This window comes from Vipera ursinii, assembly GCF_947247035.1.
Source record: "Vipera ursinii genome assembly, chromosome: 2".
NCBI classification, from domain to species: Eukaryota; Metazoa; Chordata; class Lepidosauria; order Squamata; family Viperidae; genus Vipera; species Vipera ursinii.
Window position 1 is genome coordinate 190,015,530 of NC_139513.1, and position 288,358 is coordinate 190,303,887.

Genomic DNA, 288,358 nt, shown 5'->3' on the forward strand with positions numbered 1-288,358 from the left:
AGACCCGATCCCCCACCGATAGTGGAGGCGTATCCCTTCTCGACCGATCGGCGAACCTCTTGTAGTCGGCCTTGGCCTTCTCCAGCTGCCGTCGCACCAACCGATGGATCGCCTGTAGCTCCGCCATGAATTCGTTCGCTGCCGGCTCCGGTGAGTCCACGGGAGAAAGGGGGAAAAACCGGGGGTGATAACCCACGTTGGCCAAGAACGGTGTCATCTGCGTGGAGGTGTGCTGTGAGTTGTTAAAGGCAAACTCGGCTATGGCCAAATAGTCCACCCAATTGTCCTGCTGCAGGTTAACGTAGCAGCGCAGATACTGCTCTAAGATGCCGATGACCTTCTCGGTACCCCCGTCGGTCTGAGGATGATGCGCGGACGAGAGGCAAACCTTGATGTCCAACGCCCGCATCAACTCCTGCCAAAAGCGGGCTGTAAATTGGGCCCCCCTATCGGAGACGACTCTATCTGGAAGGCCGTGCAGCCGGAACACCTGTTGGATGAACATGCGACTAGTGGCGCGAGCTGACGGTAAGCCACGACAGGGGATGAAGTGCGCCATCTTGGTCAACATGTCCACCACCACAAACACTGTCGTGAAGCCGGAGGATGGGGGTAGATCCGTCAAAAAGTCCATGGACACAGCCCCCCAGGGTCTCTTGGGTGTTGGCAAAGGCTGCAGTAAACCAGGCGGGGCCCCTGTCGCTGACTTGGCCTGCCTGCATGGGATGCAGGAGGTGACATAAGACTGGACGTCGTGTCGGACTCGGGGCCACCAGAAGGTACGGGAGACCAGGTTCAGAGTCTTGAACAGGCCAAAATGCCCCGCAGCCGGGTTATCATGACACTGGCTGAGGACGAGTCCCCTGAGCGGCCCTCCCGGAACATAGAGCCGGTCACGATAATACAGGAGTCCATCCGTGACCGACCAAGGCGAACCTGGCCCCACCTCTTCCTTCCGCTGAGCCACCCACGCCTCCTGCTGCTGCGCCTCCCGGATCCGAGCCCGTATATCCACCGGCTCCCGCACCGCAGCAAAAGACTCGACGGGGATCACGGTCCTGGGCGGAAGCTTGTCTTCCGCTCGGGTGTACTCGGGCTTCCTGGACAGAGCATCCGCTCTCTGGTTGTGCCCGCTTGGTATGTACCGCACCCGGAAGTCAAACCTCGCAAAGAAGAGGGACCACCGGATCTGGCGTTGGTTCAAATTCCGAGCGGTCTGCAGGCTTTCCAGATTCTTGTGGTCCGTCCGGACCTCGATTTGATGCCGCGCCCCCTCCAGATGATGCCTCCAAGCCTCGAACGCCGCCTTGATGGCCAGCAGCTCCTTCTCCCAGATGGTATAGTTGCGCTCCGAGGGATTCAATTTCCGGGAGTGATACGCGCAAGGGAAAAGGGTACCGCTGGGCGTCGTTGCCTGGAGTAACACGGCCCCAATGGCAATGTCGGAGGCGTCCGCCTCCACGACAAACGGCCGTTGCGGGTCAGGATGCTTCAAGATGGGCTCCTTCATGAAGGCGTCCTTCAAAGCCTGGAACGCCTGTTGTTCGGGGGCGTTCCACTGGAACCGAGTCTTCTTCTGCAGGAGCCGGGTGAGGGGGGCTGTCAAGGCAGCAAAGCCAGGGATGAATGTTCGATAGTAGTTGGCGAATCCAAGAAGTCGCTGAACATCCTTCACGCGACGCGGGGGTTGCCAACTCTGCAACGACTCAACTTTACTCGGTTCCATGGCGATGCCCTCAGGAGAAATGCGGTGACCCAAGAAATTGATGGTCACCTGGTAGAACTGGCACTTCTCCAACTTGGCAAACAGCCGATGTTTCCGGAGGCGCTGCAGGACCTGACGGAGATGCTGATGATGCACTTCACGCGACGGGGAGTAAATCAGGATGTCGTCCAGGTAAATCACGACAAACTGGTCCAACAGATCTCGAAAGATGTCGTTCATAAAATGCTGAAACACAGCGGGGGCGTTGGTCAGGCCAAACGGCATCACCGTGTACTCGAAATGTCCATAGCGAGTACCAAACGCCGTCTTCCACTCATCACCCGGCCGAACCCTGACGAGGTTGTAAGCTCCACGCAGGTCCAGTTTCGTGAAAATCTTAGCCTCCTGGAGTCGGTCCAAGAGCTCGGGGATGAGGGGCAGCGGGTAGCGGTTACGCACCGTGATGGCGTTGAGTTTCCGGTAGTCACAGCAAAGCCGTAACTCGCCCGACTTCTTTTTGACGAAGAGCACGGGCGCAGACACTGGTGAGGACGAGGGCCGGATGAAACCACGAGCCAAATTCTTTGTCAGGAAGTCCCGCAATGCAGCCAACTCGGGCTCCGACATGGAGTACAAACGCCCCACTGGGAGAGGCGCATCAGGGACTAGATCAATGGAGCAGTCGTAGGGCCTGTGCAGGGGTAATTGGTCCGCCTCTGACTCGCTGAACACGTCAGCAAAGTCGGACAGTTCGGGAGGCAAGGAAACCCCTGGGGAACCCTCCACCTGGCCGGCACAGATATGGCGGGTGTGGTCCACGCACTGCAAACTTGGGAAGGTGACCAAGTTTTGAGACCAATAGATCTGTGGATCATGCGCCCGGAGCCATGCCAGACCCAAGACCACGGGGAAGTGCAGATCCGAAGTGATGTAGAACTGGATGGCCTCCACATGAGAACTGATGGCCATACACACGGGTTGCGTGGCGGCCGTAATAGGCCCGGACAGGAGCACTCGACCATCGATGGTCTCCACAAGCATGGGCGGATCCACCGGACACTGGGGAACAGCCCATTTGGCCACGAAGGCCGAGTCCATAAAGTTAGTGGTAGCCCCAGAGTCAATTAAGGCATGGACCGGAATCCCCTCTGGCTTGCCAGGAAGGATCAGACGTGCCTCCAAAATCAAATGCCGTGGAGGTTCACACGGCACCGTCAGAACGGCGTCGCTCGGCGTGGTCGTTGTGGGTCGCCCGATCTATCACACCATCTAGATCGGGCTCGGGCCGTTTCCCGACAGCAAAGTAGAAGACTTTCTCGGGGCAGGCTTGGTCACTGATGCCCGCTGACGCTTCTTCGGGCAAGAAGCAGCCAAATGTCCAGGGTCCCCACAGTAAAAACACAACCCCCCCGATCGTCGTCTGTCCATTTCCGTCACCGAGAGACGGGACCTGGCGGCACCCAGCTCCATTGGCTCCTCCCTCTGGACTGGGGGCTCACGCACAACAGGAGCGGCAGGGGTCTGTGGGGTGGCACGGCGACTCTTTCGCTGCTGCAGCCGGGCATCGATCCGCAGACAAAGATGGATCAGCCCATTCAGGTCTGAGGGAATGTCCACGCGGGCCAGCTCATCCAACACCTCCTCCGACAAGCCATCCTGGAAGGCATCCACGAGCGCAGTCTCATTCCAGGCGGAATCCTGGCTAAGCAGCCGGAAATCACTGATATAGGCCTGTAGGGGGCGCTGACCCTGCCTCAAAGCTTTCAGGCGTCGGGTGGCGGTCTGCGCCTTAATTGGGTCCTCGTACATGAGGCGCATATGGTCACAAAACCCCCCAAAGTTATCCAACAAAGGGCTAGGCTGTGCCAGCAAAGGCGTGCCCCAACGAGCTGCATCCCCCGACAGAAGACTCAACACGAACCCCACCTTATCCCGGTCAGTGGGGAAATCAGCTGCTCTCATGCTGATAAAAAGCTGGCATTGTCCCAGGAAGGCAGGAAACAGTTCTGGATTGCCAGCAAATTTATCCAGTATAGCTATCTGACATTTCCTCCTGGGTGGGGGTGCAGCATGTACCTGAGCTTGCAGTTGAGCCACCTGAGCTGCCAGCAAAGTGAGTTGCTGGGTGAGCTGAGCATTCTCGGCACGAAGCTGCTCCATCGTAGTAATAAGGGGTGGGAGGCTGAAAGCAAACTGTTCTGAACCAGCCCTCTTCCGGCCTTGTAGTAAGGCAAACCCCTATTCAAACAGAAGAGACTGGAGAGCGTCCAAGGCTGAAAAGCGTCTGCCAAGATTTATTAGTCAATTAACAGAACAAGAAACAAAAACACTGGAACTTGAATCCTCAAGCGGAAGGGTTGCTTTCAGCAACCAGCCCTTCCCCAAACACTCCTTTTATTTAGAGCTCAGGGCGTGGTCTCCCTGTGCCTCCTCCCGAGGAGACCCGCAGCCTTTCTCTGCTTGGTCCTGCTCGACTGCCTCCTGCGTCGGGCGTCCTTGAACAGGACCAGCTGTGGGTCATCATCCTCCGCACTATCGGGCTCACGCAGCTGAGAAGAGGGCCCCGGCTGGGAGCTCTGCCAAGCCTCCAAACCATCATCAGCCGGTTCGTCTCCCTCCTCCCCCTCATCTGAGTCATCCGATACATCGGAGCCGGCTGTCGGACCCACAGGCTGGCCCTGAGTCACAACACCAGGCTAGACCTAAAATCACAGCCTCAGTCATCTTCAGGGCCACCACGAAATGGATGAACTCCCAAAGCTCACTATTTCTAAGTGCATAGGTTCCGTCAGATGAGTGAGTAAAGTCCCTCCCATTAAGGAGCCATCTGCCTGTTCAAAACTCATGGGCCTGGAGAGCAATCTTGTTCGTATACCCATCTTGAGGGCAATTGGCAAACTGATAATGGACCGGGAACATCCTGAGTCCACTAGCACTTTCAGATCCATTTGTACCCTTGTCTTAGGGACTATGAGCTTAGCAGCAAGAGAAAAAGGTGGAACGAGTCAACTCACCATCAGGTCATTCTCCCCTTCATCATCACTGTCATAGGAGGGCAAAGTGGCGGTAGGTCTGGCTTGGGCCTCAGCACTCTCCTGTGTGGGCGACGTGACCTGGGTATGGGCTCTTGCATGATCCTACTTGATTTCTCTGTTGCCGGCTGTTGGGCTGGTTTCTTCCTCACCGGTGGCCCCAATCTACCTCCCTGTTGGGGGCACGGGATCAGGCAATTTGCTGCTGGGTGCCCTTGTTGCCTTTGATCATCTTGGTTGCACTACTCTGAATTTTTTCCAAACTCTCAACATCTTTTTTGTGATATGGTAACCAAAATTGGCTGCAGTATTCCAGGTATGGTCTTACTAGGGTTTTGTAAAGCGATACTAGTGCTTCACATGATCTTGATTCTATGCCTATGTTTATACAACCCAGGTTTGTATTAGCTATTTTGGTTGCTGCTGCACACTGCTGGCTCATAGTCAATTACTTCTGTCTCACTAGAATCTAGACTCCCCATGCCCCTAAACTACTGATACACATGTGCTTCTTTTAAGATGTGCTGATGGTTCTCTTTTATTATCCCAGATGTGACTAGATTTCCATTAATTGTTGGAAGATAGAATATTCCAGTAATAATAACTTTATACAGTAAATCTGGAGCTCCATATGGAAATGATATTTTTAAAGAATGATAGTGGATAATCCTAGATATATTATCATATTCTGCTCTGTGATTAGAGACTGTTGTTTCTTTTTGCCTGCTTTTTAAATTAAATCATTTTAACTATAGGGCATATATTCACAAACATATACACATATATGGGGTTCTACAGTAAACATTTCAGTGAATGGAATTACAGTCATCCATAGTTATATTACTTAATTCTGCATATCATTGAATAATTGAGTCACTTTCCAATACTGATCTGTAAGTAAGGTACAAAGATCCACCTTTTTTCAGATATCAACTTCAAAAAATATAAATATCTGAAATGACAATACTGAATGAAAGCACATAATACTAACTACTTACCAAAATGGAGCAATTGTTGTATAACTTGCAATTGTTCACTTTCTCTTCCAATTATTTATAGATTTTATACATTATTTCTCAGATTCAGGCATTCTACTAGAGCAGGGGACCCCAACCCCTGGGCCACGCTCACTAGCAGGCTGTGGCCTGTTTGGAACTGGGCCGCACACATGCAGAAAGCTCGACTTGTATGAGTGGCAGGCCAGCATGCCCTCTCCTCCCTCACCCAACCCCAGATGGGCCATCGAGCCATAAAGGTTGGGGATTGCTGTACTAGAGAATGTTTAGCCCTCTTCTATTTTTTCATTACAATCCTCCTATATTCTTTCTCCATCTCTTAATTTTTAATCCTTCTTTGCTCTGTTTGACAACATTTTTTGCAACTATGTTTTCCTCTATGTGCACATTTTGTATGTTATCCTTCTCTCCTCATTTTTGTAGCAATCAATTTATGTACCTTTTTTTTCACCCACAGTTTCTTTCACTTGATCATCCCACCAAGCGACTTTTATTTATACAATTCTGTACATTTCTATGGCATCATGTAACAATTCTTTAATTCTCATTAATAGTCCCAGTGATTCATCATAACAAATGAATGATGCTTCTAGATTTATATTAATTTCTTGGCGTGTATAGGTAAGAACAGATTTATGCTTAAACCATGTATTCAAAATAAATCTTTTGCACCAGTCATCATTCCCATTGGCTCTCCAAATGCCACTTTTTGTACACCATCTCATCATGTTTTAGCAATAGCATTAGCAATAGTACTTAGGCTCATTTAGAGCCCCATGGTACTTTACAGTGCTCTCTGGGCAGTTTAAAAAGTAAGAATTATTTGCATATTGCCTCCAACAATCTAGGTCCTCATTTTATTGATCTCGGAAGGGTGGAAGGCTGAGTCAACTTTGAGCCTTGTTATGATCAAACTCCAGGCTGTGAATAGAGTTTGCCTGCAATACTGCAGTTTAACCACTGTGCCACCAGCCATTAATAAATCAATAGATTATCAATAATATCTATTGGATAACACCTTAATCAAGAAACTGCCAAGAAGAAAACCTACTCTACCAACGCTGGCAGAGCAAACTATCCTATATAAAGAGGGAGCAAACTCTGCACTCATTAATGAGATTACCTAGTTAGTTACATAATGAAACAAACAAGTAAACAACGAAGTTCAGAAAGACTCCATAGTTCAACCCTCAACTACATGTATTCTCTTCTATTAGTACCATTTTCGATCCCATCCACTTTCCTAGTATTGAGTCCATGACACATTAGAAAATATGGTGCTCAGCAGTTTAACCTAAGGCTAGTGGAAAAGTCAAGTCTTTTAAAACACCAATCAATCTTCCAAAGTGTTACCTGGACAATGAATGAGAGAGAGAATAATCATTAATTAATACTGACTTCATTATGTGCCAGTTTAAGTAAGTGGAATGAATTGTAATCAAATATGATTGAAAGATCTTCAAGTAACTAGATTACAGTTCCCAGTTTCAAAATAAACTAAGAATGGATAATCACAAAGTGCATTCACACATTACATTAAAACATAAACTATGATTTACAGGGGGGCTTTTGCCCAGCTTTGCCTGGTGCACCAGTTGCAGCCCTATCTGGACCGAGATGCCCTACGCACAGTCACCCATGCGCTCGTGACCTCCCGGTTAGACTACTGCAACGCTCTCTACATGGGGCTGCCCTTGAGGACCACTCGGAGGCTTCAACTGGTGCAGAATGCAGCCGCGCGAGTTGTTATGGGAGTTTCCCGATACTCCCATGTAACACCTCTTCTCCGTGAGCTGCATTGGCTTCCGGTTGCCCTCCGGGTGAGATTCAAGGTGCTGGTAATAAAGCCCTAAATGGCTTGGGTCCGGATTATCTAAGGGAACATCTGCTGCCGGCATCAACTTCCCATCGTCCTGTGCGCTCCCACAGGGAGGGCCTTCTCAGGGTACCACCGGTTAAGGAATGCCGGCGGGTTATTCCCAGGGAAAGGGCGTTCTCTGTGGGCGCGCCGGCCCTATGGAACCAACTTCCCACCGAACTCAGGACTGCCCCCGACCTTCGCTCATTTCGCCGGGACTTGAAAACCTGGTTCTTCGAGCTGTTTGGCCCAGACTGAGGGGTTTTAATTTAATTAGTTTAATTGGGTTTTAGTTTAAGTTCAGGGACTGTAATTTAATTAATAGTTTTAATTGATTTTAATTGTATACTATGTATTTTAGAGGAGGTCAACCCTGACTGCTTTTTAGAAGGCCAGATCCTGAAGCTAAAACTCAAATACTTTGGCCATCTAATGAGAAGGAAGGACTCACTGGAGAAGAGCCTAATGCTGGGAAAGATTGAGGGCAGTAGAAGAAGGGGACGACAGAGAATGAGGTGGCTGGATGGAGTCACTGAAGCAGTAGGCGTGAGCTTAAATGGACTCCAGAAGATGGTAGAGGACAGGAAGGCCTGGAGGAACATTGTCCATAGGGTCGCAATGGGTCGGACACGACTTCGCAACTAACAACAACAATGTATTTTAATTTTCCCTGTAAACTGCCCTGAGTCCTACAGGAATAGGGCGGTATATAAATTTAAATAATAAATAAATAAATAATAATACAAAGGACAATATTTTAATATAAGCCAGAATTAAACAATGGTGATAACTTAATTCAGACTGTGCAACCTCCAGGCCACATGATATTTCAACAGCCCCCAGTGCAGGAAGGGCCAACAATTTTGAGCTTTTTTTTTTTTTTTGCAGTATGAGGTCTCAGAGAGCTAAGGACCAAAAACATGCCACTTTTTAAAAGCTCTTGAAATTAAGGAGCAAAATGGTTAACCGTTTCAAAGTGTTCGTACATTAGACGAGAGAATCTTGAATCTTGGTCTCGCTTTGAAAGGAAATCTCCATTCTACTTTCAAAGGACAGAATGGATGATAAGTGGTTAATAGCCCATACTGGTAATAAAGGCAGCAGTGTTTTCACAGAAACATGCTTTCTGGTTTCATTTTGTTCAACACCTGTTCCAGCAACTAAGGGTTTGGTTTCGTGAGTTTGCTCACAAACGTCCAAAATAAACGATTTTATTTCAGTTTCATCCACATCCCCCCCGCACTTCAGTCATTTCTGTAAAATGATTTACATTTTAGTACTTTGTTCTGTTCTTGCTTCCATGCAAATATCTTTAAAAAATGTTTTTGCTGTCTTTCTCATTTTCAGCTCAGTGCATTTTAATTGGCCTAGTTCAAAGCAATGATAGAAGAATTTTCTTTTTCACTCCAGAAACCATTCTGCCCATTAGATGTTTCATAGCCCTACTTTATAATCATTTCTCTAAAATTGTACTGTTTAATATCAATCACCCTATTTTCCTAGGCTTATATCTTTTTTGCTGGACTACCCATATGTACAGATTTTGCAGTATTAAATACACATCTAAAAACCAAGTAAACAGCAAAATCTCTTTAAGGCAAGAAGAAAACAGCTTGGTTGTTGACTCTCCTACTCTAGTTTTACTCTTCTGAAAAACCTTATCAAAGAGGCTCTGATCCTGAAATTTTCTGAAGAACTCAAATCTTCAGGAGCCTGCAGGCTTATTGGAGATTGTACTGAGTTTATTCCAGAGCCCTTTATTCCCCCACAATTTAAAAAATTCTCCATATTTAGAATTTTATGAATACAGGAGTGATTTGGTTGTGGAAAAGCTGCTCCTTAAGCCTTGCTATTTTCTTTATTCCATGTCCTGTTTGGTGTTTTCAATTCTTTAAATGATTCTGTGTTTCTGTGAAGTGAGCTTTTACTGTATAAAAATACACAGTACTAATAAAAGTATAAAATATAATGGTTTAATGAATGATTAAACCTTCCAAGTCCCTCACTATCTTGAAATTACTTTTCTGTTTGCTTTTCCTGCACAATAAATTCCTGTTGAACTAGCCAAATTTGGGGGTTTCAAAGGGGCCTTTTATGAACTATTTTCAATTTTTATCGTTTTTGACTCACTTCTCCCTTCCTGCAAAATGCAAACTGTGAATTCAAGAAAAAATTGTTTTACTGTGTTAGACCTCTCAAAAATATTTTTTAACCTTGCAACCATGTTTGCTTCAATTAGCTCTTTCAGTAATGGATTACCCCTAGGATCAGAAAATTTGGACAGGTTTAATATTACTGTATACGTTGGAGATGGTCCTCGCACACCACCACTGTACCTCATATCCCCCTAATCATTAACTGCCTTAAACCCATCTAGCTTTAAGTGGAGATTAGCACTCACCATTTAAATGCATCAATGTCCATTCTGATATTTTGGGCTCTGCTGGAACCTTAGCCATCCAGAGGCACTTGTACTTACTTCTCCCAGTGGAGAGTTAGAAAGGTACATTTGGCTTTCCACATGTAGTACAATGGAGTTTACATTTAGGACAACCGGGATGGAATGCACTTTTAAAAAAATATAAAGGACAGTTCCCAAGTTGCAATAAGCCAAGTTTGGTTTAACCATGGTTTATTAAATAAGCCACGTGGGTATTTGAACAAGCCAAATTATGATTTGAAAACCATTACACAGCAGATGTGAACTCAGTTAACTGTGGCTCATTTGATGAGCTGCTATTCAATACGATGATACACGAACCCATTAGGCAAGGTATGTGGCCACCTTTGTTTGCTACGCTGCATTTGGTGTTGCATGTGGTGCAGGGAATTAAGTTTCTGAAGAAGTCCGGTGCTGGGGAACAAAAATCAGAAGAGAACCTTTTAGGCCTTGAAAACGTGAGTTTGTATCTTGGTTCATGAATGGATCCAATTCTTTCCATATCTCCGGCGCATAAGTTCTGAAGACGGCAACTTACTTATTTTTAAACCAGACGGGACCATTAGGGAATCCAAAATATTTTCGGTGAGCTCTTGATTCCAACCCCCATGATTTTAGCCCTTCCCAATCCGCCCACTAAACCTCGCTCCCACTCTTAGACCATCGGTAGAGGCCAAAAGCCATTTCGCTGCCCCGCCTGAAGGGGCGTTGTCTCTCCGAGGGCGGGGCTTATAAATGAATCCGCGAAGGGTGGAACAAAAAATAATGCTAAGCTGCAAGAAGAGAGCGGAACGGCCGGGCTGCCACCGCCGGTGAAGGGTCCAGCGTCGCGGAGGCTCCTGCGCCCTCCCCGCTCACCGACTCATTTGGAAAACGGAGGTTTGTGTGCGAAATGCTGAGGGTGGCGTAGAATTGAGCGCCCTGGCCCCAAGCCCAGGAGCGGAAGGACCTTAAGAAACTTTTACGAGATAAAAGTCCAGCCAGCAACAGCGGCAGCACGAAAAGCCTTCGCTGTCGCAGCGACATTGGGGGGGGGGACTAAACAAAAGGACTCCTCTTTGGCCGCCCTCCTAGTGAAACACGCGGGAAAACCTGGTTCTGACGACCACCCCCCCCCCCCCCAAAAAAAGCCGGTTTAGGCTTCGTCCCCTTTCGGGTTCGACCTCTGGGCCAGCGGGGTCGCGTCTTCCCACATCCGTGCCGGATCTTGGTTCGTCCGGAATGTTTAGCGCGCATCTCCCCGACGCGTTTCAGTATGAAATGCGTGGAACGGTGTGGGTTGAGCGGTGGAGTTCGCGCAGAAGCGCAGATGCAGGCTCCGGTGTGATTTGGGGACGTGGGTTGAATCTCAATGCGTCTTCTACCCGCGTGATTATTATTTTTTTTTTAAAAAAATGGCAGTATTTCTTATTAATTGGTATACCTTTCCAAGGCGTATGGCTTTGAAAGATTTTTCCTTGGCTTCTTAGCAGAAGAGAGAGAGAGAGCCGGATAAAATGACTGTTTACACCAATTTCCCTGGGGAGAACTGAGGCAGCTGGATGTTTCTGTGGGTGTTAACAGCCACACCTGTTGCTGAAAAACCCTGGGCTTCAGCGATAAGTTAACTTTTGTTGTTCACTTATTTGGTCGCTTCCTACTCTTCTTGATCCGATGGGTGTTATTTTCTCCAGTTGGTTTATCAGAAAAAACCACCATTGAATCCTTTCAAACTAGTAATAAGAGTCTAATCGTTTGCCTTCTCTTGGCTGCTTTTTTTAAATAGCTGCCTATTTTCCAAGCATCAGAGATTGTTCTAGAGACTCTACTTTCCATGTTGTATCCAGCACAAAATTCTGGCTTTGTGAAACAAAAATCTATAAAACATTATTAAACAGAGGTCTTCTACAGCAGCCTTTTCTAATCCAGGCACTCTCTAATATTTGAGCTTCAGTTTTCCAGCCAATGCCAGATGTCTGTAATGAAGGGTGCTTTTGGATGGACAGCTCCTAAACTCCTGCAGCTATTGTTCAATTTTATCATGCAACTATTTTATTTTTATTTTGTATATGAAGTGGCTTAAAAAAATGGTAGTAGTTACCCTAACTTGCAGGGTACCTTTAACATTCTGTGAATGAGGCAGGATGACTCCTGCATGAAAAATACCTTGTAATTAGGCTGCTTCAGATGAATGGGTTGGATTCAAATTGAGCATTCTGTAAATAGAAAGCAGAAGGATCCAGCAGAAACTTTTCTCTGAAATAAAGAATGAGCAGGCCATCTTTATCACATTTTGTTCCGTCTGCATTGCCTTTCAGGTCAGCTTTCTAGGAAAGCTGCAGAGCAAAATAACCCTACTAAGCATTAATATCAATCCAACCATTTTACGGGGAAGAGTGTACTCTACAAAATAAACACTTGCTTTTTATGTGAACGGCTCCAGTGATCTTTGTAACTCGGATTAAAGCAATCTTGTTTAGCAGTTTTGGGAAAGACTTCAGTGTAAATCTCTGGGGAAATACTACCATCTAGTAATATAATAGTAGCCTTGATGGATCTACAGCCTAAAAATAGGTTTGTATATTGGTGATGTCTCAGCATTGCTGCTGAGCATAAAGATTCCTGAAAAATACTTCATAATATTGATCTATTTTATAGTAATCCTTTGAATTATATAGTATATTGTTGATGTGCTTCTTATATAAAGATAAATACTGTGAAATAAGAGCTATTAGAATATTTCCTATGCATCTTCAAATGATTTAACTCCTGTTGCTGCTTTCCATATTTAGTTTTCTAATGCTGCCTTGAATACATTAAGATGCTTTTCCTATATGATTTTTAAGGGGCAACATGTCTAATGTTTCAAATGGGACCCACTGAAAGTCTGTTACTTGACATTCTATGTTATTTGGCCTCTTTAGGCTACACATAATGGGGGATATAATGGCACTTTCATTTTTAATCTAAGCAGTTCTGCTAAGGAGATACTAGACATTTGGTTCTTGTCCTGTCTTCTAAATAAGAAAATATCCCAGATAAGATGCTGTGATCAATGTTTCTTTCCTAACTGCATACAAATAGTACCTTTCCTGATACCCTGCTTTTCATTTAGCCAAGTCTTATTGCTGGAATTTGCCCTTCATGCCACCAGCCAGCTGATGCCCACCTTGATAATTTCTTGTAAGTAGGGAGAAGATAAGGGGCGCATATAAGCAACTCAACTTCAGTGAATATCATATGTGCTGCATTCTTCTGCTACTGGTGCTGAAGTAATGTGGCAGAAGAGCAGAGATGGGAGAAATTTCTCTCGGTCTCAACAGAAAATGGATCTTTTGTCTAAGCACTTGATTCATACGGAAATTAGCTGGCATTGTCCTGGGATTTGCAGACCAGCAAGAGTTTCTGATTCCCAATATTCTAACAGTAATAGCAAAATTCTTTCTCCTCCAAGGATAGTCCTCTGAAAACAAAAGTGGTAGCAGAGGATAGGGATACAAACAGATTTGAGTGCAGGGCTCATTTCTTTTGAAATCGAGTTCTGGATTAGAGCATACATGTGGAGGCATCTTCTTCATAGTTCTGTAGTTTGGAAGATCCCATCTATCATTTTCACAAACTTCACGTGGCTGAAGAGATTTTCATATATAGTTCTTTAACAGGGAAGGCCGTTTCAAACAGTGAAAACAGTATGACATAGACACATTATTTAAAACTTTGGAGTATTTTTTATGATGACTTATTTATGGATTCCCACATAGTAATACTAAGTCTTAAATTAGGGATGACAAACCAGAGTGGCTGCTTTCCGATTATTAAGATCAATTGTTAACCATGAATCTGAGATGTAATTCTTGCAAATTTTATCTATCTAATGGTACCCAATCCAAACTTAAAACACATAACTGCTCAGTGCAGTGTGAGCATAGTCTAGCCCTACATATCATATGAGAGAGAAGAAGAAAGTTCTTCTCTCTCTCTAGGGCAATCCAGTTTACACTTTATGATCCTCTTCATGTAGTAGTGTTTCGGTTAAGACCTTTCCTCATAAGAACCTCTCTGTGCCATTCTGTTTACCCTAAAACAAGGCAGCCAGCATACTTCTACCCACTTAAATTCAAATAATTAAACTTAGAGTATATGCTTCTATGTAGATAAGTGTAAAATTGTAATTGTTGTGTCCAGCATTATCTAGTGAAACTTGTAATAGACTGGCTGAAAATGCTTGTTGACAGTTAGCTATTTTTTGTAATGTGTATTTATTAATTGTCTAGAGAGGACTCTGTCTTACAAGCCAGCCTAGAAATCCTTTAAAAGAAAAGCTAAATGGCTTGGCTCCAGATTTAAAGGATGTAACAGGTTTCTTATAAGTGGATTTTATTTCTTTCACATGAAATCCTTTTCAAATCCCATTAAAATGATATAGTGTGTCGGAGGAAAGTGGTAACTAGGGTAGACTCTTGTATACAGATAAAGGAGGTAATCAAACTTTAACAGAGGCAACTTGTCATGAACTTAATTCTGTTCATGAAAGGGTCTAATCTTCCCCTTTCCCAGCCATTCCTTGCATCAGGATAGAATAAGAGGTCTTCAGCCTAATTTTTTTAGAGGCAAAAAGGCTACCCTGAAAGGGGGGAGCTGGGAAAATAGGAAAATAATATTCATGTAAATTTTGATCTAACAAATAAGAGCAGAAGTATCTCAAGCACTAAATTTTCTCTTGAGGGTTTCTTGCCTCCCACAAAAATAATATGAGAATTTCAGGGATTCTGAGAAATACTGAAGTTGCTGGAGATCTAACGTGCAAAGAAAACCACAATTGTAATGAATTGAGTATAAAGAATCAATGAACTAGTTTAGACCACAGCAAATATAAAACGATGCTTGTAATATACTGCTCAAAAAAATAAAGGGAACACTTAAACAACACAATGTACTGTATTTAATAGTAGGATGTCTTATCTTGTGTTCCCTTTATTTTTTTGAGCAGTATATTTCATCCAGATTCTTATTCCTTTCCATGTAGAACATTCCCAATCAGTCATTGTAAAGATCTCACATTTACTTAATTGTACTAACAGGATGTATCTTATTTCAATATTCTCTTCCCTTCTAGTTCAAACATTCATCTACAATGGCAGACAAGAGACCAAAGGCTGATTCCACCTCCTGCAGTGTACTAAGTTGGGAACAGGTCAGTCGTTTGCATGAGCTCCTGTCAGAAGTGGTGCCAATTCATGGACGGGGCAATTTTCCAACTCTGAAGATAACCTTGAAGAAGATAATCCAAACTGTTCGGCGCAGGCTGGAAGAAGCCAGCATTCTAGTGCACGATGTTCGACTGAATGGTTCTGCAGCTGGTCATGTTTTGGTTAAAGATAACGGGCTGGGTTGTAAAGACCTAGATCTTGTTTTTCAGGTGTCCCTCCCAAGTGAGACTGAGTTCCAGTTGGTCAAAGAAGTGGTGCTGCAGTCCCTTTTAAATTTCTTGCCTGAAGGTGTAAACAAACTCAAGATTACGCCCATGACTCTTAAGGAAGTATATATTGAAAAGTTGGTGAAGGTGTCCACTGAAATTGACCGATGGAGCTTAATATCTCTTTCTAACAAACATGGCAGAAATGTGGAGCTCAAGTTTGTGGATCGTATACGACGGCAATTTGAGTTCAGCGTGGATTCTTTTCAAATAATATTAGACTCTCTGCTTTTTTATTATGAGTGCTCAGCAAACCCAATGTCTGAGCATTTCCATCCAACTGTCATTGGGGAAAGTATGTATGGTGATTTTGAGGCAGCCTTTCTTCATCTTAAGAACAGACTGATAACTACCAAGAACCCCGAGGAAATTAGGGGAGGCGGGCTCCTCAAATACAGCAATCTTCTTGTGAGGGATTTCAAGCCCAAGGACAAAGGGGAAATTAAAACCTTAGAGCGTTACATGTGCTCCAGGTTCTTCATAGACTTCCCAGACATTCTGGAACAGCAGCGCAAGTTGGAAACCTACCTGCAGAATCACTTTGCCGAAGAGGACAGAAGCAAATACGACTACCTAATGACCTTGCGGAAAGTGGTGAATGAGAGCACAGTATGTCTCATGGGGCACGAACGGAGGCAGACCCTGAACCTGATCTCCCTTCTGGCCCTCAGGGTTCTTGTGGAGCAAAACATCATCCCTAACGCTAATAATGTCACTTGCTACTACCAGCCAGCACCCTATGTTAGTGATGTAAATTTCAGCAGCTACTATGTTGCAGATACTTCCGGCCAGGTATGTCCTACCTGGTTGCCTTGCAATTGATTTCTTATCTTCAAGCGGGGGGCGGGGGGGGAGCTCTAATTCAGCCAGAATGAAGTGTTTCCTGCATTTCTCTTAGCTGCTTAAATAGGATGAATGTTATCAAGCTTTAGTCAGGTCGTAAAATAGTGCTGCCTTTCATAAAAGAAAATCTCTTTTCTATCTTTCCTAATGCGGGTCTGCAATTTTTAAAAGAGAGATGATGTCCAGCAACACCAGAACAATAATAGATGCTTAATTGCTTCTATGCGATCTTACTTTTTGAAGTTTCATCGTCTGCAGGTTCTGTTCCCAATTTAATGGAAGTAATGAGGACTACTCTGGTATTCTTGTGCAGGAAAAATAGCTATATTGTAGCACACAATTAGCTGGTCAAAACCCCACTAAAAGGAACAGAATTGAAGCAGTTTAATGCAGGTAGCATGAGAGCCATTTTCCTAAAAGTCTTAAATCAATTTTCTTCTGGCGCCATAGTGGTAATAATGAAATTGTCTTTAAAAAGGAAAATCCTTATATTCAATTTGGTGGATTTTAGTTTAAAGAAATTGGATACTGGCAACTTCATGCTGGCAGAAATGGCTTCCCAAATACATAGCTTTCCTTATCTCTTCTTCTCACAAGCTTCCTTGGAAATAGTTTGAGATGGAGGCAAAGAAAGTCCAAACATTTTTAGGAGGGCAGCATTGGCCATGGAGAGCTCTTGATTTGCGGCAATCCCAAAGCAGGAGGCCTGTTCCATTATTTCTCCTAGCTTCCTGTTTGGAAGACTGCCAGGCAAAGGAGGAAGCAAGAAAGTATTCTTGCAAGGTTAATGTTGGATATTTGCCTTTTCTTAATAGTACAATAAAAAAAAGAAAAATTTATGGAAAACTTCTTAGGCAGAACAACAATCACCGGAAAACATAGATGTTTATGAATCTGAAGTTTGGAATTCTATTTTCCCCTGAAACTGGGCATATACAGAATATGGAGTTAGTATTTTTCTAAAATTATATTGAAACTATAGATTTTTTTTTTAAAAAAAAGTATTTTCAATTAGGATGAAAATCCCAAGAAATGAATGCAAACCAGAAGAAAATCTAAGTATATGGAACCAGATTTTGGGAGCATGGTAAGGGTGGGAATTAATGCTATTGATGATGTGAGTAGCAATAACTGTAATAGGAAATGATGGTTTAAGTAGTTACCTGAGAACTTCAGTTAGCACTCAGTTAACACTCCAGGTTCTTGAAAAAAGTTCTTAAGGGTGAGTTCAGTTTAAAACAGTTACAAATTTCTAGCTCTTACTATTCAGGGTTTATTGGTACTTGTAGATTTTTAGGAAGCCTCTTAAAGTTCAAAGGTGTAGAAAGGAGAGAAGGGCTCTCGGTCACAGCTGGTGAATAAATGAAGGTTTTGTAGGAAGGAAATCTGTCAAGCATGCTTCGACTGCTCCACTGTCTTTTTCATAAAGAAGAGGGCTCAAAACACTTGTGTAGGATTCATTCTCAATTGCATTTTCTTTGCAGCAAAGCTAATAATACAGAATACTCTGCTAGATTATTGAAGAAATTCATGGTTGATTAGTATAGATTTACCAAATCCAGATCTCAGCAGAACACCTGAAATTCCTAAATTGCCTATTAGATACAGAAAGAAGGTAAAGATAATTTTCAACCTATAGAGTTTTTACAGGTTTTCCATTGCAAAAGGGTATTTATTAAACTGTTGTATTTGTATTACAGCATAAGCATAACATTTCCAGAAAAGGAAATAAGGTAAGAATAGGACAGGGTAATGACAAAGGAAAACATGTTTGGAAATGTTCATTACTGAGTTATAGAAATCCTTAAGTTTCTCTCAATAAAAGTTCAAAATAGGATAGATTTTTTTAAAAGTAGCATTTCTTCTGTAACTTAGAGATAAATTCTTATCTGTGGAAATGTGGATGACCTTGGCAGTGCTAAAGCGACACCACCTTGTTGAATTCCTTCTTGAATCAAACAGATAAGCAGAGAAACGTTGAGCCTATTTCACTTGCTACATGTTTTGCTTGACCATATCAAATTGCCTGAATATTGCTGAAATTAATTGTGCTGGATTATTCAAAAACAGAAACAAAGCTAAACAGTAAAAAGCACGATTTTCATGAAAAGATTTATTTTGCTTCCTGTTATAGAATTGCACCTTAAGGTGAGAGGGGAATATAAAATAGAATTGTATCAAAAAGGGCACAACAAGCTAAAGTTTAGACCTTTGTTTAATATTTAATTCAAAGCTGAAGTGCATAGATGATATCTAAAAGAATTTTTTACACTGGTAGAAACTTATTTTGTGTGCATTTTCTGGCAAGTGTGTGTTTCTTTAAATTGCAAAAATACTGTCAGTTGCTAGATAAGTATGATAGCTTTGGAGAGGGCTGTTGACATGCCCCTGATTTTGGTTTTCTTCAACTTGAAAGCTTAAAGTAAAATATTTTGGTCAATTGAATGGTGTATGTCCTTTTTTATTTCCTCTGCGCCTCCATAAAATAAGGAGACTTTCAAAGAACTTTCCAGTTTATTCCCAATTTCCCAACTAGTCATTGTAACTCTGTGTTCTCTCCAGTGCTTGTGATCCTCCCAGACCTGAAAGTTATCACGGTAAGAGTTTCTTGCCAACAGAGCCCACGAAACCATCTCATTTCAATTAAGGAAAATACATGGAGGATACATTTGACCAATATAACTTGGAAGACCCAGGTTCAAATGCACTTTCAGCCATAGAGATTCACAGGGACTGTCATCTGTTCAATCTTCTGTACTTTGCAATAATCTTCTGGGGACAGCAGTAAGAAGAGAATGCTATGGATGTCTCTTGGGGTAATCTGAGTAAATAGGATGGTTTCTTGGTCTTGGTATTCTACCATATGTTGAAGAGAGAGTTAACTTCAGATGAAACCTATATTATGACCTTGGTCTGCCTTAAGACTATAGACAAAACTTGTCTCGCCAAATCTCTCTCCTTCAAAATATCCAGGCACCATTGCTTTTCTTTCCTTTTATACTCTTATGAATAGTCTACAATAATATGTCCTGAAATTCAGCATTTCTTATGGGCAGATCTTTGAGAATAGCTTGAAGACATTATCTGAACCCTTAAGTGGCCTAGATCTGAATTTCTAACTCACTGAGAACTAGACTGTCTTAAAACCATGCTTTTTTTAAAGCACTGACCATATTTCAGTTTGTTTTCTATTTTGACTAAATAGATACTAGAAGATTAAATTGGGATCTTTCAGAATAACTTGTTCTCAAGGCTTCAAAGTAAACAACCTTTTGACTTCTGACAGCTGTTAGTTTCAGTCTGTAAATTCCACAAAATTACTTTGAAAACCTTAAGAGAAATGTAGATTTTATTTCAAATCAGAATGGTAATGATTTTAAATGTCACTTCCCAGGGACTCCTTAAAAATCATTTAGCATAACCTACTTATGCAGAAAATGTGTTCTGAAAAAAATGGATAGTACTGTTTTGCAGTTCTGAAAAGAAAAGATATAAAAAATATATAAGTGCTAGTGTAGGTTAATTTAATCATAGAATTGAAAAGACAATTTAAGCAGTTGAACTCAACCCCGTACTCAATGAAAAAATCCAAGTTAAAGATAAATGGCTGTTTAATTTCTGTTTCAAAATAGCCAATGAAATGGAATCTACAGCTGCTCTGGATAATAGATTCCAGTAACACAATCCTTACTAAGAGGAATTTTAAAAAGCTAATTGGAAATTGTCTTTCTCTAACTTAAATCTATTGTTCTATGCCCTACCTAAAATTATAGAGAATAATTACTGATCTGTTTCAATGTGCCATCCTTTTAGGTATTTGAAGAGTACTATTATATTCCCATTCTTTTCAAAACCAAATCTGCTCAATTCCTTCAAACTGTACTCATAATTTTCTCTAATTGTTATGATCTACTCTGATTATGTGACATCTATGAGTCGGGCTGAAGGGTCTGAACCACTGGATTGCCACCTTCAAGGAGTTAGCAACCAATCGACCTTATGAGGCTGATGAGGCAGTTAATCAGCATAAGCATGTGAAGGTAGACTTGGGTGATGATGCCCAGTATCAGGACGGAGCTGATCTGCTTGGCTCTTCAAGAAGCAAGAATGCCCAACGGAACCATATCTGCAGCTGGGTATACTTCAGAACATCCATCAGCCTGAAATAACCCTCTATTGTCAGACCAGTACTCTTGCTCCTTGACTTTTAGCTTTATGAGCCAGACCAGCTTGTAGAAGTATTTGGTGACTGACCCCTGGACTGTTCATATTTTGTGAGGATTACCTACAAAATATGAATTTTGTAAAGAGTTTCTATTGCTACAATGATAGATATAAGCTTTCTAGAAATGTTATACTAGGGTTTTCTTATTAAGGGTTATTTGCTTTCATTTTTCCTCTGGACTTTTTCCTTAGGCCGCTTTTGTAGTAAAGCACTGCAAATTTGGAAGGAGGGATAAGGGAGGAAGGGTAAATTAAGTTTCCTCAAGATCTCTGGTTAAATGTCATCGTATGGCATGAAGGGAAAGTCTCAGTTGGGGTGAGTTTCTACCTTCAGGATACAGTAGTATTGCCATTTGGTAAACATTTAGGTTAAAAATGTTTGATTAGCTATGTAATTAGGTTAGGGTCTGGATTGTGATTCCTGGAAGTCTATCGTTCAGTTTGGAATCTGGATTAGTTTTTAGAGATTAGTATTAATTGTATGTAGGAATTTCTGACACTAAATTTGGTGATAAACAGTTTCTCTTGCTGCAAGGGTTACAGTTAAGGTACCTTTTGATTTAGACTTTCTTAGTCAATGGTAGAATCTAATTCTGAGATTAGCTTTGAGCTGTTTTTATGATTTGAGCTACATTTACAATACAGTTGGATTAGGAAAACATTTAGGTTAAGCGATTTTGGATTCACCGTGGGTGAAAATTAGTGTAAGGGCCATAGGGCTAAGTTAAATACATTTCCAGTAGTTGAATTTCTTATAATGGATGAGATTTAGAATGAGTTTCTGTGGATTGTGGTTGTCTGGTTTTGTTTCTTCTTGTGGAAATTGTTTTTTTAAACTAATTTGGGGAATAACAAATATCTATGGGCAAGAAGGTCAGAATAAGGTTAGGTTTAAGCTTCCTTAATGACAGTGGTGAAATTTAACTATAATGTTGGCTCTGGTTTTCTGGTGTGATTTTTGTTCAGTGGTACACTCGTGATATGGGACAACTTATCTCTAGATAAACTCTTAGGTTAAAAACTATAGCTATGTTATAGGATGAAATTAGAATTAGGTTTTTTTAAGATCTGTGGTTCAATTTGATGTGAGAAGTAACTTCAAGGTAAATTTTTATTGTTGCCTTAGATTGTTTTACATCAGGATTATTTCTTATGACACTTTTTAGAGTGCAGAATTTCTATTGGCAGAAAAACCAAGGGAGAGTTAAAATTAGGGGCGGTTTTTTATGGTGAAATTTAAGGTGAAATTTAATTTCAGGCAATATATTTTGGGGGAAGAATATTTTTGGTTAGCAAGTATTCTTACATTGCTGCAACAAGAGGTATTACTTACCAGGGAAATATTTAGCTTGAAATTTTCTTTGGGGTTTTTATCATTATTGGGTGTCTTACTTTTATGTTATAATAGGAAATCCTTCCATAGAAACATTTGTGCATGAAAAAATGCTGTAGATAAATTGAGATTAGAATGAAATTTACATTTCTTTGAATGGTTGTTCAATTTGATTGTGAGGACCAGCATTTAGTCAAAATTTTCCATTTAATTACTTAACATTAAGTTTTTACATGAAATGCTTGGAAGTTCTGCAGCTTTTTGTGCCCAAAGACCTGTCTTAGACTTGTGGAAAGGAAACACATCCACCCGCAATGTTTGTTTACTTCTCTCGTCTCTTCTTCAAACTAACACTGCTATCTATAGAGAACTCCCATCATTATTAGCTACATCTTGACCTAATTATCAGGAACCAATGGTTATAGGAACAGGCAGCCTGTGGTGCTTTGCTGGCACTGAAAAACTGTTGGTAGACATAACATCAGGTTGTTTAAGGACAGAAGTGGCATTGAGACTGCAGATGAGGTGACACATAATCAGCATAATTAAAACAAACTCATTAAAATATAGTTAAACAGTTACAAATATTATAAGAGAATATTATTCTATTCAGGGGAGAATGCATTATAAATTTACATTCTGTGCAAGTATTAAACAGGCTCTACATTACCATGAGGTCCCTAAGCTTGATGGCAGAACCACGTTTTAAAGGCCTTCTGAAAGACCAGTAGGGTTGGGTCCAATTTCATCCAGGGGGAGGATGATGTTGTAGAGGGTGGGTGTCATGGGAGAAAAGGCTCTACTGGGTCCCACAAAACAAAGTTCCTTGCCCAATGGGACCTGCAATATGGCTGTCCTGCTAGGTCTGATAGGATGGATAAATGTAAATGAGGGAGGTGACCCCTCAACCTGGCTGTATGCCATGTGGAGCTTTAAAGATTATAACTAGCACTTTGAATTGCATCCGGAAGAAAATTGGCAACCAATGCAGCTCACAAGTCAAGATGAATCATGCGGTTCTAGAAGAACACATAACTGCATTTTGCACTAGCTGAAGCATCTAGATATTCTTCAAGGGTAGCCTCATGTAAAAGTGCATTGCAGTAATACATTCAACAAATGATCAGGGCTTGAGTGACTGATAGTACAGCTTCTGGATCCAGGAATGGGCACAAACATAAAGTTTTGACCCTCCTAGTCAAAACTGACATCTGCTTCTTAAGCAGGAGCCATAAGTCCAGAAGGAACTTCAGATGGTGCATCAAGTCTGTGTGGAGCAGTGCAAAGATAGTAAATTCTCAGATCCATTAGGTCCCCAAACCCAAAGCTACTTACTCTTGCCAAGGTTAAACCAAGACCTGTTGTTTCCATACAAAGTCCTACAGTGTTCCAGCATTGTAAGCCAGGATATTTACAGCATTGCTTAGTTTTCTATGAGTGGGGATGCCCAGCTGGATATTATCAGTATATTGATAATAAAGATGTTGTTGGATGACTCCACCCAGCAGCTTCAACTTAAGAAGGCTTGGGTCACCCTAAACTGAGCTACCAATTCAGCTGTCAGTGGACAACATAAGGGTGCTCAGTCAAATGTGTTCCTCATTGACTTCCAATAGCATTCTAGACATCTCTTAACCCCATCAATTCTTCCATAAACCACGGAAAGTGGAGGCATCTGCAGGAGAGAGGTTGCATATGTATGTATGTATGCATGCATGCATGCATGTATTTTTAAGAAAGTTCCACATATCTTCCAATTCTTTCCCTATTGGGTTTTCCTAACATAGAGAATCTACTTTGACAGCTTTCAGTTTTAGTTTCCCTTAAAATCAAGAACTTCAGCATCACACTATTTCCTCTCCCAATGTTCCTGCTACATCTTTTTAATTAAATCTTCCCTGTTGTTTTCTATTAAGTCATGGATAATTGAGCTATTTGAGTTTTCCTTCATTCTCTGAAGCAGAAAATTATCAGCAACACAAATTCAAAATTTCATGGAAGGGCCATGCTGGGCAGAATGTGTCTCTTAACCAATGTTGAGATAATTAAAAGTCCTCATACTATTGCATAATGCCTCTTAGAAAGACCTTCAATTTGCTTTTGGAAAGCCTTATCCAAATCGGTGGATAGCGCATAAAGGATCGTCTAGGAATAGGCACAATTGGTGCACCAGTTAGACATGAGAGAAGACAGTCACAGAGTCGCAGGCTCCTGCACAGGAATAGTGAGTCCGTTGTCCTTTGTCATTTTACAAGTTCCAAGCTGACTAAAGATGAGAGACAGGTTTTTCACTTTTTTCTTTTTTTTCCCTTGAATATTTAGTCCCTTCCTGTGCTCAGCTTCTTAAATCATAAAGTCTCAAAGAGGTTTTCATCGTTCAGTTGCTAAGTCGTGTCCAACTCTTTGCAACCCCATGGATCTTTGCATGGCCAGGCCCCCCTGTTCTCCACTGTCTCCCTGAGTTTGCCAAAATTCATGTTCATTGCATCGATGACACTAACTATCATCCTCTGCCATCCCTTTCTCCTATTCCCTTCAATCTTTCCCAACTTCAGGGTCTTTTCCAATAAGTCCTCTCTTTTTATTAGGTAGCCAAAGTATTTCAGCTTCAGCTTCAGGATCTGTCCTTTCAAAGAACAGTCAGGGTTGTTTCCCTTTAGAATTAACTTATTATCTGTTGCAGTCCAAGGGACTGTCAAGAGTCTTTTCCAGCACCACAATTCCAAACCATCAGTTCCTCAGTGCTCAGCCTTCCTTATGATCCGAATCTCACAGCCATATGTTACTATGTCTGTCAGAGCCATGACAGTCGCATTGTGACCTCTCGGCCATTCCCCATTTTAAGAGCTTTGCCTTAGGTCTGGCATGGCCCGTCCTGATTCTATTCAGGTGGCTTCATATTTTCTGGGGCAACCACATTCCTGGAAGTGGTTTGTTGGATCTGCATGATCTCTTTGGTTGTAGTTATTAAAAGTTTCCCTTCTTAATCACCATTCTTCATCCAGACTGTAAGACTGTGTGGTATGTTATCCCAAACTGGATTCCTAGACTTAAGCCTCGTGATGGGTAGAGAGTCTAATATATTATGCGCTGGAGGATCTGTAGGAATCAATGGCATGTTTATCTTATTCTACTCTAAGACTGTCTGTTGTTGTCACCTGAGATCAGGAGGATCTACCCAGTCCTACCAGGATTTCTGAATACCCAATAAAGACCAGTCATACTTACTCTAGGACAGGGGTGTCAAACTGCTGGCCCATGGGCTGGATGTGTCAGGCTGAAACCGCGCCCACCCCATTCCCAGCAATGGAAAAAAAGTTGTGATACATCATGACACGTCACGTGACATTGCGAGTTTGACATTCCTGCTCTAGGACTATAGATTCCACCCCAGTGGACAGAGATATTTTCTGCAGTGAATCATGATGTGAATTTCTGAGATCGCCTTTTAATAATGGCCCATGGATCACCTTACAATAATGACCAAATTTCATTAGAAACCAGTATACCAAATGCTCTCTTGCTGTTGTCATAAACCAGTCTTACTTACTCTGGGACTACAGATTCTGCCCTCTGCCTGTTTGCATATTGGTCATTTTTATCTAGTTCTTGGTTAATTTTAATGTTCCTGGCTGCTTCCAAGTTCTGCATTTCAATCTGACTATTGGGTGGGAGACAATTGCCTTTGTTTCAGGGCAAGGATAAGAAATTTCTTTCAGAACTCTGCCCACAACTTCTGAAGTAGAACTTAAATACAAGTAGGATTGCCCTCTAGATAGTTTGTAATCCATAGATGTATGAAAAAGGCAGATGAATAAATGATGAAACAAAAGTTAAAATCTCAGCTAAAAAGAAAAAAAATAATATCTCAGCTGAAAGTTAAAAAAATGAAATATCAGCTTGTAGCTAGTGTAAAGGATTATAGGAAAATAGTAGTTTGTAATAACACTGAAGAGATTCTTTCCTTTAAAAATGATGTATCCTTTATCATTTGTAATCCACAGAAGAAAGAAAAGTGATAATTCCAGATACATAGAATCTGCAGTATCTTATTGCAGTTTAGGGAAGTTTTACAATCTTCATAAATCAGTTTACAATCCTTGTAAATTTGCAATCTTGTTTTGTGGTGAGTGTAAATAAGATTTCCTGTGTAACAGCCAGAAACTCTATAGCGGGGCCTTTAAACTTGGCCCTTTTATGACTTGTGGACTTCAACTCCCAGAATTCCTCAGCCAGTCTGGCTGAAGAATTCTGGGAATTGAAGTTCACAAGTCATAAAAGGGCCAAGTTTGAAGAGCCCTGATCTATAGTGTAAGCAGAACCTTGTAGCATAAACAAAGTCTTGAATAAATGATCATTCTGTTTTCTCATGATCATTCAATGTATATAAGAATTCATATTCAGTTCATTCAGGATCATTTAGTTCATATAAAATGTAAAGTACAGTTCAGAGATTATAATCCTTATAAGGAGTAAAAAAAAACCTTTGCAAACAGATTTTCACCAAATTCTTATCTTTGAAAGTATGCACATTAATGGTAAAAAACCACATGCAGTTTATATTTAAAAATTAAAATGAGTACAGTTTATATAAGAGAAAAGAAGAGATAGTAAAGGCTGATTGCTATCTCTCTCTCTGTGTGTGTGTGTCTCTGTCTCTCATAACAAAGGAAGAGCTTCTCTCTGCCCAACAAAGTCACACTACTCAGCTGAACTCACCAGAGTAAAACTTTGCATCCAGATAAAACTTTGCTTTCCACAAAGTCTTCTCGTCTCTCCAACTCCAGACTTTTCTCCATTCACACATTTTCCTGTGGGCACAATTCTGTCCTTGTTTAGAGTCTTTGAGGCTTCAAAGAGACTATTTTTGATCATTGGTGAGGTTATTTTACCTCTGCTCCCCGTGCTTCTTTCATTTCTGAGAAAAAATGGAAATGATGGGGGGAAATTCTGGAAAAGATAACCAAGTAACAGATCTGGAACACCTAGAACCAAGCAAAGTTATAACTAGAAGCCAAAATCAGTTTGTCAAAAACAGATCATGTCAAACAAATCTTATTTCATTCTTTGACAAAGTAACTAAATTAGCATACCAGGAGAATGCAGTGAACATAGTATTCTTATCTATCTTTCTATCTATGTAAAAGAGAAGACTGCTGAGTTACACCTTTCTACATTTTCTATTTTTAGGTGGTTCTCAGAGCCTGAGAAAGATAGTGCTTTGCAAAATATAAAATGTGTGGATTAACATAGGCTTGTAGTTTCTTTTACTAGGAAGATGAGAAGCCACCTCTTCAGTTGTATGAAAAAGTGGTAGATAAGAGACTTTTACCTCAATAATTTTAAAGATGAATTGGGTTCTAAAATAAACATATCATTTTAAAGATTTCCACAAATGTCTCACCCCCCCCCCCACACACACACACCTCTCCCCCCACTTCCCCTTTTTGGTAGGTTTGAGTCCATGTTTTATTTTTATTTTTTTATTTTAATCCCATTTATATCCCGCCCTTCTCCGAAGACTCAGGGTGGCTTACAATCTAAGCACAAATCAAATGTGCTTAGCAATAGCCTTCATTCTATGTATATGCCTGCTTATTAGGGCTTTCGGGGGCCCCAAGCGGCATTATTACAAAGTCAGCTTAATTGCCCCCAACAATCTGGGTCCTCATTTTACCTACCTCGGAAGGATGGAAGGCTGAGTCAACCTTGAGCCTGGTGGGACTTGAACCTGCACTAATTGCAGGCAGCTGGTGTTACTTAAGGAGGCATTAGCCCACTGCTCCACCAAGGCTCTTTGACTTCTGGCAACTGCCTGAACTAATCCCTGTAGTTTTCTTGGCAAGATTTTCATAAGTGGATTGCCCTTCCCTTATTCTTAGGGCTAAGAGAGAGTGACTGGCCCAAGGTCAGCATGGCCCATCCATTCTGTGGTTCTTCTTCCTTCACCTTTATTTTCCAAGAAATATAGAAAGGATCTACCAATTATGAAAAATTCAACTTCAGAAGTTTCCTCATTGACCATATATTAAGCTCTGTTGGGTTCACCAAATACTCGAGTATATAGCCCAGGTTGATAGCAGCCCTGGATCGCCCTCTCCCACCTCCAAACTTCCATTTTATTTTATGTTATTTTATGTTATTTTATTTTATTTTTTTATTTTATTATTATTTTATTTTATTTTATTTTATTTATTTTATTTTATTTTATTATTATTTTATTTTATTTTATTTTTTATTTTATTTTATTTATTTTATTTTATTTTATTTATTATTATATTATATTATATTATATTATATTATATTATATTATTATTATATTATATTATATTATATTAATTATATTATAGAATAGAATAGAATAGAATAGAATAGAATAGAATAGAATAGAATAGAATAGAATAGAATAGAATAGAATAGAATAGCAGAGTTGGGAGGGACCTTGGCAGTCTTCTAGTCCAACCCCCCCACTCAGGCAGGAAACCCTATACCATTTCAGATAAGTGACTGTCCAGTCTCTTCTTAAAGACCTCCAGTGATGGAGCGTCTACGATTTCTGAAGATAAGCTGTTCCACTGGTTAATTGTCCTCATTGTTAGTAAGTTTCTTCTTAATTCCAGGTTGCTTCTCTCTTTATCAGTTTCCAACCATTGTTTCTTGTCCTGCCCTCTGGTGCTTTGGAGAATAATGTAACCCCCTCTTCTTTGTGGCAGCTCAATTACTGGAATACTGCTATTATGTCACTCTTATTTCTTCTTTTCCCTACACTAGCCAAACGCAAATCCTGCAACCATTCTTGATATGTTTTAGTCTCCAGGCTTTTGATCATTTTTTTGATCATTTTGATCTCTGAATTTTTTCCAAAGTCTGAACATCTTTTTTGTAGTGTGGTGACCAAAATTGGTTGCAGTATTCCAGGTGTGATCTTACTAAGGTTTTATCTAAATCAAGACCTGCCATTACATCTCTGTCAATGATTCCTTCCTGTTTCTATACTATTCCATTCCCAAAGGCTCTGAGCAGCTTATATTCAGCAATAACTCAATACTAAAAATATACATCATAATATATCGGTAAATATCTTTTAATACTGCTACTCAGTAGGGACAAGTTAATCCTCATTGTCCCAAATGCTTTGCTGAAGAGCCATGGCATCACAGCTCTTTGGAAGACCAATCCAGTATGTCTGTGTGTCCTTATGAATACCTGTTAGAAACTTCCTTTGATCTTTTCTTAGGATTACCCTCCCTCCATTCAACTTCTGGAATTATCTTAAACTATTGTTATGAGAAGGGACGCGGTGGCTCAGTGGGTTAGGACGCTGAGCTTGTTGATCAGAAGGTCGGCAGTTTGGTGAGTCAAATCCTGAGTGCCGCGTAACAGTGTGAGCACCTGTTACTCGTCCCAGCTTCTGCCAACCTAGCAGTTCGAAAGCACGTAAAAATGCAAGTAGAAAAATAGGGACCACTACGGTGGGAAGGTAACAGCGTTCCGTGCGCCTTTGGCATCCAGTCATGCCGGCCACATGACCACGGAGACATCCTCAGACATCCTCTTCGTCTTTGAAACGGAGATTCAAACGGAAACGACTAGCATGCATGTGCGGGGGAACCTTTACCTATTGTTATGAGGAAAATGTAACCTGTCTACTTTCTGTACACTTTGCATAATGATTGTATATATGCTTCTCTAAGATCATGCCTCTCCACCTTTTCTATCTTGTTTCTAAACAATATTAGTTCTGTAATATTCTTCGACACTGGTGACTGGAACAATATTCCCAATGTAATTACATAATAGGCTTGTAGGAGATGATTGCAATATTGGTGGTTCTATTTTTGATTATTATTGATCTGGAGTTGTCTTCTTTTCATCTGTTGCTCAATGAATGAGTTGTTTACAGGATAACATTAAAGAGACCAAGATTCCTTTCTTGGGCAGCCAATGCATGGTAATACTCCATCTGCATTTTCCATCTCATCTCCATCTCCATCCTACAAGGATGAATGGACCAACCTATTTACCAAAGAACCAGAAGGCAGGACAAGAAACAATGGATGGAAACTAACCAAGGAGAGAAGCAACCTAGAACTAAGAAAAAAATTTCTAACAATTAGAACAATCAACCAGTGGAATAGCTTGTCTTAAGAAGGTGTGGGTACTCCATCACTGGAGGCTTTCAAAATGAGAGTGGACAACCATTTGTCTGAAATGATAAAGGTAGGGGGTTGGACTAGAAGACCTCCGAGATCCCTTCCAATTCTATGTTCTATGCACATAAATTCAGGATTTATTTCTTTTGAAATGCATCACTTTATAGCTCTCTACATTAAACTGTAACTGCCAATCTACTGCTCAATTCCCTCTAGCTTGGAAAGATTCTTTTGCACATTTTCACTGTCTCTCTTTATTTTAATCACTTTCTTGGAGCAGTAAGCCCAATCTTATTTTTCAGAGTGACATCTGAACCCGTGCTTTACATTACCTAATAAAAAATAGTCTTTGCTTGGAGCAAGGTGAGGTAGATTTGCAAAGGAATTCTTGTAGACCCACTGATACCTGGAGCATTAAGACCAGTTCAGTCCTGAAAAATCCTGAAAACAACCAATTGACCTGAGAGGCAACTCCACCACTCAGCAAGGCAGCGCTGCAAGCCACCTGGCCTATGTCAGAAGGTTAATTGTACACTAAAGCAGCCAGGGCTTGAATGGCAGCGCTGGAAGCTGTCCGTGTTGACAGCAGGCAAGACGGCAACAGTCAAGTTACTGGATAAAAAGAGCCCAAGACACAATTTTCCTCTCTCCTCGTTTATTTGTACTTTGCCTTTGCTTGGAGGGGAAATGAGAATGACATTATACAAAAATGAAGAGAGATCAGCTCAGGAGCATTCATTCTGATGCAGCACACTCCGGGGAATCTTCATTTCCAATGCTGAAGTAAGATTTATAGTCCAATTTGGTCATTGGTTAGACATGGAATGGGAGAAGGCATCATTCTGTCCTTATGTCTCTGGGGCTGCACAGCGACTTGAACTTGCCCAGTGCAGCTGAGTGAGAGCAATAAAAAAGCCATTCAGCTAATTGCCTGGATGTCACAAAACCTGCTCGTGCTTTTTTAAACTTGATTTGCTGTGTCTACTGATGTTCATCCTAGCAGATGCATACTTTAATCTTATTAGCTGTAACCAGGGCAGTTGTTGAGTTATGAACTATTTATCCTCCGCAGGAAAGCTAACCTCTGTGTGCTATAGAAGAGTCCCTGTGAAGACAGCAGAATAGAATGGCAATTCTGAGAGGCCACCCTAGACTGGAATCTTCTCTCAGATTGGTCTGAAGATGGATTTTGAAAGTAAGATTTAACAGTAGCCAGATTTCTTATTCTAGCTGCAGAATCACTCTGTCTCAGAAGCTGAAATATAGTGATAGAAAACCTCTCTTTGCATCCCTTTGTAAAAAGTAAAATTCAGGCTGCAAAGGTCTTCTTTCCTAGAAAGCATATCCAGAAACAGATGCAGGGACACTAAGTGTAGTAACTGCCTGCATTTCGGATAAGGCTTACATCTAGTTAATATACTAGAACTAGATCAAAGGATCATATCTGTCACACAGGAGTGCTATCTGAACTATTATCAGTGACGATCCACAATTCCTGTATCTTTTTGCAAGTGATTAAATTGTTCCTTTGAATATCTGAATTTATTTCTCCACATTGCAATCCCTTATTCTGTGAAGTAATTCTTAAAGGGTAGAGGAATTTGATCCCCTTTCCTTTCTGATATTAGAATCATTTCTATCAGTAGAATGTGGGTTCTAGACTAGGTGGTGATTGGGAATAGGAGATATGATTAAATGGATGTCAGATTCAGAGAAAACTGGAATGACTGGAATACAACAAATAAAGAATGCAGCTTCTTCAAAAGGAACAGAAGAAAAAGAGAGGAAATGTTAAAGGCACATGTTCCTGCCCAGAAAGCCAAAGTAATAAACTTGGCAATGCTGTGTAGAGAATAAATAGAGGTACAAGTAGAAACAACATTGCTGTTGGTGCCTACTATCACCTTTCCAGACAAGGAGAAGTTGTGAATCATACAAATTACACTCTTTCAAAGAGGCATGAAGTCAGTTGATGAGGGACCTAATTAACCGGACATCAGTGGGGAGACAAACTCTGCCAAGCGTAGTTCTTCCAGCAAATTCCTGACTTGTCTGGCTGACAGCTTTATCCTTCACAGGGCGAGAAAAGGCACAAGAAGTTCTCAACTTGATTTTAAGCAAGAGGGAAGTTTTAGTTGGGGAAATGGAAAGGGCAGGGAGAGTATAATGCTGGAGCTGATTTTAAGAAGATTAAAATGGAGCGTAATCAAACCTGTATCTTGGATTCCCAAAATTGGATTTAAAACAATGATAAGTAGGATTCCATGGGGAGAAGAAGTTAATGGAAAAAGGACCTTAAAAAGATGTTTCTAAAGGAAAAGGTGCTCAATGGGCAACTGTAAACAACTTCAATAAGAAGGAAAAAAATTGGAGACAGCAAATATGTGACTACATAAAGAGCTTAGTGAAAATCTAAAGATTGCAGCAAAAAAGGGGCATATATATGAAATGTAAAGAGGATCAGATGGTAATCCTGAACGGGTATCAAGAAATCAACCAAAGAAGCTGCTTTTGTATATGCTCAAAATAAAAGAATCTATATACTGTCTGCTTAATCCATCTTTGCACTCCTGGATATCTCAGCAGCTTTTGATACCATCAACTGCAGTATAGGTCTCCAAACTTAGCAACTTTAAGACTCATGGACTTCAACTCCCATGGCTGGCTGGGGAATTCTGGTATAGTCCAGAAGTTTTAAACTTGCCAAGTTTGGAGACCTCTGAACTGCAGTATGCTTCAGTGATGGCTCCTTGGGTTGCAGATCAGGGGGACTGTTTTGCAACAGTTTTCTTCCTTTCTTGGGAGCCGGTTTCAGTCAGGATAGGCAGAGAGAGAGAGATCTCTCCCCTTCTTTTCCTCATCTAGAGGAAACCCCTGGGAGAGGTTATCCACCAGTTTGGGATTTGGTATCATAGTATGCTGATGAGACCCTATTATATCTCTTCACTCCAGGCCAAGAAGCCAAGTGAGGCTGTTGCAGTTCTGTCACAGTGCCTGGAGGTGTGCAGGTTGGGATGGGGAGGAACTGCACAGCTTCATCTAAGGATTCAGTTGTACCCTTTTCTAGACAGGGGAGAAGGGACTTCAGAGAGGCACTCATGCTCTGGTCACCTCACATCTTGAGTCCTGTTACATGGAACTGCTCTTGAAGAACTGTCTGGAAGCTTCACCTAGTCCAGAAAGCAGTGGTGTGAGTGGTGATGGGAATGCCTCAGTATGATTCTTGCTTTGCTTCCAAATCATAGAATCAGGGCTGGAAGGGACCTTGGAGGTATTGTAGTCCAACCCCCTGCCCAGAGCAGAAGTACTTATTCCATCTGGGACAAGTGGTTTTTTTGAAACCTCCAGTGATGGAGCACCCACAACTTCCAGAGGCAAGCTGTTCCATTGACTAATTGTTCTCACTGACAGGAAGTTTCTCCTGCCCTCAAGAACAAGATTTTCTCTGGAGCTTTTAACAGCCTCCACTCTACTTGCGATTTGAAGGGCTCTGAAAACATGGCTGTTCACCCAGATCTTTGGCAAATGTGGTTGAAGTCTGCTTTTCCTCTTTTTCTTTATTCCTGAGTTTTGTTATTTATGCTCTCTCTTCCTTTTTGCTTTGTGTGGTTTTCGTGTTCTTCATGTTTTTAGCAATTTGTAAACTGCTCTGAATCACTGGAACTCAGGCAGCATACACATTTAACAAATTGTTATTTTTACCGTTATTAATAATAATGGGACCAAACACAAACAGTAACTAAAAAGGCCAAGCTACTCAAATGCTATTTCAGTTCAATCTTCTCCAGCAAAATGATATAGGGCCCACTTGGAAATTGAGGAACAGGATGAAAGGGCAAGATTAAAATTTAAGATTGATAGAACCATAGTCTAATGGAATGAGTTAAAAGTCTTTTGGACTAGATGAAACACATCTCTGGAGATCAGTTAAGAGTTTGACAGGGGACCCATTACCCAGAGAAGTGGGTTCCCCTTCATTGGCTAGGTTCAGTCAGAGCCTGGACCACCATTTGTCTAGAATACTGTAAGCTGTGTTCCTGAACTGAACACGCCCAGTTGCCTAAAGGGACCTCTCCAACTTTGATTTAGGTTTCTCATTTATGCTTTTCTTCAATATGCAGGATATGCTGTTTCTCTGCCTGTTTGTTGTTGTGTCCTTGCTAGAAATTTTTGTGGATGTACTTTTTTCCGTATCTTACCAAATTGGTTATTATACTTGGAAACAATTCACCATTATTTTATATGGGAAAATTCAGTAAGTAGATCAGAGAAGTAAAGAGCAAGTATGTAGGTGATTGCTAGGGTAGATTTAGTAGAAACATTCAAAATTAATAATAAGTTGGAAGGGACCTTGGAGGTCATCTAGTCCAACCCCCTGCTCAGGCAGGAAACCCTATACCATTTCAGGCAAATGGCTGTCCAGTCTCCACTTAAAAACTTCCAGTGTTGAAGCATTCACCACTTCTGGAGGCAGGATGTTCCACTGGTTAATTGTTCTGTCAGGAAGTTTCTCCTTAGTTCTAGGTTGCTTCTCTCCTTGACTAGTTTCCATCCGTTGCTTCTTGTCCTGCTTTCAGGTGCTTTGAAGAATAGCTTGACTCCCTCTTCTTTGTGGCAGCCCCTGAGATATTGGAACACTGCTATCATGTCACCCCTCACCCTTCTCTTCGTTAAACTACACATACCCAATTCCAGCAACCGTTCCCAATATGTTTTAGCCTCCAGTCCCCCAATCATCTTTGTTGCCCTTCTCTGTACCCTTTCTAGAGTCTCAACATCTTTTTTACACTGTGGTGACCAAAACTGGATGCAGTATTCCAAGTGTGGCCTTACCAAGGCATTGTAAAGTGGTATTAATACTTCACGTGATCTTGATTCTATCCCTCTGTTAGTGCAGCCTAGCACTGTGTTGGCTTTTTTGGCAGCTGCAGCACACTGCTGACTCATATTTAAGTGATTGTCCACTAGGACTCCGAGATCCCTCTCACAGTTACTACTATTGAGCAAGGTACCCCCTATACTATACCTGTACATTTGGTTTTTCTTGCCTAAATGTAGAACCTTACTTTTTTCACCATTGAATTTCATTTTGTTAGATAGCACCCAGTGTTCGAGTCTGTCCAGATCCTCCTGTATTTCAAGTCTATCTTCTGGAGTATTGGCTATTCCTGCCAGTTTGGTGTCGTCTGCAAATTTGATGAGTTCCCCTTCTATCCCCTCATCCAAATCGTTGATGAAGGTGTTGAAGAGCACTGGGCCCAGAACAGAGTCCTGGGGCACCCCACTACACACTTCCTTTCATGTAGATGCACTTCCATTGAGGACCACATGCTGAGTACGGCCTGTCAGCCAGCTACGAATCCATCTGGTGGTGATGCTATCTAACCCACACTTTTCTATCTTATCAAGTAGTAGGTTGTGATCTACTTTATCAAATGCCTTACTGAAGTCCAAGTAAATTATATCTACAGCATTCTTCTGGTCCACTAATGTTGTCACTTGGTCAAAGACTGTAATAAGATTTGTCTGCCATGATCTGTTTTTGACAAACCCATGTTGACTTTTAGTGATGACTTTGCTTGCATCAAGGTGTTCACTGATTTGTTGTTTGATTATCTTTTCCAGAATCTTCCCAGGTATTGAGGTCAGGCTGAAAGGTCTGTAGTTTCCTGGATCTATTTTTTTTTCTTTTTTGAAGATGGGAACTACATCAGCTCTCTTCCAGTCCTCTGGTAGTTCCCCAGTGCTCCAGGATCTTTGAAAAATATAGTTCAGTGGTTCTGAGATCACGTCTGCCAGTTCCTTGAGAACTTTGGGGTGTAATCCATCTGGTTCTGGTGATTTGAACTCGTCTAGGCTGGACAGGTGCTCACTTACCATTTTCTTGCCTATCTTAACTTGCGTTTCTATTCTGTTTTTTATGGCACTGGTTTTGGTAGGCTGGACTGTTTTTTCCCTTTGTGTAAAGACAGATGCAAAAAATGAGTTAAATAGTTCTGCTTTCTCCCTGTTGCTTGTCACCTTCTTGCCACTTTTCCCCACTAATGGACCAATCATTTCTTTAACTTTTTTCTTGTTTTTTATGTTGAAAGAAGCTTTTTTTGTTATTTTTGACTTTGGTCGCAAGCCTTAGTTCATTTTGAGCCTTAGCTTCCCCTCACTTCATCTTTGCAGGCTCGGGCTATTTGCTGATATTCTGCTTTAGTTATGTGCCCCTTTTCCCACTTCTTATACTTGTCCTTTTTATCTTTCAATTGGAGAAGAGAAACTCTGCAAGCATTGTGGGAAGTGGGAGGTAACAAGAAAACAACAAAAATCTGTCTTATGATTTACATGTGGTGTTTTAAAGAAGTGCAGTATGGGTTTTTTGCCATCTTACTGAAGAGGTAAACCACATCTCAATGGCAGAGCATATATTCAGCATGCAGAAAAGAAACAAGTATTTTCAAGTCTGGCATCTCAAGTGAAAGGGATTTGAATAGCAGGGCTGGTAAAAGAATTGAAGAGATAACCAGTTCTCTTTGGAGTCAGATTTGGATTTTGAGAAAATGACATGGTGATCAGATCAGAAAGCCCCATCCACAAGATGGCTGTTGCCATAATGGTAGTGCTTATTACACAATTGACAGAAGTGATGAGTGGTAATATTATATGACTACTTATCCCAAGGTAATAAATTTCTCAAATCTATTCTTTTTATTCTAAGGTTCTGGATTTTTTGCATTCATGACACATCTAGGTATCCTAGTGAACAAGCACTTAAGAAGCATGAGCCAGCAGTGTGTTGCAGCAGCCAAAAACGCCAGTGGGGTTCTAGGCTGTATCAACAGAGGTATTTGCATCAATTTCATGATAGTACTGGTCTATACTACAGTAGTGAGGCCACACTTGGAATATACTGTGTCCAATTCTGGTTTTAAAAAAAGATGCTAAGACCCTAGAAAGAGTTCAGAGCAACAAAAATGACAAAGGGTCTGGAGGCTAAAACAGACGGTTGCAGGAATTGGGTACGTCTAGCTAATAAAGAGAATTAGGGATGACATGAAAGGTGTCTTCCAGTACTTGAGGGGCTGCCACAGTGAGTTAGGGCACCAGAAGGCAGGATACGAAGCACTGGGTGGAAGCTATTCTGCGAGTGAGCCAACCTGGAAGTGAGGAGAAGCTGCCTGACAGAACAATTGACCAATGGAATAGTCTGCTTTTCAGAGTTGTGGGTGCACCGTTGCTGGAGTTTTTCAAGAAAAGTTTGGATGTTCATTTATCCAGGATGGAATAAGGTCTCCTGCCCTGGGCAGAGGTGGTCCCCTCCAGCCCTATATTTTTACAATTAGTTTATTAGAAAAGTAGCTTTCTTTAGCTAAAAGAGGATGCTTGAACTGTCCAAACATCTACTTTGGATTAGGTCTTTTGGATTTCACGGGAAAAAACCTGATGAACCTAGTAGTGAACAACCTAGTAGTGAAACTTGTGGCAAGGCCTGCTGGAAGCTTGAACCTATCTAGAAAACATGAAATCCATGTCACAGAAGGCAAACTAAGTCATGAGTAGAGAAATTTGATCTGAACCTGGGAAGATCTCCCACATCCATATCCCCACAACATAAAATACATATATGTACACTGCCAAAACAAAATAAATATCCCCCTTCCATCCGTGTCTTGCACACAGAAATATGCTTATAGTTATACAAAATAATTAACTCTTCCTGTCTGTGGACTGAGCTTGCCCCAACTTAGCTCCCACTTACATTACCTGGGATGAATTGTAAACAAAGCAATTGGCTGCAGCCAATTCAGCTGTTTTGTTTTTGAAGAATGCCTCCAAAGCCCACATTAGCTCCAAAGCATTTGGGAAAATAAGATGTATCCCTGGAGACTCCTTGCATTGTAGCTCACCAGCTTCCAGTTGTTTTAAAATAGTTTTTTAAAATATGAGAATGGTATGGGATCTTGGGGACACAATTGTTTAATTTCTTAATTCAGATGCCACATTGCTCTTGATGTTGGAATGATGTACAAGCATTCCTTTTCCCAATCTGGAAATCTTCTTATCCCTGTGCAAACACCCAGGGCACTCTCTATCTCCCAACCACTGTACTAAGTTTGCAAATGAAAAGTTTCCACAGGCACAGCTGTGAGCAGGCTTCCTCTGTATTATCATTAATGAACAGGACAGCCACTCCAAATCCACACCGCCTCTCACAGAATACAAAATTAAGAGGGATGATAGCATTGCACAATTCTTAGCTATTATGTATTTCTGCTGTTATTTATCTTCAAATTTAAATAACCTGGTCTCAAACACAATGGTTATATATACTTGGTATTTCTCATTATTAGAGACTTTTAAAGCTGCTTTTTAAAATTCTATTTGGAATGTATACTTTTGACGGTCAGTAATATGCATCACATTCAATTTGGTTTCCTCATCCAGTAGCATGGATTACAATAGCAGCTACTCTGAACCAATCAATTCTATTTCCCTCCCCTGAGTTCTGTCCCAATCTATGCCATTCAACCATTGCTATAAGAGGAGGTGGGGAACATGTGGTTCTTCAGTGTCAGTGAACCACGGTTCTCAGCAGCAGAGTCAATGATGTGCAACTGGAATTATATTTCAACATGTGTGGGGCCTGAGGTTCACCAATGTTGTCGTAGTAATTGCAGACAATTTTGTACCTCAATCAACTCACAGGTAGTTCTTGATTTAGGACCGATCACTTAGTTGTGATGGACCCAAAAAGAGGATGTATGACCGGATTCTAAATTTCAATGGTTAGCCCCCTATCCTGCAGTCATATGAGTACACTTTGTGCGCTTGGCAACTGCTTTACAGCTGTTTACAGCATTTTACAATCACATGATCACATTTTATGTCAGTTTTGCCAAAACTTGGCACTTCGAACAATGACCCTGTTTGCTTTATGGCTGCTGCAAAAAAGTGTAAAATTGGTTTATGACTTTATGATTTACAGTTATAATGGGCAGGCTACATTATGGTCACAACTCAAGAACTCAAGGACTACTTGTACCGTTCATTGTGAGACTGAAGTCACAGGTAACCTATTGACATCTGCTGATATCACTATTTTGTTTCTGTTACAATAGCTGCATAGTAAAAATGTTCTATTACCATCACTGATTTCACAAGCTGGGAAATGAGCAAAGCAACTGCAACAGCTAATCTGTGTGAGACATTATATGCTTAAATTCTCAAAGATGCATACAAATAAATTTATTTTCAAAACAAAAACAACGAATTGCTGAATTTCTTCAATGACATAAATTAATTTTCCAACTTGCAATCAACACATTGTATTATTCCCCAAGTGACTGCAAAACACAGCTATACCGGGCAGTCCCAATATGCCCTTGAATTTTACTGGAGGAGGGATGTGCAAGTGGCACACATCTCACATCATTTGGCAAGACAGAAATAGATGACAGATCCTTTAGCTTAAGTATTTCATGGTAACTCTCCAATTTAGTTCTGCCACCTGCAGACATTTCTAAAGGGAATTCTATAAATATGTATCTTAGTGGTGGATTCAATATATAAAGGCCATAGAACTCTATTAAATAGATACTGTATCTTTCTCCCCCAAAACAGAGTGTCTGCAGATTGTGCCACTGATGTTTTGGGAAAATACAATGGTAGTAACAACAGAATCACCTTGACATCTTGCAAAAGAAAAAAGAATGTTCCCACGTGGAAAATCCATTTTCTCCTGGATACTTAGATCTGAAATACAGTTCATTACCCTGTAGTTTTCTGATTGCTTGTGTCCTTGCAACTATCTCATTGTAAAAAAATAGCAGAGGTGGGGAAGAAAGCCCTATCTCTGAACTCTGTAAATAACTTAGATTGACTTAACACGACATTGGCAAGCAACATGTGAAAGATTGTTGAGCAATCAAAAACAATGGCAGAGCTGAAGAGTCAGAGGTCTGGAGAAGAAGGGTAAGAATAGTACGATCCATTTTCCTGCAGAGAGGGGAAAAAAAACATTAAGAACATATGTCTACGAAGAAATCACATTCAGATCTCGTTAAATGAAGAGCTGTGAAACCTCTACGTGCTTAATTTCATAGATAGCACTCTGGACCAAGTCACTGCCATTTATTGTAGAGCAGACATGTCAAACACAAGGCCCGGGGGCCAGATCCAGCCCGCAAAGTGGTTTCATGTGGCCCGCGAAGCCATCCTGGAAACAGTGAGGGAACGGCCCCCACTGCCTTGGCCCTGGCCCAGAGACCCTCCTTCTGCCAGAGACCCTCAGATCTGTCCCACTCCTGCCCAGGCCCCCATAGGCACCCTTGATGCGAACGATGTAGAGCTGGCCACGCCCACCCAGTAGGCCATATGCACTCTAGCCACGCCCACCCAGTAGGCCACGCCCACCCAGGCCACACCCACCCGGCCCCCTGAGGGCAACCGCAATGCTGATGCGGCCCTCAATGAAATTGAGTTTGACACCCCTGTCAGAGGGAAGAAACCCTGTCATCTGAATTGCAGTGTTTTAATCCTAAACAGATTGGAAAGCTAGAAAAGTTTAGATATTATGGCCCAGACTAGATTGCTTTATTTAAGACAAGACAAATTGTATACTGTACAAATATCACTTTTGACTGTTCTTTCTTTTCATCTGCATTGAGGTTTCCTTCTTTTTCAACTACAGGGAGCCTCCCTTTTTTTTTTTAAGATATTACCCTGCCTAGCCAGAGGAGAATATATCTGAAAAAATGGGTCAGGTAGTGGTGTATCCATGTTGAAAACAACAGCGGCAAATTCTTTCCAATGAAAACAAAGAAATGTGCCAGAGCAGAGAAAGGACAAGAAGCCACAATACACAGGGAATGAATCAAGGGAAGCTGGGTCACAGGCAACAATTTCTTTCCCTGTGCTTTCTTTAAAAGGGAAAACTAGAGAAGCACTTTCACTTGCATCTTCCCTCACCACTGCAAGAGAAACCTCTGTGCTTTTAGAGCAACCTGTGTAAAAAACATCTGCCACAATGGACACTGCAAGATTTCAAAAAATAAAATAAAAAATGAAATACCCAATAACTACACCATAAATGAAGTCCAGGAACCTTAATTTAGAAATGATTGAACGAAAGAAAAAACAGATGAAGTAGGACAGACAGGAGGCAAAATGTCCTTCAGGGATAAAGAACAGTTTGTTAAAATGCACTTTATATTAGACAACAGTTATCTACTCCATACTATTGTGCCTCATGCCCTCCTTTCCTCCCAAGCACTCATTAGCTTTTGTAATGGAGCACATTCAAGATGATAAGAGCTATAGAATTCAACATTTTCTAGGTTATAATACCAGCCTCCTAGGAAGTGCAGCTTTTTGCTCTAAACGTGAGTGGTCACCTATTCTCTAGATAATGTGTTCTTACAGCAATATAATGTGTATTTTCAACAGTACACAAAAGTGTTCTGTGGCATATTCTTTTAAAGGCCCAAACAATCCAACATGGCCTTCATGTCTTGGCTGTTTCTAAAGCAAAACACCAGGCATCTTTGTAAACCAAGAGAAAGAAACATTTCTTTATCTCCACTCTGCTTCATGAAATCTAAAAGACATGGAAGAGTGCTAAACTAATGCATATTCCTAGGAATCACCTACCCTGATGTCATATTCAAGAACAAATGGAGGGAAGTCAATTTGTTCAGGGGGTATTGCTGTGAACAACTGCTGGAGGTTTTCCACATGGTGAACTTTGTCCTTTAGACCTGAGATCGTAAAGGTTGTGAAGAACCAAGTTGAAACCTGAAAGGAAGAATAGGGAAATTAATGCTGCTTCCACCAATTATTTTGACTGCAAATTATTCAAAATCATGTTGAAGTTATGAGACATGCAACAGAAACATATTTAATACGGTGCCATAAGTGTACTCTGCAAGTTTTTAAAGCAAAGAAGACAAAAGTTTTCTTTCCCAAAGCAACTGCTTTTTAAAGGCAGACAATATAGAAAATATGTCAAGGAAAAGGAGAGAACAACATGCTATAAGTGTAAATAAATTGGTTTGAAGGGGTAATTTCTTTTACAAAACCCTTTCATTCAATTGTTTGCTAGTTAGGCTTATATCTTGTGACTCCTCCAAGAGTCTGTGGTAACCTAAGCGGTCCTCCATAGCGGTATGCGTAACCTCAGCAATATTGTTCAATACTTCAGGGGCGCACTTATTTACGATTGCATGCAAAAATGTACATTTTCCACCTGGAGATGACACACTTCACCTTCGAGCGAAATGTTGGATGGACAAAATACAAGGCCTTCAGATTTCTTTTGTACCTGGTTAATAACAAAAGAAGTTTCTTAAATCTCAAAACATTTGACTAATGACATATGTTTATTGATACCACCCAGCCCATTCACTGAACTGGCTTACTCTAAGCAACCGAATGAGATTGACATTTTTGCATATCAGGATAGGAACTGAAACAAGACCTCTGATTTTGCAAAGAAGTCTATCTCATTTTTCACAATAAAGTACTACATCCACCCTCATCCTTCTTTGGTGTTTATTAAGTTTATGTCTCCACCCCTTCCCCCTCCCAAACATTATTATATATGCTTGTGTATAAGCTCATCTGTGGATAAGCCGATCCTTGAATTTTTAATCAAAATACCATCAAAACTGCACCACCTGCAGATAAGATGACCTACATTTTTCATGGTATTTTGGTTAAAAATTAAAGACTCGGCTTATCCGTGAATGGGCTTATGCATGAAAGCATATGAGAAATATGGGTAGTTTAAAAAAGTATTATTATATATACTCTCATATAAGCCCATCTGCAGTTAAGTCAAACCTGATATTGGGGTGCATTTTGGCACCTAAAATTCTCAGCTTATTCATGAGTATATACAGTACATTCTTTAAAGTAAATTTTCTTTGCAGTGCTTTTTAATTACAGATACCAATAGGGAGAGATGGCTTCAGGATATTCAAATGTAAAACTTACTTCACATCGACAATGTCAGAGAGCTTCTTCAAGAAATCTGAGTCCAAGTGATTGTAGACATTAGTGAGTGTATGGAAATACACAATAATATATTCCTTCACTACAATATGGTCCATCACATGGATAAAGTACAAGAGAGCCTGGGGGGGAAAAACAACCCATTTTATCAGAGACAACTGGGCATTCCCTCTTTTTTGTAATTCTACAAAAATAGTACTGGGGAAAATAATTTCCTCAATAGAAAATACATTTTGTTCTGCTAAATGGCTTTCCTGTCATCAAGAATAGCAATGAGTAAGACACAATGGATATAGAAAAAAAAGTATCAGACCCTCTTCTCAGCTATGAAACTGATTTGATAACCTTGCCTATGTTTCAGCCTAATCTGTTTTACAGGAATTATTAAAATTTTATCCCATCTTTTTTATGTATAACTCAAAGTAACAGACATACTCCCATAATGATCCTATTTCCCCACACACAACAACAATCCTGCAAGGTGGGCCGGGCCAAGCAAGTACAACTGGCCCCAGGTCCCCCAGCCAGTTTTCATGACAAAGGGTTGAGGGGGAGCTAGAACTCACCCCCTCTGGGTTTTGTAGCCCAGCACCTTCAGCAGTGTATCAGACAGGTTCCCTTTTATGCTGATAAAATAAGTTTGGAATCCATACTTCATTTCTGCAAGTCCTTTGGAGGAGTTCCCCTTCCTTTTATGTGTGGAAGGGAATTCAAGCGCTGGGCTGGAGAAATGTAATCCCCTCTTTGTTTTTCCAGTCCAATTCCTCTCCCCTCTGTGCACTGGGCTGGAGAAACAAAGGCAGGGATCCTGAAGATCCAGATTTAGTTTCTACAGCCCAAAGAAGGATTTTGTGAATGGAGGTGACTGGAAAACCTTTGGCAGCCAGCAGCAGACTACAACCTTCCCTGCCAGCTTCCCCTTTGACTTTCTGGGGAAGACAGCAGAAAAGACTGCAAATGATGATCACATGATTGGAAGCACCTGGCAACTGGTCGTAAGTGTGAACAAGTTGAGGATTACCTGTAACTGCACTCCTCCTTACAGATGATTAAAGCACTGTTAATATATGGAACATTTATTATATGAAACATTTATTATATGAAATACACAAGTTTACACCAACTGCAATTTGTCCAGGTCACTGATCCATATTCTTAGCAAAATCCTGTATGGTTTTTATAATGGGTTGTTTGCAAAGTTTCATTTGGTGAGCAATGAACGGAAAATAAATTGCAGACTAATAATGTGCATTCAGATGAAACTGCTTTGGTTTCCAATCTGCTTTGAGAATAATTTAAAAAAATGTTTCACCTATAATAGTCTGTGTGGCTAAGGATCAGTAGACCTCAAAGTACATTCAGCTGAGGCAAAATTGCTTGCACTATAGAATTGTCTTCTGAGGCAGTTGTGTAGGCTCTCCAAACCTTGGAATGTCTACTTTCAGTTGTGTGCAGAGTGGCTTTTATTTTCAGTTTCAATGTCCTTTTAAGGATGAAGAACGAATCTGGATGTGCAGGTATGATTTCTTAAAATTGTAAAATAATCTGTCATCATTATTGAAATTTTTCTCAGGATCTTACCTTCTCCATGTCTATAAGAGTTACAGGAATATTCCTTCCAACGACTGCCATCACTGTACGACCACAGTTGTCAACTCCTATGAACAGAATGAACAACATCAGGATAATATTTTAGATTCCAGAATTTAGAATGAGCACACACACATACGCACCAAATCAAACCCAGCTTAAAAGTCATTGTTTGAATATTGTCAGCATTGTTTGGGGTTACACAGGAATCAAAGTCTACCTATTATACCTCTTGCATAATTATGAGATTACATAACTCACATTATGTCCTCTTTCAGGAGAATGGCTACCTTTTTTTTCTAAATCTAAAAAATATAAGTAAAACACTATTTCTTAACTGTTGAAATCCTTGAACTATCTTATCAGCTACATCAGTTAATGTAATGTTCACCAGGAGCCCTGGTGGCGAAGTGGTTAGAATGCAGTATTGGAGGCAGACTCTGGCGACAGCCTGGAGTTCGATCCTGACCGGCTCAAGGTTGACTCAGCCTCCCATCCTTCCGAGGTCGGTAAAATGAGGACCCAGATTGTTGGGGGCAATAAGCTGACATTATAAACCACTCAAAGAGTACCGTAAAGCACTATGGAGTCGTATGTAAGTCTAAGTGTTTTTGCTAGTGCTACTCTCCATTGAATATGTAAATAGTTAACATTATAATTTTGATTACGTAGCTGCTGTGACTCTCAAGGAAAATTAACCGTAAGTAAACTCTTATAGGCTAAATTTCTCCTTGTTAGCATTAAGATGTGAGATTCACTGCTTTTTATTTGCACAATCATCAACCGGGAGTCACAGACATTCTGGTTAATTTGACCGTAAACATACCTGTTTGGTACAATGCTTTAAGTGAAGCAATATCTGACAGGTCCTCAGCTCTTGCTCGACAAAGCCAACGGTTGTAACTAGAAAGCAACCACACAGAATTTCAAAATAGTTAAGAGTTTTCTAATAGCACAATTAGCATAAACCTCAAACCTGATGCTATGTATACTGCCAAATATCTTACTGCATTTCTTGCTTAGCCTAAAAGGAAAGTAATTATGAAAGAGCTGTACTGGAAACAACCAAATACATATTGGAACCAAGCCATTATCTGCATGCCAACTTTAAGAAGTCTGTCCAAACCCGCTAGCAAATCTATTACAGCAGAACACTGTCCTGTGATCAAAATGAGTAAGTACACTGCTCTTAAGCGCGTGCTACCCCAGAGACTGAAAACAAATGGCCTGCAAACAGGAGATGGACTTTGGTAAAAGTGCCTTACTTTCTCTGATGTTGTTTCTGTAGTGCTGCCTCGGACAGTTGTCCTTGAAGGATGAGACGCCTCTGTTTATCAACATCTCCCTCCATTCGAGCAAAAGCATGAGAGCCAATAAATGAGAAGTCAGCTTCCAGCCCTTCTTCATCAGAATTATCTGCAGAAGATATTCCAGGATAATGAAGAGTCTGTCACTGAGAATGTCACATTAAGCATCCAATACAGGAAAATGAGGGGCCATTTGAGTGAAAACAAATTGCAGTTAGAAGAGGTTCTATGGCAAAACATCGGAGGTTAGTAGCAGTTCTATCTCTGGTGCAATCTGAACTGATGAAATTTTACCACTTACAATTTACAATATTGCAAGCTTTGAATAGGTCAAAAAGAGCAAAAAGCATCAGTTAGTGCTGAACCCTGGATAGCCCGTGAAGGGTGACTCTCCCATCAAGCCTGTCTGAATTTCTCTCTGTGTCTGGCTGAAGCCACAGATATCGCCAGCTGAAAACTGGATTATAAATTTAACCAAATTTGCAGAAATGTCAAAACTGATCAAATTAATCAGAGAAGAAATGAAAATAAAACCTTTCTGAAAGAGTGGGGACTTATACGGACTTTTTGTTGAAAGAAGAGAAGGTCAAATTGACAATTTCAGGATTAAAAAAAAAAGGACAAAGATGGTGGGAAAAAATTCAGACGATCATTATTCAGTACAAAAAAGGGCTTTTCTTTTTTTTCCCTTCACTTTTTTTTGTTACCTTCTAACTTTTTATTTTGTTTGTTAAACTCTTCGTTATAAAAATCAAACATACATAAGCAAACTTTGAAAAATGGGTTAGGATTGAAATTACTGTGGAAATATAATTTATATTAATAATAATAATGTTAAATGTAAAGTTCACAGCCCTTTAAAAGGTTGGTTGCCTGTTTTAAGTCTTCTGCAAGTTACTCTGGCCACAAATGCAGACTCACCCTCGGGAGCACCTGGCTTTTTACAAATTCTAATCTGACGTTCTGGCACAACAGGCTCCCCCTCTGCATTTCCTATGTCTTCAGGAAGTAAAGGCAGGGACTCTCTCTCCTCTGCCAGGGATCTTGGAAAATACAGAGGCAGCATCTTCTGATAAGTAGCCTGTAGAAAAAAGAATGTGAAAACTGTCTCATCTTGTGTTTCACTTTTCAGGGCAAGGTTGAAATCAGGAAAGTTATTAACTGGTGCTAAATGAAATTACTGGTCACGCCAATATCATATCAAATGATCGACCAATACAAGCTTTCCAATGTGTAGAGCAGCCCCTGGCATTTCTCTTTCAATTTCTCATACAAACAGAATCCTTATTCTTTCAGCTTAGAAAATTAACCTCTGCAACTATCTGAAAATCCAGCTGACATATGGTAGAAAAACTTGGAAAAACTTCCTTCTGCATTCTGACATATGCAAAAGCGACACAGGGACACACACACACAGTGATAAACTCCCAACCTAACACCCAGACGACAAGTTCCCATTTTTCAGTTTGAAGCTAGAAAGGAAGTACCTAGCTCTTTCCAAATCACCTTGTGTGCCTCTGAAGACAAATCTAACCAACCCCCAAATTTTCATTTTGGTATTAAGTATCCTTGAACTAAACAGAGACATATGTCTGTATCAGCTGAGTTTAGTGCTTCTGAAGTTCTCGGCATGCCTTGAAATTCAGAACCCAAACCACCTGTTTTTACAGCTCTACTAAATGGGACTGTCCCAACTTTATAAGGCAGAGTAGAAAAGTTGAGACCATCTTCATATTTTTAGAGAGGTACAATGTACTAGCATTGTTTTTAAAAAGCCAACAATTTCATTTCTAGTGGAGGATTTAAAGGAAGAGAAATAGCTTTACGGAACAGCTTATCACAAGTCTATGCCTTTCTTGGTACATGCCACTTCCATACTGCAGGCAAAATTTGAATGATTATGCCTCCATTAACGGAGATAACCCAATGAGTAACACTAGTTTACAAGCCTCTTCCTGCAGGGAATGTAGGACCTGGCCCAGAAAACTACTAAATTTCCAAATACCACCTACCTACAGGACCTAAATTGGATCAGGATTCAGCTTCAGCCTACTTGCTGAACCACAACTGCTTCGAGGCACTGGTCTTGCCTGTGTGCGTAACATTCACTTTTTGAAATAAACCCTTCAGATGAGAAAGGAAGCACTGCAAAACCTCCAGCTCTGCTCACAGGGAGGAGGATGCTATGGTTACTTGTATAAAAAACAATGAGAAATCAAAGCATCTTCTCAAAGATATAGGAAAACAATTGAAAAGTGAAGCATATCTTAGGAATAGCAAAGGTGTCTCCTAAAAAAGCTATATATTGGCAAGGATAATTTCCCAACTCTTTATATTATGGAAAATTGTAACTTGTAGCAAGTAGGGATTTGCAAACTTTTTTTGGATCACAGAACACTTTATAGAATTGGCAACATGTAAAAAAGCTGCAACAGTGACAAACTTAATACTGTAATTGTCCTTCCTTCTTTCAACATTCATTTTATGTAGAGGTATTTTTACACTGAGGGAGCATTCTTCAGCCAACATGGATTACTTATCTAAAAGTATTTTTATTCTATTTTCACCACATCTTATCATAATGAGAAACAGGCAGCTTTAATATGTTTGGATGCAGAGAAGTCTTTTGACAATTTAAAATTGGGCCTTTATATGTAAAGAATGGAAGATATGGTTTTGGAGCAAAGAAATATTGGAGTGGGATTCACAATCTAATACAGAAGGTTCTTAAAGTGAGTATAAAGATAAAACCATAGAGATTTAGGCTTAATGGATATATAACTTGAAAAACATTTTGGAACTTTGATGTTATACAAGTTGATGGTAGCAAGATTACTTTATGCACAAACATGGAAGGATATTTTGATTCCCGCAATGGATGAATGGCTGCAAAGGTTGATGGAGTTAGCAGGGATGGCTAAATTGCTTTGATTAAAGGAAAGAACACAATGAATTTAATTTTGACTTGGAAACCACTTTTGGAATTTGTGCTTCAGGTGGAAAAAAATGAAACTTTGATTTTGGATTTTGCTAATTAGATAGGTTTGGTGTTATAGAAATGGCTAGTACAGTGATGGCAAACCTTTTAGAGCAGACATGTCAAACACAAGGCCCGGGGGCAGGATCCGGCCCGCGAAGTGGTTTCATGCGGCCCGCGAAGCCATCCTGGAAACAGTGAGGGAACGGCCCCCACTGCCTTGGCCCTGGCCCAGAGACCCTCCTTCTGCCAGAGACCCTCAGATCTATCCCACTCCTGCCCAGGCCCTCATAGGCACCCTTGAGGCAAACGATGTAGAGCTGGCCACGCCCACCCAGTAGGCCATAGGCACTCTAGCCACGCCCACCCAGTAGGCCACGCCCACCCTGGCCACACCCACCCGGCCCCCTGAGGACAACCGCAATGCTGATGCGGCCCTCAGTGAAATTGAGTTTGACACCCCTGTTTTAGAGACTGAGTGCCCAAACCGCAACCCAAAACCCACTTATTTATCACAAAGTGCCAGGGCTGCATCAGCATTGTGGTGCCCTCGGGGGGGGGGGGGCAGGGAGGCACCTCTGAATGCCACCTCTGGCACACAAAAACTGGAGGTGCAAAAATGGGCCACCATGCTGCAAGATGCAAAAACGGCCGCCGCCACACCATGGGGTGCAGATACAAGGTACTGCACCATGCAAGAATGGGGCAGGGCTAGTGAGTATCATGCAGGCACTCACCCTGCCCCATTTGCAGCACATGTGTGCTCGTGGCCCTATGCGCGCATACACGCATGTAAAATGCTTCCCCATCCCATTTCTTCCAGTCCACCAATCAACAATGGTTGGTGACCTCTACTCTACCACCTCTACTCGAGCTTGCTAGTTGGCCGCTTCGTCTCCTTTGTGCTGGGCGGGGCTCCTGCTCCGGGGCCACTGTGCTGGCCTGATGGACCTGCTGCTGGCGGCGGCGGCACGTGTGCCAACAGAGAGTGTTCTGAGTGCCGCCTCTGGCACACGTGCCATAGGTTCGCCACCACTGGGCTAGTATATATTATTATTATATAAAAGTAAAAAGTTGAGGGTTTGTGTTATTGCCTTAATTCTACTGCACCAAAAGGAATTGTAGGTCATTTTTTTTCTTTCCCACCGTCTCTATCCTACACTTTTGTCTCTTCCCTTTTTCCTCCCCTATTTTACCTTTATTTTCATTTTTTATTTTATTTTATGCTTTGAGAAACTAATAAAACTTTAACCACAAGCCATTCTATTTTCATCACATTGTCAAGCTCCAAAGAAACTTGCTTAAGAAGAATCTCTGACATAAAATATATTATTTGATATCGAGCTCCTGTGCAGTAACATGTTTGCTCACACTTTTCATGCTTTTTTCAATCACGAATTATTCTACATTTATTGAGTGACACTCAATAGTCACTTAAGAGGGGTGACATGATAGCAGCGTTCCAATATCTCAGGGGCCGCCACAAACAAGAGGGAGTCAAACTATTCTCCAAAGCACCTGAAAGCAGGACAAGAAGCAACGGATGGAAACTAGTCAAGGAGAGAAGCAACCTAGAACTAAGGAGAAACTTCCTGACAGTTAGAACAATTAACCAATGGAACATCCTGCCTCCAGAAGTGGTGAATGCTCCAACACTGGAAGTTTTTAAGACGAGACTGGACAGCCATTTGCCTGAAATGTTATAGGGTTTTCTGCCTGAGCAGGGGGTTGGACTAGATGACCTCCAAGGTCCCTTCCAACTTCTTCTTCTTCTTCTTCTTCTTCTTCTTCTTCTTCTTCTTCTTCTTCTTCTTCTTCTTCTTCTTCTTCTTCTTCTTCTTTTTTATTTTTATTATTATTATTATTAACCTCTTTATCTATCGGTATCTCACTCCTTTAAAGGTTTAAGACAAACACTAATACAAATTAATATAAAGTAAGAAAAAGAAAAGAAAAAGAAAGAAATCAAAGAGAAGAGAACACATGGAATCCAGGGATATATTTCTCTCTTTACAGTGGTACCTCAGTACTTGTTAATTAATTCCAGAAGGCGCGATGAGCACTAAAAATGCTGAGTACCAAACGAACGTGACTAATGCGTGACTCTGTCAGCTGGAAAGGGTAGCGAGTCACGAGGTAGCCAACAGTGATAAGTCCTAGCTTGCACATCGAGTGTGCAAATTTCAAAGCAGTCGAGTACTGAGGTTCCACTATATACTACTATTTTCTATAGTATGCCATATTTCATACAAGAAATCAGCATCAGTTTAATCATTATCACTTGGTTAGTAAATTACATTTTCAACACATTTTAGAAATAAAACATAAATCTACTTCTTCACTTTACTTAAGATCAACAAATGAAAGGGTTCACCAATTTTTTATCTACCATCCAAAGTATATCCACTTTTGAATCAGAATACAAGGAGTTTGAAGCAAAATGTAGGAATCTATAAAGTAATGAAAACTTTTTAAAAATTTTAAAAGAAAGCTATAAGGAAAAACAAACATAACTGCACAGATAAGGCTTGCAAACATAAACAATATACTTTACAAACCTCCTCAAGATCAGAAACAGCAAACACTACTTTTTCAAGTGTTTCCCCATGAATCTCTAAAAATCGTCGGACTGTACCTATGGGTAGAGGAAATGAAAAGAAAAACAAGTCAGAAAAATGAGAGGGAGACAACATTTAATTAAAGGTCATCCACATAACAAATGAAATAATATGAAATAGCAGAAATGCCTAAAGTGCTTGCAGGAATGATTGTCTAACTTTCCCATATGATCTACTTAGCACCACAGGGTAAAAGCAGAATCCTTTCTTGCTGCATGGAGTTGCTGGTTCTCTAATAATTGTACAGATGTTGATGATAACACCGTACAAGACCAACATTCCCCCCCACCCCATCCGTGGTCGAATGCAGTGGGAGGAAAGAGATCCATTCCAGGGAACTAAGATACAACTCAGTTCAGATGCCATGAGAAATACGAAGGTGAAGACAACCCCTCCCTAAAAATTCCCCAAGTATATGCTTCATATAAGTAGTAGTCTACTTCAGTCGCAAGATTCTGTCTATAGATGTAAAATAATAAAGGAATCTGCTCGGAAGAATCTCTGCGTGTACCCATTACTTTTTTTTGCATTTGGGGATGATTTTTGAGAGGTGAAATTGACTTTTATAGTCTGATTTACAGAGGAGTCAGCATTTTACCACATTTATATTCTACCTTTCCTCCAAGCTGAAATCAGCATACAGTCGCATCTTGCCTAACATGCATCCTAGAGAAACTTTGTAACATAAGATGGGTTGAGAAAGGTAGACTGACCAAAGTCATTAAGTGCACTCAGTGGCTGAGTTCTGCCCCCCCTCCACATTTAACACCTTAACTACTATTCTATATTGGCTCTCACACCTCATATCCATTTCTCGTCTACTCAGCCCTTTAATTCCGCCAAATGAAACGGCACCCAGAATCCATGGAAGGGATGATAACCTGTGCCTCATTAGAGTTTACCCATGACACTATTATTTCATCGATGAAAGGCAGCATTTCAGGAATTGTTGTAATCTTATTCTCATGTTACTTGTCTCAAATATTCTTTTTATTGAAACAGAAACCATACAAGAGATCTGTAGATAGTAGAACTACACAACAAATAGAGAAGTCAATGGGAAGGAGCATCTGCAGAATCCAGATGTTTTATCAGAATGCTGAAACAAGTGTTGCCGAGAAAGCTCTGCCCTTTACATTTATGTGTGTGATATTGCAACATGGGTATAAAAGGGATAGAACTCTTGTTGTAATGCCTATTCATCATTTGACTCTCTTGCATATTTACTTTTTATTTGTATCAATTGTTACTTTTTAAATAAACAATTCAAGGTTGCAAAACTTATTTAATATTCCTTCTTCCTACTATTTTTCCTACAACAATAACTCTGTGAGGAGAGTTGGGTTGAATGAGAGTGTCTGTCCCAAACTCGTGAATTGGGAACACACCATCTCCCAATTTCTACCTTGGCGCTTTAACCACTAGACCAAATTGTAGAATGATTTTTCCATCATCATAAGTTTCTAGAAATGTGGATAAGACCTAGTTCTTTCCCTGGACCTTTGGATCAGGATAAGAAGAGTTCTCAATTTGATGAGCTACAGAAGATGTCAGTTTTAATCCCCATTGCATTGTTTAATATGTTTTGTATCAGTTGATGATCATTTTCCTTTCTTTTGTTCTTGTATGCTGTCCAGAGTCACATGATCTGGCCACAAATACTTTAATAGATAAATAAAGCAAGCCTGGGTGTTTACTTGTGATTACAAAAACTTTATTTTTAAATTATTTTTTGTAACATAAATGGCCCAATTGTATGCCAAATACTAAAATAAATATACAAGTGTATTATATATTTTGCACCATTTACATTTTATAAAATACAATAAATAACAATGTCTAGCCATGCTGGCTAGGGTGAAGGTTGATGCCAGTCAACCTGGTCTATTTATTTATTTATTTATTTAGATTTATATACCGCCCTTTCCCGAAGGACTCAGGGCGGTTTACAGGGCATTTAAAAGAAGTCAATACAAACGTTAAAACAAATTTAAAAAGATTAAATAAAACCCTGAGAAAAATAAAAAACCCAGTTAAAATTAAAATTAAAAAATTCTCAGCCTGTAATTAAATAAAGTATGTGGGTCCAAATATTAATACAGAAACTTGTGTATTCCCTGAAATGAAATAGAGAAGAGTCCACAACCATACATTTATTACTTATATGTTTTCATACTTTTATATCTTTATGACTGAAATACAATGTATAAAATTTTGCAGAATCTTTGGCATATACTTTTAAATCAGACCTGGTATTTCATAACCTACACATTCACCTTGCCCATCATTTTGTGGAGAAATGGAAAACAAGGGAAGGAGCAAAATCAATGCAACATAAACAATTGTGAAGGTAGAAAGATGCACGATAAGCCTTACATCCTTTAATACCCCAGTGTGTGGTGACCATATATGGGATTGAATATCTCATTAAATAACTCAAAATAAGTAAACATTCAACCTCATTTACTCCAGTGACATAATTCAATCATTTGCCCTTGTGACCAGACCTCTGGAAAAATAAACACCTCTTCTGGCCATAAAAAAGATTGCCCACCTGCTCTTAATCCATGTCAACACTGCTAACATCAGATGTTTTGCATTGACAACAGATGGAAATGTAGCCATCTTTTTCCTTTCGCTTTTAGAGTTAGATGATGCTGGGAGGGGGGAAATGTGAATGAGAGTTCAGCCAGACTTAACAACCAGCGTGAGAATCAAGGTTATTGAAACCAGTACTGATAAATAATTGGGGGGCTGGAGAGAAAGCCCAAGCTTCAAGCTAACTGGGGAATGTTATTTATGACTGTTAATTGGAGGAGGGAATTGTGCTTTGATACTATGTGCCCAGGTGAGGGGAATTAATAAGTCCCATTAATAAATAATAAAATAATAAATAATAAAATTCAGTTTTTGACTTCGATTATGTTAGTGCTGATGTTATGCTACTCAAATAAAGATTCTTTAAGGTAAACAATGCCTCAAAGTTCTTTGAAGAGTTCCATCTGTCGGACCCATGACACCACTATTCTATAACAGCTACTCATTGATATTATCACATATTCTTTCCTTGCCTCCATTATTTCTTTCTCCTTCTGTGGTCTATTTTTGCTCTACCAGTAGATTGTAAGGTGCTTCAGGCAGAGAGATCTGATCACTGAAGTACCAGCTTTATAAATCAGATTGTGTCAACAGTCACCTCTTCAAGGATACTTACGCAATGCTATGTGAGTTGCATCCACTAAAGGATAACCACGTTTCACAGTGTTTATCACGCAGAATCCCACTGAGGACATTGCTTGTTCCCTAAAATAACATTTGTAAAGAATAATTTCAGCAAGGAGTAAGAACATCAATTCTACCAAGTCAAAGCATATGCATACCAATTTTCCTGCATTTATTTAGGATAGAACAACTATGGTGATTAAAAGTAGCAGTCAAACTTGAAGGCTTTCTCCTAATTTTGGGGGGGAAATGAGAGGTCCTTTGGCCTATTTACAAAATTAAAAATGGAAGAACATTCAGAGATGATTTTAAAAATGATTTTAAAAATACGAGAAAAGGTTGTTCTGAAAAGTGTAGGAAGGTTACAAAGTAATTTTGAGGAAGGAATGCAAGAAGTGAAATTACATGAATATCATCTTAGCCCTTAAAGTGCTGAATGAGTGAGAAAGAAATATATGATTATCCCACATTGATTTTTTTAATATAGCAAAGAGAAAACAGTAACTTCAAGTTTCTGTTGTTATATCCTGCAGCAACAGAATTCTAGTTTGTTTCCTGATCTGGACTACCTCAAAGGGCTGGCAAAAAAAAGTCATTTGGATTCCTTCCTCCTTCACGTTGCTCCTAGATACGGAGATAGGGAGGGATAGTATTACAATATGAAGGGAAATGCACCTTCCTACACAAAAATGCATTATAACCATCCTTGGTTTAACAGTTCACCGCTTTGTGTTATTTGTAAAAAATAATAAATAAATATAAATAAATAAATACATACATACATACTAATATTAAAAAAGGTAGAATTTGGATCGAACAGATAAAAATAAAATTATATGTAAATTCTTCACATGAGGACAGTACAAGCAAAAAGCATTAAATATTAGAGGATTAAAAACAGAATAAAAAGAAAGTAAATGTTCAACTTTTAGATTCAAATAAACTTATAATGAATTAATTGCCATTTAATATGAATTCTGTGAATCTTTCTAAATTCCTTGGGCAATCTTACCACTACTCCCATCTCATCCAAAACAAAGTCCAATGAATCAGTAGAGGAATTAAATACTGTAAACCCAAAAGGAATTTGGAAAGAATTTGAGAAAATTATAAACTAATAATATTCAGATGAGCCTAATTAGTTTAACAGTGGCAAGTCAATCTAGGAAGACCAGAACGGTGACTGATTCACTAAACCTATTATTATTGTTATTATTATTCAGTCCTAGATCTAAGATCAGTAATATTACTGAACCATCTTTTATATTTAAAAAAATGAGGAAAATCTTGTAAATCAGAAAAGGCTTGCATATCATATTCCGAGGAGTGAAAAACAGACTTTACCTATCATGATAAGCCATAATGTGGTGGTTTGATTTTGACTTAGAATGTTTGAACCAAGCTACTGTGATTTATAAACCACAATTCAGGGTTTAACATAACATACAAGTAACTAAACAACAAAGAATAAGGGATATGATCTGGTAGGGGACAGAGAAAGTTGACTGGAAGTATTTACTTCTCATCAGCCCTAAATTAAAAATTCATGGGCTCCAGGTTTCACACCACAGGGGATATTTCTGGTGATTTCTCTTTATTTCAAGAAAGGAGGAAAGGGGGCTGATAACTAGGTGAAGTACTGAATATTCCAGTGATGTGAACAGCTCCTCCCTTTTTCTGTCCTTCACATCACTTAACAAATACTTTTGTTTCATTCCTAGCATTTATTAAACTCTGTTGCTTCGAGGAATATGCATACTTTTTGGTATTCTAATATTGGATAACTAATATTTCAGGTTGGGGAAGACAATTAAAATTACAGAAGTAGATAAGAAGAGGAAGGTGGTGGCACATGTCTGTAAAATTAATTTCACAATCTGCTAGATTGAAAGAAACAGGATGTAACAGCTGTGGTTTCTGAGCTATTTGCAGGTGTTTATTAGCCCATCTAGGTCACACTATTTTTTTTAAAATAATCATTTAAATTGGCAGCTGGTCCAAAAATACAAATTTAAAAAAAATTGTTGCCATCTTGTGGATTTCAGGAGTGTAGAAGGATTGGTAGATCTCACTCAGGAATTAATGTGTGGAAAAATGATTTAAGATTAATTTTGAATTAATATGGAGCCAAAATCTGTGCATTGGGCCTTTTATCCTCACCAATCCATCTTCCCCAGTGTTTGCTGTATCTATCACCATCCTGTTAATAGGTACTTAATAGTTCATAGCAGCCATTTTTGGTAACATTTTAGATAAATTGCCCTATTTTAAGGTGCATTCCAAAACCTGTTTTTACACTGGTTGCAGGCTACATGAACTTGATAGTCTACATGCAGTGTATGCTTTTCTTTTGGGTGTGTAGAGAAGGTACTTGCCTGTCAAAGAAGAGACATGCTTACTTTGCAAATTGAAGGATGTTGCGATAGCAGCTGTATAAGGAGCTCTCTGCTGCTGTTCGGTATCGGCTTTTATATTTGGGTCCCACGGTGTGAATGATGAAGCGGGCAGCAAGATTAAACCCCTTGGTCATCTTTGCTTCCCCTGTCCGGCAACCTAATAAGAAACCAGAACAAGATGAGCAATATCAAATATCAAGGTCACCCAGCATTGTATTTTCAACTTAGAATCTTTTATTCTAAATCCTTTATACTCCTGGGTGGGCTTGGGCCCAGGGATTTACACACCAGGGGTGGGCAATTGATTTTCCCAAGGGGCTACATGAGAAACTAGGATTGTTGTGGAGGACAAAGCCAAAGCCCCAACCCCCACCCACACCCAACTGTGACAGCCTGTGGGCTGGATGTCCCTATGGCCTGCAAAATGCCCAGGTCTGTTATACACTATATCCACTTTTTAAAAAACAACAACAACAAACTCAGTGTCATCCAGCAGAAAGCTGGATGGAGAACAGCCCAGCTGTTCAGTAAAGATAAGTCTCATTCACCTTTATGTTAAACTATAATTTAGCAGACCAACTGCATACCTGTTAGATATGCTATAACTATTTGTTAGCTGACTGGAATTTATGGATATTATAAACCATCAATGATAGATGGCAACTATCTGGAAAAGTCTAGTTTAGTATTAAAAGTCTTCTAATACCAGGTCAACTTCTGATAAAACATCTTGAATGAAAATACTGACTTGGCATTTATTGTAAGATCTGCCTGAGGAAAGAGTTACTCCTAGCACTGTCTGTCAGGTTACACCAGATGCAGTCAGTAAGGGTAGAGAGCTGGTGTGGTTGTAATAACAAGAATCTACAAGTCCATTTCATTGACCAGAAATTCCATAAAGTTAGGATAGGTCTGACAGCTTGCTATTGCATTTGGATGGCTCTAAAACATGTTTGTCTACTTTTCACCAACTGCACAGGAGTTTCTTTTCCTGAACTAGAAGGAGCAATAATCTCTGACGTTGCAGTGCAATACTCCAGAGTTTTTGTTCCAAGAGACTTAAATGACCAATGTGAGATCACTCATTAGTGCTTCAGGTATTCTGTCCATCAGACAACCATAGACCTTTTCCAGTTGAAAATTTCATTTCTTGCTTCAGCATCCGTTCTTTTCTTTAAAACTTGAAACAGTTCCCTGGAACCAAGTTTCTATTCTAGAAAATGAAGGAAACTAAACAGCTCTTCCAATACTTAGTAATTTCATTCCCATCTCTTTCACATATTACCTGGCTGATAATGAATTTTTTTGCATAAAGATGATCATTTAGTTTTTAAAAATGCAATTATGGCTAAGTAATTTGTGATAAATGTTGTTGCTCTTGGCATCCTTGATCCCTGCAGCCACTTATCCTGAAGTATTGAATAAGGGAAAAACAGAATCACTAAAGCAAAGTTCACTTTATAAAAATTAACATATTATTCTGACCTTTAAGTTTCTGTAGTTCAACTTTTAAGTCAGGTCCTGCATGCATGGAGATACTTTCAGAGACTGGATTCTTATCTGAGAGGGACTCATTGCTGGTGTTTACTATAGCTGTGCAGTTCAGCAATGCTACGTCGCCTCTCCTTTGAAAAGATTACAATTCATTAACAAAGTAGAAGAAGTAAAAGCAGAATCAAAGCTACCTGCATATAAAAAGGAAGTTCTCCAACTAGTTATTGTTTCCCATAGCAGTACTGATTAACTAGGTAGACAGCAATGGAATATAGCTAGGATCTGCATATCTGATTATTTTCAAAAAATACCACCAGTTTTAATTCCCCTTTTAATCTTTTTATAAAACACTGTATCACCTGTTATGAATAGAAAAATAGACATCATATACAAACAATGTTCTTTTATTGCCCTAAAATATATTAAGACTATGGAGGTCCTCAAAAGAGAACGTACACTTTTAAAATGAAAACTGAATTGAAAGAGGCCAATCAATATGTTTGTGTTTATAAATGAGAAGGGCAGAGCACGACTCCTGGAATTCTTTCCAACACCCTTAACTGCAGGGGTTATAAGAAGCTGTGTTTTCTTCTGTTTGTGCATGCCTCTGCTTTTCTGACATTTTGCATCTGCATTTGAGTGCTGAGCAACTGGCTCGCAAACTTGTAGTCACATAATCACCATTTCAGCTTCCACCAAACAAAATCAATGGGGAAGACTTGCAAATTATTGGTTGTACTTTAAATGGTCAATGACCAAAATAAAGTTCTGTCTGTCTGTCAATGGTGATCATGTGACCACAGGATGCAGTGACGCTGTGGGTTCACCTAATGATGGCAACTAGAATTACTGGAACTGCCAGTGCTAGTCATGTGATGTCATGCCTTATGACTGCATCACTTAACAACAGAGTTCCCAAACCCAATTGGTAAGAAATTGTTTCAGGCAGGGTCACATGATCAGAAGGGAGAAAAGAGAGAAGTCAACAGCCTTCCAAGCAATTGCCCAAATATCTCTTTTTTTTCTTCTTCTCTGCAGCACCCTGCTTGATCCAGCCATTTTTAAAATTTTATTTTTCTTTTGCCAAATTTTCTTATCATACCAAATTTGGTTCCATTCTGGATTATTTTTGGAATCTTGGAAAACATCAAGCATTATATGATAGCAGCCTATCAATAACCCCCAAATGTCTATTTCTGTTTTAAATACATAAAATATATGGTATGTCACCAAACTGTTCTTATCAGTGTAATGAATTCTATCCAACTCCCATCAACCTATCCAATCTGTTTAGTGATAAGGAATGATAAAAAGGAATGCAGAATATCTGGAGGAATCCTCTACATGAGGAATCTTACATAGATTCTTTTATAAGCTTCACATAAAATTGAGCATTTGTTCTTACACTGTCAGTAAAATAAATATAATCATAATGACATAATAAACTCTGCTTCTACATTTTTTTTAAAAAAATACTAGCTATCTGAAATTCTTAGATTTTTGTGCACTTGTAAATGTGATTCATCCTTGTTGGTGGAATGAATCTGTCAGAAATCTAAATGTCTTATTTTGTTTAATGGTTATTTAAGATAATGAGATGCAAACTTACCATAATATTATCTTTGCACTGATGTCTTCCCTATATGGAAAGGGTGATTGAACATCAACTTTTCCCCCTTTGATTGGTAAATGAGAGCTGTTTGATTGGTCCTCACTGTGATAATTAGACCATCCTGGCAAAGTGTTAATATCCACAAAATCGGAAGGAGCTCCCAAAGGATCCATGGAATCACTTATTTCAGTTCACTTCATAAGCATTTCACTGCTTATTGAGATATTACTGTTGTTTCATATAAAACACAGAACAAAATAAAAATTCAGTGTGTTTAATACAGCAGAACACTAATTATTCATCTTTAAATCAATAACTCCATTCATACACCTTTTTAAATAATTTTAGTACAACATATCTAAAATAAAGTCATACAAGTTTTGAGTTCATGTGCCTGGAATATCAATATCACCTGGAATATCAATTTGTGATTCCCATTGCCTACAGTTTTAAAGAGGCCAACATCAAATTTTAGTTTGTATAACTGTCTAGTTGAAATAAAACAAAATATGGGCTAAAAGCAACTCTAAGCACTGCTTACGTCAAAAAGGGGGGGGAACTTCAATTCCCCCCCAATAATATACAACAGGAAGTCTAAGTCTTAGACATGTGAGTCTAAGGTCTTGCCCAGCTTCCGTATACCATACAAGAGAGCATTGTTTCATTAGACGGGCAGAAATCTGCCTTCAGGGTTCTTTGGATGTTTTTTTTAAATTGCTGGAACTCTACCAGGAGAACTGTTGGAAAAGATTAACTCAGGTAAGAGTCATACAAGAGTCATAATGAAGTAAGTGGCTATGAGTACACATTCAGCTTAAAGTATCAAAGTTAAGATCACCAAATACTTCACACACACACAAAAAAATCCTGATCTTTTTGATTCCACTGTAGAAATGCAGATTAGAGGTATGGATTGTCACAATTTTCATCCAGGATCTGCCTGAAATAATTAAAGATGTGACAATTTTTTGAACTCTTATGATGGAAAAAAAACTGAACATGATCAAAATTATTGTTTAAAAACTAGAAGTTATGCATTTGGGGTTTTTTATATTTTTTAAACAAATCACAGAGAAATCTGCATTAATATGAACAAAAGCAATTACAAATATCGTGATACTAAGTGCCACAACAGACTTCTTCAGATCTGTAACTTGTGATTAATTTTGTGCAGGTGGAAGCAACCTATCATTTGTGGCTTTAGGTGGATCACATGGTAATACATGTAAACCTATGGCTGCACCCAGTCTTATATGGTTAATATGGCTCATTCCATGCAGCTGTATGTGATCCATATTTTGACAGTTTTAATAGTATTGCATATGAAAAATCCATAGTATCTATACCTCAAGTCCATGTTTGGGCAACAAGGCAGGAGTTTGTTGGAGCTATGACAAGATGCACACAGACTGGAATGAGCATCAGATTCCCCCCAAAATCATGAGGATTTTTTAAAACATTTAATGGGTTCAATTTTTTTACCCAGATTGTTGGGGGCAATTAAGCTGACTTTGTAATAATGCCGCTTGGGGGGGTGTATGAAAGCCCTAATAAGCAGGCATATACATAGAATGAAGGCTACTGCTAAGCTTGTAAGCCGCCCTGAGTCTTCGGAGAAGGGCGGGATATAAATGGAATTAAAAAAAATAATAATAATCTAGAAACATATTGTATCGCTATTTATATTTTACATATATTTATTTCTAATTTATAAAAAAAACTATTTACATCGATACTATAATTATATTACATTTATATTTACATAATTATAAGCATGCCGATATTTCTATTGATTTAAATTATTTAGCCGCTCAACTCCAATGGGATATCGTCCGAAGAAGTCGTCCCCCTGAGAAGTTTAGCTTAAACTTGAACATTTGTCCGGGCAGTATTCAACGCTTCCAGCCTTTTAACTAACAGCAAAACTCAGGCACCCGAAAAGAATGGATGCACGGAAAACGAAGCCCCCCCCACCCCGACTGCAGAGGAACCACCCAGAACCAACAAAATTAGCCCGGTAAACGCGCCCTGCCTCCTCTTCTTCCCCAGGCGTTTCAGTTCCTCTCTTATCAGAGGCAAGAATAATTCTCCCCCGTCACCGGCGAGAGGCCGCGAGCCAAAGGCGAACCCGAGGATAGGAAGGCACGCGCAGCCCGGGCTCCGCGCGCCAAAGCGGGCGGCCGAGCCCCCGGAGACGTCGGGGACACCCACCTCGGCGTGATGCCTCGCGGCACTCATGGCCGCTTACACCCGGCAGCCAGGACGTCTCCTTTTCCGGGGGCTTTGCGAAACCATAGCCCAGCGGAATCGCCAAAAGCGGGCCCCCGACTCCCCGCGTCCCGCTCGTAGGTCCCTCTTCCGGTGAACGCCCCAAGCCGCCAAGCGCCGCCTCCTGCTTTCCGCCCCGTAGTATCCCAGTCCCCAAACCCAGGTTTACGCCGGAGATGCGAGAAAAGATCGAGAATGGGAGAAGAAGGAAAGGAAGGCGAGCGGCTGCTATCGGTCGTTCCCGTCGCTCTCCGGCCTGGAAGAAACCCCCAAAGACGCCAAACCAGCCAGCTGAGCTTTTGTACGACGGCGGGTCAACTTCTTGGCCGAGAAACACCTGCCTTTGCTACCGGCGCGCCTTGTGGGCTTTGGGGTGGGGCTTAACAATTGCCGGGACCGCCCGGGTCCCTCTTGCAAACTGGGAAGGAGGCTAGAAGTTGGAGCGTCTATAAAGTTAGACCATGGGTCGGCAACCTCGGCTCTTTTATGACTCGTGGACTTCAACTCCCAGAATTCCTGAGCCAGCATAGCTGGCTCAGGAATTCTGGGAGTTGAAGTCCACGAGTCATAAAAGAGCCGAGGTTGCCTACCCATGAGTTAGACGGTAGACCGCTTTAAAGGCTTGGCTATTGCGAAAGTGTCCCGTTCACTGCGGCTCTCGCCATATGCATAGGGATCAGGATTTCTCTGACATGACAGCTTCAAGAAATATGGACTTCAACTCCCAGAATCCCCCAGCTTGCGTGTTGGCTGGAGAATTCTAGGAGTTGAAGTCCACCCTTCTTCTTAAAGTTGGCAAAGAGAAATATAGGTATGGATCGTAACAGATATGGATCGTATTAACTGCCGTTTGATTTTGGGATTTTGCTTTTATTGTGGATGGATCCCGAAGGAAGGAGTACGCTATAAATAGCAACTTTTTGTTTTGTTTTTCAATGTTTGCTTGATTAGTCTTATCTGCTAATCATTTTTGGAATTGGTTTGGAATCGGAATTGAGAGGGAGAGCGGAAGGCAACTTTTACATCGTTGTTGGTCCTAAAGGTATACTGCAGGGGTCTTCAAACTTGGCCCTTTTATGACTTGTGGACGTCAACTCCCAGAATTCCTCAGCCAGGCATGCTGTCTGAGGAATTCTGGGAGTTGAAGTCCACAAGTCATAAAAGGACCAAGTTTGAAGACCCCTGGTATACTGAGTCATGGCACTTGGGCAGTCCCACTTGACTGATCTCCACCTCAGGCTTCTTAAAACTGTCCCCAGCCCAATCCCAATAAGCAGGCATATACATAGAATGAAGGCTATTGCTAAGCACATTGATTTGTGCTTCTTAGATTGTAAGCCGCCCTGAGTCTTCGGAGAAGGGCGGGATATTGTTGTTGTTGTTAGCTGCGAAGTCGTGTCCGACCCATCGCGACCCTATGGACAACGTTCCTCCAGGCCTTCCTGTCCTCTACCATCTTCTGGGGTCCATTTAAGCTCACGCCTACTGCTTCAGGGCGGGATATAAATGGGATAAAAACAAATATTTGAGCGAGGCGTTACATTTGTTATGCTTATAGTTGGGAGTGGGCAGAGTTGTTCACTGTGCTTTAAGCGTGCTACGATTGGCGTTTGAAACTCGAGAGTTCAATCCGGTAGTGAGATGAGTCTCTCTAAATTTTCATAGCTCCATCTTCTGTTTGTCCTCGTCCCGCCTCTTCCGGTTCCTCTCCTAAGCATGCTGGGATGGCAGGCTACTGTTTTAGCCCCTCTACACGTGCAGCGGCTGGTGGGTGATAGTACATTTAATTTTAATGGCGCGTTTGGGAGCCCCTTTCCTCCCCTTTCTAATGCAGTGGTAACGGTCGTCATCCTCGTGTTGTCTTCGGAGTTGATTGACAGAGAAACTGAGCTGGCCTCTCCAGCCAATTTCAGTGGCTGAGTCCAATCTACAATTCGGTCCTTTCTGATAAAAATCCAACAACCGCCGAGTCAGAAAGAGCTCTGCAGAAGCAGAAGTGTACTCTGCAAAATACCAGAAATTGCAGCGTTTTCTGAGTTAGGTTTTAGAAGTAGAAGAGTGATGATGGGTGCCTAAAAGGTAACGTTTCTTTTCTTATGTCTAGTATTGCTTCGGAAATAATGTTCTACTAGCCTGATTTGGAATTTGCAAAACTCTGAAGCCTTCCCATGGGTCTCACCAAGCAATATTTGCGGTATGCGGACACTGCCCTCTTTGGAGTGATTGCCAGCCAGAAAGGCAATATTGCCTATGTGACCCTGCGTGGTGAGAAAGGTCGCTATGTTGCAGTGCCAGCCTGTGAACATGTTTTTCTCTGGGATACAAGGAAAGGAGAAAAGGTAAGTACAAAGACGTGCTCATTATGTACATAGTGGGATTTTGTTCTTGATGCTTTTGTGTTTAAAAGATTAAACAAAGGCGCTGTGGTGTAAATGAAGGTTTATTTAAAATTATTGTTATGATCACTGATATTTGAGGGAGTCAGAAAAACATAAGTAGCCCTCTTTTAATGATTACCTCGTTTAGGAACTGTGATGGTGATGAAGAAATAACTTTGACTATCTCCACATTTACAACATTCACAGATCTTTAAAACAAAAAAAAGATGAAATAAAGTATAGGTATATATTATAGATACGGTCACAGTTTCACTTAGGGACAGCTTCACTTGACAGTCAAGTAGCCAGTCCCAATTGTGATTGCTAAACAAAGACTACATGTATGTTGTTATTAGTGTTATAAGTAGAAACTCAGAGCTGTGAACATACCTAATACTCCTCCCCCTTGTTTTCCTTACAGCAATAACCCTGTGAAGTGGGTTGGGCCAAGAGAGAGAGAGATTGGCCTAAAGTTACCCAGATGGCTTTTGTGCTTAAGGGAAGCCTCACAATCTTTCTAGGCCAGCACCTTAATCATAAATAATATGCATTGTTAAGAAAAAGTCACCATTCCACATTTTTTGCTAAAAGTTATGGAATAGTTGTAATTACTGTTAGTAATTACTTCTGCTGTTTATATATTTATATTCTCCAAATATGCAGCTTTACTCTATAAACAAAACAGTCTGTTTATAAGAGAAGAGTATTGTCAACTTAGGGCAATGATGGCGAACCTTTTAGAGACTGAGTGCCAAAACTGCAAAACCCACTTATGTATCGTTGGGTGCCGGGTGGGCGTGGCTGCGGGGGTAATGGCAGACTGGGTGGGACTAAAAAGGTCAATCAATCCCAACTTTGCAAAATCTTTTTTTTCCCGCGAGAAGTTGAAATTGATTGATTGAACCTTTTTTTTTTTGCACACAGCGATGGAGGCCTAAAGCAAAAAGGGTTTGCAAAACCCAGCTGAAGCCCCAGGACTGGGGCAATGGTGCACGTGCCCACAGAGAGGGCTCTGCGTGCCACCTGTGGCACGCGTACCATAGGTTTGCCATCACAGACGTAGGGGAACTTTAAGATTTACATGTATAAAATCTTTAGGAAAAACTATCCTTTAATTAAAGGGACGCAGTGGCTCAGTGGGTTAGGACGCTGAGCTTGTCAATCAGAAGGTCGGCAGTTTGGCGGGTCAAATCCCGAGTGCCGTGTAACAGAGTGAGCGCCTGTTACTCGTCCCAGCTTCTGCCAACCTAGCAGTTCGAAAGCACGTAAAAATGCAAGTAGAAAAATAAGGACCACTACGGTGGGAAGGTAACAGCGTTCCGTACGCCTTTGGCGTCTAGTCATGCCGGCCACATGACCACGGAGACGTCCTCGGACAAGCTCTGGCTCTTCGGCTTTGAAACAGATGAGCACCGGCCCCTAGAGTCAGAAACGACTAGCACACATGTGCAGGGGAACCTTTACCTTTACCCTTTAATTATTTATACACACACACACACACACATAGGACAATATGGGGGAAAAATAAGAGGGTAAATGAAAAAAGTAGAATTCTGATAAATTCAACATGCCATTTAAAAAACAACAACAAAATATTGCAGCTGTCCCTTTTTTTCTAATAAAAACAACCAAAGTTTCAGTATTGGAATAATAGAGCAGTGAGTCTTGTTTCTATGCTAGATTCCATTTGTCATTACTCTATGCTTTTCAACAGAAATATATAAAATGACCTATTTCCTCAAATCAGCCATGTATTTACTGATTGATGCTTTCTTCTGAATCTTATACCATTCCTTTGCTTTGCAGATTCTCATTTTTCAGGGCCCCAAACAGGAAGTCACTGCCCTCTGCCCATCCCCAGATGGTTTGCATTTGGTCGTTGGATATGGGGATGGTTCAATCTGTTTGTTCAATCTCTTAAGTGGTGAAAAAACTGTCACATTCAATGGCCATACAGCTGCTGTTACAGTCTTGAAATTTGATGAGCTGGGAGGATGTTTGGCATCAGGATCAAAGGTGAGAATTATTTTTTTTAGAAGCTGATTTATAATAGATGTAAATGAAATATATGATTGAGGCTCAGTGCAAAGTAATTGGAGATATATGGAATGAATTTGTGTGAGATAGATTTTAGGTCCCTATTTTTAGGGGTTTAGGAAAAGAGAGAGAAATAAGGGGGATGGTGAAAACAGGTAGGTGTAACAGAATGGAATATATGATTTTGTTTCTATGACTGATCAAGTACATATTTTTTGGTAGTTCCCAACTAAGATATGGAAGCTAATGAACCTTTTTTAAAAAAAATTAATGCAGAGATTGAAGTTCCACGAATATGGTTCTACTTCACTGTACCTATTAGTTTTCTAAGTATTTAGTATTTATATTGCGAGTAGTAGCATGTTAACACATGACAAGGTGTCTGCTGAGTTTTTGTGCTTGTCACCAATCTATTTCTGCTTTATTCTGTTCATTTTGGGACCTGTGATTTTCTGATTAGACTATCCATTCACCTGAAACATGAAATGAGGGAAAGATAAGGGAAGATGAATGTCTTTTCTTGCATACCAACTAATATTGAAATTAAACAACTATGCTTGGGATTGGAGAAATAGAAAATATATTGGGCGCTTGGGTAAAGGGGTGAGTTTACTCTGTTCATTGCCAGGAAAATAACATGTTGAGCCATTCAATTTTTTTTTCTAGGACACAGATATCATAATTTGGGATGTGATCAATGAGAGTGGTTTGTACCGGTTGAAAGGCCACAAGGATGCAATTACACAGCTATTGTTCTTCAAAACAAGAAATATATTGATTTCTAGGTAATTGTTTTCTACATATACATATAACTATCTCCCCCTTCCAAATCTCATACTAAGTACTGCAATTTTACTTAAGTTCAAAAAATTTGCTAGGAATTAAGGAAAAAAGTTAACCCTGAAAATTAATGATTAATTATTTATTGGGTCAGTTGTATTGTTTGCATTGGAGACAGTTGACTCAGTGTTACTACCTCAAATAAGATGTTCTTGCATTAATTCACCAAATTGTGAATAAATTGAAGGAAACTTACAATCTATAGGTTTTAATTCTGTTTGTGTATATGTTATATGTGCTACAGAATGGGGTAACTTTCTGATCTCATGTTGCAATATTTTCAGTATTATTTATGAGGCCACATTTTCTTGCAGTGGAAAAGATACTCTAGTAAAATGGTGGGACCTGGATACTCAGCACTGTTTTAAAACATTGGTTGGGCATCGCTCTGAAGTAAGTAGAATGCAGATGTGCAGGTGAGAATAGTAGGAAGAAAAAAAATGCTTTTTCAAAGTACAGGTAGTCCTTGACATGTTATGAGAAGGTTATGATGCTCATAAAATAGATTGGTCATGTGACCAGTCTGATTTTATGACCTTTTTGTTGTTGAAAAAACACCATAATCTTTAGGTGAACCAATTGTTTTGCCACAAACTGAAAGTTAAGTGCCAGTTTTCAGCAAAAATGCAGTAACCTGAGTGTGGGATGCTGCAAATGGTCATAAATTGTGGCCTTGTTGCTGAGCACCCAAAGTTCAGTTACATAACCATGGAAGAACCCCAGTTATCAAAACTTTGAATCCAGGTTATCGGTAGCCCAGTGGTAGATTCATTGGAACTTTGAATGCTTGCTAAGCAACCAGTCATAAGTCGAGGACTACTCGTATAGGTAGCTCCCACTTACAGAATACTCTTTTAGTGATAACATCACAGGGATTTTCTTTTTCCACTTTATGTGCCTTTTTCATAAGGGACTATTTTTACAGGCTAGGGTGAATTTGTAGAATGTTATTCTGAATTGCCTATGATATGGGTAAGAAGAGTATCTTATATGCAAATAACTTTCACTACTGTAATGCTCTCTACATGGGACTGCCCTTGAGGTCCACCCGGAGACTTCAACTGGTGCAGAATGCAGCCGCGCGAGTAGTCTTGGGAGTTTCCCGATACTCCCATGTTACACCTTTGCTCCGCGAGCTGCATTGGCTACCGGTTGCTCTCCGGGTGAGGTTCAAGGTGTTAGTGATGATTTACAAAGCCCTACATGGCATGGGTCCGGATTACCTACGGCAACACCTGCGGCCGGCGTCAACTTCCCTTCGTCCAGTGCGCTGCCACAGAGAGGGCCTCCTCAGGGTGCCTCCGATCAAAGAATGCCGATTGGTGGCCCCCAGGGGGAGGTCCTTCTCTGTGGGCGCCCTGGAGCTATGGAATCGGTTGCCGGTTGAGCTCCGGATGGCGCCCGACCTTCGCTCCTTCCGGCGCGATCTTAAAACCTTTTTTGAACAAGCTGGCCTGGTCTGATGGGATGGGGTTGGGTTTTTATAACTAGTCTTAATTTTTAATATGTATTGATTACTACGGGCATAATTGTTTAATCACTTTTTAATTTTTGTATTCTGTTTTTTATTATGTATTGCCCTGTTCACTGCCCTGAGTCCTTCGGGAGAAGGGCGGTATACAAATTAAATTATTAAATTAAATTAAATTAAAATAGCAGATCATGGTAAGCCCGAATCTTATCTTAAGGGACCATTATTATCTTTTTGTCTTCGGGTTGTCTGGCAGAGAAAATGAATCTTACAGAAATGATAGAGGTAGATTTACTTTTCAGTCTTCTCTGAAGAACCAACTACGGTATTAAAATAAGCAATGCCTTTGGTGTGCTCTTTCTTAGGTTTGGGGGTTAGTTTTGGTTTCTGAAGAAAGACTTCTTATTACTGGGTCTGCTGACAGTGAACTGAGAGCTTGGAACATCACGTATTCCCAGGAGGTAAGTTCTTGATGTTTCTGCTGCTTGACCTTATTTGTATGATTATTCACATTAAAGCTATTGTACATTATTTTTAGAGTCTTCAGTACTGAATGTGTAAAATCAAAATATAAAAAAAGCAAATGGGGTCAAATAATATTCCTTTGTACCGCTATTGTGCTTAGAGCAATTTATTTTATACCTCTTGATAATTTTGAACACAGAGATGTCTAATATTGGCCCAGTGAGGAAAAGAGTCATTCACTTATCCTTGGTGAAATTTCCTTATCTAAACAGAAACAGAATGACCACAAGTGGCCAAAAAGCGGTGGCAGCGAGAGCGATTTCCAACTTTCTGTCTGTTTCCCCCTTGACTTTGTTTGTGGGAAACTGGCACGGAGCATCAGAAATCACAATTACATGATCGAAGCAGCGCTATAGCTGTGTGAAAATCCTTGAAATGTCAATTACACAGGAGTAATGAGTGCTGGATTTTGTATGCATTCTTGTAAGTTTGCAGATTTGTGGTACCTGGATTCAAAAGGTTTTGCCCTACAACGTACCATTTGGGCTAATTGAAGGTGACAGACAAAGCTTTAATAGTATATAGATGGAAATGAACTTGCTTCTTTTACTACGTGTCTTGCAAGGAATCAACTTGAGTTATGAAGCCATTTATTTTTCCGGGAGATACTGCAGCTGATTGTTTCATATCACATGGTTCCCTTAATTTAAAATAAATTATCTTGTAGAAGAAGTGTATTGGTAGAGACAAATTTTCATTGTCACCTCTTTTGTAACATTTGTAGTCCCTGGCTCTAATACACAGCTTTGATGGATTTGTTATTTTACTTACAAAGCAGTTGCTTTTACTTTGGCTTTATGTCTAAACCTGCTATATACTTGAGATGCTTAATAAACAAAGAAATGATTTGTCTGCAGGAAAGAAAAAAACTTTAAAAGTGATCCTCTCCTTTTAGCCAAGGTCTCTTACTGTTTTTGGTGCACTTCATAGGACCAAGACTCCAGTGAGCCTGAAAACAAGAGAAACAAAGGACACATTCAGAGCTTGGAAGAATCTTCTGAAGATGATAAAGCAGATGCCCAAGATGAGGGCCAAAATGAGGTAGCTTTTTAATGTATACTCACCAGTAGTACATAATTTACCATATTGAAAATGCATAAAATGCTTCCATCTGAAGCAAATAGACAGGATAGGTGCTTCCAATTTAAGCAGATTTTCCATGTTAGTGCTTTCCTAGTTTCAAATACAGTAAGTGTATAATATTTTGAAGGGCGCAAAGTCATATCTTTTACAACCTTATTGGATGCACATGGTTCATAGATAATGCTGAGCCATAATGTGGCTTGTTAGTGGTGAAGAAATCACTGTGTGCTGCTCATTTCTTAGTGGAGGGTTGGGGATCTAGAAAATATGTGTGTGTGTGTGTGTGTGTGTGTGTGTGTGTGTGTGTGTATTATGTACATACATTCAGTGTCTTAACATCTCTTGCCCACACCTTTCTCTTTGCATCTCTGCCTGTATTCTCCATTAGGTCTTTCCCGCATTGTGGTTTGTGTAGGATCCTTCACTGAATGAAAGGGAATAGAGGAGAGTGAATAGGAATGAAAGAGAATCAGATACTGCAAGCTGATCCATTATTGGATTGGAAAGAATGCCCTGTGGCAAGGAAAGAAACTCAGTGCCTGCACAGTCACCTTTGACCATTGCAAACACAACCAAGCAATTTCTGCCTGAGATCGGTCCCCCTTTCCTGCCATTGTAACATTTAGAAAGACCTTTGGTGGAGCAGTGGGCTAATGCCTCCTTAAGTAACACCAGCTGCCTGCAATTAGTGCAGGTTCGCATCCCACCAGGCTCAAGGTTGACTCAGCCTTCCATCCTTCCGAGGTAGGTAAAATGAGGACCCAGATTGTTGGGGGCAATAAGCTGACTTTGTAATAATGCCACTTGGGGGGTGTGTGTATGAAAGCCCTAATAAGCAGGCATATACATAGAATGAAGGCTACTGCTAAGCTTGTAAGCCGCCCTGAGTCTTCGGAGAAGGGCGGGATATAAATGGAATTAAAATAAAATAATAAAAAAAGCTTTGGAGAGAACAGATATCCTCTCCTTTTTGTGATGAAAAAGAAAGGTGGGGAAAATGCCAGTTCAGCTTTTCAGACAGTTTAGCTCTGGTAGTTACCCAGATTCTTTTTTCCTGTCTTTTTTGTATTATGCCATTTTGGCTGAGCTAACCCATTTTTCTATGCTGTCCACCCTCTGTTAATTTTCTTTGATGATAACCCAGGGTTTTCTTTTCTTTTGACCCATTCACTGCTTTGTTTTCCTTCATGTTTGTCTATGGGTTTTTTCCAAGAAGGGCACTGAGAGCTGTAAAGTGATTGGACACCTTTGTTGGTCTAAAGCCACAGACGAATTGTCACAGCAATATTGTCATTTCCAGTTGCTTGGGTAGTAATAAATAATTGCTATTCAGTCCTCTGGGTTGCATGCATTTTATTGACTTCCTTGAAATTTTCAGACTATAATGGTTTAGTCCTCTTTTAATTGATTTTTTTTTTAGGACACAATAAGGTGTGAGAAAGCTGGTTCCATCATGAGGGAAGGAAGGAATCGTGTTGTTGGTCTTGCTACTGATAGAACAGGGAGAATCCTTGCTTGCCATGTGAGTTGGGTAGCTTTTGGACCATGTGGGAGTGTACTGCAAGACCTCTGGCCTTATAGCTGTGGAAAGAGATTTCCGGGTCAGCAAGTTTCTAATTTATTTTGTTTTTTTCTTTCTTCAAGGGAACAGACTCTGTCCTGGAAATATTCTATATCCTCAGCAAGGAAGAAGTTCAGAAGAAGTTAGAGAAGAAAATGAGGAAAGCAAGGAAAAAAGCCAGGTGAATGCAATACACTAGCTATGCATGTCATTTTTTAATATTTTTCTGATACATACAAGAACTACATGACATATTATTTTAGAACAGTTATCCTTAAAATGATCAAATTAATGATTCAAGATACAACCTATTTATGTTAATATTTCTGATTCATACAAAGGTTGTGTTTGTTCTAGACAAAAGTCAAATGAAGAGGAAGAACTTGATATCAGTGTAGAGTGCGGTCTACAGGAAAAGATTCAACGTCTCATTAACATCAAAGCTTCTGCGAAAATCAAGTGGGTTTCAAGTACTAAGGATGATAAATATATTGTTTGTTTAAAGAGCAATCAAGTATTAAAAAAGCAGTAATATTGTACAGTAGCTCAACTTTTTAAAGTGTCCTAAAACTAAACAAAAAGTTACAGATTGCTTCTAATATTGTCCCTTTTCATGATAGCACAACAAATTGATTCATGGGTCACTATATCAGATATGTCAAACACAAGGCCCAGGGGCCAGATCTGGCCCGCGAAGCCATCCTGGAAACAGTGAGGGAACGGCCCTCACTGCCTTGGCCCTGGCCCAGAGACCCTCCTTCTGCCAGAGACCCTCAGATCTGTCCCACTCCTGCCCAGGTCCCCATAGGCACCCTTGATGCGAACGATGTAGAGCTGGCCATGCCCACCCAGTAGGCCATACGCACTCTAGCCACACCCACCCAGTAGGCCACGCCCACCCAGGCCACACCCACCCGGCCCCTTGAGGGCAACCGCAATGCTGATGTGGCCCTCAATGAAATTGAGTTTGACACCCCTGCTGTATATTATCGGGGTTGGATAGTCTCTGCTTCTCTTGTAATATAAGCCCAAACCTAGGACCCAAGTTAAAAAAGTTATTTTTTACAGTAAAGAGAGAACAAGAGAAGGAAGGCTTTTGTGTAATACAAAATGAACATAGTCAACTACACTCCTATTCTTTCTCCTCTGCTAAACTATTTCTGGTGAAGTGGGATTTGATGTAGCTTAACAGAGACATTCTCAAAAATAACAATACACAAAGGATTGGGCCGTGTAATTAAATACTATTTTGGCTGCTAAATGCTGGAGATATATGATGAAAGTCAAAAGCAGAGACGTTGGTTAACCATAGGGAAAACAGACTGGGAGAAAGCTATAGTGGACTGTAGGTAGAGACTGAACTTTGTTGGAAACAAAGGCTACAACATTCTGTTGTTATTCCCTTTCTTCGTGACAGGATGGATGTCATTTTTCCTGTGATTATTTTCAGTAATGGCTTCTTTGAAGTCTTGTATACTTTTGCTCATGTAACTAGTGATACATTTATTTATTAAACAGACTTACATTTCTATATTTCTATGAATTATTCCTTTATATTTCAACTCACAGTGACTCCGGATGGCACACAACATTAAAACCCCACAGTTTAACATACACCTCAGCCATCTTTTCTTCTAGTGGCCAATTTTCCAAAGATCAAGAGTTTTTTTTCCATGGTTCTTACACTTGCAAAATATTTAACTTGAGCTTCATTATATTGTTTTCACTAAGCAGTCATTGTTATTATTCATCATTAGCACTTCCACTACTGTTGAATAATTTGTTCTTCTTTGGGTCAAGGTTTTCTCAAATATTGTCCCCAATATTTGAATGTTCCTTTGTTCAGTCATAAAGTATTTCAACAGATAATTATGTAGCCTTATATGTCTGTGTTTTTAAAAGCTGTTCTCAATTTTGGCGGATCTACACATTTGTGTAAGCCTTAGTATCATTTATAAAACAGAAATAAATATCTGGTGCTTCCTTGTCATAATCATTATCCATTGGATATTAACAATATGACTGTTGATTTTGGCACGTATGTCTGCTAATTCTCATTTCATGTATTATTGAAGCTTGGATTGCAAATGAAGTTTATATTTATCTTTGTTGACTTCTTTTACATATTATTGCTCTTAATTCATCTAACATGACAATTACTGCTTTTTTAAACAATAGTATTTTATTGAAACAGATCTTTTGACTTGATGCTCAGTCCAAAAGGAGAATTGAAAGCCACCTTAATGCTCCAGAACAACATAATTGAATGCTACAACCTGAAGCCATCAGAGCAATCTCCCCAAGTTGTGCAGACATCAAAGATAAACATTGGAGGTCACCGTACTGATGTTAGGACAGTGTCATTTAGCTCCGATAACATTGCCATTCTCTCTGCTGCTGCAGAATCAGTTAAGATATGGAACAGGTATGAATCCTATATAAACGGTGAAGGAAAACGTGAGTTGCAATGCCTGTTTACATGGATTGTTAAACATCTCCAAGTGTGAATCTGGACTCTTAATATGGAATCTAGGAAAATGCATAAAATTTCTTTCATTGATCTCTTGGCATCTTTCTTATTTATAAAGCAGCTACAAGTGGAGCCCAGGACAGTTGTATAGACTGCTAAGCTAATTTCACATTAGCTTTCTAAGGATTACTATTTTGAGTTTTATTTTGAACTCTTTCATTTGCTATAAGTTGCAGGCTTGGGGGAAAGGCAGATAAACACTCTTTCAGGGAATGATGCGAAGAAAGAATGATGGGGAGAGAAAGTCGTAAGTCCCTAATGACGGAATTCAAAATTTGTTTATGTTACTTCTCTCCTGTACACTAGACTGAGTTAATCAGTGAGGGTGAATTATGGTAACTCGTTGTAGACAGCAAGGCAGATTATATACCAAATAGTGTACTTTTAAACCAGGAGAGTCAGATTTACAGAGAATTCATCAATGGAGTTAAAAGTCTTTGTGTTGTTGGATCTTTCCTACAGTGAGTTGATGCAAAATTTCTGGGTCACTGCAGTGCTTTGTACAATGTGTAGTCAAATTGGGTTGTACGCTCAAGATATGATTGCCGGACTGGACAATTTTAAAATGAGATTATTCAGATCCTGGGATATGATTTTTAGTGGCTGCTCCTCCTAATTTGCATGTTCCTTCTGAATCTGAGATTTTGTGACTCTGAAATTCAATTTCTGGAGGGCCCTTGAAAATTATTAAGATACGGTACATTGTGAGGCATCTTGATTGTTCACCGTGGAAGATTGAAACTATTGTAATCATCACCATCTCAGAGACACTTCACTGGAATACCTCCTGAATGATCAAAAATTGTCTCAAAGCACTCATGTAATTTATGTTGCCTATTCTACTGAATTTTGGAGGTAATTCTAAAGCTGAGGAAAGCAGAAGTAGATCAGTATCTGGTGACAGTTTTGGAAAGAACGGAAGATTTTCAGTGGCTGCTAATCCTAATATAGTTGTTTCTCCGCAAACATCAATGTTGTGATTCTGCCATCAAATGAAGCTGGTAAAATGAAGTCAGCCTCAGATAGCTGGTGTGATTTTTGTTTGAAAGGTCTATGAGCTCAGTTTAGTTTTACACCCAAAACAAATTTCTAGGCTCTAGAAATTCTATGAAAGTCCCAGTTCTTTAATTGTGAAGATAACGCTCTTGGCACATGGATGATCTTGAAGCTGTCCTAAAATAAGATGCTGAGCTTGTCGATCAGAAGGTCGGCAGTTTGGCGGGTTGAATCCTGAGTGCCGCGTAGCAGAGTGAGCGCCTGCTACTCGTCCCAGCTTCTGCCAACCTAGCAGTTCGAAAGCACGTAAAAATGCAAGTAGGAAAATAGGGACCACTACAGTGGGAAGGTAACAGCGTTCCGTGCGCCTTTGGCGTCCAGTCATGCCGGCCACATGACCACGGAGATGTCCTCGGACAAGCGCTGGCTCTTCGGCTTTGAAACGGAGATGAGCACCGGCCCCTAGAGTCGGAAATGACTAGCACGCATGTGCGGGGGAACCTTTACCTTTTTTTTTAATTATAGTACATCCCAGATTGATTCATTACTATTGCAGTGTGTGCATCGTGTATGCCTATAATTATTGTTTTTTCCAGTTGTGTGTTGTGCCATTTCCATACTAGAAGTATATCATAGCTATGTTTGTTTTGTCTAGTTTTTATGAAACGGTATACTTTGAAGAGAAACCTGGGCTTAAATATCTTGCAGTGATAGCTTTTCTTGCCATTTGTAAGAAATTTTCTTTTCCAAAAGTACCTCCGGTAAATTTATTTCCTGTGTGTAAAATGGATATAATTTTATGTGTGGTTTCTTTTCCCAGGTCTACCTTGCAGTGTATCCGGACCATGGAGTGTGATTATGCACTTTGCTCCCTTTTTGTTCCAGGAGACCGGCAGGTCATTATAGGGACAAAGGTGATTGCTCATCCTTTCTGAAACATTAGGAGATCTTGCTAATAATGTCATATTTTTTAATACAAAAAATCATATTTAGCCAATACAGAGCCATTACACTTACTTGCAGAAGTTTTGCTACTGCTACGGAAGTCCCATCTATTTCCTTCACGTTTCCTTTATGTATGGTTTACAGTTGTCCCGATCAGGCATTGTTTTAACTCATCTCAGTTGTTCTTGATAGGGACAGGCAAAGCTTGTTTGGTTCTCCATCCTATTGATTAATTATTCTTTTCAACTAATTCATAGTCCTCTTTAGTTCTCCTTTTTTTAAAAAAAAAAAACTTGTAGTTTCCTTTGAAACTTATCTCTCTCCATTCTTCTTTCTTGTTTACTCTGTCTTAGATTATGGTGGCAGAAGTTGCCTCAAACATTCTAAGTAATCCACCCACGTTTGAATAATTAGGAACAAGAAATACTTCATCTTTCCCCTTAGGTCTCCCATCAGTGGTATCACTTGTCCATCTGCCTCTGGTTCAGCAGTACAAAGGAGCTTACATTCCTAGCTCTATGCAAACTGCTGGTTCTCCAAATGTCCCTTTTGATGATATACCAGGGACCCCAGCACTTGACCATCTTGGCTATCCCAGCTGTTCTAATGGTAGAACTCACTCATGTGGCCCTGATTCTCCACAAGTCTGAAACTATCAGTGTAGAAGTCTAAAGCAGAGTGCCTTTAGATCCCCTTCCAGGAGGGAACTATTTTGGAAAATTCACTTTGGGATAGCAAGAAGTTCCTGTCACATCTCCTTTGATTTCCTCCTTGTGGTAGTGGGACTCACCTTTTCCAAAACTTATACTTAATGCTTTCTGCCAGTGGAACACAGATCCTATGCACTCTGTAGTTCTGTTGTCATTTTTCTTCAGCATCTCCTTGAAAAGGGCTTTTTACCTAGTGCCTGAAATGAGCTGTCTTTAGGCAATCAGCAGCCATAGAAATTTTTAAACGCTAAATAATTCTAAAAAAGAGGCAAGTATATTTAATAAAATTCTCTCTCTTCTCCTGATTCTGTCATCAGAGAGGAAGAAGTGTATCGATTTAACAACACAGTCAATCTTTCCTCCCAGCTCAAAAAGCAAATGTCATTAATAAGTGCTGCCTCTACAAAGAAGCTGCAGAAACAACGGACCACCTAATTAGTTACTGCAAGAAGATTGCATAGACTGACTACAAAGAACAGTGTGACAAAGTAGCAACAATGGTGTATTGGAATATCTGCAAGGAATGCCATTTGCTTGCAAGCTACTACAAAATAGACAAAGTAATAGAAAATGTAGGCCCTAACGTGCTCTGGGATTTTAGAATTCTAACAGACAAGCAGTTGCTACATAAGACACCAGATCGAAAAATTGTTGATAAGAAAGAGGAAAAAGTCTGAATAGTGGATGTTGATCTAGAGACAGCAGTATAGAAAGAAAAGAATTGGGAGAAAATCACTAAATACAAAGACCTGCAAATAGAAGTAGAACGACTATGGCAAAAGAAAGCAAAGATGGCAATAGATACTTTGAAACACTATTTAAACCCCATCAATGACAAAATTGACATTGACAAAATCACCAGTCAATTGCAAATGGCAGCTTTACTTGGAACAGTATACATCCTATGACAATGCCTTTAACACCATCAGACAATAACATCTGCCTATCCCACATCCTTGGAAAAGATGTGATAGATGATTAAAAATGCCAAATCCAGTCTAAACATCTGGCTAACTAATGAACCGTAATGATTTTTTTTAAAAAAAGGTTTTTGTCAGAAAACTCCCAAGTTCTTCACATCTCTAATTTTGAATTAAATGTGTTTGAGCAAAAAATATGGAGAAACCTTCCTTGTTTTATTCTCTTCCATCACTAGCTGGGGTTATAGTAACATAGTTTTGATTCCCTGTAATATTTTTTGTTTGTTCCTTTCATTGGCACTTTCTTCTGATACAATCTTTGAAAAATTGCTGGTATCGATAGCTGGTATAAATTTGTGTACAAATGATAATTCATAATTTTTATTAGATTGGAAAGCTGCAGCTCTTTGATCTGGCTTCTGGATGTTTATTGGAAACTGTTGATGCTCATGAGGGGGCTCTGTGGTCCATATCTCTTTCTTCAGATCAAGTAGGTCAAATTTAAATTTGTTCCTTATTATTTGTATGTCTCGATAGAGTTGTGTTCAAGATGACATAGCTTGTAATAGGTAGAATTTTGGGGGGATGGAAATGATTGGCATAGTAGTTGGCTTTTCTTATCTACTGTAAAGATTGTTATTATCTTCCGGCATTCCGTGGAGAGCTACATTTCTCTATGCCAGTTGGTAGCTCCTGGAATGCTTCTGATACTTCCTGGTTCTCGTTTGTTTTCTGCAATGCTTTGCAGATCTTGTCCATAATGATAGTAATTACTTAAAAATAAGTTATGATGACTTTTCAGGTGTAATGTCAGATTGATTAGTTTTTTGCATTAACAGTGTGAAATAATAATAGCAGTTGATAAGGCAAAAGGGATGTTAATCATCAGTAGGTAGAGAGTCCAATTTAGAATTTGGATTGGTGAGGATTTTGGCTTTTGTTGCAAACCTATATTATTATGGAAATAAGCTATCGATTGATTTTCCAGTCCAGGAAAACAAACTGGCTGGGATCCAAAAATCTTGTAATGCTGCTTCTCTTCTAAATAATCTTCAATGCGATTAGTCAAGGGGGAGTAGTAAATAATCATAAATGGTTGGAGAAAATGCAGTAAAAACAGAAGTAAATTGATAATGGTCTGCAAATGGTAGTGTTTTCAGATCAACTCACTAGCTTTTCTGGATATAAAATGCTCTTGAAGAGTGAATAAAGCAATATTGAAGTTTCTGCTGTGTCATCTTTTATATATAGCAAAAGTTACCGTGCTTAGTTTTAAGTTAAATTATTTTCTCCTTCAGCGTGGTTTTATAACTGGAGGTGCAGATAAATCAGTCAAGTTCTGGGAATTTCAGCTGGTGAAAGACAGGAACAGTATCCAAAAGAGGTGAGGGTGTTTTTTTTAGAAATTAATAATATTTGAGCTCTAAATTTTGTTCTCATAGTATTGTTGATGCATAGAGCTTGCTAGCGTGATGTAGAGTGCTTGTCCTTTTTAAAAACATTGGATAGAAATAATATTGTATATCTTTTGGGCTATAAGCCATTTCTAAGACATAATATCTGTTGTCTTGTAGAAATAAATACTGAGAATATCTTTTACATTAATCTTTCTTCTTATACTTCTTGCACCAAATTAATATCTTTATTGGTAAGATGTATATATTTGAAGACTTTAAAAACCATGACATTTTTATTTAAGCAGAGTTTAAAAAAATATTTAAAATGACAAAAAGTGTTCTTTGCTTAAACATTTAGTTCCTATCAAGTTATCTGGTTACAATCTGTTAGAACTACATTTGTTCTCTAAACTAATTTCTTTACTAGATGCGCTGAGTTAAAGAAGCTTTTCAAGATAAATGGAGAATGAATTTAATCATTGGGGGGGCTATATAAACTGCTTATCAAAAACAGGCCTTTCATTGTCTATATGTCCTATTCATTCTTTGGCCTTGTTGTAGAGCCATTTTATCTGCCCCTTTTTATTGTAAAAGTGAGCTGTGGCACAGAAAAGGGGGAAGTAGAAAGAAGCAATTTTAAATTAAATTGTCTGTTGTGCAGATTCTTTTTTTTATTATTCCAGGAAGTATTTTTGTAAACTCTGGACACCAATTGTGAAACAGGTCCTTTAGGAAAGGGTGGGATTAAGTCCACTTTTGCAGCTGACCTGGGGCAGAGGGGCTGGGGGCTAGATAAAATCAATGCAGGATGCTTCGCTGATGTCACTGGTGCCCATTAAGGCCTGCTCCTTCATGCAGGCAAAGAGAAGAACCAGTTTCTCCCCCTTGATTTCTGAATCTGACTATGCAGTAAGAATCCCTATGTTGTGCTCATCCCATCCTAGGCTCTCTGTGAAGCAGACACGCATTTTGCAGCTGGATGAAGATGTTCTCTGTGTTCGGTATAGCCCCAATCAGAAATTTCTGGCCGCTGCCTTATTGGACTGTACTGTAAAAATATTCTATACTGATACGCTCAAGGTAACCAATGTTAGTTCGGATATAAAATTAAGGGAACTGATGGAGATTCATTTTAGGCATTAAAAAAATGTACAATTCCTAGTTTGATATGAAGGAGCCAGCCATATAGTGAGTTAATTCTGTCCTGTGACCAATGAAAATAAAGAAGTGAAGGCCAAATCTTGATCCTATTTCCCTCTGATTGCTTGCTTGTTCTTTCAATCATTTTGCCAGAAATAATTCTCTTTATAATTTTTTTTGTGGGTTATTGTTTTTCTTCAGTGTTCTATTTCCTTCTGATTTTAATTACTTCTTTACTTATTTTCCTTAAACTACTGTAAAAAAAAATCAAACCAAATTTTCCTGTCTGTTACTTTGTGGAGTATTTCAAGTGTATGGCTCAGGAAGTCAAAAACATCCTTGAAAATGGGGAGGGAAGGGGGGGCAAGTAACAAAGATCGTGCAGTGTTTATGGGTACAGCTAAGCAGATGTGCTGTGTGCTTTCATAGCCAGTATCTGTTGGGTGGCATTGGGCTTCAAGGTTTAGTGACCCGGGTCTGGAGAACAGGTTTCCTGATGACAACTGTGTCTGGCGTCATCAGAGGCAGAGTGGTCTGCTACCAACATCACAGCAATTGAGCAGAGACTGGCTGAACTCCTGTCTTTGTAGCCAGGTGTGCTGGCTATAAGTAGTGTTGCTGCAGTTGAAAAATAATGTAATTTTCTGAGAGTGCATAATTAGCACTCTCTGTAATCGTGCCTTAATGAAGATAGATGATACTTCTGACAATGCTCCAAGTAACAGAGACTAAGGCAATTGAGTGGAAAGAAAGGACAAAATCCTCGAGAGCACAGATTTGGTTATTTTCTGATACTGTTAAGATGCTACTGCAGTGATATTAGCTAGTGTCATTCCTCTTTTGTGGGAGGAAATTAGATAATTTTTCTCAGCCTCTTATGGAGAAGTTTCAAAAATAATCTTTGGCCAAAAATCTGATTAAATGTTTTAAGGAGACTTACTGGAAATAGTGGATAACTGCTTTGATTCCTCATTATTGTAAGGGGGGAAAAACTGAAGTCCCTCTTTTGAAACATCAAGTTTTTCCCCACTTTCCCCAATACAAAGTGTAATCCCTAACTTTACTGTGAGCCCTACAACGGGAGAGCCTGGCATGAAACATGGGAAATTGGTGTTAAAGTTGCTCGTGCTGAATTTGTCACAGAAGCAGGTGTCTTCGTCTTTTCCCTAACAGAGCAGGCTAAATCCTGTAGTGCCACATGGGTTTCTGGGTTGGATAGTTGATTAACCCCAAACAAAAGCAGGACTTAACGTATCAGTGAAAGCTGGAAAGATCTAGGTGTTTACTAACACTCTACTTTTTAAGTTGTGTAACTGATGTCTTCTTGGTTTCCAGTTTTTCCTTTCTCTCTATGGCCATAAATTGCCGGTGCTGTGCATGGATATCTCTTCTGTAAGTATACTACCATGCTTTGGAGATTTTGGGGTGGCTTTATGCTGGAGGTTGCATGTGTGTATGAGTGTCTCTGTGGGTATTTACTTAACATGTTGGGTTTGTTTATGTAGCATGTTTATTGATGTTGAGGGCTGATATAATAATGTAAAGCCAAAAGTTTGAATGAACTTGACTGATTCTTGGTCTGTTATGAAATAGTATTGCCTATCAACACTAGGCAGGTAGTAGTAGTAGTATCTATCAATGTCCTTGACTTAGAACCATAGTTGAACCTGAAGATACAGTTGTAAGTTGTGGTCGTTAAGTGGGTCACTAAATGACGTGGCCGATTTTACAACCTTTTGGTAGCAGCTTCTTAAGTGAGCTCCATGATCGTTAAATAAGTCCGTATTCCCCATTTGGAGTTGTTGTTTTTTTTGCCAGAAACCAGTAGTAAAAGCTGGAAACAGGCCAAAAGACATTGAAAATCCACAGTATGCTGCAAACTTCCACAAATGCTGGTTGCCAAGCACCCATAATGAAATCACATGACCTGTGTGTGTGTGTGTGTGTGTGTGTGTGTGTGTGCGCGCGCGCAGCTATTGAAACTCCAAAGACAGACCATAAATAATTCTAAGGAGGTCCATTGTAAGTTCAAGTGATTGCTAAGCAATCAGTCATGAAGTGAGGACTACTTGTACCAGAAACAAGATTTGTCTTGGCTGCCTGATCACAGTTTATGTGCAGGATTTTGTTCTGCTCCAGAAAAAGGTACACATACATGGAAGTCTAGACTGAACTGCAGGAATACTTCAACTCTGAAAAGGTTATTTCTTCTCTCTTCTTCTGAAGGACGGAGCATTAATTGCAACAGGCTCTGCTGACCGGAATGTGAAAATCTGGGGTTTGGACTTTGGGGATTGTCATAGGTCACTTTTTGCTCACGATGACAGGTAGGTCAATGGGAATTGCGAGATTAGAGATCTCTCCGTAAAAGGTGAAAAGTTTTACATTCCTGAAAGAAATCCATTATATTGTAGTCTCTGTAGAACTACCTGTGGTGCACGTATTGCACTTTTCAGGACAATGAATCTTCCTGATTAGAGCTCCTTACATGTCGTCTTTCTTTCTTTTTCTTAACTAACAGCTTTTGGCATCAAGCCACCTGAGTTGAAAAAGAACCCTTTCCACACAATTTGCAATTCTGTTTGTGAAGCTGGACAGATTTACAGCTCCTTTGGAAGATTCAGATATAAACAGTGTGCTTTATGGTAGTGGAGGGATTTCTTCAGAAATTTTAACAGTAAAAATGTGCACTGGGTTTTGAGCTTATAATGGCTCCTTGAAACATGTGAGAGATTTGTTTTGGGCAAAAAAATTTATTTCATGAGCTTGGTACAAAATGTAGCTTTTTCAACTTGCAGTAATCAGATTGGAGAGTTCTTTTATATTTTGCCTCTGTTTGCTCATTAAATTATCTTGATTTATATGGTAAATTTCAAGAACAGGATTGGGCAATTTTGCCCCAAAACACCAACTTCAATTAAAAAAGTTATAGGATAAAATGTATTAATGTAGTCAACATATACTGAATTCATAAGTCTTTATCTTTTGGAAAATATACTTGCATTTATAATATGCAGATCTTAAGTATATTCTTCCCTTTTTAAAATACTTTCCCTGATGTGACTATGTGAATGGGAATTTGGAAATGGTAATGATCTTCCATATCTTCTCATAGTTATTTTTTTTCTTTCCTTTTTTAGTGTAATGTATCTTCAGTTTGTTCCAAAGACCCACCTCTTCTTTACAGCAGGAAAGGACCACAAGATTAAACAGTGGGATGCCGATAAATTTGAGCATATCCAGACTTTAGAGGTAAAATAAAAGATCTTTAGGAATAGACTTCTCAGGAAACTTGCTGTGTGTATGTGCATGCTTGCATGTGGACCATTATAACTAGTCCAGAATGTGGTGTGAGCAGTCATGAAATGGTCATTATGTCCATGTGGCCTCACTATTTCATGTGGCATGCTGGCTATCACTGGGTTCGAAGTGTGAATCCAGGTATCAGTTTATCACCTCACCCATAAAATGTTTCAAGGCATAGGGCTTGGCTACTTAAGATAATGGAGAAACATTATCTCCAAATGTTTCTGCCCATCCAGCAAAGTCCTGCACAGAGGATGCACTTTGGGTCTCATTAATTAGCAATGTCATCTAATGGGACCCAGGAAATATGCCTTATTTGTCACAGCGCCTGCCCCTTGCTCCCACCCTGAGGATGTTCAAGAAGCTGTTGAAAATCTGGTTGTTCAGGATCCCAGGGGTTGGTAGGTTAAGCCCTCATTGGATGGATGTGTGCGTCTTATGTTCAGGGTACTTATGAATTTATTACTTTTTATAGTATTGTTCCTACTTTTAAAATGATAGTTTCTCCATGGTTTCTTCCCTTCCCTATAACTAACCACCTGTCTAATTCATAGGGGCATCACCAGGAAGTGTGGTCCCTGGCCATCAGTCCCAATGGAGATTACCTTGTCTCCTGCTCTCATGATAAATCATTGCGCCTCTGGGAAAGGACAAGGGAACCCCTTATTCTGGAGGAGGAGAAGGAAATGGTAAGAAGTAATCAGAACTTCTCTTCTGAATCTGTTTAGAGGAATTCCAGTCCCAGTTTTCTAATATATATATTCATGTGTACTTGCGTTGTTAGGGCTTTTCAACAGTGGTCTCCTACGTGCAAACATATCTATTAGCTCAATGCTGAGGCTTCACACTAAACAGGCTGTACTGTCAAGCTATTGGTTTAATAGAAGAAAGTTGTAAATTTTTATTTTGGCTGATCACTCAAAAATATTTAAAGGTAAAGGTTCTCTTGTTCTCGGATATAGGGACTAGAATTATAAATGTCAATGAAACAAAGCAAATGTGTATTTCGCAAGTAAAATAAGCTTGGTTTATTCAAAAGATTTAATTTAAGGGGGCAGCTTTGTCCAAACGTGTATTATTTCATAAAATAGGATAGCTCAGCTTTCCAAGTTGCAGGAAATAAATTCTACTTATGTGCTTCAATTAGTAAAATGTGAAAAAGGGTGTTCCCTACCTCCCTTTCCCCACCCCGCTGCCTCTCTCCCTCAAAACCTTGCTCAGATGATCTCCCTAGCCTTCAAGAGCAATCTTGAGGACCAGCTGTGATCTGGAGATGGGAAAGAGGTCTCAGCCATGTATATTAAAACATGTAACATTTCTTTCAGTCGTGGCATCTTATAACACTACCCAGTTAGAAGAGAATATTTATAATTCAGGATTGCGCTGTGGGGTCCTTGGTGCTCTCTGAGCTTGGTGGTTTTCTTGCAGATGTTTCATTACCAAACTAGGTAACATCATCAGACTGAAAGTTCTGAAACATCTGCAGGAAAACCACCAAGCTCAGAGAGCACCAAAGACCCCATTGCTAAGTTACTTTATGGTAAATTAAGATGCTATTTCATTGCTGTATTTCATTTATATTTCACCTTTGCTGAAGCATTCGTGCAGGCCTTCCCTCATGTTTAGCTTTCTTGGTAGGTATTGTGAGCATAATAAAATTGGAGAGAAGAGAAGCAAATATTCTTGAACTGTTTGGAAAAAAATGGGTAGAATAAAGATTTCAGAGCTGGATGGAATGAGGTATATGCACAAAAAAATAGGGTTCCTTGTATACTCTGGATCGGGAAGAATTGTTTTCAATTTTAATATAATTGGACATCCTGACACACAAGATACTTTCCTTTCACAGCAAAGAGAAATAGAATATGAAGATAGCGTCGCTAAGGAAAATCAGCCAGTGGTAAGCAACATCTCTTTGGACACCTGTTTTCTCTTGTTTCTCAAGCTGCCTTTCTTGGGGACCTCAAGATGGAGCTGAAGCATCCATGGAAACTGGAACATGGGATGCTTGGTTGGTTGCTGTTATCAACTAGCTGACTAGAATTTCCTGATTGTCTTTATCCTTCATATTTGAACTGAATTTTAGGTCAAACTTGCAGAAATGAATAATCCAAATGCTAATTTTTCATTTTACTTTTAAGTTTCTGTAATTAGTTTTGTTGGACGTCGTAATTATATACTTAGTACATCTGTTTTGTAAAATAGTTTCAGATCCCACACAAAAAAACCTCTGCTAAAAAGCTTACCCTGCATTTGATTCTAACCCATATTAGCTTAATTCTTTTTCAACCCCACAATCTTAATATGAAATCAGTACCCCCGTCAGGTTGATCTAGCTTTATTATGGTCAGCAGAATTAAGCACAGTAATAGCCATAAGCTTTCAAACTAACTTCCAGTTCACACTTTCCTGTTTCTTTTTTCTAATCAAAGATTCCCATTGCTGTATCAATGTAATATTTAGTCTTTTGGTTACAATAGCGCACTATTCTTTCTTAAAACAGTGAGGAATTATCTCATTTGTTTCTTGATTTTGCCTTGGAATTTTAACAGCATTGTCTCAGTTTTGTACATCGCATGCTAATAGTTAAAATAAAAAAAATAACTAAGAGAACATATGGAAATACACAAACAGAAGACAAAGCAAAGACTGCTTTCAGAAACAAAGCAGAAATTGTTTCACTTCAGCTGGAAGCAGCGGTCACTAATATTGCCATCACTGCCAGCCTTATGCTTTTCATATCATTTAGTAAAAGGTAAAGGTTCCCCCGCACATGCGTGCTAGTCGTTTCCAACTCTAGGGGCCGGTGCTCATCTCTGTTTCAAAGCCGAAGAGCCAGCGCTTGTCCGAGGACATCTCTGTGGTCATGTGGCCGGCATGACTAGATGCCAAAGGCGCATGGAACGCTGTTACCTTCCCACCGTCGTGGTCCCTGTTTTTCTACTTGCATTTTTACATGCTTTCAAACTGCTAGTTTATCCTAATTTTCTGGTCCATAAAAAATCAGAAAGTATTTGCCCTGGGCTATTAAAGAACTTATTTATATACAAAAGATACAGAATTCAGATAGAGAATCATGGATGTTCAAATCAAAATGGACCTAAAATTTCAGTAAACATATTTAGATTTCAGGAGATATACCCCTATTTTACAGATGTTAATTGTAAAATGTTTGTGTTTCTTGCCAGGTTCCTGGGGAGATTCAGGGTGAGGCTGGATTAGCTGGGAAGAAGACCATTGAAACTATCAAGGCTGTAAGTTCATTTTTGCTAGAATTTTCTACTAAAAGGGAAGATTCCTTCAATAATAATAATAATAATATAATGGCAGAATATTCATATCTCTCCTTTAAAAAATCTACATCAATTGCTGATCAGAAAGTTGTCCAGATTAAGCACAAACTTTCCAATACATTAAATTAATTGCCTGTGTGTTGTTTCAGTGGGAGGCAGACCTATAAGTGAATAAATCATCATTGAAAAACAACCTCTACATTATCTCATTTTCCTAGCAGTTGAACAATCAAGGGAGAAATAATGTTTCCTTAGACACACCTTCAGGACTTTTGTTAGAGTGATGGCAGGATTTGAAACTACTACAGTATGGCATACGGACACTCCCTTCCCTAAAACATAAAATGCAATTGATTTTTTCCAGCATTGCAATTGTAATGACTCTAGATTGCAATTATTTGTTCTAATAGACTTTTCTATTTAATTAGTACCATGTGTTTTGGGTGTTTTTTCCCCTCTAGGCTGAACGAATCATGGAAGCCATTGAACTCTACAGGGAGGAGACTACGAAACTGGAAGAGCACAAGGCCATCTGCAGAGTTGCTGGAAAAGAGGTGAGGAAGGAATTACTTGTGTTTTGTGCAGTGCAAGCAAACCTGTTTATTATCAGAGAGAATGCTTACAGGGCTGAAAAGAGACATAAGCTTTGCACCATCAGTCTTATACATAATATTCAGCTGATTTTAGTATCTTTGAGATCCATGTATTAAAGTGGATAAAAGTGCATTAATCATTTACAGTGAAAGGTTCTTCCCATTTGATGTAACAGAACCATCCCAAAAAAAGTTAAACCCAACTGCCTAGGAATGCAGGAAAATCCCCAAACAAAACCTGCTATTATTTAAGTTTGGTTAGATTATTTCCCTTCAGTTTTCATCCTTGGCCAAGTTGAAAGGAACTTTAGAAGAGGCCCTATTTATTTATTTAGCATATTTATATAGCTGCCCATCTCACAAACGTCTGACTAGGTGGCATACAACACAAGAGTTGAAAACCCCCATTACAATCTAAAAACAATGTAAAAATAAACAGATAAAACCCAAGAAAGTGGGAGGACAAAGATCACATCAACCCACCTTCCAGGCTGCCCCTGGGATCCCTCCTTCCCAAGGGTGGTGAAAAAAACATATTTTATGAGTACTCTTCAAATATTTGAAAGGATCTTACGTAAAACAGGGTCAATGTCTATTTTCTCTCTCTCCAAAGAGAATAATGGGATTTAAGTTACAGGAAGGCAGATTCCAAATAAGTATTACGAAAAATTTCCAAAGGGCAAGAGCAAGGTCATACTACAAACAACTACCCAAAGACAGTTAGCCACCTTTCACAGGTGGTTGTTGAAGAGGAAGCTGGATAGCCATCTCTCAAGGAAGCTTTAATTTTGAGTGTTGGACTCAACATCTGAATGGTCTCTTCCAATTTTTATGATAGGAGATAGAAGACTGTCCTATTCCTAGGGGAAGTTGGCTAAAAACTAAAAGCTCACTTGAAACAAACATGGTCCTAAAATATGACTATAGAACAAAAAGTTGTTTTAGAAGAGTTAACAGGATTTGAAATAGTTAAAAAGATTAAATATCGGGGGGGGGGTTATATTTCAGCTTCAAATGTGAAGTTATATAAGAATAATTATGAATTGTTATGGTCAAAAACATGGTCTTAGATACCTTCTTTGCTTCAGAGAAGAAGAAATATTCATCATCAGTGAGCTATGCAGGGCTCTTAATGCAAAGGCTTAACTTTTGAAATGGGGATTAAATATACGATAATTTGATTGCCAATAAACGTAGTACAAGTCACTGTTCATGGAAGTTACCTCATCAATATTTGTTTCTCTCTTAAGATATTGCTACTGGTTAGTATTGTTTGATACCTGTAACAGTATTGACACTAATGCTTCATGTGCTCTTCATATTTGATTCACCGTATGTTATCTCCCTGTCTCTGTAGTTCTGTGATTTGCTTCAGTTAACTGTTCAGATTTGAGCATGCATGTGTAAAATGAGTAACTTGAAGAACCATGATCCTGTCAAGAAAAGTTCTTTGCTGTTTAGTCATGTGTATATTTGGCTAGGGTAGATTAAATGTACCGTATATACTTGAATATAAGCCGAATTTTTCAGCCCACTTTTTGGGCTGAAAAATCCACTTCGGCTTATACTCCAGTGAACAACAAAAAAAAGAACTTCCACCCCCCAGTTTGGAGAGCTGCTGCTTTCATCAAACATGGACGAAGGCAGCAGCTCTCCAAACGGGCTGCGGCGGTTTGGAGAGCTGCGTGCGCAGCTCCGCCGCCACCTCTGCAAGCCTCCGCTGAGAGAATGGGGCGGTGGAAGCTTGCCACCCGTATATACTTGACTTCTTTCGGGGGATGCAGCCTCTGTCACCCCCTTCTCTCAGCAGCTGAGAGAGAGGGGCGGCAGAAGCTGCATCCCCCAAAAGAAGTCTTCGCCGAGAAAATGGGCGCTGAGATTTTCTCGGCGAAGACTTCTTTCGGGGGATGCAGCCTCTGCCGCCCCCTTCTCTCAGCTGCCCTGGCAGCTGAGAGAAAGGGGCGGCAGAGGCTGCATCCCCCGAAAGAAGTCTTCGCCGAGAAAATGGGCGCTGAGACGCCTCATTCTCTCGCTCAGCAGAGACTTCTTTCGCGAGATCCAGCCTCTGCCGTGCTGCACCGAGAGAACAGCAAGCCGCCCCATTCTCTCGGCGGAGCACTCCACCGCCCCATTCTCTCGGCGGCTTGCCACCCCGTTCTCTCATCTCAGCAGAGACGTCTTTCGGGGGATCCAGCCTCCAGCTGCTGCATTTCCCAGCCTCGGCTTATACTCGAGTCAATAACTTTTTTCCAGTTTTTGGGGGTAAAATTGGGGGTCTCGGCTTATACTCGAGTCGGCTTATACTCAAGTATATACGGGTATATTTTATGAAATATGAAACTGAGTAGACAGAGACATGTTTTATAACCAGAAAGAAATGTTTCTTTTTTAGTTGATAGTGAAATGATGCATTTAATTTTTCAAAACAAGATATGTTAGCTAATTACTTTTGAACTTTCATATAAGTTAGTTATTGTAACTCAGTTTATTTCTCCAGGTTCCTGTTCCTGTAAATCCAATTCTCCAGGCATATGGCAATATTTCGGTAAGTCTGATTTAAGTCATTTGAAGGAACTTTCTTGGCATAAAAACATATCATAAATAGAAGTATATATGTCATGTAAGGGTCTTGGTAGAATTCATAATGGATTGGAAATCATGTTTTTGTTTTTTTTATCCTTTTCAAACTTAGTGTTCCTATAATTTCATATTTCAGTAACCTAAAATTTCCATGAACAGTATAATCTTAATGGTACATATTCTCTTTTTTTGTACAGAGGTATATTTGCAACCTTGAGATTAAATTTTATGTGTTCATATTTCTGCCTGAAAAGCTTTTAAATAGATAGTTTTGTAATTATAATTCAGTAATTTACTGCAAGTAAGAATAGAAATCAGATCCAATAAATATTACTTAACTAAAGGAATTTTCAAGGTACTTTTCCTTTTCTCACATTTACATTTTATTTTGCTATAGTAAATCTGGCAGCTAATAATAAAATAGAATTGATTACTTACATTCATCTTAACATAGTTCCTGGGAGAATAGACAGTAAAGTCATATTAAAATTAATTTCCAAAAGGAGTTGTGTATTTTTTTGTTTTCCAATTTCTTTACAATCTGTTTTTCAATTTTTATACTTAACAAATTGCTGCATATTGGTAGCAGTTCTGTTTAGAGTAATTGTTCCTTTGAGCTTACCAAAGAAGTAATTAAACAGACATTGCTACCAATATGTACTAATTTAATTACTAAGCTCCAACACAATTGGTAAATATAATGTAATTTCAAGATGGTGGAGTACTATCTATAAATTATTATTAAGGGTCAGTTCTTGATGGTTTGCTGAAATAAATCAAAGAGATAAAGAATTTTGTCTCATCAAATTTGAACGTTAAGGTCTTTTTTCTATTTATTTAGAACTTTTAAAAGAGCTTGCTGCTTTTAATGTATGCAGTGATTTCTGATACTTACATTTTTACCTTTTAAACTTTTCCTTGGAAAACTGGTCCACATGGTAATACACATATCTGAGCTCCAGGGGCACCTACAAATATGAAGTGAGATGGTCACTTCTCTGTGATAGTTGTTTGTGTAGTGAGTAAGTTGTTTGTGTAGTGAGGTGCCGAGAAAAATAGTATACATCTTAAAATTTGTTGCTGAAAGTTAATAATTTGAAATTATTCTTGTTTTTCCTTGCAGCCTTCTGCATATGTATTGGATGTTCTCAAAAAGGTGAAATCAAGGTATGTTCTTAGAAACCTCTTACCAAGAAAATCTGGAATTTCTTAATAGCTTGTCTAATAAGAGCTGCTGAGGTAAATGCTAGAAGGGTCTCAGCAAGTTGAATCTACTTTATATGAATTCCATGTCTAATTTCATAATCTGTAGTTTTGTCAAGCTTCCAAATATACTGCATTAACAGAATGTGCCCTAATAAAGTATTGAGCACTACTGAATATGTAGCCTTCAAATATCATAATATCCTTGGAATCCCATGATACAATATATGTTCTGGGTCTTAATTAGATTTAGAATATACATTTTCCTTAGTCCTAATGATCAGAGTAATATGCAGGTATATCGCTGGAAGCATGTAGACAGAAACATTATTATTATTTTGCAATTTTCCTTCTCCAGTCTCTCTCAGATGCACTACGAGGAGCTAAATAATATTTCTGAGTGTTAAATGAACCATAAAATACAACTAATTTACTTCTAGAGAGCCAATTCATTCAAATACTTCTATGCAAATTGCCATCTTTTTTTATGGAAGTATGGCTGTGAGTATTAATGGTTCCACTGGTAGAAATTGCCTTATAATTTGGATTGGCAACTTGTAGTCCTCCATATATTTTTGGACTGCAATTCCTCTAATATTTTCCCATGATGGCTAAGGCTAATAGGACCTGGAGCTCACCCGTATGCTACCTACCTCTGCTGTGAAATAAAATTAAGCCACATTTCAACCAGGATAAAGTTTATCAAACTTTCACTTGAGCCCACTTGAGGGGCAAGTGTTTTGGAAAAAAACTTCAGGCATTTGCTTCTAAATATTATCCAGCTGGTGTCAAGTAAGGAGAACAAGGAGACCAAGCTGGATCAAGACTAAGAATCAGAGTTAGAACCAGACCCACCGTTTGAAACCATTGATTCAACGTGATCCCTAATTCTATTTCTTGGAAAGAAGACAATATAACAGTGCCAGGACACTGTTTAAAGTATGCCTTCTCTTTCCCTTGAGCATCTGCTTTTCTGCCCTTAATAGAGAAAAACGTTATTGCCGGATTGTTGGGATTATTTTTTTTTTAGTGTTCTTGGTGCTTGATGTGGAAATGATGATCCATATTTCTCTCTCTCTTAGTGAATTGGAAGAATCCCTTTTGGTTTTGCCTTTCTCCTATGTGCCTGACCTTCTAATGCTCTTCAGTCAATATTTCGAATTGGGTCTAGAGGTAGAATTGCTCTGCCGGGCTCTCCTGTTTCTGCTCAGGTAAATTGAAGGTTATTTCATTTCTTTTTTTTAAAAAAAAATCAGGTATATTACTATTTTCTGTAAGACTGAGACTGGCTAACTTACATTACATTAATATGGGGAAGCGAATCAAAGTTTGGCATGCTTAGAAAGCAAATTTGAAATTAATAAAAAAAATCAATAGCTCAATTTTTGTGCACAGCTTAGCAGTTCTGGTTTAGTCACTAGAAAGAAACACACTGGAAAAAGTTGCTGGTTAGCAGTTTCATCATTTTTTTTGATTTAAAAACATAAAAACACCAATAGAATCAATCTCTAGGCCAGTGATGGCAAACTTTTTAGAGATCGAGTGCCCAAACTACAACCCAAACCCCACTTATTTATCATTGGGTGCTGGGTGGATGTGGCCCACTGGGTAGGCATGGCTGCAGTGGTCATGGCAGACTGGGTGGGCGTGGCCACCTCAATGTTGCTCGTGGGGAGGGACGCCTGTGGGGGCCGGGCATGGTTGGGGAAGATCCAGGGGGTCTATGGTGGGTAGGAGGCTCGTCCTGAAGGGTGAGGCAAGGCAGGGGGCAGGGCAGGTGTGCCATTTCCATTCAGCATTTCTTGCAGATGTCTCAGGACCCAAACTAGGTAACATCAGCAGTGAATGGGGTTTGTGGAGTGGAGAAGAAGAAGAGGAGGAGGAGGGCGGTTGTGGGTTCCTTGGTCTTCTCTGAGCTTTGTGGCTTTCTTGTAGATGTCTCATGACCCAAACTAGGTAACATCATAAGTTCACTTATTATCCCACTTTGGGTCTTGAAACATCTGCAAGAAAACCACCATCATTAAAACCACCATATTAAACCACCATTTAATAAGATTAAATTACTAATGGCTACATAATACATAACTGTGTTTTTTTAAAAAAAAAATGCAACTCCATGTTATTAAGGCTGGATGAAAAATGTGTGTTTCTAAGCCCTTAAAAGTCTGTGGATTGGCATCTCTTTATCCTATGGAGAGTGAGCTCTATATATGAGGCCCCACCAGGGAAAGGGATTGGCCCCAAGTATTAAGCAGGTGAACCAGCTGCTATTAAAAACAGGCCTCCTTATTTTATGTCAATAGCTAGTACAAATCTTGTTTGCGGTTGGCTTTCTCTAGATGTTCCAGGGCTTTAAAACAACAATCTAGTATATATTTGGAAATCGGTCAACAGTTGGTGTATAGATTTTGGAACAGGGAGAATATGGCCTCTGCAGCATAACATGGAAGTTGCAAGTGACACACGGGAAGCTCTGTGTAGAGCTTATTACAAAATTCAGGCTTGGAGGTTACCAGCAGGTGTGTTTTGGTTTTTAGACTTAAGGCTAAAGATTTGTAAAAATGACCTGTAACAGAGCAGGAGTTCTTTTTTTTTCCTTTCCTTTTTTTTTTTTGACAAAAGCCACATTTTCTCCACTATGATGTCAGAGGCTTGAAGCAAAGTGAGGATTGAGAAGAAAATGATTGAGGCTACTTTCTTTTCCCTGCCTCAGTAAGCTATCTGATGAGTCAGACTTGCTATTATGCTTATAATTATCTAACTTTACCTGTTATCTATCTCTGTCTATCTGAATGCTTCCCTTCTCTTTTACTCCTATCATTTTAGTTTCAGGCCCAGGTTTTGCTAGTGGCCTGAACTTGCAAAAAGATTCTTCCCCTTTGCTACTCTTCTGCAATTTCAGGTGTGTTATTTTTTTCTTCCCATGCGATATGAAGATAGGCTGACAACTGAAGTTTCCCCATTCTTCCTTCCTGCCCTGGGATTTCATCTTGAAACCATGAAAACCTATTTTGTTTTCACAGTTTAGACATAGTTCCTCCTGGATTAGTCAGGAATCCAGAACCAATATCTTGATAATCTAAAAAAATTAGTTTTCCTGTATTTGTTCTTCCTCCTAGGATACACTTTGGGCAGATTACAAGCAATCAGCTTCTTGTTCAGGTGATGGAGAACCTGAAAAAAACCACCATTTCCAGAGTCGGTCAAGTGAAAGTAAGTGTGTAGTGGCACAACATTTTTCATGTTTAAAAAATGCTGGTTTAGAATTCTGGTCTGATCTCCCAAGCTCTGCAGTTCCTTGTCCATTGTCATGGAAGGGGGAGCAAGTGAATATCTCACTGAATATCATCTGCATTATGAGTTAGGAGCATGCTCTCAGCCCCAGCTCATGTCTCATTTCTTCTTTCCCAAGTGTTAGGAATATGCATGGAATAGGGTGGCAGACGTTCCCGTGGCTTGCTTTGTCAAGTAGTGAAAGGGCGGGATTAAAGCTTGCTGGTATTTGAAACAAAGGGGAAGATTTACTGGATAAGCTAATACTTAGAGCAAGCTGTTTTGATTCCCCCCCAGTTTTGAACCCCATCTGAAACAATAGGATAATATTGCCGTTATCTTACAGTCTTAAAGTGGGTGTCAGGATTATTAGACAATTGAGCATTGAAATAGTAGCAAGTGGATATGGAACTAAGTAGATGATGCTTTAATGGTTTTCCCGGTCTTTTCTTAAACTTCACTATTTATTTGTATTTACGCTGTACCTTTAGGATGTTCTGGGATTTAATATGGCAGGTCTTCAGTTCCTAAAAAGAGAAATTGAAGCCAGGGATGAAGTGACTTTTTTTGCTGATGCTACTGACCGATTTGAGGAGAAAAAGAGGAAGAGAAAGAAGAAACAGAAGATGATTCTTGCAATGCTATGAGGCAGTTTGCTGAAGGATTTGTTGCTATCTGAGAACACTGCGATGCGTGTTTCCAGTTGCTGAGGGGGAGTGACTTTCAAGGGCTTGGGAGAGGATGAGGGCAGGACTATCCCCTTCATGTATTCCCTGCTTTTGACTGCTACAACATCTTCTGACCTGCTGCTTTAGTTCTTCTTTAAAAAGCCACCTCCTATCCCAGGACCCCACATTGACTCTCATCCCACTCGTCACAATGACAAAAAATGCAGACAGAGCGCTCTGCCCTCTTGCTGGATGGATGAATTTTTCTACTCTTGTTTTACAACATTGTTTTCCCCACCTTCGGGGAAAAAAGAAAAGAAAAAACAGCAATTGTTCAGCTTTGACGTGGCTATCAATGACATGCTTCACATAATATAGCATTTTGGCCTGGTCTGAAAATAGACCTGTCTTTGCAGTTTGAGAAGGTTTGATTTGTACTTGCTTTTCAGTCTTATTTTTGCTATTTAATGAATTTGTCATTTTAGTAATAGCAGTTTGTATTTGATTATTTTCTGATCTTAGTTTTGGGGTGGATATGAGACCAAGTGTTTTACCTCAATTGCATATTACTTGGCATTTGTAATTACACAAATCATTGCTCCTCTGTGGTACAAGCTCCATTGTAAGTCTTGAAATCCCAACAAAAGTCTTCTAGCTGGCATACAGAAATTAAAAATTAGTTCTTCAGATGTGTAATATTAGATGGGAATTTAATCTAGCCTACTAAGGAATCTGGTTTCCTCATTTAACCTGGAATACTAGTGCCAGAAAGTTCAGCAAGCTGCTCAGCATAAACACAGTTAAATCTTCATACTTTTCTAGGGAGGCTACACTGGCAGAATTTCAAAATAAGTATTAATGGGTTATCAATTCTACGCTGGCATCAAAATTAGCTACTTTTGATGAATGCTAGTGATGTTCTCAAGACATTAGAGATGTTGCACAAGTTCTTTGTGCTTTTTCACCTTCAGCAAGGGGAGTAGCAATTTGTTTACACACCCTGTTAAATTTTCATAAATTCAAACCAAGAGATTTACTGTAGTGCAGAATTTTTCTTATTTATTGCTGCATGTTCATATTATTAAGATGACATGCTCAGAATTGTTTACAATACCAATATATATACATTACATAAATATTAGGTTAAAAACAATTTCATTATCATTAACCTTTGAAAACATTGATTTAACATTCTTGGCATATTAAGAACGTTAGCACTGCAGGACTGTCATAATATTAGAAAAAATTACTCCGGGTCTGCTCTGCAAAACAAACATAAAAAAATTATATAAGCATATGGACAAATTTCTAAGCAAGTTTTCTGATGTAGCTTTCTAGTACAACTAACTTGACTGACAAAATGCATGTGCCTGCTAAATTCAGCAGGTAGATATAATCATTTATTTGCCTTGTGCATTTAAAGTAAGTTAAAAGTAATCACGGAAGCAGATTTTTGCCTTTGACATTTCCTTAAATACAGAATTCTTACTTAATGAAGCAGAGGGCTTGAAATCACTTGTGGCCTCTGCCGTCCTCTGGAAACTGATGACAGAAAAAAAAGTCAGTCCTGTCCTACCTCTTACAGGTCTCACTTTTCTCAAAAATGCCAAAGGCATACCACTGCTTATCCAATCATTGTAAAATTATTTCAAGTGATCCATCTCTGCAAAAAACCTTGCATATGATTTAAACTTAGGAATTTCTGTAGTTTTTAATTTGCATTTTCTGATCACTAGACAAATATATTCTAAGTATTTTCTTGATTCAGGATGCAGAGGTGACTGGCAGAAAGCAGTTGGCCACACAAGAGTCAGGGGAAAGGAATCTCAATTTGCCAAACCCTTTTCTCACTGTTTCTTTTTTCCTGAGTACAGGAAGCATAGTGCATTTCTGTACCACCTACCCCCAAAGTGCATTCAAATGTGTCCACCTAGAACTCTGCAAGCCACTTCTCCTTAAAAAAGCATGTATAGCATACAGTGTCCCAATAGGTTTTGTGCACGTTTTTAAATTGTGATATGCAACACTTAGAAACAGGTATGTATTTGGTTGCTTGAATATTCTGGTCTTGTAATTCTCTCATTTAGGATTCGACTCCATCAATGCCATTCATGTCTCTTAAGCCCAAATGGTCTCTTGGTTGCCCTGCACCACCACCACCCCCGATCCCCCAGCTTTCCTAACCCTTTCCCTACCAGTGCATCCCAAGCTCCTTACTTCTTCCTCCCAATAGTAGCTTAATTGCCATACATAAGCTCTCCTTTTGATTTGATGAAACCCACTTTCCACGCTGAAATACAATTGCTTACGTTAATGAGGAAGCTTGTGAGGAAGTATTACTCTAAATTGAGAGCCTGGACTTGCTGGAATCAACTGGATGCTGGAGGCTTTCCCTCCCTTGGGATAGTTTGGTGGTCTCTCATCATAGACGGTGTCTGTTAAGACTGGTGAAAAAGCAAGTTAAGGAGCACACATTGTTTTGCTAAACCCCTTCTCGAGCCTTGAGTGTAATAAAGCATAATAAATAATGAAGCATAAAGACATTTTTTTAAAAAAGAGGCTGCCTGAACCACTGACTTCTACTTTCATTTTGGCAACACAAAAAGCATTGAGATAATACAATGAGACAAGAGACTCCAGAGTCTCTTTCTTTCTTAGACAGTTTAGCAGAAAAAGTAATAACGATGTCCCTTTGGCAGCTAGCTTACATGTAATAGAGTGGCAGAGGGTCATAGAGCACACCAGGTAAACTGTTTATAATTTTTCGGTGTTAATATAAATAAATAAATAAGTATAGTGTTTGACAGTGCTGGGGCTGATAATGAAATGCCGCATCATTCTCGGTTGTACAAACCAGTAATGTGCGTTTATCCTTTCAGATATCTCCTGGGAGATGTAAATTAGTGGGACCGTTTTAGGCTTTGTTATAAAATAGATTGAAGTGATATTCTGGTTCTTATAAATGGGAGCAATGTAATTGTATGTAAACATCTCTTTTTGATATGCCAGCAGCTAAAGAGAACAATGGAAGGAAGGCATGACTGCTCTACCAAATAAACATGCATAATATTTATGATGGATATTGTAAAGCCTTGGAAAGGTTTTACTCAAAGATGGCACTAGAAATAAATAAAAATAACAAGGGTGAGATACTAAATAAGTGATTTAAAGAAAGGTAAAGATTGCCACATCAGTGAGGTGAAGACCATTAGTTTATCCTATATAAATTCAATGAAGAACAAAAGAGAAAAAAACACTGAAAAGATATTTGCTTCCACAGGAAGAAATAGTGTTTCAGTTTCTGTGTGAATTTCAATCTGATGAAAAAGTTTGTCCAAGCCCTCATCTCCTTCCACTCCAACAGCCATGGCAAAAATCTCTATTTCCAGTACGGTTTGCAGTCCAGCAGCCACCTAGAAAAGCCAGATCATATAATTCACCATGGAGAAAATTAGATTCTTGCCTCCCACCCCACTATCTTGCCCTCTTTAAATTACTCCTAACCATCACCCCTAAATAAACTTGCTGGTAAGGCTTTATTTTATTTGTGACTTGAATTTTCACCATAACATTTCTACTATAAACTTCTCCACCTGAAACTGTGATAATAATTGACTTGTTTGGAGCACAGCGTGAAAGAGCTAAATCCCATGTAATTTTCTTACATGCGAATAGTGCCAAACCATTTTTATGGCAATATACCCCCTTCATGTGCTCAACCTAGAATTTCGTTCCAGTTACTATACTGTATAATCCTCAAAGCTGATGATACAGCATTTGAACAGAAAGAAAACTAAAGAATTGTGGGTAAGTAGCATGTTAAAGGTAATTTAAAGGATTTCCCATATTTAGGAAAAGGAATAAGTCCACTTTTTAAAAAAAGGTGCTGAAATGTGTTCATTAGAAGAAATGATATTTTCTGAAAGCCTATATGATAAAACAGACTGCAGAAATATCAGAGATTACTATGTCATTCTATTAAGATACAGCAATCGGCCCATTTGTCCCGATACCCATGTATATGCTGCTTGGGCACATTTTCACTAGAGTAGCACTTATTCCTGGGGCAATTTATTGGCTAAATGAAGAGGTGCCTCACAGTTTGCATCAGACGTTCTCATGTTGCTCAACGACTTCTGTAATCTTAGTGGGAGAAGGAGAAGGTTCTCCTGAATGTTATGCACATTTGTACATGACCCTTCAGAATTGTTTTGAAGAGTTAAAAAATAAACAAAACCTCTGACTCAAAAAATGTGACTACTCCTCTCCACTACTGCAGAGTAAAAGGAAGCACTATGGGTATTCTGCTTTATCTGTCTACCACGGTTTTTCAGAACTGTTATATTTTATTGCTATTAGAAAAGAAGGGCCATCTCAATAAACCTGGAGTATCAAATCAATCCCACACAGATAATCCATTTTATGCCTCTTTATTAATTCATTGCTAGTAGGTTGTACAGATGTGCTTGGTCTCTTTTAAATCCTTAACTACTGCAGAGAACCCTTGTGATTAATCATTAGCCCAGGAAAATCTTTAATACTGATCATTAAACTATATTATATCCCTCTAAAATGATTCTATCTATAGCTTATAGGGAGAAATTTTATTAAACTGCTAGTTAGGAGAGAAACTTTCTGGCCTTCTCCAAAGGTTGCGCTTCCATTTTTTACTGGAGTTAAAGACATACAGAAGACAAAAGGCACTAATGCTGGAGGACTCATCCAACTGCTTAGTGTACTGATTTCTATTAATCACTAATCAGGAGCAGCATTCAGTGACAATTCAGAGGCAACAGACACTAGACGGGTATCAACTAAGAAGCTCGTAATATTCTGCCAGTTCTAGATGGATGGATAGCACTTGAACTCAGTTGTGAGGAAAGGCCCATAGGCAATATTTAAGTACTGTGGTCTGCCTGCAGAAGAAAATCAATCCAAATTAATTAAACACTACAACTTACGGGCCCTGGGGTATAGTTAACACGCAATCCTGTAGAAGGTGGTGGTTGTTTCACCCGAAACCTGCCAAGTAATAGAAAAGTTAATTTCTTGTTTTGTATTGGACCAGAGAAATAAGAAGCAGACCATGGAAGAAGGCGGGTCCACACACGTTAGCTTCCATAATTATTAAGATATTTTCAATCTGTGTCAAGGATAAGTTCAGACATGGAGGCAAAGTTTAAATTCATAGCTTAAGAAGCTTTAAAATATCCATTTAGAATGGGTTACTAAAGCTACATTCAACATTTTTCATTTCCTAGCTACCGTCTTTTATCTAAAATAAAGACATACTGTATAGTGTGGCTTGGATATTTCTAGTGAGGGAACAGCATATTGCCTCCTTGTCATTAATATTTGAAAGATCATTTGTACTGGGCCTCATTTGAAGCTATCTAAAGCTAAATGGTTGGAAATCTGGTCCCATTGCAATCTGCATGCATCATAAAATAGATGCAGCCTCCCTCCTAATCTCTTCAGTCTGATGACAGATAAAAGTGGTCTCAAACAGGATATGTATCTAATGTAAATTTCCACAACCTCCAGCTGTTCTCTGTAGTCTCTATCACTTATAAGGGAAAAGGCAAACTAGTAAAAAGGCAAACATCACTTGGCCAAGGGATCAATTGAGGATTTCTAATGCCAGTTAGATTAATGGGAAGTTTTTTTTGTAATTGTGCAGAAAACCTGGATCCAGACTATGGACAGAGCATCTGAGAAAGCTGCTCAGATGGGCTATTAAGAATCAGTCCAACAGTGACTTAGATTTCTTCAGAAGGAGGAGAGTTTTTAAATTATCTTTAGTCTTTATGGCTGTAATTATTTAAGAGCCATGTGGGGCACAGTGGTTTTGCCTATTAAACATACTATCTGTTATCATCAAACTTAGGAATGAAATTGTCATGTAATTAGAATTTCTAGAGGAAAGGGCCAGTGAGAAACAACATGCCTGCTTCATTTAGGCAAAAACATCTGTCCAAAGAGCAAAGATTGGAAGTATCTCAGGCAACTGCCCCCTTCAATGCTCATCTATACCCCAAACTAGATTCTCCTGAATATTAAGATTTTGACTAACATTGACAGAAGGAGAAAAACTCCCACATGACAACTTGTAAGATATCACCAATGCTAGCATGATAATTCCCTCCCAAAATGAAGATTTCACTCTCAGCACAGATGCAACTTTATGGATATGAACCAAAAAAAATTGAAATCCACTACATTTCTTTCTGCATTGGATTGAATAGGGAAGCTAAGTACAAGTGAGGGTATTGGAACATTCAGCAGGTATGTCCATTTGGGTCCATAGGCTATGTAGTTGAACTAAATGGTCTCTGACCATCGTAACTATTTTGTTCTTTGTAAATGCCAGGGAAAATAATACTGGGTATTATAGTGTCACCTTTATTCTAAATTCAAGATTGTTCTGCTGAAAAAGCCATCAGAAATGAAATTCTGTCTCATGCCATTGCAAAGTGTAGTTTCCAATTGTTATAGGTGACTTTTACCTTCAGAATTGAAGAGAATAGAATAAAAACTTTATTGTCACTTTAAATGTACACTAATCAGCATACATTAAAATGAAATTTTGTTGCATTCAGTCCTCAAAATATACTATTATGCATATAGCCACATACACATATATGAAACAGAGAAACATCACAGTCTAGTTCGAATGTATACAGTACATATACATGGCAGGAGAAAAAAAGTATCGTATCAGTTTACAAGATGGATGGCATAACGAACAAAGTTGTTATAGAATCTAGTAGTCCTGCTAGAAATACTTCGAAACCTCCTCCCAGAGGGGAGCAACAGAAACAGATTGTGAAGTGGGTGTGTGGGGTCTCTAACGATGCTTCAAGCTCTAAGCATGTAAAACTTATAAGCAGTATCCTGAATAATGGGAAGCAAGCTTCCTATAATTTTCTCAGCTGTCCTTACCACTCTCTGTATGGACCTATCACAAAACCAAACAATGATGCAGTTTGTTAGAAAGCTCTCAATTGTGCTTCTGTAAAAAGTGGCCAGGACAGAAGGAGAAAGATGTGCTCTCCTCATCTGATGCAAGAAATGCAAATGCTGGTTTGTACACTTCACTAAAGATAACATAGAGACCAAGTCAGATTGTTAGTTATCTGCACCCCAGGTACTTAATACTATTGATCACCTTCACAGCTGCAGCTTTGATACAAAGTGGAGTATGACTATGCAGGCTCTCTAAAATCTACAATGATGTCCTTTGTTTTATTAACATTCAAAACCAGGTTATTTTTGTTGCACCAGTCCAGCAAAATCTTTTATCTCCTCCCTAGAAGAATCTTCGTTATCATTCCGGATAAGATTCACCACTGCCATTTCACCTTCACTCCATGTTATTCTAACAGAACCTTACACATTAGAAGTTGGTGCATCCTTGGCAGTTCAACTCAAAGTCGCTAAATGTTAACAGTGCAGCAATGAGGATAGAAGGGAGATTAGGTAGGCATTTCACCTTTTGGATAAATACTTGAAGGCGAATGAATGAATGAATGAATGAATGAATGAACCTTTATTGTCAAAGTACAACCATGTATACATTGAGATTGGCTGAGCTTCCCTTCGTGCCCCCACCCCCAACTAACAGTGAAACAAACCCTCCATCTTATTACACCATGTGAGCTAATTGCACAATGCACTGGCCTCGCAAATCAATCATGCATAAAGTTTATAAAATTATTTCCCGTTCAAAAGCCTAACAGCCCATGGATAAAAGCTGTTCTTCAGCCTGTTGGTACGGCTGGCTATACTCCTGTATCTCCTACCTGATGGTAGGAGAGTAAAGTCCAGGGTGTGAGTCATCCCTGAGAATTTTCCTCACTCTTCCAAGGCAGCAAGCCCTGGCGATGGCATCCAGTGGTGTCAGGGGACAGCCCACGTCTGTGCTCACCACCCTCTGTAATGCTTTCCTATCCGTGGCTGTCAGACCAGCATACCAAACCACAATACAGTATGAGAGGACACTCTATAGTAGACCGGTAAAAGAGGGTCATTAGGTTTACCATTGTAATGTTTTGTTCTAAAAAGTGCCATCTGAGTTATACAAACTACATGCATGAGTTACAAAAGAACAAGACTACTGCAGTGCTTTTATTTTAAAAATTGTTATTATTGATGAAATTCTCTCCTTGAACAATGTACCACTCTGACATCATTGATATAGAAAAGAATCTGTTATCTATAAACAGTTCTGTGGCATATCTCCAAACTACCAAAAAGCAAAATATTTTGATGTGTTATCCTTTGGCAGATACAAAACTTGATAGTAATATATACAAACCTGCAGAAATCCATTCCAACATTCTTCAAAATCACTGTGGTTGAATAAATGCAGCCCTCCTTAAGAATGCCAAATGTCACCTTCGGCGGGATAAGAAGGAATCCTGACATTTTCTGGGAAGATGCTGCGACAGAGCATGTGCGGACTTTGCCAGAAACAAGATCTACATTCTTCACAAACGAGAGAGATTATTTAGGAAGGATAGATCAAAACGAGACAGATTATTTAGGAAGGACAGACAGATCAAAACTCTTAATCCATATATCTATTGATAAGAATAAAGGGCATTTATAGATTGATATTCTACCCATTCACAGCTATGGATACTTCAATTCTGAAAGGAAGATTTGTATTCAGAATTCACAATAGGCTATATATAAAGTATTCATTTTTGTCAAATTGGAACATAATATATCTTGAATTGTAAGTAGATTAGCCTCTGTGAAATCAGTCCTGTGAATAATTCACCATGTACAAAAATGTACAATATTTATGTTCTGTAGTATGGATTTGAACTTAAGGCATGAAAATCTATTTAACCTTCAGTAAGTTCCTGGATGAGAAACAGAAATTTGTAATATATTTTTGCTAAGGGTTTTATTTTTGTTTCAATAAAATTATACTGCGCAGCTCCTTGGACACTCAATGCATATTGAGTATTATTCCATAATGTTGGATTGTACTTCTCTTACTTTCAGCTGCCATCAAGCCTATTTTAGTTTTACACAATCAGATGGACAGGATTTACTAAATGATAAGCTATGGTTAGTTATCATTGGACCACATATCAGGAAAATAGGCAGAAGCCATCCAACAGCAGAAGGGGATGTTCACAGAGGTAGCAAAGATTTGAAATAAACTCCTTTGTTCCCAATCCTAGCTTCTTCTGTCCTTGTGAATGAGAGGGGCAAAACTCATTTTGTACTCACTATATAAGCAGCTCAGAGGGAAGGAAGAAAAGTCCACTCCTTCTAATCCATCTAACGCAGGCCCTCAAACCAAGCTAAAAGCATTCTAGGTGACAGAGAGGATTATGGTACACTGTTGTCAATTTGCTCCAACTCCTTTGGCTATTGTTTAGTGACAGCTGGAAAAAAACAGCTACTTGTGGTGGTGATTTGTGGCAAGAATCCAGTACTCTTAGGTACTTGAGTTGCTATTCTCCTTCTGTAACCTTTAAGTCATAACTGGTTACACCTGATATCCTGATAGGGAAGGAAAGGAGTATACAATGGTAGAGGGATGACCCTGTATGCTTTTTTGTGACATTCTATGACATCAGCTTTTCTAGATTTAAAAAAAAGATAAATTAGATAAATTCAGAATAATTTAGGATCATGCACATCTCGAGGCTTCCAGTTTTGAGCAGTCATGCAGCAGCCAAGGGATCGCGGGGCTCCGCACGCTGTGGCTGAATTCTTCCTGTTAAAGGTAAAGCTTCCCCCGCACATGCATGCTAGTCGTTTCCAACTCTAGGGGTCGGTGCTCATCTCCCTTTCAGAGCCAGCATTTGTCCGAGGACATCTCCGTGGTCATGTGGCTGGTATGACTAGATGCCAAAGGCGCACAGAACGCTGTTACCTTCCCACTGTAGTGGTTCCTATTTTTCTACTTGCATTTTTACGTGCTTTCGAACTGCTAGGTTGGCAGAAGCTGGGATGAGTAACAGGTGCTCACTCTGTTACGCAGCACTCGGGATTCGACCTGCCAAACTGCCAACCTTCTGATCGACAAGCTCAGCGTCCTAACCCACTGAGCCACCGCATCCCTGTTAGGGGACCCTAAATGGGCCTAAAGTTGCCCCGGAGAGGCAACAGTTCCCATCAACTGCAGAGAGATGGCAGTTGATCCAATCGGTCTGGGAAAAGCCCTCCAGAAACCAGCAGGAGAAAGGTTATCTTCATCCCAGAGTCCACCCCAACCTACAAGCAGACAAAGCCCAAAAGCACTATTTTAAGCTGGATTGTAAACAACATGCTTGGAACTGGGTAAGAATATTTATTCGCTTTTGGTACTGTGAATAAATATTCTTACCCAGTTCCAAGAAAACCAAGATCATGGCATCCGGCCCTCTCAATTCCTGGCAAATAGATGGGGAAGAAATGGAGGTAGTGACAGATTTTATTTTCCTGGGCTCCAAGATCACTGCAGACGAGGACTGCAACCAAGAAATTAAAAGATGCTTGCTCCTGGGGAGGAAAGCCATGGCAAATCTAGACAGCATACTAAAAAGCAGAGACATCACCCTGCCAACAAAAGTGCGTATAGTCAAGGCTATGGTCTTCCCAGTTGCAATCTATGGCTGTGAAAGTTGGACCATAAGAAAGGCTGAGTGCCAAAGAATTGAGGCCTTTGAACTATGGTGCTGGAGAAGACTCCTGCAAGTCCCTTGGACTGCAAGGCGATCAAACCGGTCAGTCCTAGAGGAGATCAACCCTGACTGCTCTTTAGAAGGCTAGATCCTGAAGTTGAAACTCAAATACTTTGGCCACCTAATGAGAAGGAAGGACTCACTGGAGAAGAGCCTAATGCTGGGAAAGATTGAGGGCAAGAGAAGGGGACAACAGAGAATGAGGTGGCTGGATGGAGTCACTGAAGCAGTAGGCATGAGCTTAAATGGACTCCAGAAGATGGTAGAGGACAGGAAGGCCTGGAGGAACGCTGTCCATGGAGTCGCGATGGGCGGCTTACAATCTAAAGCACAAATCAAACTTAACCTCACAAGAACAAAAACTCTCAGAAAATAAAAATAGAGAGGGATCAGATAAATCAGACAACTGAATATAAACCAAAAGAAAAATATTTAAAGATGAAACTCATCAACGGAAGGAATTATGACTTAACCCAGGCAGAGAAAAACTTGCAGGAAATACTGGACATGGAAAAGATAATTTTTACTTCAAGATTGCAAAATAAGTTTGAGGACAAGAAAAAAGATTCTACAAAATGGATTATAGAACTTTCAGGAGAACTATGAGAACTTGAGAGACAAAAAGTGATAAGAGAAATTAAGAGAGAAAGAAAGAAAAATTCAATGAATACAAATGGGTGAAACCTTCCTACAAAAACACTTTACTTGACGTGTCTCTTGCATTTACAACATCTACAAGACTACAGGAAGACTTTTTGGTTCAGTGCAACATACTGATTAGGAAAGAGGTTTGGCAAAAAAAGGGCTAAAGTTAGAATCAAGAAATTAGAGGATGGGATTTATTGGGATGGAATATTTAAAGATTAAACACTTGTTTGAATATGGTTAAAGAAATAGAAAAAATCTGAATATAAATGAATTTTAGTTTAAGAGGGATGGGCCCTTCAAGTAGCATAGTATTTTTTATAATATGAGAAATATAAAAATGTTGGGATGGTTAATATGAGGGAAATTGTTTAGATACTGAAGTGTAATGATACAAATGTATTTTAGCTTAAGAGGGATATGTTTTTAAAGTGGTATAGTATTTCCTTCCTTTTTTTCTCTCTTTTTAAGATAGAAAAATGTAAAACTGTTGGGACGACTTGTATGAGAAAAAAGACTTAGATACTTAAGTGTAATTAACTCTGAGAAAATCTTAACAGATAAGAATGTCTTGAACATTGAGGGGAAAACTAATCTAAATAAGAACTTTGAAAACAGGATCTATGATGAGGTAATTAATTAGAAAAGAAGCTTTATATTGATGTTATTGTTACTTGTATAAATACTAGAAAAATGTTTATATTCAATTTTTATTTATCAAAATACTAAGAAATGTACTAATTTAAGATTGGTGAAACAGAATATTATTGGAAGAAGAGAAAATCAAGGAAAGCTACTATGTGTATTAAGGAATTATAGAAATTAATTGTTATTAATTGTTTCTAAATATAAACTCAAACAACACACTGTTTACCAAATATTAAGGTTACTATGTTAAGAAAACAATAAAGTATATTTTTTAAAAAATAGGATCATGCACATCTCACTGGCTCTTTGATTAATATGCCATCCCTTAACCAGTGGTTGAACTAGTCATCAATTGCAGGTACGATATGTTCTTGGATCAAGTTCAACATTCAATCTTCTACCCATCTGTTGTGAAAATATCCCTCTGAATTCCATCCATTGGATTTTAAGTTCAACAATGCTGTTATTGAGTAAGTGCCAATAAGGTGCTTCTCTGGAGTGGGCTGTTTTAAGAGGAAAATAATCAATATACAGCATTTATTTCTTAGTCTACCTTTCCTCTAAAGAACTCAAAAGTGGTGTTCATGGTTCACTTCTTACATGATCCTCACGTTAACATCACTTTGAGATAGGTTGAGTTGAGGAAAAGGATTGTTTCTGATTCAACTAGCAAACTCCACAAACAAACTGGGATGTGGGAATTTGTCTCAGTACAATACTATAATCACTGCACTGCACCAATAGGAAAGCTCAACTGATTGCACTGAAAGCTCTGCTGAAACTTCTAAAACTTGAAAACTGGATAGAAGACATCTTTCATACCTCTTTTAAAAATGACCATCTTAACTAGAACAAAAAAGTGTCAGGAGACAGAACAATTCCAAATATAATGAAGGTAAAGTCAAGCAAAATTAAAGAGAAAAGTAATTGTAAAGTAGGAATTATGTTACTTTTTGCTTTGGCAGTGATTGTGGTTTGTTTCTTTGTATCAAAGCGGGCAATTTCACTTTCTCTTTTCTTGAGGATCCTGCAGCATCCACAAGTGATTGAAGTTTTGGATGGATCTGGACTCCATTTTCACTTCCTTCTGCATCTACTGAAAAGGAAAAGAGTTTTAAAACTATAGCATATGTCCTAGACCACTGGTCGGCAACCCACGGCTCTGGACCTGCATGCAGCTCTTTCAGCCTTCTGCAGCTCCCAGTCGACCTCTGCCATTTGCAGAGAGACAGAGAGGCACTTGCGTGTCTCTCTCTCTCTCTCTCTCTCTCTCCCTCTCTTTGTGTGTGTGTGTGTGTGTGTGTGTGTGTATGTGTGTAAAAGAGAGTGACCTCATGCTGTTCTCCAAGAAGCTGACAAGCTTATTGGGCGGGGAGGGGAGAGAGGGAGGGAAAGGGAGAGGGAGGGAGGGAGAGAGAGAGAACTCATGCACAACAGCCTCTATTTTTTAATTAAACTCTTCAATCAAGTTCCCCCCCTTGCGTGTGTGCGCATGCACATTTTTCGGCTCCCAGTGTTGTTGTTTTTCTGGGAAATGGGTCTAAGCAGCTCTTTGAGTGTTTAAAGTTGCCAACCCCTGCCCTAAACTAATTCTACAACTCGCTGAAGAAGTTAGGGTACAGTGAGAGCAAAGTTCTTTGTGACAGAGGAAGTCAAGTTTATTTGTGGTAATGCTCCTCACTTAGGAGAAAAAGAACCTGATTGGTAAAAAAAAATGTTATTTTATTTGATAACCAATTGAAGACCTGGAAGAAATGTTGATTATTTCAAGGGAAAGAGAGTGGCATCTATTTTCGGTGAGGAGAGGTAAGCCCAAAGGCACCAACTGTACTATTAAATATATTAGGTGCCAAAATTTTGCTTTTATTTTTCTATTTTTTGCTATGTCAGTAGCTCAAAAAAATCATTCTGGTCATCTCAGATCAAACTCTAAACAAAGCAATATGCCTATACATAAACAGCAGATTTTAATTTTAGGATCCAGTTAAGATACCAAAGGAATAAAAAAGGAACTTTATTATTGAGTTCCATTTTTGCAGAATAATGCAATTTTTTGAGGTTGAAGGCTTTTGAGTGGCATGCCAGAGGTTTAAGTAACAAATTAAATAGAATTAAGGCAAATACCCTCCAGTCTTGTATTTAATATTTCCCCCTTTGTGTTACATTAAAAATCTCAATTAAGTCATAACTTTTGTAGATGCATGAAGCCATTTTTAATACTTTAAGGGATGAAAGGAGGCTATGGGGCCAAAGGTGAGTTATCTGCATTTTTAAAGCTAGCTTTGGCATCTCAAAATACTGCCAATACTGATGATAGTGGATATTGTGATTTACTATATATCTCATTTTCTCCACTGTGTTACATACTTATACTATATTCACAAATAGTAATATATCTTTTATGACATTTTGAGCCTTCTATCTCTCTTCTTCCAAAGAAAGCTTTATGTGTCAGAATAAATATTTTCTGTACTCAAGAAAGTAGCTGAGGACAACAAAATATGCTGCAGATATATGCAACTTACCAATATTAAGTGGAGATCAACTAACTAGCTATAAATATATACAGTAGATGTTTTAACATGTTATAAAGTTCTATTAATAAATGCTTTTTTCAAGGAGTCCTTTGGAATGCTTTACCATTTGTAAAATGGGATGGATAGGTTTCAGCATAGGAAGAAATGGTGTTTGGAGGCAGTTCTTTGGAATGCTTACGTCTGAACAAGTCATCTCTGGCTCCTAAAACATAAATATAAATTCATCTGAGCATTTCTATTTTGCTCTTTATTTATTAAGCTAATTTATATCTGCCCAATTCAACCAGAGGTGAATCCCGGTGGCTTACAAAATTTTCAAAATCCACCATATAATAAAAACCCATTAAAAAACCCCCTATCCCTCCCCTATGACAGCAACAGCATAATCAAATCAGCCACTACGACAACTTGCCACGGCCAACTTACTGCAGCTAACTTGCCGTGGCCAACTTGCCATGGGACAACTCATCATGGCCAACTCACCACAGGACAACTTACCAGGGGACAAGAGTAACACTAATAACAAAAAAATGGTGGAATAGAATCATTAAATAAAGGATGGAAAAGGAGGGACAAAATGAAATGTGAATGACAAAAAAATAAATAATTTTAAAATTATTTTAATTAATTAAACTGAACTGTTGGCTTGTCCTGCGGCAAACTGTCCCGTGGTGAGTTTGCCACAGCGAGTTGGCTGTGGCAAGTTGTCCCATTTCACTCCTTCATAGTCCGTGGATCTGGTGAAAACTACATTTTTAGGGCCTTTTGGAAAAGCAACAGGGAGGAGACCAGCCAAACCTAGGTTCACTATTCACTCTGAAAGGTTCATACATTATTTTATAGAAAAATAGAATAGCAAATAGAATACATCAAAACAATTTTAAAAAATGACAAAGCCTGCCCTTTGGCAGATGGTTTGAAAACACGTAATGTGAAAGTTCTTAATATTTTATAAAGCTAGCTATAATGAAAGCAAATTGTTTTTATGATATCCAGAACAGATGGTCCTGTTCTTTATCATAGGACAGATTTAGTCACAAAGGGTGGAAGGGCCCCAGCCTAGTCCCTGGCTGTTTCTGAGAGCAGCAGCAGATACTCTCTGTAACTGAGGAAAATGTTATCTATGTCTTTAAAATTTCCTGTCCACTCGAAGGCATAATACGCAAGAGAAATTCTTTGGGTTTTGTGCCATCTTAACTGTAAAAAGGCAACTGATTTCATTGCTGCGTAACTCAAACTTTCCACGTTGATGGTTCCAGTAATCCAGGAACAGGATTGTGGCAACAGGACTGCTAGCCGCAGCCGGTATTGATGGGTCTGACAGGTGAAAGATTTAACGATTGCAAGGGAGTTTCTTACAATTACAGAAACATGCTTCAAAGGACATTCAAGGAATATGGTTTGTTAAGTTTTATGAAGAAAATTCATAATCTATTTTCTTGGTATATCTAATTAGTTAGAAAAAATGGGATTTTTAAGAGGAAGGCATCCAATTAATCTTACTGCCCTTATTTACTGCAGAATTTAAAATAAATAGCAGGAGGGAAAAAGTGAAAACACAGAAACTATTGCAGAGATTTCTCTCTATCGTGTTTTTTTTTAAGTATACTTGTCAAACAAGTAGTCAGCTTTTCTCAATCAAGACTGGCAGCATAGAAGCCCTTCTGAATCTGACAGACAAATGCTGCAAGGTTTTCACCAGGCCTTTGCAGGTATTACTGTGCAGAGAAGGTTTGCACCAGAGTAACCTAGTTTCTAAGCTCAGGAAAAACTGACCAAAATTATGAATTTTAGGATCAACCATTTTTTGTGTGATCTATTTATTCTGCATTATTTATTGTGCTATTAGCCAACCAGAGTGGCTGAGAGATGAGAGACCATATAAATCAAATCAATTAATAAATACCTAATTATAAGTAGATGAAAAGCTATCAGGGAGAAAGAAGTCTGACCATCTGCACATCCACTTTAGCATCCTTACAAATGTTATTAAAAACAAATTCTAAAGAAACTGAATTCTTGATTAACAATTAACGATGTTAGCAATTAGCTAGCAATTTAGTGTTCAAGATGCTATATTTATGCCACTCCTAAATACCACCTATGGTTTCATTGTGGTTTTTTAAAATATAAACTAGAATTGAAAAATTGAACTGAATAAGCTTCTTGGATGAGAAGTGAAACATTTTCAAAGAAAAAACCCAAAAAAGTCCAGTTGCCTTTTGGAAAAGCACCACTGGGACATCACCTGGATGATTGAGAATCTCTATTAGAACATTTTTTGTGTGTGAAATAACCAAATTTTTCAAGAGTTTTGTATTTTCTCATTGGATGTTAAAAGGTTCTGGACAGCGAAATAAAAAATAATAATAATTTATATTTATTGCTGACAACACTGTGCAAAATATTATTTACATGTGCTTCATCAACTACAAGAAAGCCTGCAATTGTGTTGATCATGAGAAGCTGTGGAGAGCCCTACAGGACCTGGGGGTACCAGCACATCTGGTCAAGTTGGTTAAATCAGGAAGCCATATGCGAACATCATATGGAGACACTAATTGGTTTAAGATAGAGAAAAGAGTGTGAAAAAGTTGTAATCTTTCCCCTTTCTTATTCAATCTGTATGCCAAAATGACTGTGAAGAACCTAGATCTTAAAGAATCAAAAATTGGGGTAAAGATTGGAGGTAGAAATATCAAAATTATTTGATATGCTGACAATAAAACTCTCATTTCAGAAACCAAAGAAGATCTGGAACATTTGATCAAGAAAATCAAAGAAGAAAGTGAGAATTTTGGTCATTTTCTGAACATCAAAAAGACCACTGGAAACATCAAAATTGAAACTCACAGTGAAGAGACAGAATGTATGGAAAAATTCACTTTCCTAGGGTCACGGATTGCTCAAAACAGGGAACGCATCCCAGAAATAAAATGTCAGGTTGCATCAAGTCACACAGCAGTGATGAGCATGAGCCGAATATGGAAAAGCAAGGACATCAGCCTGGCAAGCAAATGTAGGTTAATCTATTCTATTGTATTCCCCATAGCTATCTATTCCCCATAGCTTTCACAACTTTCATGATTGTGAAAGTTGGACATTAACAAAGCAAGACAAGAAGAAAATTCATTCATTTGAATTGTAATAATAGAGAAGGCTCCTGCGTATTCCTTGGATAGCAAAGGTGACTAACAAGCAAGTAATGGAGTGCATAACAGCAAATATGTCACTGGAAGGAAAAATCACAAAACTGCATTTTACTTATTTTGGTTATGTCATGAGGGAGAATTCACAGGAGAAAACAATTCTGTTTGGAAGAGTTAGAAGTAAAAGGAAACCAGACCACGAAAAAACACGGTGGTTGGATGCGATCAAACCCGACACCAGCCAGAGCATAGAAGTAGTAGTGCACAATAAGAAGATCTGGCAAGATCTGGCCCATGAAATTGCCAAAGGACAGTGTCCATACCACTGAATGAACAACATCATCGTTGTCGTTGTCATCATCATCATCATCATCATGTTTGTTTTTCAGTCCCACAATTCTGTAAAATACATCTGCAATAGCCTAAAAGCATTTTTTTCCATTCTCTTTTCTGTCAGTATGAATTACTGGTCTCTTTCCATATTACTTCTCAAGCATTTGTTATACAGTAGTGCTACCACCTTCAAAGTGTCCACCACCCAATAAATGCAGTATTACTTGCTCTCTCTCTAGCAGTTTCATTTTCAGAGGACTCTGTAAATGTATCCAACAACGGTTCCTTTGTTTCTTTGTCTGGAAAAGGAGGGAGCATTCCTGAGAGAATTTCAACATCTGGAAACTTTAAGGGGAGAAAAGAACAAAAGGATGAAGTGCACTTTCTGACAAAAAACACTGCTAAAACAAAATAAAGAACACAAACAAGAATCTCTAAAACAAATGGTTGATTTGTATATGTCAGTTATCAGTATTTGTATTGGATTTATTTTATACATTTAGAAGGACAAAAACAAATTAAGATTAACTTAATGGGCCCTACATAATATGATCTGAGATTCTTTTTCTTTTTATCTGCTGGTCCTTGACCATATTTTATTGATAAAAACTCTCCTAAAAACTGTGATGCGCTTAAGAATACTGCAAATCCATAGATCAATACCATAACATTTATTTTCATGTTAAATATACACAAAATGTCATAATTCAGCTCCTCCTCTTCCCTAGTTTTTTAAAATATTTTTATTTAAATTGTGAAGAATATTTATAAATATCCACTATGGCCTCAAACAGGGAGTCCCCAGACATAAGAAAGCATTTAGCTTAAATTTAAGCTAAAATACAGCTAAAATAAAAATCAAACACTAAAATGATCCAGTGCTATTTAAAGGCAATAGAGAAAAAATGCTTTTACTTGAAATCTAAGACCATAGCCCAGGAGACCAGGACAGATAGCAATTTTGTGCTCCACTTTTTAAATATATAACATTTTTTAAACTCAAAAATATTTGATAGTAGAGTTCTTCTGTTGTAGCTGGCCTACAACTCTTTGAGATATTCTGGACCATTTTGTAAGTCAATGGTTAAATCACCAAAACTCAAATCCAACTTTTGGTGACTTAATCCTTTAAAGAAAGGTTTCTTTGAACTAATCTAACCTGACCCATCGTCCACAATATGCTCACCTCTTTTTGAAGAAATTCCATTCCAAATTCAGACTTGAAATAGGGAGGGATCATTTTGTACCTCAGCCTCATAAGACAATTCTTTCCGTCCTCAATTTCCTGCCTGAAATTTTTTTAAATGGGAGTAAAGGAGAAATATATATATAGTAATATAATGGTACCACATTATTTTATAATTTATTCCAGTGATTATTTATGCATACTATTGGTTTTTAAAAAGACAATTGAGATGTGTTTATAGGTCTTTATTATTTTCTCAATTTTGCTAAAATTAATAAATAAAGGATTACTGAATTAAGCCTTATGCATGCATATACTGTAGATTTGTAAACTTTATTCTGTTTATATAATAGTTACTTTTTATATTCTAGAAGTTATTTTTTCCACTCTGGAAGACAGTAAGTTTTAAAAAAACTGATTCACAAAAAGTTGAGGGATTGGCAAACTGTTTTCATTTTTTATGTGTAATTCTCTTGCTCACTTATAGAAAAATAATTTTGATATACTTTTTTTCTGGCAGTACATTACTGAAAATTAAATGAAAAAAATCATTTCACAGATCATAAAAGGGCCACAGTTCCCCAACCCTGTTTTATAGAATACAGAAAAGCAGGAGAAGCGAGGTACAGGGAGTGAGAAGGGTTCCAGGATGCAACTGAAGAATTAAAGCCCTTCTGTTCTCTCATTAGTACTACTTATTTTTATTTTGATATGTCACTGATTCTATACAAATTACTAACAAGTCCTATCATTTGTGTATGTGTGTATGCACATACAGAGAAAAAATTTATGCAAGCTCAAAGGCCTTTATTGGTTCTCTCCAAGAGCATGCTCACATAATAAAAATATAAACCGGCTTACAATGTTAACTTTTAAGAGGTCTTGGAAATATCATATTAAGTACATAGCAAAAGGAGTGGGAATTCTTCCATTAGGGAAGCTAGTAGTAATTTGTGAGATAATTTACACAATAGAAAATAAAGGAAAGGAGATGAAAATAGTAAGAAGAATACATGAAACAATATTAAAAAAAAACAGGTTACTTAAAAAATTTCCTATATTTATCCTGGAGAAGGGGATATGGAGAATAGAATTGTTGGTTCAAATAGGTAGTAAATTTTCATTTGTTAGAGATATTATAGGAAATCTTGCATGGTCATCTTACAAGGAGTTTATAGCAATATCCTATAAAAAACAGCATGAAGTAGGACATTGGCAAGATTATTTTGAAGTTGATATCCAGTTCTGATTCTCTCTTCCCAAATCGTTGCTGAGCACCGTGGAATTCTGTTCAGAGTTATTCCTAATAGTACTTAAATGATAAACAGGTTCCAGAAATTTATACTAAAAAATAACTGTCTAATTCAAAATCTTCAGACTTTAGAAAACTCCCCCCCGCTTCGGTTTATGGCTTCTAAATCATATCCTAAAACTAAAAAACCATTACCTGGTCTCTGCTAATTTGCTCTGCCAGGCAGAAATCTTCACGGGCTCATCATGGCTGCATAAAGGAAAATGAAACCTTTCATAAAATTCATAGTCATTTAGACAGCATTCCATTTGATTTTAAATATGACATGGCATATGGCTCTATTTCATATGGTAAAATCATATGTTTCTATTTCAAGGCACCTGGAGTAATCTCATTTCAGCAACACTAAAAAGAGTTAGATGGTTAGCTTCCTTAGATATCCCATTATAACTTTTATCCTATTGTGACTCTATAGCACCATATTATGGTGATGTATCATGTTTTTACCTTAATCTAATATTTTATCTTGTATACTGTAAATGCAGCTCCATCTCCATGAATGGTGGTCGAACGTGCTCACTGCTCATGCAAGTGGAGCTCTGTGCACAGGCACATTCATCCACCACTTCTGTGACCCAGTTCCAAACAGAGCACGGCCCACTACCAGGCCATGGCCTGCAGGTTGGAAGCCCTTGCTTTAGAATAACTTCTGAAAGCTGGTGATGGGATGGAGTCGAAAAGAAAATCTTGCTACACTAACAGATATCCTCTATCACAATATTGGGTTCCACCAAATATGAAATTTAATAAAATAAACTGTTAGTGAAAGAGCAAACAATACCTGAAATAACGGTGTTACCTTCAAATCTAATGCCTACTCTAAAGGGTAGTTCACTTGCTCAATATCTATTAAACAATGTATGAGGTACAAATAAATGTACATGTTATAATTTTTCATTTCTGCTAAAGGAACAGGCATATAGAGGCACTTAGCTAAGGTATTTTTAGGAAAGGAGATATGGTAAGCTGGAGGAATACAAACTACTGACTTAAAGCATATGTTTAGAATAATGCACACTATTGCAGAATAGCATATAGCTTATGAATAACTATTATTCATTTACATAAGGTTTATTCTTTATAAAAACTAGCTCTAGTAGTTATGCAGGTAGTTGCTTTAGTCTGGCAAGATTAATGTCAGACCCAATCAAGAATGACATGTGAAGTTACTTCTGAGTAGTCTTTTTTATTTTGTTCACCTATAGACAGAAATCTTGGCAGACTAAAACAACTACCAGCATAACTATTAGATACACTGTGAATTGCTGGGGTGAGTCCGCCTTCACCCTCTTGATTCCAAGCTCTGCTGTCTGCTCTCTTGGAAAGAACCCTCCCTCCTGTGACTCTGCACTGCATTCCACCACACATATCCAAGCATGCAATAATAAGAAAAGCATTGCTATAACTTTTGGAAAAGTTTCTTGCACCAAATTCTCTTACCTCATCTTCATCATTTTCCAATATTCTTCCGTTTGCTTTGAGAATACTTCCCGTGGTGAACCTGGCACCTGTGAAATCATTGCCTGCTCATACAGTACAGAAACTGGAGCTGCAAATTCATGGGGAAAAATAAGAAAAACCAATCTTACATTTGTTGCCATTTTTTCACTTAAAGTCTGCATTCATTGCTTTTACTGAATAGGGTTGGATCTATCCCATCCATTTCCAAAACGGAATGGGACATCTCAGTCCTGCCATCTTGCTATGGCCATGTCGCCAGGGGCATCTCTGCACTGCCATCTCAGCGCAGGACAAATCGCCATAGGAAACTCACAGTGGGGTAACTTGATGAGCCTCCCACGGCAGCTCCCTTCGCGGGTGTGTGAGTGCTGGAAAGTGAGGCAAGGAAACCTTTGGAGAAGGGAGGTGAACCTCCCCCCCTCATGAAAAGCAAGCTAAGTAGGAGTCACTGACAGTCACCAGACAGCTGTCACCATCCCTGCTTGCCCCTCTCCCCACCTGGGAGCCATCAGGATCCAGCGCAGCATGTCAAGAAGTCCAGAATAGCAAGACTGGCACAGAGAGACAATCCAGTGAGGACCCACAGGAAATAAGGAACGGGCGGGATGTGCTTCTTGTGCATGGCAATATCAAGGCAGGCGGGACATGTTCTTGCATGCGGGCAGCGCAATACTGAGATTGACACAGACGCCATCCTCCCACGAGGAAAAAGGAATGGGTGGGACATGCCTCTTATATGTGGGCAGTGCAGCACTGAGACTGGCACAGAGAACACCCTCCTATGAGGGCCCGTGGGGAAAAAGGAACCGACGAATGTGGCCCAGAGGGAAGGCCTCCTGAGTAGGTGATTAGCAGGCAGGACATGAAGGGAGGTGCTGCGGAGGGTGCGTGTCAACTTGTCCCATGGCAAGTTTTCCATGGCAATTAGTTCTATGCCAAAGTGTTGGCATGTCCGTGGCAAGGTGGCAGTGCCAAGATTCATAGCTCCTTCACAAAACAATATGTTCACGGGTATTTTGCTGTACAAAGAAGTTCCAATCAGGATCTGAGTATCAATGGCCTCCAGACAGTCATTGTTTCTCAAACAGGGAATATATAGGAATCATTGATCATTTTCCATATGAACATCTTTATTCAATTCTTGCTATCTAAATACTGCTAAAGTTCTCATTCCTATACCTTTACGTAGGAGGAAGAGTGCAACAATTTTTGAATCAAGGTACCTCAAACAGATTAACTTATAGAATGCATCCAAAATCTGGGACCAATGACTCCCGTGGAAATACAATTTAGCAAATTTTATAAAACATTTTATGACATAAACATTATCATAAAACAGTTTAGTACATAACGTTAGGCATATGGTGTTAGCCTACAATGTTGGGTTGAAAATATATTAACCATAATGCTATGTCTTTAAGATGCTAATTGGCCAATGGGTGTGTAAGTGTTCTCATGGCCATAAGAGGAAGCTAGGAACGTAGCTTCTCTCTCTCTCTGAATTCACTGATCTCTACTGTTACTGTTTTTGCTCTGCTGTTGGTTTACTACTGTTGTAACCTGAACTGTGTATTGACCTCTGGACCGGTAAGAAGACTTTGTAGTTTGGACTGTTGCTATTGTTTATAATCTGGACTGTTTATTTTTGACTGTGCATTTTTGTTCTTACACCACCTCAAAAGTAAACTACTTTTTGTTTTTATAACTCAGTGTATTCTTGTGTGACTTTTACTGCTCTCAGTACCCTTCCTTGTCTGTGCAACTCTTTGGTAGCACAAGGAGACCCTGCACAATAAATTCATTAACACAGGTTATGGGCCCAGGCCTGTACTGAGAGTTAGTACACACAGTATCCTAGCTGAGTTTGTGTTAGCTATTTGGTGTAAAATGGCACAAGAACTGTTGTCAGGCATCTCCTGGATAACCCGGTTGGATGGGACAAACTATGTTTCCTGGTCCACGAAATGCTGCTTGCTTTTTCGCAAGGAAGGACTATGGACTGTTGTAAATAACCCACCAGATACTACTGCTTGGGATCCAGATGATGAAGAGGATGTAAAGAAGTTAGACGACTTTAAACAAAGCAATGAGAAAGCTCTTTGCATTATTGGACTAACACTGAATGACCAGCAGCTTGTCCATATTCGTGGTGAGGAGTCTGCTGCTAGGTGTTGGGGCGTTTTGCGAAGGCTTTATGTTCGAGACAGTGTGGGTGCACATATACACCTTACACGTAAGCTGTTTAGGGCTCGTCTGCAGAAGAATGGAGATATGCTGACCCATTTAAACTACATAAAGGCAACTTTTCAAGAGCTTCATGAAAAGGAGCTGATTTTTTCAGAGTTGCATCAGGTCTACATTATTTTGTCATCTTTGGATGAGAGTTATGATGGGTATGTTTCTTCTTTGGAAGTCCTGACCAGAGAGGAACTGACTTTGACTAACATTACTGGGAGACTGCTGGAAGAGTCCAGAAGGAGGCATGACAGAGACCAGCTGAGAGAGACACAGCTACAAGAGGAGCAGCCATTTACTACTGCTTACAATGTCAAGAAATGTTATTCTTGTGGGGCTAAAGGGCATATAGCCAAATTCTGTAGGAAGGGTAGAAAACAGAATGTGAATAGCAGTGAGAAGGCTAAGAAGGGCATTGGTTTGGCTATTTCTGATGAACCAACATCCATAAATAATGAATTGTGGGTTGTTGATAGTGGGGCTTCACAATGCAATTACTAAAGAGAAAAAGAGGTTTATTAATATGAAAAACAGCAACCAATATGTTTCACTAGCCAACGGTTGGAAGATGAAAGCCTCTGGTGAAGGTAATTCCTATTGTCCATGCATTAATGAACAGTTACCTATGTTATATATACCTAAGCTAAGATTCAACCTGTTATCTGTAAGGGAATTGGTTAAAGTTGGGTTTGTGGTAACATTCAGAGGGGAGCAATGCACTATTGAGAGGAATGGAACCTGTGTAACTGCAAATTTGAAAAATGGCTTATTCTTTCTCACAAGTAACCAGTTTAGTACAGTTAAAGCTAACTCGATATGTGAGAACAAGAAGCCACATGATGAATGTATACATTTATTGCATAGGCGGTTAGGGCATGTAAACTTTAACTCACTACGTAAAACAGTTGAATTAGTAGACGGAATTAAACTGAAGCCATGTAGTAAGTATTTGAATTGCAATGCCTGTAATCAGGAAAAGAGTAAGGCAACTCCTGCAAACAGGTTAAACAGCTTCAAGACAACTGTACCTTTGGAAGTTGTGTTTGCTGATTTAATTGGACCCATGAAACCAAGTTTAGGAGGGTCATGTTATATTTTAAGTATATTGAACCACTACTCTCATTATGGTTTTTGTTATCTGCTTAAGTCAAAGGCAGACACTTTCCAACAATTTGCAAACTGGCTGAAGTTTGTGGAGAGAAAAACAAAGAGAAAGGTTCAGTGCATAATTACTGATAATGGCACTGAATTTATAAACAAGCGTTTTGTTGATATGTTAGAATCTGCTGGCATTGAGCATAAACGTTCAGCCCCTTATAGGCCTCAACATAATTCATTTGTTGAAAGACGTGGGCAAACGTTACAAGCCATGATGAGAACCATGTTAAAAGATTCTGGCTTAACAGATAGACTGTGGGGGGAGGCAGCAAAATGTGCAAACCATGTTCTGAATATAGTTGTTAATACTTCTACTGGTAAAATACCATACACTATATGGCATGGTAGAAGACCAAACCTTGATTATCTGCACACGTTTGGCACCCCAGCTTGGGTCCACATTCCTGCACAACTCAGGAGTAAAGGCCAACATAGGGCTAGGCAATTATACTTCGTAGGTTACGAAGCTAACCATAGTGTTCAGAACCAGCCCTCTTCTAACAAACCCCTTATCAGAAAGAAGAGACTGGAGAGCGTCCAAGGCTAAAAGGCTTCTGCCAAGATTTAATTACGCAGTTAACAAAAACACTAGAGCTTGTCTTCTCAAGCGGAAAAGTTGCTTTCAGCAACCAGCCCCTCCCCAAACACTCCTTTTATAGAGAGCTCAGGGCGTGGTCTCCCTGTGCCTCCTCCCGAGGAGTCCCATAGCCTTTCTTTGTTTGTTCCTGCTCGACTGCCTCCTGCGTCGGGCGTCCTTGAACAGGGCCAGCTGTGGGTCATCATCCTCCGCACTCTCGGGCTCACGCAGCTGAGAAGAGGTCCCCGGCTGAGGACTCTGCAAAGCCTCCAAACCATCATCAGCCGGTTCGTCTCCCTCCTCCCCCTCATCTGAGTCCTCCGATACGTCGGAGCCGGCTGTCGGACCCACAGGCTGGCCCTGAGTCACAACACTATCCCGCACCGCAGGGCCCTTCCCCCGGGTCTGCCGATCCGGATGCGGTCGGGATGGGAACTGTTCGTGAAAAGCAGTCACCAACGCAGGGGCATGAACGGCGGTCGCGTCTTCCCATGTGAAGTCCTCCGGCCCGTACCCTTTCCACTCGATCAGGTACTGGAAGCGACCTTTCAGCCAGCGGGAATCCCTGATGCTGGCGACCTCGTACTCGGGGGTGCTGCCTCCATCACGAGTTCCTGATGGGGGAGGTTCCGCTTGGCGAAGTGGACAGGCCGGTTGTTCGGGGACCAGCAAGGACCGATGGAAGACGGGGTGCACACGCAGGGAACGTGGCAGAGTTAAACGATAGGTGACCGGATTGATGACGGCCTCGACTGGGAACGGTCCAAGGTAACGGTGGTCCAGCTTCCTCGCCGGCCGAGTGGATGGTAGGTTCCTGGTGGACAGCCAGACCCGATCCCCCACCGATAGTGGAGGCGTATCCCTTCTCGACCGATCGGCGAACCTCTTGTAGTCGGCCTTGGCCTTCTCCAGCTGCCGTCGCACCAACCGATGGATCGCCTGTAACTCCGTCATAAATTCGTTCGCTGCCGGCTCCGATGAGTCCACGGGAGAAAGGGGGAAAAACCGGGGGTGATAACCCACGTTGGCCAAGAACGGTGTCATCTGCGTGGAGGTGTGCTGCGAGTTGTTAAAGGCAAACTCGGCTATGGCCAAATAGTCCACCCAATTGTCCTGCTGCAGGTTAACGTAGCAGCGCAGATACTGCTCTAAGATGCCGATGACCTTCTCGGTACCCCCGTCGGTTTGTGGATGATGCGCGGACGAGAGGCAAACCTTAATGTCCAACGCCCGCATCAACTCCTGCCAGAAGCGGGCTGTAAACTGGGCCCCCCTATCGGAGACGACTCTATCGGGAAGGCCGTGCAGCCGGAACACCTGTTGGATGAACATGCGACTAGTGGCGCGAGCTGACGGTAAGCCGCGACAAGGGATGAAGTGCGCCATCTTGGTCAGCATGTCCACCACCACAAACACTGTCGTGAAGCCGGAGGATGGGGGTAGATCCGTCAGAAAGTCCATGGACACAGCCCCCCAGGGTCTCTTGGGTGTTGGCAAGGGCTGCAGTAAACCAGGCGGGGCCCCTGTCGCTGACTTGGCCTGCCTGCAAGGAATGCAGGAGGTGACATAAGACTGGACATCATGTCGGACTCGGGGCCACCAAAAAGTACGGGAGACCAAGTTCAGAGTCTTGAACAGGCCAAAATGCCCCGCAGCCGGGTTATCATGACACTGGCTGAGGACGAGTCCCCTGAGTGGCCCTCCTGGAACATAGAGCCGGTCACGATAATACAGGAGTCCATCCGCGACCGACCAAGGCGAATCTGTCCCCACCTCTTCCTTCCGCTGAGCCACCCACGCCTCCTGCTGCTGCGCCTCCCGGATCCGAGCCCGTATATCCACCGGCTCCCGCACCGCAGCAAAAGACTCGACGGGGATCACTGTCCTGGGCGGAAGCTTGTCTTCCGCTCGGGTGTATTCGGGCTTTCTGGACAGAGCATCCGCTCTCTGGTTGTGCCCGCTTGGTATGTACCGCACCCGGAAGTCAAACCTCGCGAAGAAGAGGGACCACCGGATCTGGCGTTGATTCAAATTCCGAGCGGTCTGCAGGCTTTCCAGATTCTTGTGGTCCGTCCGGACCTCGATCTGATGCCGCGCCCCCTCCAGATGATGCCTCCAAGCCTCGAATGCCGCCTTGATGGCCAGCAGCTCCTTCTCCCAGATGGTATAGTTGCGCTCCGAGGGGTTCAATTTCCGAGAGTGATACGCGCAAGGGAAAAGGGTACCGCTGGGCGTCGTCGCCTGGAGTAACACGGCCCCAATGGCAATGTCGGAGGCGTCCGCCTCCACGACAAACGGCCATTGCGGGTCGGGATGTTTCAAGATGGGCTCCTTCATGAAGGCGTCCTTCAAAGCCTGGAACGCCTGTTGTTCGGGGGCGTTCCACTGGAACCGAGTCTTCTTCTGCAGGAGCCGGGTGAGGGGGGCTGTCAAGGCAGCAAAGCCAGGGATGAATGTCCGATAGTAGTTGGCAAATCCAAGGAGTCGCTGAACGTCCTTCACGCGACGCGGGGGTTGCCAACTCTGCAACGACTCGACTTTACTCGGCTCCATGGCGATGCCCTCAGGAGAAATGCGGTGACCCAGGAAATCGATGGTCACCTGGTAGAACTGGCACTTCTCCAACTTGGCAAACAGCCGATGTTCCTGGAGGCGCTGCAGGACCTGACGGAGATGCTGATGATGCGCTTCACGCGACGGGGAGTAAATCAGGATGTCGTCCAGGTAAATCACGACAAACTGGTCCAACAGATCCCGAAAGATATCGTTCATAAAATGCTGAAACACAGCGGGGGCGTTGGTCAAGCCAAACGGCATCACCGTGTACTCGAAATGTCCATAGCGAGTACCAAACGCCGTCTTCCACTCATCACCCGGCCGAACCCTGACGAGGTTGTAAGCTCCACGCAGGTCCAGTTTCGTGAAGATCTTAGCCTCCCGGAGTCGGTCCAAGAGCTCGGGGATGAGGGGCAGCGGGTAGCGGTTACGCACCGTGATGGCGTTGAGTTTCCGGTAGTCACAGCAAAGCCGTAACTCGCCCGACTTCTTTTTGACGAAGAGCACGGGCGCAGACACTGGCGAGGACGAGGGCCGGATGAAACCACGAGCCAAATTCTTTGTCAGGAAGTCCCGCAATGCAGCCAACTCGGGCTCCGACATGGAGTACAAACGCCCCACTGGGAGAGGCGCATCAGGGACTAGGTCAATGGAGCAGTCGTAGGGCCTGTGCGGGGGTAATTGGTCCGCCTCTGACTCGCTGAACACGTCAGCAAAGTCGGACAGTTCGGGAGGCAAGGAAACCCCTGGGGAACCCTCCACCTGGCCGGCACAGATATGGCGGGTGTGGTCCACGCACTGCAAACTTGGGAAGGTGACCAAGTTCTGAGACCAATAGATCTGTGGATCATGCGCCCGGAGCCACGCCAGTCCCAAGACCACGGGGAAGTGCAGATCCGAAGTGACGTAGAACTGAATGGCCTCCACATGGGTACTGATGGCCATACACACGGGTTGCGTGGCGGCCGTAATTGGCCCGGACAGGAGCACTCGACCATCGATGGTCTCCACAAGCATGGGCGGATCCACTGGACACTGGGGAACAGCCCATTTGGCCACAAAGGCCGAATCCATAAAGTTAGTGGTAGCCTCAGAGTCAATTAAGGCATGGACCGGAATCCCCTCTGGCTTGCCAGGAAGGATCAGACGTGCCTCCAGAATCAAATGCCGTGGAGGTTCACAGGCACCGTCGGAACGGCGTCGCTCGGCGTGGTCGTTGTGGGTCGCCCGATCTTTCACACCGTCTAGATCGGGCTCGGGCCGTTTCCCGACAGCAAAGCAGGGGACTTTCTCGGGGCAGGCTTGATCACTGACGCCCGCTGACGCTTCTTCGGGCAAGAAGCAGCCAAATGTCCAGGGTCCCCACAGTAAAAACACAACCCCCCCGATCGTCGTCTGTCCATTTCCGTCTCCGATAGACGGGACCTAGCGGCACCCAGCTCCATTGGCTCCTCCCTCTGGACTGGGGGCTCACGCACAACAGGAGCGGCAGGGGTCTGTGGGGTGGCACGGCGACTCTTTCGCTGCTGCAGCCGGGCATCGATCCGCAGACAAAGATGGATCAGCCCATTCAGGTCTGAGGGAATGTCCATGCGGGCCAGCTCATCCAACATCTCCTCCGACAAGCCATCCTGGAAGGCATCCACGAGCGCAGCCTCATTCCAGGCGGAATCCTGGCTAAGCAGCCGGAAATCGCTGATGTAGGCCTGTAGGGGGCGCTGACCCTGCCTCAAAGCTTTCAGGCGTCGGGTGGCCGTCTGCGCCTTAATTGGGTCCTCATACATGAGGCGCATATGGTCACAAAACCCCCCAAAGTTATCCAACAAAGGGCTAGGCTGTGCCAACAGAGGCGTGCCCCAACGAGCTGCATCTCCCGACAGAAGGCTCAACACGAAACCCACCTTATCTCGGTCAGTGGGGAAATCAGCTGCTCTCACGCTGATAAAAAGCTGGCATTGTCCCAGGAAGGCAGGAAACAGTTCTGGATTGCCAGCAAATTTATCCGGCATAGCTATCTGACATTTCCTCCTGGGTGGGGGTGCAGCATGTACCTGGGCTTGTAGTTGCCCCACTTGAGCTGCCAGCAAAGTGAGTTGCTGGGTGAGCTGAGCATTCTCGGCAAGAAGCTGCTCCATCGTAGTTGTAAGGGGTGGGAGGCTGAAAGCAAACTGTTCTGAACCAGCCCTCTTCTAACAAACCTCTTATCAGAAAGAAGAGACTGGAGAGCGTCCAAGGCTAAAAGGCTTCTGCCAAGATTTAATTACGCAGTTAACAAAAACACTAGAGCTTGTCTTCTCAAGCGGAAAAGTTGCTTTCAGCAACCAGCCCCTCCCCAAACACTCCTTTTATAGAGAGCTCAGGGCGTGGTCTCCCTGTGCCTCCTCCCGAGGAGTCCCATAGCCTTTCTTTGTTTGTTCCTGCTCAACTGCCTCCTGCGTCGGGCGTCCTTGAACAGGGCCAGCTGTGGGTCATCATCCTCCGCACTCTCGGGCTCACGCAGCTGAGAAGAGGTCCCCGGCTGAGGACTCTGCAAAGCCTCCAAACCATCATCAGCCGGTTCGTCTCCCTCCTCCCCCTCATCTGAGTCCTCCGATACGTCGGAGCCGGCTGTCGGACCCACAGGCTGGCCCTGAGTCACAACACATAGATCCTATCGTTTCTGGGAACGAGGCACAACTAATGTATATAACAGTGCGAGTGCAAAATTCCTTGAGCACGTTGGTTGGGATAGGTTAGAGCAAGGAACTGTTAATACTGATCCTCTAGTGTTTGAGGACTCCTCTGATAACGTAACTAGTAATGATAATACATCTCCTGTAAATATAAAAGATGAAGAGGAGATAGGGGAGATAATAGAGGAATCAGAGGAAGGAAAGGAGACTGAAATTCAAAGCCCTGTAATTCCTTGGCGTTCAACGCGCATCAGACATCCACCTGATCGCTATGAAGCTAGTATAGTATGTCAAGTTAGTTCAGAGCCTTCTAACTATGATGAGATCAGGATGTATCCTGAAAAGGAACAGGCATCATGGAAAGCTGCAATGAACAGGGAGTTGAAGTCTTTGCAGGATCTTAAGGTTTATGTGAAAGCAAAACTGCCACCTGGTGAGCAAGCTATAGGTTGTAAATGGATATATAAGATAAAGAAGGGTGTAGATGGGACCGTAACCCATAAGGCACGTTTGGTTGCACAAGGTTTTGCCCAAACTACTGAGGATTATGACGAGGTGTTTGCACCCAGTCTGAGGGCAACTACTTTAAGAGCAGCTTTAGTATGGGCGGCTAAAAACCAATATATGGTTACTCATGTAGATGTTGAAACTGCATATTTACATGCTCCATTGCAACATACTATTTATTTAAGAATACCACCAGGATTGACCAGTGATAGAGACCATGATTGTTGGGAGTTAAAGAAAAGCCTCTATGGATTGAAACAATCAGGCTATGAGTGGAACAAATGTATAGTTAATGAGTTAAGTGCAATAGGTTTTGTAGCCAGTAATGCTGATCCTTGTTTGTTTAGAAGAGAACACAACGGAGCATTATCTTTTCTTTTATTATTCACAGATGATATTGCAATAATAACAAAAACTGAGTTAGAAGCACAAACTATCATTTCAAGATTGCAAAATAAATTCACAATTAGAAATCTTGGGAAAATAAGCCACTATTTGGGGTTAGATATTGTGAAAACAAATAGGGGTTTTAAGATTTCACAAGCCAGTAAAATATCTCAGTTATTAAAGAGATACAATATGGAAATGTGTAAACCAGCAAAAACTCTGATGGCTATGGATTTTAAGGACACTAATGTTGAGAGTCCTGTATTTGATAAGACTATGTACCAATCTTTAATAGGAAGTCTTATGTATCTTAGTAATTGGACTAGACCTGATATTTCTTACTGTGTAAACCAATTGGCTAGGTACAACAATGAAACAACTGTTAGACACTGGCAATCAGCTAAACGAGTATTAAGGTATTTGAAGCAAACTATTCACTACTCGTTATATTTAGAGCCAAATCATGAGTTAATCCTTACTGCATATGCAGATGCGAGTTTTGCCTCTGATACAAGCACTCGTAAATTTACCTCAGGGTTGGCTATAATGTTGGGTGATTCTTTAATTGGATGGAAGTCTATCAGACAAAAACACATAAGCTTATCTACAATGGAGGCTGAATTTTCATGTTTATCAGTGTTATGTACAGAACTGCTAGTGTACAAACAACTATTGTTAGATATGGGTTTAAATGTAAATGATCCATTTATTGTGTATGAGGACAATCAAGCTGCGATAAAGATGGCAAATAATGCTGCAGTAAGAACAAGATCTAAACATACTGATCTTCGTTATTTAAATGTCAGACAATGTGTCAAGGATAAATTAATACAGCTAGAGTATTGTTCATCTGATGTAAATATTGCAGACCATTTTACGAAGGTACAAAGTGCTGTGAAACACAATGCTAATTGTGAGAGAATGTGCATAAGATTGTAACAGTTATATATTATTCTACCCAAAGGGGAGAATGTTAGGCATATGGTGTTAGCCTACAATGTTGGGTTGAAAATATATTAACCATAATGCTATGTCTTTAAGATGCTAATTGGCCAATGGGTGTGTAAGTGTTCTCATGGCCATAAGAGGAAGCTAGGAACGTAGCTTCTCTCTCTCTCTGAATTCACTGATCTCTACTGTTACTGTTTTTGCTCTGCTGTTGGTTTACTACTGTTGTAACCTGAACTGTGTATTGACCTCTGGACCGGTAAGAAGACTTTGTAGTTTGGACTGTTGCTATTGTTTATGACCTGGACTGTTTATTTTTTACTGTGCATTTTTGTTCTTACACCACCTCAAAAGTAAACTACTTTTTGTTTTTATAACTCAGTGTATTCTTGTGTGACTTTTACTGCTCTCAGTACCCTTCCTTGTCTGTGCAACTCTTTGGTAGCACAAGGAGACCCTGCACAATAAATTCATTAACACATAATACAAAATGTTATGAAACACTTCTTGTATTGATTTTAACTGTGCTATGCAGTTCAAACCTGGGCTATTTTCAAGACAGACATATCTCTATGTATCCCAACTTTTCAATTGAATATAGTACATTACAAGTTCTGCCATTTTTTTAAAGCACTGAGGAACATGGCAAGAAAATCTCTCAAAAGAGTGATCCAATGGGTCTCAGGTTTATCTACTAGCAATGTAAAAGGCAAACATTGGGCCACCATAATAAATTGTGAGTTAAGCTTTACCCAAATCAATGCTCAACCTAGGGAATATGGTCAAATGGTTTAACTGACAGAGCCCCAGAACTGCTGGCTTTTCCTCTACTGGTCTCTTCCTTCAATAACTTGAGCAAGCTGAGAATGTATGCCCTCACAGCTGCCATTTTCAATCTACACTGGAACTCAAATTAGGGCTTCCCGACTGACACTTGCACTGGAATGCAGTTGGGCAGCAAATGAAGATAACATGCACAATATTTAGCAAGGAAACCCTTTTGCAAATGGCTGATGCAGTAAATCAAGGGATGGCATGCAGGTGCCATTTACATAAAGCAAGCAAAGAGAATTGTTAGATACTGCCTTCTTCCCCCTATTGCAAATCACTTGTCACAACAGAAGTCTTTTAGAATCTAGCTGGCTTCTTGAATAGATTGTGACAGGTTTGAGCATTGGTATGAGAAGTGTAAAGCACCCTATGAACATAATATGAAGAGAACAAGTGAGAAGCCAAGGCTTCTAACTACTGAGAAGAGAATTTCCTGTCAGCCAGTCTACAAAAGTATACATGAATCCTTGTCTTAGGATACTAGCTAGGTCTGGACTGGACAATTGCAAGACAATTATGCAAATTGTATACAACAAAAAGGGGTGTGTGTGTGTGTGTGTGTGTGTACACAATTTAGAGTCAACTGCTATTAATTTAGATACATGGTATACACTTCTAAAACATGCTGATTGGAGCACTCAATGCTCAGATACTTCTCGGTTTCAAGAAAAACCTCAAATTATGAAAATCCTGATTTTAAATATGTTAGGGCCCATGAAACTCATTTTCCAAAGAGAAGCAATTGACTTTCTATACTTTGCAGTGCCAAATTAAAATGTTCACGCTCATCCCAACATTTTTAATAAATGTACTGCAAATTTCAATCCTGAACATTTACAAGATTTCCTGAATGGTTTCTAGGATTCTCATTTGTAAATAATAGTTAATAATTCTATATCCTTTTTGAATGACACACATTAGAATTTGAAGAAGACTTACAAAATGGAGGAAAATATTATTCAAAATATGAATAATCATTAACTCCACAAGGGAAGATTTAAAAATTTAGAATATTAAATTCTTACCTCTATTGCAAAATTCTGAGGATTCTTCAAGACTGGGAAAAGACTGCAATAAACATAAATAGAAGATCTCTTGACTCTATTCATATAAAATGACTGTGGGACAAATTGGACATGTCATCTTTTGCTAGAGACCTGATGGCACTTATTAAAATGTTGCATCATAATGCCTATATCCAATTAGGTTTTAAAACCAAGTCAGTTTTCTGTTGTAATCCTACGTCCCAGGCTGCCAAACAAGGGTATGTTTTAGCTTACTTGCTACTTATCAATGATATGGCTTTGTGAGTTAGATGGACAGTCTCTAAATCTGATAAATAAATAAAAAATAAATAAAACTCACAAACCTGCCATCACAGATCTGGATAGTAAATCTGCTGCATTATTTTTATATGCAAATGTTTATGTTTATGTTTATGTTTATTGGACTTATATACCGCCCTTCTCCCGTAGGACTCAGGGCGGTTCACAAGGAATTTAAAATAACAATACACATTACAAAAGTTAAGAACAATTAAAATAATTAAATTTAGTCCTTGAATAAAATAAAACCCCTAATAAACTCCAATTAAAACCCAACTGAATAAAATTGCAATTAAAATGATAAGTAATTACCAAAACTTGATTTACTGAAGTGAGAACAACATGAAGCGCATGTGAGTCCTATTGATTAGTCCTGGTTACTAACTATAAAAAAAGGAATATGGCCTTTTCAAAGAGATCCTCTAAATATAGACTTAAAATGGCAAAATAATGGGACTGTAACTGAACAGATTAAGATCTTTAAATACCTTGCAATTAAAATTTTAAATATCTTGCAATTAAATATTTCCCTACTAAAGGCACTTGTAGGGCTCAATTTCAATAATCAAAAGAGGAGGTCATAAGAAGGTAGCTGTTATTTTAAGGCTTTTCTGTAAAAAAAAAAAAGTTATATACCAGGTAGACTAAAAGCTTTTGATGTCAAAGTAATAACAAAATTATCTTATCACTTCTAAATGATTGCAATATATAAGGACATACAGTCATTAGAACATGTTCAACCAGGATTTCTAAGGGATTTCTAAACCTTCAACTAAGCACAAAATGGCATTAAATAAAATTTGAGTGCAAATTGGGTATTGTTACATATTGACTTTTTTTGTTAATACAAGCCATTTGGTTGTTGTTTATCATTGCATTTGAACTGCCTAGAGCAGGGGTGTCAAACTGCCGGCCCGCGGGCCGGACACGTCATGACAAAACCGCGCCCACCCCATTGCCGGCAATGGGGAAAAAGTGCCGATATGTCGCGCGATGTCACGTGACGTCGCAAGTTTGACACCCCTGGCCTAGAGGTCGCTGGGAGGAGCTGCAAACTGTAAGTTAAGGCGGAGTGCGGAGGAGAAAAGGAGCTGAGTTTCTGGTTGCATCTCCATTGCATTTGAACTGCCCAGGGGTTGCTGGGCGGAGCTGCAAGCTATGAGTTAAGGGCTGAACTTCTGCTTGGCTTAGTCCAGTGCAACACTTGTTTTCCAGCTGTTTTTCGCAGTACTCTTTTCAAACTTGGAAACTGTCCTATGTGTAAACAAATCACTAATCTAGAAGGACAGAAATTAGGTGTCCAGTTCAGCCCTTTTGCTCTACTGAGGTGCTGTGCTATCAGCCCCCTCTATCACAAAGATCCTTCAGGAGAAGGGCAGTATGGACATCCGTGGGATCTGGCAGGGTGAGAGCTGTGAACCATAAACACAAAGCTTTTGCTGTGTCCCTTGCTGACCTTAATAGGGACACCAAGGAGACAGGTCAAGGTAGTTGTGATGATGATAACTCAAATAAGCAAGGGATCATGGTCCGAGATGAAGAACTTGTTTTGGACAGGGGAAAAGTATGAATCAGATATTACACATCAGTCATGCAAGAAGAGCAAGGCATCCAATAACTGAAGCCACTTTCGGGTTGGTGATTCAATTATAAGGGATGTAAATTTAGGAAAGGATACAGAGGTTTTGAAGGAAGTCATGTGTCTTCCAGGTGCTACAGCCAGTCGGGACAAGAAGCATATTTTTAAGATAGTCAAGAATGCCAGCAAGGACTGTGATGTGGATGCTATTGTACATCTTGGCACTAATGATCTATCCCCCAAAAATGTACTCTCTGTGAAAAATGATTTCCAGAGCTTGGGACAGGAACTTAGCAGGATAGGCTGTAGGGTTACTTTTTCAGAAGTTTCACCAGTGTATAAGGAACAAAATGGAAAAGGCCAGCGTATAGCAGAATTCAAAATGTGTCTAAAGGAGTGGTGTAAAGGGGAAGGCTTTGGTTATATTAGTCACTATGTCTGCAGCTGGTCCAATGAAAAAGTGTACAAAAGAGACCGCTTGCATCCATCAAAGAAAGGGACTAAGTTACTTGGCAATAAATTCACACATTTTCTGGAGAAATATTTAAACTAAACAATGGGGACAGTGAGTTAATTGATACAGAACATTCCTCTCTCCAGCAATCTAAAAATGATAGGGTTACCACTGTGTGTAACATAGAGGTCCATAGAGGACAAGAATATCAACCTAGCTGTCAAGCAAAATCAAGCTTTTAATAGTGAGTGCTGCATCAAGTGCACTAATCAAACAAGAGGTAAGAAAATAGGTACCACACAGCTTACGTAGAAAGTAAACATAGGGTCAATCATAAAGGATTCAAATGTCTATACACCAAGGCACAGAGTATGAGCAATAAACAGGGTGAACTAGAAATTCAGGTAAATGAGGGCAGATATGATATTGTTGCCATTATGGAAACTTGGTGGGATGAAACCCACAAATGGAACACATAGCTAGAGGGATTTAAATTATTTAAAAGAAACAGATCAAATAAAAGAGGAGGTGGAGTTGCTCTCTATATAAGAAATAACAACATTTCTACAGAAATAAGAGCACAACAATGATGAAAACTGTCTTGAATGCATTTGGGTCAATATAAAAAGGTGGGGGGGAATGACACTGCCATATGGCAACTATAGGCCACCCAACCAAACAGAGGAAATAGATGAACTTTTTGCTAGTCAGCTGACTAAGATATGTAGGAAGCACATCACAATAGTAATGGGGGACTTTAATTAACCTGACATCATTTGGGAGACAAACTCTGCACAAAGTGGCAGATCAAACAGATTCCTGACAAACCTAGCAGACAACAAATAGCCCGAGCCTGCAAAGATGAAGTGAGGAAAGCTAAGGCTCAAAATGAACTAAGGCTTGTGACAAAAGTCAAAAATAAGAAAAAAAAGCTTCTTTCAACATGTAAAACACAAGAGAAAAGTGAAGGAAATGATTGGTCCATTAGTGGGAGAAAGTGGTAAGAAGGTGACAAGTAACAGGAAGAAAGCATAACTATTTAACTTGTTTTTTGCATCCGTTTTTACACAAAGGGAAAAAACAGTCCAACCTACCAAAAAAGTATCGTAAAAAACAGATTAGATACACAAGTTAATATTGGTAAGAAAATGGTAAGTGAGCACCTGTCCACCGTAGACGAGTTCAAATCACCAGGATCAGATGGATTACACCACTAGGTTCTAAAGGAACTGGCAGATGTGATCTCGGAACCACTGAACTATATCTTTCAAAGATCCTAGAGAACTGGGGAAGTAACAGAGGACTGGAAAAGAGCTGATGTAGTTCCCATCTTCAAAAAAGGAAAAAAAATGGATCCAGGAAATATCACTTTACAATGCCACACTTGGAATACTGCATCCAGTTTTGTTCACCACGATGTAAAAAAGATGTTGAGTCTCTAGAAAGAGTACAGAGAAGAGCAACAAAGATGATTAGGGGAATGGAGACTAAAACATATAAGGAATGAAGGGTGACACGTTAACAGTGTTCCAATATCTCAGGGGTTGCCGCAAAGAAGAGGCAGTCAAGCTATTCTCCAAAGCACCTGAAGGCAAGACAAGAAGCAATGGATGGAAACTAACCAAAGAGAGAAGCAACCTAGAACTAAGGAGAAACTTCCTGACAGTTAAAACAATTAATCAGTGGAACAACCTGCCTCCAGAAGCTGTGAATGCTCCAACACTGGAGGTTTTTAAGAAGAGACTGGACAGCCACTTGTCTGAAATAGTATAGGGTTTCCTGCCTGAGCAGAAGGTTGGACTAGATGACCTCCAAGGTCCCTTCCAATATCATCATCATCTCCTCCAAGATAAATTTCAGTTTTCTTGATAGAAATACTGTGGATTTACACATAATGCATTGATCTCAATCAATCAATGTCTGCTCTCACCCTTCCAAATTCTATAAATGGAGCTGGATGAATGGAAGATCATCTGGAAGCACCATATGGCTGTATGACAGATAGAAACAATTCTGAAACATGCAGATGAAAATATGGGAAGCACTGAAGTTAATCAGTACAATATAAAAATAGGTAAAAATGAACTCAAAAGTGACATGATTGAAAAATCACAGTACAATGTTAGTTTGCTTTTCTTCTGTAAAAATGAAGGTAATTCTGCAATATGAAATATTTAGTTAAAGAAAACATAACTTCACAACTTCACCTTGGCCTTTATTTTTTTAAAAATTAATCTTTCTTTCTCCAGGGGTAGGATACAGCATCAGAACTGTGAAGCGAGTAAAACTAATGCAATCTCCTGAAGTGTTGGGAGTAGATTCAAGTGATTATTTTTGTCTTATTTTGCTTAGGAACAACAATGGAATAATAGTCTGAATCCTCCCCAAACTCTGAAGATTCATAGGTCAATAAACCCCTTAGTACCATAACACTATCTGCAAATAGTGATATATGTCTCCTTGAAATTTCCATAGATGAAAAGCCGCAGGTTTGGGAGATTTTGGAAGTATGAAGAGGATTTAATTTAGCATAGCAAATGATTTTATGAAGGTCTCAAATTTTGCCTGGCTGAAGGATACTGAAGCAATATATAATAAGAATGCTCAGGGCTCTGTGCTAATCCAAAGAGCAAAAACATTAAAAGATTTCTTTATATATTTGCCTCGAAAATTAAATTTCTGTTTAATCATTAAATGTGACTATTACATTTGCTACCACAGTTAGCAACCATTACTGCCCTAATGCACTTCTTGTGATTTCATTGACAACTGAACAATTATTTCATTTCATTCTTTGCAACTTTTCCTCTGAGATTTTGCCAGCAACATGTCTGTAATTTACATCTTCATGTAACTTGCTTTAAAAAAACATACAAAGCTTTAAAAAGGAATAATTCTCCTACCATAAAAACAATTATATATTTCCTTTTGAATTTTGACTTACCGTATTTAACTAAGCCCATTTTACAGTGTTACAAAAATGAAATTAAGAGAACAGAACACACACACACACACAAAAACCTTCAGAATAAGCTAACCAGTACCAAACAATAACATGATTGTTATGACTGTTCTTTTTTTGTAAGGTAAAGGTAAAGGTTCCCCCACACATGCGTGCTAGTCGTTTCCAGCTCTAGGGGCCGGTGCTAATCTCCATTTCAAAGCCAAAGAGCCAGCGCTTGTCCGAGGACGTCTCCGTGGTCATGTGGCCGGCATGACTAGACACCAAAGGCGCACGGAACCCTGTTACCTTCCCACCATAGTGGTCCCTATTTTTCGACTTGCATTTTTACGTGCTTTCGAACTGCTAAGTTGTATAAGTGCATAAACCTAGATAATTTAAATTATTTAAGGATGAGTCAGAAGCCAAAATTCAATAGCAAAAGGCTTCCATTTCACTAGAAGAGGCTGGGCTGATTTTTTTTTTCTTATGGTGGGGAGGTGACTTTGGAGGATTTTAATAGTTGAAAGTGGGCTTATAAAAAAATTTATGTTAAAAAATTTCTGGCCTCAAAATACCATGCTTCAAACTCTGAAGTACTGTTTGAAAAAGGTAGAAACATGACTGAAAGTCCAATGGGCTTATTAGCTCAGTTTCTGGGCTAATAAACATGTCTAATTATTTGGTCTTCTGATGTTTCACCAGCAACTCTTGCCGGTATCTTCAGAGGTGAAAGTGCTCACCAACACCGGGTTGACACTGGACATGAAAACCTGCATCCACTTATTGAAAGTATTGCAAAACTTTCCAACGATCGAACAAATAATCTGCATACTATTACCTAGTTTGGTTAATGAAATGTCTGCAAGAAAACAACCAAGCTCAGAGAGCACTAAGGACCCCTCATTTCAACCCTGAGCTACAAATACAGTATTCTCCTTTATTGGTAAGAAAGAGTCTGTTTCACATCTGGAACAGAAATGTCTGATTCAAGTTTGAAACATTTCACCCAAATGTTTCACTCCCATTCACATTTATCCATCAAATTTCAATAATCTGACTTTGGGGGCAGCAAATAGTGTATGGGACACACTATGTTGCCTACCTGCTGTGGTTTCCGCTTTCATCCCAACTGGAACTGTAAAAAAGTCACAAGGAAAAAAACACATTTCTCACCATAACAAGCTTGAGAAGGTCTGCAGCATTTTTCTTTTCCTCTTCCGTTCTTGGTTCTTTAATCATCCTATCTTCAATCTCATCTTCTTGCTTAATGATTTTGTCAATGTATTCCTAACAAGATGACAGGTAAGACATGCTACTTCATGAATTCCTGTTAATTGATTTCTTTCGGAAATGGATTTATAAATACAGACCAAAGTTTCACAACTTAACTATTTTACATATAATTTAAAAATATATTTCATAATCTTCGCATGGGGGGGGAAAAGATTTTCCCCCCTTGAAATCTCTAATTTGATTGTTTGTACAATTCCCTAGGAATAATTTCCACTGAATGCAGGGACAGCTACTTTTGAGTAAGCATATTTTATCAGGGTAACTAACAGTAGGTATGAAAACTAACATTAAGTAAATGAATATTCATTTCAATAACCTTGCCAAATTTGACTGAATTTCATAATAGTATTATTTGAGGAAGACAGTACAAGATTCCTTAAGCTGTTTATAGTTGAAAACTTTATTAAGGGAAATGGAAGTAAAGAGACTTGAGATTTTAATTCTCTCATATATTTGTATTATTTAAACTAGTTGTCATGGTCCTGAAACATGTTCCTCTCCCCAGATCTATTTGGGCGAGCAGAGACAATCAATATGATCTGCTGTGCATTGACTAACTCTCTTTTCTATCCCTTCCATTCTTCTTGATTTTCTTAATATTTCATGTCTCACTTGCTCTCAACTACATTAAAACAGTCTGTCGTTAAAATTGTTTGGGTGGAAATTCACAAATCATTTTAGTTTTGAACATCTTTTGAATAAAAAATTTGTACTAATCCCACCCCGTCTTCCATTTGCTCTATTTTCACACACCAGAGCTGTTTGTGCCTCCCTTAGTACTGTTCACCTGACTCCAGCTCCTTACATTAATCTGGCAGTCTCTTCCCACCATTTCAGCCCTTTCATGTACATCATGATTTAAATATCTTTTCAGTAGTTTCTTCCTTTACTCACAAAAGCAAATCATTTTTTATTTTGCAGGGATACATGAATCACCTACTTGTATTTTTGCACTTTACCTTGACAGAAGATTGCAATTTGTGTCTTAATTCATCAGTGACTGGCTCATACTGGATTAGTCGACGAATCTGGAGCACATTTGGACATTTTTTTATAGGTGCAGGAGAAACTGCTAATTCCTTGAACTCAATGCACAGGCCTTTCCAAGCATGCATTCCAAACGGAGGGCCAGGGGTCTTCCTCTGAATCGAGATGACAAGGGAAAAAGGATTCTACTGAACTTTCTTCTACATAAAATGTTCAGTAACAGCATATAATAATCAAATCAAATGTCGGCCAGAGACAGGAATGCTTGCTATTTACAGAACAGGAATTATATCTCAATGTAAGTACATTTAGAAAACTAAAATTACAACCAGTCCTCACCTACTGCAATAGTGGAATTGGAAAATGTATTGCTAAGTGGCACAGTAATTATGCGTTATGTCATGTGATTACACTGATGGCAGTGTGGAGTTCCTCAGGGGTCGGTCCTCTCGCCTCTCCTGTTCAACATCTACATGAAACCGCTGGGTGAGATCATTCGTGGTTTTGGAGTTGGGTATCATCAGTATGCCGATGATAGCCAACTTTTCATTTCGACCCCAAACCACCCCAGTGATGCCCTCAATGTGATGTCCCGTTGCCTGGAGGCGGTTCGGGCCTGGATGGGGAGGAACAGACTTCAGCTCAACCCTGACAAGACTGAGTGGCTGTGCATTCCGGCATCCCGGGACATTCAAAATATTCCATCTCTTCTTATGGGGGGTGAGTCCTTACCCCCCGTGGATAGGGCTCGCAACTTGGGAGTCCTCCTAGATTCACGGCTTACTCTGGAAGACCATATAGTGACCGTGACTAGGGGGGCTTTCGCCCAGGTTCGCCTGGTGAACCAGTTGCGGCCCTATCTGGACCGGGATGCCCTGTGCACGGTCACTCATGCGCTCGTGACCTCTCGCCTGGACTACTGCAATGCTCTTTACATGGGGCTTCCCTTGAAGACCACTCGGAGGCTCCAACTGGTACAGAATGCGGCCGCGAGAGTTGTCTTGGGAGTTTCCCGGTACTCCCATGTTACACCTTTGCTCCGCGAGCTACATTGGTTACCAGTTGTCTTCCGGGTGAGGTTCAAGGTTTTGGTTATGATCTTCAAGTCCTTAAATGGCATGGGTCAGGGGTACCTCAAGGACCACCTGCTGCCGGCGTCAACTCCCCTCCGCCCTGTGCGTGCCCACAGAGAGGGCCTCCTCAGGGTGCCTCCGGTCAGGGAATGTCGACTGGTGGCCCCCAGGGGGAGGGCTTTCTCTGTGGGCGCTCCAGCGCTATGGAACCAACTGCCGGTCGAGCTCCGGATGGCATCGGACCTTCGCTCCTTCCAGCGCGGTCTGAAGACCCACTTATTTGAACTAGCTGGTCTGGCCTGATGGGGGAACGTTAGGGTTTTTAATGGGTCTTTTATTGCTTTTATTGCTATTGTAATTTTAATTGGGCATTTGTTTAATTTCTTTTTAATTTTTGTATTGTTATTTATATATGCCCTGTTAACCGCCCTGAGTCCTTCAGGAGAAGGGCGGTATACAAATTTAATAAAAGTAAAGTAAAGTAAAGTTCCAGTTGCGATTGTTCAGTGAAGCACCACAGGTTGTAAATTGCAATGCCATGTGACCATAACCTGTGACTTCTTGCAGGTTTTCCCACTGACTTTGCTTGATGGAAGCTGGCTGTTAAAGGTTGCAAATGATGATCAATATCTATAGCAGTTTGGTCAATAGCAATAGCACTCCTGTGTCAATGTGGTTGCAAACAACTTTGAGGACTGGTTGTAGTTTTCTAATTTCAGCATCCTTGTAAGTTTGACCAGTCAGGGAACAAGTGACTATTCACTTGCATACAGTGAACAGTTTCCAAGGACTACCTGTAGTGCTCCGAGACCAAAATTGTTACGTGACGTTGTAATCATGAGTACATTAAAATATGTTTTCTATGTAGTTCAAATAAATGTAAAGAATAGTTCTTGGAAGATAAATAATTAGACACCACTAGTAAGAAGGACTGAGCTCTTGTTTTCTTCTTCACAGTCTTATATGCAATTGCATTACTAATGGAACGAAAGAAAACTACCACAAATCACTTATATTCCTATGGCTTTTTCTTTGTTCTTGTAAATTATGATGTGATTAAAATTCTGAATTTGTCAGAAACTAACAGTTTATTTATTTATTTATTTTTTATTTTAATTCCATTTATATCCCGCCCTTCTCCGAAGACTCAGGGCGGCTTACAAGCTTAGCAGTAGCCTTCATTCTATGTATATGCCTGCTTATTAGGGCTTTCACACACACCCCAAGCGGCATTATTACAAAGTCAGCTTAATTGCCCCCAACAATCTGGGTCCTCATTTTACCTACCTCGGAAGGATGGAAGGCTGAGTCAACCTTGAGCCTGGTGGGATGCGAACCTGCACTAATTGCAGGCAGCTGGTGTTACTTAAGGAGGCATTAGCCCACTGCTCCACCAAGGCTCTTAATAAGTTTATTTAACTTATTAAACTTCTTAGCCAGCCAGATGCCAATGTAATGGGCAGAAGCATCCATGGATGCGGTAACAATCTACAAGATGACACAGTGGGATGTCATAGACATACGACAATCCTCATCCATTTTGTGCCTGTATGTGATGTCAACATATACACAAAAGGTGAAAAGCTCAGATCCAAATATCATACTCGCTATCATGCAGATTTTGACATAGACACATCCCTACAGATGCAGCTGGATACTGGGCTTCAAGGACAAAAAATGAAAAGATAATGTAGTGTCACTTAAGAGATCAAAAGTGTCATATCATAGCCAAATATTGAAGAAAACAGATGTGAAAACTACCTACCTCAACAGGAGGAAAGTTTTCCCAATCCCTGGATTGGAGATTGTAAGGAACAATGGTGTCAGAGTCTTTTTTCATTATCCATTGAGATACTTCAGTCAAAGGGCAAAGAACAGTAATGCTTAGGACTCCTGTTTTGAAAGATGAGAGAAAATTTGGGAGTACAATAATATACGAATAGCTGCTTGTACTGTGGAATATTTGTATGAGGCTACTTGTCCTTATTAATAGAGATAAATAATATAAATATGTTTTAAAATCAAGGTCAGTAAGTCCTCCCAGTTCAGAAACTCTAATAGTTTTTCAGTACCACTCTGCCCTTTTGAAGCCTTAAAAATACATAATATGGAAAAGAATAGTTGTAAACTAGATTTTAATGCTATCTGGTATTAAAACTACTTGGACAGTAGTCTGTGTTACAGAATACATATCGTACAAAAATATTTTTATTTTTATTTTTCTAACCATTTCCCAAAAGAAATAGAAGTTTCATAGGAGAGTATCAAGTATCTATAATTACATCTCAGAAAATTCTCAAAATACTCATACAACCATGTAACCACAGGGTATATTTTTGTGATATTAAAAAAACAATATCTAAAAATAATGTAACAAAAAGGCTATAACTAATTTTGAAACTGGCATATGAATTTTTCTTAAATTCATATGTACATTTAGAACAAAACTGCATCTGTCTCTATTCAGAGGAACCTTGCTTTAACGTTTGCTTATTAACATGCAAAAATCTAATTCTGAAGTAAGGCTCAGAGAAACAAGAGATATCTCTGTGACATGGTGCATTCCTACCTGGGCATTCTTGTACTGCCTCCTGAAGAACAGTTATAGTGGGATGACCGTATGCCATGGCCAGATATTCTTCTGTATTTTTGGTGCGAAGGAGTTCAGTTCCTGAGCCATCCGCATGGACAATGAAGAATCTAGATCATCATTCCCACAAATGAGATCAATTCAATTATGCAAAGCAAATTATTCAAAAAATTCCATATGAATTAGTTGACAAATACAATTAAGTCCACAAAATTTATGCACAACATACCTGGGTGCATGTTCCCCATATATCACAGGAGTCTGAATTTCTGTGGGTTCAGTTACTTTGCTTTCAATATCAATGGTAGGAATGAATGTAGATGTGTTACCATCAGCCATGACCTACAAAACAAAGAAATGCTTTTTCTTAATTATCCTTCTGCATACTTTGGTAGAGTGCATGTAGAAGCATCTTCCATGTAAACTTACAGAGCTACCACAATCATGCAATATTTGGATTGGTTACTATCTGATTCCAGCCTTTGGAACCATTCTCTCTCCTCCCTGCTTCTATGAGCAAGATTCCTCCACTGCTAATAGATAATACTAAAATTATTATATTTTTAAAGCAAATAAAGCTGCAAGTGCAGAGTACAATATATCAGTTCTGAAATTTCTGGAATGAGATTACCTCAAGTAATTTTGGCCTGGGTATATTAATAGTCTATATTTCAGATTTGTAAATTGATGACATATCAATTATGGCCTAGGAGAAATGAACTTTTGATTATCCAGGAGCAAAATGTATCCTTAAGAAAAAAATCTTTATTTATATGATATTCAAGTTCAGCATTTTTAAATACATCACAATTTATAGTTAATCCCTTAAGAATTTTTAAAACAAATTACACAGAAAAAAGCATTGCATAATTTGAACATTAACCTTTCCATTTTACCTTGAAAATATTTCCTGCAGGGTCTGTCATCTTACAGACAATCTTGGAACTGTGTTTCATAATATATTTCCCTACATGCTGGTTCTCATCACTGGACATCAGTTCACTCTCATTTTTTTCAAATGCCTCTGGTGAGTAAACTGCAGAGTAATTTTCATCGATGAAGAGGGAACCTTTGTTTATGGGTAAAATCTACCACAATAATAAAAGAAGAAATTCAGAAAACATAGCTTGGTCTTTTAACACTTCAGAGGTCTTTAATATTTGTAACTAGTGAGCACATTTGCAATTTACAGAATTAAAAAAAAACAGAATAACAGAGTTGGAAGGGACCTTGGAGGTTTTCTAGTCCAACCCCCTGCTCAAGCAGGAAACCCCATGACATTTCAGACAAGTGGCTGTCCAGTGATGAAGCAGCCACAACTTCTGATGGCAAACCCTTCCACTGATTAATTGTTCTAACCATCAGGAAAATTCTCCTTAGTTCTAGGTTGTTTCTCGTCCTGCCTTCAGGTGCTTTGGAGAATAGCTTGACTCCCTCTTCTTTGTGGCAGCCCCTGAGATATTGGAACACTGCTATCATATCACCCCTCGCCCTTCTCTTCATTAAACTAGACATACCCAATTCCTACAACCGTTTTAGCCTCCAGTCCCCTAATCATTTTGTTGTTCTTTTCTGCACTCTTTCTAGAGTGCATAACATTCAAAAGAGTATTATGAATGTCTGGCAGAACTATTACCATGATGTGTGCCCTTAGTCACAAAATATCATTTTTTAAAAAGACACACTAGTAAGACTAAAGGAAAGATAAGGTATTTGTGAGTTTATGGATAACAGATTATGGCATCTGAGTTTTACCATGCAAAACTACTAGTTTGCGCTTAATTTTATGCTCCAACATCTACTTCAAATTTATGAGGTTCAGAAATAAGTAATGTCACAAAGATACTGAGTACCAAATTAAAAAATATGTACTTCACAGCAGGCAGCTGGTGAAACTCAAGAGAAAGATTCACTATATTACACAAGAATAAGCAAACAAGACGTACACCAGGTCAAAACAAAACCACTGGCAAAACATACACTATACCTAGACAAGCAAGTTGGCTAAAATGAAAAGCAGGAACAACTACATATATACACTGTACAAATACAATATAAATATTCAGTAGATATTCCTTCTAGCTGTCTTAAAAGCATTCTTGCAAATAAAGACTACCGTATTTTCCGGCGTATAAGACGACCCGGCGTATAAGACGACCCCCTACTTTTAAGAAGTTTTTCAAGGTTTTTTGTCTTTTACGCCGGAAAATACTTACATGCCCTGCCCTCCCTGTCCGTCGCAGAGGAGGCGAAGGCCCAACTGGCCCCGCTGGCCCTCCCGCTGCTCCTGTGCTTCTGCCGGCCCCCGAGGCGCAGCGTTTCCCGGGCGGCAGGCAGCGCCGGAGGGCAGCCGCCACCCCGCCACGGCCAGCGCCCCTCCTGCTTCCCCCCCAGGCCTTGAACTTCTCCCATTCGGCGCAGGGCGGGGCAGCTCCGCCCGCAGCCTCTTTTTCATGTGCCGCTTCCCTCTCACCGTCGGCCGAGGCGCGCTCGGCCCGGGCTCCCGGTCCCTCTTCCCGGCCGGCTTCCCGCCCTGCCCCTCATGGAGCTGGACTGGGCGTGCAGCCTCTCGGTGTGGCTGCTTTTCCTGGGCAGACTGGCGGTGCGGCTCCTGCGCTCGGACCTGTTGCTGAGCCGGCGGCTGCTGCTGCGCGTGGGGCTGCTGGCCGTCCTGCAGGCGCTGGGCCGTCCTGCCGCTGCCCCTCAGCGCCGCGCTCACGGCGGCTGCCTGCTGGCTCGTCTCCGCCAGCACCGCCCGGCGGAAGCGCAGCGTCGGACGGGAGCAGGACTTCCCTGCCGGCTCCCGTCCGACGCTCTTCCCTCTGAGGCAGCTGCTGCCTCAAGAGGAAAGAGCGTCGGACGGGAACCGGCTCTTCCCTCTTGAGGCAGCAGCTGCCTCAAGAGGGAACAGCATCGGACGGGAGCTGGCTCTTCCCTCTTGAGGCAGCAGCTGCCTCAAGAGGGAAGAGCGTCGGACGGGAGCCGGCAGGGAAGTCCTGCGTGCGCGCGCGTGTGCAGGACTTCCCTGCCGGCTCCCGTCCGACGCTCTTCCCTCTTGAGGCAGCATCCCCGAGGACTCCTTAGGAGCCGGGGAGCAATGCTGCCTCAAGAGGGAAGAGCGTCGGACGGGAGCCGACAGGGCAGTCCTGCACACGCGCGCACTCCCCAGCTGCTAAGGAGCAGCCGGGGAGTATGCGCGTGCGCAGGACTGCCCTGCCGGCTCCCGCCAGACGCCACCCACTGATTTTCTGGCGTATAAGACGACTGGGCGTATAAGACGACCTCCCAACTTTTGAGGTGATTTTCATGGGTTAAAAAGTCATCTTATACGCCGGAAAATACGGTATGTTGGAGGCTACTGTACCTCCTCCTAATTTGGCATTTTAAAAAAATCTAGTATTATAAGAAGAGGAGTGTATCTATCAGGCACTATCAGAAGCCTGTCTGTAATCAGGAGTGATTACTTACTTGGTATAACTCTCACTCTTTTTGTGCTTTTCCCTTTCTAGAACAATCATTTCTCCAGCTGCCTGCAATTAGTGCAGGTTCGCATCCCACCAGGCTCAAGGTTGACTCAGCCTTCCATCCTTCCGAGGTAGGTAAAATGAGGACCCAGATTGTTGGGGGCAATTAAGCTGACTTTGTAATAATGCCGCTTGGGGGGGGGGGCAAAAGCCCTAATAAGCAGGCATATACATGGAATGAAGGCTACTGCTAAGCTTGTAAGCCGCCCTGAGTCTTCGGAGAAGGGCGGGATATAAATGGAATTAAAAAAAAAATTAGTTTTAGGTGCATATAATTGCTTTCAATAGTAATGGTTAGACTGTTTTTACTTAAATTGGTAGCACTGAGATAAATTGAACGCTGAGATAAAAAGAGTTCAAAACTTTTGACAGATCTTAATTTCCAACTAACCTGATATGTTCCTTGTGGATTGGATATAATTGAAGTGCCATCAGGAAAAATTGCACAGCAAGTACTGTCCTCAGAGTTTGTTAGGACTGTTGCAAAGTGTGGATTTTCGATACGCATGCATTTCACCTTTCTTGTGGTGGTTTGAGGGTAACCATCTATGAAAGAAAAACCAACTCATCTTAAAAAAGGATTTATATTGAACAAAGTATGTTTGTGGAAGAAGGCAAAAGTTCTCTTTCAAAAAGGTTAATTTAGCCTTATCCCTCTTTGGACTATAATCCAAATTATCAAGAATTATTGAAGTTATAGTCCATCGTTTGGAGAGAAATACTGTGATGAAATAATGCATTTGGGGAACTTCTCATTTGTTCAATTTGTTAACAATGGGAACTGGAGCATGCACAGATGGCTGAGGAGGTGCAGCCTGAGCATGGTTGGGCTGGTGGGGGGGGCTGCTGCTGGGCCTGTGAGAGTGGGCAGATGGCTGGGGAGATATAGAGTGTGCCTTTTTAAAAAATAGCAATAAGCAATCACCAAATTTTATGATTGCTTGGCATAGTTTTAAAACATATATTTAGAACTTTTGTTACCCATTCTATGAATATATTCCTTACTACTATTGGGAGAACGTAGATCTTAGAGCAGAGAAAATATTAGATTGCCTTTTTTGAAAAGGATGCTAATGCTAATAAAAATGCCAGTGTAATTTTTCACCTTGATTTTATCATTACAAACACAGAGACACCTCTCCCACTACCCAGTTAACATAACCAGTGTTTCATTGAGAAAGATTTTAACATCCCTTCATCTGTCCCACACATATTTTGAAGGAAGATTTTGTAAGCTCCCTGTCAAACAATACTTCTGTCCTTGTAGTAGTGACCAAGTGGAGGACATTATCTATTATATTTTCCACTGCCTCATTTACAATGAAATCAGGGTTAAATGGTAAATAAACTCAAGGGCTCTGACCTTGAAAAACTGAATTATCTCCTTATAGATATATTCCAACTGTCAGCAAACAAGTTGCTACTTTTTTGCTCTACTGTCATTTAGAAAGAAATATTTAAGTTCTTGGTTGTAACTTGCTGCCGGCATCAAGTTCCCTTCGTCCAGTGCGCTCCCACAGGGAGAGTCTTCTCAGGGTGCCACCGGTAAGAGATTGCCGGCGGGTAACACCCAGGGATAGGGCCTTCTCAGTGGGGGCGCCTGCCCTTTGGAACCAGCTGCCAGTGGAGCTGAGGACTGCCCCCGACCTCCGTTCATTCCGCCGGGGCCTGAAGACCTGGCTCTTCGAGCTCTCTGGCCCAGGCTGAGGATTAATTTTATTTTAACTGGGGTTTTATTTGGGCAGGGACACATATTTTTTTTTTTACATTTGTTTTTAACTTTTGTATTTTGGTTTTTTAATCACCCTGTAAACCGCCCTGAGTCCTTCGGGAAAGGGCGGTATATAAATGTAATAAAATAAATAAATAAATAAATAAATAAATAAATAAATAAATAAATAAATAAACAAATAAATAAATAAACTTTGACTTTATTGTGTTATAATCTTTTTAGATCTAATACTTTTGTTGCTCTATAGTTTTATTGTTTTATTGTATTCTTATTGTGTTTTATGACACTCCTATGTTACGATCTATGGTTACAACAATCTTTCTTATTTACTTACTTACTATATTTAGGACTGGATTATTGAATATACAATATAAAAGAAAAAAATAATCAGATTTCCCTGAACTTTAATATATATTATTTGGACCTGCACTTTGGTTGTCTCTTTCTTGTTTAATATTTATATTTTTATCCATAAGGTATTGAGAAGAAAATTAGCTTTTAAAGATATGAACCTCATGTGCAATCATGTATGTAAATTATTTGGAATTTGTTAATTTATGAGAAATCATGGGTATATCAATTTTGAGGCATCATGGAGAATACATAAGGTATGAATAAAAGATTCTAAATTGAGGAAGTATGTTTATTTTCAGCCTTTGTGTGGTTCTTTAGAGATGCAAAATGGAAAATGTCAAATGTGATTCCATGTGGTAAAGGTTTAAAAATACAGCATAGTATATGATTGTTTTATAGTATATTTTTTGTATATTTTTTCCTTTATTTTGTTCCTATTTATAGCAGTAAAACAATATTTAATAAAGTTAAAAAGAATAATATAAATCCATGCCTGATTAACTGGTTCCTACGACTGATCTTGACAATGGAATAAAAATCATGTGTGTTTGTGTGTGTATGCACACGTGCGGTATAATGTATATAAGTTCTTTAATTTGATCCAAGTATTAACCTGCAATGTTAACCAGCGTGTTTTAATCTGCATGTGTTAACCCACATGTTTTACATACTGATTTGTCTGTGTGAAATATTTCACACAGACAAATCAGTATGTAAAACAGCTTACTGTACTTTGAATTCCCTGATTTGAAAAATAAGTAGATAAGTAGATGCTGGAGGTTTTTCTCCAGTTTGAATTTTAATCTTACTGAAATACTTCCTTGCTTACCTCCCAGCCACATACTTGCAAGGTGCTATGGGGGAAGACATTTAATAATATTTTTTAAAAAATTAGGAAAAAAGGAGTTCCCAAATTAATAATTGTCAGCTTTAATTTTAAATGAAACTGAAAGTTTTTTGCCCACCATTAGGTTCTGCATGTTGCAAATAAGAGAATTTGGTCATGGAGAATCTGATCATCATAAATATTTGGCAAAAGCATAGTACAAAGAAAGCTGCTACGAAGAACTGTAATAGCTATAGATCTCAATGTGATTTATTTATGCACCATATGTGCAAGAATAAGTGAAAAGCCAGGAATTTTTCTTGTTGACTAATCTTAGATATAGCCTCAATTTTAGATGAAGAATATATAGAGAGAACTAGCTGCACTTAATCACTGAAATATAGAAATATGTTAGAAATATAATAAGTAATGAGAAATTAAAGCCACAAGTATTTGAAATTATCAACCACCTCTCTTACATTAACATACTACTATCTACTACTATCTACCTGCTTCTTCATTGTCATTAGGAGAAGCAATTTCTACACAGTCCTGGAAGAGGGTACTTATTCTGGTGCCATCAGCATGATCTACTATTCGGGATCCATCTGTTTTCTCCACAATTAATACTTTATCTTCTCTCATTACCATTACCTAGAATTGAAAATTATCAATGAAGTGTTACAAATGGATTAAATGCTCAACAAACATTTCAGAATATTTTAATACAAACATTGGAAACATAGATTTGATCTTTTAAGTTGTGAAAATGGATTGTATCACTTATAAAGACATCAGGATAATGAAACAGTACCGTTCCATTAACTGGATCAGTGGCCTGGTAAGACAAGAGTGGTTTCAGGTCAAGCTTTTCGCTTCCCTTGGTGCCTATCTGAATGCCTAATGGGGTAGTCGTTATCCAGGTGCCAGCAAAGGCATCAGTGGATGATTGTTCAGGCTCAGGCAGATGTTCTTGAGCAATTGTTTCAATAGCTTCATTTTTTCCTGCAAGCAGACCTTTAGTATTTTTTCCTGGAAAATAACAGGAAAAAATAACATTTATTCATACATTTGGATAACATTCTAAAAACTTCATTGTGTGAAGGGCAGCTAAAGTGTCAGCATGTATTTTTCTAATTAACTATCTAACCACAAAATATGGACATTGGAAGACTTACTCCTTCATGGTTACTCTTTGTCAAAATACAGAACTATTTTTCATTAAAGCATACCTACTCCTAAAGTAAAGGATAGAAATTGTTTGTAAGAAAATCATAACTTAGACCAGGGATTTTCAGCTCCATGGAATCCTACGGCTCCATTATAGATCAAGAGCAAAAAAAAAATATCACTATTTTTCACAGACAATTTAGATTCAGATCTGGAAGAATTTGACTTCCAGACTCGAGATGGACTTTTAAGAAAAGATTTGTTTCCAAGGATTCTTGAGGGATCTAGGGTTTTTTTTTTATCTTTTCAGTTGTCAGCCTATTTCTTTGGGGAGGAATAGTACTGGATAAATGCATCTTACTGCTGTTTGAGAATATGTGACATTATTTTTATAAAGGCACAAATATTGAATATGATTCTTTGCATTACGGATGCCCTACAGAACAATGTGATATAATATATTACATAAAGTACTATAATTATACAACATTCTATTATTTTACTCTATAAGATTTGTTTGTTTGTTTGTTTTTTGACTTCTTCAACTTCAACTTCTTTTTCAGTCCTGGACTATATTGACTTACTGCTTTTTTTACTGCTTGTCTCCGGAGTTGGTGTGATCTCTGTATGAGGTGTGCTGGGTGCAGGTGGAGGTGGGATCACAGGCCCAGAATCAGGACTCCTAATCACTGTGCCATCAGCAAAGAGTATCTTAAAAACAGCAAAGCAAAATGTGATTAGCTACAAAGATATTCAGAACAGCAGATACAGTACTATGTTCAAATTTTAAAAAATGACCAAAATGTGTAAAGAAGTTTTATACCTGGATTTAACATTTCTACAGACTTATATTTATATTTAGATGAAACAGTTCTATAGATTTCAACTCTACTCAATAATTAAACTTCCTTGGTGGCCACGCTTCATACTGAAAAATGACTGAAACCGTTTGAAAATATTAGCAAAGCACAGTAGCTTCTCCATGTGCATCTAAGCCAAGAGAAAAATAATTAATACAGAAAAAACATAGCATGCAGGAATATATATTCAAACACAGGTTGTCATAATTTGAGGTGACGTCTACTTAATTAGGGTGTTATGATTCAGTCAGGATTTAATTCAGTAATAAAAAATGAATTTTACATTCAAAGCTAAATGAATATAAGTATACCTGAGTGGATCCATCTATCATGTACTTTACAACAGTCCCTTCTCGTGTTATTACTCTGGAAAATTCTTGCTCTATTGGTTTCTTCACCGTTTTATGAAGTTGCGACTGTTTTACTCTTTGTGGATAGCTCTGCCTAATAAATATTTCAAAAGGAGATTCCTTGACCATATTGTTATCCTCTGTTTCCATCTCAGCCTTGCTGTCACGGGCAGTCTCATTCCTGACAGTAGGATCTGCTCCAGATTCAACACTGGCTTTAGCATTGAATGTCTTGTCTCCATTGTCTTTAGCTACAGGTTCATGGGGCTGAATCTGCTTTTCTTTGCTCTCCTCTGTTTTGATTTCTTCCAGCTTGATTTCACCTGATTTAGTCTCATCTGTTTTGCTTTCTTCATCATCGTTCTTGTCTTTCTCTCCTTTTTCTTCACCTTTTACATAGCAAAACAATTTTGTTAAGTCGGTTAAAATTATTAAAGTAACAGTTGACTACGGAAACTTGAGGACCTCACCAATGTTACAAAATGTCAAAATGGAAACCCAAGAAGAACAATACAATACTGACCCAAATTTATGCTTATACCTCAGTGAATGAAAGGTTAGTCAAGAGAGGAAAGGCAGCAGTTCAAATATTTTAAACGTAGTGCTACAAATGATCTATTTATATATATTTTAATCCTGCAAATTAATACCTTTACCATTAGTTTCATTAGCTCTACTTGTTACCATAAATTGAACAGAATGCCACCACAGATTTTACTGTATGAGGAACAAACTCAAGTCTTTTCAGCTGCAGGAATGGTAGCATCAAATGGAGTCCAACTACTTACTATTCAGCATTTCCCAATCTTAAATGTGCAACCTAAAGAAGTATCTCTGACATAGGTATCTTGCTGAAAATCTTAGTTATATTTTGAAGTGAGGTTACATGGATGAAATCTTCATTTAAAAGCTAGCATCAGGGAAACTGATGCATCAAAGATTGAAAACAGAGTGCTTCATATTTTTAAAAAGCTCTCTGGGAAGTTAAACAATTAAATACACTATGGGTACATGTATATATGCTGTAAAAATAAAATGGATATGACATTTTTAATTGCAGGGAAAACCATCCCAGAATTCTGTCTGATTTAGAAGATTAAAAAGTGAATTTTCCCTGATTCAGATATCCTTAGATGTAAATTCATTCTAGCTGAACTGGGGTAGGTTCCCATCCAGAGCTTTAGTAGAAAATATGTCAACATCCCTATATAGTTGAAGTAAAAAAATGAGTAGATCCCAGTTCATCGTAAGTTTACTATATTTCCTGCTTGTCTCCAATATGCTTACTAAAGGATATTTTAGCCACTAAAGCCAATATTGCTTTTTCTTTTTCTGTGGACTGGAAAGCTTGTGTACTCAGGAAGTAACATACTGTAAGAGCTTTCATTACCTGATGGAACATTAACAGTACAATTGCTTTTGTAAAAAAAATGTTTATTCAACCAACCTGCGAATTTTTGACCAATAAAGGTAAGTACCAATCCATTGGGAGAAGACACGTTCAAAGTATTGAAACTACGAGTTTCAGAGACAGCCTGTGCTTGGACTGGCTCATTTCTTTCTGTCTACAATATGCAAAAGAAGCAGAAAATGATAATGTATTTAAAACATTTCAGTTCTCCACAGTGCCAAATAGCTTTAAGGATTAATAGAATAGTGCACTAGTACATAAAATCAGTTTAAAAGTTTTTGCCAAGTGTTAATTTAATTTTAGCATTAGCAAAGGCACTTAAATAGTTTTCTATTGGTTTCAGATTCTGTGTTTGTCAAATTGCTTGCCAAAATTTCTAAGTATTTGTTAATGTAAAAAAAAATTTTAAAAAAATATTTAACTGTAACTTGGTATAGTTACTTGGCTGCAAAGCACAGACTATTTACAGCTTATTTTTATTTATTTATTTGTATCCCACCTTTATTATTTTTTACAATTATCTCAAGGTGGGAAACATATCCAACACATCTTCCTCCTCTTATTTTCCCCACAATGTGTTTCTTAAAAACCCGTTTCCTCAATCATTGGGAATTCTGAGTAGGAAAATCTGATCTGATTTTTGTTTAGCGAACTACCCATTCTATAGCTGGTAGAGAGCAAAGAAAGCACAAAATGTTAATATACACTTGTGGTTAGCAATTTTATTTACTTATTTCATTCTAGATATTAGCACTCAAACTGATAAGGAGTTAAATAGACCTTTAACTTGGTTGGCTAAGAACAAAACTATTTTTTGATTTGAATAATTTCTGTCAAAAATTATTTCTGAGTTTGACCCAATTCTCAAGAACAATATATACTAGAGCCAGATTTGAATTGTTTGATTCCATAGCCAGTTGGTCAACTATCGGAGCTTCCACCATCTTCCATATCATGTATATCCAGTGCCTTAGCTATCAAAGATATTGCTCTTGTTTTGTTTTGTTTGATAGTCAACTATATGTCCCTCTTAGGCTTAGATAACATCCCTACTTGAAATTCAAAGCCCACTGGGATTTGAATGGCAGGTTGTCTTATTTCCTTCTGGCTTCTAATCTATACATGATGAACAAAATGGCTAAGTTTATGATTAAGGCAGTTGACCAAAGGACGTGTTATATTGAATATTGTATTTACCTGAATATTGAGTCTTAGTATTTAACACATATGCATTTTATCACTGTATCTCCTTTTATTTACTTTACCTTGGACTTATATACTGTATTTTATTTTCATTTTATATTCGATATGGTTGTAAGACTAATTAACCAATAACTTATCTGTCTACTTATTTATGAAATCTATATTTTTCCCTTGGCTAATGGAAGGAATTCAAGGCCAGTTTTTTTCTTCTCTGTTGTAAACAAAATGTAAACAAAAATGTAAGGACCTGTAACTAATAATCTGAGGGGGGCCAAAATTATACTGTTTGCTGAGCAGCCTAATTTGTGATGATCGGTCATAATACTATGCCAATGGGAGTATATCTTGCTTGCTGCACAGATGCCGAATCTACTCAGAATATCTGGAAGGAATATATTTGGAAAATGACTGGGTCATCTTATCAGAAGGGTTTTAAACTAAAATTGAAGGAGGAGGGTGACCAAATTTCACAACCTTTAGGATGTATTTCCAAGCAAAAACCACGAGACAACCAATCAAATAAGGAGGTTGAGAGTAAAAAGAAGAAAAACTCAAATGCAAAGTAGGGGATGTAGGAATCATACCAGGGTCAGCCACTTGGTGTAAATGTTAGTATAAATGCCTATACACTAACGTTCAAAGTTTAGGGAATAAACAGAATGAACTTGAAATACTAGTAAATGAGTGCAAGTATGATATAGTTGCCATTACAGAAACTTGGTGGCATGAAACTCATGACTGGAATGTACTGATACAACTATTCAAAAGACACAGAGCTAACAAAAGAGGAGGTGGAGTTGCATTATATGTTACAGACCATTTCCTCTCTGCAGACACACAACAAAGTTACAACGGCACTGTAAAAAGTGTCCTATGACTATTTTTCACACAACCATTGCAGCATCCCCATGCTTGACAACTGACTCACATTTATGATGGTTGCAGTGTCCCAGAGTCACGTGATCACCTTTTGCAAACGTTGACAAGCAAAGTCAATGGAGAAACCAGATTCATTTACCAACCATGCTATTAATTTAAGAACTGCAGTGATTCACTTAACAAATGTAGCAAGAAAAATCATAAAATGGGGCAAAACTCACTTAACAAATTTCTCACTTTGTAATATAAATTTTGGGCTCAATTGTGCTCGTACGTTGAGGACTACCTATATGTAGGAAACATACCACAGTAGTAATGGGGGTCTTTAACTACCCTGACATCAACTGGAAGACAAACTCTGCAACAAATGGGAGATCGAACAGATTCCTGACTAACCTAGCTGACAACCATTACCCAAAAGGTAGAGGAGGCAAATACAGGGACTGCTATAAATGGACTTTATTCTTATAAACAGAGAAGAAGTGATAGAAGGGATTGAAGTTGCAGGAACTTTAGGGGAGAGTGACCATGTCATATCAGAATTCAATATAAAACAGATACAAGCAACAGAACATAATCAAATCAGCATCTTAGACTTAAAAGAGCTGATTTTAACAAATTCAGAGCGAGCTTGGGAAGGATCCCATGGATGAAAATCTTAAAGGGGACATCAACTTAAGAAGCTTGGGAAACTCAGAAAAAGGGGAGAAATTCCCTAAAAATGACAGCAATCAACCAATGGAATAGCTTGCCTTCAGAACTTGTGGGTGCTTCATCACTGGAGCCTGGACAACCATTTGTCTGAAATGGTATAGGATCTCCTGCTTGATCAAGAGTTGGAAGACCTCCAAGCCCCCTTCCAACCCTATGATTGTATTCTATGAAGTGTATTCATACCTTTTTCTCTTCTTGCAATGAAGATTCTTCAGGTGATACGTTCAATGTCATGCGGGAACTCATTTTGGCAGATGGTAAGGATTTCGCTGATTTTTCTTTACCTGGCTTTGCCTTTCCTGTAGCAGGAACTGCAGCAGCAGAAACAGGCGAGGTAAGGAAAGTCGAAGTGGGCAGGTTTACTGAAGGGATAGCCAGAATAGTTGCCAAGTAAGGATCCATTTCCTCTGTAAGGAAAATGGGTCATTTTGATGAAACAGAATAAACATTACATACTCCAGAAGATGGTAAAGGACAGGAAGCCTGGAGGAACGTTGTCCATGGGGTCGCGATGGGTTGGACATGACTTCGCAACTAACAACAACAACATCAAAAATGTGCAGCTATTTCTAGATCACGAAATGTCCTTTAAGTGATATGCCAGGAGCTATATTCCAAAATAGCAATAGATGAGCCAGGACAAAGTCTACATTTCATTTACACTTAAATAAAATGGAATGCAATTAATATAATAACTCCCTAGGCAAGTATTTGAATTTGTTCATCTTTCATGTTAAAAAACTAAATTGGTAATAACATTTGTACCTTGGCAAACATGTTGGAAAAATATTTTTAATCAGTTGAAAGCCAAAAGACCTAAAGCCTTATAGTGATTCTGTGGTCTGTGTTTGTCTTACCAGTTATAATCTGGATGCATCTGGACAGAAACCAGGATTTGGCTTGTCTAAAGTAGTAGTCCTCAAACTTTTTGGCACCAGGGACTGATTTTGTGGAAGACATTTTTTCAATGGACCGGGGGGGGAGGAGGAGGAGCATGCAATCTAAAATACCTTGCATGTGCAGTTTACTGTAGGGTTCGCCCTCTAATGAGAATCTAATGCCTGATGAGCTGAGATGGAGCTGAGATGGTGATGCTAGCACTGGGGAGCAGCTGCACGTACAGGTGAAGCTTCGCTCACTTGCCTGCCACTCATCTCCAGCTGAATGGCCTGATTCCTAACAGGTCACGGGGTTGTGGATCCCTGGTTTATAGGGTTTGACACCAAGAGCAGAGTTTCAGTGGAACTAACTCAGGAATGAACAGTAATTTAGAGCTATCTGGATTACTCTTTATTTTTTCAAGTTGCATGTGCAGGCTAGGCTGGGCTGAAAAGGAAAAGGACTCTTGAGAATTTTAAGTGGGCAATCTTGCTCAATCAAATACAGCAAGGGTCCCCAACCTGTGGGCTGCAGCCCGGTAGTGGGCTGTGGTCTTCTGGCCACTGGGCTGTGGGGCAGGCTGGCCAGTGTGCACACACGTGCGTGTGCACACCCACTTGCACTAGCTCGGTGACACACCTCAGGGCGTAAAAACAGGATGCCGCTGCACATTGGGGTACAGAAACGGGGTGCTGCGCCACTCAAGAATGGGGTAGGATTAGTGAGTATCACGCGGGTGCTAGCCCTGCCCCGTTTGCATAGTATGTGTGGTCGTGGCCCCGTGCGTGCGTGCGTGCATGTGCATGTAAAATACTTCCCCTTCCCTTTCTGTCTGGTCCATCAACTGGTGACCTCTGAAATAGAGGTTTCAATCCAGAACAGAATTTTAAAATAACACTTTTGAGAAGATGCTAAAAATCCATTATGAGGGAATGCCTACGGTAAAATTTTCTTTCAATATAGCATATAGGATAGAACAAGCATGACACAGAATATATAAACATTTTCCTTTTCCCGTGTTTTACCTGCTGCTTTTCCTGAAGCCCCATAACAACTAAAGGAAAGACGGATTTCATTTTCTAAGGTTGCTGAAAATGATGCAAATTTGCTCACAGGTTTTCCTTGATTAATAGTTTTTTCTAAAATAAAGGAAAATGAATATTTATGTTTGAACATGTAACAATTATTACCAATGTAGCTATTATTTCTTGATGAACAGGGCACTTACTTTTGGTTCACTGACTGATATAGTTCATAAAAAAATTAAATTAGGTAAAAAAAGCTTCTCTCAACTGGTAGAACTCTAAACTTCTATAAGAAGCTTTATTAATAATCCTGAGGTTCTAAATGAAGAGAACATTAGGAATGTGATTGGGGATTGACTCATTTTTGAAGAGAAACCATTTCAGGAAGCAGCCTTGTTTTGTAGGAGTCACTTATTTGGATACAAAGTATTACAATCACTACACAGATTTCCGTACAGTACTAGTATACAATAATCCAAGATTCTGGATGATAGGTCATTGTTTACAGCATTAAGGTAAAAAAAATCTGTCACAGAAAAGTTACTGCAATAAGATAATGCTTCCAGGCAGAGCCCAAAACACCCGGATTTCTTCAGTGTCCACTTAAGCCAGGGGTGTCAAACTCGCAACGTCACGTGACGTGTCACAACATATTGTAACTTTTTTGCCATTGCTGGCAATGGGGTGGGTGTAGTTTCGCTATGATGCATCCGGCCCGCGGGCCAGCAGTTTGACACCCCTGATTTAAGCAAAGCTGAAGTTAATTGGTTAATTGGCAAAGCTTTAGCAGGGCCTCAGTGCTTTCCCAAACATTTGAGGGGTTCATTAAAGGCTTTCAACAAAATCATCATGATGTTCAAAACAGGTGGAACTTCATCATCTGCCCTAGAGATCCCTGGGTGCTGCACTTCTAGATCAGATCAGATCAGATCAGATCAGATCAGATCACAGAAGACAAATTTGACGTCTAATCTTCCACTTATACATAAGGAGAAAAGATATACACACTATCATGGACAAAGATGTTTTGGAAGCATTAATTGCACAAGCCTGTGTTTCATTAACCAAAAAAAAACTATTTCTCTCTCTTGTACTAAGAAAACTGCAGGTCTCTGGTATGCTGCACTGGGAAGATTCTATGCTAGAAGTCTCAGCCAGGGTGGGCAGTTCTGAGTTTGGACAAGAAACTGAATTTAGGTAAATTTCTAAATAAATTTGGCTCAGCTGGTTAACAGAAACAAGATTTCTGCAGGATAGCATACAGTCCAGCACCAAATATGGAGCCACTGCAGACAGCTCACGATCTTTAGGCCGCTCTGAATATTGAAAACAGTGATTGGGGAGAAATTAAGTTTAAGATGTAGATGTAGAATGAAGTATAGTGAGGTGAAATAAATTGTACATTTGTAGAGCAATCAAAGATTCTCTCTGGACAACTCAATTATCACTCCTCTACAGATGGTGGAATGTCCTTGATTCATACATTAGAGAAGATATAAAACTAGCAAGCCAAGAATTATAAATTGCATTGCTGTCTTGGAATAAGTGACCTTTAATGCCTGATTGCAAAGACTTGCTCTTAAGAGAAAATAATGCCTTTGATTGAGTTGCCTTGTAGAGGCCTGACATATGTACAAGAGATGGGCAAACCAGGAGCCAATTTCTAGCACCTGGCTAGAAACCCGGAAACTGTGAGTTCTAATCCCACTTTATGCATGAAAACCAGTTGGGTGACTTTGGGCTGCTCACTCTCTCTCAACCAAACTCACTTCACAGGGTTGTTGTTGTGGGGAAAATAGGAAGAGGTATAAGGTATGTTTGCTGTTTTGAGTTATTTATCAAAATAATAAAGGCAAGATAAAAAAAATCTAAAATTAAATAAAAATTTGCTTCTCTAGCATAACATTTAAAAGTCATGCTTGCTAGACTAGGGATATTTCTTCCCCAAATAGTCAATGAATAGGGAACAAAATAACTATCATGATAAATATCCAAAAACAATAAATGTTTTGGAAAGGTTTAAATAATGTGCTACCACTGCTTATTAAAAAAACAATTCAGAGTATTATATTAGTAAAACTGCATATAGGAATATGCACTATATGGAATTTGGTATAGATATAGAGCTTTTATAAGTGAAGCAAAGAAACTGCGATGAATTATGGATTTTACTACTTGAGGGAATGGTTGCACACAAAAAGAGAAACATGCATTTCTGAAGCATTTTTATGAATAATGAAACCATGGTTTGGTCATCTATAGTTACCTAAATGATCTTTTTAAAATATTCACTCAATTACCTGGCTTTATCTCATGTTCTTCTAGGGAACCAAAACTTTCTTCTTCATCTGTTAGTCTTATCTGAGGATCTATTATATGAATGAAGAAACTGTGGTTATCTTTTATCACCTTCACTTTAACTAAGGTTGACCCTGGAAAAAAGAAAACAAAAAAATAATTAGTATCAGAATGGGCAGTCATGATTCTAATGTTAAATAATCCATATAACAATTACATTATACAAATTGCTAGAACATTTGCTGAACATCTTCTGAAATTAGATATAGCTTCCTAGTTCTTTTCCATATTAACTTATCTAGTATAATCGTTAAAGTAAAATACATACTGATAAATAAGTATAATTTTCAAAAACAAAGTGCAAACAGAATTTTCTTAAAATACTTTAATTAAATTGATTTGTTGATACATAAATATCCCCTTAGAATTTATATCAATAATTAACCTCCTCTGTCTAGCATATTAATTTTAATTAGTGATACAAACTCATTTTTAAATAGCACTTCGTCAGAATTTAATAATTTTAAATATCAGAATTCAAAACACACCGATAAAGATCTATTGAGCTATCTCTTAGTGAACTTCCTTCAATGTATGTTTCTTTGCATTTAATTTCTTCTAATACATTTTGTGTACTTAAGAGTTGAGAATTATTCCTGCAATGGACTCAGTTAAATAACATGTCAGTTTGTCACATTGTTTCAACTGTTCATTTAATATTAAAACAAGTCCTATTGAACATAGCTGGGCTTAAGACCCTATGTTATCCCACCTTCAGTCCTCACTATTTTATTCCCACAGCCAGTTGACCAGATTCTTATGAGAAGCCAACAAGCAGTATGTACGTGGAATTTCATCTTCCAGCATGTTCTGCAGCAACTACTTTTGAGAAGTGTTTTGTCTGCAATGTGGAAATAATATCTAGCCTGCATGGCTATAGTATTAGTCACAGAGAGTCTTATCCTCCAATTAATTTAATTTCTGATTAAAGTTTCAGGACAATGTTTATACTATGTGACAAGCACATAAACATGATTTCAATGTCCGATAGGAAACCTGCACAATATGAAAAAATTACCTCTTTCAAACATTATTTTTTCTGCTTGGATTTGCCCTCCATCAGTAGGGAAAAGATAGTGGATAGTCCCTGAAACTTGAATGGGATTCTCACCCATATTATATCCAAGAAACTAGAAGAGAACAGTTATAGAACAATATATTATCAAATTAAATACAAGTAATGGGGAAACTGGGAATCACTAACAAATCAAATCAGGAAATATGGTTTCTTTTACTAAATCAACCTTTGGCGGCTCAATTCCTGGGAATTAAAAATGAAAATGAAATCAAAATTTGTAATGGTTGCCTAATTTATTTTGTTCTTTTTGCAGATCAGAGAGTTTCACATCGGTTTAGCCCATGTATGGGTGATCTCTCTGGTCCTAAAGCAAAAAAGAAACATACAAGTGAAGTTTTTCAGACTGAACGGATTTGTTGACTTATGTACTAGGTCTTGCTTCTGGAGGTCCTAAGGAAAGGGCATTCCTTGGGAGGACACTTCTTGTATAGGTTTTGGCAATAAACCCTTTATTAGCTTCTTGACTACTGAGATACAGTATGCTCTGCAAGCTAAGTAGAGGAATCACCTGTCTAAGGCAGGGGTCTTTAAACTTGGCCCTTTTATGACTTGTGGACTCCCAGAATTCCTCAGCCAGCCAGTCATGAAAGGGCCAAGTTTGAAGACCCCTGGTCTAGGGTAAAAAATCTGCAACAGCTGCCTATTATTTTACAAGACATGATTTCAGGTGTTGGTATTCACTTTAAAAGTGGAAGCCTACAAGCCTTAGGACAGGGGTCTTCAAACGTGGCCCTTTTATGACTTGTGGACTTCAACTCCCAGAATTCCTCAGCCAGCATGCTTGCAGAGGAATTCTGGGAGTTGAACTGCACAAGTCATAAAAGGGACAAGTTTGAAGACCCTTGCCTTAGGACCTATCTAAGAACCACCTCTCCTGTTATGAACCTGTCCAATTGTAAAGATCAACAAGAAAGGCACTGTTGAAAATAAGATCATCTTTTTCCATCAAACTGTTGTAGAAAGATCACCTTGCATTCTGCTTTCCATCTTTATCCTGATACAATTATGTACTTAAAAAAGTTAAAGCCAGAAAATCAAAGGTGTCTGTCTATCTCCATCCAAGACCCCACAAACTAATTGTTTCCAAAAACTTTGGATGGTTCCATAACTTTTGATACATAGATAAACATAAGTTTATATAGATATTAACTATAGATATTAACTTCTCCTCCCTCCACTGATGCCATCATATTATCATACTCATGAAGCTTTAGATGTATGGTTTTCTTTTTAAAACTGCTTTGATTAAAATTCCCTTCCAGGAAATTTATAAAAGCTAAGAGCCAAACAAACATTTAAATAACCAAAATAATACAAAATAAGTAATAAAATTTAATTTAATTTAATTTAATAATTTGATTTCTATACCGCCCTTCTCCCGAAGGACTCAGGGCGGTGAACAGGGCAATACACAATAAAAATCAGATACAAAAATTAAAAAACCATTAAAAAACCATTAAACATCATGCCCATAAAATTAATACATATTAAGTTAACAACTAATTTTAAAAACCCAACCCCATCCCGTCAGACCAGGCCAGCTTGTTCGAAAAAGAATGTTTTAAGATCGTGCCGGAAGGAGCGAAGGTCGGGGGCCGTTCGGAGCTCAACCGGTAAGCTGTTCCAAAGGTCTGGCGCGCCCACAGAGAACGCTCTCCCCCTGGGGGTCACCAATCGGCATTCTTTGATCGGCGGCACCCTGAGGAGGCCCTCTCTGTGGGAGCGCACTGGACGGAGGGAAGTTGACGCCAGTCGCAGGTGTTGCCGTAGGTAATCCGGACCCATGCCATGAAGGGCTTTGTACGTCATAACTAACACCTTGAACCTCACCCAGAGAGCAACCGGTAGCCAATGCAGCTCGCGGAGCAGAGGTGTAACATGGGAGTATCGGGAAACTCCCAAGACGACTCGCGCGGCTGCATTCTGCACCAGCTGGAGTCTCCGGGTGGACCTCAAGGGCAGCCCCATGTAGAGAGCATTACAGTAGTCTAGACAAGAGGTCACGAGCGCATGAGTGACTGTGCGCAAGGCATCCCGGTCTAGATAGGGCCGCAACTGGCGCACCAGGCGAACCTGGGCAAAGGCCCCCCTAGTCACAGCTCCAATATGCTCTTCCAAAGAGAGCTGTGAATCTAGAAGGACCCCCAAGTTGCGGGCCCTATCTACGGGGGGTAATAGCTCACCCCCCATGGCCAATGATGGAATAATCGGAATTTCCCGGGATGCCGGCACGAACAGCCTCTCAGTCTTGTCAGGGTTGAGTCGAAGCCTGTTCCTCCCCATCCAGACCCGGACCGCCTCCAGGCAACGGGACATCACGTCGAGGGCATCGCTGGGGTGGTTTGGGGTAGAAATAAAAAGTTGGGTATCATCAGCATATTGGTGATACCCAACTCCAAAACCACGAATGATCTCACCCAGCGGCTTCATATAGATGTTGAACAGGAGAGGCGAGAGAACCGATCCCTGAGGAACTCCACAAATGAGAGGTCTCAGGGTCGATCTCTGCCCCCCTGCTAACACCGACTGCGAACGTCCCAGGAGGTAAGAGGAGAACCACTGGAGAACCGTGCCTCCCACTCCTAACCCCCTGAGACGTTGCAGCAGGATACCATGGTCGATGGTATCAAAAGCCGCTGAGAGGTCTAAAAGGACTAGGACAGAGGAACAACCCCTGTCCCGAGCCCGCCAGAGATCATTCACCAGCGCAACCAATGCCGTCTCCGTGCTGTACCCGGGCCTGAAACCCGATTGGTACGGGTCTAGGTAGTCAGCTTCCTCCAAGAACAAAGGGAGCTGATGCGCCACCACGCTCTCAACAACCTTCGCCAAAAAGCGAAGGTTGGAGACCAGACGATAGTTGTTTAAAATTGCTGGGTCCAAGGCAGGTTTCTTGAGGAGGGGTCTCACCACCGCCTCCTTCAAGGCGGCGGGAAAACTACCCTGACTCAAAGAAGCAGTAATCACTGCCTGGAGCCAGCCTCGTGTCCCATCCCGGGCTGCATAAGTCAGCCAGGAGGGGCACGGGTCCAACAAACACGTGGTGGAGCTCAGCTTCCCCATGATCTTGTCCACTTCTTCAGGGGTCACAGGATCGAACTCTTCCCAGATTAAATCGACAAGATTAAATGTCCCAGTTTGCTATTATTCTGACATCAGAAACTCCTAAATATTCCTGGCAATTAACTAAAGTCAACAAAGCCCTAAAAAGAATCTAAATTAAGGTCTTTGCAGACATAGAATCTATTATGGGAAACTATAGGGGTAACAAAGCACCACACCAGAATATTGCTGGGGCACAACTACATTGATTGTGTAAGAAAATCCAGGCTACAGACAAAACATTAGCACTGGAGACTTCTTGAAAGGTGCAACCTATTACTGAACCTTGCAAGGGTTGACATAGTAACTAGAATTATTTCCAGTAATTTACACAATCCTTAATTGATTCACCTTATAATCTTGCTCTGCAGGCAAAGGAGGCACAGTTTGTTTACTCTGTTTCTGCAACTTGGCCTGATCTTCAGCCTCTGATGATTTGGATGTTTCTGCTTTATCCTTAGAACCCTTTTTCTTCGATGCTTTTCCTTCTTCAGGAATGGGTGGCTCTTTACCCTGGCCTTTCTTTTTCCCATCAGATTTTTCCTTCTTCTCTGCTTTTTTTAATTCTTTTAAGCGTTCTTCTTCCAACAGTCTATCTTGCTCTTCTTTCCAGGCCTACAGAAAAAGGAAAGCTCAGAGTCAGACCTAACATCAAATGTGGATTTTAACACAGCCAAGCAATTTGGGTTTTGCCCCAACAAATCAATCCATTATTGAAAGGCTTGTTTATTTTTCTCTTTAGAAAAATTGCTATTTTAGGGAATTGTTGCAAGCAACATGATTATTTGCTTGCATTACATTACAACTATCAAGTGATTTAGACATTACTATAATATGCATTATTTAATACTGCATCACAGTAACATTACTATGATCACAACTGCTAATTTAACTAGATACATTCTTATATCTCAACTACATAAATAGAGGAATAAGTGGTATTCAGTAGTAATCAGTAGTTACCTTGAGAGATTCATCTCTGACAAATATATTTTTTTCCTTCTCAGGTACAAGTTCAGATGAAACTTCTACTTTGCTTTTCGTAGAACCTTTGACATTTGAGAAAGCATAAAGATTGTAACCATACCATATAATATGAGACTGTTATATAAATGGTTCCTTGGGTAAGTGTCAAATATTTTAAGCAAGCAAAAAACTGACTCTGTGTAGGAAGATGTTTTCAATGAAATCCAACAGTATGTTTCTCCTCAAAAAAGCACTTTCCACTGATGGAAACAGAAATATGCACTTTTTCATTCTGGCCTAATAATTGGCTTCAGAAAAGCTACTCTCTCATAATCATTGGGAGAATTAAACAGATCTATCTCTTGTCATGCCTGAAAATTGCAAGTGCTTTTCAGGTAGGAAATAGCATAGCTGAGTTAAGTAGCAGTATATAGCTGACCTTGGCTGATCTTCCAAAGCTAAGTAAGCCAAACCTGTTTTATACTTGGATGGGAGACCACCAAGAAATACCAGGATAGTAGAACAGGTTAGGAAAAAACATCTCCAAAGTTAGCAATAGCTACTTCCATATTCGTGTAAACAAAAAAGCAAGCAATACATACCCTCCCTTGCTTTTATTGTTTGTTTGTGAAATTTTTATGTTGCCCATCTGAGCTTGCTGATGTTTTGTGTATATGTCCTTGAGGATTGTTGTTGAAGACAAGGATGCATTTCAGAAACTGGAAATTTTAATCTGTATTGGTTAGGTTTCTGGTTATGTAGCAATGGTGTTTTTGTTTGACTAATAAACTATAAACCATGCTGGAATTTAAAAAAAAACTAGGAAGAAGGCAATAGCAAACTACCTTAAAAGAACATTATAGGTCAAAGTCTACAAGATTATCATGAGCCGAGCTTGGTTTGAAGGATCTAAAGATGACATATTTTGTTTGGCATCACCTGGCCAAACAACAGGTGTAATAAAAATGGATAGTTCGCTGTTGTAGAATTAATGTTTGCTACTCATATAGTTAAAGAGAGCAGGTCCTTTTCTTGCAGGGGGACAGCTAGCACGCTGCCCATGCAAATATTCAGTAACATTTAAAGAAACTCCACAGCATAAAAATACTGGGATTGACCAAACAAGGATGTATTAGGGGTATTTAAACAATTTAGTCCCTTTTTGACCTGTGTGCTAAATAAAGAGCTTCATAGTATGAAAAAAGACTTCAGTCAAGCTGTCTGCAATGATGAGTCTATGTGTGTGAATGCATGTTTAACATGTTTTAAAAAATGTTCCTTTTGCCAATATTTCTGCAAAATTAATTGGCCAATAACCCATTAACACAGACTGCTATGCTCCTTATTCCCATGGCCCTGGTGTAAAAATACAAAGGAGAAGCAGATCATACTGAGTATCCTTTGTTTCCTATGCCAGAATATTCAAAACGTCTTTAGTTTTGCTTCCACAAAATAATGAAGCTGTTTGGAGCTTTGCTCCACTACACAGCAGTCCATTTGGGACATTCAGATGAAACCTTCTGAGTGAGATGCCTGGTTCTAAACTGAAATATAACAGGTTGCTTATGTCACAGACACCGCTAGATTATATCTGTAGGAGAGGTAGAGGTGGGGGGAGGGGGGGAAAAGCTAAACGAGTCATCAGCCTAAAGTTATTGTATTCCCACATCTATCTCCAACCCCTCTTGAATTCTGTTGATACTTATCTAGCGCCAATTATTAGCACTGAATGTTAGTTGACCAGATTCTTTATTGTTTGAGCAATAAATCTCAATAATTCCAACATATGATTCTGATTCTTTGCACCTGTCAATACCATAAAAATACTTACTTTTCGCTTTCTTTGTAGCAGCCCCCTTTTTGCCAGAAGGTGGAGACTTGACCTCAGCAGGAGCTTTCTCCATTGCCTCTTTAGCTAATCTAAGTTCCTCCAGTTCCTTAGCCATTTTTTCTTCCTGGTATTTGGCTTCTTCTGTCACTATCCATTCATCAATGGAGGCAGCCACCAATTCCAAATAATTCCTGTAAAATGTATTACTGCTATCAATCAGAACAATGACTAGAAAGGCTCTTCTCCTTGACCTTGACCAACGAAATTTCTTAGCAGATTGGGTGCGTAGCAGGCCTCTTCTGCTGGCACGAGGGGGCAAGCAATTCCTCAGATACCATGGAACCATGCCATGGGGTTGTTAATTTAACTGGGTTTTAGATTTACTCTTGGGGCTTGAATTTAATTTAATTGTTTTAATTGATTTTAATTTTTTGTATTTCATGGTTTTAACTGCCCTGTAAACCGCCCTGAGTCAGACGGAATAGGGCGGTATACAAATCCAATAAAATAAATAAATAAATAAATTTACAGTTTTAAAGATAATAACCAATGCCTTGAATTGGATCTGGAAGCAAAATGATAACCAATGCACCTTGCAGAACAGCAGTATTATGTGCCAGCCTAGGCCTCCCAGAACTGTGTACGCTGCTGCATTCTGCACCAGCTATAGCCTCCAAATACTCTTCACGGATAGCCCCATGTAGAACTTGTTGCAATAATCCAACCAAGAGATGACTAGGCCATCAATGAACAGGCATAGGGTCTCATGATCCAGATAAGAGCGTGACCCATGAAGTTGCACAAAGGCCTAGTCATGACTATCACTGCTCTTTGAGCAGGAGTCACAAATTCCAGAACAACTTCCAGGTTGCGCAGTGGGTCTGTCTGGGGTAGTGCAACACCATCCACAAGTAAAGATGATAAACAACTGGATCTGAGGTCCTTTGCACACAGCTACTCCACCTTGCCAAGTTTCAGATGAAGCCTGTTGTCCCCCATCCAGATACCTACAGCCTACAGCACTGAAAAAGGGCAGCTATAGCATCACTTGGATCAGGGAGATGGAAATGTACAGCCGTCTTAAATCAGTATACTGATGATATCACATCCCATGATGTCAGATGATCTCACTCAGTGGTTTCATGTTAAAAAGGAGTGGACAGAGTACCAAGCTTTGTGGCATCCCACAAGTGGTAGCCATGGGCTGGACCTCTTGCCCCTTTTTGACACCAAATGGGACTGGCCTTTGAGAAAGGTGGTGAGTAATTCTGCACCACTCAGTCCCAAACCCTGCAGCCAGCCCAAATGGATACCATGGTCAATGGTACCTAAAACAGAGAGTTCAAGGAGAGCAAGAATGGATGCGCTACTGCCATCCCTTTTTACTGTTGTAATTATAATCTTTAAGATAATTACTATTTAAAAAAACTTTTGATAATTTCCTTTGTGTTATTCAAAATGTCTGGCACAAGTGTGAAATTTTTAAAAATATATTGTTACCTACTTCACCTTTTTTTGAAATTCAAAAATATGATGGTTGAATCTCATTGGATGTTATCTATTGGGAAATGATTATTGTTATATAAAATCAGTTTTCTTTTGCTAACTATTAAACTTTACAAATAATTTACCAACAATGATGATGAAGTAGCACCAGTCATTCATCATCAATGAATTATTATTCAGTTATAATTCACTCCCTTTCCACATGATAATAGGATAGTATTTGAAATCCATTTTACCTGAACCCAACATCAGAATGCAGTGAAATGTTCCACAACTCCTGGAATTGACGATGTTGGTTTATGGGATTATGAAGGACTATCAGCAAAGAGTTATCTTGAGTATGATAATAGGAATCAATGCACCTATAATTCTGAGTTGCATTGTGAAGGACCTGTTAACAAGAGAAGAATGAATACAAATCTCTTTTCATTAAGAGATTATCTGTAGAGATGATGCAGAAGAAAAGACAATGGGTACATTTATTTGTGCCAACTGATTTATAGGCAACTGATAAGATACCAATAATAGAAATTGTGAAATGTTTTACAATGTTTAGTCGAAATATAAATGATTGTATAAAATAGCGAACAATATAAAAATAACATTCAATTTGAAAAAGTGAGGAAAAGAAAAAAACTAAGGCAAGACATAATATTTAAAATAAGAAAAGTAAATGAGTAAAGATACAGTCAAGTGAAAAAATAAGTTAATCTCATGTAAAGCTTATTTTTTCTTAAGATGTGAATATATGAATATTTTATCTTTATTCAAACAGTATGAAGATAAAGGTGATGTGTCATGGTTCCGACAGATGAAACTCTTCAAAAGAACTTCGAGGCATTGTTTACCTTAAAGATTTTTTTATTCGAGAAACAAAGGATCAGCACTACATAGTTGAAACCAGAAACTAAATTCCCCTCCCCTGGATACAAAGTAACAAAGTGCAATTCCCTCCTCCAATAAACAGTCATAAATCACATTCCCCAATTAACTTGAAGCATGGGTTTCTCCCCAGCTTTCCAGCCTGCCAAAACACAATCAGCTCTGGGCCCAATGTCCTTGGGTTCCCACGGCTGAGTTATTATTGTTATGACTAGCTGGACTCTCATCTCTATTCCCCCTCCCAGCAGCAACTAATTCTAAAAGTAATAGAGAAAATGGCTGCATTTCCATTTGTTGTCAAAGCAAGAACATCTGATGTTAGCAGCATTGACATGATGTAAATGGATAAAATGAATTCTACAATCCCTTATTCAACAAACAATTAACAGATATGCCATTTCCTTCTGTGGGAAAAGTAAATACCCCCTTGCTCTAATACCTGGCATTGACCACTTTGATAGAAATGACCTCAAGGAGGCATTTCTTATAATTGTCTACCATTCTCTGATACTGACTGAAAGCAATATTTTTCCCATTCCTCCATGCAGAATATTTTTCAGCCATACAATATTTGTGGGATTTCTCGCATGCACAGTTCCATAGCATCTTATAGGGATTTAGAAGCAGGCTCTGAGATAGCCATTCCAAAATACCAAATTCTTGTTTTAGCTATTTCTTTACTAGAATGTTTAGGTCATTGTTATACTGCAAGGTCCACTTTGGGCTGAACTTCAATGCTCTGACAGATTACTTCATATTACCTTCTAGGACTGTCTGGTTCAATGAAGAATTCATAGTGGATTTCATGGTGGCAAGCTGTCCAGGTCCTGATGCAGCAAAGTAGGCCCAAACCACAGCATTTCCACCACCATGCTTTATGGTTGGTATCAGGGTCTTGTGGTGAAATGCTGTCCTTGGGTTTTGTCAAATTTATCTTCTGGTACTTAGCAAAATATCTTTGCCTTATCTGTCCAGAGCACATTGTTACCTAAGTCCTGGTTTTTGCCCAGGTATTCATGAGCAAACTTGAGTCTTGCAGACGTTCTGTCTAGACAGCAAAGATTTCAGCCTGGCATACCTCTCACATAGATCTAATTTGGGCACGGTCTTTCTAATAGTAGACTCATATACTTTTATATCAATAGTGGAGAGAGCTAGCTGTAGGTTATGTGACTCTGGGATTCCTAAAGACTTTTTTCAGTATATTACATTTTGCTCTGGGGTTGAACTTGCTGGGACAACCTGACCTGGGTAAATTGGCAGTTGCTTGAAATCTTCTCCACTTACAGATAATCTTCTAGATAGTAGAATGATTGATGTCCAATTGTTTGGTGATTTTTTTCAAACCCCTTCCCAGACTAACATGCATTTCTATTTTTCTTTTTGTAAGTCTCTGAGAGCTCTTCCAATTTAGACATGATGATATTACACCCTTCAATGATACAAGAAAAATGAAACTAAATGTCTGAAGTTTCAGTAGGACAGGTATCTCCCAGATCCTCTCTAACAGTGTTCTATTCATGTGTCCCTCCTCTGGTACACCTGATTCTAATTTTATATATTTGATAAATTTACAGCTTTTCCACATGTGAAATTTTCATTTATGTTTACTTAAATTACACAATATAATGTAAATGGTGCATATTGTCATTAGTATATATCCTTTATCAATATTATTGAAATGAAGATTAAATACAATGAAATATGTTTAAAAAGTCAAAAATTTCATTGCGGTATACTTTTTCACTTGATTGTAAGGACAGACGACATATAAATTTCAGGATCACCACTGAGAAGGCCCAATGGAGAGTAAGCACAACATGGTTATCTGCAATTTTCTTTTTTCTTTTTATAAGAGTTTTTATTGAATTTTATAGGGTTAGGAAGAGGATATAACCAGGGTAAGGATCAGGATTTGGGATGGGGTTAGGATTGGAATTAGGATAGGAACGGGGTTGGGAACAACATTGGGGTTGGCCCCCAATAACATTTTCAAGCTTTAGCAAACAGACTATTGTCTGGGTATATATGTTTGATTAACACTAATTAATATAACAGTAAATAGCTATAATAAACATGCTAAACGATAATCATATACGGTATCAATTAGTCAATACATATTATTCTCCTTACTAATATATATTCAAAATAAACATATCACATTCACTTCTCGCTAGTTCATTTTCCTAACCATTGGTAAAATTTATCCCATGTTTTAAAATAAATTGAGTCCTCTTTCTCTTTACTCTTTGAAGTTAATCTGTCCATTTCTGCACATTCTAAAATATATGGTTGGGTTATTTTGGTAATAGGCTGGTCTGTAATGGGAAAGATGACCTATTAGTATGTTAAGAGCAAAACTGATTCAATGGCAGTGTTTTTGTAACATGCAGACAGCAAAGTGTCCCACTCAACATCCTGATTACCACTTCCTGTACTTGAATATTCACATAGAGCATTCAAACAGAATGTAAAGTTACCAGTATGTGACTCATACTAGCTAAGCTATCATAGTACCTAAGCTATCAGGAAAGATAATTTAGCAATCAAATCTTTGATGACCTTGAAGAATCTCGGAGAACTTGTACATTATGTACTAGACCTTTCTAACAAAGTTCATATGTGTTCAAAACAGGCAAAGTCCTCAGTTCCATACACACACATACAAATATATGTATGGTCCCAACTCTAATACAATTAAACTATCTAGGAGGGCACTGCAGTCAATACTATTAAAAACTACTGAGAAATCAAACAGGGTGAGTGAAGTTGCACTTTATCTATCACTTCTGAAGAAAGCCATTTGTCAGGCTGACCATGGTTTATTTTGATCCATAATCTTGAAATATTCTAGAATAAAAAATGACTTCTCGTAGAATATCCATAGCTACACAAAGAACACCTTTTCGAGTAATTGTCCTCAGATTAATCTCAACCTTTGGTATAATGTTGAAAATATACACTTATTTTCTAGAAATGCATGTTAAGCAGGTGCTCTGCAAGAATGTTTTCTAAATGAGGCAACAATTCAAAGTTACCTGGAAGAGGAGTTGTGGTTGAAAATGTTCAACAAAACTCCAGTCATTCAAACACCGCTGCTGGGTCTTTTGGATGGCTGAAATTACCTTATGAAAGAAAAGATAAAATTTGGCTCATTTAATAAATTTTGGGAAGGAGGTGAAAAATAATCCACAATGGTTTATTTTCTAGCTTTAGAATCTAATTCATTTTAAATTGATCAGTGTAAAGCCTCTACATTTCTATACTATCATATAAATCTAACATCTGTGGTAAGATGAGCAGCCAATAAATATGATTGATTGACAGATAAATAAATAAATCTGCATATTCAACACCTTATTTTCTATAAAATGGCCCTTTTCTTCATTAACATATCAATATCTTCATTTTGTGTATGAAGGTGCTATTAAAAACAGAAGAAGAAATAGAAAATGTCACTGCCTTTTCTAAAAATGTTAGCACTCAACCAATACTGTCTAGAAATTACAATAGTGCTCTCTTCACTTCCAATATTTGTGGATCTATTGGGGATATACAGACAATAGCAGAACACATATATTCAAAAGTTTATATGGCCTTCATAAGTAGAAAGAAACTCTGAAAGTGAATTTCTTAAAATTCAGCTTTAGAGACAGGCTAATCTCATTAACAATTTGATGTTGTTTCTCCTGGTATTAGTCTTGCAGTACACCATGCTTTGAAAAATGAATTATAACATTTACATGTATTTATGTGACGTCTATTTTGCTTTTAATTATTTATTTATTATTTATTTATTGAACTTATATACCGCCCTTCTCCCATGGGACTCAGGGTGGTTCACAAGGTAATTAAAATAACACTACAAATGCAAAAAGTTAATAACAATTAAAATAATTAAATTATCCTTGAGTAAAATATAAAACGCCTATAGCTCCAATTAAAACCCAATTATAATAAGTTAAAATTAAAATTCTCAGTCCTGGCCGGAAAGCTCAAAGAGCCAGGTCTTCAGGTCCCGGCAGAACGAACGAAGATCAGGGGCAGTCCTGAGGTCTACAGGTAACTGGTTCCAAAGGGCAGGCGCACCCACAGAGAAGGCCCTCCCCCTGGGTGTTACCCACCGGCAGTCTTTTGCCGGCGGCACCCTGAGAAGGTCCTCCCTGTGGGAGCGCACTGGACGAAGGGAACTTGATGCCGGCAGCAGGTGTTCCTTCAGATATCCCGGACCCACGCCATTTAGGGCTTTATAGGTCATCACCAGCACCTTGAATCTCACCCGGAGGGCAACCGGAAGCCAATGCAGCTCACGGAGCAGAGGTGTTATATGGGAGTATCGGGAAGCCCCCATCACAACTCGTGCAGCTGCATTCTGCACCAGCTGAAGCCTCTGAGTGGTCCTCAAGGGCAGCCCCATGTAGAGAGCGTTGCAATAGTCTAACCAGGAGGTCACAAGCGCATGAGTGACTGTGCGCAAGGCATCTCGGTCCAGATAGGGCCGCAACTGGCGCACCAGGCGAACCTGGGCAAAGGCCCCCCTGGTCACGACTCCTTTATGATCTTCAAAACTAAGCCGCGAATCCAGGAGGACACCCAAGTTGCGAGCCCTATCGACGGGGGGTAACACTTCACCCCCCATCATTAAAGATGGAATAGAATGGTTCACTCGAGATGCCTGTACGCACAGCTACTCAGTCTTGGCAGGATTGAGTTGGAGCCTGTTTCTCCCCATCCAAACCTGAACCAACTCCAGGCAACGGGACATCACGTCGAGGGCATCACTGAGTTGGTTTGGGGTGGAAAGAAAAAAAACCACGAATGATCTCACCCAGCGGCTTCATATAGATATTGAACAGGAGGGGAGAGAGGACCGACCCCTGAGGAACTCCACAAACGAGAGACCTCGGGGCGGACCTCTGCCCTCCCATCAACACCGACCACGAACGGCCCAGGAGGTAGGAGAACCACCGTAAAATGGTGCCCCCCACTCCCAACCCCCCTTTAATCATTAAAGCAATTTCAAAATAGTATGATTATATTAAATATATTTTAGGACTACCTACATCTTTCTTCCTCTCATTGTAATTCTCAATATGGAAGCTAAATGATTTTTATCAGAGGTTCATTTTTTTAAGAAAGCAGCTTTTACACCCTCTTTGTAGAAAGCAAGTTATAATACAATCACATAACCAACTTAATGCACAGAGAGGTTGGAAGAATCTCTCAGGTATAATTAATACCTAATTTGAAGTTCAGCTCATACTTGTTTTTTCCATTTTTTTCTTCACTAGGAATCTTTAGGATAATTCATGTTAAAACCCATTACATTTCAGGTTATTTATTTCATGATGAAGAAATTCAGCCACTTACTGTAGTACCATTCTGTCATAATGCCTAAGGTGCTAAACTACATGCAACCTGAAGGAAGAATATATATCATTTTTGATCAGCATAACATTTTAGGGGGTTATTGGTTTTATTAATGCTCATTCTTAAATTAGAACATGTTCTAAAAGTACTCTTTTTCCTCTGTTTTCCTTTCTTCACTCTAGTCATCCTAGTAATGGATTTATACCAGGGTTCAAATTCACAATTGACTACACAACACACTGGGCAATTTTGGACCATTCAGCCCAATTTATCTCATATTTACTATAGGGATAAAATTAGAGAATGTTCAGGACAACCTCTCAGAGCTATTAATGCAGAAAATAATTGTAATAGTAATATTAGATCTCTATTTATGAAAAGAGAAAATGCTTAACCTATTTCCCTTCCTCCTTTACCACCAATGAAACAAGTAGCAGCACTTAAAGAGCAAGCTCAGTTGTAAAAATGGCAACAGAGGAAAATGTTAGAAATTTTTAGGCAACCACTTTGTCAATCTTCAAAGTAGCATGAAAAGCTTATTAGTTTAGAAAAGAATGTGGAGATGATTGAAAAAAGAACACTGGAGTGTTTTTAATTTTAATTTACTGTACAGAGACCTTTAATTTTTGTTGTTGTTAGCCGCCCTGAGTCCCTCGGGAGATAGGGCGGGATATAAGTCCCATTAATAAAATAAATAAATAATAAATAATCTGTGTATTCACAACTCCTTGTTGAAAAAAATCCCTATTTTGTGAAAACCAGCAAATATGATGAGATAAAACAAAGATTATGGATGTTCTGTACTGATGTGTAACCCACAAACGTCAATCTCAGATATTAAGTATATGAAAATACATTTTCACTTCCTTTTCACTGCAAAGAATAAAACTTTAAATACACAAACAATACAGAATAACAGATAGGAATATGAAATATTTGATAACTGTCAACAGCATCATTTTTTCAGAACAGAACAATGAAATGAGAGGCTCCAGTTCTACTTATGCAGCTAGAATATAGCACACATATCTTTACAAGATCAAGTGTTTCAAGCTTCTTAAGAGATTCAAGCTATTGCATATTTTTAAAATTAAAAACAAGGAATGCTCAGTTACTAGAACGTATTTATACATTCTGCTTCTTATTTCAGCAGTTCTTACCTTATCTACAGAATTGTTCAGATCATTTTCATGAACATCAGCAATCAAATCTGTGGAATATATTTGAAGATATATACAAAATATTTAGAAATGTTAAATTCTGTTATCTGGTTCCCATTACTTAAATGCTCAATGAACAGAATGGGTGCTATGCAATTGTAGAGATGGAGGTCAAGGATATGAAGGGACCCTGCGCAGAAAACTGCCTGCCCCAGTATTCTGTTATCCACATGTCTATGAGCTCATTCCAATTAGCACTGCCAAGCACTGCAAGGAACCAGCTAGATAAGGAAGACTCTGCCCTGGCTTGGGATGTTCAGATATTCTCTAAGATTGACTAGGGAGTACACCAATAAACAATGCTTTGGCTGTGCGTAATTTCCTGCTTGTTAAAACTGTATAAATACAATAAACTCTGCGTAGGCAGACAGACATATTTGGGATACCCGACGTTGACTGGTCTCTGAATGCCACATGCAATCTTCAAAAATTATATTCATATATTCAAAGCTTTGCCTTTTCTTCTTCTCTTGATATCTGCTTTTATATATACTGCTCAAAAAATAAAGGGAACAGAAAATAAGACATCCTACTATTAAATATAGTACATTGTGTTGTTTAAGTGTTCCCTTTATTTTTTTGAGCAGTATATTTATGCATGAAGACTTCAGGCCATAGCAACTATATTAACAGCCATGGCTTCCATGGCAGAATCACCTTTTTTTAAGCCTTCCTCAACATTCAGGCTTTTGAATATATGAAGATGGGAGCACAGTATCCCTGTTATCACTGCTCACAGATTTGTGAAGGCAAATTTAGACATCAACAGTCTATAGCTTCTTTCATGGAGGTATTTATTCATGCATCCATCTCCTTTCATCTCTTGGTCATTTTAGAAGTTAGAATAGGGCTAGTTCAGGAATCAAATTCCATTAACCCAGAAATATTGTTTTCCAGCTCTAAATTATCTTATATACAATAAGCAATTCTTCATCTGCTAACCGTATGGTCCAGCAGAGAGATAATGGAAAATCAGTTGATCTTTAAAAGAACTCTTAAAAGGGAATCCTTGCCAGTGCTTTGGAAAAGATAGGGATTCCTTCCATTTAAGAGGACAAGAGCAATGCTAATTTTAGTGGTCATAATTTTTGAAGTAGAGGGAATGCCTAGCAGTTAATAAGAACATACAATGCTACGTTAGAGAATGGGCAATATTGAAAAAGGGGAAGCCAGAAAAGAAGGGCTTCAATCTGAATTTTTAACTGTCCCAGACACAATTATTTACACTGGCAACAGAACTCATATAATGAACAAAAAGTAGAGCCAAAATATACTAAATTCCATCTGTTTCTATTCAACCCATATCATATGTATCATAGCATATGTATACCTATGATAAGCTAATGGCCTCAGGGTGTGTTCTAAACTCAGAAAATGGAATAGGTTTGTAAAAAAATGCTAGGATGCTATGTTATGTAAGGTAAAAAATACGGTATATAAACAGCTACAGCTAAGAACAGTCAACAGATTGCTCATCCTTTCCAAACAAAACTCCAGCCACCTCATCCCATACAGATATTATGGCACTTCCAGTCAGTGATGCAATGGGTTCTAAACACCTGAGCTCAGATAATTGTTGTACATCTTCTCTCCATCTCTGCAGCAATGTCACCAATAGTGGCTGGATCGTTTTGAACAAGCGGCCTTTCCTTTATAAGCAAATAATCTAGTGGTCCAAAACGTTTTAGGGTTGATGAGCATACACAGGATATTAAGGACAAACTATAGGCTCTAGCTCATTCACAAAGTAGTTGCCATGGGAATTTACAAGAATGCCACAATTATCCCTACTTAATTTTGTCCTTTTCATGAGCAAAACAGACATGTTTACGAAGAGCTGGGATGGAGCTACTGGGAACATTTTTTTTTAATCTTGTAGAGTCCAGAGTCATTTTTGTACATAAAGACATGGTTGGACATTTGCATTCTGTTTTGCAGCAGGCTTAGCTTCCTGTTTTTAATTAATGTAAAAAGTCAGAGAAAGTAGGAATCCTGGCATTTGCTAAGAGATGGGTTAATGAGGCATACTGGCATCCCCACATACCATGCTAGAGACTCACTCTCTCTCACACACAAACACACACACACACACACAGAGAGAGAGAGAGAGAGAGAGAGAGAGAGAGAGAACCAAGGCTAGGCATAAAGTGTGCAGTAATGCAGTAAAAAAGAATCCTATGGTCAGAAACTCATGCAGCAGTAAGTCTTGGAAACAATATCCATGAATCAACAGATACCTCTTATTAGTGCTGCAAGTTTCCAGAGAGAATTCCAGATGTGCTAAGCACATTGATTTCTGCTTTAGATTGTAAGCCGCCCTGAGTCTTCGGAGAAGGGCGGGATATAAATGGGATTAAAAAAAATAGAGAGGGAAAAGGAAAAGAACATACTGTATTTCCAAGGAACATATACCTGAGCTGAAAGATTTGGATTGTCTCTTGATACTTTCGTCCAGTTGACTTTGAAATGTATTGTGCTCAGAGTCTAGCTCTATGAAAAAGAAATACAAAAAAGACAATTAGGTAAATTCTAAATACACATTCATACAGGAGTTCCCCTGCATTCCCAATTTTATTTTATTTTTATTTTATTTTAATTCCATTTATATCCCGCCCTTCTCCGAAGACTCAGGGCGGCTTACAAGCTTAGCAGTAGCCTTCATTCTATGTATATGCCTGCTTATTAGGGCTTTCACACACCCCCAAGCGGCATTATTACAAAGTCAGCTTAATTGCCCCCAACAATCTGGGTCCTCAGCTTTCAGCCCTGAAAGTAGCAGTACAGAAAAGGTTCCCCTTAGAAACTGGAAACAACTTTGTTTGGGAAAAGTAGAGCCTCTTTCATATGTGAGTACTGCAGAGATCAGAATGGATGACCCCTGAAAAATATGAATATGATCTCAGACTTCATGTAAATTGACATTTATTCAGTGTAAATTTTACTTTTGATTTACCATTTAAAACTATTATCAAGCTGATAATATGAACACATTTCTAATGCTATCCTATATGTGTCTACTCAGAAAAAATTCTACTCTTTTCAATATGCCCTATTGTAGCTCTCTCCCAAAAAGAATCTTAATGATAATCACAGGAACAACAAGAATAGTAATTGATTAATTTTATTTTGCATTTCATTCAAAAAGCTTAGAGAAACATACGAAGTTGTTCATCTGCTTTTATTCTCACAATTCTTATGCTGATGTTAATAACATCCAAAGGAGCTTCACAGCTGAATGGATATCTCAGCCAAAGTTTCCTTATTTATTTATTTATTATTTATTTATTTTATTGCATTTATATACCACCCTTTCCCTGAGGACTCAGGGCGGTTTACAGGGAGTTAAAAATCAACTATACAAAAGTTAAAAAACCAATTTAAAAAAGATTAAACCAACCCTGTACAATTAAAAAAACCCAATTAAAATAAATTTCTCCTCAGCCTGGGCCCGAGAGCTCGAAGAGCCAGGTCTTCAGGCCCCGGCGGAATGATCGCAGGTCGGGGGCAGTCCTCAGCTCCACTGGCAGCTGGTTCCAGAGGGCAGGCGCCCCCACTGAGAAGGCCTGGGTGTTACCCGCCGGCAATCTCTTACCGGTGGGACCCTTGAACCATCCTAGATGCTGTTAGTCTATGTTGGGGGGAAAAAGCAACCAGAAACAAAAAAACAGGAGGAGTCCGGTAACACCTTTTCTTTCTAACAAATTTCATTATAATGGCATAAACTCTTGTGAAATGTAGCTCACTTCAACACATCTGCAGCTCACTTCTTTTTGTATAGCTTTTTTTTCCATGCAGTTCATGAAAGCTTTTAATGTGCTGCTTCAAAAAAGAACCAACAGATTCTTTCTGATCTACCATGGTAGGTGCAGTTTCTGATCTGCCTTCTACAATGAGTAATTAACAAATGATTATCAAGATCATTAAACGTATCATTCTATTTTTATTCCTAGAGATAAATGCCTTTGCTCAATTAAAAAAAAATCCTTCAATGGCACCATCCCACGCTTTATTATGATTAAAGTCCCTTTTTGTAAGTTAATTTGACATGGCTCAAACTGATGTCCCTCCTCAAGAGCAATTTACTGTTCCAAGAGGAAGCAGAAATTCTCAGAAAGTAGCTCCCTTCCCTGATTTTGTGCCTTGTGCCTTTTGTGCTTTTTGCACTAAAGTGCAAAACATTCCTACTCTGAAATCTTCATTATGCTGACTTAGAATTTTAAAATTTTACTACAGGGGAGCAATTAAAATATGATCCCTCCACCTGTAAAGTAGTGTAATCTTCTCCATCATTTCTGTCTGCTTCCTGATTGTGTCAACTCAAACTCAGATCCTCCAAAATCTGCCCCACATTGCCTTTCAATCCTCTTTCATCTTAGTTTCCCAGGCCTAATATTGCCTCTTTAGCTAGCAAATATCTTTCTGCACCATTGTCTTGCAAACTGCTTTTTTATTGTCTTTGGGGGGATTTTTCATTAGCCCCGTGTTCTCTGGTAGTCAATGCAGCCCTCTTGAAAGATCTCCCCCTTACTAGCCATTTTCTATCACTTAGGGGGGAAAAAAGAGGGCCAAGGATGGTTATACCAGTAGCCAACATAGGTTCATTGAAAACAGATCATGCCAAACAAATCTTATTTCATTCTTTGACAAAGTAACTAAATTAGTGAATCAGTGAAACTCTGGATATAATATACTTAGATTTCAATAAAACATTTGACAAAGTAGACCACAACCTACTTCTTATCAAGCTAGAAAAATGTGGAACAGAGAGCACCACCACCAGATGGGTCTGTAGCTGGCTGACAAATCATATTCAACATTTACCTGAAAGGAAGTAAACAGTGGGGTACCACAAAATTCTATTTTGGTCCCAATACTCTTCAATATCTTCATAAACTATTTAGACGAGTGAATAGAAGGGAAATTAATCAAATTTGCAGAAGACACTAAGCTGGCAGGAATAGCCAACACACCAGAAGAAAAGCTCAAGATCCAAAAAGATCTTGGCAGACTTGAACACTAAGCCCTATCTAACAAAATGAAATTCAACCTAGATAAAAGTAAGGTTTTACACTTAGGCAAGAAAAAACAACTATATACAGGGTAAGTGAAATTTGGCTTAATGTCAGCAATTGTGAACCAGATCTTGGAGTCCTAGAGGACAATCACTTAAATATGAGGCAACGGTGTATGGCAGCATCCAAAAAGGCCAATGCAGTCTTAGGCTGCATTAATAGAGGGATAGAATCAAGATTACATGAAGTTCTAGTACTGCTTTACAAAGCCTTAGTAAAAGTACACTTGAATACTGCATTCAGTTCTGGTCACCACAGATGTTGAGACTCTGGAAAGAGTGCAGAGAAGAGCAACAAAAATGATTAGGGGGCTGGAGCCTAAAACCTACGAAGAACCGTTACAGGAATTGGGTATGTAGTCTAATGAAAACAAGGACTAGGGGAGACGTGATAGGAGTGTTCCAATATTTGAGAGACTCCTACAAAGACGGAGTCAAACTATTTTCCAAAGCACTAAAAGGCAAGATGAGAAACAATGAATGGAAACTAAGAGAAGCAACCTAGAACTAAGGAGAAATTTCCTAACGGTGAGAGGAATGGAACCCAGTGGAACAACTTGCCTTCAGAAGTTGTGGGTGCCCCATCCCTGGGGGCTTTCAAAAAGAGACTGGACAACCATTTATCTGAAATGGTATAGGGTTTCCTGTGCTTTAATATATTTACAAAACACATCTAAAAATTATTTACCTGAATTATTCAAATTAAGCTCTTTAGAAACCTTTTTGCCAAATAATTCTTGTCTCAGTTGTCTAGCAAACCTAGCAGGATTGTCCCATGGGATATAAGACACCTCATCATCACCACCAAGCATCTTGCCAGAGTCTTCAAGCTGCCCATACTTATCGACTTTTGTCAGCTTCAAACTTTCAAAAGTAAACACTCGAAAAGCTCGTTCTACTTCAGCCCAATTCATATGTTCTGCAAGAAAATTAAACCACAGAAAGAAAAATGTCCATTTAAATTGCCTGAATCCGCTTTTTATTTTGTCAGAAATCTGATTTATCATTCGTAGCCGATTCAAATTTATTCCAACCAATGCATTCCCAGAAGCAAAAAAAAAAAAAAAAGTATCAAATAAAGGAGGAAATTATTCTACTCCTTCCCAGATCATGTAGAAATTCAATATAACAAAGATTTGGACTACTTTGGAAACAGTAGGCCAATAAAATAATATTATTACCATCAGTACAATAGTGCATAAGTTCATGAAGCCTGGCAAGGCGTTTGGTATTGTTTGCAGGTGATGGAAGAGGGAATTTAAGAAGTTCCATCAAAGGCAGCTTTTCCATCATTTCCTCTTCAATCTTTATTGGGTGTAAACCATCTTTTACCTTTAGTGAAGAGAAACATGAAACTTCACTGACTGTGCTATTGAAAGGAGGAATGAGCAACTTTTCATATTTGGAGAACATAAAGGTGCTTTTTGCTTTTTTTCCTCTATCTCTTCGGGGCATTGGAATGACAGTACTGCTTCTAGGGGAGAGGATTGGTGGCGCAGAAATAAGGCAACACAGATGCATTATGCCTAGCAAAAGCTTCACATACTCATTTTGCTTCTTACTTGTTTGAAAAGCAAGACCAGATTTAAGTGTGGTGTCCTAAAGTATACAATTTTAAAAACATATATTTTGGAAAATGAAAATGTAAAAACCTGATCTCTAGATCTACATATTTTAAGAACACAGGGTTAATATGAATTAGATATGCTGGTGATAGTTTCTTCACTTGTGATATTATTATGATATCACTGTAGGAATGTTGATTGATTGTCGTATAACATTTTGTGTCATTTTTTAAGTCCTATTGTAGGACTGCCAATTGATATTTCATAAGCAAAGGTTTTAGAAATAAACAATAAGATTGCAATGATTTTTTTATCTCTCTGCAGCTTTTGACATCATCAACCATGGTATCCTTCAGAAATGACTGTATAGTAAAAACTACCGTAATACAAACTAAACTTAGAGAAAAAGAAGAGAAAGAATACAAAGTGCAGGAAAAAAGATAAAAAGAAATATATATAAAGAAATGACTCCCAACCTTCATGACAAGTAGACAAATTTAGCAACTTTCACCTCCTATAAGGTTACAGATATCTCTTCATCCCATATCCCATCCCTTATCAATAAGTAAATCCATAAAATATCAACATTTGAATCCTGGTGTCAGCAAAAAGTCCATAAAGGTTGCAAGAACTTTTTCAAAAAGTCTTATTTTAATCTTGAACAAATAAACCAACTTTATATTTCTTCATTTTACATTTAACAGTCTTAATCTTTAATTCGATCAGATATTATCATAGGATTTAATTTCTCTTCAATTCTTCTTTACCCAATTCTTCAAGGCTTTAGCAAGCCTCTTTTGTGGATCCATTCTCTTAGCTTATCATTTGTTTTTCCTATTTAATTTTTAAACTTTCAGACAGTTTATTTTGCATATCCAGTAAAGAGTCCTTTTTCAAATCATTCTCTTGCCTATCATTTGTAGTTCCAGCTTCTTATCTGCAAATAATTCCTGTTTTTGTGCTTTTGCCTTTTTCTTTGCTATCTCCTGCTGCCCTGCTGCTGAGGCTGGTAGCAACAAATCCCCCTCCTGTTTAAAACCAGGTCATCATTTACTGTTAGTATCAATTAACATTTTTGCTAAAATATTGTGTCTTGAATCTGGATCTTTAAAAAGTATACTTAAGTTTTACACTTAAAAATATTTATACACTGACAGGTATCTTTTTTCTTATTTTTTTCTTGGTTGACCTTCATGATTTTTAGCTTTTGTCTTGATTTTCAAGATAAAGTAGAAAAACAAAATAAAATATTGCTCTTAAAAAGCAGCTTATGAGACATTTTAGCATTTTACATTGGGGAAACCTAAGCACATTGTATAATTTTATTATTAGATTTATATGAGCACAGATTTTGCCTTTGCAGAGAACTGAAGGTACTTACAATTTATGCACTCCTTTGGAATTTGGCAAATTTATAATGGTATTCTTTCTTTCCTTTTCTCTATTTTTGTATTATTGATGGGAAAAAGGCTAAATAAATGTTATATTATACCTTTACGCAATGTAGCTTCCGAGACAAATTATCATGATAGTTTAGTATTAGAGGCCCTCTGGGAGCCGTAGCTTTTTCATCATTTTCAGGATAAAAAGAATTATACAGCTCCTGTCAAAGGAAAGAAAGCATGCATTTATAAACTTATTTATAATTTTTATAAAAGTATTAAATCAGCATTAGACAATACAAACCATTTTTTCATTTTCAGGAAGGGCAAGTGAAGGTAGAATCGAAACAATATGACTGGCAATGGTATGATCCAACCCATCTTCACGTGGCTGTGGAATCACTAGGCTTGGTGGTGTAAGATTTTCTTCTGATGCAACAACCTAGCATAAATATATATTTTATTTCATTATTCCATTGCTCTGAGAGAAAAACATGTTGAAAGAATGATTAAAGATATCACAGTAACAGAACCTGTAGCATCAATATTGACTTGTCCCAGTCCATACACCCAGACACCAATGGGGTTTATAAAGCAAGCCCCTATTGTCATTCACCAGGTCCCACTTGTAGAGCAGGTTACCAGCAGACAACTTTCAGCAAAGTCCAACTGAATCAGAATCCAGGGAGGCAAGGCACAAAGTCAGAAGGCAAAGCACGAAGTTCAAAGTCAAGGCACAACGTCCAAAATCCAGAGGCAAAACATTGGTTCAGTAGGTCCCAAAACACATCATGCATGAAATGCAGGAACACTCTGGTGTGTTGGTAAGGCCAAAAGACATGACAGAATATTCAAAGTGGCCATACTAAACCCTGAACACAGTTTTCCTTTTATTTCCTTCCTGTATGTGCATCAAGTTGTACATTCCTCTCAGGTCCAGTTTTGTAAATATTGTGGCTTGCCTCTATCCCTACTTCACATTCTTGTCAATGAGATCCTGAAGAGCCACTAGCTCCAGCTCTGATGACTAAATCCACTCCACTGGCAGTTTTGCATCAGGGACCAAATCAATGGGGCAGTCACAGGAATGGTGGGGTGGCAGTTGCTCTGCTTCCTTTTCACCAAAGTGAGCGGCATACTTCGTGATTTTGGAGGGGGGATCTAAGGGGTTTCCAAGGGACTTCTCCACTGCACAAACATGGAATCTATGGGGGGTGACACTTGGGACTTTTGAAATGAGCACCCTAGGCTGACCAGACAATACACAAATTATGGGCGTGGAGCCATTCCAGGCTGAGCATCAGTGGGAAGTGAGGAGCAACCACCATGTAAAACTCCAGCCACTCCACATGGCTACCAATATGCAGGTGGATCAGTGCAGTTGCTGCTGCCATGGGTCCTGAACAGAGCTACTGACCGTCAATCATTTCCACAAGCAAAGGCAGAGCCATCTCATGTTGCGAGATGTCCCATTTTGCTGGAAAGGTCACCCCCAAGTGCAATGCATACAAATTCTTCTCTCCCTGGAATGGTCAGAATTACCAACACCATCAAGTGCCACACCATAGTAATTTGGGGTTGCTGAGCCAGACCTGCCATTAAGGGCACCCAACCTATTGATTCCTCTAGACCAGGTCCCTGACATTTCCCGCCATCATGGGCATTGCCTTGGTGGGATATTTGGCAGTCGAATGACCTGGCACCCTGCAATACAGGCAGAGCCCTTCCTGACAGTCTCGGACCTCTTCAGACTGTGTGAGGCAATGGTTGAGCACACACACACACCACTTGCATATCTCCTCTCACACCATCACAGAGCCTGAAGACCCCACTTCTTGTCTTCTTGCTTTTCTTTGTTGTGTTGTGCCAACCATCAATTCAGAGCCACAGACGCATCAGTTCCTAAAGAGTGTTGGGGCAATCTGTCCTGACAACTCATCTAGTAATTACAAGGAAAGCCTCTCCTAAAATTGATCAATGAGGGCCTCCTCATTCCATTTTAAGTCCTGGCTTACTAGGCAAAAGTCACTGATATCAACCACCAGGCACTGTCCTTGTTTCAGCTCCTGCAACTGTCTATTAGTATTTGGGCCTTTAGAAGTTCCTCAAACATACTTTTCAGTTGCACACAGAAGACTGAAAAATTATCCAGGAGCAGGCTGGGTTGCATAAGAACAAGCATGCCATCAAACCTATGTGACACAGAGACTGGGCATTTGCACCATGGCTGTGACAGTCTGGAAGCTTGCATCTGGGCCAGCTGCAATGATCAAAAAGCCACTTGTTGAACCAGCTAGACATGATCAGTGAGGAGTTACTTCATGTTGGCTGGGTGCAGGACACTGTCTCCTGGAGAATGTCTTGAGTCAGAGACAAACTGTCCTTTTCCAGTCCATACAAACACATACCAATGGGGCTTAATGTGTTTATTGAACACCACAAACCCCTATTGTCGTTCCCCAGGTTTCACTTGTAGAGTACCTTTCAGCAGACAGCTCTCCAAAAAGTCCAACTGAATCAGAGTCCACAGAGACAAGGCATGAAGTCAGAAGATAAAGCCTGAAGTCTAAAGTGAAGGCACAAAGTCCGAAGTCCAGAGTCAAGGCACAAAGCCAGGAGTCAAGGCACAAAGTCTGAAGTCAAGGCATAGGTCAGGAGACAAGGCACTAAATCTGAAGTCGAGGCACAAAGTCCAAAGTCCAGAGTGAATGCACAAAGTCAGTAGTCAAGGCACAAAGTCTGAAGTCAAGATATAAGGCAGGAGACAAGGCACAAAATCCGAAATCAAGACATGAAGTCCAAGGTACAAAGCCTGAAGTCAGGAGTCCAAGGAGTCACAGTGAAAGGTTGTCTCCAACAAACCTCAACCCCAAACTTCAAGCTAAATAGGCCCCTGCCAGTGCACTTCTTTAGGAAGGGCAAGGTTGCCTTCTCGCAAGTAGCCTCACCAACCACTGTTGTGCTTCTTTCTGCTCTGCTCTATTTGCCTTGGGGTCCAGCAGGGGAGGCAATTCTTCCTCATCTCCACTCATCGGCTGCAGCTGTGTCTCTTTCTGTCCGCGCCTCCAGCCAGTATCCATACTTCCTGGCTACAGTTGCATGTCTCCTCCTGCAGCCAGCCACTTGTCCGGTTACTAGTTTGCATGCTCTTCCGACATTCCTGGCATTTCCTGTTCCTGACTGTCACTCCTGTCACAGAGCTTTCCAAGGCCTCCTACAGTCCTCCTCGTCCCTCTCTAAAGTCCCTGGAGTCGGCTCTTTTTTGTCTTCCAAGCTGGCACCAGGGAAGCCATTACAAATATTATATTATATTATTATTTAGTATACCATAACAGAATTTTAGAATTTTTTCTTAATCCATACAAGAAGAGATGTATGAAAAATGTCAAATTACTAATAGAAAAAAGGTTATTCATAGATATCATTTAATTTAATTTAATGTATTAATATTTCTATACCGCCCTTCTCCCGAAGGACTCAGGGCGGTGTACAGGGTAAGAATAAAACACAGAGATTTACAAAAAATAAAAGATAATTAAATACATGCCCGATTAAAAATACAATTAATACATGGTAAAAACCCCAATAAAAATAGTAAAAAGACCCCACTAATCCCCCCTCAGGCCAGGCCGGCTTGCTCGAACAAGTATGTTTTCAGGTCGCGGCGAAAGGAGCGAAGATCGGGTGCCGTCCGGAGCTCAACCGGTAACTGGTTCCATAGCTCCGGGGCGCCCACAGAGAAGGATCTCCCCCTGGGAGCCACCAGTCGACATTCTCTGACCGGTGGCACCCTGAGGAGACCCTCTCTGTGGGAACGCATAGGGCGGAGGGAAGTAGACACCGGCAGCAGGTGTTCCCTAAGGTACTCCGGACTTCTGATCATGGTGATCAGAAAAGTAATATTGAAGAAAAGATATCCCCTATATTTGAGGGACATACCGGAGAGAAGCTAAATCTTGAACAACAAAAAAATAATCAACAGCAACACACAACACAATAAATCCAAGATGAAACTGATCCACTTGAAAGATTCAAGCAAGAGAAAATCTCTCAAACTATTCCACAAAACAAATTCTTCCAGATGTACATTAAACAAGACATTCATTCATTCATTCATGACAGCGTACATTAAAAAAGATAATAAAAAACTATTAAAAATTCAACAATTAAAACACAATCAAAGTTACTAATAATAGAGTAGCACAGAATGTTATTGTTATGGGCAATACAGTCATCTGACTAATTCACCACCACCACCCTAGGACCTCCAAGCCTGTTGGCAGAACTATGTTTTAAGACAGTGCTTTTCAACCTTTTCACAGATTGTACCACTTTTAGGACATGACACTATTTGAGTACCACCAGTACTTAGCAAGGTGTCAAAAACTTGATGTCTTTTTTAAAAAAGGAAAAAAGTACTGATTTTAATTTCTTTGGTGGCAGTTCCTTTGCTGAATCACTTTCCCTTTGCACTGACAAATTTATCTATGTTTATTAATATGCACCACTACCTTAGTGGTCAGGTAGCTGGTCGGCCCTTTTTCCTCTCTCCCTCTCCTCTCTCTTTCTTTCATTGCCTGCTGGGCTCTCCTTCCACAGCCTCTGCTCGTTCGTGGATCCCTCTGCTTGTCTCACAAAAGCCTCTCTCTTTCTTTGTCCCCTTCTCTTTCCCCATCATTTTTTTTCTCTCCCTCTCCTGCCAAAACCTCCTCCTTTTATATCCTCTCCTCTTTCCTCTCCTCCTCCTTTTATATCCTGTCTCCCCACCTCCTCCTTTTATATCATCTCCTCTCTTGCCTCCCCTCCCCTCCTCTTCTCTTCCAGGTGCGCCACTCTCTGGGGCTCAGGGAGAGCTCCAGCGTCAGTTGCTACCCCAGTCTCATTCTCCATGCAGTCACCCACTCCCTGGCTGGCCACTGCACATAGTGTTGATCAGCTGAAGCTGTACACACTGATTCTCTCACCCCAAGGCCTGTCTGCTACTCCCAGTGATAGCAGAGGCTGCCAGAAGCACTGATCAACTGGACCTGTGCACGACGATCCAGGGCCCTCAGCAGAGCCCCAGCAACACCGCAGCTCCATCTGACTCTACCCCAGGCTTGAGTGGCACTGCCACCTTTGAGCTCATCAGCACTGTCGCCACTTCAGCTCATTTCCCCCTCCCCCGCTACACTTGTCTAGGTCGCGTACCCCACCAGGTGCTGAAGTATCACTAGAGGTACACATAACACCAGTTGAAATGCCCTGTTTTAAGAGACTTCCCAAAGGATACCAGGGGTGGGGTCTGTCTCATCTTGGGCAGGTGCCCCATTAAAAAAGGCCTATCTTCTGGGTCTTTAGTTGATAGAACCCACAACATACCTCTTCTGCTGAATGTAATGGGATGGGTAGATGTATTTGGATGGAGGTGGCCCTTCCAATAACCCAGTCCTATGCCTGCTTTAAAGGTCAAAATCAGCACTCTGAATTGCACCCAGAGGCAAAGTGGTAATCAATGCAACCTATGCAGCAGAGATGACCTATGTACTATCTTAGAGGCACATATAACTGTCTGCACCACTGCATTTTGCACTAGATGAAATTTCCAAATATTTTTCAAAGACAGCCCCATGTAGAATGTCTGGTCAGGGAACAAAAGCAACTGGCACACAACAGAAGATTTAGCATCCATTTAGTTCTATCTCTGCAATATTAATATCAAGTCAATTAAAACCTATTACATCCTATGACAGAAATGTAATCTAGCAGTTATTAGGAGAAAGTCTTCTAAGTATTTCCTGAGCGGCGGTGGAGTTTATCAAAAGGATTACTATATGTAGTTGAGAAATGGTTAATGTTGCTTAAGACAGATTCATGATCCATTACCCAGTGGATCATGAATCCAGTGGATTGAAAACTTGGTTATTTAAACTCTAGTTGTAAATTATGCATGGATAATTACAATGAACTATTGTTATTTTTATTTGGGCTATTATATGATAAAATATTATAAGGCTGAGAAGTCCTTATGCATGCAATGTAATTTATCCAGTTTTATTGCATTTTTTTTCTCTATATATCTTCTTTTGTTTCATTTGTTGTCATTGCGGTTTTTCCTCTCTTTTTATAAAACCCAAGTTCAGGAACAGAGAACACTTTGTATCACAGTAACTAGCACATATAGACAACTTGCAATCCATAGACTGCATGAAGGTGAACAGCTCCCAGAGTACATCCCAAAGTTTCATGGTAGACATGCAACACTTTTTTGTCACATTCTGACAACACTTTTTCTTGTTTTATTTTCCCACTAAAAATGCATCCTTTCCCAAAAGGGAAGAAAATTTGACTGCAATCCCTGATGGTTTTTCCAAGAATCATAAAACATATCCCATCCCTTCAAAGGCCAAAACATGATAATGTGCAGTTCCTGATAGAAAAAAAAGTCTGATGCACCAGTACATCAAAATATCTTAACTGTGGCTTGAAATCCCAGCATTTAGCAAAACTGGAAAAGTGAGTCAACAGATCCAGCAATCTTGCTCCCAAACCAGGTAAACATGAGAAACCTCCATTCTCCTTAGCTATTTGGCTTATCTATCCACACTTCAGTAATGCAAAATTATTCCCCCTTCCACTAGCAAAGACCTTTAATTAAAGATCCTTATATGTCCTTTAGCTGCAAGGATATTTTAATAATCATAATTTCTAAAGGAATTATAGCCTATGTTTGCTTACCTGTTGCAACATACACTCCAGTAATAAGGCAACAGAAATCACCTCATCAGGGACACAACTCAGGAGATCATTGTAGTACCTCATGTCTACATCTGTAATAATAAAACTATTTTTAATAAAAATAAAATCTAAAAATGTATTTAAAACATTTAGGTATATAGAGCTACCAATAAATGCAACCTGAATGTATTACACACCTGTGAATATTCATGCTTCTCAAAATAAGAAGGAGATTCCCTTTGCAATAGGGCCTTTCTTTTGAGGCCAAAGAAGGCAAACTCTGTTTGAGTAACTGAAAGGTTTTGCTCTCAATCTACAGACAACAATTCTTTAAACAACTATATTAACTTAAACAACCTTAACAAAAGGAAGAAACCTTCCTGAAGGTGGGCAAGGCATCAAATCAAGACTTTGATTCACAATGGTGAGCCTTATGATGGAAAGCCAGCAGTGCAAACTCTTGAAAGATTACGATATGCTTGGTCTGTAATTACCTGAAACCTCTTTCGGGAAGTCATCCTTAAAATATAAAGATGAGTTAGTCTATTGACTCAATTTCCCTACATGAGTTGCCCTGTTTCTTCAAGTCATACTGCCTCTTGGTTTTTTTCTAAGAGGATGAAACTGGCAGGCAATACTAGCAAATATTCAGAAAACTTCCAATCCATTCAATACTAATCATAGCTGCAATGAAAACTTACTTTACTGAAACCCTTATATTCATGCCCCGTTATCCCAAGTGATAAAAGACTTGTAACAATCTGTAAAAAGCATAGGGAATGGCATTGAAGAAGGACAGGAAGAAGAACTGTTGCCATAGCAATGGCCAGGAGGATTTCAGCAGTTCCAAGAAACTAGAGAAAACATCTCAGACAGGCTCCTCCCTAAGTCATACAAAAATAAAGTGAGGGAGGCGGGAAGCACATTCAAACTTGCCAGATTCTGTTAGAATAAAAGCAGTACTGACCTATATTGCATTGGTTCCATGCTTTGGTCTATCTTATAGGGCTGACACTATTTAACTGATGTGTTACCCAGAATCACCTCTCAGGAGATGGACAGCTATATAAATTTGATTAATAGTCAAATAAATAAATATTTTATTTTCATAAAGTTTACTTTATGCTTATAAAACTAGAGAAAATACTTTCAGCAATGATCAGTGGCAAGAGGGACAGAAAATTCTGAGGTTCTTTAAGATAACTTACACAACTGTATGGGGAGCCCAGGAATGAAAAGACCATGAGAAATATTCCCATGGCTATCACAAAGGCTCGCACAATGTTATACTGAATACTTTCCCAGCTCAGTGAAAAGGAATTGTTCTTGTGATTTTTGCACAATAACGCATGTTATTTTACACATACCTATGGTTAAAACTGGGAGTGCCACAGGCTCATCTACAGCCTGTTTTTTTTTGGTAGGAGTAACTGGAACAGTCATATGTACCTAGTGAAATAAAACATAAATTAAAACAAAATAACCCATGTTTATGCTTTAATCTTATTACAGCCGAAAAAAATAAAATAAAATTATGTGGGCAAGCCCCCTAGTGTTCCTTTGGGCAGACTGAGGAATGTCACCGGATTTAAGATGTGATTAAAATTTCTTTGAAAGAATGCATGGTATCGGCTTCCTTCCAAAGCAGCAACAGGGCAATTGCTCCTGCAGGGGCCATATCTTGATTCAGCTATAATGAACACTCTTCAGTGTTCAAAACTGGGCAAGGTTATCTCTAGCAAATGACTTTTATCTGGACTAGGAGGGAAGAAATACGCCCCTTCTATTCCTATTAGACCTCTTAATATTATGTGACTATATTGACCATGGTTTTCTCCTGGATCACCAGTGACAGATGGAAGTGGGAGTATTTTTTTTTAACTTTAACTGGGGTTTTTATTTTTTCTCAGGGAATGATGTAGTAATCTTTTTAATTGTTTTTAGCTTTTGTATTGATTTTCTTTTAAATATCCTGTAAACCGCCCTGAGTCCTTCGGGAAAGGGCGGTATATAAATCTAAATAAATAAATAAATAAATAAATAAACAAACAAACAAACAAATAAATAAATAAATAAATAAATAAATAAATAAATAAATAAATAAATAAATAAATAAATAAATAAATAAAAAATACTGCTTTATAATAGTTCAGCTTCTTCGTAACGGAGCAGCTCTAGACAATAATTATTGGCCAGGGAAGTGATCCTGTCCATGGTCATACTATGGCTACTGCTATGCCTCACTTTTCTCCTTCCTGTTATTCAACATCTAGGCAAAACTGTTGGGAGAAGCAATCGGTCAGTTCAAGATGATGATTCATTGCTTGGTCAGTGTCCCAGCCTGAGAAATGAGAGAGGCAGGAACCCAAAGCAGACCTTCTTGGGGTGGCTGTATGAAAGTGGAAAAGCTTGCTCCCAATGCAGATTCCCTTCACACAGCTGACCTTCAGAAAGGTATTATAATCAGGATTTTTGCCCCAAGATATTTGAGGTCTAGTAGTTGAACTTGGGCCAACTTTTTTTGTTGGTTTTAATAGCCTATCCAATTCCTTTATTTAATATAAATTATTTTTAAAGTACGGTAATTTTTAGTTGAATGTTTCTCATGGTGATTAATGGCATCGTTATTATTTCTTTATCTGTTGTCTGTACACTACCTATCATTTTGGGATATGGTGCTGTATTAATTTTATAATAATAAAATAGTTAAATATCCTGCCAGTCTAGTAGGTTTTTAGTAATTGAAAATTGAAGTAAATTGAAGAAGCAATTCAACAGTAATTACTCCATTACTAGATTCAGCTCTGAACTATGATATCTAAATGATGGGATTTTAAGCAAAATGGGCTTCCATAACAGATTTTACATAGAATATTACATTATTTTTGGCTATTTACCACAAACCTCTAGTTTACTCTTCTTTTCTACCATTGGTACATTAATAAATCTAGTCGATTCCAAGTAGTGCTGGTATTGTCTTTTCCAATCCAGGCAGTCATACATTAAACATGCAACATTTTCAAAGATGTCTGTGCCAGTTTCAAGCTATGCAATGGAAGATAAAGAAATGTAAAGACTGAGTTTACAATAATTATTTGCTTATTTGTTTTATATCTCAGCTTTCTATTGCTCTACTCAGATGACTACTTAAGTAAAAGCAACAGGCAAATGCAGTGAAAGTTTTAGCAACAATATGCATCCAATTTAACAATATAATGAAATATGAGTTTTGTGCTGTTCAGACTGAATGGTTTACATTATTAATATTCCTTTTTATTTGAAAGAATTACAATAAAAAGTTACTCTGTCCATTAGCATTGTACACAGCTGTTTGTTTAATCTATTATAATTCAAGACTCCAAAGTCTTACATCATGGCTAAAAATTATTTTTTTCCAACATACATTGTGGAGAATTTTGTCAGGGGGAATTCCTTTTATTTGTAAAGGAAATATGCACATGATCTTACAGGAGAAGAAATGGGTATCACAGATATTCTTAGGCAATTAGTTTCTTTCTTCTGGATTGCACATCTGTACTATTTCCATTTCTAAATCTGGTTATACATGCTTATTTCAGTTATGTCCAGACAAGGTTTGGAACATTTTCAAACATTTTATTTCACTTTCATGTATTAAATACTATAATACATCTTCTTTATCCTAATTTGCATCATTTTCTCCTATTATGTCAAGCAATTTTTTTTATAACAAACTTTTTCACGATGTATATGAGAACGCAGGAAAAATAATAAAGTCAATAATCAGGACCAGAAATTATTCAATGGTATCACTGTGAACATCAGTGGAGCACACAAAGTTTGAGAAATTAAGCTTAGAAGCACCCTCTTGCATATACTGTGGCCCATTAGAGAAAAATCAGAAGCAGTAAAATTCTAAAACTCTATTTCACCTAATCCATTATCTGCCACAGGGACAGGCACATTTCCCCTTAAAATGCTTACTCACCAGGAAATACAGTCATTGCCAGTAAGGAAAGAAAGTTTAGTATGTTAGGATGATGGACCAGAATTTGAAACAAATGTTGAAACACTTTATGCCCCTGAACATATGCTTTTAAATGTTTTTAAATTGTGATTTAATTTTTGTGGCTAGACTTAATTTATTTTAGTTTTATATTGGATTGTTTTTAAATTTTGCCTTGTAAACCGCCCTGAGTCCTTTGGGGATAGGGTGGTATATAAACCGAATAAATAAATAAATAAATAAATAAATAAATAAATAAATAAACAAACAAACAAACAAACCCAACAAGGATACCCTTTTGTATAAGAACAGGCTACTAACCACCAAGTCATTGTTGCTCCAGTCAGCAGGAAAGGAAACCTCCTGGACTTTGTGATACAGTCTAGCTATCTGAAAAATATTTGATCCTGGTTTTCCATTGTTCAGGATTGGCTCCACATATTTCCAGAATGTTTCTAGGTCTTTATCTGCTTTTTGCTTCTTTTTGTTTTCAGCTTCTACAATTTGAATTGCATCAGAAGCAGATTAATGTACTATATATTTGTATGACCATGTCTAAAATGTAATAAACCTCTGGAATACCTTGCTAAAAAGAAAACTAAGGTTTACTCACTCCTGCTACTAATTTAAGATTCATCTCCTATTTCCATTAAACACACTTTTTAAAAAAATGTCTTAAGCCCATTTAATGATAAAAGAAAGATGATATAAAGAAAGATGAACCACTAGAATGCATTCACCTGGAGTACTGTAGTATTTTTTTGTTTAAAGTGGAGCATAAACATTCAAAATGTATGCATGGAAACCCAGCTTTATCCCTTCTGGTGAAACAACAGAACATCAGTGTCATCCTGTATTTCACCACACTACTGGCGCTATGACTACAATACATAACAGACTGTGAAAATTATTTTAAGAAGAGAAAGAAAAATGTAACTGAGGTGCTGGCAAGAGGAAGAAAAAGCCACTATTTTTTGTGGGGGGAGGTGGGGGAGTTATGTTTGCTTAAAATATATAGTTTCTGTAGAAATAATTACTTCCACATAAGGGAAAATATTAAGCCATTAGTGAAATACCAGCAGAGAAAATGTTGTATTAGTAGTTTAGTTAGGACTGCAGAAATAAATAACAGATAATAAATAGAAATAAATAAAAATAAGGAAGTAAATAAATAGAAATAGAAAATAGTTAGGACTGCAGAAAAAGCCACTGCAATAGTTAGGACTGCTGAAAAAGCCACCACTGCAATGAGCCTGCCTTCCATTAAGGACCTGTACACTGCACAAGCCAGAAAGAGGGCTGAGAAAATATCTACCGGTACATATTCCTCACATCCTGGACATAAACTGTTTCAGCTTCTCCACCCAGGACGCCACTATAGGGCATTGCATGCCAAAAATGCCATCACTCTGCTAAACCTTTCACTCCCACAACATTGTCTTATGCCTAAAGATATTTACCCATATAGTAGGGCTGTATGACTATTATCCTTCTCATCTTTCCTACTACCTTCTTCTATTGGTATCATGATTTATCACTTGTATCTTAGGATTACGATCTAAAACATCACTTTGTTTATGTATACACTGAGAGCTTATGCACCAGAGACAAATTCCTTGTGTGTCCAATCACACTTGGCTAATAAAGAATATTCCAATTAAAGATCATCACCAAAACTTTGAATTGATCTTGAAAAAAATGGTAAGAAGTGTAGATCTTGCAGGAGACAGTGCCTGCAATCACCCAGAAACGTAACTTCATTCTTGACTAGCTATAATTTTGGAAAAATCATTTCAAGGGAAGCTGCAAGTACTGCTTGTCATCATAATCCAATCTTCAGGGGACATTACTAACTTATTGCAAACAATATCCTTTCAAATATATACATGCACAACTTTCAGCTGCTGAAAGGATCAGCAAAGGATATCATGGCCTTACTTAAATTACTTGACTATATTTTCTGTTATTTTACCAATGGATGAGGAGTTCATATGATCCCTCACCATTTTTTAGGACAGGACCTCAGCTATCACTAATGCCTATTCTTTTATCTCTTTAGAACACGCCTCTATCACTAATTTCTATTATTTGTCATTTCCAAGGAAACAAACCCCAACAATAAGATTAAGATTTAAGTCTATAGAAAGATCAATTAATAAATACGTATCTTTTTAAAAGTAATAAATATTTGACTTCAAATATATGAATGTTTGTATTAATTAGTAGCCTACCTTCTGATGCAAGAGATGGTTCTTCCTGCAAAGTAGTTGTTTCTAAGTAGATCTGGAGTGGCTCATAATTGTCAGAAGAAATCTGAATGATGCTTCCAATATTAATACCCAGATCAGACAGTATAGGTAAAAGTTGAGGATTGTGAAAACCAGTAATTATGAAATAATACTGAGCACCATCATCTGGTTCATCATCTGTTTGAAACATCACATAAAACCCCATGCTTTGATTAAGATATATGGTTAGGATAATATCTGAATTCAGTTGATGGTCAGTTACATGTGTGTATGTGTACATATGTGTGTGTGTGTATATATACACATACAAGTACATATATATACAGATATATTTATATATTGCATACAATTATTTTATTTTATTTTATTTTTTTTTAAATTTTTTATTAAATTTATTATTTAAAAACATTGGACACAGTACCAGCGAGCTGACAAACCTTTTTGTCTACAATGTTTAAATATATATATATATACATGTATATATGTACATCAAAAATACACTTAAATACACTTAGATTACAAATCGGTGAAATACCACAATATTTAAAACAGTGAGCTAGTCTGTAAAACCTAATAGAGACCTTTCTTTTTATCCATCCAAAGATACAATTTGTTCCAAATTCTATAATAGTCTGATTGATCTTTATTCTTTAATTCCAAAGTTAATCTGTCCATTTCAGCGCAATCCCAAATTTTCCTAATAACCTCTTTTTGTCCTGGGATCTCATTCTTTTTCCATTTTTGCGCAAATGATATTCTAGCTGCTGTGATAATATGGATCGTTAAGTATAGCACATCTTTAGGATATTTCTCTTTCGTGATTCCCAACAAGAAAAGTTCTGGACTAAACTCCAGATCTTGTTTCAATATTTCTTTCAGCCAAATCCAAATCATTCTCCAAAATTTTTGTGTTTTACTGCAAGACCACCACGTGTGGAAGTATGTGCCTATCTCTTCAGAACACTTCCAACATTTGGGAGATACTGTTGTGTACATTTTTGCTAAGCGGGCTGGGGGAAGATGCCATCGGTAAAACATTTTAAATAAATTTTCTTTATACGATGAGGCCAGTGTTATCCTTTTATTCCTATCCCAAATTGTTTGCCAAGTATCTAGGTCGATGTTATGTCCTAAATTGTTAGCCCAGATCAACATGGGGTCTTTCACTTGCTCTTCAAACAGCTTATATCCCAAAAGTAATTTATAAAAATTCCTTATTTGTTTAGAGTCCGGTCCCAATAATATTTTGTCCAATGCTGTTTCAGAGGTGTATATCCCCCATTCATTTTTATCCTTCCTAAATCTCGATTGGATTTGTAAGTAGGCCCACCAATCGAGTTTTATACCTTGTAATTCTAGTTCATTCCTAAGTTTCAATTCCCCCTCCTCATTCAGAATATCCTTGTATGAGATTATGTTACCCAAATCAAACAGATTTGGGTAAACTATCGCTTCAAGGGTGGATAGCCAGACCGGTATTTTGGTGTAATTGTGAGATCTAATTTTTTTCCAAGTATTGAGTAGCGCTTGCCTGATCCGGTGTCTTTGAAAATGCGAGAAAAGACCTTGTTTCTCCGTCCATAGGAAAGCATGCCAGCCATATTGCAAATCGTGACCCTCTAAAGTTAATAGTCTTCTATTTCTCAAGATTACCCATTCTCTAATCCAGCTCAGGGCCGCGGCGTGGTAATATAATTCCCAGTCTGGCAATCCAAAACCCCCATTTTCCTTCGTGTCTTGTAAATATTTCAATTTAATTCTTGGTTTTTTCCCCTGCCAAATAAAATTTAGTGATAATTTATCCAAATTTCGAAAAAATTTAGAGTCGAGTTGAATTGGGATATTCTGAAACAGAAACAGGATTTTAGGCAGAATATTCATCTTAATGACAGCGATTCTTCCCAATAATGAGAGTTTTAGGTTTCCCCATCTTTCCAGGTCACCTTTTATTTGATTCACTACACTATCATAATTATCCTTTTTGAGTGAAGTGCATCTAGCCGTAATGTTAATCCCTAAATATTTTATTTTCTTGACTATTTCTATATCCGTGATTTCGGCCAGATTACCTTTTTGTTTATTGGTCATATTTTTAACAATCATCTTGGTCTTATTTCTATTTATTCGCAGTCCGGCAACCTCACCATATTTAGATAATTCTTCCAATAGCTTTGGTCCCGTCTGACATGGATCCTCCATAATAAAAACTAGATCGTCCGCGAAAGCTTGCAATTTAAAGGTTTCCTTTTTAATGGTTAATCCTTTTATCTTTGGGTCGTTTCTTATAGTTCTCGTTAATACTTCAAGAGTCAATATAAACAGCAACGGTGATAAGGGGCAGCCTTGCCGTGTTCCCTTTTGAATTTGAAACTTGCTAGATGCTTCCCCATTAATAATTATTTTTGCTTCCTGATTGTCATAAATTGCCCTAATTATATTTATAAATTTTTCACCCATATTCATAAAGCTAAGCTGTTGGCACAAAAAAGACCATTTAACATTGTCAAATGCCTTTTGGGCGTCTAAGAAAAGTAATGCCATCTGTTGTTCGCTATGTAATTCATAGTACTCCAATGTATCTAATATTATTCTAATGTTGTGCTTAGTGTGTCTCTTAGCGAGAAAACCATTTTGATCTGCGTGTATGAAATCATTCAGAAATCGTTTCAATCGTTCCGCTATAATTGATGTAAATATCTTGTAGTCCGAGTTAAGAAGTGATATGGGTCTGTAATTTTGGATTAATGTATGGTCTGTGTTATCTTTCGGAATAAGGGTTATGTTTGCCTCTAGCCAAGATTTAGGCGTCCTTGCGCCTTCTAATACTGCGTTAAATACCTCCACTAGGGGTTGAGCTAGGATATTTTGTAATTCTTTATAAATCTCTGATGGAAGACCGTCGGGTCCCGATGCTTTATTATTCTTTTGTGCATTAATAGCTTTTATCACCTCAGATAGTCGAATTTCCTCGTTTAACATATTTCTGGTATCTTCTGTGACCTTAGGTAGTTTGGCTCTTTGAAAATATTCCTCCATTTTCTCCACACTTGCCTGGCTATCTTCTTTATATAAACGTTCATAAAATTCCTGGGCTATAATTTTTTTTTTTTCCTCCTGGTGGAATATTCTCCCTTCCTCATCTCGTAGTTCGTGAATCCAGTTTTTCCCCTTTTGTTTTCCCAATTTGTATGCGAGCCACCGGCCCGGTTTATTTGCATTTTCAAAAAAATTTTGTTTCGTGTTTCTCAATTGTTGTGCCAATTTCTCTTTGTCTAGAATGTTAAGTTTGTGTTTAATCAGATCCATAGATTGCTTGATATTCTCTTTTTGTGGATCTTGTTGGAGTGTAACTTCTAAGCTCTTATATTCCTCTTCTAATCTTTCCCGTTGTTGTCTTTTCCCCTTATTTTTATATACCATATATGCCCTCGCTACCCCTCTCATCACAGCCTTAGCTGTATCCCAATTGTTTTGTACTGAGGTGTCTATAGCTTTATTTTCCTTAAAGAAAAAACTTAGTTCTCTCTCCATCTTAGATTTGAATTCATCTTCTTTTAAAATTGCTCTTTGAAGCGTCCATCTGGATATTTTTTTGGAACCTTTCCAGATAAGTTTAATAGGATTGTGATCTGCCCAAGTACCTGTCGCTATATGTACCTCATCTATTTCTGAACTAATTTCTTTCGTCATCCACACCATGTCTATTCTAGACCATGAGTTATGTCGGTTGGAGTAATATGTATATTGTCTAGCCTTACGATTTTTTTCCCTCCAGACATCTTGGATATTTAGTTCCTCAGCCAAGTTAAGAAAAGATCTCGGTAGAGTTCTTCTCTTCTTTTTCCTAAGCGTCTTTCCCATATAATCCAAATTTATATCTAGGATAGCATTAAAATCTCCTATTAAACAAATCTCCTCATAATCAATGCTACATATCTTATTGTGAAGTGTTTTGAAAAATTGTTCTTGGTTATGGTTTGGGGCATATATCTCTACCATCATGACCTTCCTGTGATTTATTATAACCTCGACTATCAGTATTCTACCCTCTTTATCGTTATAAATTAGTTTTGCAGTCAATTTTGGGTTTACATATAGTGCCACTCCTCTCTTTTTCTTGTGTCGGTCTAAGGAAACGAATAGGTTCCCTATTTTTGGTTGTACTAACAAATATTTTTGTTGTTCCTTTATATGGACTTCTTGTATTGCCACGATATCCAATTGTTGGTGAATAAGCCTATTAAAAAATTTCCGCCTTTTCACTGGCGAATTCAATCCATTAATATTCACAGACATAATACTACACTCACCTCCCTTCATCTTACTTATTTCTGGTTTTTGTGGATCTCGTGATTCGGGGCTCTCTCTCTTCCTTGTCTCTAGTTCCATGTTTCTCTGTTAACTCACCGGATTTGTTCCTTCTATCCTCTGTAGCTAAGATCTTCCCATCCATTGCCACACGTATTGTATCTCTTTCTCTTACCTCCCTTCCATCTTGATCTTCTAAATCTACTTCCTCTTGGCTATGGAAGTGGCGTTTGTAAAAATCTTCTGCCTTCTCTATCGTGTCCAGTCTATGCCTTCTATCCTGCCACGTAACAAGAATACCCTCTGGAGTTAGCCATCTAAAGTTTACATTTTCTCTTATTAGTTTGGATGTTAAGAATTGATAGCCGCGTCTCAGATCCCTCATCCTTTTAGGTATCTGTTTAAGGATGGTGATTGGTTGGCCCCGAAATTCTAATGGTTCCTCTCTAGATCTATGCAGAAGCTCATCCCGAATTGATTTTTTAACTAACCTTACATGTACTTCTTTTGGGAGGTTGTGCCTTCTCGCATAATTAGTTTGGACCCTGTATGTTTCATCAATTTCCGCCAGCATTTCCTCCTTCCCTACACCGAGTGCCTTTGCCATCAGTTCTGCCATCATGACCAACAGATCTTCCCCTCTTTTTTCTTGAACGTTCTGGAAGCGTAGATAATGAGCAGCCTTTTCTGCTTCCAGAAAAATGACTGTTGTTTCTAATTCCTTATTAGCCTGAAGGAGTGTTTCATTTAAATCATCTACTCTCTTTTCCTCTTTTTCCATTCTAGCTTCCATATCTTGAAGTCTTTGTTCATTTTTGACTAATTGCTGTTGAATCCCTTCAAATTTATCATCTATCGCTTGGATTTTCCCCTTTAATTCACCAGTGTCGTTTCTTATTTGGCCTATTTCTCTCTTCATCTCCTCGTGGTTTTTGGCCATTGCCTCGTGTAGGTTTTGCAAAAGGGCATGTAAATCTTTAAAGGAATTCGAGTTAGATCTTTCCCTTTGCAGCATATCCTCTATAGATTTCTGATTGGAGGGACTTGAGGACATCCCCTGTCCCTGTGCTGCTGCCTTTTTGCCAGCGCAAGGCTTAGTTGCTCCCGAGATACTTGTCATGTTTCCCCAATTTTAACAGCGTTTTATCAATGTATAATACCCTGAGTCTTATATAAACCTTTTAACTCTATGACAAAAGATATATAAAACAGTTACCACCAGATACTTATTACCAACTAAGCAATTTATATAATAAAATTCTATAGTATGAATATAATCAAAGTCACGTTCTTCTTCTTTTCCCCCCCCCCCCCGTTTCCGGCGCAGAAATTGGCACCTTTTCCGTCTTCCTCTGCTGTCAAAGACCAGTAGGTGTCCCACTAAACAAACCTCCAGTTACTAAATTGCTATATCAAATGGCCGCCCGTGACAAGTAGAGTAGAATTTCAAAAGTTTCAAAAGTTCACAAATTCAAAATTTACCAGGATAGACCAGACTAGACCAAGCTGATCGCTTTCCACGCCCGACAATCCAGAGTTCAGTCTCTAAGGCTCCAAAGCTCAGACTTTGACTTGTTGTAGCTTTTCTCCAGCTAGAATACAGTCATATAGTCTTCGGCTTTCTTTCCCTTGCTGTTTTTGCCAAACGCCTCCCTCAAGACTTCTATCGCCGCTTATTCCCTCTCCGTGAGGCTCCCACTTCGAACCAGTACCTCTTTCACAAGCGCTTCCTATTTAATATTCGGATACACTCTCCGTCAGCTCCGCTCTACCGTTGTCCCGCTGCTTACGTGCTAGCTCCGTCCCTCTGTCAGATCTTCATGTCGGCCATTACTGGCCTCCTTCTCCCCGGTTCGCTCGCATCAGACTTTCTCCGGATCTTCAACACGAACTGCCGCTCATGAAGGTTCTCCGGGCTGCCTGCAACTTCGGATGTCCCTACAGGACCTCCTGAAGCTCCGAAAAGCCCCCGCGAACACTGGGTGAGAGGTTGTGCGAGGAGAGAGCTCCGTTCACACAGCCGCCCGCTCTGACAGTTGGCTCCGCCCCCCCACAATTATTTTATTTACATGACCATCCATCTTATGTATATGACTTGGGGCAGCTACCAATTTAAAATAAGTAAAAACCAAATAAAAGAAGTAACCAAAATTGTAAATAATATAGATAGCATAAAATAGCAACTCACAACATCATGCAGTCAGTGCAAACAGGAAATGGGCTCATCATATATCTGGCCCCAGGATTGATGGTAAAACTAGGTTTTTAATGCTTTGCAAAAGGCCAGCAAGCAGGGGAAAGTCTGATCTCTGAGAAGAGGACATTCAAGAGGCTTCCTGCCACAAATAGTATGTCACAAAATAATGGCTGGATTTTTATTACAAATCATAGGAAGGTTAGAAGATAGCATTTCATAGTTGTATAATTATTTTATTTGCAGCCATTCACATTTTTCTTTCATTTATAATAAATACCAGATATTACCTGGTAACATATTCAACTGAAATGGCTGATATTATTGCTCAATAGTAATATAGAAAATTTTATCTCTCTAGTTGCTGTATGGTTACTTAGAGCACTTGTCACCGACTCTCAAAAACCAGAAGCAGCCCTGGTTAAAAACTGAAAAGAAAGTAGGTGGGCTAGAATGGAGAATTAAGTTTAATAAATCTAATCTAAGAATTCATAACTGCTAAAGAGTAAAACAGCTAGTAGCAATGCTGGGAAATTTTATTACAATGCAATGCTTGGTGTACCCAAAAATATGGTGCAAGAAGCTATGATTATGTTTTTGTTGGCTTGTAAACATACTTACACTGTACCCAGTGGAAGATAATATAAAGGAGTTTTATTGGGATATGGATGCAAGAGCTCAGTAAAGACATTAAATCATTTTTGGTGCTATGCAGTTTACTTAAAACCAAGCCATACTGACTTCAGTCGGGCTACCTCCAAATTAAGGTGTGAATAAAACTGCAAGCTTAGGCTATTTTTCAATTCACTGAATATTCTTCTGGTTCACATATTTAGAAATTTCATGATCAACAGTTGTATCTACCATGAGCTTCTTGCTTGGAACCATCTTAAGATGTGAACTTTGAGCATATATTGGCATTTATTGATTTAGCTGAAACACCAATAACACAATCAACTATTTATGAGAGAAAAATGCCTTCTCTTTGCAAGCTGAAAAGCAGCATTGATTATGTTTGCCCCAAGAAAACAAAATCCACAGAAGTAATATTAGACCAACAAAAGTTATATAATATTTGCAAGCTTTGCTGGCATCTTTGTATCATGAATAAGATGGAAATGATTTTACCAAGTGGAGCTCAGTTGTTCTACCTGATAAAGCCCAATTTGCACATTTGGATACTTTTTCATTCTATATAAAAATGCCAACTAGTACAAACCTGGTTATTTGCTTGATCAGATTTCCTTCCATACACAAAGACCTTTTTTCTCTAGGCTTGCCTAACGGACACTTGCCTAACGGACACTCAAAGTAACTTAAAACACTATTTTAAGATTTGTGGTGAATCTTGAATAATACATAAACAATTTGAAAGAAGCTTGGAATGGAAACTTTCACTTTTAGGAGAGGATACAATAACTCATTTTCTACCTACCAATGAATTTATCAAGTTCATCATCTTCCCCACGTCTTTTAAGTTTGGTATCCTTTTTAACGATAGTCGCTGATACATTTGGTGAATCGGTTGCCCGCTTTCCTTTGCCTCCTTTTCCAGCCTTGGCACTGGCAGGCTTCTCTTTTTCCTTCTCCTTCTTAGGTTTTCCTTTCCCCTTTCCCTTCTCTTCTTTCTCCTTGTCTCGCTCCTCTAACGCCTGTGAAATTAGACAAATTGCATCACTATGCTCTTGTAAATGTTAAGGAAAAGTTGTTGTAAAGATCCAATCCACGTATCAGCATTTTTTTAAAAAAAATAATCAAAGCCATATTTCAATTACAGCCCTTTCTTGAAGTCACAGAGAGAGAAATTACTATAGAAGATGCTTATATGGAAAAAGTAATTTTATATCTGTATCTCGAAAGAAATGAAAAATTAAAACCATTACGAAGAAAATGAGTAATGTTTGAGATCTTCCTCACTATCACTGAGAATATTCTTCCTACAGAATACTGAAATACAGTATATCTTCCTTGGCGGTTGGCTCATTTGTTGGAACAGTATGGAAAAATGTTTACTACTCAATACACACACACACACACACACACACACACACACACACACACACAAACTGTTGGAAAGCAAAGTCTTCCTTTTTCTCTTAATGTTCATTTCACAAGTTTCACAAATTTAACAGTTCCTCACCTGCTCTGACAATTTTTAGATATATTTTTACCTTTCATTCCCATAATAAATATTAAATATAATAATATCAAATATTAAAAATAATAAATATCAAATATTAAATGTCATCTGAGCATAACTTCAGCTCATATATGATACCAGTTTTACTATTACGATGCCTATGTAGGCTTTATTTCTAACAATTTTATTGCAAAGTTGAACAAAGGACTGATTGTTGCAGAAAAAAGCCAAAAGTACCTTTAAAAATTTACTTTAAATGCACACATACTTAAAAGTATATGCATATACCAAACAGAATATCCAGTTCTCTATTTGTTCAGATGAGAAGGTACCATGGCACTGGAAGGAGGTTAATTTAGTTCAGTATTTCATACTCTGATATATTCAGATGTGCTGGTGGTAGTTGGTTCTCTGAGCTTGCTCTTTAGCTTCTGAACATTTCGTATCAAGCTAGGTGACATCCTCAGGGGGATTTTGGTTGAAGGGTCTTGTTTCAGTTCTTCACCACTTTTATTGATCTCATGTGGTCATGTGGTCAGTGGGTCGTGTGACTTTGTGTCTTTTGATGTCTTTCTCCGTAGGTTGGGGATTTGTGGTCATGTCAGTTGAAAGCTAGTCAGTGTTTGTGGATTCTTGTTTTCAGCTGTTATCCTATTTGCCCAACGTAGAATTGGTTCCAGTTGTTGCATCTGATCTTGTGGATTATGTTACTGTTCTCCTCCTTCTGTATTTTGTTCTTGGTTTCAGACAGTTCTCATTGGAGTGTTGATGTTGGTTTGTGAGCCACCATTATTCCCAGTGGTTGCAGAATTCTGGCCGTCATTTCTGATGCTTCTCCAACATATAGTAAAGTAAGTGGTTGGCTGTGTGGTGTGATGGGGTTTGGATGATGTGCATCAGAGTATGACTGGAATATGAAGTTTCTTGGGTAGCCATTGTGGAGAGAGACCTCCAAAAGGTGCTTTTCTTCTGCTTTTCTTAGTGTCTTATTGTCTTGGTGCTGAATGCAGCTATTCTTGTATACAGTGGGGTGGCTGCTGACAAAGTTGAGAATTTGATCTGTGTAAGTTGATTTTTGGTAAATACAGGTTACTAGTTCACCACTATCCAGTCTTCTTATGTCAGCATCAAGGAGTGGAAATTGTTGATCCTTTTCTTCTTCGTGTGTGACTTTGATGCCTGTGAATATGTTACTGAGTAGTTGGTGTTTTCTTCCAGCTTGGAGCATTCAGTGATGACAAAAGTGTGAATGGCCGCTCACAAACCGACATCAACACTCCGATGAGAACTGTCTGAAACCAAGAACAAAATACAGAAAGGGGAGAACAATAACGTAATCTACAAGATTAGATGCAACAACTGGGACCAATTCTATGTTGGGCAAACAACTGAAAACAAGAATCCACGAATACTGACTAGCTATCAATTGACATGACCTTGACCTAATTGAACTGAGCAGCACCGGTTTGAATGGGATGGAACAAAAATCATTGGCCGTGCTACCACACAGTGCAGGAAAATTCATCAAAGCCTGGTATTCAACCAATAGATCTATCAACAAACATGTCAATTTGGACCCAGCCTACGAACCCATAAGGAGCTGTATCAATCAAGCGAACAACCAATGATGGCACCAATCACCACATAATGACCAGCCGATCACATGACAGGTCAAATGACATGACCAACCAATCACATGACCCACCAACTACATGGCCACATGAGATCAATAAAAGCGCTGAAGAACTGAAACAAGACACTTCAACCAAAATTCTGCTGAGGATGTCACCTAGCCTGGTGACGAAACATTCAGAAGCTAAAGAGCAAGCTCAGAAAACAAACCACGACCAACATCAACCATCCAAGTTAGAAATATTTTCTATCATTTCTAATATTCAGATATTTTTGCTACCAGATTGCCCTGATGTTTTGCTATCGGAAATAAATTGCTGCCAAATCTTGTCCTTTATTGACCATGGTGATTTATGTTAGTTTTTTAAAAGTCTCTGTGACCAACTCATTGAAACTTTTCATCAGTTCAAAGTATTAATGTATACCACGCAAGCAGCAAATTTCCAGAAATGCAGGGCTACACTAAGCTTAAAGCTGTATATGTGAGGAACAATAAGAAAAAAAAGCACTGCAAAAAAAATTCTTTTGTCCCCCAAACTGTTTTTCTTCTGTCCCAGTAACAGTCCAAACAGATACATGTCTATTCAGAAGTAAGGGATAAAGAATGCAGTAAGATTTATTCCCAAGTATGTCTTTATAGGCTGGAAACTAAGCTACCTTCTTTTCAGCAATCCTTCTCTGAAGATCTTTTTGTTTGATGCAAAGCATTTGATATTTAATTAATTTTCCAATCAAAGTTACAGGAAGTGTTTCCCCAGCATCCAGAATGCTTTTTGCCGTTTCTATCACCTGCAGAGAGAAACAAAATAGTTTTGGATCTAATTCTCACTAACAGAGATGAAATGATAGAAGGTGTTGAAGCCACAGGAACCTTGGGAGGAAGTGATCATGCAATATTGGAATTCAACATTATGGAAGCACAAGCAATAGAGCAGTCGTGGCAAACCTTTTAGAGACCAAGTGCCCAAACTGCAACCCCAAGCCCACTTTTTTATCGCCGGGTGCCAGGTGGGCTTGACCCACTGGATGGGTGTGGCTGTGGTGGTCATGGAAGATTGGGTGGGTGTGGCCAAGGTGGGTGTGATCACCTCAATGTTGCTCGTGGGGAGGGACACCTGTGGGGGGTGGGCAGGGTTGGGGGAGCTCCAGGAGATCTCTGGCAGGTGGGGCGGTAAGCAGGAGACTCATCCTGTGGCTTGAGGTGAGTCAGGTTGAGGGTGCCATTGCCATGGGGAAGGCAAGGGCTGGGGCAGCTGCTGACTGTCACCATCAGCCCCCGCACACAGAGGTGTGGGGGCCAACAGTGTCTGTCAGTAGCCACAGCCTGCTGGCCCCTCGCCAGTCGCACTCTGGGACTCTGCAGCCCATCGCCAGCAGTTCAAAGAAGCTGCCTCCGAGATGGATGGTTGGCCAACAGCTGAGGAGGTGATGCAGTGGGTCGTGCCCGGGAGGCCAGGAGGGACGGGATGGAGGGGAGGGAAACCAGCCGTGCCGGGATGCATTCAGCCATGTGGGATCTCGGCAAATTAGCAGGCGGCTGGTTGAAGAGGGACAGTTGCCACCTCCAGGGCATGGCATGGGTGCCCACAGAGAGAGCTGTGAGTGCCGCCTCTGGCACCCGTGCCATAGGTTCGCCACCACTGCAATAGAACACAGTCAAACTAGAGTCTTGGAATTTAAGACAGCTAATTTCAATAAACTTAGAGAGGGCTTGGGAAGGATTCCATGGATGAGAATCCTCAAAGGGAAAACAACTCAAGAAGCTTGGGAAATTTTGAAAAGTAAGATAATACAAGCCCAGTCTAGCACAATACCAACGAAGAGGAAAAATAACAGCTCTCAAAAGAAACCAGCGTGGCTGCATAAAAAACAAATTGAAAGACAAATTGAAAGATAAAAAGGACAAGTATAGAAAGTGGAAAGAGGGGCACATAACTAAGTCAGAATATCAGCAAATAGCCCGAGCCTGCAAAGATGAAGTGAGGAAAGCTAAGGCTCAAAATGAACTAAGGCTTGAGACCAAAGCCAACAATAACAAAAAAAGCTTCTTTCAACATGTAAAAAACAAGAAAAAAGTGAAGGAAATGATTGGTCCATTAGTGGGTGAAAGTGACAAGAGGTGACAAGCAACAGGGAGAAAGCAGAACTATTTAACTCGTTTTTTGCATCTGTCTTTACACAAAGGGAAAAAACAGACCAACCTATCAAAAATAGTGCCATTAAAAACAGAATAGAAACACAAGTTAAGGTAGGCAAGAAAATGGTAAGTGAGCACCTGTCCAGTCTAGACGAGTTCAAATCACCAGGACCAGATGGATTACACCCCAAGGTTCTCAAGGAACTGGCAGATGTGATCTCAGAACCACTGAACTACATTTTACAAAGATCCTGGAGCACTAGGGAACTACCAGAGGACTGGAAGAGAACTGATGTAGTTCCCATCTTCAAAAAAGAAAAAAAATGGATACCGGAAATTACAGACCTACCTGGGAAGATTCTGGAAAAGATGAACAAACAACAAATCAGCGAGCACCTAGAGCAGGGGTCGGCAACCGGAAAAAGGAAAAGAGCCACTCAGAACCGGTTCCATCACACAAACAAAAAAGTGGTAGCCGCAAAAAGTGTGTGCGCGCGTGCGTCCACACATGCGCAAAAACCATTTTGCGCGAGTGCAAAAAACATGGGAGGCACCTGTGCGGCGACGGGTCTCCCCTTTGGAGAGGTGCACGCGCACCTCCGCCCGGAGTTCTCGGCAAAGCAGGAATTGCTTCCAGCGGAGTCTTTTCCCTCTATTTTTTTTTTTACAATAAGTTTCTCCTCCCTCTCCCCTCCCTCAAAAATAGAGGGACCCGGTCCGAAGTGCTAATTAGAAACATCATTTGAGCAATAAACATTTGAGCAAATAATGCCTGCGGAAAAGAGAGGGAGCGAGCCAGGAAGCTGGTCCTCACCTACAGCAGCCGGGCCCCGGTGGCTTTTAAAAGCCCGGGGCCTCACCGGGAACGGAATTTTTAAGGGAGGGCTGTGAGAGGGAAAATGGAGGATTTTCACCTGGAGGTTGCGGGGGATCTGGCAGCTTTCCAAACGCGGCACCATTGTCCGTTCGGGCGGAGGTGCGCGCGCAGCTCTCCAAAGGTTTGGAGAGCTGCGTGCGCACCTCCGCCCGTTCAGAGAGGTGCGCGCGCACCTCTCTAAATGGGAGGTGCCACTCTCCATTTGGAGAGGTGCGCGCGCACCTCTCCAAACAGCCGCCGTCCCGTTCGGAGACCTGCCGCGCTCGTCAAACATGGACAAACGCAGCAGCTGTGCAAATGGGACGGCGGCGGTTTGGAGAGGTGTGCGTGCACTCTCCAAACCGCCGCCACCCGTTGGGAGACCTGCTGCGTTCGTTCATGTTTGACGAGCGCGGCAGACCTCCGAACGGGACGGCGGCGGTTTGGAGAGGTGCGTGCGCACTCTCCAAACCGCCGCCGCTCGTTGGAAGACCTGCCGTGCTTGCCAAACATGGACGAATGCAGCAGCTGTGCAAACGGGCTGCGGCAGCTTTCCCAACGAGCGGCGCCACTGCCCGTTCGGGCGGAGGTGCGCGCGCACCTCTCCCCGTTTGAAGAGGTGCGTGCGCACCGGGTGACTGGGAGCCGCAGGAGACGGCTCAAAGAGCCGCATGTGGCTCTGGAGCCACGGGTTGCCGACCCGTGACCTAGAGGCGAACAAAGTCATTACTAAAAGCCAACATGGGTTTGTCATAAACAGATCATGCCAGACAAATCCTTTGCATTCTTTGACCAAGTGACAAAATTAGTGGATCAGAGGAATGCTGTGGATATAATTTACTTGGACTTCAGTAAGGCATTTGATAAAATAGATCACAACCTTCTACTTGATAAGATAGAAAAAGGTGGGTTAGATAGCATCGCCACCAGATGGATTCGTAGCTGGCTCACCGGCCGTACTCAGTGTGTGGTCCTCAATGGAACCGCATCTACACGGAGGGAAGTGTATAGTGGGGTGCCCCAGGGCTCTGTTCTGGGCCCAGTGATCTTTAACATCTTCATCAATGATTTGGATGAAGGGATAAATGGGGAACTCATCAAATTTGCACCAAGGTGGCAGGAATAGCCAACACTCCAGAAGACAGGCTTAGGATACAGGAGGATCTGGACAGACTTGAACACTGGGCGCTATCTAACAAAATGAAATTCAATAGTGAAAAAAGTAAAGTTCTACATTTAGGCAAGAAAAACCAAATGTACAGGTATAGTAGGGGGTACCTTGCTCAATATTAGTAACTGTGAGAGGGATCTCGGAGTCCTAGTGGGCAATCATTTAAATATGAGCCAGCAGTGTGCTGCAGCTGCCAAAAAAGCCAACACAGTGCTAGGCTACATTAACAAAGGGATACAATCAAGATCACGTGAAGTATTAATACCACTTTACAATGCCTTGGTAAGGCCACACTTGGAATACTGCATCCAGTTTTTGTCACCACGATGTAAAAAAGATGTTGAGACTCTAGAAAGAGTACAGAGAAGAGCAACAAAGATGATTAGAGGACTGGAGAGTAAAACATATAAGGAATGGTTGCTGGAATTGGGTATGTCTAGTTTAATGAAGAGAAGGACGAGGGGGGACATGATAGCAGTGTTCGAATATCTCAGGGGCTGCCACAAAGAGGAGGGACTCAAGCTATTCTCCAAAGCACCCAAAGGCAGGACAAGAAGCAATGGATGGAAACTAATCAAGGAGAGAAGCAACCTAGAACTAAGGAGAAACTTCCTGACAGTTAGAACAATTAACCAGTGGAGCAACCTGCCTCCAGAAGTGGTAAATGCTCCAACACTGGAAGTTTTTAAGAAGAGACTGGACAGCCATTTGTCCGAAATGGTATAGGGTTTCCTGCCCGAGCAGGGGGTTGGACTACATGACCTCCAAGGTCCCTTCCAACTTTATTATTACTATTATTTGGTTCAGTGCAAATAAAATGCAAAATCAAAAAGACAGTACTACCAAAGAGGTTTGGCATCACCCAAATCCCATCCATGTATGCAACAGAGATAAAAAAAAATGTTTTAATACTGCTGAGAAGATGCCCAACAAGAAATTGTGGCAAGAAATTCAATTGACTTTCACTGAAACAGCAGCTGAACACGATGTCAACGCTGCTATCATTGGATGTTCCTGCTTTGACAACTGATGAAAATGCAGCCATTTTCTCTATTCCTTTACAGTGTTTTTCTTGCTTTAGAAATCAGGTGCAGCAAGGGGGGGGGGCTGAAATGTAAGCTTAGCTAGCCATAACATATCGCTGTGGTGGGAACCCAAGGACACGCTGATAACAGTTTGGCGGGCTGTGGAGTTAAGGAGAAAGCCCGCACTTTAAGCTAATTGGGGAATGTGATTTATGACAGTTTATTGGGGGTGGGAATTGCACTTTGTTACTTTGTATCAGGGGGAAGGGAATTTAGTTTTGGGGTTCAACTATGTACTGCCGATACTTTGTTTCCTGAAAAAAAGATTCTCTAAGGAAAACAATGCCTCGAAGTTCTTTTGAAGGGTTTCATCTATCGGAATCATGTCACATATACCATACAAGAAACCATAGAAAAAGCGTAAGTGTCTCAGATAAATCCATCAGAACATCTGAGCAAAGAAAAACAGCCAAAGCAACAGGCAAACAGGAGAAAGCAATGAGATGGAATGCAGATTTCCAGACTAGATCCTTCCGAGGTAGGTAAAATGAGAACCCAAACTGTTGGGGGCAATAAGCTGACTTTGTAAAAATGCCGCTTGGGGGCCCCCCCGAAAGCCCTAATAAGCAGGCATATACATAGAATGAAGGCTATTGCTAAGCACATTGATTTGTGCTTCTTAGATTGTAAGCCGCCCTGAGTCTTCGGAGAAGGGCGGGATATAAATGGGATTTTTTTAAAAAAAAGTTTACTGGGACCAGCACTGCAAGTAGCTAAAGAGGACTGCATGAAGGGCCACACCAGGAATGCATTTGCACAAGTCAAAAGGACTCTTAACACCATGTACTGCTCATTAAAAACAAGGAAGGAAAAGAACTATCTGACCAACAAAGGGTCAAGAACAAATGGCAAGACTATACAGAACAGCTGTATGCCAAGAATAAAGAGTCCCAGCCTCTTCAAGATGATGAGGAAAAAGAAGCAGAAATAGAACCAGCCATCCTTCAAGTTGTGTGGGCAAAGAGCAACTGCCAAACAAGGTCGTTGGTATTGATATCTTCCTACAGAATTGCTGAAGCTTATGCCACCTACAACCATCCCAAACATGTGCCAAAAATGTGGGAAACAAACATATGGCTACAGGAATGGAAATGTTCATTCTATTGCCAAAAAAGGGCAACTCCAAGGACAGCTCCAATTACCATGCTATTGCCTTCATCCATCTCACTAGCAAGATTCTCCGTCAAAAGGGAATTACCAGATGTTCAAGCTGGCCTCAGAAGGCACCACGGTCCTAGTGACCATATTGAAAATCTATGCTGGATCATGGAAAAATCTTAAGGGCGTTAAAAGAGCATTTGCTTTATTGACTACAAGAAAGTGCCAATTATGGCAAGCTGTGGAGAGCCCTAGAAGACCTGGGAGTGCAAACACATCTGATCAAGTTGGTACAGCTGCTGTACAACATGGTATGGAGACACTGATTGGATCAAGATAGAAAAGAAATTGTGGCAACATTGCATTCTTTCATTTTATTCAATCTACCTGTCAAAGTGATCATGAGGAAACAAGCAGTTGAACAATCATACATTGGAGTAAGGATCATCAACAATATTTTATATGCTGATGATACAATTCTCCTGTCAGAAATCAAAGGCATGAAACATTTGATCAAAAGAATTAAAGAAAGCAGGAAATATGGCCTCTTCCTGAACATCAAAAAGAAAAAAGCTCATGATCACAGTGAGGAATGGAAATATCAAAATAACAATTGACAGTTAAGAGAGAGAATGTGTGCAAGAATTCACTCTCCTAGGATCACAGATTGACCAAAGCAGTGAATGCAGTCCAAAAATAAAGCATCAAATCACACTGAGTTGTACAGCAATGATGAGCATAAATTGCATATGAAAAAGCACAATATCAGTCTGGTAACTAAATGCAGATTATTACTCTTGTGTTTACCATAGTTACCCATGACTGTGAAAAAAAAAACAGAAAGGAGGAAAATTGACTTGTTCAAGCTGTGACACTGGAGGAGAGTTCTGCATATTCCAGGGACAACAAAGGTGATAAACAAGAACCTACTGGAGCATATAAAACCAGATATATTGCATTCACAAAATTTTGCCTTATTTATTTCAGTCATGTCATGCAATCAAACTCACTGGAAAAGGCAGTTATGCTCAGAGTGGTCTGTGGTAAAATGCAACAAGGCCCCTGAAAACATGGTGGATAGAATTGCCAAAGCTGATAATGTCAACCAGAGCATAAAACAATTGAAAAAGCCATACAAGATTGGAAAATGTAGGAAGAACTGGTCCATAGAATTGCTGAGTACTGGACAGATTTTTAAAGGATAGCAACATCATCACAGTACAATCAGGGACTTAACAAGAACAGATTATAGCACATTCTGAGTTTCTAACAACTTGTGGTCAGGGACCCAGTAGCTCACTCAGAAACCCAACCAATAGGCATCATACTGTTCAATATATTGTTCATGCTATTGTACATATATCTTTATTCCTCTAATTTGCAAAGTAATACATTTCTGTGCATATAAAGTGTTAATTCCTCCCAACTCCAACTTTTGCTGTGCTGCGTCACAGTAACTTAAGATTGGGGGTGCGGGTAGGATGGGATGGGCAAAGAATGCCAAGAGTTTATGCCAACAATAGGGTCAACTGAGGCATGAAGTTCACTTCAGCTGCTCTGCTGTATTGGGCAGCAGCAATAAAGAAGATGTTGGGGATGATCACTTTAAGGACAATGGCAAAGGCATCATTTCACACTGCATGAGAGAAGGAAGCCAACATAAACACTCTTGTATTTTGCCAAGAAAACCACATGGAAACAGAATATGAATGATTGATCTTATACTATCAAATGATGGGCCCCTCAGGATGGATGATATTTAACATGCTAAGGTTCTTTCAAAGTACTAATGTTATTTAAGATATGACTAGATTAAAGCTTTTCAGAGGTCTGGTTGCTGATATTGCAGGGGGAAAAAATCCAAAGCTGTAAAGGCATAATTACAGTGGGAAGATGAGACATTAAAAGCATAAACACAGAAAAACTCTGCATAGTGAAAAATTGAATGAATCGACTATACATTGATATTTTATGCAACAGTAAATTGAAATAGGCTGGAATTGGACACTTTTAGTTAGAAGATCATACTGTTTATTTTTCAAACCATACAGCAAGAACAGTACTTGGGATAAGCAATGATTGAATAATATCAATTACGCTTCACAGACAATTCTTTAATATAAAATTACCCAGGTTTATGCTTCAGCTACTGATGCAGAAGAGAGAGTTTAATTTGAAATTAATAGATTGGGATGGCACAATTTCATTCTTGTTGGAGACTGAAATGTAAAGTTGGAAATATTAAGAGGAAAATGTAGTTGCATTGTATGGCTTAGAGAAATCAAAATGAGGCATGGGAATGACTTTAACATTTTCTGTCAATTCAATGATTCCTTCATTACTAAAATAGTCTTCCACCAACTAAAATAACATCTGCTGTATATACATATTTAGAGTATCCAAGTGGAATATACAGAAATCAAAACGATTACATTAGCGATGCAAGCAGATGGAAGAACTCATTTATAGCAGACATATACAGCAGCTGACTTTTGGGACACATCGTGATCTGCTCATGTATAAATTTCAAGTTAAAGTAATACGGAAAACGAAAGCCAATCAGTTTCTACAATATAGTCTTGACAATATACCCACCATTTTCAAAGAGAACATGAGGAATCATTTTGCAGTCATAACCTTTATTAATAGGAAACTGGAGGAACTATGGAATTTATTTATATGATTTATACAGCCATCTATCTCACACAAGTGACTACGGATGGCAAATAAGGATTATACACACAGACACATATCATGAGAAATAACCTCTGATGCCCAAGGATCAAAGAAATGAAAGAATGTGTTAAGGATGAATGTGAAAAGAGACAGCCAAAGATCAAGAAACAGAAGAAAGCAAAATGAATGTCAGAAGATTGGAAATTGCTAAAATGAGAACAAAAGCCCAAACTAAAAAAAAATATCTAAGAAAAAAAATTAATGAAAAATTTCAGAGAGCTCTTAAAAGAGACAAGAAGCAATCTAAGGATTTCTATAAAGACAGCAAAAATGGAAACAGACAAGAAAAACAAGGGTAGTCTTCCAAAATATCTGAGAAAGCGATCACAGTAGAGGTCAGATACTGTATTTGGCTTTTGTACTGGGGCAGTGGTAATGCCATCTGGATATGGAGGAAATTAATATCAGTCGCTTGTCACAGTCAGATCACTTTCTGAGTGCCAGGGTAATCTTCATGGCCACAAACGCCCTATTGCAGGGAAGTAGGGCTATTCAATCAGTTTACTCCAATTTGATTCTAGAAAGAGCCTGATTTTTTCCCCCAAGGCTTGTCACAAAACATGACTGAGGCCTTAGTCAATGCTGGAGATGAAAGGGTGACGACTACTTTGATCAAATCATTGCGGGGTAGCTTCTCTTTCCCAGCCCCACCCTGTCCATACCATACATTAGCATCCAACTTTCTGAGTGGTTAGGATTCACATCTGGCAGTGACCTTGGCATTGCTCATTCTAGTCAAAGATGTTTCTTGTGAAAATACATAGATATGGGAGAATACTCCCTTCTTGATTCTATTCAACCTCTCAGAGGCACTCAGTAACATTGATTATACAGTGATAATTGCTGGACGATCTATATAGACTAGTTAGGTGCACTAACACTTTGATGGTTTTTTATGTTCAAATGTTTACTAAGTTAAAATTTTCTAATCACCTTACAAAGCTGGGCAGACTAGACATATGAATGCATAAACAAATAAAATATTGTTAACTGGTTTTCAGTAACCACTTTAAAAGTAAAAGTCAAAATATCAGACATGAGATTATTAACATCTGAAGTAAATCAGAAAATCAATCCAATAATAAAAATTAATAAAAATATTTTGCCTTACTTCATAAAATAACGGTGTTTCTTTTTCTTTGACTTTCTTTGCTTTTACATCTACAGCTTCCATGATCTAGAAAGAAAATGGGAGCAAATGTAACAATGAACTTTATGATTTCACATGCTCATTTTGTTTGCACATTTTTTAATTTACTCAGTTTATCCATAATGATTTGTAAAATGAATTTTATAATGATGCTGCACATTCTACTTTCAATGCAGTCCTAATGAAATTAGAATGAAATTCCACTTTTTCTTTATTTTAAATGTGATTTCCAATATTTACAACAAGCACAAGCAAACCTAGTACTTCTCTACTCCCGTCAATATTATATTACATGATCACTGTTCCCCATATACCATCCATATATCCATAAATTATTAAGCATTCCTATGCCAGGTGCAAAGGATCAAAAGATCACACGTTAAGTTGCAGTTCAAAAATTTAATGCTCAAGCCTATGCACAAGAATTATGCAACTAAAGTTCAGTACTAAATTGGCAACAGATAAGGGTCAACAGAATTCAAGCATGGCTGGACCCGGATCATTTGTAGCAATGTAATGACTCCAATTGCAATGTATGGCAGTGAAAGTTGGACCATAAGAAAGGCCGAGCGCCAAAGAATTGAGGCCTTTAAGCTATGGTGCTGGAGAAGACTCCTGCGAGTCCCCTAGACTGCAAGGCGATCAAACCGGTCAGTCCTAGAGGAGATCAACCCTGACTGCTCTTTAGAAGGCCAGATCCTGAAGTTGAAACTCAAATACTCTGGCCACCTAATGAGAAGGAAGGACTCACAGGAGAAGAGCCTAATGCTGGGAAAGATTGAGGGCAATAGAAGAAGGGGACGACAGAGAATGAGGTGGCTGGATGGAGTCACTGAAGCAGTAGGCGTGAGCTTAAATGGACTCCAGAAGATGGTAGAGGACAGGAAGGCCTGGAGGAACATTGTCCATAGGGTCGCGATGGGTCAGACACGACTTCGCAGCTAACAACAACAATTGAAGAGTGGAGACACAAAAACAATTGTTTACTGATTCCTAGTCATAATCTTTTATGAATAATACTGAAGTTTGCAACATTATTTCACATATACAAAAAGAAAAATATGGTGTGCTTGATGTTTAAAATTACACTGAACACTCTGAAAGTAATAACTCATTGTTTTGGCTCCTATTAATAAAAGAAAAAAGCAATAATAATGGAAACTATAGTATAAAGACTTTCAATAATCTTGAAAAATGTAACTTTTTTGATTGTGCTGATAAAAATAAACAGATCTTTCAAAAGACATTTATAAGAAACCAAAGAGCAAAAGTTCAGGCTTGTCCTATAACATGCTGTAGCACATGTAAACTTTGTGAAGACAGAAGGATATATCTATGTGTGGAGGTATCTGGTATGATATTGCCCTGCATTTATATGTTATTGTAACATTAGTATATGCATGCAATACAATGAAACTGTACAAAATTATGTGACAAGCACTTGTGTCATCTCTAAATCTGATTATTTTTCCTCCTGTTGTCAACTGCAAGCACAGAAGAGCCTCTTCTAGGGCCAATTCTTTTTCCTATATTCAGATCAATAACATCGGGCAACAAATAGTGTTTCTCAGATATCGCCCTGAGGTCAAATTGCACCCTAGTTTTAGGCTCAGCTCTATCATAATTGATCCACAATTGTAAATACAATATACCTGTGCTAATAATTCCTCCCAAGAAACCACACTGAAGAGTTTCCTTTGTGGCACCTGTACAGCCAGAGATAGTGCTTTTATGTGAAGTTCATCTTCAGGTTTGCTCCCAACAACAAAGGCAGTACTGGGAATCCAATTTTCCTGATTCAAAACAAAAACAATCATTAAACCATTCAGTGCTGATAATGAGTTATAAAGCCCTACATGACATGTGGTTTGGTTATTTGAGGGGCGCCTCTTCCCCATCCCAGGTACCTGCTCTTATCAAATCCATCAGAAAGGGCATGTTCCAGGTCTTGTCCACAAACGAATGTCATGCCAATGGGCCTAGAAGGAAAGCCCATTTCTACCACGGCACCTGCCCTCTGGAACATCATTCCCTCAGATTCAGACTGCTCCTGACCTGACTAGCTTTCCAGAAGGCACTAAAGAACATGGTTTTATCATCTGACCTGGGGATCTGGTAGTGGTGGTGTGGACACTGCAAAATGACTGTACTGTTAATGATATTATCCTTCCATCAGATTATGCTTTTAATGGTTTCAATTATTTTAATGTTTAAATGGCATTTTATTTTGTATTGCTTTTTTGTGATTTTAATTCTGTAAACCATTCAGTTACATATCTAAGGGGGCAGCTAAATAAATTGAAAAAGAAAAGAAGGAAGGAAGGAAGGAAGGAAGGAAGGAAGGAAGGAAGGAAGGAAGGAAGGAAGGAAGGAAAGAAAGAGAAAGAAAGAAAGAAAGAAAGAAAGAAAGAAAGAAAGAAAGAAAGAAAGAAAGAAAGAAAGAAAGAAAGAAGAGCAGTATAACGGCATCCCTTCTCTTTTATTTTTCCATGCTCAGAAATCAAATTTCTTTATATACAATTACCCTCTACCACTAGATGGCAACATTATACTATGTACTAAATCTACTAGATCTTTCTACTACAGTACTTATCCTACCCAAATATTATTCTATTTGTTATTTGGTAAGATACAGATATATTTGCACAAATAAATAAAATTTCAGATAAATGTGTCTGTAAAAATGATAATCATTAGTAATGTACATAATTGAGATCATAAGAGACTAAAGAATAAATGGGATACCAGTATGAAATGATAAATATTAAATAATGACTAATGCATTGTTTCTTTTTTCAGTGTTATCTTCTTTGTTTATAAGTATCTTCATTTTTGTTATATCAGACACAGTGAACTTTGAATCTGAAATGCTATGTATTAACAGCTGTAATGTTAATTACATAAAATACCATATACACATACTACGTTATTGTTGATTTATTTTCCATAAACAAAATAATAAGATTACCTGATTAGATGTACAACTCATTAATAACTCATCAGACAGGTTTGAGTGACCTATATTTATCTAATGATAAGACTGAACCAGTTTGTATCACATACTACATACTCAAAGAATGGCTACACATGTCCTGTGACTGCTCTATATCATCTAAAAGTTTTATCTGTGGGACTTTACTGGAGTGGAGAGAGGACAGACAATACATTCTGGTCTCATAAGTTTGATATTTTTCTTAAATGTATAAGCACAAGAAGATCAATATAGTGACAGTTACAGTTATTGTATAGTTACAGTTACAGTATACAACTTGTTGTCTAAAAGGTAGAGGAGGGAACAAGATGGACAGCCATACTGGACTTAATTCTTACTAACAGAGAAGTCATGATAGAAGGAATTGAAATTACAGGAAGCTTGGGTGAGAATGACCATGTCATATTTGAATTCAATATAATGCAAACACAAGCAATAGAACATAGTCATACCAGACTCTTATAATTTAAAAGAGCTGATTTTAACAAACTCAGAGAGAGCTTGGAAAAGGTTCCTTGGATGGACATCCTAAAGGGGAGAAGAACCCAAGAAGCTTGGAAAACTCTGAAAAATATGATCATAAAAGCCCAGTCAAGCACAGTACCACTGAAAAAGAAAAACAAGAAATCGAAGAATAAACCAGCATGGTTGCAAAAAGATCTCTCTGATAAACTGAAGGACAAAAAGAACAAGTTCAAAAAATGGAAACATAAAGTCAAGAAAGCAAAAACTCAAAATTAACAAAGATTTGCAATAAAAGTCAAATATAATTAAAAAAATTCTTTCAACATATAAATTAACACGAAAAGAGTCAAAGAAACAATCGGTCCACTACACAGAGAAGATGGCAAAGAAGTAACAGGCAGTAGAGAGAATGCAGAGCTACTTAACTCATTCTTCATGCCAAAAGAAACTATAGTCCAACCTACGAAAAACATAACTGTAAAAGACAGACTAGAAATAAAAATAAAAATTAAAATAAGCAAGAAAATGGTAAGAGAACTATCTGATCTTGAGGAATACAAATCACTAGGGCCTGATGGATTATATCCCAGAGTTCTGAAGGAGCTGGCAGATGTCATCTCAGAACCATTGTACCTTATCTTTAAAAATCCTGGAGTACTGGGGAACTACCTGAGAATTGGAAAAGAGCTTATATGGCTCCCATCTTCAAAAGAAGGGGAAAAAATCAGACTCAGGAAACTACAGACCAATCAGCCTAACATCAATGCCTGGAAAGATACTGGAAAAGATAATCAAAAAACCAATCTGCGAACATCTAGAAACAAATAAAATTATAACTAGAAGCCAGCATGGGTTTGTTAAAAACAGATCATGCCAAACCAATTTTATTTCATTCTTTGACAAAGTGACTAAATTAGTAGACCAGTGAAATGCTGTAGCTATAATATACTTAAACTTCAGTAAGGAATTCAACAAAGTAGACCACAACCTACTTCTTGGTAAGCTAGAAAAAAGTGGGATATAATAGCATCACTACCAGATGGATTTGTAACTGGCTGACAAACCGTACTCAACAAGTAGTCCTTAATGGTACTACAACTAGATGGAGGGAAGTAAGCAGTGGGGTACCACAAGCTTCCATTTTAGGCCCAGTACTCTTCAATATCTTTATAAATGACTTAGATGAGAGAATAAAAGGGGAAGTCATCAAATTTGCAGATGACACTAAGCTGGCAGGAATAGCCAGCACCTTTATAGGCTTAGGATCCAGATGGATCTTGACAGATTAGAACATTGGGCCCTATCCAGCAAAATGAAATTCAATGCAGAAAAAAATAAACATTTAGGCAAGAAAAACCAAAAGTACATGTACAGATAGCAGTAACTGTAAGAGGGATCTTGGAGACGTAGTGGACAATCAATTAAATATGACTGGGTGTGGCTAGTCTAGTGAAGAGAAGAACTAGGGGTGAGATGATATAAGTGTTTCAATATTTGAGGGGCTGTCACAGAGAAGAGGGGCCAACCTATTTTCCAAAACCCAAAGGTGCTTTGGGTCCAGTTTTTCAACTGAACTTTGTTTTTTCTTTGAAGACATTTCACTCCTCATCCAAGAAGCTTTTTCAGCACCAACTGAAAAAAACACCAGAAGGCCAGACACGGAACAATGGATAGAAACGAATCAAGGAGAGAATTAAGGAAAAACTTTCGAACAGTGAGAGCAATTAGCTGGTGGAACAGCTTGCCTTCAGAGGTTGTAGGTGCTTCATCACTGGAGGCTTTCAAGAAGAGACTGAACAGCCACGTCAGAAATGGCATAGGATCTCCTGCTTGAGCAGGAGTTGGACTAGATGACCTCCAAAGTCCCTTCCAACTGTATTATTCTATTCTATTCTATTCTATTCTATTCTATTCTATTCTATTCTATTCTATTCTACTCAACAATGACCCAATACAGCTACATATAATGTTCATGTCTATAACCTCCCTCTCTGCTTTTGAAACACATAAGCTATTAATGTACTCTAATACAGTGAACTAATTTTCTTTCATTTTGAGAACTGTCAACCTACAACATAGGCTGAAGTACAACCCACATATTATAAAAAGGGAACTACATGGAAATTCTGATTAAGCCTTTAGGCTTGGAAGATCATCAAGGCTGGGTCTGGTTAGTAGACCAGTAGAAAATCTCAGGCTAGGAGATGAAGTGGAAAAAACATCCCCAGACAACGGTAAACTACTTTCTACGGACACCAAGAAAAGTGCATAGATGTATCCACCACGACTTTGGTTTGACTGAAGGAGATTTTCTCTTAAGATACACCAGGTTCAATGTGGCTTCATCTCCTGGTACGGAGGGTTGTCTTGATTTGCAATTACATTCATGATTTCTTTAGGGCAAACCCACAAGCCACGCTAGCAACCTTGCTGCTAAGCAGAAAAAGACTGAGTTCCTCAAACCTCAAAGTCATTCTGTTCCCATCTGCGATGCATAACCCTTCCCCGTGCAAACACGGAGATCCCAGGGTCGATCACATCCCCTCGTTTTTCCTATCAAACAGGTCCACCTCTTTTTCTGAGACAAGGGCCAACATGTGCCTCCCTCCACTGTCAACGCACCTCTTCCAAGCGGACCGCCACAAGCCCCGCTTCCCAGTTCTTGGGGCCTGCCCCTGGGGGGCCAGAACCCCCGCCGCCCGCCCCGCTCTTGGGTCGCTTGGGAGCCATTGGAAAGAGTGGGACAAGAGCCGTTGCCTTGGCAATCGCCACCAGGCCGTCCTCCTGCGCAAGCGCGGAAACGCGCCTCCGCGCGGCTTCGGTCGCCCAGGCAACCGAGAAGCCTAGCGTTCGAATATGGAGTCTCCTGCTGCCGAGACCCGCCAAGTCTGCCTGGAAGGGGTCGCCTATCAGCAGCCGACCATATTTTTCGTATTTGCATATTTTTCCTGGCGATGGGCGACGCCTCAAGGCATATAAATTTAAATAAATAAATAAATAAATAAATAAATAAATAAATAAATAAATAAATAAATAAATAAATAAATAAATAAATAAATAAATAAATAAATAAATAAATAAATAAATAAATAAATGGATCCTAAAATAAGTACTGAAAACGAAGCACCCGAAGTCATGCAATATGAATATTTATTTGATGTCAGATTTATTTATTTATGGGATCTGTTCAAAATGGGAGACACATCAAATCAGCATCTTCTTCCAGCTTGCACTTTTTTTCTGGAAGGGGAATCATTGGGTCAGTCAGTGCCAGCTTTTGGCTTTTGGGGTTCAAGGTCCTCGAGTTATAACAGTTTGTTTAGTGACTGTTCAAGGTTACAACAGCACTGAAGAAAGTGACTTATGACCATTTTTCACACTTAGGACTGTTGCAGCATCCCTATGGTCAAATGACCAAAATTCAGATACTTGGAAACTGACTCCTGGCAGTTATAGCATCCCAGGAGGTGATCATCTATTGCAATTTTCTGAAGGAAATGTCAATGGGGAAGCCAGATTTACGTAACAACTGTGTTACTAATTGAACAACTGCAGTGATTCACTTAACAACTATTGCAAGAAAGGTCATAAAATGGGGCAAAATTTACTTAACAAATGTCTTGCTTAGCAACAGAAATTTTGGGCTCAGTTATGGTCATAAGTCAAGGATTACCTGTATCTGGATCTTCAATTCTTTTAGCAAAAGAAGTGTGGACAGAAAGTACCATTGATCCATCGCAAACAATATCCCAAATTCTGTTGCCAGTATCTACATTGGCCATATGTTATGTATTATAAAGAGCAGCCCTTTATTTAAGAAAGCTGTACTTTAGGAGTTTGCTCTTAAATTTTCTTGTAAAGCAAAGTTATAAAGAACTAATTTTTTATCCTTACCAGTCTCATTCAGATTTGCCTTTTTTTGCAGGTCTATTTTTTCCCACAAGGAAATACGGTCACTGTATCCACATGGCCTCCTTAGTTTATCCGAACTGTACTACATAACTGTTCTGGTCTCCCTACCTTGTTGAAGTCTCTTCTGTTTCTTGGTGCTCCTCTCCTTAAGAACATGAAGCAATTACTGTTAGTGATTTGAAACCTCTGTTGCTGAAATATAAAATAACGAACTGGTGGTTTATGGATTTATTAAAAAGGTGGCCAAAGGTGGCCAAAGTATTTGAGTTTCAGCTTCAGGATCTGGCCTTCTAAAGAGCAGTCAGGTTTGATCTCCTCTAGGACTGACCGGTTTGATCGCCTTGCAGTCCAAGGGACTCGCAGGAGTCTTCTCCAGAACCATAGTTCAAAGGCCTCAATTCTTTGGCACTCAGCCTTTCTTACGGTCCAACTTTCACAGCCATACATTGCAACTGGGAAGACCATAGCCTTGACTATACGCACTTTTGTTGGCAGGGTGATGTCTCTGCTTTTTAGTGTGCTGTCTAGATTTGCCATGGCTTTCCTCCCCAGGAGCAAGCGTCTTTTAATTTCTTGGCTACAGTCCCCGTCTGCGGTGATCTTGGAGCCCAGGAAAATAAAATCTTTCACTACCTCCATTTCTTCCCCATCTATTTGCCAGTCAATTCAAAATATGAATTGCTTTTATTCTGTTGAAATTTTCTCTACATTTTTCTCTATTACATGGGCCATAATGTGGATGATCTTGCATCCTTCTTTATTGCTTTCTGGTACAGAAGGACATGAGCTTATCAGTAACATTAAAATAAAATTCTGCTGCCAATCTCAAAAGAAGTTCTGAATATCTTTTCTGGTATGTATCAATGGAGAAGGAGAGCGGTAGGCAGCATATGAACAGAAGCCATCTACGTGGGAGGTTGCAGCATCTATGCTTATGATAAATTTTTTAATGTTTTTTTCTTCCAAACCTCCAATTCTTTTGCAGACTTTCATGACTGAATGTAGCTTTAAAGAATTAAATTCTTACATCTGTATAAAATATATGCATGGCTTTTTTTTACCATTTTAAATTGTTTTAAGTTCAAGTTGGCTTATCTCTTTTGACCATTATATCACACAGACACAGATTAAGATACAAAACAAGAAAACTAATATAGGAAGTCTTTGATCTATGACTGGTTGATTAGGAAATCTTCCAAGTTACAATGGAAATCCCCAGAATTACTTATGGCCTGGATTTGAAGTTGGGCCCCACCTGCGGTCAGATGGTTGCATTTTTGATATTCAACAATCAGCCCATATTTATGGTCATTTGCAGCGTACAGAGTCATATAATCATGATTTATCATGCTGGAAACTGGCATTTACTTCTTACTTCTGCCACAGCAACCCCATTGCAAACAATGCAATTGCTTACCGACCACAATGTTCACTTAATGACTGCTGCAAGAAAGGTTGTAAAATAGGTTGAGGTCCCACTTAATGACTAGCATGAATTATTACCATAATTCTAGGCAGTGCTTTTTTTGTAAAAGAAAAAGGTGCCGAAACTCACACATGTCATACATCCTGCCTTGCCTACTCTACAAGGTTCCATCCAAAACAGGTGCCGGAACTCCGTTCTGAGCGTTCTATGAGGAAAAAAGCCCTGATTCTAGGCTCAATTACGGTCATAAGGCAGGACTACTTTTGCAGAATAATTAGTTCTGTGGGAATACAAAAAAGATTCAGTCATGAGGACGTTTCATAAATGTGTCCTTCATGTGGTTGTGCTGAGCTTGAGATCATAAAAGATGTTGTCACAATACTTTAGGGTGCCAGCTGCTAGGCATATCCCTTAGATTCTCAAGAGGTCAACTCTTATTAAGCTATACTCAGAATAGGAAATGTATGGGATACACCACAAAGGGAAGCTGACTAGAAAAAGAATAATATGTGATTTTAAAAAGTAGTTCAAAAGAGGTGAGTACAGAAATCTCTGGCCCAATAAATGTGAATTAGATTGTCTTGGAAATGCTCTAATACACATATTCGTTAATCAGGTTCGATGAATAACCTATTGGAGATGCTATCACGGGATTTTCTGTTCAGCAGGAACTTGGAACTCAAAAACTTTTAAGTTTACTTTCAATTTTATGTTATTGTTATACCACCTGCAAATTCGGGGTCACCTGAATGAAATTATAGCAGTATTTAATTGTGTATCTGCTACATTTATTTAAAAAGAAAGCACATATTTGGCTCTGAAGCCAGGCAAGGGAACAAAGGGCAATTGTATGGAAACGTGAGTTTAGCATCTGGCCTCTTATTCACTCATCTTCTTTTCATCTGAACTGGTGCACAATTAAACACAAGCAGTCCTTGACTTACACCAGTTCATTTAGTGACTGAAGCTACAACAGCACTGAAAAATTGACTTTTGACCATTTTTCACTCTTACAATCATTGCAGCAGTTCCATTGTCATGTGTTCAAAATTCAGATGCTTGGCAACTGATTCATATTTATGATGGTTGCAGTGTTCTGGGGTCATGGGATCACCTTTTTGTGACCTTTTGACAAGCAAAGTCAATGGGGAAACGAGATTCACTTAACCATGTTACTAACTTAAAAACTGCAGTGATTCACTTAACAACTGTGGCAAAAAATGTCGTAAAATAGGGAAAATTCACTTCACACCCGTGTCACTTAGCAATGTAAATTTAGGACTTAATTGTGGTCATAAGTCAAGGACTACCTGTACATTTATTTGTTATGATTATATTATTGCAGTTTCATAATTTGCATAATGTCTGCATAATTTTACTTATCTATTTAAATTTACTACCACCCATCTCCAAATTGACTCTGAGTGGCTTACAATGTAACAATAAGACAGCAAATATCTTGACTGTAATGTCACAGTCCTTTTTTCTAAAGAGTTCAGCACATTCTTCTACATTATAAAGTAAGGGTCAATCACCATTTCTTCAAACTTGAGTTGTTTCTTTATTGCATTACTCTAAAAATCAATCATTGGTAGCTTTGAATGTGAATGATGCATTGTCTAGCAAGATTTTGTCTTAAAATACATTTAATAAATTACATATTCAAATGGAATTTATGTGGAGTCAGCATGCTAGAACTTTTAGCTTGTGTTGGAAGAAAAATGAGCAAACTCAATTGACACTATAGTGTTGGAGCATGACTTCAGTGTGCATGAATACGGCTCAGTGACTTGGAGGTCTGTGCAGGTGTGGGCAACAAGGCCTAAATTACATTTCAAATATTACCATATGTTCCCACACTAGGGTGAAAGGCAGAGAGAGAGAGAGAGAGAAGAGAGAGAGAGAGAGAGAGAGAGAGTAGGAGAACAGCCAAGGTAAAGAATTCATTACGGGGGAGTCATGTTGTGATCTTACACTGGAGACAAGTGATTTTCTGTGATTTAACATTCTGTGAAAATATTCCAAAATACATGGTTACCTCCAGCTCTACCCTGCCTCCATCTGACTGCTCACGGCCTGGACTCTTTATTTAAATTCCAAGGACACTTTGAAATGTTGCTTTTTGCAACATTATTAATTTAGCATAACATGTATATGAGAACATCACTGCCTTATATTTTAGACAACGAATCATTCACCTGATCATTTGAGCTTGCAAAGGCCACAGCTTTTAATCAAAAAGAATTGTAGAGAGAGAAGGCAGGTGGGAAGGGAAAGGAAACCAGTTTTGTCCCAGGGGCCAAATTAATTCTACGCAAAGAGATTGTGGCTGTGTATCAGTAGTGTGTGGGTCTAGAGCCCATCGTGGGGAAGGAAACTTTGTCACAGGCACACAGTCCTCTCTTACTGTATACTTTCAATCCCCCAAATACAACATCTAATTGCAAAAATCTATAATTGGATTTTAAGACAATGAAAACTATATAAAAACCTGATCTGAGAGTGGAAAAATGAATTTTCAAATGAAAGTTTCAATACTGGAGAGGAAAAGCTAATTTGGGAAGATGAAGATAGCAAGGGAAATGCTGCTAGAACCTACCTCAGTAGCCAAGTATACTGTTGTACTTATAAAAGAGAAAAAAATGTTAAAATTGATATTGTCATTCCTTTATGGAGGGAGGGCTTCCCCTCCTATTCTTAACCTGTTCCAAATGGGGGGGGGGAGACTTCATTTCCCATTTGAACCCCATATCTCTCAGCTTCCATCTTTTCTTTCAGAAAAAATAAGTACCATCTTATCTTTCAATTTTCTATATTTGTCTTTCTGTTTGTTTTTAGATTTTTCACTAAGCTTTTCACAAAGTCTCCTTGGCTGCTTCAGTTATTTTCTATCTAGCGGCCATCTGTCTGTAACTATGTAAATAAATATTATTGCAACCATAGGTCATAACATAAGAATGCCATAATATACAATAAAATAGCAATAAAACAACAACAACAACAACAACAACAACAACAATAATAATAATAATAATAATAATAATAATAATAATAATAATAATAATAATAATAATAGACAAAATCGCCATCAATCAATTACAAAAGGCAGCATTACTGGGAACAGCTTCCATCCTGTGATGATAAATTTAATACTATCAAACAGCCAGGTCCTTGGGAAGCACTTGCTACTTGCGAGACCACTTGCTCCCATCGCCCAGTTCACTCCCACAGAGTCGGCCTCCTCAGGGTGCCATCGGCCAGGCAATGCTGGCTGGCGACCCCCAGGGGGAGAGCCTTCTCTGTGGGTGCGCCGACCCTCTGGAATGAATTGCCCCTGGAGCTGCGGATGACCCCTGACCTTCAGTCCTTCTGCCATGACCTGAAGACGTGGTTGTTCCAACAAGCGGGCCTGGACTGACTACGGTTTTAATTAGCTTTTTACTGATTTTTAAATTGTCACATAATTATTGTATTTATTGTTTAATTTTTTTTAATTTTCTATTTTATGTTTTTAATTTTTATTGTTGTGCGCCGCCCTGAGTCCTTAGGGAGAAGGGCGGCATATAAATTTAATAAAATAAATAAATTAAATAAAATAAGCACTCGTAGATGGACAAAAACGCCACATCTAGTCTGAACATCTGGCTGACTGCAATGAATGTTAATAATAATAATACCTTTTTCACAAAACTAATACCGAATATTAATGGAGACATTAAGTCCCCTTGCATTTAAAATACTATTCAAATCACTTTTAAATCAAGCACCTAACAGACATCTATCAATAATACATAACTATATATCAACAAAAGAGCTGACCATTGGAAATTCCCATCAATGTGTCAACAGAAGATTGTGATAATGTTAAGATAGCAGTGCATGTGGTAATGTCATTATACAAATACTGCCATTATCTACTTGTGTCCTGAAGTCCCACATAAGCATGTACTGTAAGTCATGAAAGTTACAAGATAAATATGTCACATATGTTCCAAACTTTGCCTCCTCTTGCCACCCATGTGGGCACTCATGACTCCTGTGTGTGCAGTTGAAAACCTTTTGCTGTTATTTGATAAAGTCTCGGATGTGCTGCTTTTCCCTTTTTATACCACATTTTAATAACTATTTCTGAATCATTTGTTGCCCACATTTATTTACATCATACATTTGTAAACTATATTTTTCTGTTATATTACACCACCATCTAGTGGCCTTAAAAATAGCATTTCCTTTTCATTTTTTGTATCTGATTTATTTTGATATTCTTAACATAGAATTATGTTTCAAAAAATATTTCCCATAACAAAATTCATATATTATTTTAATATGTTGCATGTTCAAATTCTTTGCTTTCCCTTTCTGGATATCATTCTTGTTGATGAGTGCATTACTTCCCACTGTATTACAAATGCTATGTTTTTCTCACTTGTAATATATGTCTAGGAAAGCTGGACCATCAGAAAGATTAAAGAAATAACTGATGCCTTTAAAAAGTGTTACTGGGAAAAAATGAAAAATCAGAGGAAGTATTAATAATGAAGCTAAATATTAGACATTTTGAACATATGAGAAAGCCCTGACATTTGGAAAAATGTAATAAAAAATGATGCAGACAGAAGACAAGGTGGCTAGATTATATGATTGATGACATAAGAAAAGGCTTATAAAAACTCAGAGAAACAGTTGAGAGGTAGGATCAGATGATAGGATCAGGTGAGAAAGAGTCCGAAGTGATTCAGTCTCTGAAAAACACTATTAATTAGTTCAGAGAAACATCAAATTGTGCATGAGAATGGATCTTATGTACAAGTTGATGCTTGCCCAGGTTTACTGATATTAATAACTATTGATTTTAACAATAAATTATTTTATTAAATTATTTCTAACTCAAAGCCGGCAAGTCAAGATAGCACTGAGATTTGGCCAGTATGATATCCTTGCATTCTTTTAAATTCAAAATCTGTATTTCTTGAAAATCAACCTCCTGTAAAACTTATTTCAAGCTATCTAGTAAAGTCATATTATTTGCTATGCCTGGCAATTTCAACTATTTAATTCTTTCTATTATGTACTGAATATATATAAAGTTGTGTTAATCTCTGCTAAAGGGAAACTAATTTAACTCCAACTGCTTGTGAAGCTAAAATAAAACTAAACTTTAGATGATCCTGACTGTTAACTGTTTTGGAGGGAAACTTTGAACATTCATATTTCGGCTGGTTTTTTTCTAGTATTGTGATTGGTTAAGGCCCTGTGGGCTCAAAGTATAAAATACGGGCAATTGCTTACAGTTCTCCAATTCTAGTTTGAGTCAATAAATAATGTAACTATGCTGGTCTGCTCCTTGCCTACTGAGGCCCACTACTCAATACTTTCATTTTAAATTTGGTCAGTCAATTGTGAAAGCAAATGCAGTTTCTACTGCTTAGATCAGACATGTCAACCTCGCAACATAATGTGACGTCACGCAACGTATCGGGACAATTTTGCCATTGCCGGCAATGGGGTGGGCGCAACTTCCACATGACACATCCAGCCCGAGGGCTGGCAGTTTGACACCCCTGGCTTAGATGGACAGATGTGAAATTTGAATCTGAATTTGTAGCTGCCACAATTTTTGGCACACAGGTAAACATTGTAGAGTCTTAATTTTTCCCTTATAATTTTCAGACCTGTTGGTGATGATCATATTTGGAACATTTATTTACTAACATTTCTTAGTCACAGAAGCCAGCTGTGTGATTTTGGGATAGTCACCTTCTTTCAACGTGAGTAGGAAGTTAAAAAAAAACAAACCTACTAATCTGCATTGGACAAGCAGATTACAGTCTGTAACCTTCAGTGAAGAGGCTTCTATCCTGCAGGCTAATGGTGTGGGAACATAAGAAACCTTTATTTGGCCTCCTACCTTCCTGCTTTATATTCAATGACTACACTGAAAATATTTTTTTGCTAGCAATTTTCCATTTCCCAGTGCACCCTGTTCATATTTTCAGTCTACTGAGATTAATAAACCAGTTAACTCAAAATAATGTAATAAGTCTTAAATTTATTTTGCTGTTTTAAACCAGGACCTCTCTGAGAAGCAGCTTATATTCACCTAAGAAGACTGTGGGAGGCCAAAGGATCACTTTCTGGAATTCAACAACAAACCCCTTCAATTTTCTGAGAATTATTTTATCGTTCTTTTAAACTCTTTAAATCTGTTACTAATGTGGACCTCCACCTGAGAGCTGTTCCCATAACCAGTCAACCCAATTTGGGAATGAATTCTTCACATGGTGGGGAGCCAATGTAGAAAGAACATTGCCTGTGAATTCTTCATGACTAAGAAATGGGAGAAAACAGATGGTCTGGCATGACTAAGATTTCTAACTGCCATTAGAGAAGGATTCAGATACAAACTCAAAGGTTTAATGGTGGTGAAGGCAAATAAAGAATGTGATGAAAAAGAAATAAATAAAGCTATTAATAATCACAGTTGACCATCAGGATTATGAATTGTAGTGAACAAGAAAACTGGAAATATTCACAAAATACTCTTTGTGAATCTATCTGCCATTCAGACTTCTATTAGACTTATGGTCTCTGCAATATAAAGGCTGGTACTGGCTCTGAGATTTTTAAAAAGGCTACTTTATTGACAGGTCTTCAGAATTAAAATATTCATCTTGTTTGTTGCTTTGTGGTCCCACTTTCAAAATCTGACTAGTTTTTGCTGGCAATACCATTCAGACGGCAGTAACGGTATAGTACAATTAGACTCTGTCTTTGCAGATTCATTGTAAGTAGAGATTGAAAGGAAAGCTCAGAGACAACTATATAAAGCTTTCCTAAACCAATCATTTTGCATTTCAATTTGACAAGCTAACTATTATGGAGAAGATTAATGCATCTCTAGTGAAAGGTTTAAAGCAGAAGTGCAGTCTCATGCAATTCTTAGAGAATTAAGCCTATTGAACTGTGGAATTAGTTTCTGAGCAAGCATGGACAGTATTAGAAATTAAAAGTACCTTAGAAAAGGTTGTATGAAGCTGCTGGCTCTGCAGCCTTGGGCTGTGCCACCATTTGCACTTAATTGTGGTTCAAACAAGTTCTGGACACATCTTTTTTTTCTGCCATATCCCTGTAACATTGCCTTCATTCCCAGCCCACATATTGTCCTTTGCTGCACCAGTATTCCCAGTGTTTTGGAAAAGTCTCTAATGCTGGGAAGGGTGGAAGAAAGCTGAAGAAGAGAATGGCTAGCAGTAAGATGGACAGAGTCAATTACAATGGCAATGAGTGCACCATTGGAAGACTTCAAAGAACAGGTTAGGTATAGATCATTATGCAGGAAAAAACTGTCTACCCTACGTGGTCACTAGGAGTCAAAAATGAGTTGATGATCCTAGTACTAAATTAATATTCATCCAAGGGCAGCACCAGGACATTTAAAAGCTGTTACACTTTGTCATTGGTAAAACTCAGCTGAAACTATTTGTTTGTGAAAAGCAACGTAAAGTTTTTTTATTTCCTTGTACAGATAGCCTTCGATTTATGACCACAACTGAGCCAGGAATTTTGGTTGTAAATTTTTGTGGTCATAAGTTGAATCACTACATGACCAGACTCGATCTTATGATCATATTTATGATGATAGTTAACTGAAACATGCAGTTGTGAAATAAATCATGTGGCCATAAGTCTGACTCCAGCTTACCTGATAAGGCATTTTTTTCCTCTCAAAACAACAATCCAGACACAAAAAGTGATCACATAACCACAGTTGGCTTCCAAGTGCCCAGAATGTGATTACCAGACCACAGGGGAGATATGACATTTATAAATTTAACGATAGGTAATAAGCAACTTTTTTTGAGTCCGTCCATGACCAGTTGTAAGTTGAGGACCTCCTGTATCTGAACCATCTACGTAAGCCTGCTTGACTATGTGCTCAAAGTTTTGCCCTAGGAAATACTCTCAAGTTATTTTTGTACTTGATCAGGCTGGGCAAATTCTTAATAAAGGTACTCCAGAAATTGGGTCCTGATTGAGTAGAGATGGATTTAAACCTCATCACAGGGGACTGAGAAGAGTACTCCAGAAACTGATATTTTTTCTCCATTTAATGATTGCGAGTATTCGCCTACTAATTCAGTAGGATGGAAAACCTTTGTGGTGTAGCTAAGTGTGTTTGAAATAATCTGAAACAGAATATGGATCACCTGAATACAAGAGGAAAATTATTAGATTTTACTGCTAGGCAGAATGATAAAATGCAAGTCTTTGGAAACTCCACTCTGTATTCTGGAACTAGCTAACCACAGGAACTTCACAGAGAGATATAGATAGGTAAGCATAATTTCAAACAGAAATAAGTTATATATACAAATGCAGAAGGCCTCTCTTATGCAGAGGGTTTAAATCCTATAGAAGACAATGTTTGTACTGTGGGTTCCTTGGTGCTCTCTGAGCTTGGTAGTTTGCAAGAGAATGACCAAGTTCAGAGGGCATCAAGGACCCCACATTTAAACCCTAGTTTTTTTACTCAGGATTTATGGTACTTTTTGTCAATAGATACTTCACTGTTCCATTTTCAAGCCTTTGAAGGCAGTTAAGAGAACGTTCATTTCCTTTTCAACAATTTCTCCACCATCTCTCATCCACTAGATAGATATCATGTTGTACTGTAGCTAGATATCATGTTGTACTGTATAGAGTGAAAGGGATATGTTGCTTACTTACCTTAGCAACTTTACAAAATGCTTCTTCTCTCCCCGCCTCCCAAGCTGGTACATAAAGAACCTGAATCATCTTTTATGCAGACAATATAAAGCATCTTAGTCACTATCTGCCTCCTTAATTAAGTAGAAAAACCTTAGAGGAGAAGATCTAGATTTCTTTCTTTTTATTAAAGAGTTTTACAAAAACAAGATTTTACAATATATCCCCAAATCCCCCCACCCCAAACCCGCCCACTTCCCCCCCCCACTTCCCAGAGCTAAATACAGGATTATAGTTATAATAATCATATTCTAAATAAAAATTATGCATAATATACAATTAACCAAATTCATAACGTGCTTTAACTCCCCTTTAACATAACTACATACAAAGTACCAATAACAATATCCCTCTAAAATCTACTCATAAGCTAAATGGAACTTTTTAGTCCCATATTTATTCTGAATATAATCTATCCATATCCTCCAAACTGAAATATATCTTTCCTGTGAATGATCTTTCAAGTAAGCAGAAATCTTAGACATTTCTGCAAGATTCGAAACTTTAAACACCCATTCTTCTATAGTAGGCAAACTATCCTTCTTCCAATATTGTCCCACCAGTAACCGTGCTGCTGTTATCATATTCAACATCAAATTAGTTTCTTTAACATCACAATCTACGACAATACCCAATAAAAACAATTGGGTATCTAGATTTCTGTGGAGGAAGAAGATATTATAAGACAATAAAAAGTCAATAAAATCTCAACAAAGACTGTAGAATTTAGCAAGGGGTTATTAGGTTGCTATGTAGACATGTATTTTGATCCAAGCCAGTTAACCTGAAATATTCCAATATAGTTTTGTTTTCCATTTTAATCTAGCTACTGAGCTTCCGGGATAAGATGGGTCCATGCCAAGTACAAGCCATTTATCAGGACTGTCTTTCTGTAGCCTTCAGTTAAGAAAGAAACTGTTTGGCCTTATTCACTTTGCATCTTAATGATCCAATGTTGTAGAGTAAGGGTTGTATTATGTTGTGGGCTCTGGTGAGCAGGAATGAAGACATACAGCTGAGTACAGAGAAACTCATTCTTTTATTAAGCTGGAACTGTACTGGGGACTTGGGGTGCATCTCGCCACAATATATAGCCAAACCCTCTGGTAGCAACTAATCAGTTTGAACCCATGCTTGCCGCCCAAGGTTGACCAATTGCAGGACCGGATACATCCTGTCTGGGTTGCTGGAGAGCCGTTAACTCTCCAGCAACCCATGTGGTGAGGTACCACAAGCCCAGTACATAACAGGTTGTATTGTATTTATTCTACCACCATAAAAATAACACATGAGTGAGAAAGCAAACAATATACCAAGGGAAATGATGTCTTTGCAAGCTTGAAACTGATGAATTTAATATAAACACACTTGTCAAGGGCTATCCATACTGTCTTGTGATGTGTGTACAATAATACAGCCCTTCTCATAGCCGTTTTATTTAAATCTACTGGAACTGTGTCCAGATCGTTTCCCATAAGGCTGGAAGGGGCCTTCTACTTCAATCCCCTGCCCATGGCAGGAGACCTTATAGCAGTGGTCCCCAACCTTATAGCAGTGGTTTCAGAAGGAAAATGGTCTTCCATGGATGGTTTCATTCACAACCTAGATAACATGCTCAGATGAAGTTTCACTTGCTCACTTACTGCTTGAGCAGGCCAGTTCCTAACAGGCTGTGGAATGGTATCGGTCCACTTACTGGGAGTTGGGGGCTCCTTCCGTATATCATTCCAGAGAAATGAATGTCATTTTTTTCTTGAAAATCTCCACAATGGAGCACCTTTCTGTTTCATTTTATCTACATGTTCCTATGAAATGCAACCTGTACAAAACCAGAATAATTCAGAATATGTTGAATAGCTCAGTGAGGTACTGTATTTAAGAAAGCATTATTAAAATGGCTATACCTGCTCCATAATTTTCCTCCCACCAATCCTCTTGCAGACAGCTGTCCCCTTCCTTATATACCCAGGCAGCCTGAAGCCCCCCCCCCCCCCCACTCTCCTCTGAGCAGCTGTTCTCCATCTGATTGCTTTCAATTCCTTCTCAGCTGTTAGGTGTCACCTATCAATTTTCCACTTTTGCTGCAAATTTCTGATCAGGATCAGATGTCACTTTCTAGGTTTCTGGTTCTACTTTCATTGGTATAAGCAGTAATTATAGCATAAATCTTAGGAAACTGCTCATTGTATAAACAAATACTCACTTTGTATTTGTTATATTATTCTTATTAGGGCAACTCAGCACTGAATTTTCTGTCTATTCTTTAAATGCAAATATTCTTTTTAAGTACTACTCTGAGTTGGTTTAAAAACTAGTCTGATCAATCTCCAAGTCAATATTTATAATGACTTCATATTTTAAAACATCTTTCATGGTTTGGAACAGAAGGACGTTAAAACAAAGGAAGTTAAGCTGAAAATACTATGATGTTTTGAAACTGAAATATATGTTACAGTCAGAGGCCTGTTTATTCTTTATGGAATCCTGAACTTAGATGTTTTTTTTTCTTTCCAGTACTGGTGCATTCTATTCTGATAACCTCTTCTACTTGGACTTATTTGTAATAACATATAACTAATTAGTTATTATCAGTCTTTGTATATTTGTGATAGGTAAACAAATAAAAATCATAGATTTGTACAGCATAATATTAATTTAAAGAAGACCATCCCTCACCTAGGCAGTAAAGTTGATTAATAAAAATAATGGTGCTGGAAGAAAAGCTGTTTACCTATCACAAATATACAAAGACTGATAATAACTAATTAGTTATATGTTATTACAAATAAGTCCAAGTAGAAGAGGTTATCAGAATAGAATGCACCAGTTCTGGAAAGAAAAAAAAACATCCAAATCAGAATAACAGAACAGAGTTTAGAAGTGATGGAATGTAGTCTGGAATCCCAGGAGGAGCTGCTTCCCAGAGGGCAAAGAGGCAAAGGAGTTTGAGATGTCTGATAGGCAGGAAGAGGGCAAAGATGGGCTGCTTACTAGCAGTTCACAGAGTATAACTACAGGTGTGCAGATAGTTGCTTTAATCTGGCAAGATCCTGTCTGTAGGCAAACGACAAAATAAAAACTACTTAGAAAGAACTCCATGTGTCATTCTTGGTTCTTAAACTTGACCTCAGCAGATCAATGTCAATTTACAATATGAAATAAAGTATTCATGAAAGGAAAGTTGTCAAAACTGCAAATGTCTACCCAGGGCAAAGAAATCAAAGCCTTCCAAAAGTAACTCAAACTGTAGAGGCAAACCAGGGGGAGTCAGCAGTAGAAGAAGCCAGCCTAGTTATTGAATTGTTTTCATTCCCAAACCAGGGATCCTCTCTTCTGCCTAAAAATGAAAAAAGGGCCACACAACTAAAACAGAAGACCCGCAAATATCCCAAACCTGCAAGGATGAAGTCAGGAAACTAAAGCTAAGAATAAACTAAGATTTGCAACAAATACCAATAACAATAATGAAAAACTTTCTTTCAACATGGAAGAAACAAGAAAAAGATTAAGGAAATGATTGGTCTACTAAGGGAAGGAGCAGGGAAATTTCAGTGCTATAGAAAGGAAATAAGTAAAGTAGTAGCTCTTGCTCCACTGTATGTTCATCTGGGACTTCTGGCTTTCTCTCTCTGAGGAACTCTTGTGAATTATATTTAGTTATTAAAGATAGGGTCTAAATTAAATGAACTGCACAGATGATCCCAAATGCCTTAATTCCTACTTGTAGAAATTCTCACATTGACCAAATTTTAAGGATTAAAATTATCACTGGAAACAAACCCTACCTTCAGTTAAAATCTTCTAAAGTTTTGTTTCATAGCCATTAAATGCCCAGACCAAGGACCAAACAATCTTTTTTTTCAAATGTTTTTTTTTCCAAATGTCCCCATCTCAAAGTTTACAACATGTAAAAGGGGGATTTTTAGAACTGAATTTCTACTGCAGAAAGTAAATATGAGATCATAGCACTCCTGATATATTAGTCTTTAAGATGTAATAAGGTTCTTTGTTGCTGTATTGAAGCAATGATCTCCACTTCAGTCAGCCGAAGGATGTAGCACTAGATGCTAAGGAATAGTTGACCAAGGAGTGGCTGGAAAAGGGCCAGCATGGGAAGTAAAAGATGAGTGGGAAACATATGGACATAGTATGAGGATGGCTTAATTCAGTTTGTAATAGCACAGATTGGCATGATTTAAGCTGCCTGGAGAGAACACAAATGAGTTACAACAACCTTAGTAGAAATTAGATTTATTTTGCAACTTATCTCAGGGTCATCGTTGTTTCCTTTCTCTTTGCTATATGTACCTGAATTTTAAACATTCTAGAAGTCACACATGGCATACTTTCCCTACCTTGTTTTGTTCTGTTTCTTTATTTTCATTGATATTTCATTGTTCTGTTTCTTACGTTTCAAATGTAAGGCATTTGACAAAGTAGACCACAACCTACAGTATTTCTTGGTAAGCTAAAGAAAATGTTGGATAGACAGCACCACCACCAGATGGGTCTGCAGCTGGCTGACAAATCGTACTCAACATGTAGTCCTCAATGGAACTACATCTACATGGAGGGAAGTCATCAAATTTGCAGATGACACTAAACTAGCAGGAATAGCCAACATCCTAGAAGTAGGTTCAAAATCCAGATGGATCTCAACAAACTTGAACACTGGGCCCTATCTAACAAAATGAAATTCAAAGTAGATAAAAGTAAGGTTTTACACTTAAGCAAGAAAAAACAAGTGTACAAGTACAGACTAGGTGAAACGTGGCTCAGTAGCAGAAACTATGAGAGGGATCTTGTAGACAATCACTTAAATATGACCAGCAGTATGCAGCAACAGCCAAAAAAGCTGATGCAATCCTAGGTTGCGTTAACAGAAGAATAGAATCAAGATTATGTGAAGTATTAATACTGCTTTATAAAGTCTTAGTAAGACCACACTTAGAATACACATCCAGTTTTGGTCATCATATTAAAAAAAGATGTTTAGACTCTAGAAAATGTCCTTATCATCATGGGGGATTGGAATGCTAAAGTAGAAAGCCAAAAGATAACCGGAATAACAGGCAAGTTTGGCAGTACAAAATGAAGTACAAAATGAAGCAGGGCACAGGCTGATAGAATTTTGTCAAGAGAATACGATGGTCATAGCAAACACTGTTTTCCAGCAACCCAAGAGACGGCTCTACACATGGACATCACCAGACGGTCAACACAAAAATCAGATTGACTATATGCTCTGCAGCCAAAGATGGAGAAACTCTATACAGTCAGTAAAAACAAGACCAGGAGCTGACTGTGGCTCAGACCATGAGCTTCTCCTTGCAAAGTTTAAGCTTACACTGAAGAAAGTAGGGAAAAGCACTAGGCCACTCAGGTATGAATTAAATCATATCCCTGTTCAATATACAGTAGAGGTGACAAATAGATTTAAGGAATTAGATCTGATAGACAGAGTGCCTGAAGAACTATGGACAGAGGTTCGCAACATTGTACAACAGGTAGCAACCAAAACCATCCCAAAGAAAAAGAAATGCAAGAAAGCAAAATGGCTGTCTGAGGAACCTTTGCAAATAGCTGAGGAAAGGAGGGAAGCGAAAGGCAAGGGAGAAAAAGAAAGATACGCCCAATTGAATGCAGAATTCCAGAGAATAGCTAGAAGAGATAAGAATGCCTTCTTAAATGAACAGTGCAAAGAAATAGAAGAAAACAATAGAATAGGGAGGACCAGAGATCTTTTCAAGAAAATTGGAGAGATGAAGGGAACGTTTAATGCAAAAATGGGCATGATAAAGGACCAAAATGGCAGGAACCTAACAGAGGCAGAAGAGATTAAGAAGAGGTGGCAAAATTACACAGAAGAACTATACAAGAATGAGCTTAACGTCCCTGATAATCACAATGAGGTGGTCACTGACCTAGAGCCAGACATCCTAGAATGTGAAGTGAAGTGGGCCTTAGAAAAGCTGAGCAACAACAAAGCTAGTGGAGGTGACAGTATTCCAGCTCAGCTATTCAAAATCTTAAAAGACAATGCAGTAAAAGTGCTACACTCAATTTGCCAGCAAATTTGGAAAACTCAACAGTGGCCACAGGATTGGAAAAGATCAGTTTACATTCCAATTCCAAAGAAAGGCAGTGCCAAAGAATGTTCAAACTATCGCACCATTGCAATCATTTCACATGCTAGTAAAGTTATGCTTAAAATCCTACAAGCTAGACTCCAGCAGTATGTGGATCAAGAACTACCAGAAGTACAGGCAGGATTTCAAAGAGGCAGAGGAACTAGAGATCAAATTGCCAACATACGCTGGATCATGGAGAAAGCTAGAGAGTTCCAGAAAAACATCTACTTCTGCTTCATTGACTATGCTAAAGTCTTTGATTGTGTGGATCATAACAAACTGTGGCAAGTTCTTAAAGAGATGGGCGTACCAGACCATCTTATTTGTCTCTTGAGAAACCTATATGTGGGCCAAGAAGCAACAGTGAGAACTGGACACGGAACCACTGATTGTTTCAAAATTGGGAAAGGAGTCCGGCAAGGATGTATACTGTTGCCCTGCCTATTTAACTTATATGCAGAGCACATCATGAGAAAGGCAGGGCTTGATGAATCAAAAGTTGGAATTAAGATTGTAGGAAGAAATATCAACAACCTAAGATATGCAGATGATACCACTCTAATGGCAGAAAGTGAAGAGGAACTAAAGAACCTCTTGTTGCGGGTGAAGAAGGAGAGTGCAAAACTTGGGTTGAAACTTAACATTAAGAAAACCAAGATCATGGCATCCGGCCCTCTCAATTCCTGGCAAATAGATGGGGAAGAAATGGAGGTAGTGACAAATTTTATTTTCCTGGGCTCCAAGATCACTGCAGATAGGGACTGTAGCCAAGAAATTAAAAGACACTTGCTCCTTGGGAGGAAAGCCATGGCAAATCTAGACAGCACACTAAAAAACAGAGATATCACCCTGTCAACAAAAGTGCGTATAGTCAAGGCTATGGTCTTCCCAGTTGCAATGTATGGCTGTGAAAGTTGGACCATAAAAAAGGCTGAGCGCCAAAGAATTGAGGCCTTTGAACTGTGGTTCTGGAGAAGACTCCTGCGAGTCCCTTGGACTGCAAGGCGATCAAACCGGTCAGTCCTAGAGGAGATCAACCCTGACTGCTCTTTAGAAGGCCAGATCCTGAAGCTAAAACTCAAATACTTTGGCCACCTAATGAGAAGGAAGGACTCACTGGAGAAGAGCCTAATGCTGGGAAAGATTGAGGGCAATAGAAGAAGGGGACGACAGAGAATGAGGTGGCTGGATGAAGTCACTGAAGCAGTAGGCGTGAGCTTAAATGGACTCCAGAAGATGGTAGAGGACAGGAAGGCCTGGAGGAACATTGTCCATAGGGTTGCGATGGGTCGGACACAACTTTGCAGCTAACAACAAAAGACTCTAGAAAGAGTGCAGAGAAGAGCAACAAAGATGATTAGGGGGCTGGAGGCAAAAACATATGGAATTGGGTATGTCTAGTCTAGTGAAAAGAAGGACGAGGGAAGACATGATCGCAGTTTTCTAATAGTTGAGGGGCTGCTACAAAGATGAGGGGGGGTCAACCTATTTTCCAAAGCATCAGAAATCAAGACAAGAACCAATGGATGGAAACTATCCAAGGAGAGAAGCAACCTAGATCTAAGGAAAAATTACCTAACTGTGAGAAAAATAAACCAGTGGACCAACTTGCCTTCAGAAGTTGTGGGTGCTCCATCACTGGAATCTTTTAAGAATATACTGAACAGTCACTTGTCTGAAATGGTATAGGGCAGGGGTGTCAAACTCACAATGCATGTGACGTGTTGTGATGCATCACGACTTTTTTGCCATTGCCGGCAATGGGGTGGGCGCAGTTTCACTATGATGCATCCAGCCTGCGGGTGGGCAGTTTGACACCCCTGGTATAGGGTCTCCTGCTTGAGCAGGGGGTTGGACTAGAAGACCTCCACTCTCCCTTTCAACTCTGTTATTCTGTTTTTCTGTTTCCAATCATGGGATGTGTAAAATAAGCAGACTTTTAAATATTACGCTGGTAGGAGTTGGCAAGCTCACATTTTGGGTTTTTTTGTAAGTCTGGATAATTTTGTTTAGATTTTTTTTGTCACATTGGCTCTTTTTCAGGTTGGTTTTGATTACTTGCCTATTGGAGGGCAGAGTGTAATATTGGTTGGCCTAAGAAAGAGAAAAGTCCCTTTCCTCAGGCTCCCTAATCAAGTGGATGGGGATAGAGCTGGAGGGAACATAATTTGCTTCCTCTTCTCACCTGAAAAGGCTTCAGATGTTAGAAGCACTCTCTTAAATTAGATTATCTGCTAGTGGAAAGTAGTAGAGGAAATTTGTGGTGGAGGTTGTAACAGTTTTTCTATAAATGCAAAAACATTCTTGAGTCATCTATGACTCTTGGTGATTATACAGATACAGCAGAACAATTATTTCCTTCTTTCCCATGTAATTTTAGAATCTATTCCTTGTGCCTCATGCCTGCCTGTCTTTTGTGCTCACATTTTTTCCATGGAAAGAGACACTGAAGGACCTGGTAGGAAAACAGAATGGTTTAAAATAGGAATTTGTGCATATCTTTTTGGTTGCATCCCAGATTCCAGGCTGAACCCTGTTGTCTTGGAGATATTTTGTGGCTGCCTGAATTGAAACAGGATTCCTGCTAAAATGATCAAAAACAAACCTGGACCTTCATGAGTAATTTGATGCTGAATAGCAATAGCAATTTGAGGCTGAATAGCAGACACTATGTCTGCCAAAATTTGCAATTTTGCTTTTGTTTTCTAACCATAAATACTAGGGTGTAGAGTTGTGGAGAGATGCTGAGTGTATTAGTGGAAGTTTAGGCAAAATAGCAGAAGTCCCATAGAGCATCAGAAATGAATATGGCAGATGGATAGCTAGATTAGCTTCAGCCCACCCCACCCATCTCTGATGGGAAGATGAATATTTGGATTGTATCAACTGGAATCAGGATCTGTGAATATTAGCTGTATCATTAACAGATTCCATCAGACTGGGAAAGTGGCTTTAGACTGGTAGGAGAAGTTCCAGTCTGTTCCACTGATGCTCAAAATCTGGTTAAAACATTGAAGGTATTCAGTGTTTTAGGAAATTACTTTATGAAGTTAGTGGAAACAAAAAAAACCTTCCTACTTTTTAGCTTCTATGTTTTCTTCTATTTGTTTTTCAGTTAGTTTAGTTGGAAATCTGTTTTTTAGTGCAATATTCAGTTCTGGTTTTAAAAACATACAATGCGATGCCTTAAGTCTGGACCTTAAATAATCCTTTCTTGCTCACTTACTGTATATCGTATCTGTACTGCTCTGTTACATGACTGCTTCAGACGATTGCCCTGTTCTTTCATTGCTGTAATTTAACTCTGAGTGTAGAGAATTTTTCCTATTGTTAGTGTGGTGCTCAGTGTTAATGCTAGATTTATGCCTGTTTTTAAGCAAACCCTACTGAGTACGTTTAACACTCGATATATTTCAGCTTATGAGTCTATCACTTACTTGTATCTGCAGTCATTTCGGGTTCATTGTGTTGCCTTCTGCCATAACTATTTCATGCCATCTTCACAAACTTTGCTGCTCTGCCAGTGACGCAGCCAAAATGCAGCAGGCTTTAAGATTTTAGTATGGTGCCTTGCAGCTAGTGTAGAATCAATCTGTACCTATCTGGAAACATTCTTTCTCCAGTGAGTTGTCTTCCCTCTGGATACATGAATAGAATACAGGTGAGCTCCCAGATGTGGTAATACCATACTCACTGGCATCCCCCAGTGCTGGCTACGCTTTCTGGACCTTGCTAGAAATTGTATTTAACCAATGTAAAGTTCTAAAATACAATATGGTTTTTAATTTTAGGAATATTAGCATTGTATAGCTACAAAATATCCTCATTTAATATTTAAATATTTCTGATTATTTATTAGAGACTTTTAACTGTCATTCTAATTAAAAGTCTTTAATAATCCCATATTGTCAGTTCCCCCCCCAGCAATAAACATCATGCTAAGTAGTTCTGTGCCATCTGTTCAGCAGCATTCTCTTTGTCTATCCCAAATAGTTAGCTTTCAATGTCTTCTTCCTACCCACCAATGAGTCCAATTTCCATGAATGTATTATATTGCTCTTTTCAGAATGCAGCACTCCTGGAATGTGTGAGCATCTTTCATAGCAAAATTGATTTTATGACTAAGGGGTGCTTTATTGAAGAGGAGAATGATATCAGACATCAGCAATATTGTAACAGTTTTATGATGATAATTGCACCATTTTGTCTTTCTGGATACAAATTTGAATTCCCATCAATGACAACCAACACTAGCATTGACATTTATGCATGAGGTATGTTTTTTCTTCCCTGTCTTTGTTCTTTTGTAGATTAGATTAGCCTTCCCCAACTCAGTGCCTTCCAGATGTGTTAGGTTCAGCATCCAGAAGGTTCAGAAGGTTCAAAGTCATGACTATGACTTTGCCTCTAGAGAACACCCACCCTAGATTAGGCTTTAATTTGATTAAGTCATTTTATTGATTGTTCATATTCAAACAAAGGTGGGATCAGTAATTCCCTGATGTTTTGTAGTGGTGCCAGACGTATTTAGAGTCAACAGATTTGGGATTTCTGTCTTCATTTTGCAGCAAAATCGTCACAAAGCTCCAGTTTAGAAACAGTTCAGGATTATGCATGTTTGGAATTTTTCTACCATCACCACTGCTCATTCCCAAAAATTATTGTCTACAGTCTGAACGTTTTCTTTGCTTATGCAGATCAGCTAAATTTGCTTTTTTCCCCCTCCTATCTTCATCACTCACAAAACAAATAACACACTTGAAAAATTGTTCACTGTGGATTTTCTTTTTTCAAATTTCATCTATATGGAATTATGTAATTCTGGCACACCACACTTAATTATAATAACTTTTTAAAAGCTCAAAATTAAAAGAAGACAAACATCTAAAATTCTACACAATCAGAAAGTTAGCACCAAACTTTCAGAAAGAGCTATAAATGTCAACCAATTTAGTGCAAGGCTGTTATTGTTAAATGTCTATGGAGATTCTCAGTCGTCCAGATCATGATTGTCCCAAAGATGCTTTTTCAAAAGGCAACTAGATTTTCTTTGTTTTTCCTTGAAGACAGTTTGCTTCTCATCCAATAAGCTTTTTGGATGAGAACTAAAGAACTGAAGAAGCTTCTTGAATGAGAAGCAAAAAATCTTCAAGGAGAAACAAAGAAAGTCCAGTTGTTTTTTGAAAAAAACATCTTTGAGTTGTTGTTACTTGATAAAACAGAGATAATTGCTTGATTATCTCATGATAATCACTTGGAAGCAAGAAATGTTGAGATTCAGCCCAAACTTGAATTGGACAACTTCCATATTGGGCTAAATAAAATTGGGGTTTTTTTTTCAGAATTTCTCAGTGAGGGTCAAAATAGAACCAGGTGGTACATATCTGGTGAATAATCCCAGAATGGAAGATGCCAGGAGGTTGTAGAACTATATCCATTCAACATTGAAGGTTGATTGGCAGATTCTATGGAACAAATAGCCATGATTCTAGCTTCTTAAGTACAGATTTAATTATTTCCCTTAAATATCATAAGCAAAAGGCTCAGACTTTGAAATTCCATCTTAAATATTGGTCTTGCAAATCAGTCTTTAATAGGCTATGTTTAATACCTTCCCCAATTTCAGTACTTTTAAGATGTTATTGGAGTTAACCTCATAATATAAAACAAATAAATGTATTGATTAAGTACCATCAAATTGGTGTCAGCTCTTAGTGATCTCATAGGTTGTTTCCAGGTGGTCTTTCTTCAGCTTTAGGTCTCTAAATGGTACATTAATTGCTGCTGTAATTGAGTCCATCCGGCTTGCTGCAGGTTATCATCTTCTTGTCTGCATCATCATATGTACTTATATCTAATATATGTTTACTTTTTCATAATTCATCATACATGGTAAAATGGCCCTTCATGCTTTTCTCATTTTCAACAACAATTATTACAAGTAACTTTATACATCTTAGATGATCTCTCTAGGAACATGTACTATAGTACATTATTTTATAAAGGAATGATAATAAACTTTGAAGATACAGGCATGTCAATTGTTTTATTATGTTTCTACAATATTTCTTCTATTCACTTGTGTCTGAATCTCAGTGACTGCCTGGAGACGTTTTCTTTAGACATGGCTTTCTAATTGCCTCCTTCCTTGGGCTGAAAGAAAGTGACTGGCCCTAGGTCATCCAGCTGACTTCGTGCCCAAGGTGGGCCTAGAACTCATCACAGTCTACCAGTTTCTAGGCCGATGTCTTAATCGCTACACCAAACTGGCTGTCTTATTTTTTATTTTATTTTGTTATGTTCAGGTCTCAGAGTCCTACAGTATCTGTTTCAACATCCTGGCCTTTCATGGGGCAAAGAAAGGCCATTTTTTTCTCTCCAAAAGAACTCTACATTTAGAGCAAAACAAAAAACAAAAACACCGTCTGCCATGATCTTGATGGAGAGGCAGAGGAATGGAGCAGGCATCCTCTGCTGGGAAGAAAGAGTTTTCTTCATTCATTATAGTACTATGGACTAATAGAAGAAAAATATTTATGTTTTATTAAATTACTCTGCTAGTTCAGATTGTGTAACGTGCCTACGATTTAAACAATGATCCTGTTCTGGAGCAGGATAAACTTTTTACTGGGAAGATCTCTCCAAGTTCACAAACTGGATTTCCTTATTTAATTAGAAATTAATTGAAAACACTCCTGTCTCATTAGTTCTGTCCCCAAAACCTGAATTTCTGGTAATAGATTATTTTCTTACACTATCCCCATGAGTTTGACTGTAATTATGTCACTGATATAACACTTCAGGGCCTCTTGAAATAAAATCAGTCATGAAGATCAGGGTTTAATAGGAATAGAAAGTAATGTGTGAAACCACAGCACACTCAAACCTTTTTCTTTCAGGAATGAAATGAAATGAAATGCAAATTGCATAGATAAAATATGAGCTGAATGGAATGGTTTTGTTAGCTGAATTATGGCTGGTAAGGAAGCAAATTAATGCAGAATGAAAATGTTAGAGCCAGGAAATACAGGGAAAAGGCTATATTAAAATTACCCTGTTATACCGAACATAATGAAATGATCATGCCCAATTTCACCTCAGCTTTACCACCAAATATAGTACACCTTATGTCACATTTTAATAAGTATTTATATAGAAAGAGAATCACAAGCCTGAAAACTGAGCTTGTGTCAGGCTGGCTATTCTCTTTTTAAGTCTTTCCCTTATGGATTTCCACAGGTTGAAGTGGTTATATGATTTCAGGACACCATATGTATCAACTTTTAGCATTGGATTTTATTCCCTTTTGCCAGTTTCCAGTATTTACTCTGTCACTGTTGGAAACAGAGAACCAAATTACATCCATGTTTAAACTAGTGGTAAGCTGGAGTGTTCGGCTTAACTTGGTAGATCTTTTTTCTAGCAATTATTTTAAAATGCAAGCAAAGATCAAATCAGTTTTTAACAGGCAACGTTTGGACTTCACCTGGCAGCTCAGCAACCTTCCTGAGAACAATATAATACTGACCTAAGTTTACTCCTAAAAATTGCCAGGTTCTTCTCTTTTGCTCTCCTTTCCAGCAGAACTAAAAAGAGAGGGCCTGGTTTTTAGTATTTGTTTTCTGAAAAAATCATATCGTTCATAAAATTACAATTATTTGTTTTAGCTTTGTGAAATTTTATGCTGTGAAGTTGGAGATACGGTACTTACCGCTAATAGGCAAAACTGGTACAAATTCCTGAAATGTGGCCACTGAGAAACTTGGAGGCCTGTTTTAAAATAGTGATGATCACTTTTTTCTCTCTTAGGGAAAGAATCTTCTTACATTGTTTTCTGGCCAATTAATTTTTAAAAATTATGAGCATTCCAAGGCACTTTCCCTCACAATAATAAAAAGGGGCAATTGCAATTAAAGCCAAAAGAGCACATTAAATAATGGAGTGAATTATTGGCAGGATATAATTCTTCATGTTCAAAATACATTTGTGAAGAAAATGTCTTTTCTCCTCCAGGGGGGATGCTGGTGAGGAGGGGGCCATGAGGAGAGGTGGGGCTGGGGCGATGGCGCGTGTGCCCACAGAGAGGGCTCTGAGTGCCGCCCCTGGCACGCGTGCCATAGGTTTGCCACCACTGCTCTAGGAAGTGCTGCAGCTGACAAAAAAAACCCTAATGCAGTTCTAGGTTGCATCAACAGAGCAATAGTACCAAGATGGCGTGCAGTTTAGTATCACTTTATACAGCACTGATAAGAGCACACTTGGAATACTGTATTCAGTTTTGGCCAGCACTATACAAAAAATACGTTGAGACTCTAGAAAGAGTGCAGAGGTAAGGGTGTTGCAGTGGATGGGTCCCGAAATGTTTCATAACAGAGAAACAAAATGATATCATTTTATTGCCTTATTTAATGAATTTGCATCCTGGAATGTAGTTCTTGCACATCAGCCCAGGAGCAACCCTGAAATGGCTGCTTATTTTATGCCCAAAGATCCATTGTTCCAGAAACAGGCTGTCTTGGAACCATTCAGCAGAGAGGTATCAATGTTACTTTATCCATGTTCCAAAGAAGCCAAATAGAATCACTTTTAATATATAATATATTTATATTTGGTTAGGATTATTTTCTTAAAACACTGGTTTTTTTCCCCATCAACGGTCCCTCTAGTCTCAAAATGAGATGGCAATAGATACAAATGCTGTAAATTAGCCAGAGCATTGCAGGGGGAAAATTAAGTTCCAAACTGCTGACAAGATTAATATGCAGTTGATGGGAAGCACTTTCACACCAGGGTGCCAACAAATAAACACAATTCAAAAATACCATCCCTGCTGAAGGGGAGGATTTCCTGAGACAGAGAGCTCCTGGCCCTCAGCACCATAAAGGTCTCATAGCCTGAATTCCTAAAGTGGAACTTGATAGGGAAGATGGTGGTGGGAAAAGGAAAGCAGAAGGTCACATTTCAAGGGTAACATTTTCGGTATAGAATAATTAAATGGGGAGAAATGCTGGAAAGTTGTGCGGGCTGCACAGAGAAACCGGACAGTCAAGAGGGAGCAGAATCATGGTAGAAGATTTGCCTGGTTGGAGTGCTAAGACAGTTACTTTGCCCCAAGGCAAAAAAGAGGGCGCCATTTCCTTTCTGCCACATAGGTGGATGCCATTCTTAAGGAGAGCTTTTAAAAATAATTATCAGGCTAGAGAAGAGAATTAATATTGCTCACAGAATGTAATCTACTTAAAGATGTGATCACATTTTTCTCTCTAAGTTTAAGGTAATTTTCTCTCAAGCACGTGGGGTTTCATCATCTGTGGAGTCTTTTTTTAATAATCTTTATTAATTATTTACAATAAGAATGACAACAAAATAATACATAGGGAAAGGGACAAGGGGTTTAAAGACACAAACCATATAATCACGTAACACAAACCGTGGAAAACAAACAAACAAGACAGACCGAGAGTTATATCTACTCTCCTATTAACAAAAAATATATCATCCCAGCTAAACTTTCCAATGCATAGAATATCCTTATCATTAAGAGAAAAAACAAAACTACCACTAGTCATATCTTGTCTCCTTGTAAGCCTAATAAATTACACAGATCAATTAAGTGGGCGATCTCATCACTCGTCTCCTAAATTGAACCTTCTTTCAAGCCATACAAAGCATTTGTTCCAACTTAAATTATATAGTGATTCACGTTTATCTTTTAAAATGTACGTTAACCTGTCCATCTCGGCACAATGGAGAATCTTGTTTATTATAAAATGGTCAGGGGGTATATCTCTGTCCTTCATCTGTGGAGTCTTTAATAGGTTTTGGAACTTCTTGACAATAACTAACAATAACATTTGCTGCCATCTCACTTTCTGTGACGCCTGATGGAGTGTAATGATTAAAAATCTTCATTCAAAACTGAGGCTTATCAAGAATTTTATTCAAATGGAAACACTAATGAAGAAATACATTTATTTTTTTGTATAATCGTCATTGAGGAATCTTTTTTCAAGAGATCCCTATTACTTCCCCACCTAGATAGGTTCTTACTGAAAATAAACCTGTGAGATATTTTTAATTTTAAGACAATGCACTGCCTTTATTCTGGTCTTATGACATCTTCTTTGGTATGTTTAAATATACAGTAATGCAATTACAATACATTTGCCTGGCTAGTTTCCTAAATACTACAGCTTGTACTCAAGCGCAGTGCAGTGCAACAGGATTAATAGCAATGAACACGCACAGCAGTGGCCCAAAATTGCTACCAGATTTTAATACACAATAAAAAAATATGATAAACCTATTATTGGGTGATTTATTTTAGTGAAGTAGATTCAGAATTGATGAATTAGACTGAATGCACTATTTCTTTTTCTGTATGTGCTGAGTCTGCTTCAATATGAATCTGACTTGCTGTTATCTTTTTCTTTTCTGTCATTGTCTATATCTTAGGAAATGAAGATATTTAACCCCAATTATCTATAGATTTCAGTAAAATGCCAATAAAATGCATTTGTAGGTGAGTAATCATTACAAATACTATGAGATTTACTTGAACATTGACAAATGTAAGTCTTCCCATAAATTAAAAAGATTAATTATTATTAGAGAATTTTGCAACACACTGTATATTTTGAAAAAAAAAATAGACTAAGTATACTAATTGTTTACTTTGCATTTGGTATTTTAGATATTTCTTAGAAAGGTTAAAACTGTAGAGTCCTTGATGTTCTCTAATCTTGGTTATTTGCTTACATGTTAATTGCTTTGCTTTGTAATTTGCAAGGTAGAAACTACAGCATGTAACTTAAGAAAAGAAATGAGGGTGAGCCCAGACTGCTGGACCTATGATCAAATAATAACTTTCATTCAAAATGAACCTATCCTTAAATCTAAAGAAGAGTTGGAGTTAGAAGGATGTGCCTGTCATTGGTTTACATATGTATATCATTCAAAGAAAGTTTTAAACCGGACCAAAAGAAGTTTGGAGTTTGACCTTGCAAAAAATAAATTTGAAATTGTATTGTGTGGTAATGATGAACATGTTATTGCCGAGATTTATAAACTGTTATTGAAATTGAATTTGGAGAACTAATATGTGAAGCAAGTCATGATTCAGTGGGCAAAGAATAATATTGGGTATAATATAATGCTTCAACAATGGGAACACATGTGAACGAAGGGTTTAAAAGTTTAAACTTATAATTTAAAAGAACATTTTTATAAAATGATGTACCGTTGACATTTAACACCTGATAAATTGTGAAAGATGTATAAAGGCACAAATGTAAATGTAATGAAGGATTTTTCTACCATCTTTGGTGAACTTGTGACAAAGCAAAGAAATACCGTGTAAGTTTCATGATGTGATTCCACAGATTCTTAAAATGAATATACAAATTAAACCAGAGAGTTTTCTTCTAGGTATAATGGACAGAGAACTTGAAAAAAAAATTGAAACTTTGTTGTTATACATGTTGACAGAAGCAGAAATGCTTTATAAGCAAAAATTGAAGGATATATTAATTCCCATAATGGAGAAATTGATGGAACTAGCAGAGATGGCCAAACTGCTTTAATTAAATAGAAGAATACATCTAATTTTGTTTCTATCTGGAAACTGCTTCTGGATTTTGTGCTTGAGATGGAAAAAAATGAAACTTTAATTTTGGCATTTACTGATTAGACAAGAGTGTTTTTGTTATAGAAATAACTACTATCCTGCTATGCAAAGTAAAAAGTTGAGGCTGTAACATTATTACGTTCATTCTACTGCACTGAAAAGAATCAGAAGTTCGTGCTTTTTTCTTTCTTTCCCCTTTAGCCTACACATCTCTCTTTCCCCTTTTCCCCATTCCAATTTCCCCACTATTTTAGCTTCATTTGTATTTTATACACTAATTTCAATAAAATTATATTATAAAAAGATCGCTAACCATTACTTAGAACTCTTTGAATGCTTCATTTAAAGACCCAACATTATGAAGAAATACCTAATTACAGCTGGTATTAACAAAAAGCACAAACACTGCTTATTCTGAGCTGGTAAACCAGCACAACTTTTTCCTTCTTTTGTGATGTATAATTTCTCTTGTTTTCTGATTTCTAAGCAGATATTTTAAGATTTGCTCTTTTGCATTTTCTTTCCATACAAAGAAAATTGGCATGGTAAAAGTGACCTTCAATGTCAAGGATACTACACTGCTCTCGGGCTGACACAGTAATATGTGTGTTGACAGATCTATTTCACCAGCTGTACAGCACGCTGTGTGCAAATCGGCTTATAGCTAACTCTTCTTTGGCTAGCTGATTACCTTGCTAAATTTTTATTTTTCCATGTAATCATTTATTTCATTTGCACTTCAGAAAGCAGTAGATAGTTCCAGAGTAAGTTATTACAAGTAAAGTAAAAGTTATTCCTTCTACCTGTTTCCTCTTCTATTTTTTTCCTCTCCAAGGTCCCTTCCAATTCTGTTATTCTGTATTTTGCATTTTTTACTTCTCTGAAACAATTATTGAAACAATGTTCCATACCTTTCTGATTTTTAAATGATGTAACTTCACGCTCAGCAAATTTTCCTTCTTTTTCCCCAATCAATTTGTTTGGATTCTTCTCTTTGCTGATTTCTGTTCCTCCTTTTTTGTTAACTGATTGTTGACTTCACAATGAGAGCTAAAAAATTTGCCTGCTGCTGCCTGCAATCTCTATTTTGGTTCCATTTCTCATTTGTGTCCCTGTACTACATCAACATACATCATATCCAAGGAGAGGGGAACATTTTTTTAAGCAACGTAGGCAACCCTATTTCATAATCCAACACTGACCTGTTAGACTTCCTTAAGCACATTTAAGGACTGGAAGGAAAGGGTACTTTCATTCCTAATAGCCAGTAAAAAAAAAGCTATTTAAAGTAAGAGGGAAAGGGCAATACTTATGCAGCTTGAGAGGCTATTATAGGGGTGCAACGAAACTCAAGTGCAGCCTTCGCCTTGGTAAATGTGTTGTAGGAACTGATGCCCTAAATATGACTCATGCTGGCAAAGAGATCTCTCTTGCTCATACAGAGAAGGAATATACAGTTCTGCTGACAAACTGTACGGCTTCATGATAGGACAAACCCCTTCAAGTCAACGGCTAAGGTACTACCTTTTTTGGTCATGTGCACAATCAGTCCTTTCATTTAGGCTGTCACCAAAATGTCACTAGCATGAAATCTTGAATGTGAACCAGGAACATAACATGGGAGTCACTCTTACTATTCCATGATTTTTTACGATGGCTGATTGTATGGGGTAAATTGCTACCACACAGTTAAATATAAACATATTACCGTATAAATAAGACATTTATCTTAAACTTGATGGAGGAACTAACTAAAGTGGATTCCCTAATTTTTAAGATTTGTTTGGGTAGGGTGAATGTGGGGAGATGGCAATTCCAACTCTACATTTTAAGATAAAAGGGAAAATAACACCATGAAGAACCAGGTAAAATATTAATAGAAGCATTCTTAAAATATTTGCTTGCATTTTGCCAGATTAACAGCAATAGCACTTATACTGCTTCACAGTCCATTACAGCACTCTCTGTGCAGTTTACAGGGTCGACATATTGCCTCCAACAATCTGGGTCCTCATTTTACTGACCTTGGAAGGATGGAAGGCTGAATCAAGCCTGAGCCAGTCAGGACCAAACTGCTGGCAGTTGGCAGAATTAATGTGCAATACTGCATTCTAACTACTGCACCACCATGGCTCTATTGTGAAGATTAATGTCTTCCTAATAATTGTTTACAGCAAGTTTAACTAATTTGTTTGATATTTTGTCACCATCTAAAGACTATTATTTGTCAGTCATTTAAATATGTGACTGATTGATTGGAGAAATTGAATTATATCTGCCTAGAAAATGTAGATACCTTCAAGAAACCCCATTCATAGTTAGTAGGAAAGAACTAACTAGTTGTCAAATAATGGTTGTTTCTTGTGTAGGACTGTTTTATAGCCAAAACTGTATACTGATTAACACTGCTTTAATGGATTGGTCTTGCAACTGACAAAACCTTTAATCTTTAAATCCATAAATCTAGCAAGTAATTTAAAAGTATGGAGATGTATGTAATAATGGCTCTTTCAAAAACTTGCTTTTAGTAGTACTCTGTTTCTGGAATATATTATTTTGATACATTTGTAGAATGTAGGACATTATAGCAGGAAGAACTGGCCTTCTCTATTATAACATCCAATATCCCATTTTATTATGTTTCTTTAAGCAATCCTGTGAAGTAGGTAATTCTTAGAGCGGGAGACTGGCTAGAGGCGAAAGTAGTGTTTGTGTGGAACTAATGGCAAAATTCATTGCTTAGATTTCCCTGTGTAACATTTCTCCCTATCAAACAAAGTTATTTCCAGAATAGCTACAATTGATTCCAAGAAGTGAAAACAAAAAACGCTGAGTTGAATGAGAGTAATTAAACATTTCATGATAAGAATCACCCATAAAACTTTGCAAAGATTCTGTGTGAGTTCTGCACCTTCCATTTGTATTTGAGGTGATAACATTCATAACATTGCAGATAGCGCCAGTCTTTGAAGAAACACTCTTAAGCGCATGCTTAAAACTAAAAAAAAAAAAACAGCCCCTAAACTCTTCTCTTTCCAATGGCATAAATAAGCACCACGAAGCTAGTGTTTAATCACAGTCCTGCCCCTGCATTTTTCCAACCCAATTAGGCCAATAGCAGAATTAAATGAGGCATAGAGCCTCCAAAAGTCACACCGTTGTCCCGGAGATAGAACGTGTACTGTGGTGGACCTGGCAGGGAGCTGAGCTGCTGATGCTGCTTACTGGAGGGTGACTCCAGGTGTTTGTACATTTCAACCTGGGCAGAAAGATCACCTTCACAGTAGATATTTCCCTTCCTTTCAAGCTTGCTTGGTTTTTTTAAAAAAAATATACTTACCAAAATCAGTCTTCAAATTATTCCCACAACACACCTAACTGGATCAGCAAGCTGTTGTGGGTTTACCGAAACAAAAATAAAGGTCAGTCGATTGAGTCGTCTAAGCCAGTGGGTTAAATTTAACCCCAAAGAGAGCCTGGTCATGCATGGGTTGGACTAATTCCACCCAGTCAAATGGGTTGGAGGAACAGCTAAACTTACGCAGTTGACCTCAGTCAGTCACTTTACATGAGTCTCCATGTAAAAGAACGGGAGGGAAAAAATGTGGCTGAAAAGCAGAGATCTCCATGTCTCAACTCAGTGCCAAGGCTTGAAAGCACAGAACCGAAATACAGGTCAACCACAATTGTCTAGCCATGACTATTCTACCTATATGACCAATGGAGAAAGGCTTGGTGATGTTGTGGCATATTGTGTTTCCTTTGGTGGGATGCCATGCACCTTTTAAAGAAAGTAAAGGAGATGGCAGTAATTTTTAAACTGCTGACTTCTGACCCAGGTAGGGTGATTGTGTGTTGACAGAACATGAGGTAAAGGGATTTCACTGGGACAGTGGCTGACTAGGTTACGTATGCCATGAAAAAATCAGACTACTGGGTTAATAGGACTGAAATTATTATCATCCTTTAGGGAGTATGCCAGGGAAACCACATATTACTTATTCATCATAATGACTTGTACAGGCTGCAATAAGGTAAGATTATTACAGCCCCATGTTGCATAGTTTTCTACATTTAGGCAGAAGACTTTCTTCATAGACCTACCTTGGAGTGTTATGGGGGACATATAGTATTATTGGGTCGTCACAAGTCTCCCCCCCCCCCGGTACAAACTCATTCCTAGTGTATGTTTAAAGCATAACTTGGCATCTGAGATGCATTACTATTGAGTTTGGTCTTTCTGATGGAGTGGGTGGTACAAAAAAACATTGGGGGCACATGCATTCCCTATTTCTGCACTTGGCAAAGGAACTATTCCAGACTCATTAGCTGCCACTTAGTTACTTCTTAGTCGCTTCGTTTGTGCTGTCTTCTATAATTCGTTATCTCAGTGGATTTTCCCCCCTGAAGTTACAGAAAGAGCGCACCCTTTGGTGAGGCTTAAAGACAGGTATTCTGCTGAAAGCAGGAGATGCAGTCCTTTTATATGACTAATGTAGGTAATAAGTAATGCTTATAAGTGAAGGAACCATTGGTACCCTCAATTTTCTTCTTTTCCCCCTTATCTCTGATTTTTGGAGACCGGTTAAAGGTATGGAGACAATAGACTCTTGTTGGGGTTGGCCTTATTCCTATTTTCTTCTTTTGTGTGATTGCCAGATCTGACAATGGGAGAATGAGGATGATTTGTCCTTCAGATCAAGGAAACCCAAGGAATCAGTTTTCCACCTTTGTTGTCTGAGCTATTTAAAATATTCAGAAATCTGTCTGACTATGGTTCTACCATTTTTTCCTGTACCACTTCATCCAACATACAAATACTAAGTGCTAACATGATGGTTTGTGTGAGTTGGAAACACAAGATAGGAGTAACATTTTAGAATAACTTATGTTTTGCATTTGTATTCCTTCATTTAATTTTGCATAATGTGGGGATGAGAAATTAAACTGAAAAATATATTGGAATTGCAAGGAATGGAAAGTTATGCATTTGAGTTTATATTGAGTAAAAACTTCTGTAGGGGACTTCCATCCTTCCTTCCTTCCTTCCTTCCTTCCTTCCTTCCTTCCTTCCTTCCTTCCTTCCTTCCCTTTTCAATATAAATATTAATTTACTACTCTTCCCCCTAATGGTAGTAAATGGAGGGAAAAAATCCATCCAGTTACTGTTTTATAGCATAGAGGCAGCTTCTTTGTCAAACATGAAATATGCAATTAGTTATGGATCTATGTGGGTGTTAAAACCTATTTTTCTTTGTGTATTTTGGTATGAATTTCTTTATATAAACTCACTGTCCTATAATAAGTTCACAATTCATCACTCAGTTTCTTTAAATGGCTATAATTTATCTAAATGACCATCTTCCTTGAACTTGAGGCACATTTGGAATTTATCATTGATTATTTTTAACAGGGAGTATTTTAGCTTGTTTTTCACTTGGGGAAAATAGATACTGAAACTAAGACACCATTTTTAGGGGTATCATGCCTGAATTTATTTGTTTGCTATAGGTAAATGTAAAAAGACCAATATGTTGGTCATTTATGGTTATTTCTATATATAAAGCAAATGTGATGTTTTATAAAATAATTACGGTATAAGAAAAAAAACTTAAAACAGCTTTAGAACAAGGATGCGATTTGTGACTTCGTGATTTGAAGGTGTCTTCAGATGTATTTGTGCAAATATATGCCATGAACCTTATTACAGCAATTTTGACGTTTTACTAACAGCAAGAAAGAAGACACCATGTAAATTTTCAAGTTACATGTGTCTTTTGTATTCCTGGAGCAGCTGCTATTTGGGAGGGATTGATTCTATGGATTCTTTGTATACATGAATTTTTTACATTTCAATATTGTTTTAGGAATTCTTGAAGATGACTTCTACATGATCTGCTAGTGATACTGAAGAAGCAAGGAATTGCTGGATCAGATAAATTGCAATGGAGAAGTCCACTGAAGAGACATCAGAGCTATCATTATTGTCCTGTGGTTTATTGGACTTCAAGCCTGCCCATCACAGCCATAGTGTACGGTGTTTCAAACAGAAAAAATATGTTAAATTTTATTAGACTTATGTTGCTTCTTAGGTACCTGGTCTGAAATTTGCAACATAATTCCTTTTGTATAAAGGAGGAACGATGACTTTTTATAGTTTATGTTTGATCCTCTTTGCATTTACTTGGAATAGTTCTGCCTATGGACCAAATCAAAGGGCACAGAAGAAAGGAGATATTATTCTTGGAGGATTGTTTCCCATTCATTTTGGAGTGGCTGCTAAACACCAGGATCTGAAATCTAGGCCAGAATCAGTCGAATGCATAAGGTAAGTCCACATCAAATCCCCCAAACTCACTCATCCTCCAGACTCACATGACAGAGACCTTAAAGGTTTTGTGATTTCTACCAGGTAATAGTTCTTTGGTTTTTTTTTAAAGCCACTTCCAGGCTTTTAGGGAAGGAACTGAAGTCTTATTATGTCTCCTACACCTTGTATAGGGGCTTTGCTGAAGTATTTATTTGATCCCTTTCCATCCCTAGCGGTTTCAGTCAGCTCTGGCTTTTATTTATTGAATTTTACTATATATGCAGACTTTCAAAACAGTATGTGGCTTACAAGATAAAATATAATTGCATTCGATATAAAATATTCAATTCAGCACAAAAGAATCTCCAATGGGGTTTGGTTACCCTTACAAAGCAGCTACATGAAACCTCTCATTGGAGGGCATTCTATGTTTTGCGGGTGACTAGTAGGAAGCCTGCTTCATGTGTAATTTGAGCCTTGCATCTCTAACCATTGGAATAAAGAGCAAAGCTTCTTAATAGTGATTTCAGCCAGTTCGCACCACTTTGGCAGAACCGATAGCTAATTTTTTGTTGCCCAGGCCCAGAATGGACTTCCGGAAGCAGCATCCACACAGAGAACCGGTTGTTCACATATTTGAATCCCACCACTGAGTGGTTTGTTATATTCTTCATTCTTAACCCAGAAGGCACTTCTATTGCTTTGATTGTAGGCAGGAGTAGTTATGAAGCAGATTGAAAAGAAGAGGCATCTGACCTCATACGCTTGTTTTTGTTTTGGTTCTTTTCAACCATTCCTGGCTTTTTTATCACTTTGCCTTTGGTTGATGTTGAATACCAGACTGGATCACAACAAAGACCCTCTCATTTATTTTTCACTATCTGTTTTACACGGGGTAAAACAGTGTAATCTTAGCATGGCTGGAGGAACAAGTAGAACTGAATCTCTCATTGCTGAGGAGAATGCTGAACTGCCCTTGAAGGATTATTATTATTTATTATTATTTATTAAATTTTTATACCGCCCTTCTCCCGAAGGACTCAGGGCGGTGAACAGGGCATATCTTAAAACTACAAAAAACTACAAAAATACAAAAATTAAAAAAGAATTAAATTATTGCCCACAATAAAAACAATAAAAATATATATAAATATTAAAACCCTAAGTGATTCCCCATCAGGTGTACGATTTGGGATTACTTACAGATTCCTTACCATCACTAGAACAATTAATGATCTTCATGTCTGACAGTCTGCTTCTGGGCTTCCATTTCCCCCCCCCCCACAATTAGTCTGTAACTCTAAATCTTGACTAAGTTACCTAAAAGATCCCTCCACATTTGCTTCTCTGGATCATCATGGTGGCCTCACGTGGCTCTTCTCTACCAAATGAGGCAAGGGAGCCAATCAGAGAAGAGGATCTTTTCATGAGTGGCATCTTGTTTGTGGAAAGCCTCTCCAGAGATGTTCATCTGACACTTCCATTATGGCCTTGTAGGTGCTGTGTGAAGACCTCTTCATTTTCATAGACAAAAGAACTTGTGCTATTTGCTTGGTTTTTTTAAAAATATGCTTTAATTTATAAACTGTCTAGAAACATTTAACTACTGGAAAACCTCCAAATATTATAAAAACAAAACCACAGTAAATTGTACAGCAATCTATCATGCAACCAGAGGTAACGATAATAAGTTTTTTAGGTTTATAAAAATAAAAAAGGATTGTAAAGAGCACCTTAATGGCATTTCCTGGCTAAAGGAATGAATTTTGTAATAGGGAATACAGTTCAATGTAAACAAATGCAAAGTTGTGTAAATTGGATTAAAACCCTAATCTTAGCTGCGGTTGAAATGAAATAGCTTGTTTGCTTAAGTTCTTAAGTTTGGCACAATAATTAGGTGACACTAGAAGTTTGGCACAATAATTAGGTGACACTAGAAGATATTATAAATAGAAATCACCTAAAAAAAGTTGTCGGTGTTACAGTGTCTAAATATGCTGATACAATAAGATTTTTATTTTAAACACTGATGTGGAAAAATACAGGGCAAATTTTAAACAGGAAGCAATTTTTCAGTCTCCGTCGTTGGCACAAGGCTGTGTTCGAAGCAGAGACGGCAGAAGAGCTTTAAACATGGGTTACTGTATGACACTTGTCCTTCCTGGGAAGAGGTCAACCTCTTTGGAAATTCTAGCAAGAGGAAGGGGCCAGGCTGAGACACACAACCCATGGAATAGGCGGTGTAAATTTGGTGGTCTCCTCCTCCAAAGCATTTGCAGGTTGCTCCCCTGCAGCTTTGGGGCCTCACTTAAGGTACCTCTTCAGACAGGAAACAGGGGAACGGAGCTAGCCCAAACCCTGTTCGATGCCACGGATCCGTCGAGCTAACTGGATGTCCCTGGGATGGAGAGTGGACCGCTTGGCATGGAAGGTACACAGGTAGCCATCTTCCATAAGATGCACCAAAAAGGCTTCAGCTGCCTCCTGCAAGGCAAGAAGTGCCATGGACTGCCACATCATGTCAACCCCGCGGGTATATTCCAGGCAGATCTCCCGCACCAGACGAGCAAAGGGTAGCTTGGGAATAAGTAGATCAGTACTTTTTTGATACTTTCTGATCTCCTGCAAAGCTCGGAAGCCGGGCCGGTATCTCCGCCTTCTCCGCTGCCCTGCTGGTGCTTCTTGTGCGGGGTTGCTCGGTCCAGAGCGACGGGGAGAGGCTTGGCTCCTGCGTGGAGATCCTCCAGCTCGACCGCGACGGAGAGGAGTCGAAGAGGTTCCCCTGGAAGCGGTGCCGGCCGGCGAAGAATGCCCTGCTGGTGCTTCTTGTGGGGGGCGGCTCGGTCCAGAGCGATGGGGAGAGGCTTGGCTCCTGCGTGGAGATCCTCCAGCTCGACCGCGACGGAGAGGAGTCGAAGGGGTTCCCCTGGAAGCGGTGCCGGCCGGCGAAGAATGCCCTGCTGGTGCTTCTTGTGGGGGGGCGGCTCGGTCCAGAGCGACGGGGAGAGGCTTGGCTCCTGCGTGGAGATCCTCCAGCTCGACCGCGACGGAGAGGAGTCGAAGGGGTTCCCCTGGAAGCGGTGCCGGCCGGCGAAGAATGCCCTGCTGGTGCTTCTTGTGGGGGGCGGCTCGGTCCAGAGCGATGGGGAGAGGCTTGGCTCCTGCGTGGAGATCCTCCAGCTCGACCGCGACGAAGAGGAGTCGAAGGGGTTCCCCTGGAAGCGGTGGCAGCCGTCGAAGAATGCCCTGCTGGTGCTTCTTGTGGGGGGCTGCTCGGTCCAGAGCGACGGGGAGTGGCTTTGGTCCTGCGTGCAGTTCCTCCACCTCGACCGCGACGGAGAGGAGTCGAAGGGGTTCCCCTGGAAACGGTGGCAGCCGTCGAAGAATGCCCTGCTGGTGCTTCTTGTGGGGGGCGGCTCGGTCCAGAGCGACGGGGAGTGGCTTTGGTCCTGCGTGCAGTTCCTCCACCTCGACCGCGACGGAGAGGAGTCGAAGGGGTTCCCCTGGAAGCGGTGGCAGCCGTCGAAGAATGCCCTGCTGGTGCTTCTTGTGGGGGGCTGCTCGGTCCAGAGCGACGGGGAGTGGCTTTGGTCCTGCGTGCAGTTCCTCCACCTCGACCGCGACGGAGAGGAGTCGAAGGGGTTCCCCTGGAAGCGGTGGCAGCCGTCGAAGAATGCCCTGCTGGTGCTTCTTGTGGGGGGCGGCTCGGTCCAGAGCGACGGGGAGTGGCTTTGGTCCTGCGTGCAGTTCCTCCACCTCGACCGCGACGGAGAGGAGTCGAAGGGGTTCTCCTGGAACCGGTGCCAGCCGTCGGCCGCATGGTGCCTGTGAGGTGGGAGCTGGAGAGGAGCGGGCGGCGGTGGTGGCGGCGGGTCCACGGATGAGCTCCTGCCTCCTTCCCTTCCGTTACATTCGCATTTCGCGCCACGCTTGGAGCCCCGCCCCTCGTTTGAGACGGCTAGCCAATCCAACTCTTGAACAGGCTTTCGAATCTTCACAGGGAAGCAGGCGAGCCAGTATGGATCAAATCATCCAATCGGGAGGCAGGACCGGGATCTCACAGGGTTGTTGTGAAGATATAACGGAGAAAAGTCCTGTAGAGTCAACCCCTTTGAATTAAGGATGGGATTAAAGGAGCTCCTTTCCCAAAAGCAGAGCGCTGAGTGTAGCCACTTCCTCCAGTGATGGTCCCCTCCCAGCTGCTGCTTCAATCTGGGAAGAGCACAAAATCCTCCCTGCACACCATCTTCCTCCCATGAGTCCTGATACAATAAAAGTGTCAAGCCAATGTGTTGCTTGTTTAAAATTATGAGTTCCATGCTAGGAATCCTAAGGATTGAAAATAAAACTACTAATATTGTAATGAAGGATCTTCAGTGATTTGGCTTCAGTTTTCCAATGTTTCATAGCAATCACACGGTCCTAGGAAAAGCTACAGACAGTTACTATGCTCACGCTTCTATAAGCACCTTTTGGAGACTGAATCTAAAGGATTATTCAACCCTAACTGTAATTCCCTAAAATAAATATATAGTGGAAGACAGTCACCATGCCTCAAGGGATGGATGGCTCAGTGGTTAAGACGCTGGGCTTGTCAGCTGGAAAGCTGGCAGCCTAGGTTTGAGACCCAAGCATCACGTGACAGGATGAGTTCCCATCCTTGACCCAGCTCCTGCTAACCTAGCAGTTCAAAAGCATACAAATGTGAGTAGATAAATAGGTACCACTTTGGTGGGAAGGTAACAGTGCTCTGTGACATCATGCTGGCCAAACGATCGCTGAAATGTCTTCAGAGGTGCTGGTTCAATGACCTTAAAACAGAGATGAGCGCTGCTTCCTATAGTCGGCGATGACTAGTGGAGTAAAATCCGCAAGGACTCCTTTGCCTCAAGGGAATACTTTGAAAACAGTCACATTTTTGCTTAGAAGTTTTTAAAAGAAAATTAGATAAATTTATGTTAGTTACTAATTTTGATGGTCATATATTACCTCCTAAATTACAGGCAGTAATTTAATTTAATGTCAATTCTGTGGGCAACCCTGGATGAAATTCCTCTATTGTGCTTATGAGCTTCCTGCATCATTTGGCTGGCCGTTAGGTGACACAGAATTTTTGACAAAATGGGCCTTAATATTCCAATAATATCTCATGTAATACCTCATGGATTGCCCAGAAAGTGGGTTGTCATATAAATATTAAATACTTATTTCTGAAACATTTCATATGAATAAGAACATTCTTGGCACAACATTCTAGACTGTGAAGTGCAATATCTGGTTTACCTTTTAGTTAATAAGGATATGCTGTTAAATTGTGTCAGTGGGGAAAGAGGGAAAGAGGGAGGGAGGGAGGGAGAGAGAGAGAGAGAGAGAGAGAGAGAGAGAGACAGACAGACAGACAGACAGACAGACAGACAGAGAGAGAGCACCTTCCACTGTCCAAAATGCCCATTGTTCTGATCCAGCAGGGCTTTGTTGTGTAATGTATGTGGTACAGCTCCTTGGTTTTCCATGGGAGGACCAAGGGTTCAAATTATGTTTGGTGCATTATTACCTCATCGCTCAAATGACATGCAGTAGGTAATTTATATCATTTTATTGACATAATGCAACTGATGTAAATTGCATCATTTGCACAATATCACAACAATTGTCACTGTGATTTGTAATGGATGCCTATGTGAACTGGCCCTATTTTTGGTTAATTATTTTGAAATATGTAGTTACATTTCTCTTTGGAAGTGCTCTTCCATTTACTTAGAAACAACATATTTTCCCGTTTCTCTCCTCTGCCTCTATATCAGGGGTGTCAAACTCAATTTCATTGAGGGCCGCAACAGCATTGCGGTTGCCCTCAAGGGGCCAGGTGGGTATGGCCAGGGTGGCCATGGCCTACTGGGTGGGCGTGGCTAGAGTGCATATGGCCTATGCATCAAGGGTGCCTATGGGGGCCTGGGCAGGGGTGGGACAGATCTGAGGGTCTATGGCAGGAGGAGGGTCTCTGGGCCAGGGCCAAGACAGTGGGGGCCGTTCCCTCACTGTTTCCAGTATGGCTTCGCGGGCCACATAAAACCACTTTGCGGGCCATATCCGGCCCCGGGCCTTGTGTTTGACATGTCTGATGTACAGTATATATATATATGTTTCATAGTTCTCTTCTAAAATGGTTATTCTGAAATAATTGAAATGTACCCACCATACCGCACAGTGTCCTGTTAGAGGTTAATTTCTTCAGTAGGGCCAGAGGAATCACTTTAATAGTCTGAAATTCAATTTGGCCCTTTCTCTTTTGCTTTTCCAATAAAGTGAACCTTGATTATCACCCCAGTCCCTGAAGGTAATCTGAGCTTCACAGAACTATGACAAGTTGTAAGCAAGCAAACTTCGTTTCACTTAAATGGATAGCTATGCAGGCACTAGGCTCTATTTAAACCATGGATTGCTTTCCACTACTTGCATTGACTAACACAAGAATTCCCGTACACTGGTCTGAAGGTTGACAAACATGGTGTGAGTTATAATAACAAAATAACATTCTAAGAACAGAACTGATACTGAGTTTGTAATGTTCGGAGATTACATCCACAAGCCCAGGGGCCCTCTGCATTCAATTCACATCATTAACAGATTGCTTGAGTAATCCTCTGTTATTTACACCCACTAGCCTTGCAATGGATGTGAGAGGTTCTTATTAAATAACATGCCTCTAACTGCACTGTTTACCCATATTCTGACTTTTCAAACAATCAAATCATATGAATATGAATAACATGGGATAGAGTCAATAAAAGCAAGAGTTAAAAGAAATCTAAAGATAGGTTAAGATAGGCAAGAAAATGATAAGTGAGCACCTGTCCAGTCTAGACGAGTTCAAATCACCAGGACCAGATGGATTACACCCCAGGGTTCTCAAGGAACTGGCAGATGTGATCTCGGAACCACTAAACTATATTTTTCAAAGATCCTGGAGCACTGGGGAACTACCAGAGGATTGGAAAAGAGCTGATGTAATTCCCATCTTCAAAAAAGGGAAAAAATGGATCCAGTAAATTACAGCACTATCAGTCTGACCTCAATACCTGGGAAGATTCTGGAAAAGAAAACAATGAATCAGCGAGCACCTAGAGGCAAACAAAGTCATTACTAAAAGCCAACATGGGTTTGTCAAAAACACATCATGCCAGACAAATCTTATTGCATTCTTTCACCAAGTGACAAAATTAGTGGATCAGACGCAAGACAAAGGAAATTACCCAGAGATGTGGTACAAAGAGAATGATTAGAAATGAAATTATCCAGGCCTCCTACAATATTGATTTTGTAATTGCTGAGCAAAAAGTTCTGATTTTAAAAGAGATCCCTGCAAAGATTTTAAGAAAAAGGAAGGAATTTGCTTTTTTGTCACAAGAATTGAGACGACGTGATATCAAGTTTAGATGGCAAATACCAGTGGGTATGGTGGTGACCTATGAAGGTACGAGGTATTGTTTTACCACGGAGATTCAGGCACGTGATTTCTACAGTAATGTTTTAAAAGCAGTCCCCATACCATCTTTGGAATCTACAAAGAAAAAAGGTGAGAGAGAGTCTCAACGTTCCAGAGAGAACCCGCAAGTTGCTGAAGGGTTAATGCAGACTGATGTGAAAGGTACAGGAGTGGGTCAAATTGTATTATCACTGGAGAAGGCCAGAAATTGGAAGAGGCGTGCTGCTTCTGGACGAATGAATCAAGCCTGAAGATTTAGTCACATAACTGGAAGAGACAATAATGTAATAAGGATTATGGGAATTGGAATTGCTAGAAGGACTAAATATTTGGGGATATATTTTTTACCCTTATATAATAATTATGTAATATTTTGTGTTGCTTTAGTTTTAAGATGATTATGAAAAGTTAATTGGGAAGATTTGTAGTAGTGTTTATTGATATTCTGTAGGTTATGATTTGTTATTTGGATGAAAAATTTTAAGCTTGGAAGGTAATGTATGGTATTTTAAGTTGTATAATACATTAGGAGAAGGGAAGGTGGTATAAACCTTGTTTTAGTATGTTGAAGCTTAGTTGGATAGAAGAATAGTTTTATAAAATTGATATAAATTGTTTTCTTTGTGATTGAAGCTAACTTGTAATATTTTTATGGGTAATATTGGAATAGGTAATAGAATATAAGAATATAAGAATGATGTGATTATATAAAACATTTTAAGTTTGGAAAGTAATCTATGGTATTTTAAGTTGTATAACACATTAGGATAATATGAATTTAAAGCTTAGTTGGAATGAGGAAGAGTTTTAGACAATTGATATAAATTGGTTTATCTGGGATTGTTTTTATTGGGTATTAGATTGGAAAGTATTATTTTGTATTTGAATAATCATTGATATGATATATATATGTATGTTTGGAATTTACCTATATGAGTTAAAGTTTGATACTTTAAATAGTTTAGGATTGTTTGCGTAAGTTAAATCATGATTGTTTGTATTTTTATACCCTGTGTTTTGGTATTAGATTGGAAAGTATTATTTTGTATTTGTATACGGTAATTATTGATATGATATATATATATATATATATATATATATATATATATATATATATATATATATATATATATATATATATATATATATATATATATGTTGGAGTTTACTTATATGAGTTAAAGTTCGGTAGTTTAAATAGTTTAGGATTGTTTGCGTAAGTTAGATTATGATTGCTTGTATTTTTATACCCTGTATTTTGCTCTGGGAAGTGGGGGGGAGGGGAAAGGGAGGGAGGGGTTGGGGAGGGTTGGGGAGGGGGAAGAGGGTGGGAGGGGAGAGGGTTGGGAGGGTTTTTTTCTTTTTTTGGTTTGTTAAAGATAAAATGTATTGTAAAACTTTTTAATAAAAAAATTAGTGGATCAGAGGAATGCTGTGGATATAATTTACTTGGACTTCACTAAGGCATTTGATAAAGTAGATCACAACCTTCTAGTGATAAGATAGAAAAATGTGGGTTAGACAGCATCATTCGTAGCTGGCTGACCAGCTGTACTCAGTGTGTGGTCCTCAATGGAACTGCATCTACATGGAGGAAAGTATGCAGTGGGGTGCCTCAGGGCTATGTTCTGGGCCCAGTGATCTTCAACATCTTCATCAATGATTTGGACGAAGGGATAAATGGGGAATTCATCAAATTTGCAGACGACACCAAGTTGGCAGGAATAGCCAACACTCCAGAAGACAGGCTTAAGATACAGGAGGATCTGGAGAGACTTGAACACTGGGCGCTATCTAACAAAATGAAATTCAATGGTGAAAAAAGTAAGGTTCTACATTTAGGCAAGAAAAACCAAATGTACGGTATAGTATAGGGGGTACCTTGCTCAATAGTAGTAACTGTGAAAGGGATCTCGGAGTCCTAGTGGACAATCACTTAAATATGAGCCAGCAGTTTGCTGCAGCTGCTAAAAAAGACAACGCAGTGCTAGGCTGCATTAACACAGGAATAGAATCAAGATCACGTGAAGGATTAATACCACTTTACAATGCCTTGGTAAGGCCACACTTGGAATACTGCATCCCGTTTTGGTCACCATGATGTAAAAAAGATGTTGAGACTCTAGAAAGAGTACAGAGAAGAGCTACAAAGATGATTAGGGGATTGGAGGCTAAAACATATAAGGAACGGCTGCTGGAACTGGGTATATGTAGTTTAATGAAGAGAAGGATGAGGGGGGACATGATAGCAGTGTTCCAATATCTCAGGGGCTGCCACAAAGAGGAGGAAGTCAAGCTATTCTCCAAAGCGCCCAAAGGTGGGACAAGAAGCAATGGATGGAAACTAATCAAGGAGAGACACAACCTAGAACTAAGGAGAAATTTCCTGACAGTTAGAACAATTAACCAGTGGAACAACCTACCTCCAGAAGCAGTGAATGCTCCAACACTGGAAGTTTTTAAGAAGAGACTGGACAGTGAAATGATTTACAAGAAGTATTTACAACAGCTATACCCATTTCCAGGTTTCACATGGTGTCTGGTTTCCTCCCAATTCCCTCAGGAGACTATCCCTCTCTATCTCTACTGCTACCCCCTTTTTCTCCATCTCTCTCCCACTTCTGGGCTTATTGAGAGAGAATGAAAAGAAAACCATGGGCTGGGATTTGACTCTCTTGCTCAAAGGCTCAACTTCTCCTGGAAACTTTCAGAGAAACACCTCCTATTTCTCCATTGGAGAAGACCCAATGAAGAGAAGGGCGAGGGGTGACACGATAGCAGTGTTCCAATATCTCAGGGGTTGCCACAAAGAAGAGGGAATTCAGCTATTCTCCAAAACACCCAGGGGCAGGAGAAGAAGCAACGGATGGAAACTAACCAAAAGGAGAACCAACCTAGAACTAAGGAGAAATTTCCTGACAGTGAGAACAATTAATTAGTGGAATGACTTGCCTTCAGAAGTTGTGAATGCTCCAACACTGGAAGTTTTTTAAGAAGAGACTGGACAGCCATTTTTCTGAAATGGTATAGGGTTTCCTGCCTGAGCAGGGGGTTGGACTAGATGACCTCCAAGGTCCTTTCCAACTACTACTTCTTCTTCTTCTTCTTCTTCTTCTTCTTCTTCTTCTTCTTCTTCTTCTTCTTCTTCTTCTTCTTCTTCTTCTCATTATCATCATCATCATCATCATCATCATCATCATCATCATCATCATTATTATTATTATTATTATTATTATTATTATTATTATTATTATTATTATTATTATTATTATTATTTTGTTAGACCTGTAGGGGCACTCTCATAATTCCAAAGAAATCTCAAGAGGACAGAATAATTCTACTACAGGGATATTGGATATTGTTGACTAATAGTTAGTATGGGTTCTTATTGTCTTATTGTATATGTATATGTCTTACTGTATATGTGATATGTTACCAGTTGCACTAGTGTACTGTTTCTGGAATCTGCATGGATCTTGCATCTTGAGGAACCAGACAGAAATTTGGATAGATGGACTATAAAGCTACTAATGATTTATAAAGTTATTTGACCAATATGCATCCTCCCTCGATATATATTCTTGTGAATTTAGGTCTGTATTCACTGCTTATGTGTTGTTGTTTTTTCAAAACTTCAAAACTTTCCATATTTACTAGACTTATCATACTCCCAAACTAAATAAAGTTGCTCTATTTAAATAATCGGCATACCAATGGCATATATATCTAGGAACATCATTTCCTGCTATGCTGATTTTTTTTTATTGAAAAGTTTTAAAATACATTTTATCTTTAACAATCCCCCTACCCCTCCCCTACCTATCCCTCCCTACCCCTCCCCCCCTTTCCCCCCTCCCCCCCCCCCCGGCTTCCCAGAGCTAAGTACAGGGTATAAAAACAAAGAACAATCATAAACATCCATATGCTACCAACAATAAATTCTTAAATCTATCACTCTCTAGCTCATATAAGATAACTACAAACAATACTAATATTCCATATAGAAAAAAAAAAGAAAATAGGAAGACTTATTCAAATGCTAAATGAAACTTTTTAGTCCCAGCTGCTATGCTGATTTTATATGGGATTAAGTCTACGTATATATTCTAAAGATGGTGAAGCTAAATACATGAGTATCATTTTCAGTAAAAACAATGCACAACCTGATCTGCTCATCAGAAATTTGAGTATGCCCTCCTTTCATTTCAGTCTGGCACTGAGAGTGTTGTTGATAGTGACCTTGTTTAACCTTAGTATTACATGATCTCAGATTTCTTTCTCTAAATTTGACAATTTATGAAATCAGTCTATTGGAAGAAGCATAGCCACGTAGTTAATGCTTTCAGGTATCATCCAGCTGATTTTGTTTTGGAAATCAACCACTTTGTTCTGTACTAGTCATATCTCTTCAATTCTGATTCAAGAGTGTAGGATCAAGAAAGTAGATGGCGTACAAATACATTTTATACCTGTATGTATCTCTGTATGTTTGTATATGTGCATGTATGAATTACCTGGGTTGGATTGCTAAAAGAAAAAAAAATCTCCTTACAGAATAAAAGCGCAGTCAAAATCTGGTCCCACCAATTCAGAAGTCCTATTGCTGTCTCTTCCATTCCAGGACGCCAGCTATCCAAAACTTTTCCAAATGTCAATCCCACTAGTTGATCAGGAAATTAACTCCACAGAAATTAAAATGACTTTTATTGCGATTGACTATAATAACAGAAGCTTGCAAGTCTGATTGTGCTTTATCTCTTCCTTCTTATAGTTCAGTGAATTAGGGAGGCCTCTGCCAGAGCTACTTGTGAATATTTATCTCATAGTTCTGGACTTTAAAAAAAATCACTTCAATCCCTTTTGCCTAAGTAGCAGAGCATACGTATCTCCCTCAAGGTAATTTTCCTGTCTTTCTACACTGCAGGAACTATGAGCCTCCAAAATTTGTAACTATCACCAAGGCCATGCGAGATCTACTTCAGGTCTGACATGGAGCATGTTAGCCATTTGCCATAAGACAGAATACTGGCATTCCTTCTCTAAAGACCGATCTAGACATTCTCTTAGCAACTCCTTCAAACTTCAGGAATCCTAGGGCTTCCCTAGTCAGACTCTAACCATGATTTTTAGTTAAGTCTAACACAGCCCGGCATCTTAAGCCATAGCACTGTTTATAGTTATAAGGCCTGTGTCCTTTGAGCATAGCAGCCACTTGCATGAATCACTTATGCAGTGCTCCCAAAACTGTCAGTAATCTTTTGTTTGAGCATTATTTGTCTGAGACTGATCCAAGTCTGCTTATACCATTTTTTTATTTAGTTCCTTATACTACCCTATTTGGTCCTAAAGGGCCTTGTCCCTATGATATTGCTACACATTCAGAAGACAATGACAAGTCCAAACAATAAGCATCTGATTCACTGTGGTTTGATTCACTGTGATTCACTTCTTCTTCTTCTTCTTCTTCTTCTTCTTCTTCTTCTTCTTCTTATTATTATTATTATTATTATTATTATTATTATTATTATTATTATCATTATTATCATTATCATTATCATTATCATTATCATTATTAAAAATCTGAAAAGTTAGAAGATATAAACAATATAAAAATTAAAAATTAAATATATGTTATGAAAAAATTCCCTTCTTATCCTTATGGGTGGTCTGGATCCTCCTAAGTCTCAGGACTTCTACCAGAAGCCTGGGAGTTTGAGGGTTCTGCTCAGAATCATAGCTGTTCCAAGCACTGCAGTCTTTGGGATAGAGACTTCTTATGTCATTCCTTGGACCACTTGGAGCCATTATCCCAGCACAGGGGTCACAACCCAAGTGTTCCTACCACCACTGCGACCATATCCTCTCCAGTTCCTTTCTCAGCCTTGATACTTCACTAGTTTCTCTAATGTCACTTGACACCTCTACATTTATCACCACCACTGTCTTCTGGTCTTTATCTACTATCAAGATGTCTAGTTGATTGACTGGCTCTCCAGAGCACATGGGGCATCTGGAGTGCCACCCTTCTCTGGTTTATCTATGGGGCCTGGTGGTGCAACTCTTGGATCTTATGACAAATGCATGGGAGTTGAGAGTACCTGTCCCCCTCCTTTGCCCCATTTTCACATCACAACAGGGAAGGACATGTTGGCAAACCACATCTGCTGGTTGTCCTGTCCTAAAGAAGGAGTCCCTCAAGAGCCTTGTTGTTGGTGCCTGTTGTGTTCGGATTGACGACACGCAGACAGCGAGGTATTGCAGCAATGCTTTATTGATACACATGGAGTCAACTGGGGATCCCCGTCCAGGTGGCTCAATATATGTCCGGCAGCCGCTGGACGCTAGCCAACCCCCGGCCGGGAATCTCCCGCCACAGGAAACAACACCCAACCCAGGCTCGTGGATTTCCCGCCGGTGGGAAACCACTCCCCTGCTATTCTACCTATACAATACCCCTTCCCCCCCAGATAGAGTTATGTTATCTAACGTAATCTTTTAAGTAAGTGGGTGGCTTGTGAGCCCTAACAGGATATCTCCCCACTGGAATGACTGCTCTGTTGTTGGTTTCCCCGTTGGGCCTTGCTGCCAGTTGTGGTGTCGCGGCAGGTGTCGGGTCTACGGGTTGTTGTGTTATTATAAGGGCTGCTGGCTGTGCAACCGTATTCCCCTGAGGTGGTGGTTCTGCTCGCCCCAGGTGTGTTTCTGTTCCCCTACCCTATGGTGTAACAACCCGCCAGTCTAGACTATTGTTGTTGTCGTGTGTTGTGGGGTCCCTGCTGGTCGCCCCCTGAGTGAACTCCGGAGACCTTTTCCTCAGTTGATCAATGTGCCTCCTGATCTGCCATTCCCCTTCCCCCTCTATGATGTATGATAGAGGCCCCGTTTTGTCTATGACTACCCCCTGTGTCCACTTTTCTCCCGGTCCATAGTTCCTGGCCCACACTAAATCCCCAATGTTCAAAGACCTGGTTGTCCAGTCTTGTTCTGCTTCAACGGGTAGTCGGTCTGGGTGGAGCCTGTCCAATTTGGTTGTCAGCCTTCTGCCCCACCTCATTTCAGCTGGACTTTTCCCCGTTGCAGTGCAAGGTGTTGTGTGTTGGGCCAACAAGAACTGGGCCAGTCTCTGGTGCCAATCACCTTGGGTGATCCTTTTCAATGCTTCCTTGGTAGTCCTGACGTTCCTTTCGGCCAATCCGTTAGAGGAGGGGTGGAAGGGAGCCGACGTCGCGTGCCTAATCCAGTTGGCCTTGAGGAAATCCTGAAATTCAGCAGACGTGAATTGCGGCCCATTGTCAGAGACTAGTACGTCAGGTAACCCATGGGTGGCAAAGAGTCCCCACAAGACCTGTATTGTTTTGGCGGATGTCATGGTCTTTACAGGCACGACCTCCAACCACCGGGAGTAACTGTCTACTACAACCAAGAAGGTTTGGCCCTGGAATGGTCCCGCAAAATCTATGCGTATGCGAGACCACGGGTTACTAGCCACTTCCCACCTGTGTACTGGCTTATGTGTCTGTTCTGGCCTAGACTTCTGGCACTGGTAACACCCGGCTACTCTGTCCTCAATTGCCTTGTCCAGTCCCGGCCACCATAAGTGACTTCTCGCTAGTGCCTTCATGCGCACCACCCCTGGGTGTCCCTCATGCAGTTCCGTTATGACTGTGTTCCTCTGTACCTCTGGTATAACTACCCTGTTACCCCACAGAATCAAGCCTGAGCCAGTCAGGACCAAACTGCTGGCAGTTGGCAGAATTAATGTGCAATACTGCATTCTAACTACTGCACCACCATGGCTCTATTGCGAAGATTAATGTCTTCCTAATAATTGTTTACAGCAAGTTTAACTAATTTGTTTGATATTTTGTCACCATCTAAAGACTATTATTTGTCAGTCATTTAAATATGTGACTGATTGATTGGAGAAATTGAATTATATCTGCCTAGAAAATGTAGATACCTTCAAGAAACCCCATTCATAGTTAGTAGGAAAGAACTAACTAGTTGTCAAATAATGGTTGTTTCTTGTGTAGGACTGTTTTATAGCCAAAACGGTATACTGATTAACACTGCTTTAATGGATTGGTCTTGCAACTGACAAAACCTTTAATCTTTAAATCCATAAATCTAGCAAGTAATTTAAAAGTATGGATCTAGGTGTATGTAATAATGGCTCTTTCAAAAACTTGCTTTTAGTAGTATGTTTCTGGAATATATTATTTTGATGCATTTGTAGAATGTAGGACATTATAGCAGGAAGAACTGGCCTTCTCTATTATAACATCCAATATCCCATTTTATTATGTTTCTTTAAGCAATCCTGTGAAGTAGGTAATTCTTAGAGCTGGAGACTGGCTAGAGGCGAAAGTAGTGTTTGTGTGGAACTAATGGCAAAATTCATTGCTTAGATTTCTCTGTGTAACATTTCTCCCTATCAAACAAAGTTATTTCCAGAATAGCTACAATTGATTCCAAGAAGTGAAAACAAAAAACGCTGAGTTGAATGAGAGTAATTAAACATTTCATGATAAGAATCACCCATAAAACTTTGCAAAGATTCTGTGTGAGTTCTGCACCTTCCATTTGTATTTGAGGTGATAACATTCATAACATTGCAGATAGCGCCAGTCTTTGAAGAAACACTCTTAAGCGCATGCTTAAAACTAAAAAAAAACAGCCCCTAAACTCTTCTCTTTCCAATGGCATAAATAAGCACCACGAAGCTAGTGTTTAATCACAGTCCTGCCCCTGCATTTTTCCGACCCAATTAGGCCAATAGCAGAATTAAATGAGGCATAGAGCCTCCAAAAGTCACACCGTTGTCCCGGAGATGGAGCGTGTACTGTGGTGGACCTGGCAGGGAGCTGAGCTGCTGATGCTGCTTACTGGAGGGTGACTCCAGGTGTTTCTACATTCCAACCTGGGCAGAAAGATCACCTTCACAGAGATGTAGCAGAGTAGATATTTCCCTTCCTTTCAAGCTTGCTTGGTTTTTTTTTTAAATATACTTACCAGAATCAGTCTTCAAATTATTCCCACAACACACCTAACTGGATCAGCAAGCTGTTGTGGGTTTACCGAAACAAAAATAAAGGTCAGTCGATTGAGTCGTCTAAGCCAGTTGGTTAAATTTAACCCCAAAGAGAGCCTGGTCATGCATGGGTTGAACTAATTCCACCCAGTCAAATGGGTTGGAGGAACAGCTAAACTTACGCAGTTGACCTCAGTCAGTCACTTTACATGAGTCTCCATGTAAAAGAACGGGAGGGAAAAAATGTGGCTGAAAAGCAGAAATCTACATGTCTGAACTCAGTGCCAAGGCTTGAAAGCACAGAACCGAAATACAGGTCAGCCACAATTGTCTAGCCATGACTATTCTACCTATATGACCAATGGAGAAAGGCTTGGTGATGTTGTGGCATATTGTGTTTCCTTTGGTGGGATGCCATGCACCTTTTAAAGAAAGTAAAGGAGATGGCAGTAATTTTTAAACTGCTGACTTCTGACCCAGGTAGGGTGATTGTGTGTTGACAGAACATGAGGTAAAGGGATTTCACTGGGATAGTGGCTGACTAGGTTACGTATGCCATGAAAAAATCAGACTACTGGGTTAATAGGACTGAAATTATTATCATCCTTTAGGGAGTATGCCAGGGAAACAACATATTACTTATTCATCATAATGACTTGTACAGGCTGCAATAAGGTTAGATTATTATAGCCCCATGTTGCATAGTTTTCTACATTTAGGCAGAAGACTTTCTTCATAGACCTACCTTGGAGTGTTATGGGGGACATATAGTATTATTGGGTCGCCACAAGTCTCCCCCCCCCCGGTACAAACTCATTCCTAGTGTATGTTTAAAGCATAACTTGGCATCTGAGATGCATTACTATTGAGTTTGGTCTTTCTGATGGAGTGGGTGGTACAAAAAAACATTGGGGGCACATGCATTCCCTATTTCTGCACTTGGCAAAGGAACTATTCCAGACTCATTAGCTGCCACTTATTTACTTCTTAGTCACTTCGTTTGTGCTGTCTTCTATAATTCATTATCTCAGTGGATTTTTCCCCCCCCTGAAGTTACAGAAAGAGCGCACGCTTTGGTGAGGCTTAAAGACAGGTATTCTGCTAAAAGCAGGAGATGCAGTCCTTTTATATGACTAATGTAGGTAATAAGTAATGCTTATAAGTGAAGGAACCATTGGCACCCTCAATTTTCTTCTTTTCCCCCTTATCTCAGATTTTTAGAGACCAGTTAAAGGTATGGAGACAATAGACTCTTGTTGGGGTTGGCCTTATTCCTATTTTCTTCTTTTGTGTGATTGCCAGATCTGACAATGGGAGAATGAGGATGATTTGTCCTTCAGATCAAGGAAACCCAAGGAATCAGTTTTCCACCTTTGTTGTCTGAGCTATTTAAAATATTCAGAAATCTGTCTGACTATGGTTCTACCATTTTTTCCTGTACCACTTCATCCAACATACAAATACTAAGTGCTAACATGATGGTTTGTGTGAGTTGGAAACACAAGATAGGAGTAACATTTTAGAATAACTTATGTTTTGCATTTGTATTCCTTCATTTAATTTTGCATAATGTGGGGATGAGAAATTAAAATGAAAAATATATTGGAATTGCAAGGAATGGAAAGTTATGCATTTGAGTTTATATTGAGTAAAAACTTCTGTAGGGGACTTCCTTCCTTCCTTCCTTCCTTCCTTCCTTCCTTCCTTCCTTCCTTCCTTCCTTCCTTCCTTCCTTCCTTCCTTCCTTCCCTTTTCAATATAAATATTAATTTACTACTCTTCCCCCTAATGTAAATGGAGGGAAAAAATCCATCCAGTTACTGTTTTATAGCATAGAGCAGGGGTGTCAAACTCAATTTCATTGAGGGCCGCATCAGCATTGCGGTTGCCCTCAGGGGGCCGGGTGGGTATGGTCTGGGTGGGCGTGGCTAGAGTGCGTATGGCCTACTGGGTGGGCATGGCCAACTCTACATCATTGGCATCAAGGGTGCCTATGGGGGACTGGGCAGGAGTGGGACAGATCTGAAGGTCTCTGGCAGAAGGAGGGTCTCTGGGCCAGGGCCAAGGAAGCGGGGACTATTCCCTCACTTTTTCCAGGATGGCTTCGCCGGCCACATGAAACCACTTCGCGGGCCGGATCCGGCCCCCGGGCCTTGTGTTTGACATGTCTGGCATAGAGGAAGCTTCTTTGTCAAACATGAAATATGCAATTAGTTATGGATCTATGTGGGTGTTAAAACCTATTTTTTTGTGTATTTTGGTATGAATTTCTTTATAGAAACTCACTGTCCTATAATAAGTTCACAATTCATCACTCAGTTTCTTTAAATGGCTATAATTTATCTAAATGACCATCTTCCTTGAACTTGAGGCACATTTGGAATTTATCATTGATTATTTTTAAACAGGGAGTATTTTAGTTTGTTTTTCACTTGGGGAAAATAGATACTGAAACTAAGACACCATTTTTAGGGGTATCATGCCTGAATTTATTTGTTTGCTATAGGTAAATGTAAAAAGACCAATATGTTGGTCATTTATGGTTATTTCTATATATAAAGCAATGTTTTATAAAATAATTATAAGGAAAAAAACTTAAAACAGCTTTAGAACAAGGATGCGATTTGTGACTTCGTGATTTGAAGGTGTCTTCAGATGTATTTGTTCAAATATATGCCATGAACTTTATTACAGCAATTTTGACGTTTTACTAACAGCAAGAAAGAAGACACCATGTAAATTTTCAAGCTACATGTGTCTTTTGTATTCCTGGAGCAGCTGGTATTTGGGAGGGATTGATTCTATGGATTCTTTGTATACATGAATTTTTTACATTTCAATATTGTTTTAGGAATTCTTGAAGATGACTTCTACATGATCTGCTAGTGATACTGAAGAAGCAAGGAATTGCTGGATCAGATAAATTGCAATGGAGAAGTCCACTGAAGAGACATCAGAGCTATCATTATTGTCCTGTGGTTTATTGGACTTCAAGCCTGCCCATCACAGCCATAGTGTACGGTGTTTCAAACAGAAAAAATATGTTAAATTTTATTAGACTTATGTTGCTTCTTAGGTACCTGGTCTGAAATTTGCAACATAATTCCTTTTGTATAAAGGAGGAACGATGACTTTTTATAGTTTATGTTTGATCCTCTTTGCATTTACTTGGAATAGTTCTGCCTATGGACCAAATCAAAGGGCACAGAAGAAAGGAGATATTATTCTTGGAGGATTGTTTCCCATTCATTTTGGAGTGGCTGCTAAACACCAGGATCTGAAATCTAGGCCAGAATCAGTCGAATGCATAAGGTAAGTCCACATCAAATCCCCCAAACTCACTCATCCTCCAGACTCACATGACAGAGACCTTAAAGGTTTTGTGATTTCTACCAGGTAATAGTTCTTTGGTGTTTTTTTTAAAAAAGCCGCTTCCAGGCTTTTAGGGAAGGAACTGAAGTCTTATTATGTCTCCTACACCTTGTATAGGGGCTTTGCTGAAGTATTTATTTGATCCCTTTCGACGTAGTGGTTTCAGTCAGCTCTGGCTTTTATTTATTGAATTTTACTATATATGCAGACTTTCAAAACAGTATGTGGCTTACAAGATAAAATATAATTGCATTTGATATAAAATATTCAATTCAGCACAAAAGAATCTCCAACGGGGTTTGGTTACACTTACAAAGCAGCTACATGAAACCTCTCATTGGAGGGCATTCTATGTTTTGCGGGTGGCTAGTAGGAAGCCTGCTTCATGTGTAATTTGAGCCTTGGATCTCTAACCATTGGAATAAAGAGCAAAGCTTCTTAATAGTGATTTCAGCCAGTTCGCACCACTTTGGCAGAACCGATAGCTAAGTTTTTGTTGCCCAGGCCCAGAATGGACTTCCGGAAGCAGCATCCACACAGAGAACCGGTTGTTCACATATTTGAATCCCACCACTGAGTGGTTTGTTATATTCTTCATTCTTAACCCAGAAGGCACTTCTATTGCTTTGATTGTAGGCAGGAGTAGTTATGAAGCAGATTGAAAAGAAGAGGCATCTGACCTCATACGCTTGTTTTTGTTTTGGTTCTTTTCAACCATTCCTGGCTTTTTTATCACTTTGCCTTTGGTTGATGTTGAATACCAGACTGGATCACAACAAAGACCCTCTCATTTATTTTTCACTATCTGTTTTACACGGGGTAAAACAGTGTAATCTTAGCATGGCTGGAGGAACAAGTAGAACTGAATCTCTCATTGCTGAGGAGAATGCTGAACTGCCCTTGAAGGATTATTATTATTTATTATTATTTATTAAATTTTTATACCGCCCTTCTCCCGAAGGACTCAGGGCGGTGAACAGGGCATATCTTAAAACTACAAAAAACTACAAAAATACAAAAATTAAAAAAGAATTAAATTATTGCCCACAATAAAAACAATAAAAATATATATAAATATTAAAACCCTAAGTGATTCCCCATCAGGTGTACGATTTGGGATTACTTACAGATTCCTTACCATCACTAGAACAATTAATGATCTTCATGTCTGACAGTCTGCTTCTGGGCTTCCATTTCCCCCCCCCACACAATTAGTCTGTAACTCTAAATCTTGACTAAGTTACCTAAAAGATCCCTCCACATTTGCTTCTCTGGATCATCATGGTGGCCTCACGTGGCTCTTCTCTACCAAATGAGGCAAGGGAGCCAATCAGAGAAGAGGATCTTTTCATGAGTGGCATCTTGTTTGTGGAAAGCCTCTCCAGAGATGTTCATCTGACACTTCCATTATGGCCTTGTAGGTGCTGTGTGAAGACCTCTTCATTTTCATAGACAAAAGAACTTGTGCTATTTTCTTGGTTTTTTTAAAAAATATGCTTTAATTTATAAACTGTCTAGAAACATTTAACTACTGGAAAACCTCCAAATATTATAAAAACAAAACCACAGTAAATTGTACAGCAATCTATCATGCAACCAGAGGTAACGATAATAAGTTTTTTAGGTTTATAAAAATAAAAAAGGATTGTAAAGAGCACCTTAATGGCATTTCCTGGCTAAAGGAATGAATTTTGTAATAGGGAATACAGTTCAATGTAAACAAATGCAAAGTTGTGTAAATTGGATTAAAACCCTAATCTTAGCTGCGGTTGAAATGAAATAGCTTGTTTGCTTAAGTTCTTAAGTTTGGCACAATAATTAGGTGACACTAGAAGTTTGGCACAATAATTAGGTGACACTAGAAGATATTATAAATAGAAATCACCTAAAAAAAGTTGTCGGTGTTACAGTGTCTAAATATGCTGATACAATAAGATTTTTATTTTAAACACTGATGTGGAAAAATACAGGGCAAATTTTAAACAGGAAGCAATTTTTCAGTCTCCGTCGTTGGCACAAGGCTGTGTTCGAAGCAGAGACGGCAGAAGAGCTTTAAACATGGGTTACTGTATGACACTTGTCCTTCCTGGGAAGAGGTCAACCTCTTTGGAAATTCTAGCAAGAGGAAGGGGCCAGGCTGAGACACACAACCCATGGAATAGGCGGTGTAAATTTGGTGGTCTCCTCCTCCAAAGCATTTGCAGGTTGCTCCCCTGCAGCTTTGGGGCCTCACTTAAGGTACCTCTTCAGACAGGAAAGACAGGGGAACGGAGCTAGCCCAAACCCTGTTCGATGCCACGGATCCGTCGAGCTAACTGGATGTCCCTGGGATGGAGAGTGGACCGCTTGGCATGGAAGGTACACAGGTAGCCATCTTCCATAAGATGCACCAAAAAGGCTTCAGCTGCCTCCTGCAAGGCAAGAAGTGCCATGGACTGCCACATCATGTCAACCCCGCGGGTATATTCCAGGCAGATCTCCCGCACCAGACGAGCAAAGGGTAGCTTGGGAATAAGTAGATCAGTACTTTTTTGATACTTTCTGATCTCCTGCAAAGCTCGGAAGCCGGGCCGGTATCTCCGCCTTCTCCGCTGCCCTGCTGGTGCTTCTTGTGCGGGGTTGCTCGGTCCAGAGCGACGGGGAGAGGCTTGGCTCCTGCGTGGAGATCCTCCAGCTCGACCGCGACGGAGAGGAGTCGAAGGGGTTCCCCTGGAAGCGGTGCCGGCCGGCGAAGAATGCGCTGCTGGTGCTTCTTGTGGGGGGCGGCTCGGTCCAGAGCGATGGGGAGAGGCTTGGCTCCTGCGTGGAGATCCTCCAGCTCGACCGCGACGGAGAGGAGTCGAAGGGGTTCCCCTGGAAGCGGTGCCGGCCGGCGAAGAATGCGCTGCTGGTGCTTCTTGTGAGGGGCGGCTCGGTCCAGAGCGACGGGGAGAGGCTTGGCTCCTGCGTGCAGTTCCTCCACCTCGACCGCGACGGAGAGGAGTCGAAGGGGTTCCCCTGGAAGCGGTGGCAGCCGTCGAAGAATGCCCTGCTGGTGCTTCTTGTGGGGGGCTGCTCGGTCCAGAGCGACGGGGAGTGGCTTTGGTCCTGCGTGCAGTTCCTCCACCTCGACCGCGACGGAGAGGAGTCGAAGGGGTTCCCCTGGAAGCGGTGGCAGCCGTCGAAGAATGCCCTGCTGGTGCTTCTTGTGGGGGGCGGCTCGGTCCAGAGCGACGGGGAGTGGCTTTGGTCCTGCGTGCAGTTCCTCCACCTCGACCGCGACGGAGAGGAGTCGAAGGGGTTCTCCTGGAACCGGTGCCAGCCGTCGAAGATTGCCCTGCTGGTGCTTCTTGTGGGGGGCTGCTCGGTAAAGAGCGACGGGGAGAGGCTTGGCTCCTGCGTGGAGATCCTCCAGATCGAGCGCGACGGCGAGGAGTCGAAGGGGTTCTCCTGGAACCGGTGCCAGCCGTCGGCCGCATGGTGCCTGTGAGGTGGGAGCTGGAGAGGAGCGGGCGGCGGTGGTGGCGGCGGGTCCACGGATGAGCTCCTGCCTCCTTCCCTTCCGTTACATTCGCATTTCGCGCCACGCTTGGAGCCCCGCCCCTCGTTTGAGACGGCTAGCCAATCCAACTCTTGAACAGGCTTTCGAATCTTCACAGGGAAGCAGGCGAGCCAGTACGGATCAAATCATCCAATCGGGAGGCAGGACCGGGATCTCACAGGGTTGTTGTGAAGATATAACGGAGAAAAGTCCTGTAGAGTCAACCCCTTTGAATTAAGGATGGGATTAAAGGAGCTCCTTTCCCAAAAGCAGAGCGCTGAGTGTAGCCACTTCCTCCAGTGATGGTCCCCTCCCAGCTGCTGCTTCAATCTGGGAAGAGCACAAAATCCTCCCTGCACACCATCTTCCTCCCATGAGTCCTGATACAATAAAAGTGTCAAGCCAATGTGTTGCTTGTTTAAAATTATGAGTTCCATGCTAGGAATCCTAAGGATTGAAAATAAAACTACTAATATTGTAATGAAGGATCTTCAGTGATTTGGCTTCAGTTTTCCAATGTTTCATAGCAATCACACGGTCCTAGGAAAAGCTACAGACAGTTACTATGCTCACGCTTCTATAAGCACCTTTTGGAGACTGAATCTAAAGGATTATTCAACCCTAAAATAAATATATAGTGGAAGACAGTCACCATGCCTCAAGGGATGGGTGGCTCAGTGGTTAAGACGCTGGGCTTGTCAGCTGGAAAGCTGGCAGCCTAGGTTTGAGACCCAAGCATCACGTGACAGGATGAGTTCCCATCCTTGACCCAGCTCCTGCTAACCTAGCAGTTCGAAAGCATACAAATGTGAGTAGATAAATAGGTACCACTTTGGTGGGAAGGTAACAGTGCTCTGCGACATCATGCTGGCCAAACGATCGCTGAAATGTCTTCAGAGGTGCTGGTTCAATGACCTTAAAACAGAGATGAGCGCTGCTTCCTATAGTCGGCGATGACTAGTGGAGTAAAATCCGCAAGGACTCCTTTGCCTCAAGGGAATACTTTGAAAACAGTCACATTTTTGCTTAGAAGTTTTTAAAAGAAAATTAGATAAATTTATGTTAGTTACTAATTTTGATGGTCATATATTACCTCCTAAATTACAGGCAGTAATTTAATTTAATGTCAATTCTGTGGGCAACCCTGGATGAAATTCCTCTATTGTGCTTATGAGCTTCCTGCATCATTTGGCTGGCCGTTAGGTGACACAGAATTTTTGACAAAATGGGCCTTAATATTCCAATAATATCTCATGTAATACCTCATGGATTGCCCAGAAAGTGGGTTGTCATATAAATATTAAATACTTATTTCTGAAACATTTCATATGAATAAGAACATTCTTGGCACAACATTCTAGACTGTGAAGTGCAATATCTGGTTTACCTTTTAGTTAATAAGGATATGCTGTTAAATTGTGTCAGTGGGGAAAGAGGGAAAGAGGGAGGGAGGGAGAGAGAGAGAGAGAGAGAGAGAGACAGACAGACAGACAGACAGACAGACAGACAGACAGACAGAGAGAGAGCACCTTCCACTGTCCAAAATGCCCATTGTTCTGATCCAGCAGGGCTTTGTTGTGTAATGTATGTGGTACAGCTCCTTGGTTTTCCATGGGAGGACCAAGGGTTCAAATTATGTTTGGTGCATTATTACCTCATCGCTCAAATGACATGCAGTAGGTAATTTATATCATTTTATTGACATAATGCAACTGATGTAAATTGCATCATTTGCACAATATCACAACAATTGTCACTGTGATTTGTAATGGATGCCTATGTGAACTGGCCCTATTTTTGGTTAATTATTTTGAAATATGTAGTTACATTTCTCTTTGGAAGTGCTCTTCCATTTACTTAGAAACAACATATTTTCCCGTTTCTCTCCTCTGCCTCTATATCAGGGGTGTCAAACTCAATTTCATTGAGGGCCGCAACAGCATTGCGGTTGCCCTCAAGGGGCCAGGTGGGTATGGCCAGGGTGGCCATGGCCTACTGGGTGGGCGTGGCTAGAGTGGCCTATGCATCAAGGGTGCCTATGGGGGCCTGGGCAGGGGTGGGACAGATCTGAGGGTCTATGGCAGGAGGAGGGTCTCTGGGCCAGGGCCAAGACAGTGGGGGCCGTTCCCTCACTGTTTCCAGGATGGCTTCGCGGGCCACATAAAACCACTTTGCGGGCCATATCCGGCCCCGGGCCTTGTGTTTGACATGTCTGATGTACAGTATATATATATATGTTTCATAGTTCTCTTCTAAAATGGTTATTCTGAAATAATTGAAATGTACCCACCATACCGCACAGTGTCCTGTTAGAGGTTAATTTCTTCAGTAGGGCCAGAGGAATCACTTTAATAGTCTGAAATTCAATTTGGCCCTTTCTCTTTTGCTTTTCCAATAAAGTGAACCTTGATTATCACCCCAGTCCCTGAAGGTAATCTGAGCTTCACAGAACTATGACAAGTTGTAAGCAAGCAAACTTCGTTTCACTTAAATGGATAGCTATGCAGGCACTAGGCTCTATTTAAACCATGGATTGCTTTCCACTACTTGCATTGACTAACACAAGAATTCCCGTACACTGGTCTGAAGGTTGACAAACATGGTGTGAGTTATAATAACAAAATAACATTCTAAGAACAGAACTGATACTGAGTTTGTAATGTTCGGAGATTACATCCACAAGCCCAGGGGCCCTCTGCATTCAATTCACATCATTAACAGATTGCTTGAGTAATCCTCTGTTATTTACACCCAGTAGCCTTGCAATGGATGTGAGAGGTTCTTATTAAATAACATGCCTCTAACTGCACTGTTTACCCATATTCTTACTTTTCAAACAATCAAATCATATGAATATGAATAACATGGGATAGAGTCAATAAAAGCAAGAGTTAAAAGAAATCTAAAGATAGGTTAAGATAGGCAAGAAAATGATAAGTGAGCACCTGTCCAGTCTAGACGAGTTCAAATCACCAGGACCAGATGGATTACACCCCAGGGTTCTCAAGGAACTGGCAGATGTGATCTCGGAACCACTAAACTATATTTTTCAAAGATCCTGGAGCACTGGGGAACTACCAGAGGATTGGAAAAGAGCTGATGTAATTCCCATCTTCAAAAAAGGGAAAAAATGGATCCAGTAAATTACAGCACTATCAGTCTGACCTCAATACCTGGGAAGATTCTGGAAAAGAAAACAATGAATCAGCGAGCACCTAGAGGCAAACAAAGTCATTACTAAAAGCCAACATGGGTTTGTCAAAAACACATCATGCCAGACAAATCTTATTGCATTCTTTCACCAAGTGACAAAATTAGTGGATCAGACGCAAGACAAAGGAAATTACCCAGAGATGTGGTACAAAGAGAATGATTAGAAATGAAATTATCCAGGCCTCCTACAATATTGATTTTGTAATTGCTGAGCAAAAAGTTCTGATTTTAAAAGAGATCCCTGCAAAGATTTTAAGAAAAAGGAAGGAATTTGCTTTTTTGTCACAAGAATTGAGACGACGTGATATCAAGTTTAGATGGCAAATACCAGTGGGTATGGTGGTGACCTATGAAGGTACGAGGTATTGTTTTACCACGGAGATTCAGGCACGTGATTTCTACAGTAATGTTTTAAAAGCAGTCCCCATACCATCTTTGGAATCTACAAAGAAAAAAGGTGAGAGAGAGTCTCAACGTTCCAGAGAGAACCCGCAAGTTGCTGAAGGGTTAATGCAGACTGATGTGAAAGGTACAGGAGTGGGTCAAATTGTATTATCACTGGAGAAGGCCAGAAATTGGAAGAGGCGTGCTGCTTCTGGACGAATGAATCAAGCCTGAAGATTTAGTCACATAACTGGAAGAGACAATAATGTAATAAGGATTATGGGAATTGGAATTGCTAGAAGGACTAAATATTTGGGGATATATTTTTTACCCTTATAAAATAATTATGTAATATTTTGTGTTGCTTTAGTTTTAAGATGATTATGAAAAGTTAATTGGGAAGATTTGTAGTAGTGTTTATTGATATTCTGTAGGTTATGATTTGTTATTTGGATGAAAAATTTTAAGCTTGGAAGGTAATGTATGGTATTTTAAGTTGTATAATACATTAGGAGAAGGGAAGGTGGTATAAACCTTGTTTTAGTATGTTGAAGCTTAGTTGGATAGAAGAATAGTTTTATAAAATTGATATAAATTGTTTTCTTTGTGATTGAAGCTAACTTGTAATATTTTTATGGGTAATATTGGAATAGGTAATAGAATATAAGAATATAAGAATGATGTGATTATATAAAACATTTTAAGTTTGGAAAGTAATCTATGGTATTTTAAGTTGTATAACACATTAGGATAATATGAATTTAAAGCTTAGTTGGAATGAGGAAGAGTTTTAGACAATTGATATAAATTGGTTTATCTGGGATTGTTTTTATTGGGTATTAGATTGGAAAGTATTATTTTGTATTTGAATAATCATTGATATGATATATATATGTATGTTTGGAATTTACCTATATGAGTTAAAGTTTGATACTTTAAATAGTTTAGGATTGTTTGCGTAAGTTAAATCATGATTGTTTGTATTTTTATACCCTGTGTTTTGGTATTAGATTGGAAAGTATTATTTTGTATTTGTATACGGTAATTATTGATATGATATATATATATATATATATATATATATATATATATATATATATATATATATATATATATATATATATATATATATATATATATATGTTGGAGTTTACTTATATGAGTTAAAGTTCGGTAGTTTAAATAGTTTAGGATTGTTTGCGTAAGTTAGATTATGATTGCTTGTATTTTTATACCCTGTATTTTGCTCTGGGAAGTGGGGGGGAGGGGAAAGGGAGGGAGGGGTTGGGGAGGGTTGGGGAGGGGGAAGAGGGTGGGAGGGGAGAGGGTTGGGAGGGTTTTTTTCTTTTTTTGGTTTGTTAAAGATAAAATGTATTGTAAAACTTTTTAATAAAAAAATTAGTGGATCAGAGGAATGCTGTGGATATAATTTACTTGGACTTCACTAAGGCATTTGATAAAGTAGATCACAACCTTCTAGTGATAAGATAGAAAAATGTGGGTTAGACAGCATCATTCGTAGCTGGCTGACCAGCTGTACTCAGTGTGTGGTCCTCAATGGAACTGCATCTACATGGAGGAAAGTATGCAGTGGGGTGCCTCAGGGCTATGTTCTGGGCCCAGTGATCTTCAACATCTTCATCAATGATTTGGACGAAGGGATAAATGGGGAATTCATCAAATTTGCAGACGACACCAAGTTGGCAGGAATAGCCAACACTCCAGAAGACAGGCTTAAGATACAGGAGGATCTGGAGAGACTTGAAGACTGGGCGCTATCTAACAAAATGAAATTCAATGGTGAAAAAAGTAAGGTTCTACATTTAGGCAAGAAAAACCAAATGTACGGTATAGTATAGGGGGTACCTTGCTCAATAGTAGTAACTGTGAAAGGGATCTCGGAGTCCTAGTGGACAATCACTTAAATATGAGCCAGCAGTTTGCTGCAGCTGCTAAAAAAGACAACGCAGTGCTAGGCTGCATTAACACAGGAATAGAATCAAGATCACGTGAAGGATTAATACCACTTTACAATGCCTTGGTAAGGCCACACTTGGAATACTGCATCCCGTTTTGGTCACCATGATGTAAAAAAGATGTTGAGACTCTAGAAAGAGTACAGAGAAGAGCTACAAAGATGATTAGGGGATTGGAGGCTAAAACATATAAGGAACGGCTGCTGGAACTGGGTATATGTAGTTTAATGAAGAGAAGGATGAGGGGGGACATGATAGCAGTGTTCCAATATCTCAGGGGCTGCCACAAAGAGGAGGAAGTCAAGCTATTCTCCAAAGCGCCCAAAGGTGGGACAAGAAGCAATGGATGGAAACTAATCAAGGAGAGACACAACCTAGAACTAAGGAGAAATTTCCTGACAGTTAGAACAATTAACCAGTGGAACAACCTACCTCCAGAAGCAGTGAATGCTCCAACACTGGAAGTTTTTAAGAAGAGACTGGACAGTGAAATGATTTACAAGAAGTATTTACAACAGCTATACCCATTTCCAGGTTTCACATGGTGTCTGGTTTCCTCCCAATTCCCTCAGGAGACTATCCCTCTCTATCTCTACTGCTACCCCCTTTTTCTCCATCTCTCTCCCACTTCTGGGCTTATTGAGAGAGAATGAAAAGAAAACCATGGGCTGGGATTTGACTCTCTTGCTCAAAGGCTCAACTTCTCCTGGAAACTTTCAGAGAAACACCTCCTATTTCTCCATTGGAGAAGACCCAATGAAGAGAAGGGCGAGGGGTGACACGATAGCAGTGTTCCAATATCTCAGGGGTTGCCACAAAGAAGAGGGAATTCAGCTATTCTCCAAAACACCCAGGGGCAGGAGAAGAAGCAACGGATGGAAACTAACCAAAAGGAGAACCAACCTAGAACTAAGGAGAAATTTCCTGACAGTGAGAACAATTAATTAGTGGAATGACTTGCCT

General features: G+C 39.4%; 5 protein-coding genes and 1 long non-coding RNA gene across 10 annotated transcripts; 3 read left to right on the forward strand and 3 right to left on the reverse strand.

Moving 5' to 3' along the window:
- Window positions 1-10,456: 10,456 nt before the first annotated feature.
- Window positions 10,457-16,346, forward strand: TENT5C (terminal nucleotidyltransferase 5C). Its single transcript, XM_083351437.1, has 2 exons — window positions 10,457-10,930; window positions 15,147-16,346. The coding sequence occupies exon 2, from the start codon at window positions 15,165-15,167 to the stop codon at window positions 16,326-16,328; it is 1,164 nt and encodes a 387-aa protein (XP_083207563.1). The 5' UTR covers window positions 10,457-10,930; window positions 15,147-15,164; the 3' UTR covers window positions 16,329-16,346.
- A 22,932-nt stretch (window positions 16,347-39,278) lies between these two features.
- Window positions 39,279-62,652, reverse strand: GDAP2 (ganglioside induced differentiation associated protein 2). 3 transcript variants are annotated; one of them, XR_014491114.1, is made up of 14 exons: window positions 62,486-62,652; window positions 60,272-60,502; window positions 58,654-58,793; window positions 57,172-57,325; window positions 54,765-54,853; window positions 51,491-51,567; window positions 46,877-47,036; window positions 45,914-46,064; window positions 45,475-45,551; window positions 44,640-44,716; window positions 43,041-43,180; window positions 42,283-42,366; window positions 41,697-41,840; window positions 39,279-40,043 (listed from the first exon to the last, which is right to left on the reverse strand). XR_014491114.1 is itself a non-coding variant. In XM_083351879.1 (14 exons), exons 2-14 carry the CDS (start codon window positions 60,445-60,447, stop codon window positions 39,999-40,001), a joined length of 1,485 nt encoding a protein of 494 aa, XP_083208005.1. In that variant the 5' UTR covers window positions 60,448-60,502; window positions 62,486-62,651; the 3' UTR covers window positions 39,279-39,998. The 3 variants fall into 3 exon arrangements, 2 of the variants coding, with proteins under 2 accessions (XP_083208005.1, XP_083208006.1); XM_083351879.1 differs by having other exon boundaries at window positions 42,312-42,366; window positions 62,486-62,651; XM_083351880.1 differs by lacking the exon at window positions 62,486-62,652 and having other exon boundaries at window positions 41,693-41,840; window positions 42,312-42,366; window positions 60,272-60,451.
- Window positions 45,561-54,031, forward strand: LOC310633913. Its single transcript, XR_014491115.1, has 3 exons — window positions 45,561-45,822; window positions 45,937-46,200; window positions 51,731-54,031. It is a non-coding gene; the product is annotated as an uncharacterized lncRNA (long non-coding RNA).
- A 1,436-nt stretch (window positions 62,653-64,088) lies between the features above and the next one.
- Window positions 64,089-96,683, forward strand: WDR3 (WD repeat domain 3). Of its 3 annotated transcripts, XM_083351867.1 has the most exons (27): window positions 64,252-64,309; window positions 64,647-64,881; window positions 66,727-66,936; window positions 67,624-67,742; window positions 68,112-68,190; window positions 69,634-69,729; window positions 70,724-70,834; window positions 72,297-72,398; window positions 72,521-72,618; window positions 72,795-72,896; window positions 74,632-74,862; window positions 76,784-76,877; window positions 78,927-79,028; window positions 79,837-79,922; window positions 80,880-81,015; window positions 82,411-82,467; window positions 83,302-83,402; window positions 84,216-84,327; window positions 84,936-85,070; window positions 86,231-86,281; window positions 87,570-87,635; window positions 88,136-88,228; window positions 90,765-90,812; window positions 91,971-92,014; window positions 93,133-93,261; window positions 95,173-95,266; window positions 95,818-96,683. In XM_083351867.1, the coding sequence occupies exons 2-27, from the start codon at window positions 64,711-64,713 to the stop codon at window positions 95,971-95,973; spliced, it is 2,823 nt and encodes a 940-aa protein (XP_083207993.1). In that variant the 5' UTR covers window positions 64,252-64,309; window positions 64,647-64,710; the 3' UTR covers window positions 95,974-96,683. The 3 variants fall into 3 exon arrangements, with proteins under 3 accessions (XP_083207995.1, XP_083207993.1, XP_083207994.1); XM_083351869.1 differs by lacking the exon at window positions 64,647-64,881 and having other exon boundaries at window positions 64,089-64,309; XM_083351868.1 differs by lacking the exon at window positions 64,252-64,309 and having other exon boundaries at window positions 64,329-64,881.
- A 1,509-nt stretch (window positions 96,684-98,192) lies between these two features.
- On the reverse strand, window positions 98,193-222,972 carry SPAG17 (sperm associated antigen 17; the record flags this gene model as incomplete). The annotated part of the gene is made up of 46 exons (XM_083353470.1): window positions 98,193-98,438; window positions 99,218-99,407; window positions 100,956-101,016; window positions 104,312-104,481; window positions 108,926-109,071; window positions 110,691-110,714; window positions 113,900-114,083; window positions 115,181-115,283; window positions 116,628-116,681; window positions 117,933-118,041; window positions 130,850-130,892; window positions 137,300-137,413; window positions 138,379-138,561; window positions 141,245-141,372; window positions 142,049-142,179; window positions 142,299-142,411; window positions 142,966-143,157; window positions 145,985-146,139; window positions 149,015-149,159; window positions 149,320-149,537; window positions 150,260-150,386; window positions 150,847-151,274; window positions 152,333-152,450; window positions 155,276-155,499; window positions 156,997-157,110; window positions 159,297-159,428; window positions 160,373-160,484; window positions 163,886-164,149; window positions 164,498-164,583; window positions 166,332-166,522; window positions 168,074-168,228; window positions 171,758-171,834; window positions 181,069-181,299; window positions 181,562-181,712; window positions 183,438-183,548; window positions 183,632-183,769; window positions 190,045-190,136; window positions 191,412-191,493; window positions 192,949-193,089; window positions 194,351-194,526; window positions 196,261-196,455; window positions 204,216-204,432; window positions 207,210-207,341; window positions 216,747-216,812; window positions 218,438-218,578; window positions 222,865-222,972. The coding sequence occupies 46 exons, from the start codon at window positions 222,970-222,972 to the stop codon at window positions 98,305-98,307; spliced, it is 6,606 nt and encodes a 2,201-aa protein (XP_083209596.1). The 3' UTR covers window positions 98,193-98,304.
- Window positions 222,973-260,759: 37,787 nt separating this feature from the next.
- Window positions 260,760-262,233, reverse strand: LOC310636633 (histone H3-like centromeric protein A; the record flags this gene model as incomplete). Its single annotated transcript, XM_083356608.1, has 2 exons — window positions 260,760-261,160; window positions 262,170-262,233. 2 exons carry the CDS (start codon window positions 262,231-262,233, stop codon window positions 260,760-260,762), a joined length of 465 nt encoding a protein of 154 aa, XP_083212734.1.
- Between the last annotated feature and the right edge of the window lie 26,125 nt (window positions 262,234-288,358).

Excerpts from the sequence above, each read along its gene's own strand:
- TENT5C (XM_083351437.1), top strand. The coding sequence starts at position 15,165 with ATGGCAGACAAGAGACCAAAGGCTGATTCCACCTCCTGCAGTGTACTA.
- GDAP2 (XM_083351880.1), bottom strand. The coding sequence starts at position 60,447 with ATGGATCCTTTGGGAGCTCCTTCCGATTTTGTGGATATTAACACTTTG. Across the intron at positions 57,326-58,653 it reads TGAACTACAGAAACTTAAAG|GTTGCCGGACAGGGGAAGCA; the intron begins GTCAGAATAATA and ends GTTTCTTATTAG. Across the intron at positions 45,552-45,913 it reads CAGAAACAACATCAGAGAAA|TTACAACCGTTGGCTTTGTC; the intron begins GTAAGGCACTTT and ends GTTGCTTTCTAG.
- WDR3 (XM_083351867.1), top strand. The coding sequence starts at position 64,711 with ATGGGTCTCACCAAGCAATATTTGCGGTATGCGGACACTGCCCTCTTT. Across the intron at positions 64,882-66,726 it reads ATACAAGGAAAGGAGAAAAG|ATTCTCATTTTTCAGGGCCC; the intron begins GTAAGTACAAAG and ends TTTGCTTTGCAG. Across the intron at positions 92,015-93,132 it reads CTCAAAAAGGTGAAATCAAG|TGAATTGGAAGAATCCCTTT; the intron begins GTATGTTCTTAG and ends TCTCTCTCTTAG.